General features: G+C 33.2%; 28 protein-coding genes and 1 non-coding gene across 41 annotated transcripts in view; 9 read left to right on the top strand and 20 right to left on the bottom strand.

Annotated features, from left to right (window-relative positions):
* Positions 1–813, bottom strand: part of LOC130813022 (transcription factor HHO6-like) — a 2,891-nt gene extending 2,078 nt beyond the window's left edge. Inside the window, exons 1-2 of the mRNA XM_057678705.1 lie at positions 418–813; positions 1–241 (exon numbers count right to left, since the gene is read on the bottom strand). The exon at positions 1–241 is cut by the window's left edge and continues 34 nt beyond it. Of these exons, the coding sequence (XP_057534688.1) occupies positions 1–241; positions 418–631 (455 nt within the window). The 5' untranslated portion in view covers positions 632–813. The remainder of the gene's footprint in view (positions 242–417) is intronic.
* Positions 814–42,156: 41,343 nt separating this feature from the next.
* Positions 42,157–43,208, bottom strand: LOC130820252 (uncharacterized). The gene is made up of 3 exons (XM_057685593.1): positions 42,898–43,208; positions 42,425–42,813; positions 42,157–42,356 (listed from the first exon to the last, which is right to left on the bottom strand). The coding sequence occupies exons 1-3, from the start codon at positions 43,206–43,208 to the stop codon at positions 42,157–42,159; spliced, it is 900 nt and encodes a 299-aa protein (XP_057541576.1).
* Positions 43,209–55,388: 12,180 nt separating this feature from the next.
* On the top strand, positions 55,389–62,181 carry LOC130813033 (serine/threonine-protein kinase SRK2E). Of its 5 annotated transcripts, none has more exons than XM_057678736.1 (10): positions 55,440–55,990; positions 56,079–56,142; positions 59,067–59,141; positions 59,232–59,333; positions 59,417–59,470; positions 59,564–59,656; positions 60,135–60,227; positions 60,400–60,504; positions 60,589–60,687; positions 61,575–62,181. In XM_057678736.1, the coding sequence occupies exons 2-10, from the start codon at positions 56,083–56,085 to the stop codon at positions 61,866–61,868; spliced, it is 975 nt and encodes a 324-aa protein (XP_057534719.1). In that variant the 5' UTR covers positions 55,440–55,990; positions 56,079–56,082; the 3' UTR covers positions 61,869–62,181. The 5 variants fall into 5 exon arrangements, with proteins under 5 accessions (XP_057534700.1, XP_057534719.1, XP_057534736.1 ...); XM_057678753.1 differs by lacking the exon at positions 56,079–56,142 and having other exon boundaries at positions 55,440–55,689; positions 55,915–55,990; XM_057678727.1 differs by having other exon boundaries at positions 55,441–55,689; positions 55,915–56,142.
* A 446-nt stretch (positions 62,182–62,627) lies between these two features.
* LOC130813055 (uncharacterized) lies at positions 62,628–63,267 on the bottom strand. The gene has a single exon (XM_057678765.1). It carries the CDS (start codon positions 63,233–63,235, stop codon positions 62,888–62,890), a length of 348 nt encoding a protein of 115 aa, XP_057534748.1. The 5' UTR covers positions 63,236–63,267; the 3' UTR covers positions 62,628–62,887.
* A 1,210-nt stretch (positions 63,268–64,477) lies between these two features.
* On the bottom strand, positions 64,478–64,548 carry TRNAG-GCC (transfer RNA glycine (anticodon GCC)). The gene has a single exon. It is a non-coding gene; the product is annotated as a tRNA-Gly (tRNA).
* A 1,045-nt stretch (positions 64,549–65,593) lies between these two features.
* On the bottom strand, positions 65,594–69,888 carry LOC130813065 (uncharacterized). The gene is made up of 7 exons (XM_057678775.1): positions 69,371–69,888; positions 68,123–68,196; positions 67,835–68,020; positions 67,656–67,751; positions 67,503–67,574; positions 67,120–67,236; positions 65,594–66,698 (listed from the first exon to the last, which is right to left on the bottom strand). Exons 1-7 carry the CDS (start codon positions 69,579–69,581, stop codon positions 65,799–65,801), a joined length of 1,656 nt encoding a protein of 551 aa, XP_057534758.1. The 5' UTR covers positions 69,582–69,888; the 3' UTR covers positions 65,594–65,798.
* A 4,748-nt stretch (positions 69,889–74,636) lies between these two features.
* LOC130813072 (kinesin-like protein KIN-12D) lies at positions 74,637–90,079 on the bottom strand. The gene is made up of 37 exons (XM_057678789.1): positions 89,640–90,079; positions 88,857–89,526; positions 88,557–88,712; positions 88,388–88,471; positions 87,869–87,988; positions 87,664–87,777; positions 87,489–87,581; positions 87,185–87,345; positions 87,014–87,088; positions 86,815–86,902; positions 86,679–86,737; positions 86,531–86,594; positions 86,352–86,417; positions 85,871–86,050; positions 84,354–84,458; positions 84,025–84,260; positions 83,873–83,942; positions 83,723–83,779; positions 83,573–83,617; positions 83,414–83,493; positions 83,190–83,271; positions 81,389–83,032; positions 78,552–81,044; positions 78,346–78,453; positions 78,111–78,232; positions 77,927–78,014; positions 77,760–77,834; positions 77,382–77,654; positions 77,196–77,294; positions 76,955–77,023; positions 76,816–76,874; positions 76,623–76,734; positions 75,935–76,045; positions 75,645–75,815; positions 75,488–75,553; positions 75,262–75,381; positions 74,637–75,150 (listed from the first exon to the last, which is right to left on the bottom strand). The coding sequence occupies exons 2-37, from the start codon at positions 89,523–89,525 to the stop codon at positions 75,013–75,015; spliced, it is 8,352 nt and encodes a 2,783-aa protein (XP_057534772.1). The 5' UTR covers position 89,526; positions 89,640–90,079; the 3' UTR covers positions 74,637–75,012.
* A 21,713-nt stretch (positions 90,080–111,792) lies between these two features.
* Positions 111,793–118,736, bottom strand: LOC130822564 (methyl jasmonate esterase 1-like). 2 transcript variants are annotated; one of them, XM_057687670.1, is made up of 3 exons: positions 117,580–118,579; positions 116,276–116,413; positions 111,793–112,427 (listed from the first exon to the last, which is right to left on the bottom strand). In XM_057687670.1, exons 1-3 carry the CDS (start codon positions 118,051–118,053, stop codon positions 112,380–112,382), a joined length of 660 nt encoding a protein of 219 aa, XP_057543653.1. In that variant the 5' UTR covers positions 118,054–118,579; the 3' UTR covers positions 111,793–112,379. The 2 variants fall into 2 exon arrangements, with proteins under 2 accessions (XP_057543653.1, XP_057543652.1); XM_057687669.1 differs by lacking the exon at positions 111,793–112,427 and adding an exon at positions 113,252–115,662 and having other exon boundaries at positions 117,580–118,736.
* Positions 118,737–119,611: 875 nt separating this feature from the next.
* LOC130822591 (methyl jasmonate esterase 1-like) lies at positions 119,612–121,769 on the bottom strand. The gene is made up of 3 exons (XM_057687671.1): positions 121,165–121,769; positions 120,428–120,559; positions 119,612–119,884 (listed from the first exon to the last, which is right to left on the bottom strand). Exons 1-3 carry the CDS (start codon positions 121,621–121,623, stop codon positions 119,612–119,614), a joined length of 864 nt encoding a protein of 287 aa, XP_057543654.1. The 5' UTR covers positions 121,624–121,769.
* Positions 121,770–124,620: 2,851 nt separating this feature from the next.
* On the top strand, positions 124,621–127,940 carry LOC130811743 (uncharacterized). The gene is made up of 3 exons (XM_057677923.1): positions 124,621–124,831; positions 125,804–125,885; positions 127,039–127,940. The coding sequence occupies exons 2-3, from the start codon at positions 125,836–125,838 to the stop codon at positions 127,256–127,258; spliced, it is 270 nt and encodes an 89-aa protein (XP_057533906.1). The 5' UTR covers positions 124,621–124,831; positions 125,804–125,835; the 3' UTR covers positions 127,259–127,940.
* Positions 127,941–128,073: 133 nt separating this feature from the next.
* Positions 128,074–136,329, bottom strand: LOC130820407 (uncharacterized). Its single transcript, XM_057685802.1, has 6 exons — positions 135,060–136,329; positions 134,029–134,362; positions 133,099–133,350; positions 129,374–129,900; positions 128,819–129,146; positions 128,074–128,331 (listed from the first exon to the last, which is right to left on the bottom strand). The coding sequence occupies exons 1-6, from the start codon at positions 135,542–135,544 to the stop codon at positions 128,074–128,076; spliced, it is 2,184 nt and encodes a 727-aa protein (XP_057541785.1). The 5' UTR covers positions 135,545–136,329.
* A 134-nt stretch (positions 136,330–136,463) lies between these two features.
* On the bottom strand, positions 136,464–144,337 carry LOC130811727 (uncharacterized). Its single transcript, XM_057677922.1, has 9 exons — positions 143,949–144,337; positions 141,603–141,791; positions 140,732–140,829; positions 138,657–138,705; positions 138,366–138,569; positions 138,032–138,288; positions 137,626–137,716; positions 137,326–137,542; positions 136,464–136,912 (listed from the first exon to the last, which is right to left on the bottom strand). The coding sequence occupies exons 1-9, from the start codon at positions 144,108–144,110 to the stop codon at positions 136,698–136,700; spliced, it is 1,482 nt and encodes a 493-aa protein (XP_057533905.1). The 5' UTR covers positions 144,111–144,337; the 3' UTR covers positions 136,464–136,697.
* A 106-nt stretch (positions 144,338–144,443) lies between these two features.
* LOC130820484 (PKS-NRPS hybrid synthetase cheA-like) lies at positions 144,444–147,961 on the top strand. Its single transcript, XM_057685912.1, has 5 exons — positions 144,444–144,707; positions 145,112–146,063; positions 146,146–146,639; positions 146,697–147,210; positions 147,288–147,961. Exons 1-5 carry the CDS (start codon positions 144,675–144,677, stop codon positions 147,959–147,961), a joined length of 2,667 nt encoding a protein of 888 aa, XP_057541895.1. The 5' UTR covers positions 144,444–144,674.
* A 76-nt stretch (positions 147,962–148,037) lies between these two features.
* LOC130796702 (protein MAIN-LIKE 1-like) lies at positions 148,038–149,587 on the bottom strand. Its single transcript, XM_057659073.1, has 3 exons — positions 148,801–149,587; positions 148,294–148,713; positions 148,038–148,218 (listed from the first exon to the last, which is right to left on the bottom strand). Exons 1-3 carry the CDS (start codon positions 149,539–149,541, stop codon positions 148,060–148,062), a joined length of 1,320 nt encoding a protein of 439 aa, XP_057515056.1. The 5' UTR covers positions 149,542–149,587; the 3' UTR covers positions 148,038–148,059.
* LOC130820565 (uncharacterized) lies at positions 149,552–150,893 on the bottom strand. Its single transcript, XM_057686021.1, has 3 exons — positions 150,693–150,893; positions 149,682–150,174; positions 149,552–149,574 (listed from the first exon to the last, which is right to left on the bottom strand). The coding sequence occupies exons 2-3, from the start codon at positions 150,169–150,171 to the stop codon at positions 149,552–149,554; spliced, it is 513 nt and encodes a 170-aa protein (XP_057542004.1). The 5' UTR covers positions 150,172–150,174; positions 150,693–150,893.
* A 2,829-nt stretch (positions 150,894–153,722) lies between these two features.
* Positions 153,723–155,825, bottom strand: LOC130821014 (pollen-specific leucine-rich repeat extensin-like protein 4). Its single transcript, XM_057686614.1, has one exon. It carries the CDS (start codon positions 155,815–155,817, stop codon positions 153,967–153,969), a length of 1,851 nt encoding a protein of 616 aa, XP_057542597.1. The 5' UTR covers positions 155,818–155,825; the 3' UTR covers positions 153,723–153,966.
* A 1,872-nt stretch (positions 155,826–157,697) lies between these two features.
* Positions 157,698–159,494, bottom strand: LOC130826143 (CCG-binding protein 1). Its single transcript, XM_057691695.1, has 3 exons — positions 159,108–159,494; positions 158,907–158,980; positions 157,698–158,184 (listed from the first exon to the last, which is right to left on the bottom strand). The coding sequence occupies exons 1-3, from the start codon at positions 159,352–159,354 to the stop codon at positions 157,855–157,857; spliced, it is 651 nt and encodes a 216-aa protein (XP_057547678.1). The 5' UTR covers positions 159,355–159,494; the 3' UTR covers positions 157,698–157,854.
* A 1,333-nt stretch (positions 159,495–160,827) lies between these two features.
* LOC130815429 (uncharacterized) lies at positions 160,828–176,254 on the top strand. Of its 4 annotated transcripts, XM_057681911.1 has the most exons (16): positions 160,828–161,223; positions 161,932–162,103; positions 165,514–165,916; positions 166,006–166,183; positions 166,274–166,413; positions 168,078–168,879; positions 169,034–169,134; positions 169,404–169,548; positions 169,640–169,708; positions 169,800–169,845; positions 171,356–171,795; positions 172,141–172,220; positions 172,553–172,688; positions 174,279–174,465; positions 175,414–175,496; positions 175,618–176,254. In XM_057681911.1, the coding sequence occupies exons 3-16, from the start codon at positions 165,528–165,530 to the stop codon at positions 175,729–175,731; spliced, it is 2,910 nt and encodes a 969-aa protein (XP_057537894.1). In that variant the 5' UTR covers positions 160,828–161,223; positions 161,932–162,103; positions 165,514–165,527; the 3' UTR covers positions 175,732–176,254. The 4 variants fall into 4 exon arrangements, with proteins under 4 accessions (XP_057537894.1, XP_057537889.1, XP_057537884.1 ...); XM_057681906.1 differs by lacking the exon at positions 161,932–162,103 and having other exon boundaries at positions 172,556–172,688; XM_057681901.1 differs by lacking the exon at positions 161,932–162,103 and having other exon boundaries at positions 160,829–161,223.
* Positions 176,255–178,031: 1,777 nt separating this feature from the next.
* LOC130827084 (allene oxide synthase-like) lies at positions 178,032–179,854 on the bottom strand. 2 transcript variants are annotated; one of them, XM_057692710.1, is made up of 2 exons: positions 179,347–179,853; positions 178,032–178,794 (listed from the first exon to the last, which is right to left on the bottom strand). In XM_057692710.1, the coding sequence occupies exons 1-2, from the start codon at positions 179,720–179,722 to the stop codon at positions 178,256–178,258; spliced, it is 915 nt and encodes a 304-aa protein (XP_057548693.1). In that variant the 5' UTR covers positions 179,723–179,853; the 3' UTR covers positions 178,032–178,255. The 2 variants fall into 2 exon arrangements, with proteins under 2 accessions (XP_057548693.1, XP_057548689.1); XM_057692706.1 differs by having other exon boundaries at positions 178,032–179,854.
* Positions 179,855–184,052: 4,198 nt separating this feature from the next.
* Positions 184,053–187,503, top strand: LOC130822065 (uncharacterized). Its single transcript, XM_057687634.1, has 5 exons — positions 184,053–184,617; positions 185,373–185,591; positions 185,687–185,770; positions 186,651–186,780; positions 186,871–187,503. The coding sequence occupies exons 1-5, from the start codon at positions 184,217–184,219 to the stop codon at positions 187,216–187,218; spliced, it is 1,182 nt and encodes a 393-aa protein (XP_057543617.1). The 5' UTR covers positions 184,053–184,216; the 3' UTR covers positions 187,219–187,503.
* A 257-nt stretch (positions 187,504–187,760) lies between these two features.
* On the bottom strand, positions 187,761–189,653 carry LOC130820641 (uncharacterized). Its single transcript, XM_057686128.1, has 3 exons — positions 189,336–189,653; positions 189,139–189,246; positions 187,761–188,057 (listed from the first exon to the last, which is right to left on the bottom strand). Exons 1-3 carry the CDS (start codon positions 189,651–189,653, stop codon positions 187,761–187,763), a joined length of 723 nt encoding a protein of 240 aa, XP_057542111.1.
* LOC130822029 (putative pentatricopeptide repeat-containing protein At3g01580) lies at positions 188,100–192,979 on the bottom strand. 3 transcript variants are annotated; one of them, XM_057687632.1, is made up of 3 exons: positions 190,514–192,979; positions 189,336–189,429; positions 188,100–189,246 (listed from the first exon to the last, which is right to left on the bottom strand). In XM_057687632.1, exon 1 carries the CDS (start codon positions 192,764–192,766, stop codon positions 190,991–190,993), a length of 1,776 nt encoding a protein of 591 aa, XP_057543615.1. In that variant the 5' UTR covers positions 192,767–192,979; the 3' UTR covers positions 188,100–189,246; positions 189,336–189,429; positions 190,514–190,990. The 3 variants fall into 3 exon arrangements, with proteins under 3 accessions (XP_057543615.1, XP_057543616.1, XP_057543614.1); XM_057687633.1 differs by lacking the exon at positions 189,336–189,429 and having other exon boundaries at positions 188,662–189,246; XM_057687631.1 differs by lacking the exons at positions 188,100–189,246; positions 189,336–189,429 and having other exon boundaries at positions 190,274–190,655; positions 190,739–192,979.
* Positions 192,980–193,115: 136 nt separating this feature from the next.
* On the top strand, positions 193,116–195,826 carry LOC130818918 (B3 domain-containing protein At5g60142-like). The gene is made up of 5 exons (XM_057685185.1): positions 193,116–193,570; positions 193,922–194,525; positions 194,977–195,078; positions 195,177–195,277; positions 195,371–195,826. The coding sequence occupies exons 1-5, from the start codon at positions 193,502–193,504 to the stop codon at positions 195,629–195,631; spliced, it is 1,137 nt and encodes a 378-aa protein (XP_057541168.1). The 5' UTR covers positions 193,116–193,501; the 3' UTR covers positions 195,632–195,826.
* An 824-nt stretch (positions 195,827–196,650) lies between these two features.
* Positions 196,651–202,315, top strand: LOC130818908 (uncharacterized membrane protein At3g27390-like). The gene is made up of 10 exons (XM_057685174.1): positions 196,651–197,009; positions 197,113–197,221; positions 197,375–197,576; positions 197,684–197,814; positions 199,642–199,930; positions 200,064–200,170; positions 200,601–200,742; positions 200,825–201,017; positions 201,615–201,858; positions 201,971–202,315. Exons 1-10 carry the CDS (start codon positions 196,916–196,918, stop codon positions 202,095–202,097), a joined length of 1,638 nt encoding a protein of 545 aa, XP_057541157.1. The 5' UTR covers positions 196,651–196,915; the 3' UTR covers positions 202,098–202,315.
* A 14-nt stretch (positions 202,316–202,329) lies between these two features.
* Positions 202,330–203,581, bottom strand: LOC130818922 (uncharacterized). Its single transcript, XM_057685200.1, has one exon. The coding sequence runs from the start codon at positions 203,507–203,509 to the stop codon at positions 202,613–202,615; it is 897 nt and encodes a 298-aa protein (XP_057541183.1). The 5' UTR covers positions 203,510–203,581; the 3' UTR covers positions 202,330–202,612.
* A 1,600-nt stretch (positions 203,582–205,181) lies between these two features.
* LOC130826434 (pentatricopeptide repeat-containing protein At2g15630, mitochondrial) lies at positions 205,182–207,385 on the top strand. The gene has a single exon (XM_057692025.1). The coding sequence runs from the start codon at positions 205,203–205,205 to the stop codon at positions 207,171–207,173; it is 1,971 nt and encodes a 656-aa protein (XP_057548008.1). The 5' UTR covers positions 205,182–205,202; the 3' UTR covers positions 207,174–207,385.
* A 4,303-nt stretch (positions 207,386–211,688) lies between these two features.
* Positions 211,689–232,191, top strand: LOC130822823 (uncharacterized). 2 transcript variants are annotated; one of them, XM_057687687.1, is made up of 15 exons: positions 211,689–212,114; positions 213,013–217,915; positions 218,002–218,256; positions 218,705–218,819; positions 219,094–220,150; positions 220,341–220,788; positions 223,182–223,235; positions 223,311–226,149; positions 226,252–226,365; positions 226,483–226,613; positions 227,146–227,238; positions 227,491–227,760; positions 227,938–228,577; positions 230,844–230,919; positions 231,000–232,191. In XM_057687687.1, the coding sequence occupies exons 1-15, from the start codon at positions 211,834–211,836 to the stop codon at positions 231,097–231,099; spliced, it is 11,376 nt and encodes a 3,791-aa protein (XP_057543670.1). In that variant the 5' UTR covers positions 211,689–211,833; the 3' UTR covers positions 231,100–232,191. The 2 variants fall into 2 exon arrangements, with proteins under 2 accessions (XP_057543670.1, XP_057543671.1); XM_057687688.1 differs by having other exon boundaries at positions 211,690–212,114; positions 218,002–218,190.
* Positions 232,192–241,812: 9,621 nt separating this feature from the next.
* LOC130811563 (extra-large guanine nucleotide-binding protein 1-like) lies at positions 241,813–249,782 on the bottom strand. Its single transcript, XM_057677899.1, has 8 exons — positions 248,159–249,782; positions 247,918–248,058; positions 247,719–247,823; positions 247,456–247,635; positions 247,042–247,216; positions 246,509–246,747; positions 245,064–245,224; positions 241,813–244,556 (listed from the first exon to the last, which is right to left on the bottom strand). Exons 1-8 carry the CDS (start codon positions 249,317–249,319, stop codon positions 243,950–243,952), a joined length of 2,769 nt encoding a protein of 922 aa, XP_057533882.1. The 5' UTR covers positions 249,320–249,782; the 3' UTR covers positions 241,813–243,949.
* Positions 249,783–259,322: 9,540 nt separating this feature from the next.
* LOC130820722 (uncharacterized) lies at positions 259,323–260,465 on the bottom strand. The gene is made up of 2 exons (XM_057686251.1): positions 259,659–260,465; positions 259,323–259,484 (listed from the first exon to the last, which is right to left on the bottom strand). Exons 1-2 carry the CDS (start codon positions 260,463–260,465, stop codon positions 259,323–259,325), a joined length of 969 nt encoding a protein of 322 aa, XP_057542234.1.
* Between the last annotated feature and the right edge of the window lie 6,828 nt (positions 260,466–267,293).

Consider the following 267,293-nt stretch of genomic DNA (forward strand, 5'->3'; position numbering starts at 1 on the left):
TTCTGATTGCAACTCATATGAGTTGTTACACTACTCTTACTGGGTTGATCATCAACCCATAACTGAAATGATCTCATCCAATTCTTCATTTCTCTTCCAGAATCTTCCTCATTTGTCTTGTTCGATTGGGTATTTTCACCACGAATTGAATCCTTATTCGATGGGACAAACTCCTCTGAAACTAGTTGATGAGTAACTCTTGTTTTGTATTGTTTTGATTCTTGCTTTAAATGTAAGATTGCTGCACAATCCCATTATCAAAAAACTTCTTCAATCACAACTCATAAAAAATCAATCAAAGAAACCCACAAAATCAATCTAAAAACCTATTTCATACACATAATTAAAATTTTTGATAAATAACAACTCAAATGATTGAAACAATAAAAACACAGAAATCAAATCAAAGAAACAAACCTTCTTCCAATAGAAGCATGCAAAGAGGCAGTTCTCGTTTAAAAACTTTAATTTTCTTCATTTCATCTTCCAATCGCTTAAGGAATTCATCAAATCTTCTTGATCTCTCAGATGGATCATTGATTATGGAGACTTCTCTTAAAAACCCATTAATTGTTTCAGGAACATAGCTTGGTTTCAAATCTAAAGTTAACTCAGGACATACCAAACCCATATTCCTGAAATATTATCAGCTTTTTGATAAAATCTAAACAAAAGAGAATTTTCAAAACGAAAAATAACAATATTTTGAGCGATTGAAAGTTAGGGTAAAGGGAAAGTACAGAAATGGAAGAAGGAGAAGAGGAGAAAAGGATAGTGACGGTGAGAAATGGGTATATAGAAGAGAGAAAGACAAAATGGGAAAAAGGAATCATCGGACAAATATAATACAGTTAGTATTTCTTCTTATTTAGAATATTCTGAAAGTTTTATAAAAAAAATAATAATTTTAATGTCTTAATGTGTATTTTTTATAATTTTTTATAATGTGTAATTTAATATATTTATATATAAATTATTTTGAATACTATCTAAAAAAATAAATAAAAAAAACAAAAAAATAGAGAGTAATATTCTCTACAATTCATTATGTTTATTTTATACTTATGTTTTATTTTTAATCAAAAAAAATCAAACTATAGTCAAATAGAATATTATTTAATTTATTTTAAATTTTATTTTATAATATTTAATTATGCTTATTTAAAATTAAAGTGTAAAAATCAAATTGAACTATTAGTGTGAATTGGATTGAGATTAAAATAAAAGGAATAAATGAAAAAACTAAAAAAGGAAGGCAGAGAAGTGGGTTACGGAGAAAGCTGGAAAGTGGGACCGGAACGCAAAGATTCTGTAATTGGTTGTGGGTGGAAAATGAGCATCGACGATTTTTCACAATCAAAACATACGTTTTCTATTATTTTATTCTTTCTTTTGGATTTTGATTTCCTAGTCGTCGCATATTCTCTTTTTTTTTTTCTATTTCTCATTCCATAAATTAATTATAGAATGTGCTTGGACCAAAGACATAGGTTGGGAAATTAATAAAATTACTAAATTAATATTTTTTGAAATAGTGGAATAATTGTGTTGATGAAAAAAAGGCAATTTAATATATGAGTATAAATTAAAGAAAGAGTACGAGTAATAACTAAAAGTATTATATAGGACAAATTTGATTTGAAAAATTAATAAGGAAAGTTGGGTAAGTTTGGTAGGACAAAGAAAATATTTCAAACTTTCTTCTTTCCATCATATATACTATAATAAAGTATGTTATTTTGATTATTATATATTAAATAAGGTTATTAGGATTGAAATTCTACCTAGGATCGTTAGAAACTTAAGAGGGCATTGATATAATATTTAACTTCGTAAAAACTTAATTTTTTTACTCAATCAAGTATGTTATTAGGATTGATATAATAGTTGTAAGGTGTAAGTAAAAACTTAATTTAACTTCGTACATTAAGTTTTGAAAAAAAACACTTTTAATAATTATTTTTAAACATATCAAGAAAACTTAAATTTTATAAAGGCATTGATATAATATTTTCTAATATATATTTATATGTAAGTGTATCTGCATTATATGAAAAGATTTTACGTTTAAAACTACCTATGTAGGATCGAATCGTTAGGTCGTAGGATTGTAGAATTGTATTATGATATTAACAATAATATATATATATATATTTAAAAATTATAAAAAGTTAATATTATCATGCTAGAGAGATCCTAGATGCAATGGGTGAGAAGCAATGGCAATCTGGCGAACCACATGGGATGGGGGCCTAACCCTTGCAACTCGCAATTCACTTTTGCGACTATATTTTAGTTCGGCCTTTATAGATTTTTAATTATATATTACTAGTATTGTAAATGAAATTTTGATACTTCACCCTATAACTTTGTAATTTTTAACTGCGCCCATAATGAAAATTTTAAATTTTATATTGAAGCAGTGGAGAACAAATTCCTATCAATTATCACAATGGTGAAGAAAAAAAATCAAACCCATGAATTTATTACTCTTACCGTAAGATTCTTAGAGCAAATTTCAAAGTGTCTCACTCAGTTACTCCATTTAATTCTCAAAAAGTTCCATGCGGTCATAGTTAAATTGACAACAGAATTTGAAGGGTCGGTTTGGAAATGGATTAATTCTATTCAATCAAATTAAACCATCTTAAAGCTTATTGTCAAATAGAACATACTTAGTAGTAGAGCTTTCCCTTCAAATGTACTTTTACATTTGATTTGTTAAAAATTTAACGTGTTATTTTAATTATTTATAAAGTATATTGAACTATGTATATTTAAAAATTATAAAAAATTAATATTATGAAAGTATGCGATTAGAAAATTCAAACAAGATTCCACCTATCTATATTTTTTCTTTGACATTAGCCACAATGTATTAAATAAGCTTGAACGACGAATAATGTCAATAATCATAATATAACGAGTATTTCAAAACGGAAAAAGTACTAGTTACTAGTTGATAGTTTTTTATTAAGAAAAAAGACTGAACTTTTTTATAATTAAACTCAAATTCAATTGATTCATAACATGAAACATGTAATTTAAATACGAGTCACGTCTATTTTGATATTTTATCTGACTTCACACAAAAGACTATTCACTGTCAATTAATGGTATGTAAAACGGTAAAACCACATACGTCGTGTTAGGTTGTACGGCTGGCCACAATATATATATTTTTGTTTTTTCTCTTAAAATTGATTATAAAATATTAGGTTGTGAAGTGCCAATCTCTAAAAATAAGGTCGAAGCGCATTGAATCATGAGCAGATTCAGTCGGTCCGATCCGTGACTATGTCTAGTGAAAAAGAAAAAAAAAATCAAATGGACGCTTGTGGATTGTGGAGAATGGAAATGTAGATACGAGATATGGATTCACTAAATTAGAATAATTCTCTAATAAATTTACTGAACGGGATGGGAGAGCACTTAGCTTGACTAACAATATTTTAATTAATTAATAATGCCATTTTTCCTACCCTTGAATATTTTAGAGGCAAAAAAGCTATCCTGTTTTGACTATTGTTAAAAAGTCATCCTTTAATCCGCTATTTTACTATTCTTAGGATTAGGATAAAACATTTATTAAACTTAGTCTATAGAAGTACTCCGATCTCTATGTTTCTTTTTAAATGTCTTATTTGCTTTCGAGTTACTATTTATCAATCACTTTTAATTTGTATTTTTTTCTTAATTCATGTATTAAAATATAGTCAAATGAAATTTTATTTGATACGTCTCAACATAATGTTTATTAATATTTAGTTTTTATAATTTTTAATCATACGCAATTATCGTTATTAAGTATTGAATTAATATATTGACAAATATGCAAAAAGTAAATAAGACATTTAAAATAAAATAAAGGGAGTACTACTTTTGTGTCTACCAACCTCAAAAGATATTAAAATACATAATATCATTAGATTTATTTATTATTAGTAAACTTAAAGGTTATCTACCTGGCTTGGACTAATCTTGAACATAAATATATAAAACAAATACAGATAATATATTTATGGTAACTTAAGTAATGCAATACACATGGTAATGGTATTCATCATCATATAGTTAGATTATCAAGCACTATATGATCTAAGTAGGGCCATATTTAAAGATTTTCTTGCTTTTAAAAAGAAGTGATATACCTACAGGCTAATACTAAGTAGTATATTTTATTGAAAATTAGGTGTTATTTCAATTGATGTGAATGTCATTTAGAGTATCTTAAGTAGGAGTTTGTGGTACCTCAAGTAGATTAACTCTATAAGAACTAGAAATTAAGAATATGTTAACGTGTTCAGTAGGGTTTTACACTATACTAAGTTGAGGTATATTAAATGCTTACTTGACTAATTGTGAACTCCTATTTAAGGTATCCTAAAACGATACCGAGTAAGCTTGATACAACTTATATATATATTTATATATATATATATATATATATATATATATATATATATATATATATATATATATATATATATATATATATATATATATATATATATATATATATATATATAAACTCTTATTTAATTATTATATGAAACCTAAAATGTGGACTCAATAAATTTAATTATGAAGAATAAATCCTTGTCGATCAATAATAAATTAAGATTGAAGAGTCAATTAATAGTAGGAGTGCACAAATATATAATTAGACAAGTAAAGAAAGAAAATAGATTGATAATTAATTGGTAAGAGGAAATGAATCTAAAGAAGCATGGGGCAGGCGGCCATAAATGTATACTCCTATCAAGCACTTCTATCTTACTCCTACTATCTAATATCCATCGCCTCCTAACTCCAAAGTTTTAAATGGAAAAATGTATTTATTGCAACGAAACAAGTTTTGATTCTCGTAAATTTTATAATTTTAGTTAGATTTGTAAAAGCATAAATTTTTGGAGTTTACTATTAAATTTGATAAACATTAGAGTAATTATATTATTAGGAGAAAAATATACCATCTGATATTTTAAGTTGTGTGAATTGTATTTAAAAAATATAGACTTGAAAATTTTAAATAGTGGCATAATTCACATTAAACAAAATGTAACAAATTAAAAAAATCAAACAAAATTTATAAAAGAAATATTTGACAAAATAATTAATAGTTGATAGCTAACAGCTTATTGTAGCAGCTGACTTGAATAATTAATTTTATCAATTAATTTGATCAGCTGATTTGAAACGCATTAATGAGAGCAACTTCTCGTAAATTAATAAATTTATTCATATTATAACAACAAATTATTTCAACTAACCAATTTATCTCATGTTATTATTTAATAATTTGTTCATATAATCATATCTTTAATTATACCTAAAAAAATCAAAAATTACTTAGATAAACTATTTTGAGAAAGCAAACATGTACCAAAACTCAATAATAGTAGGGAATAGTATTCTACTTTGTTGTTGAAGTGATAAAAGACGATGAAATGAAATAGAAATAAGAATGAGATGCTTCCCTTTCAATCAAAATCCAGCATTAGCCGACAAACCTCTTTCCAGACTTATCAGTGTGATAAGTGATTCCCCCCCACTTGTTGATAAGAATCTCTTCCTTAAATTATTTTGCCTTCATTAACATTGCTTTGTCTATCAACCAATCACTTTACTAGTTGCTCCTCTCTCGGTTTCGTCTTATTAAATTTGCTATTTTTTAAAGTTTATTTTATTAAAATTATACTATTTTTACTTTTTCTAATTATATTCCATGTAACTAATTTGTATTTTTATTTTTTCTCATTTACTCATATCTCGTATTTCTCATATTCATGTACATATTTTTTTAAAATAGAATTTACGAATTTTTAGTGTCAAACTTTGAAATCTTGATAGATTCGTCTTAATATATATTTATTTTCTAAATATTAACTTTTTAAAAATTTTAAAAGTCACAATTAAAATTATTTGATATTTAAATTTGTATTAAAATTTGCGTAAAGAATAAAGGTGAAAAAAAATGAAAAGAGAGAGTGCAAAGCAAATTTGGTGCGAGGATGGAACAATGTATTCCTTTGTTTCCAACTCTCCTCTAAATTTGTATATGCATTTTATGACGTTTTTCTGTTTGCTTGGCAACTCCTGCTCCATACACCTGGCTTTGCTTACCTTTTTTTGCAATTCATCTGTTGTAGTCAACAAAGGCCAACACTTAGTCATTATATGCTTAGGCCGCAAGCTCATTTTTTTCTTGCCCACACGTTGGAGCGGTAAAAATATGATTTGTTTACTATTTTTTTTAATAATGAATAGATGATTATAACATAATAATGACTTTATGTTATTTATTATAAATTGTCATATTTAAATATTTTGTGCTTAGTTAAAAAAAATTAAAAATTATTAATTTAGACTGTGATGAATTTAACTTAGTAAAATTTCGTCAAGGTCTCAGTCAGAAATTTAGACCTATTATTCACCCAAATTGTACTTTAACTTAGTAAAATTTTGTCAAGGTCTCAGTCAGAAATTTTATCTAACTATCGTCTTGATTCGCTATCAATTAGATGTAAATTTCACCAATATTTGAGATCATCCAACTCAAACTTAGTTTGAACTCAATATGGTCGAAAGTCAAATAAATTGAACAGGAATATAACCAAATTATAACTAACTATGTAACAAGTCATGGTCACTCGATCATTTGATATTAATTAAACAAATATTTGAATCTTTCGTGGTTTGGCGTTGACTATGTATGAGTTCTATATAGTCTAACATTTGAAATGACTAAATAACACTCAAATCCAACATAACTCAACTTGAAATCAACTAACGAAAACCAGATTAACTCCCCAATTTAAATCCTTGCATGGTTAAAAAATGACTCGACTATAACAATTGGTCAATAGGCAAATCCTAAGTAGGATTGGTGATTAGTGAACATCACAAGTTTGACATCATGTTCATGCGTGACTTGAAACAATCCTAATTATGTTTGATCATGATTTACCTTTATTCCATTAAAGAATGACTTGAACATGAAATGAATTTGAATATATTAAAAATTGAACCTCATTTATATCCAACTCACTATTTACCCAAAATTGACATACTTTTACTTGAAAATTTAACCTTAACATGAATTGACTTCAAAACAATTCTAAACTAAATGACATTTCCTTAAGTATGTTTGTATTGATCTATCACATCTATATGACCTAATATGAACTGGACATTTAGTAAACCAAACACAAACATAATCAACCATGGTATTATTTAGGCACAGTTTCAAACTCGGAGTATTGCAAACACTGTATAATCTAGGTAAACTTATTAAATTGACATGACATAACCTAAAAATATGATCGAATCTAAAAACTCAACTAAAACTCGACTGAGTAATCAAATTTAATATTAAGGCTATATAAAAGTTGACTTGGGCTAGAAAAGGCAACCAATACCAACTTCCACTTAACAGCCAACGTTATGATTTATTCTTAGTGATTTACAACTTTATAACGAGTTATTTTGTAAGAAACTGTCTATTGGTGAGAAAACCTCAAAACAATGAGACTATGTGCTAATAATTATATAAATTAGACTATTCAACCAATATATAAAGAGCATCTCATGGTAAAATCGTCTCACATATAAGAATATGTGTACTATAATTGACTTACTATTGACTTGAGTTACTTGAATAGTACATTACTTAGATGTCACACACGTCTTTAAAATTCTAAAGGTACGATCATCTATTTCAAAATGCTCAATGTTAGTTAATAAGAAATTGAAGGATTTAATATACTTCTACTTTTAATTCTATTTAGTTACTTTATTTACCAAATAATATTAACAAACATTTTGACTAAAACCTCCAAAATGATTTGAAATTTTCAATCATCAAATTATTTCTAAATCTTCTTGACAGTATTATTTATCTTCTACTGTTACCAACCTTTAACCCAATTCACCCTCTTCCTTTATGACTTCTACAAACCTAATGATACCCATATCCGAGCCATTGTATTTGTCCTACGAAATTTGCTTCACTTGTATTTTTAGTTCGCCTCATTAAATTTATCTTATTTTTTATTTTTGGTCATGATTTAGATTCTTTTTTTAAATATTGTCCACATATTTAACTTACTGTTCAACTCATTCACACATTTCTATCATAAATTTTTACGCTTAATGTCTATGAGGTAAATTTGATGGGATGTAATAATTTATGATGTTAGTTGGTACAACCCTGTTGAAATTGAATGTGATACTATTGGCACTTAAAAGAGTTATGATTAGTGGTTGATATGGACCATGGTATGGCATGGTATAGGAATAGATGTGGTGGTCATTGCAATTTAAAATTTAAATAAAAGAATCAAATCGAAAGAGAAATTAAGATTGAAGAAATGTCCAAATTATATAATAGAAAACACAAATAATTAGGTTAGCATCTTTTGGCATCCAGCATATAATAAAAGGAATCCAAGAATAAAATTTAAATATTTGGTATCTGTATTTTCTGTACCACAATCAATTGTTTTCTAGTATGAAGCATTACAAATAATATTAAAATATTGCTTGTAAATTTTTTATTTTTTGACCCAATAACTTTTGAAAATAAATAAATAAATAATAAATGTAAAGGTGGCATGTAGTACGATTTCAAGAATCATCCAAAAGTTGTTGTTTTGCCATGGAGAATCTCCATCATTGGATTCCAGGAGGTAATACAATACAATGCAATTTAATAAGATTGAATACCCACTTTTATTTTATTTTCATTGATAAATGCAAAAGACAAGTGTTATCGACCATCTACACATAAATTTATTAACTAAGATTAGTCAACATTCACAATATTTCATATTCAAATTTTGGATACTCACAAACACTCACTGTACTTTAATGATTTGTTGTTGGTTATTATATATAAAAAATTATAGTTACCTTTTTTTAGTGATATCAAGAGTGTATAGTCCTTCTTACCCTTTTTATTTTCAGCTCCTTCTCAATGGATCCCTTCCATATATATATATATATATATATATATATATATATATATATATATATATATATATATATATTTGGGAGAGATCCAGTGAAAAAGTGTTGAAAATGAGAAAGATAAAAAACATTCTACAACCTTAATTTCAAATTCTATAATCACAATTAAGTCAAAAACACTTAATTATAAAAGTCACTATGTTATACAAAAAAATAACTTATAAATTATATATATATATATATATATATATATATATATATATATATATATATATATATATATATATATAATAGTTTATAGCTAATTTTTGAGACTTAATTAACGTGAGACTTAATTAATCTAGGTTGAGTTTAATTGTGAACTAATGTTTCCAAACTCAATACTTGATTCAAACTCGCCTTATAAACAGAATTTCCTTAAACCTGGCCTAAAATCATTATATTATAGTCCATTATAGAAATTAGAACCATTTATACTTATCTTACATTCAAACTTGACTCATAAATTTATTTTGAATATATTTTAGAAATATTAGAGTTAGAAGAATAAGATCAAATTTTAATTAGGATCCATTTCAAAACATAAACCCATTAAGTCCAACTAATCTGAGTTTAAATTTTATGTATTTTATATATTAGAGTGATCTTTAACTTGAGTTTGACTATATCATGAAACAACTTTGACTTGTTATGAGTCTCAATCAAACCTAGAATTCAAAATAAATGACCAAAAATAATATATATATGTAGATGAATATTTTTTAAATCTAATATACTTTCTACATTACTCCCTACGTTCCTATTTGTTCTTCCTATTTGGGTATTTCACAAAGATTAAGAAAAAGAGAATCTTTGGTGGTAGTGGGTATTATTTTAATTATATAATAGTGGGAAGTAATGATTGTATTGGAAGTATAAGGTTGTAGTTGGTATTATTTTAATTAAATAGTAGTGTGAAGTAATGATTGTATTGGAAGTATGAGAGAGAAAAAATAATTATAAATAAAAGAAAATGGGTACATTAAAAGAAAAGGGGGATTTTAAGGGGTAAAAGTGAGATAAAAACTTTCTAAAAATAGAAAGTATTCTAAAGTGGAAGAACTTTTGAAACTACCTGTTATAGCAATGTGGAAGATCAAAAAGGAACGGAGGGAGTATCATTTAGTCTTTTCAAATAGAATTTATGAATTTTAGTATCAAATTTTGACTTTGATTTATTATTAATCTACATGAAAAAACATATTCATGTGGAATATTAATAAATTCATCTTAATATATATTTTCTAATATCAAATATTTAGAATTATTAAAAAACTCACAATTAAAATTATTATTTATCTTTAAAATTTACATTGAGATCTGTGCAAAAAGTAAATAAAAAAACAAAACAAAAGAAAAGTGTAATAGGCGGTGATTTAGTGGTAAATCTTTATCCTTATTTTTCAAACTCTAATTTAAGTTAAAATTTTTGCCTATTAAATTTTCCTCTGAAACTTTGCCAATACTTATTATAGAATGTAAATTTTTTAGTGTCAAATAAACAATGTTGCTAAATTCTTATAAAATTATAAAATTAAGTAAATTAGGTGAAATAGAAATCCCTCAAAACTTTGTACATAAAACAAACAAAGTTCAAAAAATAATGATATTGATAGGTATATGATAATATGAATATGATGAGAAAGACATGCATAATATATTTATAATGCTCGACTGTCATTACTCATTTCTTGTTCTTTGAACATGGAAAATCCTTTCTTTACTTGAAGGGGTAACAAAATCTTGTGCGTATCAAAATGATTATGAATTATGATACTTCCTCTTATTATATACTTAACTGTTAATGATATTTTTTCACACAATATATTACAATCAATTGTAAGTATTTTAAAATGGAGTTAAAATACAGAAAATACATTAAAAAGATAACTAAAAACATAAAAACTAATTGAATAGAAAAAGAAACATAAATAAAAGATTTCATATTAGCAAAAAAAAGCACCTATTGATATTTTTAATTCAGGCTTCGAAATGAATTTTAAATATATAATTTTGATCGTTTAACTTTATTCTAAAATATCTTTATAATTTAATTTAATTTTTATACATAGCATTATTTCTAATAAAATTGTATCATATTTGATTTGGATAGATCAATTAGGTCAATTTCTAATAGTTGTCCGAGTAGTAATGAGATATAAAAGCAGCTTACACGTGATAATAAGGGTCATATATTCATGGAATCATCATGAAATTGGGGGTAGTAGGACCCGCCATAATGGTACCTTTTGTCCTGCAATCTAATTCTTTCTTGTTTAGATGGAATCTTTTTTAATCACAGAGGTGTACTAACCAGTGGGTTCGTTTTTTAATGTTCTATTTGGAATATTCCATTTTAAAAAAGAGAAAAATTTAATTAATAATTTTAATATATATTTAGAAGATAAAATATATTCATATGAGATATTGTTAAATTTATCTTAATGTATGCTTTTTTATAATTTTTTATTATGTGTATTTAGAAATATCGAGGTTTAAAATTTACATTGAAAACTGTGCAAAAAGTAAATGAGAAGAACAAAAAGAAACGATTTAGGAGTACTATTTTTCTACTATTTTTAGGTTAAGCTAAAATTTCACCAACTAACGAGTATTTTTTTAAGGAAAAATTGACATTAATAATTCCACCTTTCACTCATTTGAAACTAAAATAAAAGTTGGATTATTCACATCAAACTGACGACAAATATTGAATTATTCGAAAACAATTTAAAGTTAGATTATTCACAGCAGATGAATAAAAGGTTAAATTATTAATGTCAATTTTTTACTTTTATATTACTAGTACATAAATCTTTTTAGGTCATTGATGAAAATAGTGAAATAAATCTTTTTAGGATGTTTTATTTAGAATAAATGGGCTAGAAGTCAAAATAATAATGAAAAATGAGTTTATAGGGTCAAATCTTAAATGTACTCGAATATAGACAATATATTATAATTTAAACATAAAAATTAATATGTTGAATTGAATTTAGAAGTACTTATCATGTGATCATTAAACAAAAAAAATTTTTACAGAAAAAATGTTGTATAAAGACTCTAAAAACGGCAAACAAAATTCAAATTGTGAAATCTAATGACCAAGATTTAGTCTTAGTGGTAACATGTTTACCATTCAACTTAACCATTCCACATATTATGAATATATCTACAAATAAACTTAAAATATAATTATTGTGCATCCTCTATCAATTATCTCTTTAGTCTTTACTAGTAAATATCTACATTTTCTGACCCATACTCCCTAAGTACCTTCTCAACTTATTACTCCCTATATTCAAATAGGAGAACCACATACCACACACACATAGCACCTCTTGTTAGACTATATATATATATATATATACATATATATATATATATATATATATATATATATACTACCTTTGTTTTTTTAATGATTATAGTTTGACTTAATACTATTAACAAGTCTTATTTTGATTTTTATTAGTACAATCTTTGCCAAAAAAAACTCTACTTAAGTTGAATTTCGAATTTTATTAGATTCATTATAATATATAATTTTAATAAATTAACTTTTTGTGAATTTTATAACTGAGAATTATCATCAACATTATAATCCTAAGTGTATTTTGCTCATAGGTGTTAATTTATAAAATATATATATCAAAAATAAAAATGTGGGTGTTTTAAAAAATAGTGATGGTAGTACAAATGTTAATGAGACTTGGAGCAAGAGAAAGGAATAGAAGAAAAGAAAAAGCAATGGAAATAAACGTGGAGGTGTCGGCTGAATGGTTAACGTGGCAAAAGATGGATGATCGATTCACCGCATACGCACACGCAACATCTCAGCATCCTGATTCCTGCAATAGCTGCTCTCAATATTAGAAAATACTAAACAATAAATAATAAAAAAAGACAAAATCCATAATATTGAATTAAAATAAACAAAAAAAATAAAATAAAATAAACTTTCAATAAACCTCCTATAAAATTGGGACACATAAAAGATAATTTAATATTTTCTTAAATAAACTTATACATCCTCCTTTTAATATATTCTCAAACAGCTAGTCTCTTGAGAGACCGTTTTTTTGAAAGACGTTACTCAGACCCAGCCCATTAAAACTTAATGCTTACTTATATTATTTTAATGTCTACTTATTATATTCTTAATACCTATTTACAATAGCTTAAATGTCTAATACATTAATTTTAATGCCTAATTATAATATTTCAAAAAATATATATTAGGGCGGCCCAATAAAAATAATCTCGTAAAAAAACCGTCTCTCACAAAAATTTGTGATTCTCAAATGTTTCCATCCAATTGCAACTGGGTTTATGGTCTCCCTTTCATCTAGATTCCTTCTAGGGACGATAACGTAAATGTAACTTTCTCATGTTCTTATCCATCTTAAATTTTACATTAACCACCTATTTACTACTACCTCCAATTCAAAACTAATATCTTATTTGCTTTTTGAATACTATTTATATTGCACTCTTAATTTGAATTCAATTTCTTAATTTATCTATAAGTTCAAACACAACCAATGAAATCTTTATTTAATTCATTTCAATGTGAAGGTTAGTAATATCAACTTTTTATAATTTTTCATTATACACAATAAAAATTATTAGAGATTAGATTAGTGAATCAACAAACGAAAGAAAAACAAATAAAACATTAACTCTGAATTGGAAAGAGTATATAACGGGCAAAATTTTTAATATTCATAACGTCAATTTAAGTATGTATTCAAGGACATCACTATCTACTTTGGTCGAATACGTAGTTATTACGATTATATACACAACTTATAGTATAGGAAAATTTAGGGGCCTTGTGTGCAAGCAAGGGCACTGACAATTAAAAAAAAATATATTTCACATGGTAGGCACGAATTATTGCAAAAGGCCAATGGTAGCAATTTTCAAAAAAATTTCCACAAAATAACATTCTACTTTTAAACATTAAGCTACAATAACATTATGAAGCAAAAACATTATGAAGCAAAAACGTTTATTTTTCTTTTAAATTCTGGTAAAAGTCATTAATGCCCTTGTTAATACCCAACTTCCCTCCTCTTTAATGGAGATCATCTTCCTGCTTTTGAATTTCATGGATGTCATCTTAAATCCTCACTCTTCTTAAATCTCTACAAAGAAATTCATGGACTGTTTGAAGTTCTGAGTTCATGGTACAGAAGTATTGGAAATACTGAAGATAGGGAACCGAGTTAGATCTATTGGATCAACCAATGCAAATGAATTCAGTAGTCGTTCCCATTGGTAAAATTTTATGTTACAATTGAATTCAAAGTTAGCCTCGTTCCCATTGGTGAATTCAAAGTTAAAAGCATGATGAAAAGGAAAGAAAGAAACTACAGGATAGTGTAAAATCATTGCAGCTAAGGGTTTCTACTAGAGAGTATCTAGGTATAAGTCTTCAGGAAAATCTTTAGTTTTTTAGAGTCAAAATTAATTCTTACGACACACATGTTTGATAGCAAAGTTGCATAAACACTGCATTGGAACTGTACATAAAAAATGTATTTGAAGTCCTAATATCTTTACCAACCGGTGTGAGATCTTGAGAATCAACTGGCAGAGGAAAGGGAAACAAAAAGTGGAGCAACTGCTGCTGCAAGACAACCAAGACAAACATTCAAGATTTTGAAAATGGACCAAGAAGATGATGAATGGAAGAGGAAGGGATTACTGTGTTTTAACAAAATAACACAAAAGTAAAAAGGTAATTTCTCAACATAACGAAAAGACAAACGTTTTTGTTTCATAATGTTACTGTAGCTTAATGTTCAAAAGTAGAGTGTTATTTTATGGAAAAAATTCTACGACTGACCTTTTGCAATAGTTCGTGCCTGTAGCAGGAGCGGCACTCTCGATACATAATTAACATTAATAATTATACTTAAGATAAATAATGCGGAAGTGTAAAACGCCGAACTGCTAAAAACCATTTAAACTAAAATTGTTCAAAACATAAGTAAAAAAAATATCTTACAACTGAGAAAATATAAAATAAGGTTTACTTAAATACGATAAAAAAAAAAACAATAAGTACAATATAGTCATCAAGTAAAATCATTGAAGCTAAGTCCTCGATAGAATAATTAAAGTTGCGGCCTGGATCGAAACCTGAGCTAAATTTTCCTGCAAAATACTGTCATCCATAATATGGACGACAGCCGATTAAATTGGTCAGCGATAAAGCCGAGTACAATTTTCTCAACAAGCTTATGATGCGATAGTTAAATCATGCTTACAGAATAATCATCAAGCACAGTATAGAAGGTTATTACTCATTATTGACCTTTACTAAGCCATTAAGTTACATTCTCAATACTTGCAGAAGTTCATTACTGCTACTAAATACTTGGTAACCTTAATGCTTATTTAATCAAGTTCAATTAAGCCTCATAGCTTTACCATCATAGCACATCACAAGATCACAACAATAATGACAACTGATATATGTAAGGGTCTGGTTAGGTGAGGACCGTAGTCCTAAACCCTAACTGTGGTGGGAGTCGTCACTCCTCTCAATACTGTTATGCTCGAGACTTCACAGGATGGGTTTTTCTCGGACCCCCTGTCTGACACCGCATTTTACGTGCCGGCTAACACGGACGCCGGGATTTTACATGCCGGTCCATGGTTCGACGTTACCTTACTATCAGAGTCATACAATCAATATCATGCAATATCAAACAAGACTCTAAACCGAAATAGTTTACATTCTTATAAGTCAAACTTGCACTAGTAAAAACTTTGACAATTCTACCCTTTTAATAGAAACAAATTACTAGTATCTAATAAATTAATATTAATTAAATAACAAATTTTCGTAGCTATACTAAGATTCCTGAGGCTAAACTAAGTCATATTATGTCATAAATAATCATAACAGTCAAGAGTAATATTAATAACGTATTTTATCAAATAATCAGTAAAATAGTAAAACGGATCTATCATAACTAAAAAAATAACATAATCCGACAAGTTATTAAGGATCCAAAATCTATATGAAATGAGTTTTCAAGAAAAACAATGCTAAGCATTTTAACAAATTTGTTTGACTATTTTACCGATAAACCGATTAATAATTCTTTATAATTACTTGAGTCCAACAAAAAAAATATCAAAACACCAAGATGATATGAAATCATTTTAAACACATAAGTTTATTTAACTAGTAAAATTCATATATATCTATATTATCATATTAATCAAAAATTTCCATATATATGACTTTTTTTTTTGAGTGTCCCAAAAGTATTATTGTTTTGACGAAAATATCACTAAACTGGATATAACTTTAATATTACCATATAAAGTTTAAATGACTAAAATAAAATCATGTTGATCATGCTTTTATATTATCGAGTAACCATAAATAAATATCACATAACGAGAGAGTTAAGAAAATGTGTACCATTTTCCTCCGAAGGTGGTGCTAAACCAAGTAAGAGAATAATAATAGAAAAATAAGAACTTAAGGAAATAAGTTCCAAAAGAAAGTCTTCAAGGTTCCAAGCTTCAAAGAAGTAGATCTTCAATTACCCAAAAGAAAATGATATCCAAGCTCCAAAAGATAATACTTGACTTTTCAAAAGTTGATGATTATTGGCTTAAGAAGTGATAAGATCAAGCTCCATCTTCATTTGATTCTTCAACAAATAAAAAGGGTATAAAGTTAGTAAGATGTTAATGAAGTGAAGATATAAGAAAGAATGGTAAAAATGTTTGATGATGGGGGTACAAGTGATCTCATGGCTAAGGAGGGGTATTTATAATGGGTTTTGGGCAACTTTTTAGTTCATAAGATTGTATGAAAAAGAAGGTTAACTTGTGTAAGTGATTTAGAGTGTGTAAGTGAATGTGTAAGAGTTGGAGTGTGTAAGTGGATGTGTAAGAATTTGGAGTGTAGAAGAAGGATAACTTGTGTAAGGAAATGGTGATAGCTTGTGTAAGTGATGAACATTATGGATTGATGTAGAAAGGATTTTGATTCATCAAATTTTTGTTCTAGTTTATGCTAGTGAAATGTTTTAGATTAATGGAAAAGTATGATTAAGGTTTGATTATGAAAATATGATAGTTTACTTAGAAAATTTTAGTTAAAACTATACTTAAAGTTAATAAGAAAAATATAGTTAATTTTTAGGTATAAAATAATTAAATCAAAGTTTTAAAGTTAAAATGATAAGTAGTAAAGTTAGTTTAAGGAAACGAAATTGAAACGTAACGTTTTAATAAAACCGTAAATATAATATTAAAATTTTACTTTTTGTAGTATAAAATAATAAAATAATATTTTAGTGCTTAAAAAGAAATTTAAGAATATAACTATATTTTTAAGTTTAATATTTGGAAGAAATTACAAAAATCGGAATAAGGTTTAGGAATTAAAGGTGATTTGAATTAGATAACCAAAGGATTAGGAATTCGAAAAGAAATTTCGGAATAATTAATCGGAAGATTAAGATTAAGAAATTTGAGCCTGTTACAACTCTTTCCCCCTTTAGATAGTTTCGTCCCGAAACTAGGACTTACCAAAAAGGTTAGGATAACGCTCTCTCATGTCGACTTCTTTTTCCCAAGTCGCCTCTTCAACCCCGTGGTTTGACCACAAAACCTTGACCAATGGAATCCTCGAATTTCTCAACTCTTTTACTCGGGTATCTAAGATCCTGATTGGTCGTTCCTCATACACCAAAGACTCTTCAATCAAAAGCGGCTCGTGAGCTAGAACATGAGACGGATCATGAACATACTTCCTCAACTGTGAAACATGGAACACATTATGAACTTTTGCTAAACTTGGAGGTAAAGCCAACTCATAAGAAACTTCCCCGACTCTCCTTAGGATCTCAAAAGGTCCAATAAATTTTGGACTCAACTTTCCTCGAACTCCAAAACGCTGGACACCCCTTGTAGGTGAAACCTTTAGGAAAACCTTGTCGCCAACCTCAAATTGCAACATCTTTCGACGATTATCAGCATAACTCTTTTGTCGGCTCTGTGCTGCTCTCATGTTCTGTTGAACAATCTTCAGAGCATCAATGGATTCCTGAATCACATCTGGACCTTCGGGAATGGTCCTATCCATCAAATCCCAACACAAAGGTACTCGACACTTCCTTCCATAAAGAGCTTCATACGGTGCCATCCTAATACTAGATTGGAAACTGTTGTTGTAGGCGAACTCCACCATTGGCAATTTATCTTCCCAAGAACCCTTAAAGTCCAACACACAACATCTCAAAAGATCCTCTAAAGTCTGAATAGTTCTCTCAGTCTGACCATCAGTCGCAGGATGAAAAGCAGTACTCAAGCACAACTTACTCCCAAAAGCTTCCTGCAACTTTTCCCAAAACCTCGATAAAAACTTCGGATCCCTATCCGAAACAATAGTCCTCGGAACACCATGAAGTCTGACAATCTCTCGGACATAGGTATCTGCTAATTGCTTGGCCCCCCAAGTATTCTTCATTGGCACAAATCTAGCGACCTTGGTCAATCTATCAACAATGACCCAAATAACATCATTCCCTCGTTGGGTCCTTGGCAGCCCTACCACAAAGTCCATAGAAATCGAGTCCCACTTCCAATCTGGGACAGGCAACGGTTGAAGCAACCCTGAACTCTTTTGTCTCTCGAACTTTACCCTCTGGCAGACTAGGCACTTAGACACAAAATTAGAGACATCTTTCCTTAGACCTTTCCACCAAAATATCTCTCTTATCTCCTCAATCATCTTATCTCGACCTGGATGCAAATGAAATAAACTTTGATGACCTTCCTTCAGAATCTCATTCTTCAATTCAAATTGATTTGGAACACACAATCTACCGTTCATCCTCAACTCTCCTCTTTCTCCTAACTCAAAAGCATCAGTCTCATTTTTCTCAACTCTATGGATCAACTCAACAATCTCTGGATCCTCAAGTTGTGCCTCAATTATACGATCAAACAAAGTGGGTTGTATAGTCATTGCTCCCAAATACTGACCAACCTCGTGTTGACTACAAATCTCTAATCTCAAACTCTGCATCTCACGATACAACTCCCATGGTACAGACATAATGGCATTCACAGACACTCTCGGTCTCCTACTTAAGGCATCAGCTACCTTATTCGCTTTTCCAGGGTGGTACACAATTTCAAGATCATAATCCTTAATAACCTCAAGCCACCGCCTTTGGCGCATGTTCAATTCTTTTTGGTTGAAGACATACCTCAAATTTTGATGATCAGTGTAGATCTTACACGGTAACCCATACAAATAATGTCTCCACAACTTCAAAGCAAAGATCACTGCAGCAAGTTCAATGTCATGCACGGGGTAATTCACCTCATGTGGCCTTAACTGCCTCGATGCATAAGCTATGACCTTTCCTTCTTGCATAAGTACACAACCTAAACCTTCGAATGAAGCATGACAATAGACCTCGAATGGCTTGCTACAATCAGGCATTGCTAAAACAGGGGCAGTAGTAAGTCTTTTCTTTAATTCCTCGAAAGCAATTGTGTGCCTCTCATTCCACTGAAATCGTATCCCTTTCTTCAACAGCTTAAACATGGGACGAGCAACCTTAGAAAAGTTTTCAACATATTTCCTATAGTACCCAGCTAATCCCAAAAAGCTCCGAACTTCAGTCACATTTCTAGGAATCGGCCAGTCCGTTATTGCTTTAATCTTCTCAGGATCTACAGAAATTCCACCCTTAGACACCATATGACCTAGAAAAGAAATTTCCTCAAGCCAAAACTCACACTTACTAAACTTCCCATACAATTTCTCCTTTCTCAAAAGCTCTAGAATCATTCTCAAGTGTTTTTCATGTTCTTCCCTACTCCTTGAATATACCAAAATATCATCGATAAAAACAACCACAAATTTATCCAAATAAGGACGAAGATACCTCTGCATCAAATCCATAAATGCTGCAGGTGCATTTGTTAACCCAAATGGCATCACCAAAAACTCATAATGTCCATATCGGGTCCGAAATGCTGTTTTTGAAACATCCTCCTTCGCTATCCTCAATTGATGATATCCAGACCTTAAATCAATCTTCGAGAACACCTGAGCGCCTCTTAGCTGATCAAACAAATCATCTATCCTGGGCAAAGGGTAACGGTTCTTAATGGTGATCTTATTAATCTCCCTATAATCAATACACAATCTCATCGTTCCATCCTTCTTCTTCACAAACAGAACAGGGGCTCCCCAGGGTGACACACTAGGTCGGATAAAACCTTTCTCCAATAGCTCATCTAATTGCTTTTTCAATTCGGCTAACTCAGCTGGAGCAAAACGGTACGGAGTCCTAGAGATAGGGGTAGCATCAGGAATTAGATCTATATGAAAGTCAACCTCTCTCCTTGGAGGTAAACCAGGTAGATCCTCAGGGAAAACATCAGGGTAATCACAAACAATTGGGGTTTCCTCAAGACTTAACTTGATTTTCTCCTCACTACTAGTAATAAAACACAAATATCCCTTATCTCTATGTTTAATCATCTCAATGGCTTGAACTGCAGAAATGGTCTGAATGGGAAACACAAAATTCTTCCTAATCAAACATTCTCCACCTGGAGCCTTAACCCGAACGATCTTCTCTTTACACAAAATCTCCGCATGATGACGTCCCAACCAGTCCATCCCCAAAATAATATCATATGTACCCAACTCAAACACTATTAAATCGGCAGGTAGATGGTTGTCCGAAATCTTAAGAGGGACATTAGGAAAGATACGGTCACATAGGAATGGTGAACCGTCAGGTAATAGAATTTGGAGATTAAATTTTTGAGGTTCAAGAGAGATAGAGGATTTATGAAGGAAAGAAGAAGAGATAAAAGATCGGTCAGCTCCTGAATCAAAAAGAATATGAGCCAAAGAGTCTCCTACGACAAAGTGACCAGAAATGACCTTACCCTCAAACGCCTGATGAAGATTGTCTACATGGTTGCTAATAGCGTGCAAACCGGCAGTCCTCCTAGCTGCAATACTCTGAATATTTCCTGAAGAACTAGGAGCTCCATAATTACCAGTACTACTAGCTCCCAACTGGATCCCTTCTCGGCAGTTAGTGGAAACATGACCCTCTTTTTTGCATTTGAAGCAGATGATCTTCCCAGTGCATGAACGACCTCGGTGATCCTTACCACATAAGCGACACTTCCAAACTGTGACTCTTGTTGAAGTTGTTGGTTGGAACGGCTTGCGATCCCAATTGGTTAGCCTCTTGTTCCTGTTGTTGTTGCCTCCACCAAATTTTCTTTTGTTGGTGTTGTCCTCCTTGTCAAGGATCCTCTCATACTCAAGCGCTCGATCGTAGAGATCTCGGAAGTCAGAATACTTCCCAATCCCCTTTTGGATCTTAAGATTAAGACCCTCGAAGAAGCGGGATGCACGAACACTTTCTTTGCTTACAATGTCAGAAGCAAATCGAGACAGCTCATTGAACTTACAACTGTACTCAATCACGGTCATAAGACCCTGACGAAGATGTAAGAACTCATTCTCCTTTTTCCGTTGGAGTGATGGCGGATAGAATTGTTGACGAACAGTCATAAGAAAATCATCCCAAAAGGTATCAGTCATAGTGGCCTTGACAGAACGCCACCATAACTCTGCTGGACCAGATAGGTAGAAGGAAGCCAGCTTTACTTTTAGGTGCGCTGGACAATTAATGACCTCTAAAAGTTTCTCCATCTCTGCGAGCCAATTCTCGAAGCGAACCGGATCACCTTCTCCGTCGTATTGCGGCGGACGATGATATGCCATATTCTTAAAGTATTTCCCGTCGTCATTGGCCTCTTTAGCCTGATTCTCCATGAGGGTGATCAGTCGCTCATTTGTCCTTTCCATCCGAGCTAGTTGTGCTTCTAGCTCTCGAACTCTAGCTTCGTGATCAGATGAAGTTACGCCATTTCTTACCTAAAAAAAATTTTTAAACATGTGATTGACTTTCACATTAACTTAATTAATCTGGCACGTAATTTTACACATAGTCACATAAGCACATAGAAAACAAATAGAATTTTTAGGAAGACTTGTTTTGAAAATAATTTGAAATTCTTTTCTTTTTTTCTTCTTCGTTTTTTTTTAATTTATATATATATATATATATATATATATATATATATATATATATATATATATATATATATATATATATATATATATATATATATATATATATATATATATATATATATATATATATATATATATATATATATATATATATATATATATTTAGTCAGCTATCGAGCCTTTCACATGGAACTAAAATTCCAAGATTCGAGTAACTTTAGCTCTGATACCACGTGTAGCAGGAGCGGCACTCTCGATACATAATTAACATTAATAATTATACTTAAGATAAATAATGCGGAAGTGTAAAACGCCGAACTGCTAAAAACCATTTAAACTAAAATTGTTCAAAACATAAGTAAAAAAAATATCTTACAACTGAGAAAATATAAAATAAGGTTTACTTAAATACGATAAAAAAAAAACAATAAGTACAATATAGTCATCAAGTAAAATCATTGAAGCTAAGTCCTCGATAGAATAATTAAAGTTGCGGCCTGGATCGAAACCTGAGCTAAATTTTCCTGCAAAATACTGTCATCCATAATATGGACGACAGCCGATTAAATTGGTCAGCGATAAAGCCGAGTACAATTTTCTCAACAAGCTTATGATGCGATAGTTAAATCATGCTTACAGAATAATCATCAAGCACAGTATAGAAGGTTATTACTCATTATTGACCTTTACTAAGCCATTAAGTTACATTCTCAATACTTGCAGAAGTTCATTACTGCTACTAAATACTTGGTAACCTTAATGCTTATTTAATCAAGTTCAATTAAGCCTCATAGCTTTACCATCATAGCACATCACAAGATCACAACAATAATGACAACTGATATATGTAAGGGTCTGGTTAGGTGAGGACCGTAGTCCTAAACCGTAACTGTGGTGGGAGTCGTCACTCCTCTCAATACTGTTATGCTCGAGACTTCACAGGATGGGTTTTTCTCGGACCCCCTGTCTGACACCGCATTTTACGTGCCGGCTAACACGGACGCCGGGATTTTACATGCCGGTCCATGGTTCGACGTTACCTTACTATCAGAGTCATACAATCAATATCATGCAATATCAAACAAGACTCTAAACCGAAATAGTTTACATTCTTATAAGTCAAACTTGCACTAGTAAAAACTTTGACAATTCTACCCTTTTAATAGAAACAAATTACTAGTATCTAATAAATTAATATTAATTAAATAACAAATTTTCGTAGCTATACTAAGATTCCTGAGGCTAAACTAAGTCATATTATGTCATAAATAATCATAACAGTCAAGAGTAATATTAATAACGTATTTTATCAAATAATCAGTAAAATAGTAAAACGGATCTATCATAACTAAAAAAATAACATAATCCGACAAGTTATTAAGGATCCAAAATCTATATGAAATGAGTTTTCAAGAAAAACAATGCTAAGCATTTTAACAAATTTGTTTGACTATTTTACCGATAAACCGATTAATAATTCTTTATAATTACTTGAGTCCAACAAAAAAAATATCAAAACACCAAGATGATATGAAATCATTTTAAACACATAAGTTTATTTAACTAGTAAAATTCATATATATCTATATTATCATATTAATCAAAAATTTCCATATATATGACTTTTTTTTTTGAGTGTCCCAAAAGTATTATTGTTTTGACGAAAATATCACTAAACTGGATATAACTTTAATATTACCATATAAAGTTTAAATGACTAAAATAAAATCATGTTGATCATGCTTTTATATTATCGAGTAACCATAAATAAATATCACATAACGAGAGAGTTAAGAAAATGTGTACCATTTTCCTCCGAAGGTGGTGCTAAACCAAGTAAGAGAATAATAATAGAAAAATAAGAACTTAAGGAAATAAGTTCCAAAAGAAAGTCTTCAAGGTTCCAAGCTTCAAAGAAGTAGATCTTCAATTACCCAAAAGAAAATGATATCCAAGCTCCAAAAGATAATACTTGACTTTTCAAAAGTTGATGATTATTGGCTTAAGAAGTGATAAGATCAAGCTCCATCTTCATTTGATTCTTCAACAAATAAAAAGGGTATAAAGTTAGTAAGATGTTAATGAAGTGAAGATATAAGAAAGAATGGTAAAAATGTTTGATGATGGGGGTGCAAGTGATCTCATGGCTAAGGAGGGGTATTTATAATGGGTTTTGGGCAACTTTTTAGTTCATAAGATTGTATGAAAAAGAAGGTTAACTTGTGTAAGTGATTTAGAGTGTGTAAGTGAATGTGTAAGAGTTGGAGTGTGTAAGTGGATGTGTAAGAATTTGGAGTGTAGAAGAAGGATAACTTGTGTAAGGAAATGGTGATAGCTTGTGTAAGTGATGAACATTATGGATTGATGTAGAAAGGATTTTGATTCATCAAATTTTTGTTCTAGTTTATGCTAGTGAAATGTTTTAGATTAATGGAAAAGTATGATTAAGGTTTGATTATGAAAATATGATAGTTTACTTAGAAAATTTTAGTTAAAACTATACTTAAAGTTAATAAGAAAAATATAGTTAATTTTTAGGTATAAAATAATTAAATCAAAGTTTTAAAGTTAAAATGATAAGTAGTAAAGTTAGTTTAAGGAAACGAAATTGAAACGTAACGTTTTAATAAAACCGTAAATATAATATTAAAATTTTACTTTTTGTAGTATAAAATAATAAAATAATATTTTAGTGCTTAAAAAGAAATTTAAGAATATAACTATATTTTTAAGTTTAATATTTGGAAGAAATTACAAAAATCGGAATAAGGTTTAGGAATTAAAGGTGATTTGAATTAGATAACCAAAGGATTAGGAATTCGAAAAGAAATTTCGGAATAATTAATCGGAAGATTAAGATTAAGAAATTTGAGCCTGTTACAACTCTTTCCCCCTTTAGATAGTTTCGTCCCGAAACTAGGACTTACCAAAAAGGTTAGGATAACGCTCTCTCATGTCGACTTCTTTTTCCCAAGTCGCCTCTTCAACCCCGTGGTTTGACCACAAAACCTTGACCAATGGAATCCTCGAATTTCTCAACTCTTTTACTCGGGTATCTAAGATCCTGATTGGTCGTTCCTCATACACCAAAGACTCTTCAATCAAAAGCGGCTCGTGAGCTAGAACATGAGACGGATCATGAACATACTTCCTCAACTGTGAAACATGGAACACATTATGAACTTTTGCTAAACTTGGAGGTAAAGCCAACTCATAAGAAACTTCCCCGACTCTCCTTAGGATCTCAAAAGGTCCAATAAATTTTGGACTCAACTTTCCTCGAACTCCAAAACGCTGGACACCCCTTGTAGGTGAAACCTTTAGGAAAACCTTGTCGCCAACCTCAAATTGCAACATCTTTCGACGATTATCAGCATAACTCTTTTGTCGGCTCTGTGCTGCTCTCATGTTCTGTTGAACAATCTTCAGAGCATCAATGGATTCCTGAATCACATCTGGACCTTCGGGAATGGTCCTATCCATCAAATCCCAACACAAAGGTACTCGACACTTCCTTCCATAAAGAGCTTCATACGGTGCCATCCTAATACTAGATTGGAAACTGTTGTTGTAGGCGAACTCCACCATTGGCAATTTATCTTCCCAAGAACCCTTAAAGTCCAACACACAACATCTCAAAAGATCCTCTAAAGTCTGAATAGTTCTCTCAGTCTGACCATCAGTCGCAGGATGAAAAGCAGTACTCAAGCACAACTTACTCCCAAAAGCTTCCTGCAACTTTTCCCAAAACCTCGATAAAAACTTCGGATCCCTATCCGAAACAATAGTCCTCGGAACACCATGAAGTCTGACAATCTCTCGGACATAGGTATCTGCTAATTGCTTGGCCCCCCAAGTATTCTTCATTGGCACAAATCTAGCGACCTTGGTCAATCTATCAACAATGACCCAAATAACATCATTCCCTCGTTGGGTCCTTGGCAGCCCTACCACAAAGTCCATAGAAATCGAGTCCCACTTCCAATCTGGGACAGGCAACGGTTGAAGCAACCCTGAACTCTTTTGTCTCTCGAACTTTACCCTCTGGCAGACTAGGCACTTAGACACAAAATTAGAGACATCTTTCCTTAGACCTTTCCACCAAAATATCTCTCTTATCTCCTCAATCATCTTATCTCGACCTGGATGCAAATGAAATAAACTTTGATGACCTTCCTTCAGAATCTCATTCTTCAATTCAAATTGATTTGGAACACACAATCTACCGTTCATCCTCAACTCTCCTCTTTCTCCTAACTCAAAAGCATCAGTCTCATTTTTCTCAACTCTATGGATCAACTCAACAATCTCTGGATCCTCAAGTTGTGCCTCAATTATACGATCAAACAAAGTGGGTTGTATAGTCATTGCTCCCAAATACTGACCAACCTCGTGTTGACTACAAATCTCTAATCTCAAACTCTGCATCTCACGATACAACTCCCATGGTACAGACATAATGGCATTCACAGACACTCTCGGTCTCCTACTTAAGGCATCAGCTACCTTATTCGCTTTTCCAGGGTGGTACACAATTTCAAGATCATAATCCTTAATAACCTCAAGCCACCGCCTTTGGCGCATGTTCAATTCTTTTTGGTTGAAGACATACCTCAAATTTTGATGATCAGTGTAGATCTTACACGGTAACCCATACAAATAATGTCTCCACAACTTCAAAGCAAAGATCACTGCAGCAAGTTCAATGTCATGCACGGGGTAATTCACCTCATGTGGCCTTAACTGCCTCGATGCATAAGCTATGACCTTTCCTTCTTGCATAAGTACACAACCTAAACCTTCGAATGAAGCATCACAATAGACCTCGAATGGCTTGCTACAATCAGGCATTGCTAAAACAGGGGCAGTAGTAAGTCTTTTCTTTAATTCCTCGAAAGCAATTGTGTGCCTCTCATTCCACTGAAATCGTATCCCTTTCTTCAACAGCTTAAACATGGGACGAGCAACCTTAGAAAAGTTTTCAACATATTTCCTATAGTACCCAGCTAATCCCAAAAAGCTCCGAACTTCAGTCACATTTCTAGGAATCGGCCAGTCCGTTATTGCTTTAATCTTCTCAGGATCTACAGAAATTCCACCCTTAGACACCATATGACCTAGAAAAGAAATTTCCTCAAGCCAAAACTCACACTTACTAAACTTCCCATACAATTTCTCCTTTCTCAAAAGCTCTAGAATCATTCTCAAGTGTTTTTCATGTTCTTCCCTACTCCTTGAATATACCAAAATATCATCGATAAAAACAACCACAAATTTATCCAAATAAGGACGAAGATACCTCTGCATCAAATCCATAAATGCTGCAGGTGCATTTGTTAACCCAAATGGCATCACCAAAAACTCATAATGTCCATATCGGGTCCGAAATGCTGTTTTTGAAACATCCTCCTTCGCTATCCTCAATTGATGATATCCAGACCTTAAATCAATCTTCGAGAACACCTGAGCGCCTCTTAGCTGATCAAACAAATCATCTATCCTGGGCAAAGGGTAACGGTTCTTAATGGTGATCTTATTAATCTCCCTATAATCAATACACAATATCATCGTTCCATCCTTCTTCTTCACAAACAGAACAGGGGCTCCCCAGGGTGACACACTAGGTCGGATAAAACCTTTCTCCAATAGCTCATCTAATTGCTTTTTCAATTCGGCTAACTCAGCTGGAGCAAAACGGTACGGATTCCTAGAGATAGGGGTAGCATCAGGAATTAGATCTATATGAAAGTCAACCTCTCTCCTTGGAGGTAAACCAGGTAGATCCTCAGGGAAAACATCAGGGTAATCACAAACAATTGGGGTTTCCTCAAGACTTAACTTGATTTTCTCCTCACTACTAGTAATAAAACACAAATATCCCTTATCTCTATGTTTAATCATCTCAATGGCTTGAACTGCAGAAATGGTCTGAATGGGAAACACAAAATTCTTCCTAATCAAACATTCTCCACCTGGAGCCTTAACCCGAACGATCTTCTCTTTACACAAAATCTCCGCATGATGACGTCCCAACCAGTCCATCCCCAAAATAATATCATATGTACCCAACTCAAACACTATTAAATCGGCAGGTAGATGGTTGTCCGAAATCTTAAGAGGGACATTAGGAAAGATACGGTCACATAGGAATGGTGAACCGTCAGGTAATAGAATTTGGAGATTAAATTTTTGAGGTTCAAGAGAGATAGAGGATTTATGAAGGAAAGAAGAAGAGATAAAAGATCGGTCAGCTCCTGAATCAAAAAGAATATGAGCCAAAGAGTCTCCTACGACAAAGTGACCAGAAATGACCTTACCCTCAAACGCCTGATGAAGATTGTCTACATGGTTGCTAATAGCGTGCAAACCGGCAGTCCTCCTAGCTGCAATACTCTGAATATTTCCTGAAGAACTAGGAGCTCCATAATTACCAGTACTACTAGCTCCCAACTGGATCCCTTCTCGGCAGTTAGTGGAAACATGACCCTCTTTTTTGCATTTGAAGCAGATGATCTTCCCAGTGCATGAACGACCTCGGTGATCCTTACCACATAAGCGACACTTCCAAACTGTGACTCTTGTTGAAGTTGTTGGTTGGAACGGCTTGCGATCCCAATTGGTTAGCCTCTTGTTCCTGTTGTTGTTGCCTCCACCAAATTTTCTTTTGTTGGTGTTGTCCTCCTTGTCAAGGATCCTCTCATACTCAAGCGCTCGATCGTAGAGATCTCGGAAGTCAGAATACTTCCCAATCCCCTTTTGGATCTTAAGATTAAGACCCTCGAAGAAGCGGGATGCACGAACACTTTCTTTGCTTACAATGTCAGAAGCAAATCGAGACAGCTCATTGAACTTACAACTGTACTCAATCACGGTCATAAGACCCTGACGAAGATGTAAGAACTCATTCTCCTTTTTCCGTTGGAGTGATGGCGGATAGAATTGTTGACGAACAGTCATAAGAAAATCATCCCAAAAGGTATCAGTCATAGTGGCCTTGACAGAACGCCACCATAACTCTGCTGGACCAGATAGGTAGAAGGAAGCCAGCTTTACTTTTAGGTGCGCTGGACAATTAATGACCTCTAAAAGTTTCTCCATCTCTGCGAGCCAATTCTCGAAGCGAACCGGATCACCTTCTCCGTCGTATTGCGGCGGACGATGATATGCCATATTCTTAAAGTATTTCCCGTCGTCATTGGCCTCTTTAGCCTGATTCTCCATGAGGGTGATCAGTCGCTCATTTGTCCTTTCCATCCGAGCTAGTTGTGCTTCTAGCTCTCGAACTCTAGCTTCGTGATCAGATGAAGTTACGCCATTTCTTACCTAAAAAAAATTTTTAAACATGTGATTGACTTTCACATTAACTTAATTAATCTGGCACGTAATTTTACACATAGTCACATAAGCACATAGAAAACAAATAGAATTTTTAGGAAGACTTGTTTTGAAAATAATTTGAAATTCTTTTCTTTTTTTCTTCTTCGTTTTTTTTTAATTTATATATATATATATATATATATATATATATATATATATATATATATATATATATATATATATATATATATATATATATATATATATATATATATATATATATATATATATATATATTTAGTCAGCTATCGAGCCTTTCACATGGAACTAAAATTCCAAGATTCGAGTAACTTTAGCTCTGATACCACGTGTAGCAGGAGCGGCACTCTCGATACATAATTAACATTAATAATTATACTTAAGATAAATAATGCGGAAGTGTAAAACGCCGAACTGCTAAAAACCATTTAAACTAAAATTGTTCAAAACATAAGTAAAAAAAATATCTTACAACTGAGAAAATATAAAATAAGGTTTACTTAAATACGATAAAAAAAAACAATAAGTACAATATAGTCATCAAGTAAAATCATTGAAGCTAAGTCCTCGATAGAATAATTAAAGTTGCGGCCTGGATCGAAACCTGAGCTAAATTTTCCTGCAAAATACTGTCATCCATAATATGGACGACAGCCGATTAAATTGGTCAGCGATAAAGCCGAGTACAATTTTCTCAACAAGCTTATGATGCGATAGTTAAATCATGCTTACAGAATAATCATCAAGCACAGTATAGAAGGTTATTACTCATTATTGACCTTTACTAAGCCATTAAGTTACATTCTCAATACTTGCAGAAGTTCATTACTGCTACTAAATACTTGGTAACCTTAATGCTTATTTAATCAAGTTCAATTAAGCCTCATAGCTTTACCATCATAGCACATCACAAGATCACAACAATAATGACAACTGATATATGTAAGGGTCTGGTTAGGTGAGGACCGTAGTCCTAAACCCTAACTGTGGTGGGAGTCGTCACTCCTCTCAATACTGTTATGCTCGAGACTTCACAGGATGGGTTTTTCTCGGACCCCCTGTCTGACACCGCATTTTACGTGCCGGCTAACACGGACGCCGGGATTTTACATGCCGGTCCATGGTTCGACGTTACCTTACTATCAGAGTCATACAATCAATATCATGCAATATCAAACAAGACTCTAAACCGAAATAGTTTACATTCTTATAAGTCAAACTTGCACTAGTAAAAACTTTGACAATTCTACCCTTTTAATAGAAACAAATTACTAGTATCTAATAAATTAATATTAATTAAATAACAAATTTTCGTAGCTATACTAAGATTCCTGAGGCTAAACTAAGTCATATTATGTCATAAATAATCATAACAGTCAAGAGTAATATTAATAACGTATTTTATCAAATAATCAGTAAAATAGTAAAACGGATCTATCATAACTAAAAAAATAACATAATCCGACAAGTTATTAAGGATCCAAAATCTATATGAAATGAGTTTTCAAGAAAAACAATGCTAAGCATTTTAACAAATTTGTTTGACTATTTTACCGATAAACCGATTAATAATTCTTTATAATTACTTGAGTCCAACAAAAAAAATATCAAAACACCAAGATGATATGAAATCATTTTAAACACATAAGTTTATTTAACTAGTAAAATTCATATATATCTATATTATCATATTAATCAAAAATTTCCATATATATGACTTTTTTTTTTGAGTGTCCCAAAAGTATTATTGTTTTGACGAAAATATCACTAAACTGGATATAACTTTAATATTACCATATAAAGTTTAAATGACTAAAATAAAATCATGTTGATCATGCTTTTATATTATCGAGTAACCATAAATAAATATCACATAACGAGAGAGTTAAGAAAATGTGTACCATTTTCCTCCGAAGGTGGTGCTAAACCAAGTAAGAGAATAATAATAGAAAAATAAGAACTTAAGGAAATAAGTTCCAAAAGAAAGTCTTCAAGGTTCCAAGCTTCAAAGAAGTAGATCTTCAATTACCCAAAAGAAAATGATATCCAAGCTCCAAAAGATAATACTTGACTTTTCAAAAGTTGATGATTATTGGCTTAAGAAGTGATAAGATCAAGCTCCATCTTCATTTGATTCTTCAACAAATAAAAAGGGTATAAAGTTAGTAAGATGTTAATGAAGTGAAGATATAAGAAAGAATGGTAAAAATGTTTGATGATGGGGGTGCAAGTGATCTCATGGCTAAGGAGGGGTATTTATAATGGGTTTTGGGCAACTTTTTAGTTCATAAGATTGTATGAAAAAGAAGGTTAACTTGTGTAAGTGATTTAGAGTGTGTAAGTGAATGTGTAAGAGTTGGAGTGTGTAAGTGGATGTGTAAGAATTTGGAGTGTAGAAGAAGGATAACTTGTGTAAGGAAATGGTGATAGCTTGTGTAAGTGATGAACATTATGGATTGATGTAGAAAGGATTTTGATTTATCAAATTTTTGTTCTAGTTTATGCTAGTGAAATGTTTTAGATTAATGGAAAAGTATGATTAAGGTTTGATTATGAAAATATGATAGTTTACTTAGAAAATTTTAGTTAAAACTATACTTAAAGTTAATAAGAAAAATATAGTTAATTTTTAGGTATAAAATAATTAAATCAAAGTTTTAAAGTTAAAATGATAAGTAGTAAAGTTAGTTTAAGGAAACGAAATTGAAACGTAACGTTTTAATAAAACCGTAAATATAATATTAAAATTTTACTTTTTGTAGTATAAAATAATAAAATAATATTTTAGTGCTTATAAAGAAATTTAAGAATATAACTATATTTTTAAGTTTAATATTTGGAAGAAATTACAAAAATCGGAATAAGGTTTAGGAATTAAAGGTGATTTGAATTAGATAACCAAAGGATTAGGAATTCGAAAAGAAATTTCGGAATAATTAATCGGAAGATTAAGATTAAGAAATTTGAGCCTGTTACAGTGCCTACCATGTAGAATATACCATTTAAAGGAGGTGACGGAAATCAAACTTGAGAGTTGAGACCAATAATGTAAGTATATTGTGCTCTCATTGAACCAACTATGCTATCAAACTTCTTTGAACATAAGCATATTCAATAATTTATAATCTTTTCTAAATGTTGAAGATATATATACAAACACATTTAGTGAATCACACATAAGAAAAAATTCAACCCATTGAAAACTTTTATTTTAGGATACAAATGATTAAGCTACTAATCTGAGTTACCATAATGATTTGTCTCAAAAAAGATTATTTAAGTTTTGTTCTTGTTATCTTGTCTTTTCTTGCAATAAGACCATTTCGATGACTCTTCCTGAGCAAGTAACAATTCTTGCAATAAGACCAATTCAATGACTCTTCCTGAGCAAGCAACAAGAGTTAGGAAGGCGTAGAGATTCTCTAGGATCATTCTTCGACACCTCAGTCCCAAATGCATACTTTCCTAAGTATACAATGACTTTTAGCTTGGAGAGTTAATGTTAGGGTTCTTTGATGGCACGAGGCCCAAGTATTACGATTGAGTCCCTTTTTGTCTCACAAGAATAAATGAATCCTAAGTCCCAAATGAATGATTGGCATTAGCAATGCAACTCCTCCTCAATAAATATTGCTTAGAGTTTAATAAATAACCGAGAGGAAATGCTTGCTTAAAATGAACATCGAATCCCTTGAGAATGGTGTTGTTATGTGGTATTTATATCTCATCATTTGACATCCTTAGAAATGATTAATTTTCATTAAAGAGAGTAAGTATTATGAAATTTTGAAATTTGCGTACTTCGAACAAACAAAAGAGAGCTATACAATCAATAGCATAGCCCTATCAAGTTTCAAGTTTCAAGTTGGGGATAAGGTGTTCCTTCAAGTTTAACCAACTAGAAGAGTAATGAGACTTAGGAAAAGGGGTAAACTTAGTCTGAGGTTCGTTCGACCCTACAAGATTCTTGAGTGCATTGGTGAATTGGGTCATCACCTTTAATGATGAAAACTTAGATAATATTTGTGATTTAATATGAGAATTAGTAAAGATAAAGTACATCAAGGCATTTGTTTTAATAAAGCCTAGAGATGAATGTAAAATGATTATTAAGGCTTTTAGTTTGAGTTGCTAAATAGAGTTTAGACTTTTTTATAATTCTAGTTGTGACTTGTAGGAGGATATATTTAGTACATGGAAGTTTGAGATCCGAGTTCTTCGACAGACAAAAGATGCAAATCAATGGCATAGACGTATCGAGTTCCAAGTTGGTCAAAAGGTATTCCATTGAGTTTCACCAACTAGAGTAATGATATTTGAAAAGGGTAAACTTTGTCCAAGGTTTCTTAGACCCTACCAGATTCTTGAGCGCATTGGTGAAGTAGCTTATCGCCTTTGATTATGATGAACTTTTATAATGTTCAGGCTTTGTTGTGATTATAGTTGACTTGTAGGAGGGTTATTAAGTATCACAAAAGTTTGAGATCCTAGTTGCTTGAACAGACAAAAGAGCTATGCAAATCAGTGGCATAGACCTTATCGTGTTTCAAGGTTGAGATAAGTTGTTCCTTCATGTTTCATCAACTAGAGGAATAACGAGATTTGGAAAGAAGGGTAAACTTAGTCCAAGGTTCTGGGGACCCTACGAGATTCGTGAGGTCATTGGTGAAGTAGCTTATTCCCTTTGATAATGTTTGTGAAATAATATGAGTTAGTGAAGATAAAGTACATCAAGTCATTTGTGTTAGTAAAGCCTAGGAATGAAGATGATTATTCAGGCTTATAGTTTGAGTTGCTGAATAGTATTCAGACTTTGTTATGATCATAATTGACTTGTAGGAGGGTATATTAAGTATTATGGACGTTTAAGATCCTAGTTCTATGAATAGACAACACTGAGATATGCAAATCAGTGGTATAGACCTATCAAGTAAGTTGGGGATAAGGTGTTCCTTCATATTTCACCAACTAGAGGATTAATGAGATTGAGAAGAAGGGTATACTTAGTCAGAGGTTCGTAGGACCCTACGAGATTCTTGAGCGCATCAGTCAAGTAGCTTACCGCCTTTGATAATAATGGACTTTGATAATGTTTGTGACATAATACGAGAATTAGTGAAGATCAAGTACATCCAGTCATTTGTGATAGTAAAGCCTAAACATGAACATAAGAAGATTATTAAGGCTTATAGTTTGAGTTGCTGATAGTGTTCCGACTTTGTTAGGATTATAGTTGACTTGTAGAAGGGTATAATAAGTAATATGGAAGTTTTAGATCCTAGTTCTTTGAATTGACAAAAGAGCTATGCAAATCAGTGGCATAGACCTATTGAGTTTCAAGTTGAGTTAAAGGTGTTCCTTTGTGTTAAACAAACTAGAAAAGTAATGAGATTTGGGAAGTAGGGTAAACCTAGACCGAGGTTCGTAGGACCCTACGAGATACTTGAGCGCATTAGCCAAGTAGCTTACCACTTTTTATAATGATGAACTTTGAAAATGTTTTGTGACATAAAATGAGTTATTGAAGATAAAGTACATCAAGTCCTCGGTGTTAGTAACACCTAGAAATGAACATAAGATGATTAATAAGGCTTATAGTTTGAGTTGCTGAATAGTGTTCAGACTTCGTTATGAATATAGTTGACTTGTCAAAAGGGAAAATTAAGTATTAGGGAAGTTTAAGATCCTAGTAATTTGAATAGATAAAAGAGCTATGCAGATCAGTGGCATAGACCTATTGAGTTTTAAGTTGGCATAGAACAACTAGAGGAGTAGTGAGATATGCGATGAAAAGTAAGCTTAGTCGAAGGTTTGTGGGACCCTACAAGATTCGTGAGGGCATTGGTGAAGTAAGCTATTGCCTTTGATAGTGATGAACTTTGATAATTTTTGTGACATAATATGATATTTAGTGAAGATAAAGTACATAAAGTCATTTGTGTTAATAAAGCCTAGGGATGAAGATGATTATTCATGCTTATGGCTTTAGTTGTTGAACAATGTTCAGACTTTGTTATGATTATAGTTGATTTGAAGGTAGGTATATTAAGTATTATGAAAGTTTTAGATCGTAGTTCTTTTAATAGACAAAAGAGCTATGCAAATCAGTGGCATAGACCTATTGAGTTTCACATTAGGGATAAGGTGTTCTTTCGTGTTTCACTAACTAGAGGAGTAATGAGATTAGGGAAGTAGGGTAAACCTAGACCGTGGTTCGTGGGACCCTACGAGATACTTGAGCGCATTAGCCAAGTAGCCTATCGCCTTTGATAATGAACTTTGAAAATATTTCTGACATAACATTGAAGTTTGTGATGATAAAGTACATCAAGGCATATGTGTTAGTAAAGCCTAGGAATATAAGATGATTTATTAAGGCTTATTGTTAGATTTGTTGAATAGTGTTCAAACTTTGTTATGATTATAGTTAACTAGTAGGAGGGTATATTAAGTATTATGGAAGTTTGAAATCCGAGTCATTTCAATAGATAACAGAGTTATGCAAATCAGTGGCATAAACTTATCGAGTTTCAAGTTGGAGATAAGGTGTTCTTTCGTGTTTCACCAACTAGAGGAGTAATGAGATATGGGAAAACTTAGTCAATGGTTCGTGAAACCCTACGAGATTCGTGAGGGAATTGGTGAAGTACCTTATTGCCTTTGATAAAGATGAACTTTGATAATGTTTGTGACATAATATGAGAGCTAGTGAAGATAAAATACATCAAGTCATTTGCGTTAGTAAAGCCTATGGATGAAGATGATTATTCAGGCTTATAGTTTTAGTTGTTGAATAGTGTTCAGACTTTGTTATGATTATCGTTTATTTGAAGGAGGGTGTATTAAGTACTATGTAAGTTTGAGATCCTAGTTCTTATAATAGACAAAAGAGCTATGCAAATCAGTGGCACAAACTATCGAGTTTCAGGTTGGGCTTTTAGGTTTTCCTTCGTGTTTCACCAATTAGAGGGGTAATGAGATTAGGGAAATAGGGTAAACCCAGACCGAGGTTCATGGGACCCTACGAGTTACTTGAGCCCATTAGCCAAGTAGCTAGTTGCCTTCAATAATGATGAACTTTGATAATGTTTGTGACATAATATGAGTAAGTGAAGATAAAGTACATCATATGTGTTGGTAAATCCTAGGGATGAAGTTGATAATTCAGGCTTATAGTTTCAATTGCTGAATAGTGTTCATGTTATGATTATAGTTGACTTGTAGGAGGGTAGATTAGGTATTATGGAAGTTTGAGATCCTAGTTCTTTGAATAGACAAAAGAGCTATGTAAATCCGTGGTATAGACCTATAGTGTTTCAAAATAGGGATAAGGTGTTCCTTCGTGTTTCACCAACTAGAGGAACAATAATATTTGGAAAGTAGGGCCAACCTAGACTGAGGTTTATGGGATCGTACGAGATACTTAAACACATTAGCCAAGTAGCTTATTGCCTTTGATAATGATGAACTTTGATAATGTTTGTGACATAAAATGACAGTTATTCAAGATAAAGTACATCAAGTCATTTGTGTTAGTAACGCCTAGAAATGAACATAAGATTATTATTAAGACTTAAGAGTTTGAGTTGCTTAACAGCATTCAGACTTTGTTATGATTATAATTGAATTGTAGGAGGATATATATAGTCTGATGAAAGTTTTAGATCCTAGTTATTTGAACAGACAAAAGAGCTATGCAAATCAGTAGCATAGAACTATCGAGTTTCAAGTTGGAGATAAAGGTGTTCTTTCGTGTTTCACCATAATCACCAACTAGAGTAATGAGATATGGAAAGATTAGTAAACTTAGTCCGTGGTTCGTGGGACCCTACGAGATTCTTGGGCGCATTAGTCAAGTAGCTTATTGCCTTTGATAATGATTTGATAATGTTTGTGACATAATATGAGAGTTAGTGAAGATAAAATTCATCACGTTATTTGTGTTAGTAAAGCCTAGAGATGAAGATTCAATTGCTGAATTATGTTCAGACTTTTTTATTATTACAGTTGATTTGTAGAAGGGTATATTCAATATTATGGAAGTTTGAGATCCTAGTTCTTTGAATAGACTAAAGAGCTATGCAAATCAGTGGCATAAATATATCGAGTTTCAAGTTGGGGATAAGGTGTTATTTCCTGTTTCACCAACTAGAGAAGTAGTGAAATTTGGAAAGTAGGGTAAACCTTAACTGAGGTTCGTGGGACACTACGATATACTTAAGCGCATTAGCCAAGTAGCTTATTGTCTTTGATATTGATGAACTTTGATAATGTTTCTGACATAATATGAGAGTTAGTGATGACAAAGTACATCAAGTCATATGTGTTGGCAAAGCCTAAGAACATAAGATGATTATTAAGGCTTTTATAGTTTGAGTTGTTGGATAGTGTTCAAACTTTGTTATAATTATAGTTGACTTGTAGGAGGATATATTAAGAATTATGGAAGTTCGAGATCCTAGTTCATTGAATAGACAAAAGAGCTATGCAAATCAATGGCATAGACCAACTAAGTTTCAAGTTAGGGATAAGGTGTTCCTTTGTGTATCATTATCTAGAGGAGTAATGAGAATTGGAAGTAGGGTAAACTTGATCTGAGATACGTAGGACCCTACGAGATTCTTGAGCGAATTATAGCTTATCGCCTTTGATAATGATAGAACTTTGATAATGTTTGTGACATAATACGAGAATTAGTAAAGATAAAGTACATCCAGTCATTTATGTTAGTAAAGCCTAGAAATGAACATAAGATGATTACTAAGGCTTATAGTTTGAGTTGTTGAATAGTGTTCAGTCTTTGTTATGTAGTTGATTTGTAGGAGGGTATATTAAGTATTATGGAAGTTTGATATCCTAGTTCTTTGAATAGTCAAAAGAGTAATGCAAACCAGTAGCATAGACCTATCGAGTTTCAAGTTGGGGATAAGGTGTTCCTTAGAGGAGTAATGAGAATTGGGAAGTAGGGTAAACTTAGACCGAGGTTCGTGGGATCCTACGAGATACTTAAGCGCATTAGCCAAGTAGCTTATCGCCTTTGATAATGTTTGTGACATAATATGAGAGTTAGTAAAGATAAAGTACATCAAGTCATTTGTATTAGTAAAGACTAGAAGTGAACATGAGTTGCTGAATAGTGTTCGGACTTTGTTATGATTACAGTTAACTTGTAGGAGGGTATATTAAGTATTATAAATGTTTGAGATTCCAATTCTTTGAATAGACAAAAGAGCTATGAAAATCATTGGCATAGACCTATCAAGTATCAAGTTGGAGAGGAGGTGTACCTTTGTGTTTCACAAACTAGAGGAATAATGAGATTTGGGAAGAAGGGAAAACTAAGTCCGAGGTTCGTGGCACTCTAGGAGATTCTTTAACGCATTAGTCAAGTAGCTTATCTCCTTTGATAATGATGAACTTTGATAATGTTTGTGACATAATATGAGAGTTAATGAAGATAAAGTACATAGTCATTTGGGTTAGTAAAGCCTAGGAATGAACATAAGATGATTATTAAGGTTTATAGTTTGAGTAGCTGAATAGTGTTCAGAATTTTTTTTATTATTATAGTTGACTTTTAGGAGGGTATATCAAGTATTATGAAAGTTTGAGATCCTAGTTCTTCAAATAGGCAAAAGAGTTGTGCAAATCAGTGGCATAGACCTATCAAGTTTCAAGTTGGGGATAAGATGTTCTTTCGTGTTTCACCTACTAGAGGAGTAATGAGAATTAGGAAGAAGGGTAAACTTAGTCTAGGTTCGTGGGACCCTAAAAGATTCTTGAGTGCAGTGGTGAGGTAGCTTATCGCTTTTTATAAAGAGTAACTTTGATATGTTTGTGACATAATATGAGAGTTAGTAAAGATAAAGTTCACCAAGTCATTTGTGTTAGTAAAGCCTAGGAATGAACTAATAGATAATTATCAAGGCTTATAGTTTGAGTTGCTGAATAGTGCTCAGACTTTGTTATGATTATAGTTGACTTGTTGGAGCGTATATTAAGTATTATAAAAGTTTGAGCATCGGCTTCAAAACTCCAAATCGTTTTAGTACTCTGTATCTTTTTTTACATTTGCCACTAAGAGACCTTTTCTGCACTAATATTTTCTTCTGTTAAATTTTGTTTTCTTACATGTATGCATGGAAAAAGTTGGACTACAAAAATCAGCTAGGTCAAATACATGATTTGTAGCCAATTGGTGTTCTTCAAATAGTGTTTTTCTTCTTTTCAACAAAAAATATATTATGTGTCGTGATTCAAGTCAGTGAAATTAGTTATTCAATATGTTCATTGACAAAAGCACCAAAAGCAATGGGGGATAAGCAAGATGAACTGAATTGGTTTGAACAAGATTATAAATCGTAGAATATCTAGACGGTCATTAGGATGAGTGAATGACTCACAGCTCAATAAATTCCCAGCTACCACGCAATCCAGCACCCAGGTGTTTTAACAGAAAGTCCGCGACTAAAAGAACTGCACCAGGAACAAAAAAAGCTAAACCACATTACAACAAAAACTGTTCTACCAATATGCAACAGAAATTGATTATAAAAGAAAAAACACCTGAGGTTTTTTTATTTTACTATCAGGTAGATAACTGCAATTAATATATGTGACACAGCGCCTCGGACATAATTCTCAAAACGTCCGCATGCTTCAACATATAAGCGCTTGGATCCTACAGAAATCCATTATTAGCGTTAATCATGAGCATCACAATCAACAATTTCAAGCACAACCAAACAAAAATTCCCAATCACTATAAGGATGTTTAAAGGCAATCTTGTCTAATTTACAGTATGGGAATGGTCCAAGTTTGCCATTCATTCCTTAGTTATCTTAAATAACCAGAATATATTCAGCAAAAAAAATTGCTATTGGCACGCAGGAAGATAATAGCATAGTCAGCGAAAGCACAACAATTTCACATCTATGTTCTACTCCCTCCGAACCATTATAGATGTCCCATTTCCTTATTTGGCAAAGTCTTTTTAGTTGTCGCATTTCTATTTTCGTCAATCTTTTTTTACTTAAATACCCTTAGTTCACACACGTAATTACGAATCTACCCCCATAAACCCTACTAACCCAAAATAAGTAACAATATAACCCAACATCAATAATCTTAATCATTCCCTCCCTTTTTTAATTATCCTATTTACTCTACTGAAACCCTATCTCTCCCTCTCTCTCATCTTCATCCTCAACGTCTGTATTTTTCTTCATCTTCTTCAATGATCTTCATCTTCATCCCCATTCTTACTGTTTACGGTTTATTATCTTCATCTTTATTTTTTTTCCACCATCTTCGTCTTCTTTGAAACCCTAATAATTTTAGGGGGTTTTTTTAATCTGGGTTTGTTCTTTACTTTCCTGGGTTTTTCGAACATGGCGTCACCAAGGTCTTGTCTTTCTTGGTTGTCTTCGTCCCAAGAAAGTGATCCTACGATTGGATCTCCTAACTCATGGTTCGATTTCTACAATCGCCTACCTCCATCTTCTACGACTTCTGGTGAAACGGATCCTAACTGGGGAAGAAGTATAACTTCTGAAGATGAAGAAATACAGGGTATGTTTGATTTACAACTGGATCTTCAAGATCTATACATTGAGAACTTGTTCCCTTCCTCAGATGAAGGATCATTGGATGATGATGAATTGTTGTCTGATATAGATGTTGGAGGCCCATTTCCTCATATCGATACATCTTTCCTCTATGACTAATGATGATTTTGTTTATGTGGTTTGTATGGTATGCATGTCTATGTTCGTGTTCTGTTTTTGTTATCCTATGATTTTTTTATTGAGGGTAAACAATTGATTATAACTACAAAATCCCTAAATCCATTCATTTTGCCACCAATCTAGGGTTTTCAGTTCATAAGCCACCAAACATTATGTTTAGGAGGCTATGTTCTTACCAAATGTAGGAGGCAATTAGTATAGGATTTGGGTTATCTGTGATGAGTTCAATTTGTTCTCTGAGATGAATTTGTTTTCATTTTGTTTTTGAAGCCATCAATAAATTGTTATATGACATTTCCTTCTAAATGCTTACTACTAAACAACTTCATGATTTAATTTCTACATCGTGTTTAGACCTAAACATTTACCTAACAATGTAACCCAAAAGTGAGTACAAAAGGTAACCCAAAAGTATACTCATGTGTGTCCTATTTACATGTTACTGGTATTCATGCTGGTGCTGCTTCTGTTAATGTACATGTTTCTTTTGTTGGTGTTGTTGCTTCATTTGTTGCTGGAATATCTGCTGCTGCTTCTGTTAATGTACATGGAATTGGTGTTGGTACTGTTGTTTCTTTTGCTGGTGTTGTTGCTTCATTTGTTGCTGCAATATCTACTGCTGCTTCTGTTGTTGCTTCTGTGGTTGTTGTTGTTAAATGATGTTGACGGAAAACTGCTTCGTCTTTGATCCCCAAGTAAAATAAAATGACCTCAAATGTAGTTTCATCCACCTTTGTGTCTAGATATCTTACTGCCCCGTAAATTGTTTCCTGTTGTACCCCCAAACAATGTGGGAGTCTCCCTTCCCTTTCAAGTTTTGATTTGCTCATGTGTGGAATGTCCTATACCACCTAGTTTCTTAATAACCTCAATTTTACATGCTTGTAGTGTGATCCATACATTCTTCAATGCATTTGGTTTCAGATTATGTCAAATGCTGTAGTCACTGCGTTTACTAATTGTGCATAGTTGTATCCTGATTTTTGATGTTGTAACGATTGTATTGACCTAAAGAACCCTAAGTCAAGCACATTCATATCTGGTGAGTTAGGAGGTTGTTGCACTAAGTGGAAGCTAAATCTATCAAGTGTTGCCACCTCTCTAAACACTTCATCATCATCTAAAATGTGTGGTTTAGCATTGTCCTGTTGAATGAAATTGTTTTGCTTAAATGTGGTGGCCATTTACTTCTAATTGCTGGTAGTATCTTGTGCACAATCATGTCTCTTGTGTGATCTTTAGTGATTGATTGTATTGGTTTGGTCTCTGGCTCTCCTCTCTTTCTGTTTTTTGAACTCCTTTGTGCTGCCACTTCATGTGTAAAAGGAAATATGCCTATCTTTCCATCAAAAATCATCTCACCTTCACTAGAAAAGATTGGTCTTGCAACGGCACACATAAACATGATCTTGGGGACAAATCTTTTAGATTGGATTTCTCTATTTGGCTCTATTTCATCTTGAGTTAGATAAAATGTTTGTTGTGTCCTTGTAATATAAAACAACTTTTCATCCATGTGCACTACATTTGACATTTCATTAAATGTGAAGTTGCTTGTTTGCTCATCTAAAATGCAACTAGTAAGACAAAAAATTAACCTGTCGAGTTTATTTTTGTCTATAAGTAACGGTTTGATTGCGTTGGTGTGCTTTCGAAAGTACTTTTTTGTTTTCCATCTGCAGATTGTGGTTTGGCTAACTCCCATGGCCCTTGACAGTGCTCTTAAAGTTGTCTTCTTCACTTTTTCAATTGACTTGAATTTGTTTTCATCAAAGGGGATGGATGGCCTTCCTTTGCTGCCTTTCTTCTTGTTGTTGACATTAATTGGAACTTGATTATTTTTTTGATCCCGAATCTGTCTCCATATCCTTCCGATTGTCCTCCTATGCACATTGTACTTCTTGGCAATTTCATTGATGAACCCGTATGGTGGCTTCCCTTCACTGTTTAGTGACATTAAAAGCTCATGCATTATTTGAGTCTTACTAAAATTATCTAGCTCTTTTTTTATAACCATTGTATGTACTTCAATGTGGGTTGGTGGAAATTAATTGGAGGTGCTGATTTCTTTATTTAATGCTGTCTTATATAGATGCACTGATTCTTGGTGTTTTGAGGTGTTGTATAGGCGCAATTTTTTTTTTAGTTTGGCGCCATTCCACCAAAACTAATTGTCAACTCTCTGGATTGATGGCTTCTTTTCATCAGTATATTTATCTTCCAGTTTCATTGATGGCTTCTTTTCATCAGTTTATTTTTCTTCCAGTGTCTTCTTTTCAAAATCAAAACCTTTAGATTTTATGTAGTTATTTAATTAATTTTGAACACTAAATGCATAACGGTTTGTTTTTTTATAAATCTGAAGTCAACAAAAAATTTAATATCCGCATGCGCATGTGGCGAGAGGGTTGCTCGTTTTCGATTGCCGTTTAAAAAACGTTGAAGAAATCAAGGAAGAATTGAAGACTTAGTTTATTTTATGATTTTGATGGTTTTTATAATTTATTTGATGTAATTTTTTGTAATTTAAATTAAGTAGTTTAATGGTTAGTTAATTATAACAATTTCGGAAATGTATTAATTTCAATTAATTCCCAAAACAATGTGAAACCCAATTTTCCCTCCAAAATTCATTCTATCTACTTTATTGAGCAAAAGGATACTTAAAAATACCCGACTACCAACTTTTTAATGGACCCCACACCACCCTTAATAACCGTGCCCAAACAAATGGGACATCTATAATGGTTCGGAGGGAGTATATTTTTCCAACATAACAGGCATTCAACACATACAACAACAAGGTCAAAGCTCAATCCCAACAATATGAGGCCATCATTTAAGCAAATTCGACGGAAAACTAAAACCAAATGTTGTGAAATTTATGGGCCAAAGTGTAACAAACCTGGCTAGAAGGAATGGTAGTCCATCAACAAAAATTTAGACTCCCTGAAATAAGGGTTTGCAAGAATCAGATTCATTATTGAACACACAAAAATCGCGCAATTAATAACAAACCCTAGAAAATCCACAAAAATGAGATATACATGCCAAATCGGAAGACGGAGCAGTGCGAAAGGAAGAGCGAGAAAAGGAGAGAGACTTACGCCCCATGAAGCACCTAGGGTTTCCGGGTTTCTGATTGCTGTTCTTTTTCTTCTTGCTATTAATCTTAACATTGTTGTTAGATGAAAATGAATTGAAACTTCTTTTGGAGTTTGTATTGGAACTGGAATTTCGAGAATGAGATGAATAATAACTCATTCTTTTCGTAAATTTTTGGGTGATAATTGAAAAGGGAAATGGGGAAGGTCAAATTGTTCGTCGAAAGAAACGGAAATGGGGGAAGATGTAGACGGTAAGGAAATAATGAAACTTGCAATGAAAAATTGATAGAGCAGAATGGATAGAGCGTTGAAGTTGAGGCGACAAATAAATATTCGAGACATACGCCACCGACTATTTTCTTAGAAGTAACCGGCTAAAAATTTCGTCGTCAACCTTATTAATTTTGAGCCTGAAGTCATTAAACCTTAATACCTATTTCTACCCTATACTCCCTTCGATTCATTTGAGTTGTCCTATTTAATTTTTATTTATTAATCACTCTTAATTTATAAATACATAGAGGTCTCTCCTAAAACAAAAAAAGTTAGGAAAAACTGTCTAGAATAATTCCACATATTGTCCATCTGCTGTTAATAATCCCTACTATTAATTATTTATAAATAATCCAACATTTGTATATTATTTGCTGACAACACTCATTTCTACTTTTTAACCGACTAATATAGGTTCGTACCACCAAAAAGGAATAGGGTAAGACGAACGAAGAAGAATAAGGGGGAAGAAGAAGTTAGTGTAACGGCTAGTAGGTACCTACAATAGCCGGTTAAAATCTGAAAAGGGGTGCTGTCAACAAATAATATACAAAGATTGAATTATTTAGAAATAATCAATAGTAGGGATTATTCACAGCAGATTGTCACGTGTCGACTCTTTCCCTAGTCTTACGGGTGCCACTTGCTTACACTCCCGTCGTAAGACAAGTCGGGCAAACCCCAAAGGTGTATTGCTAAATGATGTAGTTGGTGTGTTTGTGTGGATTTGGCTAAGACTTTGAGAAGATGTGAAGTAAGTAGGAATATAAGAGTTGGGAAATGTAAGTGAGGTTTATGTATTGCACAAAGAAAGCTTTACAAGTGAACTCTCAAGTTGTTGTGTACAAATGAATGCCTTGGGGTATTTATAGGCAACACCCCTTACTACTTGTCCTAATTCTAGAACATTCTAACCTCCTCAAATGGAGGGATCTAGATTACATCTTTCTAGAGAATTCTACACAATCACAAGTGTTAAGATACTCTAAAGTATGTACAAGAGTTGCCTAGAGAATTCTAGACACTAGATATTTACAAAGCTCCTTCAAGAGTTCTCTGGAACCTTCTAGAGTTCTTCGGAACCTTCTAGTGTTCTCCGGAACCTTCTTGATGATTCCGGAAGTCTCTATAACCTCCTTTTGATGTAAGATACCCGGATACCAAGTTTCGTGCCTCTGTCTTGTGTGGGGGCTACGAGCCATGCGTGACAAGATGGACAATAAATGGCCAAATCTTAGCCCATAAACCCTAAATGATAAAACCTAAACCCTAAACCTTATAACCGTAAATCCTAAACCCTTGATTTCTAAAATGCTAAAGCCTAAACCCTATCAATGAAACCTAACTCCTAAAATCCTTAAACCTTAAATCGTAAAACATTAAACCCTAAACCCTAATACCTAAACCCAAACCTCAAAACCTAAACCCTAAATGTTTAACGCTAAGCCCATAATTCGCGGTAAACCCTAAACACAAAACACATAAATCTATACCTTATACCTTAAATCTTAAACTCTAAACCATAAACATTATATTATAAAATTTGGGAAATTACTTTTTTTTATATTTTGAGAATTGAATATAATTATTAAGAATATATAGTTTTTGGTGGGCCTAAGTGTCAAGGTTATAATAAAATAATTATTTATCATCAATTTAATTTTCCTTTTCATTTCATTTCTTGTTTTAAAAAGAAAAATATCAAAATTTTCTTTGCGCTAACTATCATGGGGCGAGTTTGAAGTGGGTCTAACCAAACCTAAACTCTCTATCTGGTGGGTCTAGGGTCTTTAATGGATCTAATAGCAAATGGGTCACACAATAAGGCAAAGCCAATAGCAATGATTGACACATCAATGCTAAGCATCACGAGAAGACAAAGCAAACAACAATACCAAACCATCATCAATACAAAATCTAGGAGAGTCTTGTGAGCAAATGACCAACGGGATAACGGACCAGTAACATTGAGGATAATAACTAAATTTTTTTCAGATAGTTGACAAGAATGGTCATAACTTAAAAGTAAGCACTTAATAATGAAGCATATGCTGGAGTATTCAATCTATATGATAATTTGTATTACCAGCATTTTATAATCTTTAACTCTACACTTGCCCATAAGCACAACCCCTAAACTCTAAACCTAATAACAAAAACTTGAACCTTAAACCCTAAACCCTAAACCCGACACCCTAAACCTAAACTTTAAACCCTGAATGCTAACCCTAAACCCTAAACCCTAAACCTCATACCCTAAAATCTAAACCCTAAACCCTAAACTCTAATTTCCTAAAACCTAAACCCTAAACCCTAAACTCTAAACCTTAAACCATAAATCCTAAACCCTAATCCATAAACTCTAAACCCTAAACCTTAAACTCCAACTGTAAACCCTAAACTATAAAATATAGTCCTAAGAACTAAACCCTAAACTCTAAATTCTAAACCTAAATCCTCTGAACCCTAAACCGTAATCCCTAAAACTAAAACCCTAATACCCTAAAACCTAAAACCTAAAGCCAAAAATCTTAAACGCCAAACCCGAATCCTAAATACATAACGTAAAAACCCATAACCCTAAGCCAAACCTAATCGTAAACCTTATATCTTGAACCCTAAACCCTAAATCTAATCCCTAACATTAATACTCTAAACCCTAAAGCCCAAAACCAAATCCCTAAACCCAAATCCTAAATACTAAACATAAAAACCTTTAACCCTAACACCCTAACATGCTAAACCTAAATCTAAAAATTCAACCCGTAACCCTAAATCTTTAACTCCAAATCCTAAATCCTAAACCCCAAAACTCTAAATCTTATCCCTTAACCTTAAACCTCAAATCCTAAACCCAAAAACCTAAACTCTAAACCCTGATCCCTTATCCCTAAAACTATAAAAAAAATTCCCTAAACTGTAACTCTTTAACCACCCTAAACTCTAAACAGTAAATCATGAACAATAAACTATGCCGTAAACCCTGAACCCTAATCCATAACCCAAATCCTAAATCCTTAACCCTAAACTATATACACCCAAAATGCTAAATCTTAACCCTAATCAAATCCCAAATCATCATCATCGTATCTAGGGTATCCACATAAAAAACTATAATTAGGGTCTAGGTGCATGACATAATCCCTAAAACACCCTAAAACTCCAAACCCCATGCCTTATGAACCCATAACTTTATGATTTCTTTACCCTAAACCCCAAACACTGAACCTCAAACACTAAAAGTCTAATCCTTAAAATGCTCAACGTTAAACCCTAAACACTTAAAACCCCTAAACCCTAAACCTAAAAGCCTTAACCCTAAAATCAAACTCGAAATCTTAACTTTGACCATTACACTCTAACTCTTAAACCCTAAACCCAAAAAATTCTAAGTCCTAAATTCGATCTATAAACCCAAACACTAGACCAAAACCTTAAAATCTTAAACCCTTTCCATGAACACTAAACCAGAAACCCTAAAACTTAACACCCTGAACCCCAAACCCTTAAACCAAAAACGCAAAACCTAAAACTCTAACTCAAACCAAAAACGTTAAACCCTATACCCTTAACCCTTAAATGGTAAGCAAAAAGCCTAAAACCATGACTTATAAAATTATAACCTTAAACCCTAAACCATAAACTACAAACTCTAAAATCTTAAACACCAAAACGATAAAACCCAATCCCTAATCCCTAATCCCTAATCCCTAAACCTTAAATCCTAAATCCTAATCCCTAACCTTATACCTTAAAATCGAAACCCAAATCTTAAGCCATAAACATTAAATGCTAAATTGTTAATCTAATTCCAAAACCCTAAACTTTAAACCATAAACCTTAAAAGCCTAAAACCTAAATTCTTAAATAATAAATCATAAAACCCTAATCCCTAAAGCCTGAACTTTAAAACCCTAAACCCTAAACTTAAAACCTAGACCTTAATCCCTAAAATCCTAAACTCCAAATCCTAAACCCAAAATCATAGACTCTAACCCCTACCCTAAAGAATATGCCTTACCTTAACCATAAATACAAACCATAAAATCATAAACCCTAAACTCTAAATTCTAAATCCTATACCTTTAAACCTCAAAGCCTTTTCGTAATCCCTAAACCCTAAGCAATAAAAATCCTACCTAATAAAACTCATACCCGATGAATCGTAAACACTTAATCCTAAAAATAGACACTAAAACAATAAAAAAATAAGTTAACAGTTAACCCCAAAAACCCTTAAGACCTAAACTCTAAACCTTAAACCCTCTAAATTTTAAACTCTAAACCATAAACTCTTCATATAAAACCCTAAAACTTTAATCACTAATCTCCAAAATGCTAAATCTTAAAACCCTATGAACCCTAATCCTTAAATCTCTAAAATCGTAAACTATTAACCCTAGAAACTCAAAACTTAAACCCTAAACCCTATCCCTAAAACTTAAATTCTCTAGTCTAAATCCTAAACCCTAAATCCATAAACTCAAAACCCAACCATGTTCCCTAATAACCGTAAACCCTAAATGCTAAACCTTTAACTCTAAACCATAAAAAATATTAAAATTTAAAAACTAAACATGAAAACCTATGAATCCAAAACCATAAACCTTAAAACCCTACCCTAATATCTAAACCTTAAACCTTTCCCCAAACACAAAACCCTAAGCTTTAAAAACCCTAAACCTAAACCCCATACCTTAGAATCCTTAACCCTAAACCATAAAACATAAACATTAAACTCTAACCCCTAAACCCCTAAACCTTAAAGCATAAACCCTAAACCAATAAATTTTGATAATAATTTTGTAGTTATAGAGATTGAGTTTAGAGAGAGAATGAGTCTTTCAACCTCCATCCTTTTTGGGCAGATTACCACCAACTTTCAAGCATCATCCCATGGCTTTTCCCACCAAAAAGCTTTCCTCTACTCTGTTTCTACTCCAAACAGTGAACCATACCAGGAAGCTTCGACATTAAACTCTTGTACCTCAACCCCCCACCTAACTTCAACCCTTCCTGTTAAGCTTTCATCTTGCTCCTAGCTAGAAGACACTTACTCTTATCTCCAAGCTCGGTGGAAGGATGCTCTTATTTATAAGCTTGTAGGCAAGTCTATCTCTATGGATTTCTTCATCAACAAACTATAAATATTATTGTATTGCTCTTCTTCAACATGGTTCTCCAAACTTAGGAATGGGTTTGTGCTGGTGAATCCTTCCTCCCTACATAGAGGACTAGAATTACTGCTCAGGGCCCTTGGTTCCTTATGGGTTGCTTCATCTCTACACAACCTTGGGTGTAACACCCCGATATTTTCCCGAATTTCGTTTTCTCATGCCTTTATGACATCTTGGTTTAACACGGGTCCTGCTTAGTTTTCTTTTAAATATAAAATATCTCTTTTAATGATCCAAGTTTTTCCGGGATGTTACATTGGGTCCCTAACTTTGTTCCATCTATGACGGTTATTACCAAAGTTACATGTTGGGTTTCTTTGCCACACTTTCCTAGAGTTTTAAGAACAAGAACTTCTAAAAAAAATAGGTAATTCCCTTGATACAACTATGGAGGTCTCTTGCAACCCCTACAACAAAGACAAAGCAAGTATCCTTATGCTCATTGATATTTTCTTCCCTCTAAATTAAGGAAGTTATTTGGATTGGATCCTTCTTCCAAACTCTTGAATGAGAACTAATTTCTAACTTCTGTTGGCTTTGCTCCAAGTTTAAAGTCCTTCCTTGCATCTGTCGTGCCGCCATGGGTGCTTTCACTCAAGAAGATTCTCCAAAAATCTTGTGTGATGGAAATACCAAGAAAACAAAAAAGAAACAAAAAAAAGGAAAAAAATAATAATAAGAAGAAGAGAAGCACTTTATCCAACGGTCAAGTCTTAGATAATGAGTCATTGAGAATGAAATATCTTCCCTAACCTAAGAAGGACACGTATGTCCTTGCTTTTGATTTTCCCTAGCAAATTTTGTTATCAAAGTTGTCCTTCCCTCATCCCCTCCAACAAGTTAACCTATCCTTTTTACCCCCTACCTACCCCTACTTGACAACTCATTCTTTATCCTATCCTTCTCTTATTTATTTATCCAATTTTCACCCTCTTTCTTTCTTATTTTGCGTCTACATGTGTTACGAGGACGCATCAACGGTGCATCCATTTCATTCCGTATACGAGTTGATCGCGGACGACCATTTCCACGCTTAGTTGAGGGATCTGGAACAACTGTAGGACCATTCCAAGGATCGCAGGTGAACATGTTTGGAATAGGCATAAAGGTCTTCTTATATGTGGATATATATTTTGTAGTGCGAAACGAAGGGTCCACAAAAGCATCATACGAAATGTTACGAGCTCGACATACTGCAAGAACATGTGAGCACCGTAACTTGAACATGGTTCGTTTCTGACAGGAGCATGATGTTGCTGTGAGGTCAACCATGTAACATTTTCCACCTTTTCCTGCTACCCTGTTGCCACAACCAGTGGTGACCTCAAATATCCCACGTATTGTGTCATATATCTTAACATCATGAAAGCGTGCATTTTCAACATTCTTATAAATCATATCAGTTGGTTTCTTGGCATACACATGTCCATTCTCTAATCTGTTTCTCCCTAAATCCTTCCTTGTGGCAAAGTATTCGTTAACCCGAAAGAATGTCATCCTAACCAATGAAGTGATTGGGAGTGACCTGGCTCCCTTCATTACGCCATTGAACGCTTCAGACATGTTTGTAGTTTTCACTCCATATCGATGCCCACCGTCATGAATCAAAGTCCATTGGCGCTCAGGAATAAAACCATCCACTAAGTACTTATACACGTCCTCATTAAACTCTTTAAGGCGATTCATGAAGAAATTATATTTCTGAATCTTTGTCTGTTCAGAAGCTTTTCCAAATAAGTTTTTAATTGCTATATTTTTGAACTTCTTATGCACGTTCGAAGCTAGATGACATTTACAAAACCGATGGAATGCAAATGGCTCTTCCCAACCTTTTCCAACTATATTCATTGCATGCAAAATTCCCTTGTGACGATCAGATATAACACATAAGCCGTCCCTCTTATTGACATAATGCCTTATACAATCCAAGAACCAACTCCATGTGTCGTTGCTCTCTCCCTCCACAATGGCAAAGGCAAGTGGGAACAACTGAGAATTTGCATCTATCGCCATAGCAATCATAAGTGTGTCTCTGTACTTTCCGTAGAAATGTGTACCATCTATAGAAATAAGGGGACGACAATGGGGAAAACTCTTAATAGATGGTCCGAAAGCTCAAAAAATTTGCTGAAACATCACTCTGGTAGGATCCATTGTAGGTTGGACTTCCCATTGCACCATTGTTCCTGGATTAGATTGCATTAATGCCTGTAGGTACCTTGGAAGCTCCTCAAAGGACTTATCCCAATCCCCAAATACTTTTGTTATAGCTTTATTTTTGGCCAACCAAGCTCTCTTATAAGTTATAACAAATCCATGTTTATTTTTTTACAAAATTAACGATTGACTCCACCTTGAAAGCTGGATCAACTTTGATCATATCCACGATAAGATCAACAACAAATTCAGAAGTAAGGAGGGGATGATCGTCACTGTAATGTGATGAGCAATCTTGATTATGGCCCTTATATCGCACAATCTTAAATGATCCCGTTGCGGTCATAACCTCCATTCACAACCTATATCCTCCGCATTAGTGCATTGGATAACGTACTTTGAAGGCTCCGACTCAATTACACAGAAGTTTCTATTGTTAGAAATCGCCCATGCTTTAACATTCTTCTTAAGGTGGTCTAAGGAGCTAAACTCTTGCCCTATCCTAAAGTCTCAATTTTCATTCATGGAGTTGTCATCGTTCCAGGTCATCCATGCATCAATCAATCTTTGATCAACCTCATCAATTCTAAGCCAGTCTTGAGATGGAGCACCATGTCTAATCGCTGCATCTAGAGCTTCTCTTCTTTCACCATCCTCCTCTGAATCAAAATCAATATGCTCATCCTCCTGATCTAAAGAGTCAACCTCGTTCGCATTACGCCTACCCAAGTGACTCATGGAAAAGGTGTTCATTACACCACCACCAATGCCACGTGAATAAGTTGGAGAGGAAAACTCATCCAAGTGCTCATTAACGTAATTTGGGTTACTTAACATTTCTGTGAATGTATCATGGCGTACACTAGGACCTGATTCTGGAAGTTCCATGCTAGTCATGACTTCCCTCGCATTATCCAAATTTGCAACCAATTCAACATAAACCTTCATTGTCGTTCCAGGGGCTTGTGATGCCGCATAAGCAAGAGCACTTATGCTTTCATCATTCTTAATCGGGACTAACACATTTTTCTGAGTCACCGGATATTTCATCTCCATTTTCAACATAAAACAGTTGCGATCACAACCAATTACATCACAGATTTTGCTATGAAACACCTCAAAATTAGTATTCGGACGATGGATAAACATGACTGTATCTAATCCTCCATTATACCCAACACCGGATCCAGTATAACTTACTTCCCCACCCCAATACACTATAACAGGATAATGATCCATATTTTAACATGTTTTTCACGCGATTTCACATACACTTAATTGTTGATTGTGACTAAGGGAAGTGTTAATTTGAATACAAGAATTTGTGATATTAAGGTATTAGAACACTTATTAGAAGGTTCATTCCAAATATAAAGCTAAAAATACCATGAATATATACTAAAACCATTAAACTAACCCTACAAAGTAATAAACTTTCATTGAAGCATTTCATCAAAAACTTTATATGCATACAAACCAAATCATAAAATTCAACTACAAATGTGTAAAATGTAAGCTTAAATCATGAAATCTAGAGAATGTAACAAACAATCAATGTATTTATAACTTCAAATGACAACAATAATGAACAAAAAAACAATTTGCAAATTGAAAAAAAATTAGGGTTATATTCATACATGAGGATGAAAATGAACAAGTAGACAAGGAGAAGATGGGAATGTAGTTGATTAGTTTAGTTGAATGAGAGGAATTGTAAATATGAAGTAAATGAGAGTGAAGAATTTTTTTTAAGAGAGCACCGGCAGCAAAGAATAGGAAGCAAATGAAATGAAGTGAAGTGAAGAAAACAGGAACTGTCGTTTTGTACAGCTATAAAACCGCCACTTCAAGTGGCGGTTTGCTTTATACTATTTTTTTTTTAAAAAAAACTGAAATTCATATAAACCACCATTTCATCTAGCGGTTTACTTCAGATTCCTAAACAAAACCGCCATTTCATCTAGCGGTTATATTAAAAAAAAAATTTCTCACACCTATCCTACGTGGACGGTATTGTGGCAAATACTTTCCCATTTCATATAAAGTGGGAATTATTTTTTTTTTGGTAATATTATGAAAAAACATCCGATAATATAATACTCCTAAGAAAAAAAAAACATTAATGCAAACCCATAATCATTAGTGTAAAAGTATCTTTTGGTGACATATAACATATGACCTTATCCTAAAGAAGGCCAAATCATTCATCACAAGACAGGTAAGCAATACAAGTTGTCTTGCCAGTTGCCACTACTTCCTTCTACTTCACATTTAGCCCCTAAAAGTCTAAAACCACTACTCCTAAAGTCCTAATATACAGGCTTACATCTGAGAATTGACGGAAAAAGACTCCTTAAGAAAACCCATAATTTTCCCACAATTACCCACCACTAATACTTTACTTTTTTTCTCATTTAAAAAATGCTTAATTCTTTTCACCATAAATCACAAACATAATCCATTTTGTGAATTTAGTACAGGCGGGAGAAAATAAAAGACTAGATGCAAACTAAACTTAAAATCTTAGACGCAGTGTCGTTTCTGATATTATATGGGTTCTAGGCAAATTGAAAAAAAATAAACCTTTTTCATGCTGGAGGGTTGAAAAATCTGAACTTAAATGGGTGTTTGGAAAAATAACAAATACAAACCCTATATATTATAATTAGCATATAAAATATAGACGTGTTATATAATTCTTAAATGATAAAAAAACTATTCATAAATTACAATTTTTTAAATGTCTACTTCTTTAACTAACATTTTATAATTTTAAGGCCCTTTCTAGCTTTGGACCCTAGGCAAATGCCTACTTTACCTTAGTCAGGAACGACCCTACTTAGAAATAGATACTAATATTTGCTCCAACTGAAAGTAACACTTTTGTAATTTCAGTATAGGCTGAAAAATAAAAGACTAAAGGCAAATTAAACTCAAGAGTCAAGATCTTACATATAGATAGTACGAAAAATTGAAATAGATAAGCTAATTTATATAAAAAAAAACACGAAGTAAGATGAAAATCAACTTATTTCAAAAAATAAGCGTCTAATTTTCAAACTTGAGGTTTGATTTTGTTCACAGTTAGTAACTGCGAACATGTGCTTAATTTTTTAAAAAGGCAAAGAAGTTGTTCGCAGTTAGGCTGTTGACTTTTTTAACCCTATTTGCAATTACTAATTGCGAACACCATCGAGCATAATGAGCCTGTTAGTGACTGCGAACATGGTCAAAAAGTCAACAGCTCTGTTCGTAGTTAGTAACTGCGAACATTTTAAAAAATTAAACACCTGTTCGCAATTACTAACTGTGAACAGAACCAAACCTCAGATTTGAAAATTAAACGCTTATTTTTTGAAATAAATTAATTTTCTTCTCGTGCTTTTTTTATTTTTTTTTATGAATTAGCTTATCTGTTAGAATTTTTTCTAGACAGTACTTGGTAGTATTTTCTCTGACTCGAAAATAAAAATAAAATTGGGTGGCAACAGCCAGCCTAACTTTTTCCAGCAGAGTTAAATATCATCAGATGATCCACAGAGAAAAAAAAAACAGAGTCTTCAAAAGAGGAAAACTTTTTCAATAGATTCACGAGTGAAAAGAAATCCCCACTTCTTTTTTCATCTCTACCCTAAAACCCATAATTTATTTCCTTGAAATTTCTTCAAAAAATCAAAATTTGCAGGAAAAAAGAGGTGTACTGTACTGTTTGGTTCATTGGTTGTAGTAATTGAATTGAGTAAGTGAACATTTCACGGATTATTAACTTTAATCCTTTATCACACTTTGAGATTCTGTCTCCATCTTTAAAGAACAGAAGCCTAAAAAAATTTCACGTGAATTCATATCTTTGACACGTAACCCCACTATTTCTACCAAAAGATTTCAACTTTTTTTTGATTTTTCATGTACCCTTTTCCCAGTTTTGATGATTATGATGATAGTTGAGAGTTTCATCAATTAGGTTTGAAGTGTTTGAATTTGTGAAATTTGAGGGGTGCGAAAGAAGAAGATGGATAGAAATGCTGGAGCAGGAGGAGGTATGAATTCAGATATGCCTATTATGCATAATAGTGATAGATATGAACTTGTTAAAGATATTGGGTCTGGTAATTTTGGGGTTGCTAGATTGATGAGAGATAAGACTACTAATGAACTTGTTGCTGTCAAGTATATTGAGAGAGGTGAAAAGGTTTGTCCTTTCTTTCTTTAATTTAGTTGGTTTGGTTAAGTGCTTAAAATTTCCTTAAAAAAGATTGTTTATTTAGTTATTAGTAGTAGTTTTTTATTGTTTCTTTGATCAGTTGGTTGTTTTTGGAATATTTAATTAGAGATTATGACTTTATGAGATTATACTTGTGTGGTTTTTGGTGATCATTTGCTTGGGACGAGACATGAAATATAATACCCATCAATCACCATAGATTGGCATTATGCGAAAATGAAAGTAAGTAATTGTGTGTAAGAATTGAAAAGAAACTAGGTGTGATCATATTACACATGCTACTAGACTTATTGTTCTGGCTATGTTTCTGACCTAGGTATATGGCTATATTTCTGACCTAGGTACTTGTGTTAGACACATAGGATATGTCATTATGGTTGAGAATCAACTCGGCCAGAAGTTTCCAACATTTGTTATATAATCTATCATGCTTCTTTATAAGAGAGCCTTTTGGGCATTAAGTATGGACGCAACACATACTCTACTCATACATGTTGCTAAAATATCTCATTTTCCTTCTATCATGTTGAATTATGATAGGAATCAACTCAATAAAAAATTTTTAGCCAATGATTGTATCCCAAGGTATGTTATATACTAAGTTGATACTAGGGAAATATGATAAAATTGGGGTGAGAATGACTTGAAGTGAGGTGGATCACATACTACCTGGACTGATGATATATGGTGTTAATCAGTATACATATTTATGTGTTGAAGTTAATCAGTTATATCCATAACATAAAATGTCATTTGGTTTACAAATGTAAGGTCATGTATTCATGTTGGAGTGTCTAGGATTGATATGGGTACTTGAAGTGAAATGAAGACTTGGAGAGGCACAAAGTCACTTGCTCAGTGGGATAAGTTTGAATCTTTGTGCTTTTGAAGACTAGTTATTTTTCTTTCTGTTATTTAAATGCCAAAACCCCAAGATGAAAAGAGGAGGAACCCAAGGAGGAGGCAGACACTAATGAGTGAAGACTGTGACCGCTGTGTTTGGACCAGTCTGAGGCAAGGAGGGATTGAGACTGCATTTTAGTTTCTGCTCTGCTTTTGCGGTTTTGTGAAGAATAGAAAATGAGGGTTTTAAAAAATTGTTTGAGGGGGTATGAAATCCCAAATTAGAGATAGAATTAAGTGTCTTACCTCTGAGAGAGTCATAGAGAGAATGTTATGGCAGGTGGGAACAACCCTCCCGAAATAGAGATAGAAGTAAGTGCATAAACCATGAGAATTTGGAACAAGCATATTGGAAACCTATCTTGTTGTTCCCATCTACCACTGCTAATGCTTGTATAGGCACTGAGTTACCCATCTAATTCACAACCTAGCCTTCTAGGCTTCTAGCTACCTCTAGATTTAAGAAATTGTGAGTACTCTAGTTGGAAATGACTTGGTAACTTTCTTCCCATTCCAAAATCAGGCTATGCAGAGCACCACAAGCTTCTTCCCATCCAATGTTTGGTAGCTATGTCCAAAACTTGCATAAATATCTAAGCATCACCTCCTTCAATGGTAGGAAATGACTCCACCTCATTTTTTGTTTTGAGCCCCCCAACTTATTTGCTTCCTCCTTGAATCTAGCATACTCTACTACTCTAGCAATACAATTGGTTTTAAAGGCCTTAAAAAGGGTCTGATACTTCGCTTTAATCCCTCAATAAATCCAGAATAAAGCAGCCAGGCATGTAGTAATTGTATTGAATTAAATAGATTTTAAGTCTTCAATACATCAATGTAGAATTTTGAAGAACCCTTTTGTTCTAGCTTCTTACTATTGCTCAACACATTATTATTCTTGTCATCAGCAAACCTTGCATTCATCATCAAGAACTCTTACCATGTAATGCATTTTCTAAAAATGAGATACATTGCTACCCAATTTTCTTTGTCCATCATAAGTATGGTAGCCACATCTACCAACTAATCTTCAGTGATTTGGCATAGATGGAAGTATTTGGTAGCTTTCTTTGTCCAAATTATGGGATCGGTATCATCAAACTTGTAAATGCAGCTTAGGATTTAAGTGGAGTGATCTTAAACTTCTGTTGTCTCTTTCTGAGATCCTTCTGATGAGGTTGCTTTCTTGATTTTATTGGATCTTGCCTCCATATTCTGCAGGAGTAGAATCATTTGATCTATTTTACTTGGATCCCATTCGCTCCTCCTAATTCGAGAACTTTCTCTCCAACACGTGTACTTAATGATCCATGCTTGATTTAAGGTTTGTCCTTTTTTTTTTTTTTTTTTCGGAGAATTGATGTTCATTGGTTAGCAGGACTGATGAATTCCGATACCAATGATAAGGTTCAAATCTTATGGAACGACAATGGTGATGTAGAAGAACAAGAGGGAGATTCTCCTGTTCAAGGGGAAATAGTTATTAAGAAGTATTGTGAGGATTAAGAACTAAAAAGGAGATATCTCTATTATTTAGAGTTTAATAGTGAATCCATAAGTGAGCTTGAACGCTAAGTTGGAGGTCATCATTGGGAATAGAGTGTCATATAACGAGCTAAGGAGAGATAGGGTGTGTTTAAATTCATTGTAGTTCGATTGATGTATTGGTTGAATTCTTAAATAGAATTTCTTTTTCTAGCTGAAAAGGGATAGCTATGTGACCCCTAAATTTAGGTGTTTGTCGTTATTGCACTTTGCTACTATTGATTTTGTTGATTGTTGTGTATTATACTATTATCTAATTACCCTAATATTTGCTCCAATTCATAAAAGTCTCTTCTCACCCCACCCAATGCTGTGTATTATACTATTATCTAATCCTGTCTTATTTTTATGTTCGTACCTCGTTAGTTATGTCATTAGTTTTTTTAAAAAATATGACTACAAATGTTTTTATATTGTTGACACTTTCAATTTTATTAGTGCAGATTGATGAAAATGTGCAGAGAGAAATCATTAATCACAGGTCACTGAGGCATCCCAACATTGTCAGATTCAAGGAGGTTTGTAAAGCACATCTAACTGTACTCGATCCACTTAAGGTTTTTTTCTTGTAGCATAGCTTCACACCTCTTGGTTGATTCACTTTTTAGGTTATATTGACTCCAACACATTTAGCTATTGTTATGGAATATGCATCGGGTGGAGAACTGTTTGAACGCATATGTAATGCAGGACGGTTCAGTGAGGATGAGGTGATTATTTACTAGGAGTATTTTGTATTCTTTGTTACCCTTTATTCTCCTATGTTTAATAATTATAATGCTCTTCCCGTTAGGCACGTTTCTTCTTTCAGCAATTGATATCTGGAGTCAGCTACTGTCATGCGATGGTACTTCTTTCACTAGTTCTCTATGTTCTTGACTTTGCTCTTTTTTCATTTTCTCATTGAGTCAGATTGTCTCCATCCTTTTCCTTCTTGAAGCAAGTTTGTCATCGTGACTTGAAACTGGAGAACACATTGCTTGATGGAAGTCCAGTTCCTCGCTTGAAAATTTGTGATTTTGGGTACTCTAAGGTACATGCTTCTCTCCATTGCCCTTGCATACATCTTCAGTGTATGTATGTAGTAATTCTAGCATGAAAGTAAAGTCATTAATTATACATCTAATGGTTCGTATAGCTATTTGTTTCTTTCTGCTTCCCCTCACTCTGAATCATAGAGTAAAAACAAGGCCGCATCACATCGCATCGGCTGCATTGTAAAGGTTTTCAAAATAAACGAATTGATATTTCCTGTGTTGTAAAGGTGTAAAAAAACCATGTTTTGGGACGTATCAAGGGATATCTTATGGTCTCGACCGATATTTAGGCGCTATGATTACAGAATCACTCCCGTTACCACATCAACATATTCCATTACCGCGATTTCAACAGTTACCGCATTTTTACACTATGCTCCAAGTATCTCAACTTCAAATTTTTTTTAACTAATAGTTTGCTGCTGCTCCCAGTTTTTCACTCATATATTTACATCTATTTATGTCCGTTCTCAGTCCTCAGTTCTGCATTCTCAACCAAAATCAACTGTTGGAACTCCTGCTTATATTGCGCCCGAGGTTTTACTCAAGAAAGAATATGATGGCAAGGTGATATTCTCATCAAACCAGAATTTCTTGTGTTCATTTACGTGTTGTGTTTTTTCTCTATTGTGAATAAAATTCACCTAAGTCATGTGGAACTATACACAGCTAATGTTCGTTTTGTGGACATTCTTAAATTATCACAACCAGCTCACAATAATACTCAAATGTTGTTCAGATAGCAGATGTGTGGTCATGCGGGGTAACGTTGTATGTAATGTTGGTTGGGGCTTACCCATTCGAAGACCCCGAGGAACCTAAGAATTTCCGGAAAACAATACATGTGAGACATATATCTTTCTATTTATTCCAAAATGGCGGTTTCTCTGGTTGTCTGTCTGACTCTACGTGGTTTCTGCTGGTGCAGCGAATTTTAAATGTCCAATACTCTATTCCTGACTATGTGCATATATCTCCAGAATGTCGCCATCTACTCTCTAGGATATTTGTTGCTGAGCCGGAAAAGGTATCGATTTGTGAGATTTGCCTTCATGGATCATCTCTTCAATCCGTCTCTATTAATTACCCGCTGTGGAGTCTAAGTTATTGTGCCACTGTTATGTTACCAACCTCGAGCCGAGTGTCTCACAGGCATAACCTCCTTATCTCCTTTGATAAGGGTATGGTCTACCGTCTTCCAACCCGCCCTAGACCTTGATCATAGCTTCTATGAGCGTGAAAGTGTTATGATGACGATGTTATGTTACCAACCTCTCGGGTTTACTAATAAATAAACTTGTAGAGCATTGTCAGTGAATCACCATACCTGAGATAAGGCAACATGAATGGTTTCTGAAGAATCTGCCTGCCGATCTTATGGATGAACTTCTTGTCTATAAATTACCCGTTTAGCTGTGAAGTCTAAGTTAACCTCGAGCCGAGTATCTTACAGGCTTAACCTCCTTATCTCCTCTGATAAGGGTATGGTCTACTGTCTTCCAACCCGCCCAAACTTGATCATAGCTTCTATGAGCGGGAGACTAGTTATGATGACGATGTTATGTTACCAACCTGTCGGGTTTACTAATAAATAAACTTGTTGAGCATTGTCAGTGAATCACCGTACCCGAGATAAGGCAACATGAATGGTTTCTGAAGAACCTGCCTGCCGATCTTATGGATGAACTTCTTGTCTATAAATTACTCGTTTAGCTGTGAAGTCTAAGTTAACCTAGAGCCGAGTGTCTTACAGGCGCAACCTCCTTATCTCCTCTGATAAGGGTATGGTCTACCGTCTTCCAACCCGCCCCAGACTTGATCATAGCTTCTATGAGCGTGAAACTGTTATGATGACGATGTTATGTTACCAACCTCTCGGATTTACTAATAAATAAACTTGTTGAGCATTGTCAGAGAATTACCATACCCGAGATAAGGCAACATGAATGGTTTCTGAAGAACCTCCCTGCCGATCTAATGGATGAAAATGCACCAAATAGTCAGTATGAAGAGCCAGATCAACCAATGCAAAGCATTGATGAAATAATGCAGATAATTTCAGAGGCAACTATACCTGCAGCTGGATCCCAAAGTCTGAACAAGTACTTAACCGGAAGCTTGGATATCGATGATGATATGGAAGAAGATCTAGAATCTGATCCCGAGCTTGACCTTGATAGTAGCGGGGAGATAGTATACGCTGTCTGAAAAAGTATCATGCTTTTAGAAACGATTGTAATGAACCGAAGCTCAGCTGTAAACAATTGATGGGATTTGGAGAGGGAGGACTAAACGAAAGCGCTAAGCTCTCTCTTCATATCATATGATCTTTATATAACTTGTTTAACTTTGCAGTGTTGTATTCAAACTCTTCATACAATGGGATATAATATTATTTGACTGCTTGTGTTTTAATTAGTTAATCCCTCCATTCCTGAATATTGTAAAAAGACATCTGATGCTCTTTGCCATCAGACTACATATGTGAATTTTTAGCCCGCTACTTTTCGTAGCACGATCATTGATCTAATCCTCATCATTGGATCATAATGAGCTATATTTATTTCCCGTATTGAATCATATTTACTTATTATTTTTGTACGATGGTTTAGAAGAAGCTACAAACTGCATTGAGATAAAGAAATATTGTCTTGTCTATCTTTTCCATAAAGCGTTTTATTAATTATTGAGTATGGATTTGACTTTTACATCAATATGCTCGTATATACCATATAACTTGCAAGTGAAGGATTCAAAGACAAACCAGAGCTAATGAAAGACCAGTGACAATGCTCTGCAATGGAGAAAATAGTCTGTTGCATAACCAGTGACGATGTTGACCTGATATTCTAATAGTCAATCCAAAACAACCTCTTTATTATTAGATAAAATTGCGTACATCTGACTAAAATATGCTTTGATAAGAATAAAGAGTCAACGTGAAAGAGCGGATTTGACATTGGGGTAATGATATTGAAAACACTATATCAATCTAAAGCAAACTATTGGTGGACCCACAAAGGGGCTTGGAGTGCCATAACTTAAATCAAAAACAAGAAAAATGTTAAGATATTTAATGGGAAATGACTAAAAAGTTAAAAAACAAAGAAAACAAACAATTAATAATACAATAGAGAATCCAAAAGTACTCAAATCAACCTCTATACATAAAACAACTATATTATAATCCTTCCGCCTCAAAGTTAAAATCTTAAATCCGCCTCTGATCACAACCCAAAACTTCTAACAACACAAGCAGAAGTAGCAACCACAAGAGCAGCAAAAATAGGAGGCACCAAAAGATCAATCTTAGAGCGTTGAAAGAGCTTAGAAGGCAAGCACACTACGTTCGACGGAAGATCCACCGGAACCCGAAAACTGTCGTCGGAGTTGCACACCGTAGAAAACGCCGATGACGGAGTTATAGCCCATATAAACGTCGTTTCGGGTGTCAAAGCCGCCACTGCCACGGTTACTGTCAAAAGAGCTGTCCATACTCCTGCATACATTACATAAGAACACCTCCATGAGCTTATGTATTTGTAAACAATAGAGCTTAGAAAGGCAAGAACCATTCTTTCCAAGGAGAGGAAAAAGGGGTTGATCAAGATAGATAAAGGGACATTGATTGAATTGTGGTTATATAGTTTAATTTATATGTTGTTTCACAAAAAAAAAAAAAAAAAAGGTGTGTTTTATAATTTTAGTTTAGTTGCTTAACTAACTCAACATAACACAACAACAATGTCATAGATACTTTGTGAATTGTGAGTATTAATGTATTCATTATGGTCTCAAATATGAATAAGGAGGATCGCATTAGGTTAGTGACAATCAGCGAAAAATATATCACGTTTTATGTTTTATAATAATCTTCGTTTAGTTGCTTAACTAATTCAACATAACACAACAATAATGTCATAGTTTGTGAATTGCGTGTAGTAATGTATTTATTATGGGTCCTAAATATGGATAAGGAGGATTGCAATAGGTTGCTGACAATCAGCATAAATAAGGTCGTATTTTATGTTTTATAATATATAATTTTTTTTTAGTTGCTTAACTAACTCAACACGATAATAGAACAACAATTATGCTATAGCTTATAATTGCTCCTGTACTTTTTGCCATCCTAAACATAAGTTCAAAAGGAATGTACAAATAGTGCAAAATACATTACATCTTATATTTTATAATTTTGGTTTCGTTTAACTGATTCAGTACGACAATATTTCCACTTATAAGTGATTTTTGCATTTTTTATATTCAATATTTGAAAAAAAAGGAAAGTTGACATAGGAGTACATCTTATTTTATGAGTTCAATTTAAACTAAACTAACACAATATATATTTTTGTGCTTTTTAGGAAATGTTGGTATGTTTGTAGTATTTGTATTGGTGGATTGGAAGATGACGTTACGTTATAGAATTAAAAATTAGTGGGTGAGGTTTGTTCATCTAAAGAAGTGTTAAAATTAGTTCACCTAATCAATGTTTTTAGTGTGATTTTATAAATCTATTCACATATTGAGGTCTTTTTGTATATATAACTTAATAATACCATCATGCATCATGATTTATGCCATTAAAAACAGATTTCAAGAGGAAAAAGTAGTAAAATGATTCCCTTTTGTGGGGAAAAAGAAGGTTCCAAGTTAAAGATCGGAGTTCGAACTCAACATGAATTGATCACGCAATCTTCTGACATGGAGTCAAACGTGCTACCATTGCGCCAGGGATCGTTTGTTGCTAAACTGAACAAAATAAAATTTATATTTTTAAAAAGTTCAGTAAAAAATTGGAAAAATTTTAATTTTGCACCAGCCGGGAATCGAACCCGGGTCTGTACCGTGGCAGGGTACTATTCTACCACTAGACCACTGGTGCTGATACGTTATTTCTGCATAACGAAAATTATATGAATCAAATTTTTAAGCGTAAGAAATTAAGAATAACGATATAACCAACAATCATGTTAATTTTTTTTTAAACATCATTGTAAACATTACAAAATACAATCATTTTAAGGAGTACTCCTAAAATAATACTATCAAACATTAAATAAAAATACCCAATAGCAATTAATAATTCTAACTTATACGTAAAGGTAGTTTTGATTGGTTTGTAAATTTATTTGATGAACTTAAGTATGTTAGTAATTTATTTGAAATTCAATTATTAAGTTTAATCTCGATTTGAGATACTTTTTTAGAAATATAAAAATAATTTTTTATAAAATTATAGAATATTTTATTAGTATAATTCAAACTTTTTGAACATCCATTAATAATTAAATTAAATTGATAAAAGAAATTTGAGAATCACAAGCATTTCAAATAGAAGTTAGTTTAGCTCAACTCTTGAAAATATCAAACCGAGCTTGGAGGGTTCACAAGCCATACAAACGTATTAACACCCTACTCACATAATTAATTTTGTCCAAAATCATTTTATTGAGTTACATGCTTGTGAGGGGACAACATAGATAATGTCTTATGCATGTCAGAAATGAGAAAGGGAAAAATAAAAGCTAATGTATATAGATCGAGAGTAAAAAAAAGTAGAATATAATGATAAAATCTGGAAAGCAAATAGTATTTCTTGTGAACCGAATATCCCAACAAAATCGATACGATATATGCTCAAAATTGAGATTAGACTTGATTCTCAATTCCTTAGATTTCCTTTCATTATTTCTTATCCCATTTGTTTTGAGTCTGGCTTTCCACCAGTGAGCAAGATGGAGATGACTACAAATCTACAAGTTGCAAGACAATTCATGCTTCTACTCGCACAAGAAACTAAACTTAAGCCTAGATTGGCACAGTAAACAATGTGCCTGTTCTCGGAAAAGAAAGAAAAGGGAGCTCAGAGCAAGTTATGCCACCAAAATAATCCTCAGGAACTTCTTAACCAACGGTAGCAATTCAAGTTCATCAACGCACAGGAGATGTGCTAATCAATATCACATAAAACTAACTTTAAACGTCAAAACTCAAAAAGCGTTCAAGCATCTCCAAGTCTAAGCCAAATTGTAACAGAAGGGAGGGTTTAGTTGAAAGAAACTTCCAAGAGACAGAAAATTACTACATTAATTGCACGGTTGCAAACATAGGTTACCCTTATAAGCTGTAATGTCAACTTTGGGGATTTTCATTTTCCTCGGAAGCAGCACCAGCAGAAGCAGACCCAGTAGCAGAGTCTCCACCATTAGTTGCTTGTGCCTGTGTTTGAGAAGGCGCTTGTGGTGGCGGAACAGCTGGAGGATATCCTTGATAATAACCTGCTTGTGTAGGTGCTTGAGATGGAGGATACCCACTTTGTCCATAATAGGAGTAAGATGCCTGGCTTGCAACTTGACTTTCTTGCTGCTGTCCATAACCAGTCTGAGAATAACTTGGATAAGCTGGCTGATTGTACGGTGCACCAGAATAACTTGGATAAGCACCATAACCATTAGTAGGTGCGGCTGCGGGCTGACTGTAACTCGTCGCATATGCAGGTGGGGGCTGAGATTGGGTTGTTCCATCAGGTTGTACAGCTGGGGTTCCGTAACCTGGCTGAGAAGTTTGGACAGCAGTAGATCCGTCTAGTTGCGAAGATGTGGCTGGTGGACCATAAGCAGAATTTGTGTACGCTTTCGCCTGATCAGAAGCAGCCTGTCCTGTGACATCTTGTCCATAAATCGGTGGCTGTTGAGAGTATCCTTGATTGTAATTGTAGCCTGCAGCTGGTGGCATCTGGCCGTAATTGTAGTTAGCATTTGGGGTAGCTGAAGCTGGTGTTTGAGCTTGCCCATATGCATTGTAACCAGTATGCTGCTGCTGTGGTGCAGAAGCTGATTGGTCCCAAGCAGTTTGCTGCGGGGGGTAGCCACTGTAATAAGAAGCAGGTGGCATACTATATGATCCAGGCTGTGTGTAGCCATATGCAGGCGGCTGTTGTCCAGATGGTGGACCCTGAGATCCCCAACCAGAGCTAGGAGGATAACCAGGCTGCTGGTATGTGTCAGAACCAGACAATACTTTCAAACGGTTCTGAAATTTACACAACAATTATCAGTAGTAAAAGAGATTTATATTAGCAAACCAGCAATGCAGAAAATAAGAATTAAGAAAATAATCAGTAAACATGTCAATCTCATCAAGACTAATCCAAAGTGGCAATACAAAAAATGTTAGTGAGCCACAAATCAGACATTTCTCTAATAGGTAATAGCTCAAGTAAAACTCAAGCCTCTACTAGGATCAAGTGATCTTTGATCCCAGTAGACTGTCATGACAGCTGAAAAGAAACCAGCAATGCAGAAAATATACAGTTCTCTCTTCATTGACACCAACTTTGCCATATATATATATATATATATATATATATATATATATATATATATATATATATATATATATATATACATACGAGGCAAGGAAAAATTTGAAAACATAAGAAATAGCAGCTTACCCCACTAATAACTTCATCAACCAACTCTTTAGCAGTATCAATCTGCTCCTTTGTACCATTTATGTAGATATTTCTTTCTGTCGAGGTATCACCGGGAGGAAGGTGAAGCGGAACTACCTAAAAGACAGGAACAATTATAACTAGTATAATAGGTATCAATCAAAAATAAAAACACTAAAGAGACTAAATGTATCACAAGTTTTACACATCACATCATCGTACTACAATGTGAAGCACAACTTAACCCATTGCTTCTATGTTGATCAAAAACACCATAATAATAAACTCTTTGAGATTCTTGCAAAGTATCACTATTCACTCCACACATGAAAGTTGTCAGCCCTTTTTATAATCCTCAAGATAGTAAATATTAATGGACGAACCTGAATACGAGCTCCAGACTTGCTTTGCATCGTTTTTATAGTCTCGCCTCCTTTCCCAATCACCAAAGCAACCTAATATAGAAGAGTAAACATTTAGTACTCAAAAACAAGTCAAGGAATCCAAAGAATCACAAGCAAGGGAAACTAAAATACCTTGTCATTTGGAACTTTCATTACAAATTGTTCACCTCCAGCATGTGGTGGAGGAGGGCCTCTCATTCCAGATGAGGCAGAGCTTGTTGCATCTGTCTGCTTAGCCAATACAATTTCGTTTGTTTGGAGAATTTCAGGAAAAAATTATTCACAGCAAAATATGATGCCCTTTTGCTCACCTCAGCAATTACTTCATTTATTCGCTGTTCTGCTCTGCTAATCTGCTCTTGTGTACCCATCAATTCGACATCCCTTGTCGCGCAATGCAGATCAGCATCCGCATCCCTAGTTATCTGGATTTTTGCACCAGATTCTAATTGAAGATTTTTAATCATCTCCCCTCCTCTTCCAATAATAACACCTACCTGCAGCAGGAATCACATTGCAGAACAGATGAATACAAACAAGTATGAGCACGAAGCAGCAAGACAAGCATCAATACATGACTAATTCTTGTAAAAACCAACCTTAGCATTTGGAATACGGATTTTCTTGCTGCTTGGTATACCATTGTACTGATTTGTTTGAGTTGAATAAGACACTGGTATAACATATAAATACTAGTTTAAAAATAAATCAAATGTGCACAATCAAATTGAAAAAAATATGGTTAAACCTAATATAAACATTATATGATATACTTGTACACAGTTACTTTCATGTACATAAAAACATAATAAGAAATCATGGACACTCCACAATACATATGATTAGCCGGAACAGAAGTTGCAAGACTAGTCTACACATATTTGCGAAATATAGGGTACAACTACTCTTTTGATTAAAAAAAAAGATAGCTTTAAATAAAAACAAACCATGTGTTTGCTGCGTTTGCAGAAATGCAACATACATGTCATTTATAACCAAACATACAACACTAGTTGAGATATTGAGAGATAATACATTTATAGAAAATCATACACTAGAAGAGAATCATCCATCACAATTACAAGACAGGCGGCAAACAAGCATTAGCATTTTATCAGCCCTTAATCGGGAAGTACAACAAACTAAAACCACAATAAGTACTAAAACCACAATAAGTTCAATTAAACAAAACCCAATCATACAGCAAAATATCTCAAAGCATCACGATTAATGGCTCCCCTAAGTGATAAAATGGAAAGTCGATTTTAGAATTTCTAGTAAGTATCAAGTGTCAACATAATGGATTTCGATAGTAGGTCAGAAAAGGAAGATACATTATAGAGCTGGATTTCATTAATATTGGCAAGCCAATTAATATGTAATCAAGACAATAACAAGCAAGCCTACTTATTTATAGACAACAATTTAACAAATGTTTGAAACCATAACATCTATTTACATTAAAATTACCATATAAAAACATAAAAACAGCAAAATCCCGAAAAAAAGCTAATAATCAATATAGATAAGTAGATAACAATACGGAAAACAATAACTCAATTACACTGCGCCCGTGTAGCAACATTCACAGTAAAACTGCCGAATAAAACTCAAATTCAACAAAAGCCCTAAAAAGCTAATTATTCAGAAAACAATAACCTAATTGAACTGTAGTCATATAGCGACGTTCACAATAAAATAAGGGAATAGAAACTCAAATTCAACGTATTCAGCATCCAAAAAAAATAAATAACGCATCAAAAGAGAGAACTAGAAAAATAAAAGCAACAAAATCTGAAAACCCTAATCTAAAAAAGAGGACATATTACAAAAAGAGAAATTGATACCAGGAAAAGAAGAGTGAGAAGAAGCGAAAGAAGGAGAAGAGAAGTCAGGCGGAGTAGAAGAAGAATCTGAAAGGGTCCTCGGACGTTTAGGATCAGCGCCGCTAAGAAGACGAGCAGCGATGGCTTGAGCTTTTTGCTTGGCAAGTTCAACCGCGTCTTCTATCTTCCTCTTTCCTCCTCCACTTCCATCACTTGCCCCAACTGACTCCATTTTTCTCTCCCTTTCGAAGCTTTCTTGAATGTCGGATTCTAAATCCAATAAACGGAAATTTGGTAAAATAATCCGCTCGAAAAGAAGCTGTAGGTTTTGTTGTTAAAAAAGGTTGTTAGAAAGAGAAAGCTTGGGGTGATTGATAATGGCTGAAGGATGGATCCGAAAGGATCCGAAGGGAGAGAAAATGAAGGAAATGGGGAAGGAGAGAGGCGGAAGTGAGGTGGAGAGATGATTTGTTGTACTAAAGTAGTTTGTAGAGTGTATGCTCTTCTTCATTTTTGTGTTAAGTACTTCTTGTGATACGACTACGTTTTGATGACTATTTGGGCCCTACATATCTTGATTTTTTAAGTTTTATTTTCTTTTTATTCATTTCTTGTATTAATTAAGAAAAAATAACAAATTCTTTAAGGTTATGTTTGGAATCAAATATTTGAGAATGATAAGGTTTAAAAAGTTATTCTTAAATCCTCATTAATGACATTTATAATAATGATATATTTGACTTAAATTCAAATTTAAATTTTTTTATCTGTTAAACACTAAATTTTAGTTAAATCTATATTTTAAAATTAAATCATCATTTACAAACATATTCCAAGTCTAAAATACTTATTATTATTATTATTATATATATATTATTACAAAACTTTTAAATTTCACTTAACTAAAAATTTTCAAAGTTTTAAATGACATACCCGCAATAGTTTGTTAAGTGTAACCACCAGATTGAGTTAATTGTATTGACATGACATGACATGACATGATGTAAGATGGCTTTTCCTCTTGAACATTAATATAAAAAATTAAACTAAAATTTCCATTAAAACTGAATTACACAAAATAACTAAAAATCTTGAAAATTTTCACATGGCATACTCATAATAGTTTGTCACATGGAAGCACCAGATTGAGTTAATTGAATTGACATAGTTTGATGTTAGATGAATTCTCCTCTTAAACATGAATATAAAAAAATCAAATCAAAATTTCCATCAAAAATGAATTGATTGAAATAAAAAATCCTAAAAAATGATTTTATTTCTATCTATGTCATTTATTCAAATCAAATCAATTCAAATCTTGTACAATAAAATTGTATAAGTACAATTAGTATGACCATTACTGCTGAATAGGGAAAAAAATTATAACCTTTTCCGCAATAACAAATGATATACTATAAGAAGTTCATGATCGACTTTTAGTAGTTGTAATTTTCTTACATGGTACGTAATTTATTTTATTTTGTATTAATATTAATTTTCTTATCTAATCTAATCTAATAGATATATTTAGAAGCATTATTAAGTGCATAATGATGTTATATGACTTTGATTGATAATACATTGAACTAAAATATTTTATTTCATATAATTCATAATGAAAATTTTTTATCTATAAAATACGTCCAGCGATTCAAATTAGCTCTTCAATTTCATTGTGCACACATTCCAATAGTCTTATTCATTATTATCTCTAATCTAACATATGAATCATAAAAAAACTAATAATGCTAATGAAGTAAACAAAATTTTACTCAACTATATTAAAACTTATAAATTTAGGATAAAATATAAAGTACGATCGATTGATGAATAATGCAAAAGCCCTGAAAAGATAGTTCTTACATAACAAAAGTTTATGGCTAACAGAGATCACAATAAATTTCGTAATCTATAAGCAATGAAACATTCATTAATCAACTCAAGGATTCATAACCTATAAGCAATGAAACAGTTGACATTTGTATGCAAATTGTGTGATTTTTGATATCCTAAGTTTTATCATTAATGTTTAAAATCAAAACTTATTTTTTAGTTTATTTTAGTAGAATTTTTAGTAGTTAGTGTTAGACTTAAAATCCTTCATTTATTATATCCTCTATGGCGTAATAATGAGAGTTTGACAAAATAATTAAACTAGTTTTTCTTTAATCGTCCTGTTAGCTACAAGTATATCTAGAGGCGAATATAGAATTTAAAATATGGGGTTGCACAATTCATTAGAATTTTTTTAGTTTTGTTGTGAATGAGCTTGGATGTTTGGTGAAAACCAATCAATAAATAAATGCACAAAGAAACCACAAAAACAGAGTACAACAAAAATAGACAATAAACACAAGAATCATGAGGTATCTAAGGATATTTCCCTCTCAAATAAAGATTACTTTCATTACTATACTCAACAATACATCAATGACAAGCCTGACAATCTTTGGCTCTCTCAAAGAAAAAGATTGAACCTTTAATGTTAATCTTACACAAACAATCTGATACACGGAAGAAAGAACTCTCTTGGCTAAACCCTAGTTGTTTCTCTGTATTAGGCTATCAACCCTTATCTAAGTATATTTTAAGACCCTTATATATTGTTTAAGACATATTAGAAATCCTAAGACCAAAGCCCTCAAATGGTTAAACCCCAAGGGTTTCCCACACAAAACAGAAAAGTCATTAGTTTTTGGGCCTATTCTTCCCTCGATCGAGCAGCCATGCCTGACCTGGTCGAGCCTCTTAGTCATCAACCTTCTGCTTCGCAATGGTGTTGTCTTGGTCGTGCATTGTACCCTCGAGTCTTGCCTTGATCAATGCACACCTCAACACCTTTTCTTTGCGCTCTATAGCCTTGCTCAAAACACTTCAAATCATTCATATTTATCACTTCATCAAGTGATCCAAATCATATACTTTCATACTCCTTTGCATACACATTATCATTTTCAATTGTACAAGATTAAGCATGGGCAATCAAGTGATCGAAGGCATCACCAATCTCATGGGAGTTGACTCTTACTCAACCAGTTTTATTTTGAAAATACACCAATTACGATCATACAAGTCATCACATTGACACACGAGGATTGATAAATGCTAAAATTCTTTTTATAATTCTTATCTTTATCATAGAGTTCTAATTATTTTTTATTCTATTATTTGAAAATGTGTTAAAGAAGTTGTTCATCTAAGGGTCAATCATCAATGGGTCATATGCCACAAAGCTTGATCCATTTGATTTTTCGAATGTATATAATTATGCACTAATATTTTGGTAAAAATAAAAAATAACAAATTTTTTCTTAAACCTGTTAATTGCAAACCCATGGGAGATAAGGTAGACTAAAAACCGTAAAATCATCTTTATTTTTATAAAATAGTCTAGTGCTAAATGCCTAAATTCATATTTGTCTCAATTCTTTTTAGTTCTTCTCGTTTAATTTTTTACAGTTTTCAAATCAAATTTTAAGCCTCAATTTCTCTAGTTATGCATCATAAATAATTATATATAATAATAAAATATACATTAAAATAAATTTAACAAGATTTCAAATAAATATTATACATCTCTTAAAAATCAAAGTCAAACTTCTCTCTATAAAATGAATTATACTAAATGAATAGAATATAAAATAACAGAGAAAGTAGCTAATCAGCTACGAATCACATTATCTCACCTTGCTTCGAGAATCAATATCATGATATGTAATTTAATCCCCAAAAAACTCAGATTTTGTATCTTTAGTCACTAATGCCATACGGTTATAGCAATCCAATTTCCTTAATCATCACCAATTTAAACAATAATACACATAATTAAATCCTGATAATTTTTTTTTAAATTGAGTCCTATAATATTCAATCCGTTAACTGAAAATTTTCAAAATTCATATATAATTTTACCCTAAATTCTAAATAATAACGAATTGGAAAAAACAAAAAAATTTTATAGATAAAATAGTATACAAAACAAATTAAACTAAATAATAAACCAAAAAAATAAATAAACAAATTAAATTAAATAATAAACCAGAAAAAAATAGAGCTATGATCATTTATTCTTTCCGTTCAATTTTTGCGCAGATCCAATGCAAACTTAAAAGTCAAATAATTTTAATTAATTATGAAGTTTTAATAATTCTAAAAAGTGATATTTAGAAAATATATATTAAAACAAATCTATCATATCCCACATGAATATGTTTTAACCATAGATCGATGAGAAAAATTCATAAATTCTACTTTTAAGAAGAACATATGAAAACGGAGCGAGTATACCAACTCCTTAAAGTTGGTCCCCAACTTTAATTTTGCGCGATTTATATAAAGAATATTATTATTGAAGCACAAAATATTGTTGGATCAGTGATAAATGAATTTGTGTAAATTAACAAACTACATATTCGTGCATTACAGAACACAACTACTTTTTATATTTGTTGTCTGTTATTTTCAATCACACTTGATTAATTACCTTTGTTCTGGCGTCAAGAATTTGAGACTTCCTTCCATACATATTATAAACCAATTTTGCTATGTATTATTCCACACAAATACTAGATTTATCTTTTATATGCAACCCTAAGATTGTTATACCATAACCTAAATATTATTTATATAGAAGTAATAAATTGTTTTGATAGTACAATTTATATTGATAAGGTGCACTATCTTTTCATGAAAAGTTATTTTAGAAAATTTTAGAGTTAAAGCATGTTTGTTGCAGAGTAATCTTAACATGTGTAACTTATTAAAAAGCTCTCAAAGTGTGTATATGTGATGGTAAAGTTTACCGAAAAATGAATGGGTTGGTTTTTGGGTGAGTTCACAACCCCATGGGTAGTTTCTTTGACCCCTACAAGATCGAGGTGTTACATTATACTTGTGGCTATTTAAAATTTTTTTGGGAAAGAGAATTGCAATATTAACATTTAACATTGAAGTATTATTCAATTTATCATACATCATTAATATGTATGGAATGTGGCAACTAATTGATGAAGAGTTTAATGGATTATTTCACCGAACACCTTATATGCATAAAAATTAACAATATTATTCAATCTTAGTAGTAGTGCATCTTAATTTATATCATGAAATTAAACAATTAAAGTGCAAAGTAACAATCTCCCAACTGTAATTAATATAATTGTACAACAATTATGCAATAACTAGCCAATTCAAGAGCTCCATTAAACACAAAATAGAAAAGGAAATCCCGAAAGAAAAAACGGATAATCGTCAAGAATGCTCTATATAATGATACAAAAAGAAATGCTTGGTAAAAAATGAACTATATAATGACACACTTAAAAAAAAATGAAATAACAATTCATGAATTTGCTATGGCATTGAGATAAGAATGCACAACAAAATTATGCGTATTGTTCACATACAAAGAATAAACCTATACAAGCCAGTAAACAAAACTGACACTTTACTGGTTAGCAAAGACTAGTACAAAACCACATTTTGGTGGTACGGTAACTGTGATTTCGTTACCAGTTGCCGCTGTAGTGACCGAAACCAAATTTTTGCACTATGGCAAAGACTATACATAGTACTTTGTTACATATCTTTACGCTTTCGCAGCAAGCCAACGACTCACTATTGTACAAGGCCTAACTAACTAATAACGAGTATGCAAATGCCACCTATCGATCAAGCATAGAAAAGAAAGGCGATTGAGAGGATCTTCTAGGGGTTTGTCGATTATCTGCTGACCTGGAGCTAAATGGCGAAGAATCTGACATAAGCTCTGCCAACCGGTTTCTTTCATTTGTAATCTTACTCTGTAAAGCTCAGCATTTACACAGCTAATTCAGCACAAAAACTAAATGATCGAAGCAGATTGAAGAAAATCAAATACATAAACGAAAAAATGTTTATATAGTTGCTTCAACCTTTAGTTTCACATCTTCCAATTCTTTCTCCAATGAAGTCACTCGAGTCACTATCCTCTCAAGAGCTTCCTCAGCTGCAGAAAGGTCGATTTCAGATGTTGGTTTCCTTATACCAGCAGCCTATATAGATACAAAATATCGGGAAACCAACGTATATCAGTCGCATGATCAAACCAAATACGGGGGGTACAAACAAAATGCAGGAACAAAAATTAAAATTGCGAACCTTTAGAATGCTCGTACACAAGTTCAGTAACTTTTGGGCTAATTGTAGTTTTTCCTGTTCAGCCTCCTGTCAAAGGAAGATTTTTGGTCTCAGAACATAAAATACGGAGTACCAAATTTAAATTAAAACCAGAATAAATCAATTTCAGCAAAATGACCTTTATTTTGTTCTTCAGTCTCTTCTCCTCGTCAAAATGAACATATGGGCTTCTTCCATTGCAAGCACGGTAGTGAGCCAGTTCTTCCTTGAGACGTGAGAGAAATGACTCAGTTGCTCGCAATCTATGACAAAGATCTTCATTTTGGACTTTGAGGATATTGTTTTCTTCCTGTTACATTTCAATATGAACACGAAAATGATATCTTGAAATCTTGTATGCAATTTAGAAAGCAAAGTTATTGCAGACTATAGTTATTATTGAACTCAGAAATCAGGACAGAAAATTACCTTGATTTTGGCATGATGGTGTATACGATGATGAAGGTTTTGCTGGCCAGACAACTTCTTCAGCTCCTCTTCAAGCTCTGTCATTCTCTTTCTATGATTTTGTATCTCCATCTGCATCGCACACATAGTATCATGATTAAAATTTTGTAAAAATGGTACGATAACACCTGTCAAAACGGTCAGTCGGGCAGGTTGCGGTTTGGGTAATGTTCGGTCGGATCAATTTTGGGTCGGGTCGGACTCAAGTCGACCCAACTAAGGATTTCAAAATTCTATATTTTAGATGTTTTACAAAAAATATACTCATATAATTTTTTTTTAAAAGTATTCTCTTACTAAAAAGGACTTCTGTACCTACTTTTAGGCTATAGTAAAGAAAAGTGACTCAAAATATAAAACTTGACTAGATATATAGTGAGTTCCAGCTGAAAAAATAACGTGGAACGGAAAATGATGATGGTAACTGAAAATAATAATGTAGAACTGAAAACAGATCAAAATGGTCGGTTTCGGATTTCAATCGAGTTACATTTTGATCCGATATTTTTGGGTCGAGTTAGTTTTGGGTTACTGGTCAAAATTTTCGGGTTATGACCCACTAATTACCAGTCTGGTTTCAGAAATATTTCGGATCAAATTTTGATGAGTCTGAGCACGAGTGAAATCTGCAAAAGGGGATAATTCCAACCTTCAATACTTCATTTTCCGAGGTGAGCATTTGCTCTTGCTGGCGGTGCTTCTCTAATGCAATCTGTGCAGCAACTAGTTCTGCCTGTTTTCTGTCAATTTCCTCCAACCATCTAATAAAAGTATGAAAACATGTCAGTGAAACTGAAATTTTTTCCTGACTACGGTAGTTTGCAGTAAGCAACAGTTTTTACCCTTGTCTTTCTTCAATAAACTCATTCAGCTGCTTCTTGAGCTTGTTCACCTCTGGGTCCTACGCTCGAAAATAGCTGGTTATTAAGCACAGGGCATTAAATTAGTCTGAGATACCTCATCAAAACACTTTGATTTTACCTTTGATTCTAAGCTATCTAGTTGAGCCTTCTCTGTTATCTTTTGAACTTGCTGTTTATCTAACAGTGTCTGCAACCAGTAAAAGAGAGACAATCACTCTAGACGAAGCTACAATGTGAAAATGTGATCATTTGATTGTAACAAATATGCAAAATATGACTAATATAGCCTTTTAAGCATCTAACCAACTTTAAGTGGCTCAAACATGCTCAATTGCAGATCTTAGGCTAGACAAACTTACCACATAACTGCTCATATCCAATTTTACTCCTAGTAAATCCCGTATTACATCATGCGTCATACTTTCTGCAGAAGCTAACCTAGCATTCAGCATAAATATCTGGAGAAAAGAAACCATATTTGAGAGGGATGACACAATTAATATTCAGTTTTTGGAATGCAAAAATACAGATTCAAGATAACCTACTTCCTTCTGTTTATTGGCAACCAAGGCTTCAAGCTCTTCTACCCGTTGCCTTTCAGCATTATAATCTTCATCCTTCTCTGATTTGAGTTGATGTGCCAACCCCAGGCCAATGCACTTGAAGGGTGAACCAGAACCCCTTGCTTTAAAGGGAGAACTTGAACCCTTTCCTTTAAAAGGGGAAGCAGAACCCCTCCCTTTTGAAGCATTTTTCTCCAACTTATTCAAAGCCTCTTCTGATTTAAGCTGTTCTACCATTGTTTCCAACTCCTTGAACTGCTTGCCATTTTAGGGAATTAATTAGAATATGAAAATAAATCAACCACGGATCCAGAGTTGACAAAACAAACATTGATAATTAAAGGATGAGAGAAGGTTGACCTTGTGTTTATACTCACAAGCCTGTGCTTCTGCCTGTAAAGTCAACTCCAAAATATGCTCTTTGCATTTAGAAATCTACAAGGAAGAAAACAGCCAAAATCACATTTGAATTGAGTAACGACTAAGATTTTCTCATAGTGAACAAATATGGAAGGCGAGAAAATTACCTCTGTGCCTTTATTTTCCAAATCGCTATCAAGAACTTGTATGCGCTTCAAGGCTTCTTGGAGTTTTCTAGATTTTTCGTCAAAACGTCTGCAAAAAGAAGTCATTTGTTACCATCAGTAAATTATCGGGGTTATCTTCAATTTGTCATTTACAGCACACAAATCTGATAAAATGCTCACAAACCTTTTAATATCAACATCAGTATTTTCAACATTAAGCATCTGGGTTTTGAGAGACTGAAGCTCTAGTTCCAGCTCTTCCCTCTGCAACCTTTGCCTTTCTGCTTCTCCTTTTAGGACATCAACCTAAAATGATAAAAATGGCATATAAGACCTTAATAATGAATGAGCTGAATACAACATTCCATAGTCCAATGCTATTAATGGCTCCCAACTAGGTGGGACTTTCCGATACACACCTTGTTTTCCAATACGCTGATGGTAGAATCCAATTCTTGCACAGATCTCTCTAAAAGCTGCACCTCTTCTTCCTTCTCTTCCGCATAAATCCTTCTAGATTCAGCTATCTGCTTTTTGGAAACGGAGGAATGCTCAGTGTTTCTATAGTTCAAAACAATATTTATAGTTTTAGTATGTAGTGGAATGTGCTTATATCAACAATTACCTCCTGGGCTTCTGCAGCCACAGCTTCGTTTTCCTCCGCAAGAGCATGAGCAGTTTCAACCTTTCCTTCCAAGACCAGCAGCTCCTTTTGGAGTTGGCCCTTTTCATCGTTGACTTCATTTAATTTGCTCTTCAAAGATTCAACTAGCTCATTAACATGACCTAGAGTGTTTCCCATTTCAAGCAATTCATTCTCAAGGTTGTCAATTATGCTCTTTTTCTCACTCAATTCTGTCTCTAGAGAACTATTTTCTGCCATAATATCTTCTACTTGAATCCTCAGCAACGAATTTTCATCAGAGAGGATGTTTACAGACTGGTTGGCCTTTTCTAAGTCCATCTCTAATGTTGACAATGTTTCTCCTTGACTCTCAAATCTATTTTCAAGTTCTTGTATGTATGCAACCGCCTCATCAAGTTCATGCGCTCTTGTAGCTAATTCACTTTCTGCAGACTCCAAATTTACTTTCAATTCCTCGATTTCATCCTTCTGGTCTTTATTAATGGCAGCAGATTCTTGCAACAGGCGTAGATCAAACAACAACCCATTTAGAATCTCATCCTTCCTATGCAACTCTTCTTGTAAATACACATTTTGAGACACAAGGTCATTAGCTATAATGTCCACAAACTCCAATTCTTTCAAAAACCCAGACAACACTTCAAGATTTTGACAGTTATCTTCAGATATTTGATCCATAATCATCAGAATTTTTTCCTCGATTTGTTTAAGCATCCTGCAGCTCCGTAGTTCAGTAGTTTCTACTGAAGAAGAGCACATTGTCACCTTGGAACTGGAACTACGAAGTGCTTTAATGTTTCTGTGTTTCAGAGATCGAACTTCCTCTCTTAAATGGAAATTCGCTTCCTGCAGGTCCTTCACTTTTGTGACATAACTTTCTAAATCGTGGCTCTTGTTGCTCAGAGCCTCGACTGTAGAAGATTGAGAAAGTTGGATGTCATTGAGCTCTGCATTTTTCATTTCAATATCTTTTTCTAGTAAGACAATTCTGGATTCTAAAAGAGAAATGTTTTCTTGTAATCTGCAATTCTCCAACTTAAGTGTATCAAGAAAGTCCATAGATGATTTTAATTCAGAGTCTTTACCCTGTATATCTTCAAGCATCACACAGTTATCATTCTTCAGATTCAGAAATTCATTTTGCAGTGATTCCTTTTCTGTTTCCAGCTTCGATAATTTGTTTTGAAGATCATGAGATGAGGTCTGCAGTAAAAGCATCCCATTCTGCAAATTCTCCAGATCATTCTCCTTCATGCTCAGGTGCTTTCTTAAAGTCATGTTTTCTTCTACAAGTATTTGTTGCTGGGTCAACACTTTTGCCTCACCATCCTTGGCTTCATCAACTCTTTTCTGCATGGAAATGACATCTATTTCCTTTTCGGACAAGAGATGTTCTTTAAAATCTGAAGTAATCTGGAGGGTAACTATCTCTCGCATCAAGGCATCCAAGGCTGCCTGACAATTCATTTGTCTCCTTTTCATATCAGCATTGCTATCAGTCAATTCCTGCAGTTCTGAAGCTACAATAAGCAGCTCATAGTCTTTTGCGTACCATTCAAGTGTCAAATTCTCTTCTTGCTCTTCAAAGGATGCAATCATTTCTGAGTTACTCTGACCCAACTCCTGCACTAAGTTAGATAGCTCAGAACTCATGAAGTTGAACCTTTCCAGCATCATCTCCTCCTGACGCTGAAGAACAAATAGTTTTTCACTGAAACCGTCTACCTTCAAGTTGAGCTCTATAGCTTCACCTTCTTTCCTTAAGATACGATCAAAGCTGCTCTTAAAGTCAGCCAACAGCTTTCCCTTTAGCATTCGACACATTTCAAGCTCCTCTTTGGATTTTATGTTACGCTCCCTCAAATCATATATTGCGGCATTTGATTCACGAACTCCATGAAGGAGAAATCCATTTTCTGCATTCAGTGATGTTATTGTCTCTAAAAGGACACCCATGTGACAAAGATGCAACACAGAGAGAGCACAGTCCTTCATGAGTATCTGTGACCAAACATCCTCCAGTGATGAGTGCAACAATTTGACTGTGTCATGAATCTGTAGCTTAGTACAGTTCAAATCCTGGGTCAGAGCCATGAATGCCTCTTCAGATGTATCCTGTACCTGTGAGACAATGCTCCGCAACTCCTCAATAAGGATCATATTTTGTGAAACATCAGACTTAAGTTGTGTTTCAAGATCTCTCTGTGTCTGATAATTCAATTCATAAGCAGATTGCAATTCTTGCAACTCATTGATTAAGCTGTTTTTCTGACTATTTAACATGGCGTTTGTATTACTGAGGTCTTCAACTTGAAGCTTCAATGTTTCATTTGCTATCATCAGTCCATTGACCATTATATCAGCCTCTTTCATTGTATCTTGCGCTTCCTCAAACCTAGATAGAAGACAAGAAGCCTCTATTGTATTCTGAGCGGTAGTTGCTTCAGCATCTAACAATTGCAATTCAAGTAACTGCAAAAACACATCAGATAAAAATTATTAAATAAGTAGAATACAGAACATAATGATTAAAAGCACCTAATTCATAACTAACAATAGTCCTTGTCAAAGAAAATATCAACCCATTAACAAGTAGCATATTGACTTAAACTGACAAAAGCTTTACTAGAGATCAACAGGATTGGCTAAACAAAAATAAAAAGATTATATGATATAACGTGTTTTTCCTTAATCCATTTATACAGTGACAATTACTTTTGATATTTCACAACCTAATGGCTAATGTCATGCAATGAAAGATAAAAATGGGCATGGATTGGAGCAAGCTATTCAGCCTATAAGAGCAATCTAGTTACCTCCTTTGTTCGGCAGCAAGTGCTCTTGGCTTCTTGAGCACACCCTGCAACCATTTGCAGCTTCTGATCCAGAGCATAGATTTTGCTTCCACATTTATTTTGAAAGTTAGTGAAAGCAGCTTCGAGACTAAGCAATCCAGCTTCAACAATTTCTTTACTTTCACAATGCTTCTTCTCAGACCTATAGATCTTTTCATCCTTGGCAGAGGAATGAGCCATTAACTCTGTACGCAGCTGCTGCATTTCTTTCTCCTTCTCATAACATTCTTGGTCATGGGACTCGGCCACAGCAGTGAGCTGGGCCATGAACTCTGCTCGCAGCTGCTGTATTTCTTTCTCCTTTTCATAGCACTCTTGTTCATGGGACTCGGTCATGACCATAGCTGCACCTCTAAGGGACATCAACATGCGTTCCATGTCGTTGGCTTTAGTGTTCGCATCCTCTAAACAGCTGTTAAGTTCTTCAATTATTGATTCTTTGTCTGATAACTGTTTGATCATTTTACCAAATTGTTCAGAAACCAAGCTTCTTCTGTTAGAAAATGAAATGGAAGCAAGTTGATCAGAGGCACTTCTTAAAGCCTCGTGTCCATCAATGAGAGATTCTTCAATTTCACAGCTCAATAGCTCCCAGTCTTCTGTCAGTGACTTAATATCCGTGTCTTTCTCTAGGAGTCTTTGACGTAATGCTTCATTCTCTTGAGACATCATGTCAGAAGCCTCTTGCAGTTCTTTCATTTTGATTTCGATATTAAGAAGTTTCATATCTTTCTCTCTAAGGTCATTCTCTTGCACTTGCTGTTGAAGCACAGAAAGTTCCGTAAGTGATTTGATTTCCGTGTCTTTCTCCAGGAGACTTTGACGTAAAACTTCATTTTCATGTGAAATCGAGTCAGAAGTTTCCTGCAGCATCTTCATTTTGATCTCAAAATCAAGCAGCCTGCTTTCCGCCTCTTTCTCTCTCAAGTCATTCTCCTGTACTCGCTGCTGAAGCTCAGAAAGTTCTTCTTGCAAGCAGACAATCACATCCGCAGTTTCAGCCTCAGCTTGTCGGCGTATTTCATCCATTTCTTCTTCATTGGATCTCTGAAATGCATGATCTCTTTGGTATAACATGTTTAATTGCTTGGCCTTGTCAAGAGAAGCTTGCATCCTCTGTAATTGCATCTGTACTGGAGAATCTTCAGTTTCCGAGTGCTTTAAACATGAGAAGGAAGCTTCTTGTCTTTGTCTTTGCTCTCTCAGTGCAGTTATTTGAAGTTCCTGCTGACGTAAAAGCTCCGAATGATGGTTGTTTTGGACTTTCAGATCCTCAATCTCGTTGATGGACAAAAGGTGTTGAGATTCGAGGGCTTCAATAACTGATTTTGCTTCGTTTAAATCCTCCTGGGCTTCTTCCCACTGCTTCCTTAATAACATCACTTTCTCCTCGGCCAGCTGAACGTCTCTAGTCAATGAAGACGTTGTCTCCTCCATTTTTCCACGCAAACACCTCTCTTCTTTCAGAATTATTTTTAGTATATCAAGCTCCAGGTCCAAGTTGATCATTTCCTCAGCGTGTCTTGCAAGATCTATATTCTTACTACCACTCTCATCATTGATAGCATCTAATGCTTGAGCCCCAAGAGTTGGAACATGCATATACTGTAACATAAACAAGTACACAACATTTTATCAATAAGAAACATGTGAATAAGTATCCTAATGAGTAATTGCCCGCTAATTTACACTAAAGCCAGTTTTTCTTTCTACACTATACAGACAAAAAGTATCATGTGTCAAAAAAATACGTAAATGATACCTTAACTGCAGTAGAATTTCCTTGGTGCTCTTGCATCCCTGAATCCTTATTCCACAAAAGAGCCTGCAAATCCTCAATTTCCCTGCAGTAGAAAAAAATATGTAAGAGAATTGTGAACAAATTCCTTGTTTTGGCACTCTGCTTATGAAAAATGCATGAGAAACGCAAGAGAGATGTGAACAAATCCATAAACAATAATCTTACAGCGTCCTAGAAGTGGTTACCTGGTTAATTTCGCATTGGTTTCTAAACAAGACTTTAGCTTGCTCTGGCACTCAGCTAGTTCATTCAAAGTATAATCCAACTAAAACCAAACAGAATATGTTAGATATAAAACAAATAACCAAACAGCCATCATAACAACTGGAATATGGGATTTCAACCTCAGAGCCGGTAGATTCATTTTGTTTCCTATTGTTAGTACCATCCTGCACCAATAGGTACAAATGTAAGACATCCGTAAAAAAAATTATCTCAAACTCCTTGGTAATAATTATAAGACAAGAATTAAGATCAGAAGGGCATGAACTTACCTGAACAATTTCTACACAGTTATGCTGCTGACTACTGCTATCAAGAGAATGAATAAGCTGTAAAATACTATGGAATTAATAATTTAACAGACAGCAGAAGTAACGGAATTATAAGGGAGAAAATGTTCGTATTCATGTAGACACACAAACCTGGGCCCGAAGATCAGATACTTCTTGTAGTAAGATATCCCTTTCCCCTTCCTCGTAAAAATCTTGAAATCTACAAATGCCGCGAAGAATATTTCAACTAATGTAGAAAAAATTTGAATAGAAATTTTTTGTTTCTTGTAGAAGAGAAAAACCTTCGAAGTTGTTCCAGTAACCGGATGTTCTCTACAGCAAACCGGGTCACTTCAGGGTTCCTATCAACTTTTGCTCGCAACAGTTGCACCTCTTCTGAGAGAGCAGCATTCTCTTCAAGCAGATAAGCATCCACAGGTTTTAAATCACCTGCAAGAGACTCCATTCTTTGAATCTTGTCTTCACGGAATTTCAGCTGCATTTTAGTGCATCTAGTGTCTTCTTCTCTTTGACGAACCTGAAAATTATAAAGTTTAATGGGAATTGCTTGAGTGCTCTGCCACACACAACCTTCATTTAAGTTTCACATTCATGAGATGACAAAAATTACCAAACGATTCAACTGCTCAATTTCAGCTTCAAGCTTCTTAATGGTACTTTCAGCCATCTGCTCCCTTCTCAGTGCTCCAGCAAGCATCAATTCCAAGGACTTCAACTATCAACATGATTACATCAATTACACCATGTCATCATACATTTAATCCTTGTACAGAATATTGCGTACTTAATAACTCATGACATGATATGCTATCATAATTCTAGTACAAAAGGAGATAAGCCAAACTATAATATATTTTCACACGCCTAAATTATTCATTTGTAATAAAAATAAAAAAAAATAAAAAAAGAACCAAAGATGCATCATGCAGAAAACTACAAAATCAAATACTTCTAATCAGGTTTGTAAAAATATCAGATGCCTCATGCACAAAACTACAAAATCAAATACTTTTAATCAGGTTTGTAAAAATATCACCATGCAAATGCTCTTTGGATTTCGTGCATGGTATGTACAAGCACTACATATCTAAAAAATGTGGACTTATATGTAAAGTTGTGTGTAAATAGTTTATGAACCTGTGAACATTTGTTACGAAATTTATTTAGCAATTTTATATACATTGCTGTGTTATGATTTGATATTCTATTAAATAAAATTAAAAACAAAATCAAAGGTTTTGAAATGGTCCGAGAAATGATCATGTCAATAAATTAAGATATTAAGCTAGTGAAGGTGCAAACAAAATCAAATATAAGTTTTTTTTAGTGATTGTTTTGTTATTTTTATGGACAAGATTTATGGTGTGATCATTCATACTTTGTGAAATAGAGGGGCATTTGGCGAGAACTACAATTAATTTTGAAATACATCATTCATGAAGAGCAGCACTGCAGCAGAGAATCGGAGAGGTCGAGCTGGATTTGCAGTAATCATTTGGGTCAGTTCGAAGGGACGTTTTGATGAGATACTATTACGTTTTTTATTACAACAGTAATTCATCCAAACGCCATCAAATATCATCCACTGATTTACTTGGGTTTGAGGGGTGAGATGTACGCAACCAAAGAGGTTGTTTCTAATTGACTATTGATGGCAAACATTATTTGCAAATTCAAATAGATAAGTGCACATGATTCAACGAGCTAATATCATATAAATGTAATGAACTATTAAAATTTGGATATTTGATGGATTATAACAAGGGTCTCATCTCAAGGTTCCCAGTTGTTTATTTAGCTTAAAGAATTTTCCGATTTTTTTATTTCCATTGTGTAATTTAATTATATTTTACGCCTTGCGCAATCGCATGACAATAAGTGATAACAATATTCTATTCGTTCTTCTAAATTAAAGAAAAGTTGACTTCACTATGGAAAAATACGAGGGTTTTATAGAAATGACTTAGTTTAACTTATAAGTAGGTAAAAAAACTAAGTGTCATATGAACAGGCAAAAACATCCAGATAAACCCCACAAAATAAGCTACATTATAATGTTAATATGTATCATGCAACAAGTGAACCTTCTACAACTTTTGAGTTTAAAAAATCAGTAGTCCAGTATACCTGTTTGGTAGACACTTCTTGGCTTCCCTTTAAATCAGAACTATGCAAGGCTTCTTCGCTTACTTGAACATTTTTTTTCGGGTTTTCTGTATACACATTCACCTGGCCTCTTATTGTATCAGATACATCAAATGCTAATGCTCGGGCAGGATTTTGCCGTTTTAAAGCAGAAAGCTCCTCCTGTTTTTAACACATTGCAACATCAACAAGTTGTTAAAATCAATTACACAATCCTAACAAGCAACAAAAACAACATTTCATTCCCCCAACGCCATTAAGTGACCCCTACCTAGGTGGGATTTGGAGGGGTCGGATGTATGCAACCTTACCCTTGTAGGTAATTACAAAAAGGTTGTTTTCAATTAACCCCAAGTAACACACATACATTTGCATCATTACATGAATAAAAAGAGCACATGATTTAATGAGCCATATTAATATTGTCTATTATTTAACGAAACCAAAGAACTATAAATAATACTTTTAAAAGCCATAATTGGTGTTGTAGGACAGTGACATCTGCTGAAGAATCTTCATTCACCACAGCCTGAAAACAAAATAATAAAGTACTATTAATTGAATTTGATCAGTTAAATGTACTTAAATTTTGAATATAAAAGTACCATTAATTGAATATTTGAACAGGAAAAGAAAATATACATTATTTTGAATAAGTTTTGCCCTTTGAGCAAATTTCAGTGTGTTCAGTGTTTCAGCAGCACAACTGCACAATATCACAACATATAAATGTTAAGACACAGAAGTACAAGCATAGTATTTCAACTTCCAACCTGATAAAGACCCCTACCATATAGAAGGGCTAATGTTGGCAATTATCATGGTTTTTGAATTACCACCAAGGGAGTCCTACATAGAATAATTTCAAGTGAGGTTCAATAAAGAGAAGCAAGGAAATATTCAGGCTAAAGGTAATAAACAGTGACCTGAAGAAGAAAAGTCAGCCTCGAATCCCGGTAAGGAACATGCTTTGGCTTCCCATTAGCAATATCAACTAGAAGCATTATTACATGACTGCAGAATTTTAATTGAAAAGAAAAACTCAGCTGTTGATGTTAAAATCATGTGTACGGGAAAATTAAAAGATAGCAACAGTGGCAAAAAAAATTAGGGCAGTATAATTACCCCAGTGTTGACAAAGATTTATTGATATTTGCAGCCTCTTTGAGTCGCTCACCTTCCGCGCCTGATGCTTTCTGCCTGTTAAGGGTTGTCAACATGAGAGCACTATTTCTAAAGGAGGCGCCGAGAAAAGGTATTAGGTCATGATACTATTACTTAGCATTCAGGTATTACCTTTCTGAACCAGCAAGATCAACAAGATTTAGACTAGCAAATCTTTGGTTGGTTGTTGAATCTGTCTCCCACTTACTCTTGATTGTGCATGTAAAGACACTATGAGACCTACTGCTCTCCCTATTCATATTTGTTGCAGCCACTTTCCTATTTGCGGAACCCTGTTGCCATGCAACCCAAGATTATAGCGCAAATAGACAAGTAGGACAGGAGGTCAGACAGTGCAAGGAAAAAACTTATAAAGTGCTACGTTCCAAAGTCATCATGGGTGATGCAATGACTGTATAAGCAATAAGAAGGAAACCTGGATTAAAAGTCTTAGGACATCCCCTACAGTTTGAACCTCAAATTGTGAAAGATTCTCAACATACACACCCTTCTGAACATCTTCACGAAGCTGCTCATTAGAAAAAAATTCGTTTCAGTCAAAGAACAATTTCCAAATATCAAAGAATTGTTCATAATTTATCCAGACTCACAAGCAAATTTGTTGATGATGGATCAAGGAGATCTGTGATCTGCTCATTGTAGATCTCCAAGAATGAACACCTGCAGCTGTACTTCAATTTCTCATCTCTTCGGCTTTCCTCTTCCTGCAATATAGGAAGGTGAAAGAAGCTATTAACTTCTGTAAGGCGGAGATATTAGTCAGTGGCTGTCATGGACCAAGCAAAATATGCTTACCGCATTAATTCTAGCGAACAAATATTCAAATATTCTTGGTGTCATTCCTCTATGGGAACTAGGCGTAAACTCAACATTCTCCATTTCCCCGAGCATTGTGTATGTTTTTCCACTTCCAGTCTAATACAACACACGATGACCATTAATTAGGCTGAAATACAATTGAAAATTACTACCATCCTAATTAAATTTTCACGAGTGTCTTAAACAAAACAAACATTTACTCACACGAAAATGAGATTTAGAGCAATGATACCTCATCAACATGAGATAAATAGAAGCATTAAGGTAAAATTTTGAGCATTAAGGACTTCACAATGATACATTGAAAATGTTTCTTTTCCACTTGGTTCAACAACAAGCTCCACCAAAATTATCAACTAAGCAAAGTTGAATTTCAATTGAGTTATATAAATACCAAATATTATTTTCAACACTAGAACAACATATCGTAGGTTTACAAATTTTTATTTGACATTAAAGAGTTAAAGAAAAACAAAATGATCTCAAGATGATTACCTGCCCATAGGCAAACATACAACTATTGTATCCACATAAGCAATTCTCCACCATTGGTAAACCGGTTCTCCTAAAAAGTAACTCCTGTAATGTCCAAAAAAATACATTAATACTTTAAGCTTTAAAATCTTAGCTCAAAGGACTAAACACTACAAGAATATTATGGCACCTGATCTACTGTTTCACATGCTACATGATCAAACGTAAATCGAGTTTCTGGCTGTCCAATCCAAGTTATGCTCTGCGCACTGTCTTGTCTCACGCACCTATTGTATCCTTGCATACTTCTTTCAACATTGTTAAGGGGACGCACTCTTATAATGGCCTAACCATTGCACCAAAAAATAAAAATTTGATAATGTGAGACTACTTCTCAATGCATTTATGTAACATATACATAGATAAAGTTAACCAATGATTAAATATTGCAAATAAATAAGGAACATATTTCGTCAAACACTTTACTAACCTGTACATTGTGATCTATCCAAAAAGAGGGGTCCTCTTTAAGATCAAAATGTGGAACATCAACCGTGTTAACTACAGTATGTTGAGCACCGGAAACTGAAAACCCTCTAGAAAGCGCGGCATAATTCCCAGCACGAGCAACACTACCATTCCCTAAATGTCGAGAGATACTCATCGGACCATACCCAGGATTCGGAGGCTTACTTACACTCTTAGTTGGTGTAGTCTGAGTTGAAGTACTCTCAGAATACCCGCTATAAGTCCTCCCAGCAGTATTTCCACTTACCCTAGGTGTCAAATTCAAAGATCCACCATTTTTACTAGCTTGGCTCAAATAATTCCCCATTTCAGATCTCCCTTCATCACGACATTCATTCGCACCCGAAAACCCGAATCTTTTCCTTAAAGTCCCATACCCTTGCCGCTCCGGAGTTCGAAGCGGCATACTCGGAGTATCGGATGTTTTAGTAGACTTAGATTTAACTGGCGTCCTCTCAAACTTACTTTTACCACTCACTTCATGATCTAAATTGGGTTTTTGCTTTTGAGCTGATTCTGAACTAATTATACTAGTAGATGAATCATTAGGGTTTATTGGTACATTCTCAATTTCCTCAAAATCTTGATTTTTCCCCGAATTACGACGCGAGAACTTAAAATCCCTCAACATCCTATTTCAATTAGGCATCAAAATTAGACAATATACAACATAATCAAGAAAATGAACAGCATTTCAAAGAAATATAATGTAAAATTGAAAAACAAGATTACAAATAACTCATACCTGACTGAAGAATTGAGAAACAAAATGCGTAATGAACGAAATCCTGAAATTGTTAAATTAACAAAAATTTGTAAAAATTATAGGGTTTTTCATCCCCAATTTAATTGAATAAACATAATCTCTCTCCCTCTCTAAAACATCTCTCAGTGAAGATTGTGAAGTTTGAGGTTGTTATTTTGAACTGAAGTCTGGGATTTGTTTTAAACTTTTAGAGAAATCCACGGTGGAAAATGAGTAGATTTGAAAATGGGTTTGAAATCGTAGGGTCGAAATTGAATGGCGGTTTGAATAATTTGAAATAGACTCTATTACCCTTTAAGAAAAGGACAAAAAGGAAAGAAAGCTAGATATCATCGAAGTAAGTTTGAAGTTAGTGAGATTGTTGGCAACGGCTATGCATTTTGAATTTAGTTATTGAGGTTTTTTTGGGACCCCACTTTGACATTTGAGTTTTGTAGTTACACACTTACACCAATTTTCACTAAACACCGTCTCTTATAGAGAGACATCTCATTTTAATTCGGCCTATTTTTAAAATTTTAAAAAAAATAATCAAATATAATTAATTACTCTTTCTTTCTTCTATTTTTAAAACTTTTTTCTCTCAGTAATTGTATAACTTTTATTTACGGTTTTTTCAATTTTTTTCTCTTTCTTCCCTGACATTTATTTTCTTTCTCTTCCTTTTCAAGTATATCATATTGGGTTGATTTTCTCCCTCTTCATCTTCAAATATACTATTTTGGGTTTCTTCTCAAATCATATTACAATGGAATATTTAATGTGAGAATTCGATTGTTTTAAAAGGTATGAAAATTTAAGATTTTATTTGTTGAAAATAATCGTAATTATAAATGTACAATCTTTTTTTTTTTTTTAAACTAAGTTTCATTAGTGGTGGAAATAATGATGTTGAAGAAAACAACAATGTGTATTGTTTGGAAGAAGGTAATGAAAGCATTTGCTGTTATAAATTCATATATTTGAGGATATAATCAAATATAATTTATAACAGTGAACATTTGACATGAATTGATGTAGTTGGGAGTATAACATTGTTTAGTGTGGGTTATATTATTTTTTAGTTGGAGCTATAACATAATGTAAATGGGAGTATAACATTGTTTTGTTGGGGTTATAACATAGTTAATTAGAGTTATAAAATTATTTAGTTGGGGTTATGACACAGCTTAGTAAGGGTTATAACATTGATTAGTTGGGATTATAATATAGTTAAGTTGGGGTCTTAATACATTTTTTATACATATGACTATCTATGATCATACAAGCAAACATGCATAGTTATAATTTCAATTACGTATAATTATATCACCAAATGTTCAGAATTAAAACTCCAACCCTTTTAGAAAAAGTTTTGTTCAGCTAACCTAATGACACATGTTCACAGTTATAATACCAATTATCTTTAGTTATATCCCCAAATATATGAATTTATAACCACAATTGTTTCTGTTACCTTTCTCCAAATGGTAGACATTGTTGTCTTCTTCAACATCAATGTTTTCCACCATTAATGAAGCTTAATTTAAAAAAAAAATCAGAACATTGTATCAAGCATTAAATTTTCTATTGTTAGATGATTTGAGGAGCAAACAATGATAATATAGTTGAAGCTTATACAAGGGAGATAAAAAAAATAATTTCTTCATTTCGAGGAAGTAATAAACATGGGGAAGAGGAAGATGGACAATTACCTTTCACATTCCTTTTCATACGCGTGATTTTTTTAACATGACAGCAGTTTATTTTTTTGAATGAAATTAACCTGATAGTAGTTTGTTTTTTTTTAAATGAAATTTAATGGCTGGGCTCCTGAGAGCTATCTCTAGAAAAGACGGTCTCTCAAGAGATAGCCTCTTGTAGTTATGATAAGTAGTGACTTGTGACCGGTAATATGGATTCGATTGAATTGCGCCGAGAGGAAATGATATGGGCCATGTTTCCTCGATGTCTTGAAAGCCACTAATTTTTATTGAGGCCATCTTATTGAGAGATGTTTTCAATTGGGTTAACCTAAATTATTTTAAACAAAACTGCTTTTTGGACGAATATGAATTTAAATTTTATTATCTTTTTATATTTTTTACTAATAGGCTGTTTGCATGGGTTCGTCTAACAGTGAAACAATCTCATATAAGACTTGTTGCTTGGGAGCGACCGTCTCATATTGAGACCAATAGTCCGATTGACTCAATTATAGTTTCTCTTGTACCCAATCAGTGATTGATCAATTTAAGGTCATAATTTATATCTTTAAGGTTAAAATCGATTTCTTTTATAAGTTATAATTGATCATTTAATTAATCACTTTATTGATAATATATATAAGTGATCACTTTAAGTTATAAATTGATCACTTTAAGGTTGAAATTGAAGATTTTAAAATAAATGATCCATTTACTTGTAAGTAGGAATTGATTACTTTTAGGTGAAAATTGAAATGTTTTATTGATTTGTTTTAAAAGTTATAACTGATATTATAATCATTTTATATATAATTCACACTTTTAAGATCTGAATTGATCACTTTAACGTCGAAATTGAAAACATTAAAATCATTGATCCATCTAAGTTCTTAAACTTGTAAGAATAAATTGATTACTTTAATGTCAAAATTGCTCCATTTAGGTTGAAATTGAAATTTTTTATTTTAATTGGTTTATTTAATGTTTACTTTAAGATGAAATTGATCACCTTATTGTCAAAATTGATTTTTTTTTATTTTAATTGATCTATTTATAAGGTTTATTTTAAGGTGAAATTGAACACTTTAATGTCAAAAATTAATACCTTTAAGGTCAAATTGAATTTTTATTTTTTAATTTTTGGATTTTGGACCATTTATATTGTTTATAGAAGTATTTGACTTTAAGGCAGGCTCATATACACGGTCTCAATATGAGACCATTGCGCCCGAGTTTTTATGCTATTTTTTTTATGAGTTACCAGTTTATATAAGAAGTCTAAATAATAAAATCTGTATTACCACCTTAAGGTAAAACTACTTATACAAGAGTAGCTCAACTAACCCAATTTCATTTTTTTTACACGATTATTAAATTAATCTATAAGATCATAATAGATACCTTTAAGTTCAAATTGATGTTTTAAAAAAATTACAATGGATCATTATAATTTATTACTTGAAGGTTAGAATTGACCACTTTAATATTATTATTGATCTACTAAGGTTATAATGGACTCGTTTGAGATTATAAGTTATAATGATCATTATAAAGGTGATGACTTATAATTTAGCACTACATGTTTTAAATTGACCACTTTAAGGTTGTAAACTTGTAATTGATCATTTTTAAGCTGGTTAGTTATCAAGTTAAAGTTATTTGCTCTAATGTTATAATTGATCACCTTATATTTAACTAATCACTTTAACGTATGAATAGATCACTTTTAAAAAAAAATGTCATAATTTTGATCCATTGAAGGTTATATACTTTAAATTGAAATTGATCACTTTAAGGTTACAATTGATCTCTTTTAGGTCAAAAATTGAAAAATGGGTCAATCCGTATGTGTTTGGTCTCACTATGCGGCAATCTTTCATGACAGTTTGTGGAGCATTAAACAATTTAAGTTTTTCATTTAACACAATGAGAAAGTCTTTACTGTGCACTAATTTTAAATTGTATTAAATATTAAGTATGCACAATCATTCAAAAATTCTTATTATTATTAAATTAATATACACTAAAATAGTATGAATCAAATTATATAGATTTATACTATAGTTCAACTGTCCTCGGTCGACCGCTATATTGCAACAAGAATGTAATTAAATATAGAAAAAGTATCCATACAAGTGCTAAGTAAGACAAAATCAAAATCAAAGACCATAATAATCTAACACACACACATATATATATATATATATATATATATATATATATATATATATATATATTATAAAGAACAATCAAATATACATAATTTGATGAAAACTTAAAAAGAACAAAAATATAAATAAGTAGGACAAGGTTGGAACGAGTCGAAGAGTGTACCCCCTTTTATTTTTAATAAAGCTTAGTCTAATGTGGTTCGTATCCGTCTATTATATAAATCCAATCTGTTTTGTATGAGACCGTCTCACAGTGAGACGACCTCAAAATAAGAAGCCTATAAGCTAAAAGTTTCTATTATTGGGTTATTTAACCCAAGTATGAGACATGTCTCACGGTAAAACCATCTCATACAAAAATTTGTGAAATATAATTGCGAGTTACCTCTTCATCTTTTGTAAGAGTTTATCTTAAATTCTAAAACAATCCCACTTAATTTCCTCCCCATTATTCTTAATCTCATAATGACATTGGATTGGTCATTTTGTTTGGAGCTATTTATTTAAAAGTGAGATAACCTCAAAACAAAAAAGTCTATATACTACTCCTATGAGGCGCGTTTATAATACATAATAATTTGTATTATTAGGCTATTTAACTCATATATGAGGCGCATTTTTGATAAAATTGTCTTATACAAAATTTTTTTTTGTGTTTTGTTAATATGAGTGGCAATGAAACTCTACAATCTAGAATCCATTAAGCCAAAAGATTTGATGACCTTGAACCCACCAAACCCTAATTGTTTAGTAGTGTAAATAACAAGTTGGCATTGCTTAATTCCACAAATTGGTGAATAATTAATTTCGTATAATATATATTATAATGCAAGGATTATGCATATACTTGTCTTAAATTATGGATGACTATCTGTATCAGTATCATCATTAATAATAATCGTCTATAACCTTTCAATCAAAGTCTCGTTAAAAAGTAATCATAAATTAATGTGAATAATAATGCACACAGAATGACCCAATACTTCCTTCATTGATTCATTGAAAGTTTGAAACACGTTAGTTAAGTCAACAAGAGAGAAACCTTCGTGTTTGATAGGAAGTACTCCTATCACATAAAAAATGTATACTAATACTCGTCTATTACTCAATATTTGTTACATTTCTTTTTTACGTAATTTAATATATATTTTAATATCAAATATCTTTATTTTAACAAAATGAAAAATTATGAAAATCATATTAAAAAATACGATTTTAAAAATAATAAAATAAAATTTAATATGACTGTTATGGGGTCAAATAAATAAACCCGTAATTTATTTAGTCAAACCCTAACCACCCAACTCGGTCCAATAACTTCTTAAAATAACTACCCATTACTCACCATAATCTACCACTCACCCATCATCCCCGTGATTCCCACATTTATTCACCATTTAACCTCCATTCTACCATTGTAAATACATGTCGCGTACATCATTTGCACCGAACTAAGCTTTTATATTGCTATCGTTACACCACAATAATATTCACCCTCCTACGTACAATCTATACTGAACCAAATATTCCTTAAATTGATCTGAACTCATCCTACAATCCGTTAATCTTGTATTCATTCATTATCATATATTCATTACTTTCTGTCTCCCGATCTGACTTGAGCGTCGGAGGGGTTTTCCGGGAAATCACCCCCCGGACAAGGCTAACGTTGTATTGCAGGATTTGAGGTCTCATCAGTGGAAGGATCATAAACATTTTCAGTATACTGACAGTTATCCCCGACCACACCTTTTATCCGGGTATTTAAATGTCATTTGTACTTCCTCGTTTCATGACTGAAACAGTTTGGCGCCGTCTGTGGGGATTTCAAACATAAAAGTCATGTCTACCCTGAGAAAAATAGGATCAACTTACGAGTTCATATGTAGTAGAATCAAATGTAGTTGTCGGAACGGATAAACGATTAAAAGCTAACAGAAGGAAGCAAAATTAAATATCTACTGGTCATGAATAATGTATGTAGCCCCAAAGAGTTAACATGTTGGAATTAATTGCTTAAAATAATTCCTTTGATTTTTGCGGGGAAGATTACAATATTTAAGATTACTGTTGGTTTCATGACGAGTCACCACAACCTTCTTCATCAATGGCATTTTCTTCTGAAACTACCTGAACTTTTAGTCGTGGGGAGAGAAACATAAAGTCGTGGCTTTTCCCAAATAACTTACAAAAAAATCGCAACCACCATATTAGTTATAATGCCTTAATAATTGGTGTGATGCGCCGTCAGTATGCTCTCAAGTTCAATGGCCAAAGTTTGTGGGTTAATGTATGTCTTTTATATGATGATTGATGAATCATGATATTTAAGTCTTAAGAATTTTTATAATTTCACAAGTTGCTACTCCTAGTTATTTCTATTGGTCAAAGGATCACAATTTCCATTGGTTTTTCCGCCAAACCTCATATGTTTATCAATACTTATGCGCTTTCTCCGCAGGTATGAAAGCTTATTTAATTTCTTTTAAATAAAGTTAGTTGGTATAATTCTTGTGTTGCGATTAGGATGAAGGTTAATAATAAGTTATTTTCATTACGGTAAAATTGGTTATTATTTTGGACCAAGCTTATTAATTGGAATCACTTATGAGGTATTGGTCCTCTTATGATTTGGGCGGTCATTTATACTTTATGTTATCTGTAACTCGTATTAATCATATCAAGTACAAATTAATACCTTGATAACTTATTAGTCGCCCTCAAGTTGAAAATTGAGGGTCAAATCATTAAGTATTTATTTTTGACCATTCTTCAAGTGGTTTCGGTATAAAAAAATCATCCTTAATATGAATACATTCCTTCACCATCAATGAACATGAATCATCAAATGTTGAGTTCAGTTTGATGCACCTTCTAAAGGGTTATTAGATCCGTAGAACGTTTCCAAACCAACTTCAATCGACTAAAAATTTCATTCCTAATGTTGAAGTTCGGTTTGATGCACATTCTAAAGGATTAGATGACCCATAGAACGTTTCCAAACTAGCTTAAACTAAGTGGTTTCGGTCTAAAGGACCATCATCTTATCTTTACTGTGCCGTATGTGGATATTTCCTGAATTTTTCTCGGCACCCATTATTTTTGGGGATTCGAAAATTATTTGTTAATGATGAAGATTTGATTTGAAGATCATTTTGATATGAGGAAAAGAAGGTTCCCACTCGTGTGTGACCGTCTAATTATGTGATATATTATATCCAGCTCTATAATTTCACCATTTTTTGTCAACTCCAGCTATGTGACCGTCTAATTAATAAGCTATATATCATAAGCGATTCGGATGCGATGAGTCATTCTGTACCATCGAACAGCCGGATTCTCTTGTCTAAGGTTATTATACAAGTTTTGTCTTTTGCCGTATCATCAATTTGTCCGAAATATTAAAAACTCGGACCCCCCCCCAAGGGCCTCCAATAATTTGGCAAAATTGTCTAAGTATTGAAAGTAGCCGAGTTATGCTACATCCGAATCATCGAAGACCCGGTTGAGTAATTTTCATGACGTATTATCATAAAGTCGGACCCAAATTTGGTTTGATGCACCTTCTAAAGGGTTATTAGATCCATAGAACGTTTCCAAACCAACTTCACTGACCAAAAAATTCAGTCTCATTGTTGAAGTTCGGTTTGATGCACTATCTAAAGGATTAGATGACCCGTAGAACGTTTCCGAACTAGCTTCAGCTACGTGATTTCAATCTGAAAAAATTACTCCAAATATTGCCCAATTCAAGGTATTGGTTGGATTCGGGTACGATCTGACAGTGGTTCAAACTATCTTAATCAGATCCCCGGAAAACTACCTATATTGATTGTAATGGCTGGATCCGGGTATGATCTGACAGTGGTTCGAACCATCCACCCGTGAGAAAACAATCTCAGGTAACTTGATACATAAAGCAAAATCATCACCATGGCCTTTTTATGAAATGCTACATAAACGATGTAAATCTTTGATTAGTATTGCCAAGTGAAGAATATATTATATTAATCTGATGATGATCATACGGTTACTCTTGCTTTTATTTATCAACATATATCGGGTGTTTTATATTTGTTATATTCATGGGTCAACATGAAAAGTGATGAAGTATGATATTGACACATTGGAAGAATATTATATTATTTCTGCATGGGAATTCAATACTTCACCATTATTATTCTTAATATATTGGGTCTTACTTATATGTGGTTTTCAATGATGAGTGTATAAAGTCATCTGAGCTTTCACCTAGTTTGAAAGTCATATTATTATTGAAGTTCCAACACGTGGGCGTTATTTGTCACATTATGGAATCATCTGAGCTTTCAACTAGTTTGAAGTCATATTATTATTAAAGTCCCAACATGTGGGCATTATTCGTCATATTATGGAATCATCTAAGCTTTCACCTAGTTTGAAAGCCATATTATTATTGAAGTCCCAAAATGATTGATTTTGGGCAATATTTTCAAAGTATTTATCTTAATTATCAAAATTTCACCTAGTTTGAAAGTGAAATCCTTGCGAGTGTCACCTTGCTTGGTAACTCGGACTCTTATTAAGCCCCAAAACGAGTGATTTTGGGCGTTATTTGTCAATGTATTCATAGCGAGTATCACCTAGCTTGATAACTCGATCACTTATTCAGCGGACCTATGTCCGATCAGTATATTCATCAATGTTTTCGAAGGATTCACCTAGTATGATTCCTTATCTAAGTCCCGGGTGATTGACGGCTGGGCAATGCAGACCTACGTCCGATCAAAATATTCTAGCGAGTATCACCTAGCTTGATAACTCGATCACTTATTCAGCGGACCTATGTCCGATCAGTATATTCATCAATGTTTTCGAAGGATTCACCTAGTATGATTCCTTATCTAAGTCCCGGGTGATTGACGGCTGGGCAATGCGGACCTACGTCCGATCCAAATATTCCTTAAATGCAGACTTATGTCTGATCCGAATATTCATCAATGCTTTCGAAGGATTCATCTAGTATGATTCCTTATCTAAGTCACAGGTGTTTGACTGCCAGACCATATCATCATATCAAGCTCAAATGTCGAATCATCATATCACGCTCAAATGCCGAATCATCATATCAGGCTCTAAAAGTCGAATCATCAAAAGTGGCCCAAAGGCCAAATATTTATAATTCATGGGGCTTCCACCATCATGGGCCCATCGAGGCAAAAATTCGAAGTTTACCTTATTCGGACCTTATTGCATGGTTTCTTCCGAATATTTATTTGATCTGCATCACAGGTATGATTTTTTCCGCATAAAGACTGATACCCTCGCTACATTAAATTCCCTCATCTATCACTCTTCATGCGTGGGGCTAATGTTATGGGGTCAAATAAATAAACCCGTAATTTATTTAGTCAAACCCTAACCACCCAACTCGGTCCAATAACTTCTTAAAATAACTACCCATTACTCACCATAATCTACCACTCACCCATCATCCCCGTGATTCCCACATTTATTCACCATTTAATCTCCATTCTACCATTGTAAATACATGTCGCGTACATCATTTGCACCGAACTAAGCTTTTATATTGCTATCGTTACACCACAATAATATTCACCCTCCTACGTACAATCTATACTGAACCAAATATTCCTTAAATTGATCTGAACTCATCCTACAATCCGTTAATCTTGTATTCATTCATTATCATATATTCATTACTTTCTGTCTCCCGATCTGACTTGAGCGTCGGAGGGGTTTTCCGGGAAATCACCCCCCGGACAAGGCTAACGTTGTATTGCAGGATTTGAGGTCTCATCAGCGGAAGGATCATAAACATTTTCAGTATACTGACAGTTATCCCCGACCACACCTTTTATCCGGGTATTTAAATGTCATTTGTACTTCCTCGTTTCATGACTGAAACAATGACTATATTATTTCTTATATATGAGTTGAAAATAATAAAACATAATTAAAAATAAATAATATTATTTTTAAAATGTAACGAGTATCGTAATAGGAAGGAATATTACTAGTTAATGCAATTGTCTATTTAACAAAGAAAAGGAGAATGGAGATCAGACAATTTAACAAAGAAAACGAGTATACCCCAAGATTGTCGTGTTTGAATTATGTGGATAAGGCCATGATGTAATTTGATTTTTAAAGATTGAAATTATATTTATAACCAATTACGATTGAGACACGTGGAAATACAAGGAGGTTTTGTAAAGTTAGTGGGGACTTTTTTCTTTGTGGGGATAAAATTCGCATTTAATTTTGTCATTATAATGGAAAAAAACATTGTCACGATAGTTTCTTAGAGCAATCAAATCTTATACGAGTTTAATTTTAAAATTGTATTATGATAAAAATCAATTTAAATGAGAAATTTGTGAATTATTTTCTGCCTTTAAAAAATTCTCATACTTTTATTTTAATTTGTTCTTTTATATTTACAGTATTTTTTAAATAGGTAGTGTTTCACCAGTTATTTTAATTTTTATTTGCATATATTTTTTTATTTTTTCTCAATTTTAATCATTTCTACATTAGTGGTCCCTACTATTTTCTTAATATTTGGTGCTATATATTCGGGTCATCGAGTCTTTTGTCCATATTAATTTTTTATAATTTAAAATTCATTTTGAAGTCGAATAAATCAGATTCATTTACGAAATCGGATATATATCGATTCATGATAGCGTGATCGCAATGATCACTTGACGACAGAAATAGTACATTCCAGAAATTATATAAGATCAATTACATTTCCAGCTTTCCATTAATAAGGAGAGGTTACAATTTTATTAATATGCGTTACATTTCCTATTGATTAGGGAAATTTCTACTTTGAAGAGGGTTACAATGTGTGACATATTATGAACTCTTGTGCATTACTTAAACCACATGTTTGGTAATTTGTGTTAAATGGTCAAAATTGAAATGGAAAGTTAATGTATTTTTGGTAGAATAATTTTTTAATAAATTTTACGATCATGCTTATTTACTTTCAACAGTATCATTTTCTTCATAAAATTTATTACAATGCAGTACAATTTAAACATATGGTAATGTAAAATTGTGAACAAAAAACTTTTTATAATTAAACTTTTATTACTATGGAGATGACATGATACATATTATAAAACTTTACATTAAAAATTATTCTCATAACCGTCAATTAATATCACTAACCAAACAAGTGGTAAGCAATAATTGATAGTAATAATTTTGTCAAGTATTCAATCCATTTTGTAATTTTGTTTATCCAACATAGTCGAATAGAGACGTCTTGATCATGTCTCTTGAACATTTTCCGGGCTCTAAACAAAATATTATACCTTATATATAAGAATTATACAACGTAAATATATAATAAATTATTTACAAACTTGTTTTGCGTTTGTCATAACATTATCATTAACAAGTTCGATAAAAAATAATAAATATAAAAATAACTGGATAAATAAAAATCATCATAATAATCATAGAAAATAGAAATTCGAATAAAATTAGAAAAATAAGAGATTGAGAATAATAAGTTAGTTAATCATAATATTTCGATAATTTGAATTACAAGGTTAGGATGAAGCTCAACATAAAAGAAGCAGTCATTTAAATATATCAATCTAAGTATCAATTGTTAGGGATGTTATTAGCAAACGTATATCAATCTAAGTACACAAATATTTTAAACCACTCAATTTTAATTAACACGTTTTAAATCAATAAAAGACACAAATCTTAGGTATTTATACTCTCTTCATTCCATTTAATTGCCTCATCTTTTATTTAGTCCGTCTTCATTAATTTGGTTCCTCTACTTTAAAACTTACTCCATTATATTTACTCTCTATATTCATTCTTATATTTTTGAAGGAAATTCCATATGGTAGAATCAAACTTTTATGAAACGTCAGTGGTAACACTTTTGTAAGACATTTTCAAATTGTAGCATCCAGTTTATGTTTCATCTAACTGCAGTAGTATTTTTCATCAAATTCCGTTTAATTCACCATTTTGACGTTTCTACCCCTATTAAGTGTTGGTTATTGTCTTTATAATTTTTCCTAAATCATTTTTATGCTCTCAAATATTTAGTTCACCATTTTGACGTTTAATTCATCAACGCTCTCAAATTTTGTAACACTTTTATTTTCATTAAAATTGCTTACATTTTCAATAAAAGGTGTCTTAAGCACTATTATATAAGTCATAATGTTCACTTAATGTATTTAATTAGAATTATAAAGTTCAAAAGGTACATTTCAAGCACTAATATATATGTACTTAACTAGGTTAAATTATAAAGACAACAATTTGAATAAAAACAAAATAGAGAGCTTTGATAAATTAAATGGTGAATTAAACGTCAAAATGTGAATTAAACATTTGAGACCATAAACAAGGTTTAGGAAAAATTATAAAGATAACTACTAACACTTAATAAGGGTAGAAATGTCTAAATGGTGTATTAAACGGAAATTGACAAGAATTTAACGGAAAATGCTACGACAGTTAGATAAGGCATAAACTGGAATCTACTATGTGGAAAAATCTTATAAAAGTGCTACCACTGATGTTTCATGAAAGTTCGATGTGAAATTTCCCTATTTTCAAAAATCTCATTGCTTTAACTAGACAGAGACAAGAATTGATTATTTTTTTTTTTTTTTTTTTTTTTTTTTGCAAGTGCTTGATCCACTAGATATTTTAATGCTATGGATTGGTCCAAATTTAGTACCTTAATCATGCAAGAGAGAGACTTATAAATAAGAAAAAGATAGAAAAAATGGCCTTTGGAAACAACAAGAGCCATTTTAAAGAAAAGTTCAACCTTAGCAACCTAAGAAAGCCAATCTCATCATCACCCTTCTCCAAATACCTACAATATATAAACCCCTTTTCTCCCCAATAACATGAAACATTTGGCTAAACCTAAAAACAACATTTTATCTCAAAAAGCGATCACTCAATATTATTCAATTGCTTTAAAAAAGTCAAACCCAAAAAAACAAAAAAAAAAAAACCAAGAAAGTAATTAAAAAAAGTGAGAATGGGAGGAATGGTAATAAAAGAGTTGGAGATGTGCATAGGGTTAGTGAGATTAGGGTTAGAATTTGTGGTTGTTTTTGCAGAAGCAGTTAAAACAGCTATGCATCGTAGTTTAGATGCTGATAATGCTGAAATTCATCCTCACACTCGTAATCAACTTAATTATAATTATCAAGTTCCTTTTCCTTACCCTGGTCTTCTTCCTTGACTAATAATTAGTAATTTAATTAAAGTATGGACTTGTACATATATTTTGGAGGAGTTTAATTATTATATTTATATTTTGTAAATAAAATTACCATTTTGAGAGAAAATATATATGTTCATTTATTATATGTTTTACTTTTACAATTTGTTGTTAATATCTTCTTGTGATCTTTGATTAATTATTTTTTAATGTTAGTTTATTGAATCAATTATTATTGTTGTTTTGTTATGAATTTTTATTAACAGCTATAGTTTAATTTGCTAGCTCTGGTTAGTTTTCACGGTATTGAATTTCATCTGAAAACAACAAATCATGGGCAGTTTCATAAACCAATTATAACATTTCATTATTTCAATATCATTAAATAATCTTTATTTGGGTAGAATTTCAGATCGGATACATGCATTTTTTATTTTTAAAATAAAAATTATATAACTTCACGTAAATAAAAATATAAGTGATTCAGTGAGTGAATTAAAAGTAAAATTAATTATATAAAGAAGACATATAATTATATGGAGAAGTAATTAGTTACAGTAGCTTGAAAATTAATTGTCTGTAATTGCAAGGATGCTTATGGCAATGAGCAATGGTGGTTGAGATGATAAGGGAAAAGGGAGTTGGGGGACCCATTGATTACAAATGGACTAATCCTGTGGAAAAGTTTGTAACTTTTTTGGATAGTTGGGGGACACTACATCAATGCCATGTCATATGATGCATATAATCATCTATAGTAGTTTTATAATTTAGTTAATGTATATCTACTAGTCTTTTTTTTATATATATATATATATTTGTTAAAATAATATTTTAAAAATTATAAAAATTTAATATTAATAATTTTGTATGACGAATCGAATAAGATTCTACTTAATTTTTTTTTTATTAATTAAAAATAAAATACTTTTATAAATTAAGAGTGATAAGTGAATAATGACCAAAAAAATAAATAAAACTAGTAATATAATAAGAGTGATTATATTTTAATTGATTGAGAGTGATTATTTTTTCTCAAATGCTTATCCAAAATGTATTTATTCTTTTGAGCTCGTTGATATATTTCTTTTATTGATTTATTTATTTTAATATAATTATTCCAATTCTTATACCAACGATTAAAAATTAAAAATTAAAAATTCTCTTTTATAATAATTTCATTGAAATGGATTAGATTATAATTTTTTAGTTCCAACAATCGTAAACAATGATTCAATTAATATTACTTGTAAAGACCAACGAGTTTCCTAATGGTTTAGCATAGATCATAGATGCATGGATGATGGATACTTACCACCAAATAATTATTCTAATCAAAATTACCTAAAAAAATAAAAAATAAATGTGTAGGTAACTTTGATGATCCCTCTATTTTAATTTGTTGGTTATACTTTAATCAATGTATTGAGAGCTTTTTAGTCAAAGTGTAAATGTAATGAGTAGTGTATTTGGCAATTCATCCATTTTAAATATTACTTCATAAAGCTTGCATATAGTTAACAAAGCAAGAGTTTTTTTAAGTTATGCGTGTCGGCCTAACTTCGTTACTAAGTAACCTTGCGGAAGGAATTGAAGGCTGTTGTGCGACAGCGGAAGTAAGATCGATGAACAATAATGAAAAAATAAAGAAATACAAACAAGAACAATAAGAAAATGACACAAGAGATTTAACGTGGTTCATTATCAATGTGATAACTACGTCCATCAGCACCAAGATCAAATAATTTCACTATAATCGCAAAAAATTTACAAGATGAATCACAATAACACTCACAAATAACAATGGCTCTCTCCTGATCTCTCTCTCTCAATTTGTGCTAAATGAACCCTAGTACTAATAAAAGGAAGTACTTATAATAAAACCTAAATACCAGATACTTGGGTACCAAGTATCACAAAATTACCGACCAAAAGAAATTAAAAATTGCTCCTCGCACAAAACGTAACCGCAGCCGACTCTGCTTTTCTCCGTCCCGTATTGCCGCCGAGTTGGCTTCTTCTTCTGGAACAAAAAGCAGTTTGGCAGCCATCACAGCCGAGTCGGCTGTCCTCCAAACACCACGGACGCCGACTCGGCATTAGTCTCTGGAAATTTGCTTCAAAAACAGCATACCACACCGAGTCGTCTTCAATCTTGGCCACATTGACGCCGAGTCGGCGTTTGCTACTGTTCATCATCTTCAACAGTGGTAACTTGCTAGTTTGAGTCACCATTAACAACAATCTCCACCTTGACGAAAACTCGTATTCAGCAAACGATCACATTAACACATAGTGAACATGTCTCAAGCCAAAACCTGATGCAAAGCTCATGCATAAGCCGTACATCCAGATAAATCTTCAACCAAGACCCATCCCGACAAGTCTTCAACCATGACCCATCACATACTCGTCACCAAGTATAACAACTCATAATGCTCCACCTATATCACAAGTCCCGGGAAAGCTCCACCTTAAGGCCAACATGCCTAAAATAGGAGCTCCCCAACACCGCCTCTAATGACCTACTACATCACATAGTAATCAATATTTAGCAAGTCTAAGCAATGTTTAAACTTACTAAATTTAACAGATTAAGTAAAGAAATCAGCTGGGTTGTCAGCAATCCCAATCTTCTTTACCTTTACCCTTTTGTTAGTACGTAAGAAATGATACCTGACATCAATGTGCTCGGTCCGATCATGATGCACTTGATCTTTAGCTAAGAAAATGGCACTTAGACTATCACAATACACCGTAGCAAAATCCTGTGCAATACCCAGTTCACCCACCAAGCCTTTGAGCCAAATAGACTCCTTAGCTGCAGAAGTTAAAGCCATGTACTGAGCTTCAGTAGTAGACAACGTAACCAAAGACTGCAACGTAGATTTTCAACTAACCACAGATTCACCAAAAGTGAACATATACCCGGGCACCGACCTTCTGGTATCGACATTAGCTGCATAATTAGAATCAGTATACCAGTTACAAAACACTCCTTACCATTCCCATACACAAGACCAATATCAGCTGTCCTTCTCAAGTAGTGAAAAATCCTTTTCAACCCCATGCCAGTGCTTTCTCTCAGGTCGAGCCATGAACCTACACACAACACTGACAGCGTGCGCAATATTCGGCCTAGTACAGACTATAGCATACATCAAACAACCAATCGCGTTGGCATAAGGGACTCTAGACATATATGCCAACTTCTCCTCAATTTGAGGTGACATAGGCAAAGACAATTTGCAACTCACAGATGTTGGTGTACTTATAGGCTTTAATTTCTCCATCCCAAAACGAGACAAAATCTTTTCAATGTAACTTTTCTAAGTCAAGAAAAGCTTACCCCTAGCCCGATTCCTTATAGATCTCGATACCCAAAATCTTCTTAGCTGGATCCAAATCTTTCATGTCAAATTCCGAGCTAAGCAACTCTTTAAGTCTAACAACATCAGATTTATTCTTCGTGGCAACAAGCATGTCATCAACATATAACAATAGATAAATCATGCCATCATCCAGCTTACTAAGATACACACAGCAATCATAAGAGTCCCTATCAAAACCATGCAAAACCATTAAACAATCAAACCTCTTGTACCACTGGCAAAGAGATTGCTTAAGTCCATACAATGACTTTAGCAATCTGAATGCATTGTGCTCCTTCTCTGGAACATCGAATCCCTCGGGCTGCTTCATCAGAATCTCCTCCTTCAAATCACCATGAAGGAATGTCGTCTTAACATCCAACTGCTCCAGCTCAAGGTCATAGTGTGCTACAATTGACAATAGCACACGAATAAAAGTATGTCAAACCACCGGTAAGAATATCTCCACAAAATCAACCCCTTCTACTTGACTAAACCCCTTTGCAACTAGCCTAGCCTTAATACAAACTTTCTCAGATTCAAATGACCTTTCTTTCTTCTTAAAAATCCACTTACATGCTACAAGCTTCCTCCCCTCCAGTACCTTCACAAGTTCCTGCACTCTATTCTTGTAAAGAGACTGCATCTCTTCACCCATTGCAGTAAGCCATTGCACCGACTCGCTACAACTAATTGCTTGTTTATACGTGGTAGGTTCATATGACTCTACATCATCAGCTACACTCAAGGCATAACTTGTCAAATTTTCAACAAAGCAATTCCTTCCTTCCATCTCTTCAATCAACCTAACAGGCTTCTTGATAACTCGTTTAGGTTGCTCAAGAATGGTGTCAGATTGACTACATGAGCCCTGATTAGACTGCTCCACCTCCTCCCCAGAGTTAGGAGAAGATGGAACAACTTCAGATTCAGGAGTATCCGGCACTGGAACCTCAGCATCATCATCAATAAATTGCACTCGAGGTAAATCAGCAATGGATGACTGATGTACCTTAAGCACCCCATCTGTCTGTAGCAAGTTCTCCCCTTCCTTTCCAAATCAGAAGACTCCGAGCTCTTCTTGGAATACATGGTGCTCTCATCGAAAGTAACATCCCTATTCAGAATGACCCGACCCTCTGAAGGTGAATAGATCCTAAACCCCTTCACACCATCACTGTACCCAACAAAACACCCCATCTTGGCTCGTGGATCCAGCTTACCCTCACTAACATGATAATAAGCAACACAACTAAAGATCTTCAAAGTAGAGAAACTAGGCAATTTACCACTCCAGATTTCAAAAGGAATTTCAAAGTTAATTCCCGAATAAGGACCCCTATTGATGATATAATAAGTTGTGATCACAGCTTCACTCTAATACCTCCTCCCAAGCCCTGCATTAGAGAGCATGCATCGAACTCTCTCAAGCAGTGTCTGATTAACTTGCTCTGCAACACCGTTCTGCTGTGGTGTCATCCTGACGTATGATGCCGACTAATACCCTAATCTGCGCAGAACTGATTAGCCTCCTCTTTGCAAAACTCTAGCCCATTGTCTGGCTTCTTGATCTTCCTACCCTGTCGATTCTCCACCAAAACTTTCCATTGCTTAAAAGCTTTGAAAGCCTCATCCTTTGATTTAAGTAACCTAAGCCATGTGTATCGGACTTGTCATTAATAAATGACGCAAAATAGCGGAAATATCTCATACCTTCAACCCTAGATGGACTCCAGCAATCTGAATGATATAATGGAGCACACCATCAGTAATGTGAGCACCCTTGCTAAACTTTGACCTGTGTTTCTTCCCAAACACACAATGCTCACAAAACTCAAGGTTGCCAACCTTAATCCCGGATAGTAGACCTCTCTTAGACAATAGCTGCATCCCCTTCTCCCCCATATGACCAAGCCTCATGTGCCAAATCTTGGTCATCTTCCGGTGAGACACCGATGCGTAACCGCAGAACTAGACAGTGTAACACCCTCAAAGACATAGACGATGTTCTTCTTGATACCCTTAAGTAATAACTTAGAACCTCGATAAATTGACAACTCCCCATCCGAAAACACTCTATTGTACCCCAAATCATCTAAGGTACCTAATGAAATCAGATTCTTCCCCAAAGCAGGGACATGCCGCACCTTAGTCAATGTTAACTTTCGCCCATCAACAGTCCTCAATATCATGGACCCAATACCCGTAATCTTACAAGGTGCATTGTTACTTATAATAACCGTACCCCCATAGACTCATACAAATCAAACCAGTCTCGACGCGGACTCTGTAACACCCCGATATTTTTCCGATATATTAAATGATTTACTAGTAATATTATTATTATTATTTTTTTTGAAGAATATATTATTTATTAAATTATATTAAATTATTTATTTTGTTAGTAGGTTAAATCATGAGATTTCAACTTTTAAGGCAATAAAAACCATTTTAAGTCCAAATCTTTTTCCTAATCTATCTTTAATTTCAAAAAAAAAAAAAAATTAAAAAGAGGGAATTTGATAGGGTGGCCGGCCATAGGGAAGATTTGGGGAAGATTGTAACTTCCATTTTGGCAAATGAATGGTTAAGGCAATTATCATCAATAAAATCCCATAATCCCTTAATTAATTCCTTGCTTTACATCCTTCATTTTAAAACCTTGCAAGTAAAGAAAACACTCCCAAAAACTCCCTAATTCTCACGCCTAAATCCTCCAATTTGGTTCATCAATTTTGGTGTTGTTCTTGAGCAATTGTGAGTAATTCTTAACCTAGTTTTATTTTTAAGTTTTAATTTAAATTTCTATGATTTTTATGTGTGTGTTATTTTATAGTTTATGATTGTTCATGATTTAAAATTCATGTGTGAAAGTATGATGTTTTTCTATCTAAATTAATGTATGGTTTTTAGGGTTTAGATATGTTTACATATGTGTGAAGAATTGATTGATGAATGATTGAAAAAAAAAAATATATATATATATATATATGTATATACATAAAAAAAAAAAAAAAGAATGGTTGCTCATATAAAAAAAAAATGTATGTGGTGTTAGGAATTTATTTATTTATTTTTATTGATTACTAGAAGGGATTTATAATGTTGGTAGAAAAAAAATATATACATGTAAATTTGTGATGTGTATGTGTGTATACAATTGTGTATAAAGAATTATATTGAAAAAAAATATATATATATAATAATAATTCATTAAAATTTATTTTTATGTAAATTTTGTTGTTTAGATTTAATAGGACATAAAGCATTGATATTTATATTTTTGTGATAAAAAAAATGATGGAATGACAAAATCCCGTAGGTTTGAAAATGGTGAAAAAAAAATGTGTTTTTGGAGCATTTTTGACTTTGAAATTAAGTTAAAAATACTTATACTATGTTATAAATTATGAAAATTGGTACCCGGGGGTTTTGACGCCTTCCGGACGCAACAGTGAAGTCGGATTTTCAGTTTGACAGTTTTAAGTTGAGTTTCTGGACAGATTGTATAGGCTGTCCGGTTTTGTGTATATACCATGTTATAGTATGTGATGGATGTTCATGTTGTGTGTAGTGTTCTAGGTATGGATGTGATTGTATATGTGTGTTATGGATGATTTGAGGAAAATGTGTATGTGTGCTTATTTCCCGAATACGATTGAACCTTGTAGGAAGTCGATTCGTGACCGGGAATTGATTAAGACGCTTGTGAGTTGGTTATCTTGCTTAAGGTATGTACACGCAGCGTGGTTCGCATTAGCCCGATGTATCATATAATAATGGTATACAAAAGAAAAGCATGGATATATAGTACGGATAATGTTATCTTTCGAATCAATAATTTTTATACATTGTTTTGATAAGCAGAGGTAGTATGACCTCACTAACTTTAAAGTGGACGTAGTATGACGTCAATTGGTGGAAATGAATTACTCGCGGTATATGAGGGCATTATGAGCCACCGCGAGGGTATGCATACTTAACCATAGACACCGAAGTAAGGCGAGTGTCTATGGTAGAGACTTGCTTAGGGGTTAGCTCCCCCTAATGTATTGTCTCACTTATGGAGTTTGAAGTGTACCGGCAGTATGGCTGGATAGTACAGCAGTATGGCTGACTAACTTATACATGTAAATAAATATTCTTAGTAAGCATGTTCGAAGCGTACGGTTCTGTGAATTGTCAGCTAATAAATTAAAACTTTCTCTTGTGTTATTATTTATTTGGTATGCGACGTTTGCTGACGTGTACTTTTGGTCTTAACGTTCCTGCGATGATGTTGTTTTCTATCTGGGCAATGACTAGCAGTAAGTTAAGTTGCAGGTCTGGGGAGTGAGGATTGACCCTTGAAGAAATAAATTGTTAGGATATAGAAGTCTTGATAAGAACTTCTAAATTAAGTTTAAAGAACATTTGGTTTTATGAGGCGATTTTCGTTCTCAAGTTGTAATAAGTTGATTTAACTTTCGTTCTTATCCGCTGCTAAGAATTTCTTATATCTAGTAGTTTATAATAACACTAATAGAACTCGGTCCGCAAGCTTTCCTTAACTTCAAACCCATTTAAACTGCCTTCTAACATCCCGGTTTGACTCGGATAATACTTATCTCGTTTTTAAAAGGTCATTTTCTCTTTTCGTACGACCCGAGTTATTCCGAGATGTTACAGACTCATATGGAACGAACACCCCGAATCCAGAACCTAATCATTAGAAAGATCCCCAGACTTAGCAGAAATCATTAATGAGTCTTCCTCCGAATTATAGTTCTTCTTGGGTTTTTCCTCAACTACAGCAGCTTGGGACTTGCCCTTCCTCACTGGAAAATTAGCCCTAAAGTGACCCGGTTCCTTACAGTAATAACAGGTTTTCCTCGCAGTTTTACTAGATTCCTCATTGTCGTTCTCAACACCCGACCCAGTATTGTTGCCTTTGTTAAACCCCTTTTTCTTTTTTGACTTCCTGGACTTAATTAACAACCCACTTCCACTCTCTCCGTTATCACCTATAGCTTTCTGACGAAGTTCCCTAGTATAAAGTGCTGCCTTCACTTCTTCTAAGGTCAGTGACTCCTTACCAACAACAAAAGACTCAACAAAATTCTCATAGCTAGACGGTAGAGACACAAGTAAGATCAAGTCAGCATCCTCATCATCTATCTTAACATCTAAGTTACGCAAATCCAGTAAAATAGAGTTAAGTTTTTCAAGATGTTCCGTAAGGGAGTACCTGATTGCATTCGGAGGATGAACAACCGCTGCTTTAGTAATAATTTGTTGGTTAGCGAGTTAGTCATACACAATGAATCCAATTTTAACCATAATTTTGCCGCTGTAGCCTGATCAGCGACCTCCGTGATGATATGGTCATCCAAACTTAGCGAAATGGTAGAATGAGCCTTTTCCTCCATTATTGCTAATTGCCCATCCATTAGTCCGTCTTCTGACCCCGCGATAGTACTCTTTGGAGCCTTTTCATCTTTATTTGCCATAGCCCAAAGCTATTTTTCCTTGTGAAGTTCTCAATTTTTATTGTAGAATCTTCAGCCATTGTTTCAGTCAAAAACTCTTCAAGGACTTAAACCTAGGCTCTTGATGCCAATTGTTGTGCGACAGTGGAAGCAAGATTGATGAACAATAATGAAACAATAAAGAAATTCAAACAAGAACAATAAGAAAATGACACAAGAAATTTAACGTGGTTCACTATCAATGTGAAAGCTACGTCCACAAGCACCGAGATCAAATAATTTCACTATGATCGCAAAGAATTTACAAGATGAATCACAATAACACTCACAAATAACATTGGTTCTCTTGTGATCTCTCTCTCAATTTGTAAATAATGAACCCTAGTACTAATAAAATGAAGTATTTATAATAAAACCTAAACACAAGATACTTGGGTACCAAGTATCACAAAATAACCGGCTAAAAGAAATTGAAAACTGCTCCTCGCACAAAATGTAATCGCAGCAGACTCGGCTTTTCTCCGTCCCGTATTGCCGCCAAGTCGGCTTCTTCTTCTGGAACAAAATGCAGTTTGTCAGCCATCACAGCCGAGTCGGTTGTCCTCCAAAAACCACGGACGCTGACTCGGCATTAGTCTCTGGAAATTTACTTCAAGATTAGCATACCACGCCGAGTCGGTGTTTGCTACTGTTCATCATCTTCAACAATGGTAATTTACTAGTTTGAGTCACCATTAACAAAAGGCTCTAACATGTCTTAGAAGCTGAACAAATGTAAGGGTCCAATTATTTCAATCAACGTGGTTGCAAAACAAGTATTTCGATTGATGAACCGAGTTTGAACTGAAAAATTAATAATGCAAAAAATAAAGTAGAGATTAAGGTTTTGGGTTATGAATATATTAAATATTAATAAGAGGTAGCACCTTTGTTTATACAAGTAATTTACACTTAATTAGAAAATAACAATAACAAAATATAACCCTAAACCTAAATAATATGTAAATATATATTAATAACAAATAACCTTAATTTCGAAAATATTACTCCAATTTTATTTTCTTACATCAACTTCTCTAGTCATGAGCAAAACCGGATGTCATAAACTCTTTTGACAAGAATTTAAGACCAATTAAGATCGTTAGAGGGTGTTGGGGCCCTTATCACATGGGTATTTATATCGTCCAGCTCTGCTCTTTTTTAAACAACTTTTTCTGTTCTTTATTTATAGTTACTAACATTTCATTTTGACGCAATATAACGGTTAATTTGATTATTAATATTTTAAATTATGTTTAATTAAAAATTATCAAAAGTTGATATACAATATATAAAATAAACTTAAAAGATAAATAATACTAATAAGTCTTATATAACGAGTATTTTAGAACGGAGTAACTATAATCTAGTAAAGACATCACTTTTGTAACTAAACTATCATGTTATATTCACACTAACAAGTCTTATATAAGACCGTTTTACCTTGAGATGAGTCTATATAATTAGCTCATTTTTCCAATTAATTATTCAAAGATTGTATGTAATTACTCTAAAATTAATCACTTATGATATAGGCAATTTATTTTTTTTGAAGTTTATAAACTGACATATCAATTACTCTAAAAATAGATTAGCAAACACAAAAGGTTATAGTAATTTGACCGTTATAAAGTGCATTTATAACACCCATTTAGATTCATGTTTCAAGATGTCAATAAATTATCTTAACCAAGACAATATAATTTCAAAGTCTAACAAAATTTCTTTACACGTACAAGAAATGGTCAAGGGTCAAGGGTCAATGGAGAACTGGAGATGTTCATTTTTCATATTGGCCAGATTTGAACTACATGTATGCTTTCTCCCCCACAGAAAAGTTCCAAGTTTATAATTTAGATTAGAAAATGAAAAAGCATAAACCACATGCATAGTGCATAGACATTTTCTGACTTCCTCCGTTAGTTAAAAGAAATTTCCATTTGTCATTTTGAATGTTTTATTTATTGTTCTTATAGATTATCTTTTTATTTATATTATAAATTTTGGATAAAAATAACCTTATTTATATTCACTTTAATATTTTTATAATGCTTATATACCTCACATATCCTCCACCAACTTCAATTTAACATTTGAATTTTCCACTAATTTTATAAAATTAATTTTTTATTAGTTGTGGTCCCTACATTTTTTCTACTGACTTTTTAAATATTTTTTTAATGCTTATGGTCCCTACTTTTCTCCAAGCAAATTTATTATTCAATTAAATAATATATTCACTTTCTAAAATATTCTATTTTTCTTAATTCTCGTTAACATTCTTTTTGAGAACTTCATTAGAGAACGGAAAAAGTATTACTGTTGATATATAAATTAAAGATGAAACATAATTATATTATAACAATATTGCTATTACTTATATTGTTAAACTAAGGAGGGGATGTACATTTTAGGATCTTAGTAGGTCTAGATTAGACCGTTGTTGTCTTAGAGTTGGATTCAGACTTGAATCCTAATCTTAAAAGTCTAATAAATAGGATTTGAATTCAGATCGAAAATAAATATTTTTAATAAGTGAATTTTATTATATAAATTTTGATCATAATTTGGATTTTAGGACACATAAATTTCTAGAATCCAAATATGAACTCTTAAGTGTTCTACAGGAAACACATTTGGACTCGGATCTTTTGACTCCAAAAAAATTACATTTTTTACACTTAAAATATGATAAGGTCCAAAAGTCTCTAACAACTACTCCCTCCGTTCTTATTTGTTCTTCTCATTTTTGCAAATAAAAGTTTCACAAAATTCTTCTTTTATTGAATCTTTTTATTTTAGAATATTTTTTTAACAAAATAACCTTATTTGTCTAACAAATTATATTAAAATGCATCACATTTTATCTTTTTTAACCTTTAAAATTTATTTGGTTCTTTCATAATAATGGTTATAACTATTTTTTTTTTATTTCACTAAACTCCTTTACCCATTTTTATACTTTCATACAACAATAATTATTACGAATCAATAATTATTCTTAATAAAATCTTACCACTAATTATTAATTCCTTAATTCCTTCCTATATTCCCAATGAAAAGAAGAAAAAAATCAAAGGTAATATATAATAGAATGTGTAGAATCTTCCGTTTGGGTGTTTTTTTAGCTGAGGGATTCTTTTTTCACGTTTTCCTATATGTGTATGGTTTGCTGTCTTCTACCTTTTCTCAGAGCTTGGTCTTAATTTTTTTAAACGGGATATACCAGATAGATCAATGATAATGTAACCCCATAATATATTACATATTCTATCATTAAATACTCAAAAATAGAAAAGTTAGAAAATAGCCAACTTCTACGGTTCTACTGCATATTTGAGTACAATCGTTGTTATAGAAGCATTTGGTGTCTTGGAGACCGAATTTTCAAGTGTTAAGATGATTCGAAACACGGGGATCGGACTGCTTCTCATGTGCAACGGTAAGGCTTTCTAATAATAGTCAGGGCCGACAGAGGGATTTTAGATGCCCGGGACGAAAAGTAAATTATGAACTCTAATTATAAAATATAGATTAATAATTAGAAATCTATAATATAGAAAATATTACACACCAATAATAGAGCTCGATGTTATCAATTGTTTGTTTAATAATCGTGTATTTATAATTCAATAATTAGTACATAAGTTAATATTATTAGTTTAATGAATATGAAAGCAAAATTTGTCTACTTTTTTTGTGGGTTCTGAACACACGTCCTTTTTGCGCTTGCCTAGGGCCGACCCTGGTTATGGTACTCAAATTCTGCTGCAATTCTTTGAAGATGAGCAAAAAGCTGAAGAGGTTGTGAGACCATTACCATATGATCAGACCCTTTGATGGTTACCACTTTATTAGGAGTATTTTTCTTAATCATCCACCTCTCCACTTCTTTATCCATGATCTTATCTTCCTCAGAAATGATATAAACTCGAGGAACCGATCCATATTTCTCATTCGATAAAACAAGTATCTTAGACATGTCTTGGATGCTGAACAAGGGTAATGGCCTTATCAATGTAATAGCTAGATCAATATCCTGCCAATGATCATTATTTGATTGTGTCAAGAACGTTGTCACAGGGTTGGTTAGCTAATTCACCTTTGAATTTGCAATTCAATTGAAATATCTCGAAAATAGCCCAAAACATAATTGAAAAATAACTCATATGTGTCCCACATCAAAGAATTAGAGAGATGTTGACAAATATATAAACTTGAATTGGTTTTATGATGGAACCTCATTGGATTTGTATGCAGTCAATTCTCATGACAAATTTATCAAAACGAACCATAATTCACATAACCTAGGGCCTCAACCATCAGCATAAGCTTTTTATTGAGTTGGTTCCTTGACATGGTATGAGAAGTCGGTGTGACAAGAGGTTATGGGTTCTATTTAAAGTAAAATATTCAACGTCAAGATATGAGGAGGACTTGTATTGTATCTACACTTTTAGCCCAAAGGGCTTTTATATAAAGGGGCGTGTTAGAGTATATAATATATCTTAGGGTCTCAACCAACATCTTAAACTTTGGTTGAATTGGTTCCTTGACAATTCGTGTTCGCGAAGAGATTGGCAAATTATGAATTACTAGAAAGATTTTACTAACTAATTAGTTATAAGACTTTTGCTCAATAAATTACTTACCTCAGACGGACTAAGGTCATAAACCTTTTGTGATAAGAAATTAGGACCAAACAAGAAGGTAGTTGGAGGATTGTTGAGACCATTGTCATATGTATATTTGTTATCTAATCCAGGTCCAGGACCACTTTTCTTTAATAACTGCAATCAAAGTAGGATAACACAAGCTTGTTATATATGTACACATAAGATACAAGTCTTTGTTAAGAAAATTTAATGAGCAAAATCATGTATTGTAAGCAACATCAGTCAGATCCGTTAGAAACATTACAAATCAGGTGGGGAGAGGCTATGTTACTCGGACTTGTATACTTATGTACTGTTTGGATACGTCTCACATGACTGTTTTATGGAAAAAATCCAGACAAATTGAACCTATTGAGGTTAAGGATTCATGGATATTTAATCAAACTTGAATTGTCAAAGATTAATAGTAAGTGTTTGATTGGGATCAAAACTCAAAACTAGAAAAATCGGGATCCGTAAGCAAGAGCATGGAATTAATGTAATCAAACAACACCAAGTTTAATGTGGTTCACCCGATTAGATTACTCCTCCCTAGATCTAGATTGTCTTATTAATTGATGAAGAAATCACAAGAGTCAATTACAATAAGAATTTTGAGTGTTTATTAGACATGCCCACCAAAGACCCACATACATTAGACTTCAAAGGAAAAACTAAACAAGTCACAAAAACTAGGGCACACAAAGTTAACTCGACTTTTTCTTCTTTCTTTACAACCCAAAATTTCCTTCTTTTCTTTAGGTTCTCCTTTTAGCCTCACAAGCCACTCTTCATACCTAGTCTAGTATACCAAGGCACCTAGAGCCGTTTTTGCACACACATGAATCATCGTGACTAAAGGCACATATAATAGCACCAAATTGAAGTGTTCAAATGACTCATACGTGAAGTATAAAGCTTTTGACATGGATACTTTAATGGAGAGGAGAACAAAACTAGTAGGTTAGTGTGATGATGATCAAATACTATATTTAAGGCCCGTTTCGTTATCGTCACTAGAGAATTATAATGAAAAGTTAGTGTACTTTTGATAGGAATATCTTTTGATAAGTTTATTGGTTATACTTATTCTCCTTTAACAATTTTATTTTCCTCACAAAATTCATTCCAATACATCACCATTTGAAAACTTTGCATCAGGTAGCAATGGAAAATTGTGAAAAAAAAAACTTTTTATGATCAAACTTCATTACCATGGGAATGAGATAAATAAATCATTCTCATTCCCACTATTTAATACCGATTATCAAACGGGCCATTAGAAGTTTTAAACAAGTTACCTCTTGGCTCAGTGTGGAGATATTCAGAGCAGGGCCAGGCATTTGAGCAGTAACAAACACACTCACCAAAATCTTTTCAGGAAAATGCTGCATAGCATAAGATATAGCCAAGCCTCCTAAACTATGACCAACAAGAATCACCTTTTGATTCAAGGGAAGAGCAGCCATCAAATCAGTCAAAGGCTGAAAATACTCGACCATGGATCGAAGATCGTTAGGCTGCAACGAGTCGATCCCTGAAGCTGCTAAATCAATTGCACTTACTTTGTAAGCAGATGATTTAAGGAGAGGCAGAAGTTTGTACCAAGACCATGCTCCTAAACATGAACCATGAACTAACACAAAGTGCTTTGATTTGGGTTTATGTTGATGATCAAGATGTTCACAGAAGCCTTGATTTGTAGCAAAGAACATCAGAAGGATATTTATAATAATTAGACATTGATGCAGATTAGTTTTTGCCATTTTCTCCATAATCTTCACAGAGGCATAGAAATGGTTGCAACAATTATGCTACTGCATCACTGAATCCACACATAGAAATCATCGAATTGGTTTAATGATAAGGTGTTTTGAGTTGGTTTAAAATCGTGTCTTGTGTCCATGTTGATGAATCAATTTTTGAAGTTAAATCAAATTGGGTTCGATTATAAAGTCGGGTAAATATAATATTGTTGGGTTCGTTTTGAATACTTATATTGTCTTGGATAAGGTAAATCAACATGATTTGCATGAATAATTAATACAACTTTTGACCATTTCTGGGATATTCTAGATCTGTTCTGGTCAAGAAACTTATTATATTAGATACTAGATAGAATTCAAATCTTAAAAGTTTGCAGCTGTCTTCTAAGTAAGAAAACTATTCAACGTTCACAAATATAAACCAAACGTGTAATCCACACACATTTAGTTTGAAATTTTTGGATTTACTGTTTGGAATTTGCTTTTGAAAGGGTCAAACAAATAGCAATCTACTATATGACTAGGCAAATTCAACATATTAGTATAGGTCATATGATACTAAACACTTATCTCTGCACCAACTCGGCTATTATTCTTTTGTTTAGATGTTACACAATTCAATATTAATAAGGTTTTTAGACAAACGATCCATGTTAAGCGGCACATGGGCTTAGAATCTAAATTTCCTGATTATACTGTACACCTTGACAAAGTTTTTACGATTTCGTACAAACAAAGAAATCCAAAGAAATTTATATATGATCTTTATTATTTATCTGTTTGTCTTTCTTGTGTTTGTCATCACAATAAAAAAATTGTAACACACTAACACACAATATTTCAATCAGTCAATCATCTAAAGTGACAAGCATACTTTGCAGTACTAAACTAGATCCAAACATTTTAGAAAAACTGCCATTAAACTTGGAAAAATAACATTTTTGTCTTCTATTTTTACTACAATCACACACAAAAGAAAATCTGAACACTTCATCAGAAACATATGCATATACTTGTAAATTTGCTGAATCAGGTACGGTGTAAAGATTATAGGTCCTATTTTTTTATTTCTTTTGCAATTACTTTTGAATTAGGCAAGGATCCTTACGCCTGTACGAATTATTAAAAAAATTACATCAGGTATAAAAATATGTAACACCAAAAATATATAATTACATTCTAAATAGTTTATGCTTGATATTCGTTAATAAACCGTAATAACAACACAACATTCATCTCATAATCAAACAAATCTATAAAAAGCTAAAAATTAAGTATAAAATGCATAGATTGATTATAAAAAAAATGCATCATAAAACTAATTTAGGGCTCCTAATCTTTGGGGCCTAAGTGATCGGGCACTCAAAATGTGCTTTGAACCGCCCATGTGTTTGAATTATGATTCTTGCTTAGAAACTTCTTGTATCAGCATTCTCCCAACTTTGCAGAATTGTGTGATTCAGTGAACATTGTTAGAGTATATGACATATTTCGAGGTCTCAACTATTAGCTTAAGCTTTTGTTTAGGCCTCATAATATGTTATATACTCTAATAGATATGAAACAGTCAAGAATAGTCTCGTGAAATACTAAGTAAATGAGCAAAAAGTTGTCTAGGCTGAGAAACCATAGCCATATGATCTGAATTCCTTATGTTGAAAAACTTGTTTGGGGGATTTTTCAGTAAGATTTCTTTAATAACATCTTGTGTTACAATCTTGTCTTGCTCAGCACAAATGAGAACTCTTCTCACTGATCCGAACTTTGCTTTTGTAAGGACCAAACCATCCACACTCACCAACGGTTTTGGTCTTACCAACACTGTTGCTAGATCTGCATCCTGTACATATGGTTACAATATTACATAAAATCACATGAGCTGATCAAATCTTTAAGGCGCGATTAATTATCAAACAATAATAACGTCAAAGTCATAATCTCAAATCACAATAGTATGGGCTCGACTAAATCGAATTTCGAAGCTTATGAAAAATTTGCAAATCACAATAGTTTAGAGTTGACTATACCAAATGTTAAAGGTGTGGCCTAGTCCAATTCAAATGGCCAAAATTTAGTTGATTTTATTGGCCACATGCCTAGAGGTGGAGTTTGGCATGTGCATATGTCCGATCGTACAAAGTCGTAGTTCATCAGCCTAATAATCCTGCACAAAGTCACGTTCTGGGGTGCGGGAGGATTGCAGTCCAGCAAACAAACCACATCCGTACCCCTTCAAAGAGAGGGCAAATAGTATGTGTGTAGTCAAGTAAATTTCATTAATAAAGAGAACCCTTGGCAACAACCCATGTACAGATGAAGACAGATATCATATATGATATATGTAGCAGAAGAAAAAGAAAATTCTGAAAATATTGTTACATACCTCATGTGGGCTATACTGAAATACTACTTGTGATAAGAACTTAGGGCCAAAGATAAAGGCTGTTGGAGGACTATTGAGACCTTTATCATATGTAAATGTGTTGTCCAGTTCATGAGCCAATCTACTCATCACCTTCAATGACAATCAAGTACAGAAAACTTAGTAAAGCCAAATTCAAGTAATTAAGAAAATGAACATGCTCAAATTTTACCATTACCAAAAAAATGTCTTAAATCCTAATCATTAGTTGATCTAATGGTTGAACATTTTCCCTTCACTCTCAATAAAAGGATTATATTTTCACCATCTATAGAATGATCAATTCCCCTCCCCCTTTTGCCTGGAGGGATTATCCTCACCCCAGAATAAAAATATATGATATTATTCTAGGCAAGAATAATGGGTTGTCCCAATGACTAAATATTTTCTCTTCCACTCTTGGTATTTGGGCAGGCTTTGACCTTTCGGGTATGATATCTCTCGTCATGTTAATTTTGATTCGTGCGTATTTGAATATGTTGACAATTTGATTTGATTTTTACGTACATGTTATTTAAAGTCGAGTCAAGTCATATTTAGTTTCGGTCTATTGGATTAATTTTAGACATCTCTTGTGACTGTGATTCAATTCTCAACACCTATGGAAGATCAATTCCTTCTTTTTGCATGTAGAGGATTATCCTAACCGTAAACTTAAGAAATATACTCTTGTTTTAGAACCGAGAAGAAAGTTTTACCATTTTAGCAATTGCAGAGGAATTGAAGGATGGACCAGGCATTACAGAACATAAAAACACACCCACAGAAACCTTGTGTGGAAAATGCTCCATGGCCTGTGATATGACAGTCCCACCTGAACTATGTCCAACAAGCACCACCCTTTGATGTGAAGGGATAGATTCCATGAAATCCATCAAAGGCTTAGAGTAATCTGAGAAGGACTGAACATCTTTAGCATGCAAAAGATTTATACCAGAAGCAGCTAAATCAATAGAAGTGACTGTATGTCCTGCAGATTTCAGTAACCGCACAAGTTTAAACCATGACCATGCCCCAAAACACGACCCATGAACTAGCACGAAATGGTTGGTGTTCGAGACTGTTGTGTTACGATGAGGATTGTGCTCATCGGAATTAGATATTGCAGCAACGAAGAGAAACGCGATGACAGATACTGTGATCGCCTTTCTCTTCATATTTGCTTTTGTGAAACAAATAGTGTGTGAAATCAATAAGTGGCAAATTGAGTGAATGTGTTGATAGTAAGGTGGTGGTGCTCTCTGTGGCTAGCGATGTGGATGGTTTCTGGCATTAGATTTTCTGTGTGGTTAGCAATTGTCATTTTCATAGTTTAAATACTAAATTCCAAATGGAAATTTTTTTGAATAAGACATTAATGGTTGAGAATGGAAGCATCCAGAAATAACAGCCAAAATTTGGAAGCACAAAAGAAACAACATTACATCCACATGTATTCAGCCTGTCTGGAATGAGGTCTACAAATTTTATGATCTCTGATTCTTAATGGTACAGGTAAATGGTATTAGAAGTTTGTTATTGTTCTGAGGTTGCTTTCCAAAGCCATATCGCGATAAGCTACTCTTGTAATAGACGATTTCTCTACGAGAGGATCTAAAAACAAGGAGTTTATATGTTATAATTGTATTAGTTGGGCTATTCAGTCCATATATGAAGAGCGTTTTACAGTAAAACCGTATAAAGAAGAATTTGCTAGTCAACATTTCACTAAATCACCAATGTGAAGTCATATGCAGGCATTTCGTAAACAATTAAACAATATATGTGTATGCATAAAACAAGTTATATCATTCAATGTTATGAATGGTAGTGTGTGACTTGAGTGCACATTAAAGGATTGAATTCATGAGTGTGACTCTTGGATGGTGGTAACTAAATGGGTGTAATTAAATGGGTGTAATTATGTGTGGAGTATTCATGGTGAATTATGTGTGTTAATGAAGAGTAATGAAGAAGAAGAAGGGTCTTGGTTAATGAAAGCACGATCAGAATTCTGACAGTAGGATCTGTATGGTCGCTCGACCTGTCCGCTCGATCGAGCGAGCTTCCGCTCGACCGAGCAATTCTCTTTGTTTGGTCGAGCAGTAAGACAGAATGTATCCAGAAGGTGCTTGCTTCTCGCTCGACCGAGCCGCTCGACCCGAGCGAGCTCTCTGTTTAGTCGAGCGGTCTCTCTGATATGCGTGGGATGCTGTTTTTTGACCTTCCAAGTTCCTAGAGTTATTTCTTAGTATTCATTATTCAATATTAACTATGTATTTATGTGAGCCATTCATCTTCATGTATCTAGTACTATAAATAGGGCTCACATACTCACACATCAAACACAACCCCTAAGCCAAACACATAGTCTTTCTTGTTTGTTATCTCTATCTCAATTGTAATTCTTCATATTGAAGTGTTGTTTGTATTCTTTTGATATAATATAAACATAAACTACACACCACGGAGGACGTAGCCATCATTGGGTGAACCTCCTTAAATCTTTGTGTCTTTTTAGTTACATTGTCAAACTTTATTTTGTTCGTTGTTGTTTGTTCTTAGCATCGTAACGTATTTGGCGATCGTTTTTCATTCAAAAATAACATTACGCAGAAACAATGAAAATTGAGTGAGAAATTAGACCACAAAACGATTTTAGAAGGAACAATGATGCAAAATATTCAGTAACTTTGTCGGGAACTAACTCAAAAAAAAAATAAAAAAATAGAATGATAGTTAAAGCCTCAAAATATATCATATACTCTATTACCGTATTACGCCTTTTAATACGAGAATACTGTGGGCTAGAAATGTCGAAGCAATGCATATCCTCCTCATACATGGTATTAAACATTCCACATGAAATCAAAAGTCAGATAAGATTCAAAGCTCTAATACCATATCAAAGAACTAATTCAACAAAAAGTAATTTGATATTTGAAGCTTTTGAATATGCTATATAGTTTATCACATTTAACATCTATATTATAATTATAACTATTACTAAAACAAAATACGGCTGACATCATCAAATTTTAAGAAATACTTATGTGTCTCTTCCTCATTAAAAGTTTTCCCTCTAAAATTTAATGATAATGTCATTGTTATTATGATTATCTTTGACTTATACTTTTCTTATTTTGAGTATATTACTACTATTATTCTTATTAATTGTTTTCTTTTTTTACTTTTTAGGTCAAATCACATTTAATGTATTAGAAAACTACTTATATACTATATTTTATTTATTTCAATTATTTATAAAATGTTTTTACTTTATTTATTAAATGAATATAATTTAGTGTATTGAATATTTGAGATGATTAAAACATATTATACTTTTATTAGGATTTGTTTTTGTTATTTATACGCTTGGTTACTTAAATGCAATGATTAATTCTAATTGATTTAGGTTGTGACTATCTTTATATAAGTCACTTATATTTTTTATGAGAAAAAAAATTATATTTTTCCTTTAAACTAATAAAATAATTTTACATATTTCTATGTATTTATATTTGATTTTAAAGTGTGTTATTAATAGTAATAATATTTAATACTTCTATTAACTAATGTAATAGTTATTTTTATTAGCAAAAATTGGTATGTTATTTTTTATTAAAAAACTCATAATTTCGTATTATACTCAGGGTACGAACCATTTGCTCTTTTATTCAAAATAAAAAATAAAAGTATAAATATAATTATATTGATGCGCATAATGCAAAATATGATATAATGTACATAATGTATATAACTGTACAGAGTGAAACGAAATATAACTATAATTTACACTTTGTAAAATTTTAATTTCTTTATTTATACAAATATGTCACAAAATTTGATAAAGCCGTGCATTGCACGGGTACTATCTAGTTTAATACTAATTTAGGAGCTTAACAATCCTCAAATAAATTTGTATAACTCATTTAATTAAACGAGTTAATTTTGACTCAAATAAATATTTTCATACTTTTTATAGTAAACAAAATAAAAAAATTATAAATAAAAAGTTTTAAATTGAAGCCTAAAAGCAAGATGTAGTCAATGTTAAAAATCCTAAATAAAAATAAAAAATGCTAAACGATTTAAGTGGATCAAAACTAAATCAATAAGAATTATGAATTTTTTTTTTATCTAATTAACTAAAGAGTTATGTTCGAATCAAATGTCTTTTTAATCTGTCTATATACACCCAAACCTAAACTCGAAGCTGAGCCAACGTGATCATACAGCCGTGGGCGGGTCAATTCACGTATGATCGGGTGAGGGAGGATTGCCGCTACTAGAGACCAGATTTCAGTTGAGACTTTAGAGTAAAACATCTCTTGCCGCAGAAACTATCAACTTCCGATTCCGACTTCTTCGCCGCATGAAATTCTGGTAAATCTCTCCTCTTTCTACTTAAATAAATGTCTCAGATTATTATGTTCAATTACCGTATAATTTCACTCCTAATTTTTTCCGTGTTTTCAACCCTCAATCTAATCCTTAATTGATGGAAATTCAATCACATTCGTCGTTTCTAATATTTTTATGGTAGGAAAATTTTTGCTTTGCAGATTCGGAGATAGTGACTCACTCAATCTTACTTATATTTTAAATTGAATTATTGCACTTTTACTTTTTTGTTTGCTGCTATGTATTCGTGCTTGCCGAAAGAATCTGAAACTAAGTTTATTTTAAGTATTTTGTTTGAATTTATTCTATGCAAAGTGACTATTGTAGTGATTTAAATTTGGTTTGAATCATTGGTATGTTTTTTGTTTAATTTGTGGTTTCTGGTGTGTTGAATATAGAAGGGATGTACTTTAGTGGATAAAAATTAGGTTGTATTATCTTGAGGAACGAACCTAACACCCTGTTTGTTTGTTGGTTGGTATCAAATGTTTGTTTGTTGGTACCAAACATTTGTAATGAAAATTATTTGTATCGTAAAATTTCAAGAAATGTATGATGTATTTCCCACGTTGATGAAACTTTAACGATAAAAAAGTTTTTTTATTTACAAATTTTTATTATCACCTCATACCATATTTTTCCAATGGTAACATATTGGAATGATTTTGCGAAGAATATGAGATGATTGATGTATAAGAAACATGATTATTAAACTTGTCAATAGATTTTCTTACCAAAATTACAGTAACCTTTCATTATCATTACCACCATGTATTACATAGTGGTGCGCGCCTTCCCAATTTGCTTTCAAATCTCGTGCTTTCTTCCCGTTTATGTTTTCCTTTTTCTATCGTATACTTAGAATACTTCTAGTGCTGGTATGTGTTTGAAATTGAGTTTTATTTATTTATCTTTCTTGAATTGTTTACACTTTTGATTTATATTTGCCAACAGATCCACATTAAGAGATTAAGGAGTTGTAAAAGATGGCTGGCAAAGAGGAAGTAAAGCAACTTGAGGAATGCTCTGTTTCCAAGTTAGTTTCTTCCCTTCCTCCCCCTAAGTGAAACTTACTTGAGTATTCAATATTCTGCTAACTTGACATGGTTTAATTCTTTTTAATCAATAGTTCTGTTTCTTGTATGTTTCTGGTTTACCAACATTCGCTTTGGAATAAGTTTTCCAGTTGAAATCTTGGATGATATCTGAGTAGGGAAATAGTTGCCTGTATGTTATTACAAATCTGAGCTCTTGTCTTTTGCACTGTCATTAGATTTCACATGACATGTTTGACTTTAATTGGGTTTTCTTAACATTTTTTAGTTCTTTATTTATACTTCCTTCATATGATATTACTTGTAACAAAACGTGTGGTCTGCTGGCATACAATAATAAGAAAAAGGTGAATTGTTGTGAATTTGACAATTTTCCCATGGGCTGTTGTTATAACTTGTTTGAAGACCGAACATAGTGTTAGCTTGAGATTACCTTATGATTTGATTTGCAATGTAGTTCATAATTAAAACAAAAAAAAAAAGACTAAGTATATCTATCATCTACAAGGCGCTGAAGGAAAATTGAACTATGGTATCTAGAATGCGAACTCTGATTGTTTGCTATGCATGGCATCATTGTAACTACAATTGACAAATTACTGAATAGCCTTCTTTGAATTTGAAATTAAGAACAGTATTATGGAACTGAGACGTTATTGGTTTCCAGGGATATTCCCTGTGTAAATTCGTCATTCTACCAAATGTTGTTAGGGCTGAGGTAATGCTTCCACTTGCGGTGTTATTTGCATGAGCTGGAAACTTAAGCTGGGTACTGCAACGAATCAGTAATAGTTGACTACTAGCTATTGTTACTTGTTGCACACTAGAATACCATAATAGTCAGTAGCTTCCTGTTTTTCGCAGACTCCTTAATCCTAATGAGTTATTGAAATGCAAAATGTGATGTATTCTATAATCCAGTAGTAAAAAAATGTGATCATTTTGCTGTATAACGTCTTGATCTTTGATGAAAATGATTATCTATGATGTTTTTGATGACTTTTAATCTACCATCTTTTGGATATCACATCTGGATTTTTGTGCCTCTTTTGTTTATCGTTAATACTTGTTATTGATTACATCTTCATTAATATGACTAAGATGCAACATTTATCAGCGATTTTGTCTTGGCAGTGCCCTGGGGACATGGGTTTTCTCAGTATTGGGTGCTTTGGTTGCCATTCCTGTTGGAATAAAAAGGAAATCGCTTGCTCCACTTGTGTTCTTTGGCACAACAGGCACCATGCTGGACATTATTATGGGGATCAGCGCTTGCGAAAGAGAACATGCAGAGCGTCAAATGAAGCTTTTGGAAGCCGAAAATTCTGCTACTGATGCTGTTGTGCCAGAATGAAGGTAGCATTTCACTTTTAAGCTTGCTTGGCAGTTCAACTTATACTGTATCTTGCTTTCTTGAACAGCCGAAAAATTTTCTGTTTTAAGGTATGATTAAACATGTATCTTGCTTAGCACAGTGAAGGTTCCAAGTTAGTGCATCTCATCTGTTTGCTAGTGTTTCTGGAAAAGTTATGGTGCAACAACATGTAGGTTATGCTTCTATGTATCTTGTTGAAATTTATTTCAATAAGTTTGTTTTTGGATAGTTACTGAGAATAAAACCCTGATGTGTGAACTAACCCTGTCGGCCACTTACTGATACGGTCATCGGTCATCGGTCATGGCTTGCTGAGCCTTGATCTTCAAGCTCTGAACAAACATGTCACACACATGGTTACAGCATATCTTCAAAATCAGATATTGTCATTAGGCAGACGAGACAAACCACACTAATCATGTATACGGGGTGATAGTATTTACCCTTTAGCCGTTTACTCTTTTCTTTACCATCATGGATGGAAACATCTTTCCCTTTTTACTGGTGTGTTAAATATCTGAATATGTAATTGAAGCCGCACAAACATGAGGCAATAGCTAGTTTGCTATTTCTTCAGCATGTTAATTACAACAGTATGTTCTTAACATTTGAGATCTTGAGGTTAATACGTTAAAAAGATAAATATCTTTTTTTTTTGGAAGCCTACGGTTTGATACAAATTATAACTGTACTGAGTACTCTCTCAATAAACAACTTATTGTTACAATAATACTGCTATATGATGTATTATCGAGCTAGGAAATAATATCTATTGGATGGAGGAGCTATATGGTTTAAGCTATTTTAAAGTGAGAGACCTGGAGGTTCTCAACCTGTAGCTTCTTGAAATTACTTTTCCTTTTGGTTGCAAAGAAAAGGCCCCAATTGTATTCTCTGTATTTGGGTGGGTTTTGGTCATCAACCAACTCTTCTAAAGGCTTGACCGTGACATAGTGTGCTGGGTAGTAGAAAAATGGAATAGATATCCTATCTTTCTCTGAGTTTACCATCACCCTATGTTCCACACTCTCATATTTGTTATTGCTCCAAACCTGCACAGTACACACACAATTAATGTAATGTCTGTTGTTGCAAGATGCAGATTTTGCATATCATGGCTACACACGTTCCATTCCATTACCCCAATGCCATTAAGTGGCTCCCACCCAGGGTGGGGTTTGGGGGCTAGATATATGCAACTTAACCCTTGTCAATAATAATACTAACAAAGAGGTTGTTTTCAATTGACCTTTGGTATATTTTATCATGTGCGCCTTCACATAAATTCGAAGTGCATATGATTTAATTAATCATTTTACTACGGTCCATTATAATCGAAACCAAAGTACTATTAATTTTTGGCCCCATCATACAAAGTGCATATCATGGCTGCAAGGCCTGCAACCAAATAAATTTTCTTTTCTTATGAATCCCTAACTCTCGCATATGCCTTCTTCAAATCCCTATGATATCTAATATACCCCCATAATATCATCTGAAACGTTAGTGATAAAGGCGACCCTCTTTTTTCAAGATTACCTGAATTATGTCACCGACGTTGATGATAAAAGCACCAGGGCTGGGTTTGACACTGACCCATTCACCATCGGATTTCCGTAAGACTTGTAATCCTCCAACATCGTCTTGCGCCAGAATCGTCAATGCACCTGCATCCTTGTGTCGAGTAACACCTAGAACCTGTTGCGGAGAAGGACAGGGTGGGTAGTAGTTAAGCCGCACAAAGCTTGCGTGATCCTTGAAGTAGCCGCTCAGTCTATTTGCTTTCAGGCCTAAGCTCATGGCTATCAGCTCCAACAGCTTAAACCCTAATGCTTCCACTTCTCTTGCATATTCTTGGGTTGCCTCCCTGGGGTATTTAAGATGTTATTGTTACGTTGTGCTTAAACTCTGTGTGACTGTATATCATAAATCATAATAGTACTTGCAAAAAATAGAAACATGGATTTGCAATTACACCTTTTAAAAAACCTGAATTATATAACATGAGTTACTTTTATCCATTTTCAGCTACTGTGTTTTTAAGGTCGTTTTATCGTTTCATTAAAAACATAAGGTAAGGTCATATTTAGTTACCTGAATTCGGGGAGAGATTCAGGCCATTGGTTTATGAGTTCCTTGGGCGCTAGATCATCAGGGGAAACAGGAATAAAAGAGGGATCTTTGGCAGTAAAGTCAAAAACTTGTTTCCAATCCCTAATATTCCTGGTATACTCAGAGTCGTAGTACCCCATTGGATGGGCTTCATCTCGACCAACCTTCCTCTTCTCTTCTTGAGATAGAGCAAAGAATTTCCGAGTAGTTAGCTCGGCTTTCTTAAGCTTCTCAAGAGGCACACCATGGTTGATCACTTGAAAGAATCCCCACTTTTCACAGGCATTGCCTATCTCAGTTACGACACGAGAAATGTCTCTAGCATCAATATGATCATTTCTATCACGCAATTGATTGTTTGAGGTAATGGAAGAAAGATCGATGATTGGGATTCCTTCAGCATCAGTTATTGTGGTTTTCGGCCTATGCTCAACAGGCTGAATAAATGCAGGATCAATTTCTCCCATCGTATGAGTTAAATGTGATGCTATTATATTTTTGTGATCAAGCTAAGTTGCGGAAATCTTGGGTGAGTCGAAAATGTAAGCTTGATGCTGTTATTTATACTGGTAAAAATTCTCTCTCTCAACCAAAAATGCTTTGAATATACTGGTACAGAGAATGCTAACGATAATTTGCTCTGTACTGTATATATTATGCTCCAAGGTTTTGCGTGCAATATTTTGGGAATTTTAATTCCGTGTGCAATGATAATTGAAATAATAAATTTTGTTCTGACTGTGATGGCTGTTCACTTGTCATTATCCACTTTTACACGAATTTTAACATGCACTAGATGTGATAATATCATAATAAGGTGAGATAGTTCGAGTCTAAGTCTGATTCCATTCAAAATCAAAATTGTCATTCAAATTCTCAAAAAGTTTAAGAAAATAAAATATTTCTTTGAATTGAGGTTACAATTACATATGCATCTCCTTATCACAAATTTTTGTTTGAGACGGTCTCATCGTGGATGCGCCTCATATATGGGTTAATAAGCCCAATAATACAAATTAGTAACATATAAACTTCTTGTTTTGAGATTGTCTTATCGAGAAACAGTCTCTCGTAAAAGTAAATCACTTATTCGACATTGAGCCTACCATCTGCTCGTGAATCTTTTGAAATGGGTATGACTCTGAACACAATATATCTACCCCACACAATGGCGCATAGATATCATGAACTATCCCTGAGATTGATTGTGATTTGCAACTTTTTTTTTGTTTTGCATAATATACATTTGATCACATGTAAAGTTAGACTTGTCAAATCGGTCGTTCAGGTTGGTTCTGAGTCGGTCGGGTTTAAAAGTTAGGATTTATTTTGATATTAGATAAAAACAACTTTCAAGTCATTATTTTGGAATATTAAATCAAATAATTAAAAATCAATAAATAAATAGTAGGAGTAGGTTATAACTCGAATATATAGATGCGTAATTTAGAATTTTACTTGATTTTAGAAAAATGAGTCGGGTTAGATTCTGTCGAGTTTTCAAATAGTTTGGAATTTTGGATTATAATTTAACATGTGTGTATGTAATGTAAGGAAGAATATTGATCGAGTTTGAATTCCATTAAACCATTCCAAATTCAGTACCTTATAAAAAAATGTTGTACTTCGATCAAAAGTTGTATACAGTATACAATGGATTTTTGTGATTGAACATTTACTTTTTTTTTTTTGGATATGTTGAGGATTAGAAAACAACAAGGGTGATTGAACATTACTTGGGTGGGAACTGGGAATATATACCTCAACTATATTTATGTTTGGTGCTAATGACAGTGATTTGTTTGTTATCTTATTATAATTGATTCCATGATTTAGTTCTAACCAATTTGCTCTTTTATTTCTGAGTTATCATTAACCTACTCAAATTTTTTTGGGAAAAAAAATAGAATCTAAACCATAAACCGGAATTAGAAAAATCAAATTATATTAAATAGATTTTATAAAAAATGAATTATTGCTTAATGTTAAACGTGAATTTGATTGCTTACTATGTTTTTAAGAAAATGCTATTTAATTTATCTTGAAATATGAACCTTAACTTAGCTTAGGTCCTTTTATATTGGCTTAATTTTACATAGTAGTCATACTAGTAAACGATTACTCGTGCAACGAAAACAATTTTATAAATAAAATAAATTATATTTTAGTGATTATTTGTTAATCTGTAAATTAGAACTAATATATAACTTCTCTTATTTTAATAAATATTTAATGTTGATACTTACGTAATATATTGTTATAATTTTTAATAAAAATAAATAAAAGGTATTATCATCCACCAAAAATCATTTGAATTTGAAATCTTTTGTATGTCAACATAATTGAAGGTTACGAGTATGGCTTGTTTGTATTCTTCCACTCGAATCCTATTTTTGAGTGGAATATTAGAATGATGACTATGACTATAACTAATAGTAATTTAATGTGTAATCAAAAAGTCAAATCAAAATTTTAGTAAAGTGACATATCACTTAAACCAATTATTAGAACAAAAGTAAGAGAACTTGCAAGAAAATAAACAATTATGATAAAAGTTGAAAAGGAAGAACAATGTGTTCATTAACTACAAAATTCACTCAAACAATTGATTAACTTTTCACTTTGAGGCTGTTTTACGGTGAGATGATCTCAATTGGATAACCCAAACTCTTTAAAAAACAATCTGTACAAGTGTGAATTCAAACATTATTGTTTTTTTTTAATGTTTTTTTACTAATAGACTGCTTGTATGGGTTCGTCTCATGGTGAGATGGTTTCATACAAAACTTGCTGTTATTTTTTTAATTTTGTTCACTTTTGAACGTGGTTACAATGCTTGAAATTGAACACTAATTTGAAGCATCATAAGGCTTTCAAATAGCATTTAGCGTATTACTAAACCCTATTTTAACACTTATTTAATGTCTCAATGTGGTAGAATAAAAAGCTAATGGTATATAAAGGGAAGAAAGAGTGTTAACAGTGCATGTGTGCAAGGGCGAGTAATTGCCTGAGCACTAACAATGTGAACTAGAGAGAAGCCTAACAAAACAATTGTTTGCCCGAGCACCTTAGACTGCTATAGCCAAATTCTCTTCCTAAGATATGTTCACCCGAGCAATGTAGTCTTGCTTGTCCAACCAAGCTTACCCAATGTTCCCCTACTCAAACTCCTTGTATTTGGCTACATTTTGCTCATTAACTTACTTTTTCATGGGTAGGATTGAAAATTGATTCTTGTTCGAGTTTACTATCACTCGATGCTCGACACTTTCATTCTTGTCATTGCTCCCAGCCTCCCACCTACTCATAAAACAATTTAGACTTAGAGTCATACTTCGTTTTTAAATTTGTTATACAACTCAAATCAAAGTGAAGGCTTTCAGTGTTTATATTCCTAACATTGGTGCAAATTTGCCCAAGACTTAGATTATCCATGTAGAGACACATAAAAATGATCGCATAGAATTCTCAATAAAAATAGGAAAACCGCTTCGGAGGCGTTTGGCAAATTATTAAGAAAACTTTCATACAAGAAAATAACTAACATTAATTACCAAAATTTACAAAACATCTCCCCAAACAACTGGTTTATCCAACTAGCTTAAAAGTCAATAAAAACGATTAATATTTTTCAGATAGTCAAATAAGTCAACTTAAAAAGTAACAATAAACTATTATATGTCAAAACACCGTAAAATTTAAGCTTTCTTAAAGCGTGAGATTTGGATGTTGTCAACATGAAGCTTCTTGAAATTACTGTTCTTTCTTGTCATGAAAAATTCTCCCCAATTAAACTCATTGTATTTGGCAACATTTCGTTCATCTACTAATTCTTCCAAGGGTTTCACATTGACATAATGAGCTGCATTCAAGAAAAATGGGATTGATAATCTGTCCTTCTCCGCATTCACCACCACTCTATGCTCTACACTCTCATACTTGTCATTGCTCCACACCTACTCAAACAATTTAGATTTTACTTATTTTTCTGTCTCTTTAAATTTATTACATAACACGAATCAAAGTGGAAATTTTTTTTTATTTATAGCAAATCAAAGACTTAGCTGTCATAACGTTGAGACATAGGTTTAATGTTCTATATATCTTCACCATAACATTTAATTTAGACAATTTTAAAGAAAAAAATTACCATCACTAAAAACATGTTAATAAATTGAAGAATGAATCATAGATGTTATGTTCTTGATCGGTAGGGTCATTGTAAGGTAAGTATTTTTCAAGGACTCAAAGTTAAAAAGGAGCCTAATACATTAACTCAGCAATGTTCTCGTGTGTAGAATGTACACCATTTATAGTATTGTAACTTTACGTTTGCACAATCCCTCAACTCAACATGCATTTTTTATTAGAGCAGTTTTGATATTAATTAAGAAGTATATGACACGTCTATATTTATAATGGTAATCATAATATATAAGAGGTCATCTCTATTATTTAATCAAGCACCCATTAAAACCAAAACCAAACCTCTATAAAAAGGGCTCATTTTGTTCATTTTCGTATGACCCATAAGATAAAATACCAGGAATGACACTGTTGATCGGACTAAGCACCCCAAGTTTGAGTAACATAACACAAAAGAAGCCATTCCTCTTGGACATGCAAAATGGTACCTGAATAGTATCACCAACATTGATAATGAAAGAGCCAGGAACTGATTTCACCCTAATCCATTTACCATCAGACTTCCTCTTAACTTCAAGCCCTTCAACATCATCATCCTGCGCAAGGATGGTTAAGACTCCTGCATCTTTATGTCGACCAACACCTAGAGCAAGATGAGGTGCAGGGCACGGAGGGTAGTGGTTCAATCGAATAAAGCTCGTTGTTTGATCCTCGAAGAACCTATTGAACCTATTCGCTTCGAGTCCTACGCTAAGTGCAATCAACTCCATCAGCTTAAAACCCAATTTCTCAACGTCACCTGCATATTCTTGTGCTATATTCCTGGCCATTTAGGTAATTATTAATCAAATTAAACCAAAGTTTTAAGAACATCCAACAAATCATCGATCAATCAATAATAATTTCAATACAAATAATATACTAAGCATTTAGTATTGGTAATAAATAATAAATAATATACGCCTTTTAGTTATCCTAGACATGTATCTACGTCTTTTTATCTCCCTCAAGCCGGGGGACTCCTTTGGCTACGCTCTCCTTTATGGGTATGAGTTGCCGTCGTCTTTCCCTCCCCAGACCCTGTCCTTAGTTTTCTATGAGCGGGAGCAACTGGGTCGGATGATGATAATGATGAGGTGAATATTCATCAAAGCAATATGTAAATCAATCAGAATATTTAGATGTAAATAACCTAGTGTGTTTGGTTAATGACTTTTTTTTTTACTTTTGGCTTTTGAATATTTGGATCTTCAAATAGCTAAAACGTGTTTTGCAAATGGCTCTTCAACCGAAACCAAAAAACTTCTATGACAATGAGTAGTTTTTTTTATTGGGTTCTAACTTTTTGACCCACTTATTCTCTAATAAACATTTAACAACCAACATCTAATTTTTACCGGACATGTTTATGACGTATAGTTGCTCAAACAACTTGCTTATCAGCTAATGCTAATACTTTCAGTTGTTCAAATCAACCGATCAATAACTATAATCTAGAGTAACTAATAAAACAGATTACCTAAACTGAGGAGGATGGTCAGGCCAACGATTTGCAAAAGATTTGACAGTTTGAACATCATCAGTAGAAACAGGGAGAGGATTAACAACATCTTTAATGGTGAAATCAAAAACTTGTTTCCAATCTCTCACATTTTTTGTATGCTCACAATCATAATAACCCATCGGATTATCTTCGTCTCGACCAACCTTCATTTTCTCTTGTTTAGATAAAGAAAAAAACTTCCTTGCTGCTAACTTAACACTTTCCAGTTTCTGTAGTGAAACCCCATGATTGATTACTTGGAAGAATCCCCATTCTTCACAAGCTTTCCCGATTTTGGCTATAAGGGCACCCAAGTTCTCATCAATATTGGTGTTTGATAAGTGATTAAGGGAGCTAATTATTGAAAGATCAATGGTTGGAATTCCTTCTGCTTGAATTATGGTAGGATTAGGCCTGTGTTCTATGGCTTGGATGAAAGCTGGATCAATTTCTCCCATCATTAAGAATCTGGACAGTTATTCACTTGGATATACATACTTACACAATTAACTTTATTGATGTATGAATATATTATCTCGGTCCCTTTGAATTTGATACTAAAAGTAATATTTTTTCTCATAAGACGTTACTTTCAGTAGCAAACTCAAGACATAAAATTAATCATAGGACTGATGAAGATGATTTGTGTACATTGAATGTAGACAGTTTTTTGTAATGAAAATGTTTACTCATAATAGAGTGTTGCTATCCTTTTTCATGGTGGGTGATGCATCCAAAATTCAAATACATTTCCGCATTCAAGATTTACACACGTATCTTTCATTCTAAAAGGAGTAATACGTTTCCACATTTTTTACACGTCACTTAAATTGTTTGTTGTACATCACTTATTTTGTACGAGGGCTTTTGAGTAAAAATATAGTAAGAGTGGGACCAAAAAACATTTTACATTCAAAATCTAACTAGCACTAGATCATATTTAATTTAGTTGGTAAAGTTATGTGTAGAGTTTAGAGCGTATGATCAAAAGGACAAAACCGTCATTCAACATAGCTAAGGATTATTTAGATTTGAGCTAACCAGAAAGTCTCAGAGAAGAGCATATGAGAATAGAGACAAGGAGCAAAACTAATAATATCACTTCAATTATTTTAGACTCTGAAGTATATATACTCTAGAAGTTCAATTATGTTCGACTCTTATTTATCATTAATAATAAGTTTAATCAAGTTTGCTTCAGTTCTATAAAGTTCAGTCAAAGAGAGGAAGTCGTAAATCGTGAAATTTAAAAGTCACACATCGTTAAAACCCGCTATTCCCCATCGTCAAATTCCTGTAACTCGCACATTATTAGACGATCTTCACCGAATAACGGGGGGAATCTCAGAATCTCAGAATCATTATCAACTAAAGTCTATATGAACCAAGGTTTTCATTCAAATTTGAATATCAAGAAACGTGAATCCCATATAGCATTAAATATTATCTGCTGATGTCAGTAATTATGGTCTGTATTTCTGTGTAACTCATCCTAACTCTAGTGCAACCAAAAACTAGCACAAGATATCCAATACCAAGACATGGCATTTCCCTTCATAGAACAACTCGGAAGAAAATAGAGAAGTAGCTATTTACAGATGAAAGCAGGAAACTTCAAGGAGTAGCAGGCATGGAAGTAGACACGATAACAAAGCACAAGTATTGTAAGCCATCCTGAATTTTATCCATAGCAACAGTCTGATCTGCACGAAGATGTTCTTTAAAGGTTTTCGCTTTCTCTTGGATTGATTTCTCTGGAGGAGCTTCGTGGGAATCAGCTGTAGCACTTTTAATGACAACCAAGTAAGCTTCAGTCACATCAGATATACCTGAAAAGCGAGAAGCACATTGTAAACTGTAGTTGCCAGATCAGTATGTTATGACAAGAGCAGGATCACTTAATTACTCTAACTGCTTGTAATCATCGACAAATTTGATTAGGTCCAACTTTCAAGACAAATGTTCGTTTGCGAGATAAAATTGTGGTTCCTCATCACGCATGACATAACACAATTTTCAATACTCAATGAAATTGATCAGAGAACTTCAAGCATAGTGTTAAAAACCAGCAACTCGCAAGCATCAAATAGGGAAAGGGAAAGGCATTGGAGAGGCATCCTAATAATCTTTTTATCCGTTGTACTATGATGGGAAAAATATATTCCTACCATTAAATTGACCAATATTTTTGGCAAAATAATTCATCTAATTGACAAGGTTCATAAGCTAAACATGAGATTACCGGTAATGAAGCTATTACAAACAGCTTCTATGCTTTCAGTCATTGCTTGAGCCTTGGATCTGATAATTTTAGCTCTTTCAAGAGAATCCTCAGGCCATTCAATTTTAGTTATGTTCTCATCGGGAACTTCTGGTTGATTCTTGCTTGCATTAGATATCATGGATTTCCCCAACATTAAAAATTGAGACACAGCGAAACAGCAAATCTCTGACAGTCTCTGCAAAAATTGAAATAGTAAGAATTTAAGAGAAATTGACAATCAATACTATTATTAGGGGGAAATGCAAAGTATACACTCACATGAACCCCTTCAGAGTGTAGAGATTCCAGTCTGCCAGTCGTCCTTTGGACAATGTCATTAGCTGGTAACCCAGTTAGGGCATTTGTAAAGCTGAAATCATATGGAAAACAAAGAGATTAGAAAATTGTTTATACTTACCATTCATGTCAACACCAAAGAGAGCATTAACGATCAAGCTAGTATCTTTACACCACATATCACATTTATAAACCTAGACTTCCAGGCTTCCAGCTCTTATATTGAGCTTTGGAGTTCGTTCAGACAATAACTAATAATTTACATTGATTTATAGCTGTGTACAGTCCCCATTAGAAAAGAGCATTTAGCACAGAGTCCCACAGGTGTCTAAGTTAAGAAAAGAGCATAGAGATACACAGATGCACAAGTGTAAAAACCGATGCTCACCCTGCAGCCATGTCAGCAGCTTTACTGAGACTTGACTCATGTAAGTTCTTAAGTTCACTGTCACTTCCTTCAGCCCCAATTTCGACTTTCTTTCCTTTATCTGGTTGCACAGCAGTACTCTCAGTTTTACTGTTCAAATCAAGAATTAACTGAACCTGTTTCACCTTTCCCTCATACAAAGATTTCTCCTCCGGCAACAACTTAGCTTTTTTTCTGTTAAATAGTAAGGTGTAATGGCTTGATAAAGCCTCCAATTCCTAGAGCACGTTTAAAAGCTTTTCAGAAAATTTTACAAAAATCAACTAGATAAAATCACATTTATAGAAACGCAAACCTCTAATTGTTCAGGACCCCCATATATGTAGAAGCATCGATCAAATGTCATTTCCTCATACAGCTGGTTGTCATAACTTTGATTATCAACTCCACCAGACTTCTTTTCAACTTCAAACCCAGTCTCAGAGATTAACAAATCCATTGTCTCCTTACCCACATTTTCGAGAACTTGAATTCCCTTGAATGTAATAGCTTTTCCAGTCTAATAAAATAAACATAAAAATGTAATCATCGAACAAATATCTAAAAGAAAGTTTGATCACAAGTAAACAGAACAAGCAATCCAAACCTCTAAAATAGAGCCAGAATCAGCTATGCCGACAGCTGAATTCTCAAGCCTGAAAAACCATAAAAGCCAAGTTATTATGTGACACATCCACTTATCTCCAGAAATATCAAGCAGATGAGGAAAAGGCGAAGCAGGAAATGTCAACTAGAAGGTACAAAAGGTTCTTTCATTGGAAAATGCTGTACTTGATAACAGCAAAGCAAGGAATAATTGAAATGTTGATATCCTTTTAGAATACAATCTTTATCCCTAGATACAAATATACAATTAAAAACTGTGTAAGTTGTTTTCACCATATTTTTACTCATTTTTGGAAAAATAAGCTAGATCAGTTAAGAATTTAAGATCATAGTTTATAAGGGACACTAATGTCTAACATGTTCTAACAATGGTAAGCCAACCAAAATTTACCTAATAAAGTCGTTTTATCATGTTCTATAAGGCCGAACAAATTCAAACGCCCTCTGTTTGATAAAGTTCTCCCCTCATTCCATTTTAGCTGGTTCAAAGAATTATTCCTGATTTTAATTTATCCTTTTTGGCATATGCTTCCCCCGTCATCTCTCTTCGTAAACATTTCTCTCCCCCTAGGGAAGTGGAAAAATACACCCATTTTCCATTATACCAACTCCCTCCATAGTAGTAATAGTAATGAACTTAATGAAACAAAGGGAATATAAGAAAAGTTCAAAATAAGGGGAATTCAAGTCAAAAGAACACTCTACGCTATAATAAACCTATTCAACATCTATCCAACTTCTATTTCCATTTTAATTTGATTTTTCAGTAACTCAAAAAGTGAAACTTTTGTACAAATGTAATACTTATAAATCCTACTCCCTCCAATAAGAATTAGCTATCACATTGTCATGAGTCGCTCGACATCCATTAATTAAGAATAAGGCCAGATAATTTATAGTAGCTGCATTATTTTTTTCTCTCCATCAATTAATTACAGTAGTATTATATCCGGTCTCACAGAAAATTCAATCATAAATAATTACTATTTCGGAAAAGGTGGCAAAAACAGATGGCCATCATTTCTGAAAAGGGAGCATAATGAAAGTTCAAGTCCTTAAGGGCTACACCGATATACAAAAACCACATCATATGTGTATTTTTTTATTTAAGGATGATGTACGAAATGTAAATGAAATCATGTAATTGTTTTCTAACAGAGATGGCCACTTTTACAATACTTTCTTTTTATAATATGATCATTCAAATGAGAGAACAACACAATTGATGGATAAAGTAATGACTTTCAAGTTTCAAAGGCTTAAACCAAAGGAGCTATCTAGGGCTAGGGGAGAGTTTCAAGTAAGATTCTCATATTTAATTCAGCATCATTTACGCATTTGAGTAATAGAAAGGATTCCTTAAGGTTGTTACAGAAACAATTACAGCCAAGTGGACTTCTATCATGACTCGGGTCAAACGGTCTAAGGGCATTATCGACATTTCATATTATTTAGTCTTTGTACTTTGTAATTAGATTAGTTGTTATTTTTTAGTAGTCTTATGGGGCTTAGACTATATACATAGAGAGCCACCCTTGTAAGGTCTTAGCTTTTAATTAATTGAAGAATAAAGGAAGTGTTCTTTTGGGAGTCATTGGGCAGACTCGAATTGTCCATCTATCGGTTTCAGTAACGGGTCGTGGCCGATCTATTACAATGGTATCAGAGCGGTACGATTTCGGTGACTGGAAAATAGCCGGTCATGACAGCTTCACATTGTGTCAATCAAGAGTTTTTCTAAAGCCCCCATAGTTAAGGGCTACCTTTTAATGAGATGTTCTACAAGCCATTTGACCACAGCTATTCAAATTGACAAAGCAAGTATATTAATCTATAAGGACAAGGAAATGGCTTTGCAGAAATTATGTATCAAAAGAACCAAGTTATGCGGCAATAATGATCAATTACAACAATCATTAGAACTCATCCTAGAAGAAAAAAAAGAAAACCAAGATGCTACAAAATAGCAATATTGTCAACAAATTCTATTATTTCCAACAATGTCGCAAAAGATCATATCTATGCAAAAGATCGAAAGATTAGATTGAAACCTACTTCTGAATAAGGTTGGAACTGCCTTTTATTGCATTCCCTAGTGCCTTCCAAGCTCCAGACGCTAAATTTTCCACTGAACCATCTATAACTTTCAAACTCTGGAAATATAAGAAAACAAAGCATCCAAGTTAATATTGCAACCCATAGTTAAAATGCAAGTGAAAAACTGAAAGACACAGATTAATACATTTGGATTGACATTTAGCATATACAATTACTCTTTATTGTAAATTAAGATCCATGTCTTTTGAGCCTTTTCCTTTAACAAAGGTAAACATAATGAATATCCAATGGAAAAAGAATATTAAAACAGGAAAGTCTCACATTAAAGAAATAATTGCGAGTGCTCAACTACATTTTTACTAGGGTCAATCGAAAACTTCTTTGTCATACATCCGACCACACCAAACTCTGCCTAGCTAGGATCCACTTAATGGCATTGGATAATGAGATGTTGAACTGTGTTCAATTTTTCAAAAAAAAATCTATCAACAAGGAGCAAAAAGCATACAACATTCCATTACCCTATTGTGATTTAGAGGCAACCACATAGGCAATGTTTGAGGGGAAGATGTGCGCGGATTTACCTTTGTAATAACAAATAAGTTGTTTCGGATTGACATGTGATAACAAACATCATCTACATGTTCACATAAATTAGAAGTGCACATGAATGAATGAGTATTTTAACGAAACAAAAGAACTATAAATCATTGATTCCATTGTTAATGGGCAAAAAGGAGCAAAAAGCATGATATAGTCATATTCACATATTAGACTATGAGTTTGCATGCACAATTTTTTTATCCAATATTAGATTATAAACTTGCATGCACACTATTTGCATCCTCCTAGTCTACTAATGACTTGCCTGGCTAAGAAATGTATCTTCACTAGCATTCTCAAGTTTATTCAGAGCAGATATGAGCTTCTCCTTCTCATAACCATCTTCTTCAGGACCAGAATCTTTAGTTTTGTCTTCTGTATTTGAAGGTTGCTCTTCAGCATCTTCTTGTATGTTTGCAAAGCTCTTAGCAGCACCCTCATCAGCAGCAGCAGCCTGCATCAGATAAAAACACACCTTAGTTGAAGGAAATCATAATAAAGAATAAAAATGTGAGCATTTTTTATACCTACCTTTACAAGGAAAAAAACATTGATTACTAAATAAAGAATTCAGACTCCGGAAGAAGGAAATAACTAAGCTGAAAGTTTCACCAATACAAATGCAAATTTGAGTCTCAAGATAAAATCCAGTAAATAGCCCATGAGCCTGTGTTTAACAAGACACTGAACCAACTCTCCCATGCAGAAATGTTTTAAAGAATAGAACCTTATTCTTAAGGCAGAAGAGCTCCACCACAACTACTACCCTTAGATCATAAGATTTTTAGCCATTATACTATAGACTGGCAAGCTGTCTTACATGAAGCTAAAGGATACACCCAACCAACCGGATCAAACTACAACGGGCTCCATACTTGGGTCATAAGTTCGCATATACTCCCTTGTCCCTCCGGAGTAGCACCATTTGACACAAATATGTAAAACTTTTTTGAGTCAAATGGTGCAATGAAGAGGTACCTATAATTTCTATGTTTTCAAAGAAATAAATATTGTAGTTCTTTGTTTTCAAAATAAGTTTCAGATTACATAAGTGATAAGTCGAACCCACCTCATTTTACAATTTGTTAGTGGGGATAAAACAAAACTATTGTAACAAGTTGTATAAGCTTTTTGAGTCAATGACATACAATGGCATGTACCAAAGTGAAAGACGAGAAACTACTAAAGATCTCGAAGGAGCTTCTCATGCAAGAATCAATGTCTAACTAAGAGGTACCCCAAATTTCTACAAAAAAAAAAAAGATAATCCAATATTGATTGCCACAAAACGAATTAAATAATGGGCATAGAATGTCATGGCTTTTATATAAGAGAAAAATGTCCCATAATAAATGCTAGTTAGTTTACCCTATTATATTTTGATTGCACCATATTTGTTTTAGGAAATTTCTAAATAATTTAACCATTGTCTTACCTAGTAAACTTTCCGTTGTAACATTACAAGGTTGTCCATCACGGTAGTACCTTTTTTCAATATTATTTGCTCTAACCAAAACAATGCTACCCAAAAAGAACAGAGAAGGTCATAATGTTCGAACAAATATCCTAGAAATCTATACGTTAAGGTAGATCAGTGAACAACCTAATTGATAAAAATCAAATGAAGACATGAGATGTCGAATTTTGAGACGTTGAAGATCTTATAAGAGAAAGAGGTAGGCCGAAAATGACTTGAGCATCACAATTTGCAGAAGTAAAATAGATAAGAATGAATGGAGGTGGAGCATATTGCATATTTCTGGATGATAAATGAAATTTATTTTCTTAATAGTAGATTAATATAAGAAAGGGCCTGATGAAGTATTTTTGCTAACAACAATCTCCCCATTGATTTGTTTTGGTTCATGTAACCACCTCGAATGTTGGGATCGAGTTTTTGCCAATTTCATTTTTGCTGCTATACAACATTCAACACATCCCATCTATTCCAATTTTCCATAACATGAACCAATCTAGATAGACAACACAAGGACACCAAACCTGAAGTAATTTCAAATTTCACCTGCTATAACACTAAATCAACATAATATAAACTCCTTGCCAACAAAAATAGCAGAAATTTAATAACAAAATAAATAATAATTTTAGAAAAGTAAAATATCAGCTATACAATGATATACTCTAACAGCTCGTTTGGTTAGTGGTACTAAATGGTGGTAATAGAAATGATTTATAATGTAAAATTTCATCAAAAGTTCTATATCATTCCCATGTTAATAAATTTTAATCACATTAAATTATTTTGTTTACAAATTTCCATTACCATTAATACCACCTCTCCCAATGATAATGCTATGAAGAAAATGAGATGATTAAAGTTAGACAAACATGTCCATTAAGGTAGAACTTTCAACCAAAATTACCCTAATTTTTCATTCTCATTACCACTATTTATTACCACCTACCAAACGGACAAACAGACAGTAAATCCTACGGTTAAATGACCACACTAACAATACAATCAAATAATTCAAAACCTAGAAACAATAACTTCAATAAAAAAATTATTCGACTTCGCAGAATTAGGTTGAATATCAACAAAAAATGAAATAAATCAAAACAACTAAAAGAGTGAGAAAAGAGAGTATACACTGCGAGAGATCTCTTTAGCAGCAGCCGCAGCAGCTTTCTGAAGATCAGCCAGATACGACAATGGTGAAAACCCCCAACCTCCCCATCCTCCTCCTCCTCCATTATCATCATTCTTGATTCCTTCTGAAGTTATTTCCTCCGTCTCTCTCTCCTCCTCCATTGACCACTGGTTAACTTCTTCCGTTCACGGTAAAATGTCGTTTTATTCAGAAAAATGCGAGTAAAATTAGAAAATTTGGCGTTACTGCGCCATCAACAAAGTTTGAGATCTGCTCCGATTTTTTTTGTATTGTTTGAAATTTGATTCGGGTCTTCAAATGAGAATCGGGTTATCACAAACTTAACCCGTGACGTGTTGTGCACACACGCTTGCTGGAAGTGCTAACTTCTAAATGACGCTATCGATAGATTCTAATGGGAATTATTATTTGTCGCCACCTTTTTCATTTTATCGTCACCCCCCTTCTAACAAAATTACCATATTACCCCTAGATTAAAAAAAATTACAAAAATGCCACTTAAGTTAAAAAATGTTTAAGAAATGTAAATGGCACTTAATAACATTGTTATCGCTTAATGACATTATTATCGGAATTATATATATATTGAATTTTCAGAGGCTTTATGGTAGTATATTCGAATTCAAACACGATACCTTCTCTCTAAAAACTCTCTAAAAACAATACGTAAAGTTAAACAAGCTAGAACTCTAGATCGAACATCAATGGCATACCAAGACGTGCATGATAACGATCCGGTAAGTAATTAATCGGTTCGATTTTTGCAAAAAAAAAAAAAAAAAAAAATAGGAACGTAGTCGCACAAACCAGTCACACAAAACGTGCGACTGGGAGTCGCACGTTTTGTGCGACTGGTTCGTGCGACTGCTTCATAATTTTTTTTTTTTTTTTTTTTTTTGTATTTGAATAAAAAAAAAAATAAATAGAAGTCGCACAAAACGTTTTGTGCGACTTCTATTTATTTTTTTTTTTTAACTTCGAATTATAAAATTTATTTTGTTTAATTAAATTATTTTATTTTAATCTATTGTTGTGCTATAATAATGGTATTTTATTATAATTATTTTGTAGAAATAATTATTTTTTAAGTTATTATTATTTTGATATATTATGATAATGTTATTATAATTATTATTTGCAGGACTTTGAAAATTTAGGAGATAATATAGATTATTCTGATAGATTTGTTACCGATAGAGAATTTGATTCTGTAGATGATTTACATACTTGGGCTAATGAGATAGCACTAACAATTGGATTTCAATTTACACGTGCTTCATATAAAAAAAAAGAAGGGCGTTCTAGAGTGAGTCTGTACTTAAGATGTCACCGTTACGATAAAAGAAGTGTTGATTTGCATAACTTAGACAATGCTCCCCGACCAGGTTCCAAAAGTAGGGGTTGTGGGTGTAAATTTATGATTTTAGGAACTAGTCGTAACCCAAAGGAAAGACCTTGGACGGTTAGAGTGTTTCCTGGTGAAAAAGGAATACATAACCATCCGTTCTTCATGTACATAGATGGTCAAATAAGAGTAAATAGGATGACTGTGGATATCAGGCAGCACATACGAGATCTAAGTGCAACTGGCATGCAACCAGCATTTATAATGTCTTCAATTAGAAGAAATTTTCCTCGTTTTTATGCTAGTATGAATCAAATTTACAATGAGAGACAGTCAATGAGGAGAGAAGAGATGGATGGTAGGACTCCTCTTCAACACTGTCTGTATATGGCCACGGAGCATAATTATGTAGTTTGGAGGGACTTGGATAGTGAGGATCAGTTGACTAGATTATTGATTGCGAATCCAACTTCTATCCAGATGCTACGTTCGTGGCCCCATGTTGTGTTGATAGACACAACGTACAAAACGAATAAGCAAAAGTGGCCCCTTTGCGAAATCATTGGAATGACGCCAACGAATCATAATTTCTTGGTTGCATTATGTTTGATGCGAGATGAGGCGGCTGTGTCTTATTCTTGGGTGTTGGAGAGGTTGAGGGATATTTACGGGACAGTGCAGACGCCGGATGTAATCGTAACGGATCGGGATGAGGGTTTGTCTGCAGCTATTCATGCTGTCTTTCCAGGTAAACATGTTTTAATTATTAATTATCGTCGATCTATGTATTATATATTTCTGAATTAATTTTAAATTTATGTTTAATGCAGATGTACGACATCTATTATGCGTATGGCATATTGGCAATGACGTGGAGAACATGGTCGATAAATTGTGTGGCGGCAAGAAAAATCAACAGGGCCAGTTATTCAGGCAAACAAAATGGAACCCCTTGGTTAACAGTATGACGATCGCCGATTTTGAAAACAGATGGGAAGGGATTGTTTCCACTTGGTCGACTAGGAACCGGAGAGTCGTGCAATATTTGGCAGGAATATGGATTCCTCACAAAGAGAAATTTGTGCGTGCGTGGACGAATGATTGTTTGCACTTGGGTAACCAGACTACCAGTCGAGTTGAAAGTCAACACTCTTCCTTCAAGTACTACTTGGGTAGCGGTAATAGCTCATTCGATACGCTGTTTAAAAGGGCGCACGCACAAATTACGAATCAACAATCAAAAATAAGACAAGCTCTTGAGGAATCTAAGAATTCCATTTCAAGAACGTCACGACTAAATTTTCTACGACCGTTGTATCGTCATGTTTCTATATTTGCCTTGGAACTATTGATGATGGAGCACAACCGGATGCTAACCCAGGGCAGTTGTCTTTTAGAAAAATGCGGTTGTGTCATTCAAACAACCCACGGATTACCATGCGCGTGTTACTGTTACTTGTCTATCAGGTCTAATGGTGCTTTGTACTTGGACGATATACATCCGTTTTGGAAAACGTTAAAGTATTTAGATGCAGAAGAAGACGCGAACGAAGAAGTACGGCACGCAAACGCCGATGATAAAGAGTACTTTCAATCGTTGGTGGATGAAGTTTTAAAATTCGACCCCTCAGTACTACGACGCGTCTCTCAGGTACTTGAACATGAGCTGCACCCCGATGGTGACGACATACCTGAGCCCGAAGCAAGTCCACCGAGGAAAGGAAGACCAATGACAAGCAGAACCTTGAGGAGAAACAAAAGTGCGTTTGAGTACAGTAGATCGTCCTCAAGGGGTCGCGGATCAAGATCATCATCACGCGGGAGATCCAGTGGTAGATCAAGCAGCCGGTCGCATCAATCGTCAGTTGGAATTAACTTCAGTTTCAACTTATCAGGTACTCTTATTTCTTTTCATTTAATCTTATATGTTTTATATCAATATTGGCGTAATGATATATTGTTATTTATTCAGATGGTGCAGCAGGTCGTGATTTTTCACTTTTTTCGTGGCCAGATCACATTCCATTTATTCTTCCGCCATATCTGTTTGATTGGATTGATGTTATAGGTGACGGTAATTGTGGATTTAGAGCTATTGCCGCCACAGAGTTAGGGGGTGAGGAAGCATGGCCTCTGTTACGACGTGCAATGAGTTTGGAAATGGAAACGCATAGAGAACAATATGCACGCTTATATTTATCAGCAGATTCGGTGGAGGAAGCTATATTCAGAGTTGGTGCCCACAATAAAGGACCTGCTCCGTACGATCACTGGTTGGAAGCGACAACACTGTATTCTGCAGCAACATTTTTAAACATAGCAATTGCGTATTATGGCTCTGCGGATGGTCATCCAATGTACAATTGTTTAGTGCTTCCTTTAAGAAGAACAGGGGGAATGCATGGCGTAAATAAACTTATACATATTCTTTGGGTAAACGGGAATCATTATGTTCAGCTTTTAATGAACGATGATTCATCTCCACTGCCGCCAGTCCAACAAAATTGGAGAGCAGCTAACAATTCATGTGCAGATTTAGAAAGACAATATCGTAATAGGATATCACTTTGGAGTAGAATGTGCAACATACAACGACAACAGCATAATAACACCGCCGGAGACGCGGTGAATTTAGATTCTCCATAGTGTTTATATATAATTCAATTGTTCAAACGATTAAAAAGTTGTTCATACATAAAGATTAAATACAACAATTGTTCATGCATTACAAAACAGGTAAATGTCTATAAGGGGCTGCGCCCTCTACACTCTTGCCATTCGGAAAACAACTCTCTAAGATCCTCTAAATACATATCAGCAGCATCTCTTTCCCGAGGCGTCATTTGAGCAATAGCTGGCATCCTGAGCAATGGTGCAAGTCGAGTTGGAAATTCAGCAGCAAACTGTAAAACCAGACAATTGCAAAGTCAATACATGTTATGAAACATAAAAATAAAATATATAATTAGAATACTAACATATTCGACTCTGTTATCAGCAGCACCAAACGCAGCAGCAGGTCCTTCACCTGGGATGAGAAAACAGTGGGAAGACACTCTAAACCAGTCCACGTAATCCGGGGCAGCCTCTGATGGAACCGATGCGCGACGCTGTGCCTGCTCCACTACGCGGGCACAGTAAGGGAACCTACTCCACATCTCCGTAAACATACAGGAAGAAGCGAATGTAACTGAGTAGGAGCCCTGTGCTGGTCGCAGAGCTTGGGTAGGTCTCAGCGGAGCCGGGGGAATCTCCTGTGCAAAACCGAGCTGCCTCACTGTCCTCTCAGGCAAATAGACCTCCACGATATCGAAACAGGTGATACCACCGATATACGAGGTACGTGGGTGCTCGTTCAATAAAGACCTATCATAAGTCAAGTACGGAGTCCACTCCACCTGCTCACAATGAATATAATACATAATCAACATAACATCTCTGCCCTTGACAAGTTAAACAATTAAGTTTGAAGTCATGTACAAAACCTGTGCCTCTGTCATGGCATCCAGTATGCTCCTACAGTCTATCAGTCTGCTCAGCTCGCGGATTGGCTTCGGCGGGGACCACATCTCTGCCCTTGTCTTGTTCGGCATGTCAGCTTGACGCGGATGGGGGCGGAAGGCTGGGAAGTACTCGTAAATCCATGTCTGCAACAGTGTCAGGCAACCAGCAATAGTCTTGCACCCAGTCCTTGTCGCCATACCCAGTTGGCGATACATGTGAGCAAGCGTCACTGCACCCCAAGCAATATCAGCCTCATCAGCGGTAACAGTAACAACAGGGTGAGGACGCATCCCGACTCTAGTCTTATCCACGAGCAACGTGGAACCTACTATAGCCATGTAGTAGGCGGTACGTTGAGTATCCATAGACTGAGAACGGTGGCATAGCTGCAACAGTGCACCAACATTAATGCTGCCGCTTGTGAAGTGCCCCTTCGCACGCAGCTCCGACAATGGCATACCAAAAAGGCCGGCCAGGCCAAGCTGCCATTCATTATCAGACGGTTGCACGGGAAGTGAACCGTCAATGCCAATTCCCAAGATGCGTTGCACGTCGTGCAACATTATGGTCATCTCCCCCCACGGCATGTGGAAGGTGTTGGTGTCAGGCTGCCACCTTTCCACAAATGCCGTAATGAGAGCACTGTCGATGTGCTGGTGCATTATATACGGCAGCCGACCAAGGGGAGTACCAGGTAACACTCTGTACAATTCATCAGACATGTCCTGAAGTCTAATGATTGAATCCAACGTTTTCTTCCGAGCACGACATTCCAAAATCGAAGGGGTGCGCTCCGATCCCTCAAATATAGCCTTTGCTACGTGCCCACCGTAGCTGGGTATTAAAGTAGTATCAACAGGGCCCCCGGGCTGGGCTGGTGTGATTAACCAGTCCGTGTCCGCGGACTGCGATCGCCTCCTCCCCCGTGGAGCCGCATCCTCAGCCTGGCTTACTCCTGCCTGATCAGAAGTGCCACTCGAGCCCTGCCCTCTACTCTTGAACTTAACAGCATGGCCTCTTACGATCGTCCAATCAACAGGATGACATGCAGACTCATCCTGACCAAGAGACTCTTCCCGACTAAGAGACTCGTCGTAATCAGTATCATCGTCACCTGAGCCGACCGTATGACTATGTAGGCTACTTTGGCGCTCAAAGCGACTACGCACTTGCTCTAGGGTACTTGAACGTTGGGCCTGACTATGTATGGCCGCTTGTTCTTGCCTTGCTCGCCTTGCAGATCCCGTAACCCCCCTCTCATGGGGATCACCTCTCAGTAAAGTAGGCCTAGATCTATTGCCGCTTAATAAACCTCTAAAAAACCCTTTTCCTTTACCTTGATTTCCAGCCATTTACTAGAATTTTCATAATTTAAATTAAGACAACATTTTAAATTACTTAAAATCAAATAAATTAAAAACAAGCAACACGTAAAATATTTCACATTTACAAATAATTAAACAATTATTATATTCATAAATATTTAAACAACTCAAATTTAATAAATTAATTACACTAAACAAATTCATTACAATAAAAAAAAAAAAAAAATTAAAACCGGTCGCACGAACCGGTCGCACAAAATGTGCGACTGTACAGTCGCACATTTTGTGCGACCGGTTTTAATTTTTTTTTTTTTTCTTTTTCGAATACGTAAATCAATAACTACTTCTTACAACAACATTATCATAATACATATTATTACAACATTTACTAAATAACATTAACTAACAACAAACTCTTTCAAAAATTTTAAAAAAAAAAAAAAAAAAAAAATTTGGTTTTGGCCCAGTCGCACAAAACGTGCGACTGGGCCGAATCCAAATTTTTTTTTTTTTTTTTTTTTGCATCGATTGATTTAAAAAAAACTTACCTCGAATTTTTGTTGACGATTTCGATTCCAAAGTTTTAGCTCCGCTTAATTTTATGTGAAGAATTTGATTTTATGGAAGTGATGAAAGTGTTATTGAGTGGATTTGAAGTGTTTTTATATAAGTTATAAGCTTAGTGGCATTTTCGTAATTTTTTAAATTTCAGGGGTAAAGTCGTAATTTCATTCAAGGGGGGGGTGGCGATAAAATGAAATTGGTGGCGACAAATAAGAAATGGGATTCTAATATTGTATACTTATAATAATATCACAAATTATTTTATGAAGCGATCCCGCTCATGCGGTCATGCCACCTCAACGAATGGCTTATAAAAAGTTTTAAAATTTTTATTAAATCTTTCAAATTTTACGCTTATAATGATCATTTTAAGACTTAAAATCTCAATTTTAATACTTAATCTTGTATTATAATTAATATTCCTTCTTTGATGACTTAATTTTATTTTTAACTACCTATTTGAATCCTTAAAACACTCAATCTAAGATTTAAAATGTCAATATCAACTCTTAAAACTCATGCTCCAAGTCTTAATTTTCCTCTTCTCTAGACTTAACTTTATTTTTTACGTATCTATTTTAACCGTCAAAATATTCATTTCAAGGCTTATAATATTTACTTCAAGGTTTGAAGTTATTTCAAGCCTTAATTTTTCCTTCATCAATCATCACGATTCACGTTAAAATGACTAATCTAAGACTTAAAAAGTTCACTCCAAAAGTTTCAAATTGTTAATTTTAAGACTTAAAATACATATCTTTCCAAAAATGGCAACTCTAAAAACTTTATAAAAAAATAACTTATTTTCGAAAAAATAATTTTTATTGGACCTTCAGTTGGGCCTATGAGTGGTCGCACGTACAAACTTCTCATGGAAGATATAGTGTATTTATATTACAAATTGAAATGTAATTCGTGCTCTCTAACCGAAATAAAATCTAATTATATATTATCATTTTATTGTTTCTTTAATAGTAAAACATATTCCCTCTGTCTGAATACATATTTAATTATTTATGATAGTAGTGAGTACATAAATAATATTTTTTTAAAAAAATAATGAGAACAAATATTTATTTATTTTACCCTTATATGATTTTTGGTCTGAAAATAATTAATGCGGTTATAGCATGTTATAGAACATACAATATTCATGTAGATAAACCATATTAATATTAATTTTTTTTAAATTAATACTAAATTTATATATTGCTTAATATAATGGAAACATATATGTGGTGATTTATTGAATATTTATCTTTATTTTTACTCTTTGGATTTTTTATGAAAAAAAATAAATATGATTGCGATACGTATCATTGAAATTAATGGCTTTAATCTATAATATAAATAAATATATTCAAACACAAAGCAAATTTAGTTGAAGATTTTGATTTGATTATTTTCAGCCTCAAATTTTGGAGTTGAAATTGGATCTAACTTGAGATCCCACAAGTTGTTCAGCTATGTGTACAACAAATCGAATTTGGTCCTACACACTGGTCTTTGAATGAGCTTATTACAAATAAATTAAAAAAGATAAAAATTTCGTTATTTTTGTGATAGACAATTTCTCCAGGAATACGATATCAAAACAAATAATAGCTATATTTGTTAGTGTATATGATATATTATGGAGTTTTAATCATTAACTTAAACTTTTTGATTGAAGCCCTAAAATATATTATAACAATTATATACTCTAAGAGGATTGAGCTAGATCAAACTTAGATAAGCTTTTGTACAATAACTTTTTTACGTACACATGCATTCTCACTGCATATGTAAAAACTTGAAGTCCATGGATACATATATACTCTTCGTCTCAACAAAAAACACCAAGTACAATAAATGTGAAAATAAAACACTGGATAAAAATGTTAAAAAGATACTATTTTGTTACTTTGAAATTGATATCGATAGTGACATTGGCATTTTCGCTCACAATATATCACTTTCAGTAATAGTTTTAAAGGGAGATAGGAAATATATATATATATATATATATATATATATATATATATATATATATATATATATATATATATATATATATATATATATTATATGAGAAGTGACAGATATGTGTGGTTAATAATATATATGGGACATATTCAATGTCTTATATATGCTTATTTTCAGGAATATGGAATTATTTTGTTAATCTTTGTTGAAGATATGCATGAATTTTATCTTATTTTCAAGAACATTGAGTTACTTTCTTAACTATGTTTTTTTAATAAACTGAATTAATCATCAATTATAAATTGTATGATGATGAATAAGCTATATACAAACTAGAGGTGATCAAACACCGGGCCGGGCCGAGTGAGAAAAAAACTGCCTATTGATGCGGGCCGGGCCAAAGTGTGGGCCTAAAAGTTTCTGCCCAAACCCATAATATGCGGGCTTGCGGGCCTATGTTATATATTATTTAATTTTATCATACAATAAAACTAAAATTAAAATATTATTGTTTCCTTTTCAAATTAATTGCAACTTAGAAAAATGTCATTATTAATTCTTTACTCTTAATTTTTGTTTAATTTTTTTTATATTTTTTTTTATAAGTTAAAATATAATTAAGTGATATCTTGTTTGAATCATTTCATTACAAAGATTATTATTTAATATATGACTTTTGTAATTTTCATTACATATAATTAAGAATATTAATAATTGAATTAGTACATCAAACTTCATAACAAATAAAATATTGCAAGAATATTAATAATTCATTACTCTTTTTCGGGCCGGGCCGGGCCGCGGGCCAAATGTCAATCCCAGACCCGTCCCAAAAAAATTCGGGCCACTTATTTTCTGCCCAAACCCTCACTTTTTCGGGCCGGGCCGCCCATGATCAGGTCTAATACAAACATAAATATAGGTACATTGAAGGGAAGAAATGCAATTTAAAAAAAGAGAAAGAAATGCATATATAGATATATTTCTGCAATTTGCATTAGGTGATCAATTGATCTAACATTCATCACATTGTCATTTCTTTGTTCCACTTAATTATTGTACTTAGTAATACCCTGGATGTGCAGAATGAGTACATTATACACAAGAAATAAATGCAGCCAGAAAATTCATTGAAAATACAATATTTATCTTAACAAAATAAACATCAATAATACAAGAATTTGGCTCATTGAACATTTTTTTACTTTTAAGTTACAATAAAAGAAGAGTACGTAATTTAAATAAAAACTAATGAAAAAATTCCCATAATCAAATAAAGAAGTGACCAATTAATTAATATCCGGGAAATATGGGTGGTGGAGGTGAAGAATATTGAAATCCTAAGTTTGGAGGAAGATTAACGTCAGGATAATTCGGTGGAGGAGGTGGAGAAGGAGTTGGAGGAGGTGGTGAATAGACTGGTGGTGGTGGTGACCTGACAGGCGGTGGTGGAGAAAAAACTGGTGGAGGAGGTGACGATGGAGGTGGGGAATGTAATGGTGGTGGTGGCGGTGGGTAAACTGGTGGTGGTGGTGAGTGGACAGGTGGTGGTGGTGAGTGGACAGGTGGCGGTGGTGAGTAGACAGGTGGCGGTGGTGAGCTTACTGGTGATGGTGGTGGATATACTAGTGATGGTGGTGGTGGTGATGGCGTACATGGTGGAGAAGAGTGAACTTGTGGCGGTGGTGGGTATACTGGAGATGGAGGTGGTTTGGTTTCTGGTGGTCTAACTGGTAATCTAGAACCTTCATCTTCCGGTGGAGGTGGAGATTTTACTGTTGGGGATTCTGGTGATGGTTTTACAGGAAGTCTTCCATGATCATCTTCTGGTGAAGGTGAAGGTTTAACTGCAGGTGGTTGTTTAGGTTCATCATGATGATCATCATGATCAGGTGACTCAGGTTCTTCATCATGATCATCTCCACCACCACCACTTCCTCCTCCATCACATTTAGCCTTCTCACAATCAACAGTAACTGATAACATCTGAAAACATTCTTTAGGTGATCGTTGGTTAGGCCTATTAGGTAAACAATTCTTATCATCTACAAACTCAACCTCTTTTCTTATGTTAGAATCACAAGATTTAGCCTCTCCTTTAAAATAATTACTAGAGAAATCAAAACTACTCAATGCGGGCAATTTACAGAGCTCATTAGGTATTACCCCAGTAAATTTGTTGCTAGACAAGTCTAAGGATTGAATCATTCCCAAATTTGGAAAGGAACTCGGAAGTTGGCCAACAAAATTATTTTTAGATATATCTAGAACGGTAACATTACCTAGCAAACTCATTTCAGATGGCACACAACCACCTAATTTGTTCCCCCTAAAAATGATCTCCTCTACTTTACCTGCCATGTTACCAATAGCTTTAGGAATGCACCCTGTGAACTTGTTGTTAGCTAACACCATAAGAGATACCGTTGCATTTCCTATAGTCTCAGGTATATCACACTTGAATCTATTGTCATTTAACAACAATGCATCAAAAGGTCTATTAAAAACATCTGGAGGTAAACATCCCTCAAAGTTATTGAATCGTAGATCAAGATACTTCAATGTTTTCAACCCAAGGACAACCTCAGGGAAACGTCCTACAAAACGGTTGTTACTTACATCAAGCTCATATAGAAGTTTCATTTTTGAGAAGCTCTTGGGAATAATTCCACAAAACCTATTAGAGTTAATATGAAAAAGAGCTAAATCTGCAAGGAGCCCCAACTCAACAGGAAGGTAACCGGCAATATCCTCATGGTTAAGGTCGATTCCAGATACCACAGTCACCTTCTCATTGTCCAGAGCCGGTGAACAAAAAACACCCTTATAGTCGCATACATTTGGTCCGACCCAATTCTCCATAGCGTTATTAGGGTCCGAGTAGATAGCCATTTTCCATGCTTGTAAAGCAATAAAGGCTTTTCTAAGCCGAACATTTGGGAAGGTAAATGGGACATTTATTTTTAGATCGTAATCATCAGATAGATCATGTCCATTTTCATTAAGGGTATGAAGTTGACGACGGATGAGGAATTTGGACTCCTCATCCGTTAATGCAAATGTGTTAAAAGAAAAAGAGAAAATTAGAAGGATTAGCAATAAACAACAGCCTAATGGCTGAGGTGAAGGAATAATTTTCCCCATTGATGGCAATTAGCAAGACAAGTTAGAGGAGAAATGAGATTAATATGAAGATTAAAAGAATGACTAAATTTTGGGACACCAATATCCATCAATTGTTTTTGCCGCAAATTATGTTAAATCTCTCATACTCCTAAAATTTTGAGTCAAATTTTAATATTAGCAATCTAATTACTGTGCTACGATGATACAACAAATTTACTAAATATAAAAAAAATTATTATTCCCCTTTTCAAGTAACTTTTCTCATGGTTGAAATTCACATTACTTTTCATCCCACTAAACCACATTTTATTAATTTAATATTTAATATTTATCATATCATACAATCTTATAAAAAGACTGTAAAATTTCACATGATATTTTCTTAATGATTTGCCATATTGAAATATCTCTTACTAAAGTTAAATTAACTCATTTCTTTAATATATGAGTAGTATATAACATCATATTACACAATCTTATAAATAGACTATAAAATTTAACATTACATTCTCTTGGTAATTTGCCATATGAAATATATCTCTTACGAAAGTTAATTAACTCATTCTTTTAATATATGAGTACTTAATCACAATTAGATATATTTTGTTAAATTTTCTTATAATATATTTTTTTAATATAAAAGCTATATAAGATTTCCAATTAAAGTTTCTTAGAATGTATATTAATTTTTTTTATTTTGAATCATTTGCTAACTGATAAAAGTTTTTTCATTTAAGTTTTAATTTCTAAAATATTTCATTAAGAAATAAAAGATACGTGATGATTAAAAATTATTTTGAGAATGATAAAAAATAATTACGATAACGTTGTTAACAGATTACACAAATTTGTCTTAAAAAGTATGAGAACTTTAATTAATAGGTATTTCTATATTAACTGTTAATCGTGCTTAATGAGTCTAAGAAAATCAAGCAATGGTACAACGTACACACAACTGCATGTATTTTATATATTTTACTGCAGCATTTCCATTATTTAAAGTTTTATTTTCAATTTTCTATACTGTGTTAAAGCATTTCATTTCACTGCCTGCTTATTTGTATACCTGTGTTCCTGAATAGTTTGTCTCACTTGCTTACTGGGCACTAGCTCTTCAAAAGAATTGACTTCCTAACATAGTGCAAAAACATAAAACGGAACCGATATTTCGCAAGTTGTATAAGTGTAAAGAAACGATATTTTGGATCAACTCTCTACGCTAGTTTCTTTCTTTGCTTTACACGATTGTATTTATCATACAGGACACAAATTTTAAACTTCAAACTGAAAAAAGGTTCTATTTTTGTGTTGTGGAGCTTGCTACAAATATATTTCCCCCTTCATTATTGTTGGGTTAGGTTTTGAAGTGAATAAGATTAAAGATTCACGGTATAAATGACATAAAAGAGTGATGACTTATGTGAATGAAAATTATCGAAAGCTTGGAGAGATGACATGTGTGAGTGAGAATTATTGTGAAGATAAGACGATTTTTTCTAGATGTATAAATGACATAAAGAAACGAATTGTGTGAATAAGAATTATCGAGTGTGTAAAATCATACTCAATCTACCTCTTAGAAATTGATGCACTTTTTATTTTAGTTTGTCCCCTTAATTTACCGCACTTTTTATTATAGGTGGTGTCCCCACTACTTCTCTAATTTATAGTTGCACACCTTGCACAAGTCCGTAGATATAGATGGGTGGTAATATCAAAGGGACAAAGACAGTAATAGGAGTACATAATAAGCCCAAGAAGTAGAAATGAATGCAACAATTTCTCTTGGTATATATTTTTTGAATAACAAGGTAAGGTGAAAGAAAGGGGATCTTAGTTGAAAAAGGCGATACTTATTATAACCGAAATAAAATCCGATTCTCCCCATAAAATCAAAATTCACTTGAAGATATTTATTTATATATATACATCAAAACAAACTGCAATTTCTACAAAAGTAACTTAACATAGTTTGATCCAGAAACTAAAACTACTACACAACTAATAAATTACCCTCTTGAGTGATGATCCCAATTTTTAGAAGAGCAAAAAGATTCAGTCAGTTTCATGATCTGGTGCAGGGGAATACCAAGCAGGATGTTTGCCTCTAAGCCTGAGCATTCTAGTAAAGGGAGAATCAGGCATTCTTGCTTTCTCTTCTTCCTCTAATTCCTCAGCTGTTTTAGGCAATCCATCTGGTATATGTATTGGGTTTTTTCTTTGGACGCCATTTTTATGCTTTGTTTCTTCTTCCTTGGATCTGCCATTAATGGCTTCTTTATTTGCTTTGTGAATGGCTGACACTCCATGAAGACAACCTATCAGAGATTTCACTCCTCCTGCTTCTATTATCAATCTTTCAACCTCTTCTTTTGGGTATTCTTTCTGTCATAGTTTCCATCAAGAAATTAGACGTTAATTATGAAAAATTCATCAAAATCAAACTTGAAATTTAAGCTACTGGCGATTGCTGACTCGACCGAAATTCTCAACAAGTTTAAACTTTTAGTTGAGTTGGTTCTTTGGCATGGTATCAGAGCCAACGTGACAAGAGGTTACGGGTTCGAATCTCAACCATCCCGTTAAAGTGAAATATTTAGCGTCTATGCACATCCACACTTATAGCCCAATGGGCTCTCAAGTGAGGGGCGTGTTAAAGTATATAACTTTTAGTTGAGTTGGTTCCTTGACAGAAATCACCGGAACCACAAAGATCTGATAAACATAATATTTTCAGGACATTCTAGAATTTAAACTTGATTCATTCTGTTTCAACCCAAATCCCTAGCTTGCTCAATTCGTCAAAGAAACATAAAAATTCAACACCATATTATAGAATTTAAACTTATAATTCAAACATGGATTCTGTTCCACTAACACACACCAAACCATTTTTAGTGAGCTTTTTTTTGATATGCGCTTAAAATATAATATAGACTACATAATTTGGAGCTTCAATCATATAGTCGTTTGAGAAATTGTTCAAATCTTGTCAGTTGTCATGATCAAACAACACAGAAAATCCCAATTCCCACCACCCATCAAACCCTAAAGATTGTATAATTGTCAATAAACCAGAAAATTCATAACCAAAAAATAGCACTTACTTCAAGATCTTTGAGCTCGAAATACGCTTGCCAACAATTGTAAGAATCGTCCCCTTCAAGCACTGAGCAATAATCTGCAAAAAAAAAAAAAGAAAAAAAACATAATAAGAAACTAAGAATAAGCGATTTTCAAACAGAAGCATAAAAGAATCAAGACATTGAAAATTCTGAATTAATGAAACAATGAAAAAAATTGATTACCAGCAAGTTGATCCTCAGATTTCTGAATCAAAGGCGGGTCTTTAACAGCTCTATCGAACTTGCTTCTGCTAAAAGGCTCCAATTTCGGTATCTTATATTCATGGTTTTTCGATGAAGAAATATTGCAGCTTATGATTGAACAGTATCTTTTCGAAGAGGATGATGATTTTTGGCCATTAAAGTTTGTATCAATTGATTCTAAAATCAAAGTAGATGAACAATAAGGAGAAGAAGAAATTGATACCATTTTTTTTTTTTTTTTTGAGTTTCAAGGTTTGGTGCTTTTAGTTGTTGTGTTCTTAGATTTATTTGGATAAGGCTAATAGAAGTAGATTTTTCTATTGATATTTTTCTCCTTTTTTTGTTTGTTTTTCGGTGCTTGATATAATCATATTCTTTAATTAATTTATACTAGAGATTCATTTGAGGGGGAAATTAAGGTGACGGTCGGTGATGGATTACGTGAGTGACAGGCCAATTGGTTGTTGGACTTTTAGAAGGCGTTGGAGGGAAAAAATTCTAGTCGTTGAAAAAGGATGAGGTTGTTTGTTTCACTATACTTATTAATATTTATTAATATTTTATTTTATTACGTTATTTAATGTATAATTCGTAATTACAAATTATAAAAATTAGGTATCATGAAAAAGCGCAATTAGATAATTTAAATAATATTTTATTTGACTATATTTTTTCTTATATATTATTAGCAATATATTTAATAAGCTTGAATAATAAACAACTAAAAAATACTTTTGTGGCAAGTATTTCAGAATGGTGATAATTATATTACTCTCTATGTCCCCCTCATTCTATAAAAGTTGCAAAATAAATAAAATTTAATTAATTTGGAGAATTAGACAAAAAATAAATGGAAGATAAAAATGAGTAGGTAAGATGAAAATAATATAAAATTGTGGGTGAAATTTAAAAAAAAAGCGAGATTATTGATAAAAAAAATTAAGTGCAAAATTAGTAAAATAAAATAAAATTTAAAATGATACAAAATAAGATGAGTAGAATAGATGGATGGTCGTAGGCTCACCCCACTGAAAATTTTCCAGGGACAAACTAGAAAGGAAACAGTGGGTGCAATTTCTTCATGAAATTCCAGGGGGCTGCGAGGGAAAATATGGCATTTGAGCCTTGGGGCGGATTAGTGGATGGTTATGGGCTTATGGCTTACCCTACCGAAAAATCACTATACTCCAGTTGTGTCAAAAAAAATTACAACTTTAAGCAAAAAAAATTACAATTTATCTTATATGAGATTGTTTTATTATGAAATGAATCTATATAATAAATCCTCTTTTTTTTTTAAGTTTAGTCACTTTAAAATTCAAAGTAATCATTTTAAAACACTAGTCAACCCAATGCAATCTAACATGTTTCCTCTATTCCAAATTAGTTGAACATTTGAAAAATAATACTATTCATTCATCATCCTTAATTTGTAATTAGTATATAATCTATAAGTTAAAACATAGTCAAGCAAAATCTTGTTTGTCTCATTGCAAAAATTATTAATATCAAATTTTTATAATTATTTTATTATATATAATAAATTATATTAATAATTAAATTAGTGCATTGGACTGTATAAAAAAGTTAATATACATTTAGACTTAAATGAGATGGTAGAGCTTGCCAGCTTGACGCTTGTTACCCGGGAAAAACAGAAACAGTTTCAACCGATAAAAACATGTAACGACAAAATTAACTATAACCCTGATTCTTTAGATTCCCTTCTCATTCTTTATCTCTCTGTCTCGCTGTACTATACGACAGATTGAATGAATGTTCATATACTTTCTCTTCGTATACAATTTGTAATCCCATTTTTGAAATTTAAATTTTAATCCGTGGTAATTACGTGATACCCGAAATTTCATCGTGAATGATCTTCATCTTCCTCGATCTTAGATTCCAATCTTCTACCTCAAATTTGAATTTTCATTTTCGAAATTCCTATTTCAATTTTGTCCGATTGCGTGATTCTAGGGTTGCGTCGCGATGGGTAGCCGGATGGAAACCGTCCAGGATTTCATTGAAGAAGCTAAAGTTCGTTTTTTGTGGTGGTTTATTGTTATCTTTTCCATTACTTATTTCTTATCTCGTAAGTTATTCTTCTTTCTCCTTTAATACTATGTTTTTATTATTTTTCTGCTTTAAGTTTGTTTACTTTCTTTTTGGAGTATTGGTTTGTTTATGATTATGATTTTTTTCCGTTCCTGGTTGCAATTCGAAAAAGGATGAAATTTGGATGATGTTGATTAAACATATTGTCCATGATAATTCATCATTTTGGTATTTGAGATTTGAAAATGTTTCAGGGAAAATGTGGGATAAGTTAATTTTGTAGAATTAGAAGCTAAGTACATTTGATGACATTACTTTAGTCCTTATTACGAATGATGAAATAAGGGATTTCTAAGTATATGCAAGTATTAATGCTTACACATGAAGTATAAGACTTGTGGGGAGTGGTTACTGGTTAGTTTGTGTTTTTTCGTGGTCCCTTTTTTGTGTTCAATGAGAGAGAATATTGGAGGTTTCAATGATAAATGTGGGTAGTTTTAAAGGGAAGTTAGCAGCACTACTAAGAAACTCCTTGGTGGCTTTGATTTAGCTGCACTTTGTTGTATTGGGTTGTCATTTTGATTCTCCTACATATTTTTGAATTTGATCATACAATCGTGAATCTCATTCACAAACTCATGTCTAGCTTTTACCTCTTCCCCTATTTCTTCTATGCACTTGGTTTTTTTTTTTTCTTCCACTTCATTCCACTACTAGTTAATGAAGCAATTTTTCCTTGTTGTAGCAAAATCAAAGGGACTAAGAGAGTGTTTCATATTGAAGAAGTGGTGTATTGAATAAATGTTTTATAGGCTGAAGCAAATGAAGGTGGTGCATAATTCATGTTGCCAGTGGTTACATGTGAGGATTAGGAGGATTTTTGTTTAGATTCTTGATACCTTAATGGCATCCATAAGGTATTATCTTTGAGCTATTTTTCCGTTGGAAGTCTTTCCCTCCTCCTTTTGATATTTCACATTGATTGCAAATGGGTAGATGAGGATGGTGATACATAGCAAAAGAATTTAATAATCATGAGCCTCATGACTAACTCATGTTATAACCAATAAAAAAGATATTGAAAAGAGAACAAAAATAAGGACCCTGAACATTGAACATTTCTCTAGAAAGCTTAAATCTGCTGAACGGAGAAGGAAATGCACTATGATGCTTGGTGCTTTATGCTTTCTTCAATTTTGGAAATAGAAAATAGATGTGACTAATTCATTTTAGGTTAAGATAATTCAGGTTTAGGCTATTTATAGGCCATTTTGAGATAATTATGGGCTACTTTTTGAAAAAGTGAATTATGGTCGGTTTTGGGCTAGTTTTAAGCGATTTCGAGCAAATCGCGTGAACATCGATGTTGACACCTTTAGGACAAGACGATTAAAAAAATGGCATTCTTTGACGGTTTTATAAAGGCTTTATTTCATATTTAATGATGGAAGATCATTAACAATTCTATTTTTGGAGAAGAATGCATGATTTGAGTATTGGCTTATGGCTACTTAGTGAAGACATGATTTGAAACATGGGGTAAAGTTTTGTTTGATTGAAATGAATTGCCTCTACAGGGTAATAGGCTAGTATCTTTCACCCTACTTAAGCTATTAGTATTGGACTAGTGAAAACAAGTTAATTTTTTAACAATAGTGTAAAAACAAGGCCGCGTCGCATCACCCACGATGTAATGGTTTTCAAAACAAACAAACAAACTGATATTTCCGCGTTGTAAAAGGTGTAAAAGTTCCGCATTTTGGGTCGTATCAAGGGTTATTTTATTTGACAGATATTTAGGTGCTACGATAATCATATCTCTCCCGTTACCGCATCATCGTTCCGTTACGGCGATCGAAATCGATACCACATTTTTACATTATGGTTTAATCCAAAAATAGCATACTTGAGTCTTGCATTATTGTCGTGCACCCAATATTGTCTTGCAGCCAATTGTCTCTAGGACTTGTTCTATAAATTTATTTGTTTGCATTGTAATTAGCGCTCTACCAACAATTCATTGTTCTGCTTAATGTTTTCCCTTAGTGGTCAAGTAAGTATTTTGTGGAATAACTAAGTGGTTGCTAGTCTAAACACAAATTGTTTTGATTTGAGTTGAAGATATATCATTTGATGTGTACTACTAAGTGGGGCGTAAAAGTTAGACTATATATTCTTGATTGTGGTTGATTAGATATATTTACTTGAGTTGAAGTGTATAGAGAAAATTACTTTGTGCAAAAGGAAAATTTTGCTAGGTGATTTACCACATCAAATCATGTAATAAATGAGGACACTGCAAAATTGAGCAATAATTGGAACAATTAGGCAATCCTATGTAGGGCAACGTTCAGGGTATAGAAGATATGTTTAAGGCACTAATGACCCGTTGTATTGAAGCAATCAGATGGGTTTACTAGGCAAGTACGCAAATTGTCATTTTCTGCAACAATTAAATCACCGTGGCTGTAACACCCCAGAATTTCCGACCCTGTTACAGTGGTAATCCTAATGAGTAATTGGCACTAAAAATGGATAGACATGGTGCAACAATTACTCAAGAAGCTCAACTGTTGTTAATTATTAATCCATTAATTGTCAAATGCCTTATAAATTGTCAAATGCCTTGTTAATTTTTGTAAAATCTACTTAGGATTCTTTATATGCTCCTTTCCCTTTCTACTCGATAGTAACTTTGGTTTCCATGTGTAGTGGTTAGCACATGAACTTATACAAAAGGGTTTATAAAAGGTTGGAGCCTCCAAAGACCAAGTCGATATACATTTGTTTAAAGAGAGTTTTCATGTCCAAAGTAGTTGTTGTGAATGTCAACTCACTGAATGGTTGAAAGAGAGTTAATGTGTAAGTGAGAGGTTATCCTCTACATTAAAAGAAGTTTTTTGAGTCTAATTCTCCATAATTAGACCATATTGAGTATTTAATGAATTGAATTGAAAGAGGTTTTGAGGGTTCTTCATTGGACTATGTAAAGTGGACAATCAACCAAGGTAATTGTCTCCACTGATTTTACATCTATTATTTGTTGTTTAGTTACTATATTTCTTAAAAACTCCCCTTTTATTTAGTGCACTGCTATGAACTGATTTATTGGACTAAGCAGTAAAATGGAAATTAAATATTAAAAAAGGTGAAATTATATTGAAATATTGATGATAAAAGGATGATTACAAGCTTAAAAATAACAAAAAGAAACGATAAATCAAGCAATTCGAGAAGCTTGAGGTCTCCTAAATGAGAATTATTCCACCCACTAAATGTTTACAATTTTCATCATAATAATACCTCTCTAATTCCCCTTATTTATCATAAACCCCCTCTTAATACTAACTTATTCCCCAACTCTTCCCTATATGAGAATTAGCTAAATTACCCCTCCGTAAGCCCAAAATCAAGTCATTGCATGCACAAAGTTGATAATATATGTCAAACCAATAATCTTGGTGGCTTTGCTCCTTCACTTTCCTACTATGTAAGTAGCGATTTTGGGATATATATTTTGCACACGATACACGTGACTAACCCTTCATCATTGTACAATTTTGCTTAACTTAGGTAATATTAACTAGGTGACAGTGTGACACTAGGTTCAAATTTATATTTTTGGATACTAGGTGCAGATAGCAACAATTATTTAGACTTGTGTTTATCTTTACATTTTGCTTTTGGTTGATGCGAAAATTGACAATAGTAAAAAAAAAGTGCAACTTATGTAGAGGTAGTAAATTGAAGCAAACCAACGTTGATTGCTCCAAACGTACTCTCAATGTATTCCAAACAAAGTAGAATTCAGAAAAGGTTTTACAATATTTTGAAGGGTGTTTGGAAATAAAATTTACGAAATGTAACATTTAGGCACCCCTAAAAAATAGGTTTGGTCATTTTGCTAGTTATTACAAAAAGCTTTCTAACCTCTTAAAAGGAAATCCTTTTTGTTGAACATTGGAATTTGGGATCTGTAAAAATGTGGTATGAAAAGACAAATAGTAAATCATTAATTAGGGAAGTGGACAAATCATAATTGTCAATGTTGTAGCATTGAGCTGGTATGTTTGATTGAGTACTGAGTCCTCCTCGCCCCTTGTTTCACATTGCTATCATTTTATCGTTGTACTTGTGGCAGTAGTATTGCTTGTGCCTTGAGATTATACATTGTCTTTGAGTTCTTTGTGATAATATATCTCGAGGCTTTGTGGCTGCCTATTTGATGATTGACGTTGCTATAAACTGACCTATGTATGCATTTTGAGGTTAGAGCATCTATTATTCTCCTTAAGTGACTCTAATGTAGTTGTGGTTTTCCATGCAGACACTAGTAAGTCAATGTGGATGAATTTCCCAGTTGCTATCTTAATCGCAGTTCTATTACGTCATCTAACAAAAGAGTTAGAATTTCATCCAAAAGTTTCATCAACTAGCAAACAGAAATACCTATTTTTCTCAGAAAAGAAGCAACTCTCAGTGAACGATCCACGTCTGTCTACAGCTCCTCCCCAGCCAAAATGGAGGCGGAAATTTGATTCACCCATTGTTGAGGATGCAGTAGAGGATTTTGTTAATAAAATTATACAAGATTTTGTTACGGATTTATGGTATTCTGATATTACAACTGACAAAGAGGCTCCTGAGCTGATGCGTGCTATTATACTGGATGCCCTTGGAGAAGTTGCGGGAAGGGTAAAGGAAGTGAACATTGTTGATTTACTAACAAGGTAAATAAATCTTTATGAATGTGCTTGCAATGTGTCAATTGCGATTGGTTGAGTTATTGCATCATAACTAAAATCATGTCTAATGTCAGGGATATAGTTGACTTAATAGGTGATCTTTTGGAACTGTTTAGAAAAACCCAAGCTTCAATTGGCATAGATGTTATGGTTACTCTGTCTTCTGAGGAAAGGGATGAAAGACTAAAACACCTTCTTATGGCTTCTAAGGAACTCCATCCAGCATTGATCTCTGCTGAGAGTGAGTTCAAGGTGTGAGGGCAGTTTATGAAGTTCTAATTTCTCCTAGGTGTCTTCGTCTAATTTTGTTCTTGTGTATGACTTATTCCCTGTTTGGCACAGGTTCTACGGAGACTCATGGCTGGATTACTAGGTTTAGTTTTGAGGCCGAAAGAAGCTCAATGTCGTCTTGTTCGATGCATTGCTCAAGAGTTTGTCACTTGCTTAGTACTCCAACCTATTATGAATCTTGTCTCTCCAGAGTGAGTTTAAGAGAACTCCCCTTCTAACTTTTTGATAATGCTTCCTATTGACGTCTTACTAACTTGAAAATGTATGTTGTATCCTTTTCTCATATGTGATTTTTAGAAAGACGAGTTCATGCTATCAAGATGATGCTTTTTGCACAAAATTAATTGGTGATTTTTAATCGTTTACCAAGGACTAGACACGGCCACACGGGATGGATTCTTGTCAAGCGGTTTCTGGTTGGGGATTTAATTATCTGGTAGATTGTACCAGCCTATTACTAATGCAAAATATCAACTGCATTGCGATCATATAAAGGTTTTTGAGGCTACTGCAACCTGTTGCAATACCGTGAAACCATCCGCATTGACTGCAAGGGGGTGTTTGGCATAAGGGATTTAAGGAAGGGAATGGGACTTTGTCTTAAAAGTAAGTCCAAGTCTTTGTTTGGTTAATGGGAATGGGAATAGGGAATGGGACTTTGTCTTAAAAGTAAGTCCAAGTCTTTGTTTGATTAATCGGAATGGGAATAGGGAATGGGACTTAAATGGGAGAAAGTCCCCAAGAAAAATGACTTGGGGGAGGGTGGGTATTTGAGTTGAGACTTTCATTTTATCTCTTTCTTCCAAGTTCCTACCATGACAAACAAAGGATGAGACTTTTTTATCTTCAAAGTCTCAACTTAAAAGTCTCATCTTAAAGTCTCACAAGTCTCATTCCCTCGTGCCAAACACCCCCCAAAAGTGATTTTGCTACCAAACTGGGACGGCTTAATAACCAGTTGGGATAGGGCAGTGTGTTTGGCTGATTCTTCACCATTCTCTTCCTGTTTCTCATATAATCCCGTTTGGAATATCATTAAAGTGGGGAAAAACATTGGTCATAGTTTTTATTCTCTCCATCATTGTTGAAGATTTTTTTCTTGGGGGAGGGGGGGCAAAGTGGAACCAAAATAAGAGAGATGTTGATATATTTTTCTTGGGCTTGTTGCTGAGAAAGTTGTTGGTAAAGGTTGTAGGATAAGGTTTACAGAGGGAGAAAATAGTTGAAAAGTGCATGATCTTTTTTTGGCTTCATTGATTGAGCTTCTGACTGTGCGATTGTGATTGGCCCCTCTTTGAGCTTGATTCTTATGTTTTAAACCTGATTTTGGCTTGTAAACACCATCCACCTCTTTTTATGGTTATTCATGATGTTTGATATTAGGAATTTAGGTGCATGTACTTTTCCATCCCCTTGTGGCTTTTCCCTCCTTGTTGGCTCCATCCGTTTAATTTCCTTGCGTATGAATACTATGTTTCTTTGTTCCCTGAAATCTAAAGATCTCAAGAGAGTTTTTGTTCTTCTTACTTGTCTTGTTGCAACATACCAATTGCATATTTCAGTTTATTTTATCAAAGTGAAATATCTGATTTGTAGATGTGTCGCTCATGACTTAGTAGATGTTGTCTTGTGATTTGTGTGTTGGTAATCTTTGTTTCAACATCTGAGGTTGTATTGACATATATCAACTTTATATCTTTTTATCTTTTGCTTTACAACTTAGCAATTAAGTATGTTGTATATCAAATAAAGAGTAAAATATTTGTTATGGTTGCTTGTCTGTTGTCTAATATGTGAACTGTGAGCTCCGAACTAAGTGAATATACACAATGATCCATTTTTTTTGGTTTTCTAGGTATATCAATCAGTTGGTCGAGTTTATTCTTCTTCAAGTTAAAGACTTCTTAACTGGATTAGATAGTGATGATCTGTCATCAAAAGCAGATAATTATCATTCTGTTGCTGAAGGAAGTATTGAAGCTGGTGAAAAAGTATCCAAAAAGCATGAAGAATTCCATACTCAGGAAGCTGAAATGCCACATGGCAGAAAGGATGAAGACAGAAAATTGGCATTGCAGGCTCCACCAATTCCCCCTTCTAAAATGGCTTCTGAAGACTTGGGCCAGCCAAAGGTCGCTGATTGGGCACGAGTACTAGATGCTGCAACTCAGAGACGCACTGAAGTTCTTGCTCCTGAGAATCTTGAAAACATGTGGGCAATTGGAAGGAACTATAAAGATAAAATCAATAAAGCTGCAAAAGCGCATACTCCTTTGGTATCAGATAGGAACAAAATTATAGTGGATTATATGGAAGGATCAAATCCCACTAATCTTGTTAAAAGCAGCAAGAAGAAGAAAACAGCTTCGCTGGATGTGGAAAGTGAATGTTTCTCAAAAGAAATGGCTTTTGTCATTGAAGTCGTGAGCACAACTGATGGGAATAAAAGCAATCATAAGAGAACCAGTAGTACTTCTGATGTACAAGTTGAATCTGAGGAGAAAGGTTCCAATTTTGATAGAATCCAAAGGCTTCTAATATCAGAGGATTTCTACAACCCAGATTTTGGAAGTCTCGGTGTACAACAAAAAACTGATGATCTGTCATGTTCAGTGGTTCGTGCTGTTGGGTCACATTTTCCCAAGCTTAAGTGTCGGGTTGGTTTTTTTGTTTCACTCCTGTTTCCTATTATTGTGTGGATAAGCTCATATATTTTAGTGCCATATTTTTTCTAGAGATCCCATAACTATCATGATGAATTATGTTTTACTAAAATGATTGACGTGATCATTGCATTGGCATAATTTATAGGTTATTGGAGCATACTTTGAGAAAATTGGATCCAAATCTTTTGCTGTGTACCTGGTTGTTGTCACTGATGCACAGACTAATCAGTGGTTTGTTAAGAGGAGGTGTGTATCATTTATCTTACCCTTGCAATTGAGAGTTACTAAGCTTTAGACCTCTAGTTTAGTTTAAGCATAAGTTGGTTCATCGGAAGCTGGCACTGTCAATGGAAGCTGTTATTGTCTGTCTACTTGAGTTTTCTATTTTTTCTGCATGCTAAATTTGTTATTGGCATTCTATAATCTATATTTTCTGAATCGATTTACTTACTAAAGCTCTTTACGTATTATTCTTGTTTGATCCCTAACCAATTTTTTCTGATACGTGTGTGCAGATACAGGAACTTTGAACGATTGCATCGACAACTTAAGGATATTCCAAATTATAATTTACATTTGCCTCCAAAAAGGATATTCTCCTCCAGCACCGAAGATGCTTTTGTGCATCAGCGGTGCATCCAGCTGGACAGATACCTGCAAGTATGTTTTTTTTTTATTTCAATATAAAACTGTTGGACTCTCTTCATCCTAAGATGCTTCTGACACCTAAAACTGATTTATCATGTCTTAGGATCTGCTGTCCATAGCTAATGTTGCTGAACAGCATGAAGTGTGGGACTTTCTTAGTGCTTCATCAAAGGTAAGCTTGAGTCTATAATGTTGCGCTTAATTGCTCAAGTGTGTTGATTAAGCTTAACTCTACATTTACATAATTTTACTGTTTCTTGAAGAATTACTCATTTGGAAAATCGCCATCAGTTGTGAAAACCCTTGCTGGTAAGCTGTTTAGTTTTCGTACAACTTCCAAATGTAATTGTTTATTTCAAGTGTAAGAATGTTGAATGCGTTTGATGTGATCTTGCACAACCAGATTTGAGGCACATAATTTGTGATGGTTGCAACTGTACTATAAAAACTTTCCATTATCCCAATGCCACTAAGGGGCTCCCGCCTAGGTGGGGTTTCGGGGTGATATGTACTCAACCATACCCTTGCAATAACAAAGAGGTTGTTTTTGATGGACCTTTGATGAGTCATTTTACCCTAGTCCATTATAATCCGGAATGAAAGAATTATAAATCTTTGGTTCATTCGAGAACGGTTATACATAATTGTTGGCTTACATAATGCCAAATTATTGAGAATATGTATAGTTGGTTTTTATTTCTACCCTTAACAAGTGTCAATACATCTCCTTTCAACCCAAGGCTGCAATGTTTATGAGAAGCGGCTTTGTTTGAGGCTTGATCTGGGTATGATAGTATACCAGCATATGCAATGTTGCCTTCATGTGCCTCTTTTTTTGTGTGTTTACTTTTGTTTGTGAATGAAAGCACACAAATACAATAGGATAGTTAAGAAAGATGAGTGTTTGAAGGTGCAAGCAATGAGCTAAACCAAAAAATGCAAGGATATGATAAATGGCAAAGTAAACAAAGCATAAACAATAGCACAAAGATTATTGAGGCAGTTCACTAAATTTAGGCTAAATTCCATCCTAGCCCGAGTTGTATTCGATGATGTATTTAAAGGACAAAAACAACATATTTGAAGGATTTACAATGGGGAATTTGATAAGGAAGAGAATCTAATGTTAGAGAGTAATAAAGAAGTTATGTAAGGTAGCTTTGATGAGACTTTAGCATACAAACATATTCTAGGTTTGTGGAAGTATTTATAGTGCAGATTGGGGCATGATACAAAACGCACCAGAAATGCTAAATAAGACAGAAACCTGCTGACACAGGCTTCTCATTTGAGCGTTGCAGCTACAAACAGTCATGCTTCAGCTCCCCTCATGTTCGTTTTTCTGGCAGTACACATGTCCATTGGCCCCCATTGCTTCCTCTATCTTTCCACAGTTACACTACTTGTCCTAAGCCTATTAAAGCCTTACTCCCCAAGTTGTACATCACCCAATCATTTGCTTATTTGGTGTGTACAATGAATATTCTCCAATAACCAATTTCAAATCAACATTTGGGGTCTTTCTCTACCATCCTAACAAAACTTAATTAGTTAACTCAAGTAAGTGCTAATACTTGGTGAACTGAAGTCACCTGTTTTCATAACAGTTTGGTATGTGGAAAGATTTATTATTGTTGTAGCTTTTAGAACTCATTTTATACAGTAGGAATCATCTGTTTGGTCTATTGATGTACTGCCGTAAAGTTTTGTTTTGGACTTCTCTGTTTTATAGTTTGCATTAAATACTGATTTTATGGTTAGGCACAGCCTCAACGATCCTTTTACATTCTGATTTGATTTTGCTAATAATGTGAAACAGTTAATGTAGATGATGCTCTTGATGATATTGTACGCCAGTTCAAGGGTGGTTTTTCACGCGAAGCTGTCAGATCATCTCCATCACATTACGAAAACCTTACACATATGCCGACCCGAAACCTATCCTTAAATGAATGTGATTTGCAGAGTTCATTAGATTCTTCAATTGAAACCGCTAACCATTCCGATAATGAGGAAGGTGATAAAGTCGAAAGTTGCGGCCCGGAGGCAGCAGATTCTGGAGTTAATGGAAACGGATGGCATTCTGATAATGAAGTAAGTTCAAAGAGATTTCCACCTCGGGTAGTTAAAAAAACTGGAAATGCGCTACATTCACATTCTGAGACAATGCGACCCTTGATGAAATCCAACATGGATGGAGTTTCAATTTTACAAGATATGACTCACCCTATTGATTATTCTGTTGGAGTGCCACCTGAGGTACACTTTTTTCCATATTTCAAGTCCAAGCTAATAAAGTTTACTAATATAAACAACTGTTAATTTTCTCACCCTTTATGTACTTTGCTCTCGGATGTTCTGTCTTGTTTGTCTATGTTGTGGAATTTGTGTTGATTGCAAATACCTATACTTTTTTTAAGTAGAACATTTGTATAAAGCCTTTGTCTTGTCAAGTTTTCTCGGCTTCATGCATTAATCATTATGTGTATATGGAGATGGGTTTGACCGGTTGGCTCATCTTTATTGTTCCAATCTGGATTCTGAATGGCCATCTTATGCGGATACTGTTTCTTTATATTCTTATTAACTTTGCTTCTGTTGCAGTGGACACCACCTAATGTCACCATGCCTATGTTGAATCTGGTTGATAAGGTGTTTCAGCTTAACAGAAGAGGCTGGATAAGGTAAAATAAGTTGTTTGGTTCTTCCATAATTTTTTCTACTTTAGAAACTTGCTCATGGCCTATACCTGTGGCACCCTACTTTGAGAACCTGCATGTTGCTGGAAAAATAGATATATAAGATAATTCAAGTTGGGGTGATCGAGCAACGCCTTGTTTCCTCCATTATTTGAATTCATGGATTGGAGTCTCAAGAAACATTTTAAGGATGTTTCATAGCCTCATAGGGTTATTATTACTGATTTTATTATTCATGGTGTATTTTGTACTCTTTACACTCTACTTTGGTGGGAAGCTAAAAATTAAATTTCTTGTGCTCTTCTATATTGCCTCAGAAGACAAGCCTTTTGGATCTCAAAGCAAATACTGCAGTTAGTCATGGAAGATGCTATTGATGACTGGCTATTGATGCAGATTAATTGGCTGCGCAGAGAAGATGTTATTGCTGAAGGGATTCGGTGGGTCAAAGATGTAAGGATATTGAATTACTATATATTTTTGTTGTATATCATTCATACTTTTTTTAACTATGTTACAGTTCATAGTACTATGATTGGCATAACAACATTGCATATCCTCAATGCCACTAAATGGCTTGTGCGTAGGTGTGATTGGGGGTTGGATATACACAGCTTTACTCTTGTAATACCAAAGAGGTTTCTTCATTTTGACCCTTGATTGTAAACATCATTTGCAACTTAACATATATCAGAAGTGCGCATGATATAATGAGGTACCCTTGTAATAAGAAAGTGATTGTTCCATATGACCCTTTATTGCAAATATTATAAAGCCCCGATCCTTATGACATGGCTTATGTGGGTTTACATATATATGCTACGTTACCTGTAGCAAGTCTAAACTATGTTGAGTTATTGTGTTCACCTTTTACGAGAACCACTAGCAAGTCTACACTGTCTGAGTTCTTGTATACACCTTCCATCAGAACCATTTGCAAGTCTAAACTGCATTGAATTATTGTGTGAACCCTCCATGAGAACCTTTAGCAAGTCTAAACTGTGTGTTCTCATTGTTAATGGGACCGCAGGATATGAATAATTTTTTTCCGTAATTTGTGCAACCTTCCAAGTTCATCTACCCATCCGTAGACCACACTTTAACCCTCCTAATGGGTCTGCTGTTATTACGTATATCAAAAGCCAATGCTATAAAGAATCTAGTACGCTACTGCTGGTTGTGAGCTACTTAGGCATGCTTGTATTGCTTCTTATAAAACTGGATTATGACTTGGCTCTCTAAGCTCCTTGATTTGTTCACTAGAGAGCGCCGGAGAAAGTCTGAAGACTTGCAATTCCATGATTTACATATATTTAATAAGCCATTCTTTAATCTGCTAGTGTCCCGTGGGATTTCTGTATGATTGCTTGGACAAAGGAAATTGTTTTATTATATTATGTGTTTTGTATATACACCTATTGTAGGCCAGCCTGTACTTTCAAATCTACAAATAAGGTTAAGTCTAAGGTCTAATTTGAAGCGAGTCTGGAGACCTCATAGTTCATGTTTTTCTCTTGATATAAAAAACAAGATATGACTTGCAAGTTGTGAGGCACAATATTGGTACTGCTTTGATGGATCCTAAGCGACTGTTAAAAGCTTATGGAGAGGCGGTCATCAGCTAATGAATTTTCGATAGATTTCTATTGTTGACATTCATCGCCATTCTAGAGGAGGGAAGAAGGGAATGTCTAGAGAGGGTAATGTGCTAGTTTGGTATTTTTGAAGGACAATGGAGTGCTCGATGTTTAAGAAACGCAGCTGAATATCAAAGTCGTTATACTTCTGTGCTACTAAAAAGGGTATCATAGGAAGATGTTGGCAATACCCAATTAACAAAACACTTTGCACCAGATAACATGCAATGAAGCTTTCGGATTCACAGTTTTCTGTTGGTTCATTCTTTCAGTCCTTTTTTTCCATGTCCTTATCATGAATTAACTGACTAAGTTTGACTGGTAATCATTTGCATTGTTCCACATAATGTGGAAAACAATAGGAAAATAGTATTGAAAAACTCAACTAGTGTTTTGTCTGCTTCAGATTCTCTGGCCCGATGGCAAGTTCTTTCTCAAGCTAGAGATCACTGGGGGTGGATCAGATGACATGGACGACTTCAAATCTTTTCAAGCTAAACCCCGAGCGTCCAGCAGGAATGTCCAATCTAATTCATTTGAGATGCAGCTTGAGGCTACTCGAAGAGCTAGTTTTGTGAAGAAGATGCTCTTAAGTAAGTATCTATCCACTATGATGATATGATGTGATGCTTATTTTTATCCCTACTATCTGTCTACAACTTTTTTTCAAGTTATCTATTGTCAGATCTATCTTTTTTAATTAAATTTCTTCTCTGCGTAATTCTCTGATCTATTTGAACATAGTAGCACTTCTTAATTTTCCCTGTGTTTATCATCAAATCTACTACTCCCTTTGTCCCTCTTTTCTTTTTAATGCGTCCCACCAAATTTGCTCAATTTCTATTTTTAGTCATGACCTATACTACCTCTTTAATTCTCATCCATATAGTAAACTTACATTTTCATCTCATCCACATTTTTGTCACTTTCCCATAAAATATCACTTCACCTGTTTTTATGAATTTTCCCACCAATGACCAATTGCCTTTTGGGGGGAAAATTGGTGTGACATAGGAAGTGGAACTTATGCGTCCTCTTCATGTTTTTGGTTTTCTGGAGGCCATCTCTTGTTATCCAGTGGCTCATTTCGACTTTAGAGCGTGTAGGAAAGATCCTATGTCCCTTTCAATTTGTACCACTTTTCATTTTAGTCTCCACTTATTTCTTAATTTGCACCATATTTCATTTTAATCTATCCTATTGATTTTGCACTTTTTTCTTTTTTGGCAACAATCTCACTTTCCTTTTTAATCTTATCAACAAACGTATTCTCTCTATTCATCATAACAACTCATTTCTATTATCCACTTTTTTATTTTATTCACCAATTCAATTCCTCTTTCCACTAAATTTCACAAAAACTGCAAATGTTACATTTTGAGAGGGACCGAGGAAGTATATCATTACCTCAATGCCATTAAGAAGCTACAAACTATGGTAAGGTTTGGGACGTCGGATGTACTCAACTTTACCCTTGTTAATAACTTAGCTCTAGACATTCTTTATTTAAAATCACCATGTTTAATTCTCTTATTTAATAGATGGAGCTCCAGCACCCTTAGTCAGTATGGTTGGCGCAAAGCAGTACAAGCGTTGTGCACGGGATATCTTCTTTTTCCTTCAGGTAACCGCTATACGTTATCCGCCTTCTTGGGTTTTACCTTACAACCACACTTTTTATCTCTAGCTTTGTACATTCGTTTAAGATTGATGTGGATAATGGAGAGATATCTTTTAAACTGTAGTCTTCCATATTTCTGAAACAAGTTGCCTACACTGGCTTGGAGCTTGTGCTTGTATCAATCTTTCCCGAGTTGAAAGATCTCGTAGACGATATCCATCAGAAGATGCAGCCATAATAGGCTTGAGATTTCACTCTTGCTAATCATTCCTTGGGCAGCATCTAGCTTTCGGATCATTGCAGCTCATAAGAATGCTTTTCCACAAAAGCAACCCATTTGGAGATCTTTAACGGTTGATCATCTGATTTTTGACATGGCATAATATTTTTCACTTCTCAGACAAATCGAAAGAGATGAGGTTTGTGGGAGATCAGGGATGAATGGCGAAAAGAGTTGCCCCTTTAAAACGTGATACGGTGAGCTTTTAAGGGAGTGGGTTTGGTTGCAAGTTTTTTGCTTTTCAGGTAGAAAAGGTAAAGCTATAGTGTTTGTGTTTCAACTGTACAAAACTGTACAGATTTTGAATAGTCCGACTTCTGTTACCTACTGATTCTCTCCAGAAAGCCCTTTTAGGTAAGGGGATTTTGATTGTATTTATTTGTAAATGTGTATAATGAAGAATCAGAGTACATATCGCCAGATGGTATTATGATTTATGATGAGTACTTCCATCATCTTTATATAAGCACCCTTCCCTCTACATTTCTCTATTAAATTCATTGCATAGGCGAGATGGTTTGATTAAGGAGATCAGTGGCTTCATGACAACCGTGCTCGTGTGAGCATATGGCTTGCTCAGACGAGCAATATTATTTGCTTGAACAAGCACTGCATCACTCAAACAAGCATCAGACGGCAGACGCAGAAGAAATTTTATCTCGTTTTCGTTTAATATATCTTATAATTATATTTTATTTATATATCTTTTAATAGTCGATAATTCTATTAGTTTTCATATTATTTGCCACAAAAAGCTTAGCTTTAGCAAAGTTAAAGAGATGACAATATATGCAAGATATATATAAGGAGTAGCTAAATATCTTTGGAGTCTTAATATTCTTTCTTTTTCTTTAAATTTGCTAAATTAAAAGTTTTTTATTATAGAGTAGGCCGAGAGAGAGGGCGAGACTCAGTATGAATCAAACATAGAATTTTATTTTTAAAAGGTAATATTTACTCTAATTAAGATAAAACTCAATTCTCCTAAATTGTGAGAGTAACGAGTATATGAGAGCTTTTAAATCAAAGGTTTATAAGCTATAGGTACAAAGAAAAGTTAGCTAGATATGGATATTTTTTGGTTGATTTGTGTTATCGTAGTACGCAAGTTCAATCAGTTAATCACCATACATTATGAATATAATAATTAATATTAATAATGTTTGATTGAGTATAATAGATGGTTGACTTTAACAATTCTTTACTCTGTAGACATGAATAATTGAAAATAAACTGGCCGGGTCAAGTTGCTAAATTACCGGTCTGCCACGCCACTAATTGATTCCCCACTCCCCACTTTTATTATTTTGCTTATAGATTTTTATGATTAGAATATACATAATATGTTATAAATAACAAAAAAAATGTACTTAATATACTTCACTATTTGTTTTCATTTAGTTCGTTTTGATTTCACAGTTCGACTTTTAAGTGAAATATTATTGCATCAAATTATTATATTTTCTAATTATTGACTTTTAATATTTGTTAGTAATTGATAAAAAATATATTTGTTGTATTTTGTAACCCTAAGAAACTGAGCTTAGTAATCTATTTATTGGATAGTTTACTCTTATAAGGTTGACAATTAATGATTAGATGGTAAATAAAATACGCTTTTGATTGGTAGTTGGTAAATAATAAATGTATATTATCTTTCTATCTTTAATACTACCTTAGATGGATTATTAATATTTACCCAATAGGTAAACAAAGTTTTTTCCACCTTATTATGTTTATAATATGATTATTATAAATACGATATAAAAGTACTTTTTTTGGTAAATTTTATTTTTCCATGTACTTTTTTGCAAATTTCAATGCTCTTTTAAAACTATAATGACTTTAACTGTATGCTTCTAAAAAATTAGAGTATAAAATTAAAGATTGACAATATATATTGAGGAGAATCTATGAAAATTTCACGTGAATACGTTGTTTCATATAGATTGACATACAGAGATGAATGATGATATTTTTGTATATCAATTTCACATTAACAAAAAGTGCATATTTTAACAAATCAATTTACTATGTCCATCATAATGTGAGATCGAAAGCCTATAAATTGTTCACTCTATCAATAGTTCATAAAACATTGAAAATCATAAATTAGCTTAACAGTCAAAGGTTTTCTCTTCCGACTTTCACCCTTGTACGAATAGAAATGATAATTATCTCCCACCTTTTACATGGAGAAAATTATTCTTCTAGAACAAAAAAAAAATCAGAGTTTACTTCACCTTAAAAATTATTTAAAACCCAAGAATAATAACATAAAAAATTAGTATAATTTCAAGTTGATATCACACTTTATTGACTTCTTAGAAATCGACAAACTAGAACAATACACAAGCCTTCAACCAATAATTCACATCTACATCACAAAATTAAAAACAAAATTATACAATAAATGCCATATATTTTTTAATCAATAAATTAAGATCATAAATTAATAAATACATTATTAATCTTGATTAGTTTAAACATCATATTCAAGTGATTCGCCCTTCTTCAATGACAAACAAACACAATTATTTGAGTTATTCGCATCAATGGAAAATGAATCATATCTTAAAAATAATTCCACCAAAAAAACCGTAGACATCAACTCAACCAAATTCTTACCGGGACATTGTTTATTCTCCACCGTTGGATCATCAATCACTCTTCCATTACACCATAAAACATACTTTAACAATTTTTCTCCTTCTTCTCCTACAAATCTATTCCCTTTAAATTTTTCGGGTTCATCGAATATTTTCGGATCTTTTGTAGCAAATGGTTGATATCCGAATAACATTTCCCCTTTATTGACCTTAAACGAATAATCATGACTTTGTATCATCAAATTTTCCTTAGCCCTACCATATTGGTATGGTATAGGAGGCTCAATCCTAAAAGCTTCATAAACCACTGATTTAGTCAACGTCATCTTGTGGATGGCATTCAAAGTGACCCCACCTTCGGACTTTACAACGGTCCTGATTTCATCAGCTAGTTGATGGTGTAGGGTTTCCCCTGCGGATGCAACCCACTTGATTAGAGATGGAAACCATGTTATAAACCCACCAAATGCATTAAAACCAGCCATGAAGACCAAGTTATGGCATGCTTCTTCTCTACTTATGCCATTTTTTTGTGCTTTTTCTATGAACGATGATTTTGATGAGTAAAATGCATTATATATTTTTTCATAATCATTTTTCACTAAGAAAAAGGGAAGTCTAACGGAATGGAGTAAGAGATCTTCAATTGGGTTTAAAAATACGGGTAAACCCAATGTTTTCACGGGTCCTATTTGACAAATTAGCCATTTTTTGAACATTTTAGCCCCATCGGACATTAAAAAGTCCGACGGACTATTACCATCACAAAACAATTTATAAACAAACTCAAACGATATTTTATCAATGAGTGGTTCACAATCAACTCGACTATTATTCTTCAACTGATCTTCCATTTCTAGGAAGAATTCATTCAAACAAGTTTGAAAGAGAGGAATGATTTCTTCTTGCTTAGATGCAAGGAGAGACAATAATAGACCCTTAAAAGAGTTATGGTTAGACTCACTCGGGTCTAAATAAGCACACACACGATAACCTCCGGTGAAGGAAGTGGAAGGTGTGTATGTTCCCGTAAGAACATCATTTTTTTCGACTTTGGACATGTCAAAAAGGACAGGAAAGCTTTTTGCGTCCAATAGAACAACAACTCGTGGATCATGGGAAATCCATGGGCCAGGAACCATGTTTGTTCGAAACACAGTTGAATTATGGTTTTCAATGCGAGATCTGAAGAAATTATCTCTTCCTTGAAAATAAAAAAAATCCCATCGATCTTTAAGTGGTCCGAAGAACGGGAAACCATAGTTTCCTGGGATTTCACGTAGAGGAAGATTTTGGGGTAGTGATGGTGAGGATGGAGAAGGGTTACATAGAGATGACATTGTTCTATCAAGAAAGGGGATGAATGAATGAATTAATTAAATGAAATTGTAGCATATGTTTGAGGTCACTAACTAGTTCATGTTATTATATGCTATTGCTTATCAATGATTTGAATAATTATTTATGAAAATTATACTCCCACCCACTCATTAGTTGTGCTGTTGTGCACAAATATTAAGAGTGGAATGGGGACTATTAAAAATGTGGCAGTTAAAAATTTTTAAGTGGTTGGAATTTTTATTAAGTAGTGTAAGTAGGGGTATTTTTGTAATTACATATGTGAACTAATAGTATTTAAATATCAAAAACATCGGAAAAAAAAAGGACAATTAATATGAATTTGGACTATTTGGAGTATTATATAGTTTTACGTAAGTTTCATGAGATAATGGTCATAAACATAATGCGTTGCTTTTATATAAAAAAAATAGAAGAAAATATAAAATTCAAGATATGATTAGACATCGAGATCTTCTATGATATGGGCTATTGTTCCTTGAAAATTGGAATTTAGAAAGTGGTGTAGCATTTATGTCAGATACTCCGACCGTTCTTTTAAGTTCTTCCACCTTATTATAACGGGTACATAAGCTCTTCCACTTTATAATACTTTTTATTTTTGAAAAGTTTTTATCCCACTTTTGCCCCTTAAAATCCTCCTTTTTCTTTTAATTTACCCTTTTTCTTTTATTTATAGTTATTTTCTCTCTTTCAATATCACCATTACTTCACACTACTATTTAATTAAAATAATACTCACTACAACCTCATACTTCCAATACAATCATTACTTAACACTACTATTTAATTAAAATAATACACACTACAATCCAAATATTCTATCTTCCTTAATATGTGTGAAAAAGCCAAAGTGGAAGATCAAAAAAGCACAGAGGGAGTATTTGTTACTGAATAGATTGATATTTTTTACATTATTAATTAATTATTTTTATTTTTTATTTATTCTTACTTTAGATGTCAAACAAGTGAAATATTATTTAATTTGTGTAAATGTTAATTTTATTAATATTAATATTAATTTTTTTTTAATTATGCGCAATTACAGGTATTTAAGATTGAATTATGAATTGAATATGGTGTGAGATTTAAAAGGGACAATTGGTGTGAATTGAAAAGAGTATAATATATTAATATAGGCATGGATCATTATAACATTCAAATATAGTACCTTCGTTTTGAATTAGTTGCTACACTGTAGTAAGTTAGTAACTACTATTCATCGATTGATATAAGCATGCTTCCTACATTTTGAAATACTTGTCATACTATGGTTATTGAAATTATTTATTGTTCAAACTTATTTTATAAATGATGACTAATGTGTAAGAAAAAATATATTCAAGTGAGACCTTATTTAAACCATCTAATCGCATATTTTCAAGATGCACATATTTCGATATATAAATGATCAAAATAATATAATAAAGTGCAAAAAAAGTCTATAGCATAATAAAACTAGATAAATATAAAAGAATGTTAAATGAAGTCTTGTTTGATTTGTTTCGATGCATATCTCAACGTTTTATACTTTCATATTATGTGAAATTAAATATATTAATAAAAAATGCATTAAAAAGCACAAAAACAAGAAGTGTAACCATAATATAATTATACAATCTAATAAAGAGACCAAATATTCCAAATGGTAGCATCATATAGGTTTATCACGTCATACAATTTAATAAAAAAATCGAAAAGTTTTAAATAACATCCTTATAGAGCGAGGTTTGCCATATAAAATACGATATTAGTTGAATTGAGAAAACATGACATGTGTATCACAATAAATATAGAGAACAAGAATATTAGTATTTCCTACCAAAATTAACATTCACATATTTCATAATACTTCACAACATGATATGTTCTTTCAAGTTTTCTAGAATATAATATATTTAGATTCAAATATACATAAGATGTCCATTTTAAGTTAGAAAAATTATCATAAATAATATATTTTTGTTGATTTTTTTTAACAACACGCCTTATGTTGATATATTTATGATTATAAACAAAAGCAAGTAAACTACATTACTTTGCTTATAAGGTTTAAGGGTAGCTTCAATGCTGGTACATGTGAAATGAGTATTCAAGTCATAGGATTCGACTTGAATGATTTGCGTTATTTTTAAGATTTATGTGAGTTAGGTTAATAAAGCACTATTCATATATCTTGTAAATAATTATTCCGAATACCTATATTATTTAATTTTTATTGTAAATAATTTCTTGTGTAAAGATTGGAGTTCTAATTGTTTTTTTTTAATCAAACATATAAATTTATGTATCAAGAAGAAGATGTTAGTAAAATTTTATTAATGTTTAATATATATGACTACTTTAGAACTTAAAAAGCCTTCTCAATGACATAAAATCTCTATTTCAAGTATTAAAATACCAATTTTAAAACGTATATACATGACTTTATAGATATTTAGTATGATTATGGTTTGTTTTTTATAAAAAATTATAATACCAAATTTAATAATTAATACCAGATTGACATAAGTTTTGAAATTGATTTTTTAATTCTTAAATTTGACCTTTTAAATCTCGAATTTGATCTTTTAAGTCGTAAATTTGATATAAAAGTATTAAAAAATCTAAAAAAATTGGACCACAGACTATTTGGCACATTTATAGGCGATTGCGTACATGCAACTGTTGCATACACCTTTTGAGCCCATTTAAACCTGACAAAAGAAGAAAAAATGAAATAGATAAGATTAATTATTAAAAAAAAAGCACGAAATAAGACGAAAATTAACTTATTTCTAAAAATAAGCGTCTAATTTCCAAACCTGAGGTTTGGTTTTGTTCGCAGTTAGTAACTGCGAACAAGTGCTTAATTTTTTAAAAGGCAAAGAAGTTTTACAAGACTGTTGACTTTTTTGACCCTGTTCGCAGTTACTAACGGTGGACACTATCGAGTATAATGGGCCTGTTAGTGACTGCGAACAAACTCAAAAAAGTCAACAGTACTAACTGCGAACAACTTCTTTGCCTTTTAAAAAAGTTAAGCACCTGTTCGCAGTGACTAACTGCGAACATAACCAAACATCGGGTTTGAAAATTAGACGCTTACTTTTAAAAATAAGTTGATTTTCGTCTTAATCCGTACTTTTTTTAATAGTTTATCTTATCTATTTCAATTATTCACAAAATAAACAAGTCCAAAAGCCCAAAACGACCTCTTACTCGTTTGAACAGCAATCGTTAGATGCTTTGCTCTTTGCTTATTCAAATTTTCGATGCTCATAGTCATAGCCATAGGATCTCACTGCTTCTTTCAATTCCTCCCAATTTCCCCTAAAACCCTCTTTAAATATCTTGTCCTACATAATACGTAGTTTTTTGTTTTGACAAATTGACATAAATTAATAGATTTATATATTTTTTTAAAAATATTTCACTATTGATAATCAAAATAGACTAGTATATATATAGTGTAAAGTCAAAGATGTTGAAAGAAAAAAAGACAATAATGTATTTTTAATATAAATTTAAATTACATATCCCATTTAGTATCATTCTAAATATAAACAACATCTCACTCAAATTATTTGCTAGCAATAGTAACTAACTAAACACTATTTGTTAATCACATTTGTTTATCTTTTTTTTTTTCCATATAAGAAAAAAATAATAATTAAATGATATATTATTTAATTTGTCATAATAATATATATTTTCATAACATCAATATTTGATAATTTTTAATTATATGCAATTAAAGATAGTATGATTTAAAGTAACATAATAAATATCGTTATCGTTAAAACAAGAAATGTAAAATTTAAATGAAAGTATTTATAAGTAAAAATTAAAAAGACAATTCGGGCAAATAGAACAACTTTTTGTTTAATTTCTCGTGGAGTCCTATTTTCATCACTATGAGTCAAAGGGATGATTTCATGGCCTCTAAATTTCTGATAAAGAACACGAGTACAAATACCCTCTTTAAGCTCTATTCTAATTGATTGGATATCATTTATAAGATATCGAAAGAAGATACAACAATTTTTTCTAGATTATCCCCAACAAAAAATATGTACTCTCTATTTCTTTTTATTTTATCGAAAAAATCATAACCAAAAATTAACCTTATCTTACCAGAAACAATATTACTTTATCCAAATAAAATATTAAATTTAATTATCCCCTAACTCTTAGTCTTCTTACCAAAGCAGAAAGTAATTCGGAAAAAAGTTAAACCGTTGATCTTCGACACTACCCAATTGGAGAATGGAGGTAAAACAAAAAATATTAACGTTCACCGTGATTAATAATTTTCAATTTTTCTCTAAAAAAATTCCTGAAATTATGAGAGGGAAGTTTCTGGCGCCAAATTACAATAAATTCCCAATTCAATCATTCATTTCTTCGTCCATAATAAATACTGACACTGACAAATTTACTTACTAAATACGATTTCCCAGTTTAATTTTCCTACAGAGTTAGAGACCTTAAAAATGGTGATGCTACTGAGAAAAAGGATTCCTCGAACTCAAAATTCACCTTCGTATGAAACTGATTCAGATTCTGAAACTTTACCCTTAAAGAAATCCAAGAAAATCTCAAAACCCATCAAAAAGATTGAGACTTTTTCATCAGAATCTGAGTTTGATTCTGATGATTCAGACAAGGAAGATGAAGGTGCGGCCGAGTACGAGAAGATTAGAGAACAGAGAATTCGTGAAAACAAAGAAAGAATGGAGAAACTGGGTATTTTTTCACTTTCTTCTCAGTTACTTAATGCTGACAAGAAAAAAGTTGTTCGTAAGAAAAATGCAGGTCCTAAAAGGAAGAGATATCCACCTATTTGTCCTCAACCTCGTTCTCGTTCGTATGATTCCTTCAGGAGATCCGATAGGTTATTTCTTTCATACTTTTTGCAGTTTCTATCGATAATTAATGTTAGGGTTTTTTGCTAATCTTTGTTTTGTTGCATGTGAAACTTTGGAAAATTTATACTTAAATTGTTGATTCTTTGAGGTGTTCTTCCATAATTTAACTTTGTTTATCTGGGAATTTGTTTAGGGTTGAGGTCTTGGATGTTAGTAAAATTTGTCTGTTTTGTCAACTTTTTAGTTTTGATTTTATAAACTGAAATTGGATCGACTCATTTGTTGTTTTCTGTGAGCTGGTTTTTATTTTGTATTCTAGGTTGTTTTTAAAAAACAATATAACATATTCTGGGCTAAAACTAGCATGTTGTGTTTTTGGTTGAGTTGATCTTTGACATGGTACCAAAAGTTTGCCATTTAGAAAGAAAAGAAAGAAAAATGATATATTTCTACTCAAATTCTTATATGAGACAATTTTACCGCGAGACGCGCTTTATGTATGGGTTAAATAGCCAAATAATACAAATTATTAGTATATGGACTTTAAATTTTGAGGTCGTCTCATCGAAAGATGTTTCTCACAAGAATAGCTCATATTCCTACCTTTTAGAGTGTTTCTACTACATTGGGATGTTATATGACTTATTACTAGTCATGCAATTTTGATTCATGACTACTGATTATATCTCATTAATATAGCCTTACTTGATTTGATAGGAGTTTGATGAGTTAGTTGATATTGGGGAGCTTGGGTATGAGATTTTGATAAAAACCATTTCAGGTTGAAGGATGTAGCTAGTAGACACTATATAGAGACAGAGCGAACATTGAAAGATATGGGTATTTTTATACCTAATGAATGGAAACCTGAGGTTTATACTGAAGAAGCTGAGAAGCGTTTGGGCGATTGTGAGACTGTTTGGAACTTGAATGAGGATGGCTTTGGCGAGGATGGTGAGCGCTTGTACAATCCTGATGGAACACCTTGCCACCAATGCAGGTTAAGATTTATCGTGATTGTGTTCTTTTGGCGCTTTATGAGGTTGGATTTGATCTTGTTTCCTAGCTTTATGAAGGTTGTTTATATGGTTGCAGGCAGAAAACACTTGGGAAACTTACTTATTGTGGCGTATGTACGTCTACACAGGGACAACTTTGTGGAGATTGCTTATACACAAGGTGATTATTGGTTCATCATGTTTACATCTGTGAACCTTTTCTTTTTCTGCTTGTAGATAGAGTTTTATAGGAAATGATATCATATTACTAGATATACTTGGAAAATTTTCCTATTTAATCAAGTAGGTGTTTATTTGGATCATCGGGTCAATTTCGCATTATGTGTTTTGGGTCTGTTCAAAATCGGGTCTTGTGTCCACACTGATTTTTACATTATTTTAAATTCGTTTGGAAGTCGGGTTCGGTTTCAAGGTCATGTAAATATTGGGTTATCGAGTCTGTTTTGAACACCTCTAGATGGTATACACATTCCATCCTATTATCTCAATGATATAGAATGGCTCCCACCTATGGGGACATTGAGGGGTTGGATGTATGCATCTTTTTGCAACTTCACCTAAATAAAAATTACACATAATTTAATAATTTACTCATATTTTAATAGTCTTTTATAATCCAAAATCAAAGAATGGCGATTCTTCGATCCCATTGAGATAAGAGACGTTAGCTAACTATTGATGGTCAGCTATGTAAATGACAAGTTGTGGATAATCCCTGTTTGATCAATCAGGGGTACATTTTGTAAGGACTATAAGGCTCAAAATTAGGGGAAAGAAGATCAAGGGTGATGTCTGTTGTGATTCTTCAATTGGTTATTGGCAAAGTAATTAGTCATGTATCTAGACTCTCAGAGACTTGTCTGAAATAAAAATTTGCCCAATTCGGTTTTTTTAGTTTTGGCGATTAATGCATTCTACAAGGAACAGGCTATGAACTCTATTTGTTAATTCTAATTGTTTATTATAACCTTGGAAGGATGCTCGTGCTGGAAATCTCATCTTTTTTATTGTTTTTGATAAGGTCAGCTATATAACTGTAGGTATGGAGAAAATGTTTTGGAAGCTGTCCAAAATCCAGCTTGGTCGTGCCCAGCTTGTCGTGATATATGTAACTGCAGCCGCTGCCGTCGGACTAAAGGATGGCAGCCAATCAATATTCCACATTCAAAGGTTCAATCTCATCCTCCTAGTCCTGTGTTGGGGTGTGGACCTGTTTGGGGCCTGAGTCCTGACCTGTGAGGGCTTTTCTTTTATTTTTAGGTAACTGCAGCAGGATTCAAATCAGTAGCACATTATATTATTTTGACTCGACGTAGTGGTGGCAAACCAATGGAGTTGCACGAGGGAAGCGTGGTGATTGACCTGACAGAGGAAAAACCAACAGCGTCACAGCCTCCCGAAGGCTCTGACTACTCTGCTGATTCATCTGAATATGACTCAGATGATTCTGACAGTGATGATGAATCCAAACGTTCAAAGAAAAACAAGGATCAGTCTGCTCAAAATCAAGTCGGTACTGCTGAGGGATCAATTGAACCTGATGTTGCTGCTGTGCCTGCTGTTGCTGATACGCCTGTTGATCAGCTTATTTTGACGTCAACTGCCTAAAACGCTCACTGAATTGAAGATACGTTATGATGCTTTAGTAAATACACTTGGTCGAGATTTGTGAATGTTCAGGTCATCAGGTACTTTGCTTTTGTGTTTATATAAGTTTTAGTTAGTATGGGAGCACCAGAATTTCTATGAAGTTTCTCGGTTGTCCCGACTTGGTAGGATTATAGTAATGAACCTATGTCAACTCTAATCCTTGTATAGTAGTATCCTACTTATTTTGTCGAAATGTATATCCCGGTTTTTGCTCCTTATATAGCTTATGGATTCTTCAATGAAGGCATTTTGTACTGTCATAAGTTTTTTAATTTGCGGTGATAAGGTTTTAGAAGCATTTTATTACATAACCATCTTAAGCAAATGACAAATCATACAAAGTACATACATCATCACAATTTGCAAGTCAAGTCATTCCTTATCGCTTTTCACAAGCCGGTGAGCTACATTGTTACATTAACGCTAATTTTATAGCATCGTTTATGTATAATTACTTGTTTGGTTTGCCGATCTTTTAACATGATTCTGTCAGGCCAAGCTTATAGTAAGCCATTAGTAAATGAATTCCGTAGATTGTTAAAGAGGCTGTATAGAGAGAAACGTCTCATATTTTTCAATTCGTACCATGAGTTAAGTACATCTTCATTCTTGTCTGTGCCCGAAAACGTTAACTGAATGCTAATGGTGCAGTCGATGTCTCCGCCTTTGCCTTTGCATCTTGAGGTTGGCACTGCACACTCTTGGTTTTCATGGCATACATGATGTTCCTTGCAAGAATCGCACCCGAACTTTTTCCAGTACAAATTTTGCAGAGTACCCTTTTGAAATTCAAGCACCTAAGCCACAAAATCTCTTAAAGTTAGCCTCACTGTTCTTTAGGACATACTGTAGGGTAACCTCTTTATTCAAGAGGCCTTAATCAAAATTTCAACCATAGTGTAAGTGCAATGTTTAATGATATGAAAGTAAAGCACGGTTTTTCAACACTTTTATAATTCCGGTAATATTTTGGTAGATTTAAAACTTTATGACTCAACAATTCAATGCCCAGGCTACAACCTATTTTGTACTATGATATGAGTTACTGCTATATGAATTTTCACAAATTAATGCACAATTGTAGGACCCTAATCTTTAAAACAAAAAATATGCACTTATTTGGTTGATTAATGAATATTTATTTATAAAACCAAATAATAGTTAATAAATCATGAAATTTCCTTCAACTATAAACAAGCCCAAGATTTTTTGAAAGTGATGCTCGTTAACGAACTAACTCAACTAAAAGTTTAAATTGATGGTTAAAGTTATACGCCTTTCACACTAGAGCCCTTTGAGTTAGAAGTGGTCCAAGTGGATGCAACATAAGGCCTCCTGATACATGATGCGTAATGTTCCACTTCAAAATGAGAGGTGATTGAGATTCGAACTTATACCTCTTATCACGTTAGATCTGATATCATATCATGAAACGAATTCAACCAAAAGGTTAAGGTGATGCTTGAAACCCCAAGTTAAATACTTTAACGGCTCGTTTGGTTAGTGGTATTAAATGATGGTAATGGGAATGATTTATAGTGTAAAAATTTCATCCAAAGTTCCATATCATTCCCATGGTAATGAAATTTTGATCACAAACAAAGTTTTTTTGTTTACAAATTTCCATTACCACCTAATACCACATCTCCCAATGATAATGCATTGGAATTAATTTTATAAAGAAAATGAGATGATGAAAGTTGGACAAGCATGACCTTTAATGTAACCAAGAGATGTTTAAATTAAAATTACACTAGTTTTTCATTTTCATTACTACCGTTTATTACTATCTACCAAACAGGCCGTAACAATACTTGCTCTTCAATTAAGGCAAGACCCGAATCTAGAATAAGAAAATGTTATTCAGAAGGAACTTACAAGTGTAAAACTTGTTACAGTATTACTACTATCTGCAACAAAAACTGGTAATGATCTTGCAGCATATGTTCTTCCTGCAAAAGCTACCATATATCCACCAGATGTATCCTGCTAAACATGTAATACAACATTATCATCATTCATCACCAAAACATAACATTCATCAAAGTAATTAAACCGTTTAAAAACCTACATACAGGGTTGAAGGTATTGTTGATGGTCAATAGGGAAATCTCGTCGATTCGAGGCCTAAATATGGCTAGTTGAGCTTGATTGACCAGCTGAAGACGACTATCACAGGGCGATAACTGAACTTGATTAGAATCATAAAATGATTCCTTAGATGAAAACGCGAATCCAAATGTAAAACCATCCCATTTTTGTACCTTTGTATCCGAGCATGGATCATGGATTGGGTTTGAATCTATGGCGTTTGTTACGAATGTTATCATCATAATCACCATTAATTTTATTTTCATAACTTCTTTTCTTCCTGCATTTCTTAATTTTCCCATTATGCTAGCTCTTAATGTTTTTATATCAATTTGTGATTATAATGGTTAATTTATGGAATAAATTTGTTGAAAAATGAGTGATTTTGATTCATACAAGAAATAATGTTTAATAATAAAATGGTGAGAATTTAATTGATATGTGAGTGTTCTCTTTTCTTGCAAAAAGGGTGCAAAACGTTTATTTAGGCTGGCAAGGTGGATCATGTCCTAGAAATAGATTGGTGTACTTCATGTTTATATGATTACTTTCCTTATATTTTCCTCTTCTGTTGACACTAAATAAGTGTTGATTTTTTTAGATAAATATTTTTTATTTCATTCCGAAAATATAGCTTTTCCTCAATTTTATATCACGATATTTAGTTTTTGAATGATCATTGCCTAAATTTTTTGATACATAATTATAATTATAATGTTCTTTAAAAAACGACATGGTTTGTTTGAGACCGTTTTATTAAAACACGAGCCTATAATAATAGTCATTTCTCTAATTGATTATTTTAAGGTTATAAATAATCAATTTAATACATTTTACAAATAGCGTGCAATGAACCAGCCCAATTAAAAATAGTCGAACCGTAAGATCATTTCATTTGAGAATTTGCATTAAAGAAAGTGAATAAGCTTAAAAAATAAAAGAGGTGTTCATTCAATGCGTCAAAATTTAGTCTTGCATTCATATTAGTTTACATAATTTAAAATTTATTTTGAGCAGATCCAACTTGGATAGAAGGCAATCAAAAACTGATTCTTTCCAAGAGCCTTTGTAAAAAATGTCTGCCAATTTTGTGTTTTTTTAGGAATATATGAAGGTGCAATTAATCAACAAAATGGCAATCTTCTTAAGCGGACTGACTCACAAAATAAATCAATCGGTTTAGGATGATGCACTCCTAAGCTTTTAACCACTCCAATTCGAATGTAACGGCCACCATTGAACGATACCTCTGCAGAAGAACGAGATACAATATGTAGCTTCATTGTTTTCCAAGAGATGGGAGCCTGATCGAGAAACACAAACAACCAGTCAAAGAGCTGCAGAACACTTTGGTAACCCTTAAAGCATCCTACTAAAAATATTCTACCTCAAGGGATGGCCTTTAAGTATAGCGCAAAAACAAGGCCGCATCATTGTTTTAAAACAACGATCTGATATTTCCCGCACCGTAAAGGGGTTAAACGCGTTTTGAGCCATTTCAAGGATATTCATGCTTTCAGTCAATATTTGGGGCTATATAACCGCATCACTCTTGTTACCGTATCAGTTTGCTCCAGCAATCGCAAACACCAGACGATATAGCTAATTCAATCTGATGTCTTTCTCCTGTCATGAACCATCATCCTTGCTTATTCATCTCAATCAAGCTATAACCAAGGTCTTTCTTCATTCCCTTAGACCTTAGCACCATGTGAGACATCTCCTTTCCCTCCCAGTCACCCAAGGAGGAATACAAGTTTGATAGAGAACACAAGTGTCCAACACCAGTAATATCTATTTTAAGTAGTTTCTGGTAAATTTCATCCCCCACCTTAGAATTTCCATAGACTCTACAAGCACTCAGTAAAGCACCATAAACCTCAGAATTCGGCTGAAAAGGCATCCGAGCTATCACCGAATTGGCATCATCGAGTCTTCCTGAACGACCGAGTAAGTCTACTAGACATCCATAATGCTGCAAATTAGGAACAATGCCCCTTCTCTTAGCCATATGATAGAAAATCTGAAGACCCTCATCAATCATTCCGGCATGGCTACAAGCAGACAGTACAGAGACAAAAGTAGATTCATTTGGACTAAAACCCATGTCTTCCATTCTCCATAAAAGACTGATTGCATCATTACCATTTCCATTCACTCCCATAGCTCTTATCATAGCATTCCAACATGTAACATCCCTGTTCTCCATTCCATCAAAGTACCTTTTCGCACTATCCGATTCACCACAATGTGCATACATGCCTATGAGTGCACATCCCACAAACGCGTCCTTGTCAAAGCCTCGTGTTACTACAATTCCATGAATGAGTTTGCCTAGGGGTAAATCTTCTGAGCATCTTAAACATGAAATCATACTCACCAACGCAGTTGAATCAAGAGATATAGAGTGTTCACTTATCATCTCCCTCACATGTTCTATGGCTTTGGTCTTAAACACGTCGGTTGAGAATCCTTTCAACATCATAGTCCAAGTTACCACATCTTTGACAACCATTTCATTAAAGACACCATAAGCTTCATCAATGAAGTTACCACTAATATACATATCAATAAGAGAAGTTTGAATTTGCCTCTCTTTATAATACCCTACTCCAATGATAAAACCATGAATCATAATAGTCAATCTACCTTGATTAGGTCTACAAGAAGCTGATAACAAGCTCATAATGGTGAAGTAATCTAACGAAACCCCATTCTTTCTCATCAAATTAAAAGTGTGAAATGCACAATCACCTATCCCATTGCTGGCATACCCAGAAATAACAACATTCCAAGAAACAACATTTCTCTTAGGCATTTCGTCGAACAGGATCTGCGCAATATTCATACACCCAAAACGACAATACATATCAATCAAAGATGTCTCAACCACAATATTATGTTCAAATCCGCGACGAACCCAAAAACAATGCATCGATTTACCCAACAAATTCAAACCCAGATTCCCGAAAGCTGGCAAAATGCTAGAAATAGTTACCTCATTGGGAAGTAACCCATTTTTAATCATTTCAGCAAATAATCCAACTGCATCATAAAAAAACTTTCTTTTCATAAACCCTGATATCAAAATTGTCCAAGAAACTATATTCTTTTCCAGAATTTGATCAAAAACTTTATGGGCTTTAGAAATTAAACCAATGTTAATGTAGGCATTTTTTAAATTGTTGGAGAGATAAACACTGTTGGCAAAAGCCCCAGAAGTGGTAATTTGAGCATGTAATTGAAGGAGAGTTGTGGAATTGTTTATAGATTTTAGAATCGAAGAGTAAAACGATGAAGATTGATTGTGGTACTGTTGGGTGTATACTAAATTAGCAAGGTGGAATCTTTTGAGACCAATAAAAATTGTTATCCGGCGGGAAGCGCATATTGCAAAATTTCTGGTTTTTAACATGATTCAGTGCAAAAAGGGATTGAACAAGAAGGAGAATCATGGATACTTGTATACTTGTATGCATGAATATAGTTGTATAAATCTTTGATAATTTAGTTCGACTTGACTCGTTACGAGGGTTCGGAATTTGGATTTAATAGTTTCAATTTATTGGGCAATAAATAACTTTTTTTTCATTTGTAATATTTAAATCGATTTGATAAAGTATTTTTTATCTTTTTGTATGTTAATGGAAATTTATATAATATATTTTAAATTTTTTATTTGATATGTTTATAGAAGTAAGTTGAAAATTATAAATATATATTAAAAATAAAATATAAATTTATAATATTACCCATTAAAAAAATAAAATTATAAAAGTCTTTTCAAGCTAAAACCAAATTCTCATTCTCTAATTTTACCACCTAAACATTAAAACCTTAAAAATTCATAACAAATAATGTCATTCCCAATCCCTACCTCTATTCCCAAGCGCACTTTACTAAACATAAAATTTTGTGAATTTTAAGAATTAAATTCTCATTCCCATATCCTAAAAACCCCTAAGTTTTAAGATAAATTAAAGTTTGGAACTTTAGGTGAATTAAATGTGGATGGAAGTATAAAATAACATTTGACAACAATTTCATCATCCTTTTCCCAACAAACCCATAAAATTTTCAATCCAAATTCCAGTGTAAATACTCATAAACCCTAGACAAAGAATTAAGCTTTTGTACTTTCAGTTCAAATATGGGTTTTTCGAATAATAGCGTATGCTTCTTCAAAGTGTTCCAACCTCAATTTTCCTCTGAATCTTTGGTATGTTGTTTTTAAACTTTACCAATTATTTTCTGTTCCTTCCCCTGTTTGCTTTCTTCATTAAGAAAATAAATTAGCAATTAATTGTGCATAAATTTTGGTTATCATCAATAATTCCCCACAAAATAATGTAATTTTGTTGATTTTCTGCATTGTTGATGTGGGTTTAATTTTCTGTTCATTAAAAAAAACGAAATTGTGTTCGTTAAAAATTGTTCTTTGATAATTGTCATGATTTTGTTGATGTACCCTATGGTCTTGATTTTGATTAAATTATTTTAGGGTTCATAATGAATTTTTTTTTATTTAGAAGAAAAGAATCGAATTATGACAAAAAATTAATGCTTGCAGATGATCCCACCCGCATTTGCAGAGAAGGTAAGTGGAAAATTACCCAACAGAGTTTTTCTAAAAGGTTACAAGGTTTGGCTGGTAAATGTAGGTAAAATTGGAGATCGTTTACATTTTCTAGGAGGCTGGTCTAAGTTTGTTTCTGAGAATTTCATTGAACATGGAGATTTTATGGTTTTTAAGTATCATAGTAAACGGTTTTTTGATGTTACTTTGCTTGGGAGAAATGGTTGCCAAAAAGTACAAGTTAATGGTAATGAGAATGAAAAACAAATGGAAGTTGATGATGGGAAGAATGATGAACAAATAGAGGATGTAGATGTAAATGTGGATGTGGATGTGGATGTCACTATACTTGAGAGAAATGGTTGCATAAAAGTACTAGTAGATAGTGGTAAGGAGGAGGAAGAACAAGTAGATGTTGATGTGGATGATGATGATGATGATGATGATGATGATGATGATATGTATGAGGTTGGTGATGATGATGATGATGATGATGATGATGATATGTATGAGGTTGGTGATGATGATGATGATGATGATGATGAGTATGAAAAAAGGAACAAGAGAAAGCTTAACAAGATTTCATCCATAAAAAAATGTAAGCTACTTTTATTCTTTAGTTATCCTTGATCAATTTTCTCCTTGTTTGTCATATGGGGTTACTAGTAATAATTTCATATAACATATGTAATTATTTGTCATTGTTTATTCTAAAAAGACAAATTCAAGTCTACTTTTATCTCAATCTACTAGATTGCTCGGGGGTGTAATCGGACATGATGGTTGCAATCAAGGTCAATCAGAAACAACATCTTTGTAATTACAAGGATAAAATTGCGTACATCAGTCCCATCCGATCCTTACTAGGTGGGGGTGGGACTGCGGGAGTCATTTGGTTTTGGGGTAATGACTAATAGCATGTTATAGGGAGTGGAACAACCCTTAATTCTTAAAAACACAACATTATAGTCCTAAGATAGCCCTTTGCACATGGATTTCTTGTAGGATTATATATGTTGGCTTGTAATTTTCTTTTCCCATTTCCCCAGCTTCAGCTTCCAAGAACAATGGATACGTTGACAAGGATGAACATGACTATAATGATGAAAGGCCTCCGAAAAAATCGAGGAATGTTTTGCCTAAGAAAAATGGTAAGCAATGTCTACTTGGTTATACTAAAACCATCGAGTGTTTTTTTCTTCTCTGTTATTGAACTTTACAAAGTAAGTACTACTACTATATATTGCAGGGAAAGGTGAACGATGGAAAAAATTGATGGAGTATCTGCCGGAGAAGAATCCATTTTTTATCACAGGAATCGTGAAATCTGATTACGACAGAGATAGACTAGTAAATTCCTTCACTTATGCTATGATTTGAACCGATTATCTTAATGTCTTTGGTTGATGTAAATAATGACCGTTCTTTTTTCTCGAACTATAGCATATACCAACGACTTTTATGGTCGAGTCCAAACTCAAGTTTGAAGACGAGATTGTGCTACAAGACCCAGAAGGAAGAAAGTGGGGTGGAAATAGAAATTTACAGCAAAATGGGTCAGTCTGGATCCAAGGAGGATGGACGAACTTATGTGATGCCAATGGCGTTACAGAAGATGACACCGTCATCTGTGAGCTTCTGCCTCAAAAGGGAAAAACTCGCAAAGTCATTAAGGTTCAGATAATTAGATCTTCAACTGAATAAACTGTCAAAGGCAAATGATTTACCTAGGAATTCTTGTTGATTAGTTTCACAAGTATTGTTTTAGATTTAGCATTCTTTTCCATTAATTCTTTTTTATTTCATACTTAATCACAGTTTGGAGGAATTATTGTATCTTTGTACAGGTAATACGATTTTTAATCAGATTTCTGCTAGTACATATGGTTCTCATTTGGGTAATCTTTCACTCGACCTGAGATCAAATCAGATCAGATTTTTTCGTCTTTGATAGACTAACAGGTACTCAAAGCTTAATCGACGTGAACTATTGTAAATTCAAGTAAAATCATGCTCGTGAGAGGGAATACTTTGAGTTCAATTTACGGATTTTTTCTTCCGTCCTGATGAGTTTGCGTATGTTTCCGTAGTAGACACGAGTATTTTTTACAAGATGAAATGATACAGACAGGAATATTTGGAATCTTGCACTAAGAAAAGTCATTAGCACTTGATACTACATACATGTACTTTCAACTTGCTGACAACTAGCAAAATTGCTGCTAGAATGAGTCCAATGGACCCTTTGAAAATGTAGTTTGGCATTTTCCAACTAAGCCAGCAAAAGGACTAAAAGACCCATGCTAAGAGTTTATATCCATGTCACATAATGCTGTGCATGTTCTCTATTTAAATTATGTTCCCTATATTTTTCTCCTATTTACACAAATTTTTGTAAGTGACGGTCTCTTTAAGAGACCATCTTTAATTGTGCCAGTCCATTATATATTTTCAAAATATTGTAAATAGGCATTAAAAATGATATAAGTAGACATTTAAGATATTAAAAGTATACATTAAGGATAATATAAATAGGCATTAAGAATACGATAAGCAGATATTAATCTTTAATGAGTTGAACTTAAAATATTAAACCTATATAAAATGAACATTAGGGAGAAAAAAATTGTGCTTTAAGACCCTCGTGGAAAATTTTATCAATCAACATGGGACCCACTGTGAATCACATACAGCTAATAAAAAAAGAAAATTAGAACTTAGTACCATGAATACCTTTCTTATGCATAAAAAATCTTGTTCTAAATCATGAACACATCCAATTTGATCTTATAATACTTTCAAACAGCAATAATCCCCTGTATGTTTAGTTGTTTCAAATCAGTATTCACTCCTACTTATCATGTGGGTCAAGACTCCATAGCAATTCTTGTGAGTCTGAATATTCCTACTTTGCAGAAAGAAAATCCCTAGATTCTAGAAAACTTTTCTGTACCAAACTGATATTTGGGTCTCTGAATAAAAACCCAAATGGCAGACGCAAAGATCATCTTCAAGTTCATTGCTTATGCCCTCCTATTCATCCCTGTCTTTCTTTTTCTTCTTTTCCTAGGGTTTGCCAAGAGTGAGCTCAATCTCTATCTTCTTATTATTTCTTCAGATTTGATTTCATTTGATTTTATTTGATTGACAAACCCCATCTAAATGGGACCCACTTTGTGTTGCAGGTGCAATATTCTGCCCCTTTGTGTTTTTAGTGATAGCTTTTGGAGACACTGGTGTTGTAATTGGATTATGGCCTTGTCATCTTTTTTACAGTATTTATTGTATAATCAGGTAATTAATTTTTCTATTCCTAATTTGAATTAGGGTTTAATTAGTGGGCAATTTACAAGATCTGAATTTTCTTTATTTATTCAAATTATGTTTGGTAAAAAGATGAAAACTTTAGTATTTTGAGTTATTCTAGTTTGGGATTGTGGTTTGCAGGACAAAGAAATTTGGGCCATTTATGAAGTGTTTGTTAATTCTGTTATCTCCTATACCAATTGCTATATGGACTGTAGTTGGGGTAGTGGGAAGTGTAATAATGGCAATTTATTATGCTTTTATTTGGCCTGTTATGGAAACTTTTAAGCCAGTTAGTGAGGAAGGATTATCAGTTCCAAGGAAGCTGTTCAGATGCTTAACGGTACAATTACTATTTTTAGAATTTATAGATGACATTCATATAAATCTATGCCTTTTGATTTGGGGGCTATATGCTGAATTGCTGATAGATGAGTATGTTTATGTTAGGATGGAACTTGGAGTAATGTATGGGGAGCGTGCACGATTGTGCGTGATTTTGCAGATTTCTCGTTCCATTCTTATTTCTCGGTGATGGATGGATTGCTCGAGTCGAAGGGAGATAATCCCGTTGAACTCAAGTATGTTTCTTCTCCCTGGAATTTGTGAAACTTTAGGCTTTTGATGAATTGAACAGAATTGAATTGTAGATGTTCACAACTGCTGTCTGGTTGATTAGTTCTATAGTTTGTGACCTTTTTACGAAATGAAAGAATTTGGACCTCATAATGGTGAATAAGAAGGTAGATAAAGAAAAAAAAACTGAGCACAAGAAAGGAGGAATAAAACAAACCGAGCAAGAAAACAAACAAGGAATAACACGTTTTAATGGTGTCTTAGACAACTCCCCTCTAATAGGATTTTATTTATTAACTATTTAACAATATGTTGATGTAACATCACTCACAAGCTTGAACTCACTTTCTAGAACTCAAAGTTTTCTTCTTTAATGGAGCTCACACACTAGTATTTGAAAGACACTCAAAGGCTCTCCAAATCTCTCTCTCTTTCTATGTATTAGCCACCATACAACCCTAATGCTTCATTTAACCCACGGAATCAGCATAAGAATATTCCCCTATAAGACAATACGTGTCCCATTAAAATCAGCAATAGAAAAAATATCGCCAGAGGCCACTGTTCTGACTCGAAGAAGCCAAGCAACTGCTCAAACAAGCAGCCTTTGTACAAGGCTACTGTTGGCTGTTGGCTGTTGGCTGCTGCCGGCAGGTCGTGGAAGCCATGACTCTCTTCTCCTTGCTTCTTTCAATCCTTCAATCCGTGTCCTAAACCTCAATTGCTCAGGCCCCAATGCAAACCCGTGATCTCCGTCCAATGTACATGATGTGAGATTGTGAACTATAATGTGATCAAAGTCACCCTCTATACTTGGCGATTTGGCTCATGCAATAAGATTTTATATGTATACTAGCACACAGGATTGCAGAAAGGAGACTGATGAAGTATATATAATATTAAACAACTATCTTTCGTGATAATATTATGATACTCCAGTTCTTTGATCATTTCAATAAACTTTGGATTAGGAGAATCCAATTATGTGAATGTGGCTTGTATCAAAGTAACCTTAATCCAAAAACATGCCCAAATTCCAAATGCAGGATCTAAATATGCAGCCTTACCTAAATACCTATTTGTGATGATATGGCATGTTCCATATATACAACAATGCCTTAATCTGAACATATGGGTTCAGCTAAAAGAACCAACCAAAGAAACATGAGGGATTGTTCGTATACTTTTTTCGACTCTATTCAATACTAATGTACAACTAAGAAAATCTATTTTGATGTGCAGTCAGGTCCTGAATTTCCTTCATCCATCTTAGCATATCTTATAGAAACTTATTATTCACTTTACAGATACATCGTACTTAAACATTTAAAAGATTTCACATTACTCAGAAAACATTATAAGTTCATTTCGTTACCGCAATGTCATCAAGAGATTCCCACCTGAAGTGGGGTTTGGTGAGGTCGGATGTACGCGACTAACTTTTGTTAGTAATAACAAGGATGTTCTTTACGATTGACACTTGGTAGTAAACACCATCTGCAACTTCACATTAAAAGTGCATGTGATTTGATGAGTCATTTTAATATAGTTCATTATAATCCGAGACCAAAGAGCCAAAAATAACAAAAACTGACTAGTTGCCAAAGAAAATACCAACCATACCAAAACTAAAGACTAAGACAAATTAGTGTCATAAATGACAGTCATCAACAACACAAGTATGTGATAAGTATGCAACCAACAACATGAAATTTTACTCCAGATTCTTCTTCATTCTAAACATTATTAACATCTGGTATATTTCATATTTATATAATTCACCTCTTAGAATTTCTTATATCTTGAGGACTAAAAATTCGCGTTATGTGTAGGGTTTTGCAAATTCCTGGGTGTATTTTATGTGCTGCTCTTGGACTCGTGGTGGATGTGATTTTTATTCCACTGATCACACTTTACAAGTCCCCAGTTTTACTCTTTAAAGGATGGCATCGACTGTTCGAAGATCTTGTGGGCAGAGAAGGACCCTTCCTTGAAACAGTCTGTGTCCCCTTCGCAGGACTCCTAATTCTCTTGTGGCCGGCTGCTGTCCTAGTGGCTATCATTTGTGGTGTCCTTTCAAGTATTGGATTTGGGTGCTACGCTGCTGTGAATGCGTATCAGGTACTCATTTGTCTTGCTTCCGTCAAATTGTATGTGTACTGTATACAGAGGAGACATTATCGATCGATCCCTTCATATAATTGATAGTATGTGATTAGAATGATTGCCAATAACGTGTACATTTGGCGTGTAGGAAGAATCTACCAAGAAAGGATTGCTATATGTCGTAGCATCAGTAGCCATTTTCGATGAGTACACAAATGACCTTCTTTACTTGAGAGAAGGATCTTGCTTTCCGAGGTATATTTTGGTTTTACAAAATTGCCGAATTATACAACCCATTTGTTCTGATTTATAATGTTAGACGTGTTCTTTTCAACTCGCAAAAATGTGAGTAAATACAAAATCTGATTATTAAGTCGGTTCTAACAAATGACTGCCTATAAGAAACGAATAAAAAATCACAGGTCTTTTATACTCCTAATCAAGGTTATGATCCTACCACCTAAATTCTTGAGTTAAGTAGGATCGCACGATTCTACCACATCAAGATCCTACCTACGATCCGAAATTGTAGATCAGAATCGGGATTCTGATAACTATGCTCCTAATTAGTAAATTTCGTTTAAATCATTAAAATTCAGTTTACTTAAGTAAAAATCAGGCTGAAGGGTGGCTCTCAAACATCAATAAAATCGAAGTTATGACTATTATCCTTTTGGGCAGCCAGACCTAAGTATCGAAAGGAAGCGACTTCCAGTTTTTCTTTGCTTCCCGTGAAAGGATTGCATGAACAAATCGATGGTGTTTACACTAAGGAGCCTCTTCTTAGAACTACTTCAGAAAAGAAGAAAACATTAAATGCAATGCTGGTAAGTGTTTGATTTCCCGGTTTCCTGAATCAAGGATAAGCTACTACAATTGATATGATTTAACTGTTGATGTATAACACAGATATGGGACGATTTCTATAGAGCTTGTGAGCAGGCTGGAAAAGAGCTACTCAAAAAGGGAGCTATCACAACTACTGATCTTAATACGTGGCAACAGTCAAATAACAAGATAGTGAGTTTAGGACTTCCTGCTTACGTATTTGTGGATTGCTTTCTCCGCTCGATCAAGAGTGGATCGACTGGATTTGCTATGAGTAAGAGCTTTACTCCGTCCTCTCTTTAAACTAAATATTTAAAATCATCTTAAGCAGTGGCGGATATTAGGCCGAAATTAGAACTTAAGAGGGGCAAAATTATTATCGAAACCAAAACTAGGGGGGCCAAAACTCGAACTTCCATCCTATTGTACATATCAGACGATATTTTAGTTCATGAAATGACCCAAAAAAATTTCATGCGGGTGAAGCTGTAATACTCCAGATTTAGCTTGATAAAGGATTGATAGACTACTCATATCAACAAGGTGCATCTTTTTTTCTAGGGAGCCCATTTGCTAAGAACTCCACAGTTAAGCGTGCTTGGTGGGGAGCAATCTTAGGATGGGTAACCTCCTGGGAACACTGCAGTTAAGCGTGCTTGGTGGGGAGCAATCTTAGGATGGGTAACCTCCTGGGAAGTGTTCCCGGATGCGCGCAAGTGAGGCCAAAGTGCGCTGGAAAGAGTTGTGTTGGTTTGTACACTCTCCATGAGTAGTCACCAGCGGTCCGAGGGGCCGGGGTGTTACAGAAGCCCCTTTAGGCCCTATCAAAAGATCCGTCATTGATCTTATTCCCTTCTCAAAAATTTTTCAGGTAACAATGTGGAATTAACGAGTCTGAATAGGCCCGAGGGAAGGGTGTTTGATTGGTTATTTGAGCCGATGAGCATCATGAAAGAGCAGCTTAGAAGCCTAAAATTGGTTGAATCCGAAGAGTTATATCTCTATAAGCTGTGTCTTTATGGTGGAGATACGACAAGGATGGAAGCTTGGGACAATGGCGGCATACCCCCACGTGAAGAGATCAGGAGAGCTCAATTAGAGGGAATTAGTAGACGGTAACTCCTAATACAGATTCAAATTTTATATGCATCACAAGTTCAATGAGGTTATAACTTCACTTTCTTCATAATATAGCTCAAATTTGATGTTATGGTGTGGGATTTTCAGGCTGCTGGGCTTCTGTCTGACAATCTCAAGACTGCCAACATCTCGACGAAGATTCAGTCAAGTTGTTAAGGAAATTGCACAAGAATCAGATCAAAGATCACTTTCTTTTGGAGCAGCCGCAGTATGAGATTATCTTGGCATCCAACTGCTTCCTACAAATTCTTGATAAAGCTTCAATAGAATGCGCTGGAGGGCGATCATTTTTCACCACATTGTTTTCGACATCTGCTTGTTGTATAATTTAACTGTAATAGACTAATAGTAGGAATATAACCATCACAAAATCAGTGTGTACTTGTGGAATATCCCACAGTTTTGTTCTAAATATATGGGGTGTTTGGCAAATTGACTTATTGAATAATTTTAGCTTATATAAATAGAGAGGTTGAGTAGTCAAACCAACTAATGACAATGTTTGGTAAACTAGCTGGTTGATACATCTGCTTATAGCAACAACTCAAAATCAGCTGGTCAAACCAGTTAAATCAGCCACTGTAATCAACTATCAGCTATTTGCCAAATAGTCGATAATTCTTTATACCCGCTTGTCTCTTTTGAATGTTTAACTGTTAAATAGACAAACAAGTTTTCATTCTTACATTATTCTAAAGTAATTAGGTGCAGAAAAGCTTCAAGGTATGTTTAAAGCTCAATAGGTTGCTTGAAGGAATCATTAGTTACAAGAGAATCAGATCTCCGAATCTGAAGCTGTTCATATGCAGTCAATTGCCAAACCCTTGGAGTCCCTTTCCTGGCAAGAATCATGCAAGAAAATCCCATAAACATAAAAATCACGGCAAGCACCCAACTAAACTGCAAATTAGCCAGTGCTCGCGCTCTAAAATCAGCCTCGAGGGAGCTACATATGACTGCTCCGAGCACCATCGTACCATTGTTTAATCCACCTGTCTGTTTAAAACAACCTTTCGGAACAAACTTGGGAACCCATAGCATAAATCCCATGTTAATAAACCAACATCCTTGAAAAACCACAGAAGCCGAAAGTACAAGTGCTGCAGGGAAACAGGCAGGAAAGACGGTAACAGCTACAGAAGTAAGGAACGACACTAACACGATGAGCTGCAGCAATCCATGGTATTGGCCTTCGAGACCAATATGATCAGTCGAGTGAAAATGAAGCAGAAAAAGTTCTTGACCAAAAACCGATGCAACCATGATTCCGATAAGACTAGAAACCGAGTCAGATATTTGAGTGAACTCAGCAAATAACGCAAAACTTGTGAAGATCGCTAGGTGGAGGAACATGGTTGCGTGCTCAAAATTATCGAGCTTGAAAGCAAGATGGAAACGAGGGTAGTCGAGGAGTTGAAGGATGATTGCTAAGATAGAAAAGGACAGAATGAGTATGAGCTCCAACTCTTTAGGAAACAAGAGAGAATTGTTAAAGGGGTACCAAAATTTGGTGATAAAATTTGAAGGGCCTTTAAGGTAGTAGGATTTGATGGTGTTGATTGTGTGCCATATACCAAGAATTGTCAGAGCCAAACCAGGTATAAAATGCCCTAGAAAAATTCCCATTTTTATTTAATTTCTCTCTTTTGGGTGTTTTAATTGATTGTTGCTATAACATTTATGTTGGTTTATTCAATAATACATAGATATATAAACATATGAATCAAGCTAAAATGAGTTATTGTGTTTCTGTTACATCGGAAGATGGTGGTGCAGTGCATGGTGCATGGTGCATAGATTTTCCACAAAGTTGAAAAGATATCCCATTAAATTGGCACCTTTTTGAAGTTTCCATTGAGGGGAAAAAAGTAAATATCCATGGTTAATAGAGAAGATCAGTCAACATAAAAAAGTACTTAGACACGTATTCGTGTTTTAGACTTTTGATAGTTTCTATCCTCTTTACTTTTTTACTTTAATTATATGTTCAATTTCTTAGTTTCCTTTATGTGATACTCTTTTGCCTTTATTATTATGGCTCAATTACAATTTTAATGAGATTTGTTTGTTGTAGGTGTTTTTCCAGGTGAGATGTACACCACTCACATTTCTCTTTGTAGGGCCCATTTTTTTGGGATTATTTGAGTGCGCGCAGTCCTCTTTGTTCTTTTCTAGGAGGGATACAAGTATGGTATGTCTGCAAAAGTTCTTTCGTTTCGGAGTATCAGTTGAAAATAACTTCTTATTTATTACTAATAACAGTAATGGTTGTGTAAGTTCCACCTTGGAAACCCTGCTTAGCTGGTTGAATTAGAGTTCAATCATTTAAGAGCTCTTCATTTGGTTAAATAGCAAAAGACAGACTTAGCAAGGTGATACTATTAGGATGATGAAAGGTTTGTCAATTCCCCACCTTCTTGATTTCTTGTGACATTTGATGGAAGATGACATGGCTATTATAGAAAATGGTGTTAAAAAGGAAATGCTTAAGAAAAGAAACACAATTGTCACCCACTTTAAGAGGTCTTGAGCAATTGGTGTAGCAAGTAGCAACAAAAAATATTTGTAGTAAATTCATCAAGTTCCTAGGATTATCTAGTCAATATTACTTATTCCAAACAATGTATTTGACAATTAGTTATTTGGTTTAATTAGGTTGTTAAAATAGTTAATATTTAAATGAGAAAATCATTGTCTTTATCTCAACACAAAAGACAATGAAAAAAAGAAAAAGAAAAAAGATGCGGGACTTAAATTAATTTGTGAGAGAATCTTTTTTGAAAAAAAAACAATTAGTAGTTATAACATGAATCAATCGTTGCAGTATAAATTTCGGGGAGGACATATTACTTTATTTATACCTAAAGTTTTTATTTTATACATTTCGATTAAACAGTTAAAAACGTATATGTTATCTAACTTTTTGTCATTTTATTTCATTTTACAAAAAGTGTTTTTTTTATTTAGGTCTTATTCTCTTCAATCTTCGCTATACTTTATAATTGAATTGAATTTATATTTTCCTAAGGTGTGTGTTCTTCAACTTATGTTTTTAAAACTTAACTTATTTTTGTTGAATTTAATTTGTTTCTACTTAATTTAACGTAGAAATTTTATTAAGATGAAATAAATTCATTAAAAATTTAAAGTGCAATAAAGAAAAAAACATAAATCCCTAAAAATAAATCTCGATAGTTAAATCAGTTTCGGTTTATTTCGGTTCATTTCGGTTCATTTAATTAAAATAACTTCAATTATGATTAGTATAATCAAATTCAACAAGTAAAAATGAGTTTTAATAGTTGAATCAGACGAAACAATGGAGAGGTTTACCCCTGGCCCTAAATCCTCCGGCCATACTTATTTCTCCTCAACAACACATATCAAACTTCTCCTTCATGACATCAACCCTCTTTCAACAATGAAGTTTCGCCATTTTCGCCAGCATTCCAACTTCTCTTCTCTCTCATCCGCCTTCTCAAATCACCCAAAAACACCTCTATTTCCATCTTCAGCCACTCCTCAACAAAAGTTACAAACTTCAATCTTAAACTCTCAATGGCATTTCATCAAACACGTTATACCCACTCTAACCCCTGCTATTATCTCCGATACCCTTCTCAATCTCCGCTCAAAACCCATCCAAGTTTCCAAATTTCTCGAACAAATCGATCCAACCCACTTAGATATTGACTCTCTTTCCCTATCTTTTGCAATTATTTCCGTCAATTCATCGCCTAAACCAGCTTTACAGCTTGCAAAGCGTTTAATTACCAATAGGTTAGTAACTAATTCTGAATTTTTAATGAATTTGAAGCAAGCCCATGAAACATTAAATCTTGATGACAACATTTCTTTCGATCTTTGGATAAGGAGTTTATGTCAATTGAAGAAAGCCGAGGAAGCTTTTAAGTGTTTTAAGATTGTAAAAGAGATGGGGGTTTTACCAAAAGTTGAAACATGTAATGATATGTTGAGTTTGTTTGTTAGATTGAATTCTACTAAATTGGCTTGGGTTTTGTATACTGAAATGTTTAGGTTGAAAATTAGTTCTAATTCTCATACTTTTAACATTATGATTAATGTGCTTTGTAAAGAAGGGAAGTTTAATAGGGCTTTAGAATTTCTTGATTTAATGGAGGTTGCAGGTTTTATGCCTAATGTCGTGACATATAATACTATTATTAATGGGTATTGTTCAAGAGGTAAATTTGAAAGTGCAAAGATTGTATTTAAGATGATGAAACTTAGGGGAGTATATCCAGATTCTTACACATATGGTTCAATTATTAATGGGTTCTGTAAGGAAGGAAGGCTTGATGAAGCTGAGAAATTTTTTGATGAAATGGTGAAAAATGGTTTGTTACCTTCTGCTATAACTTTCAATTCTTTGATTGATGGTTATTGCAATAAAGGGGAGTTAGATAAGGCTTTAGGTTATAGAGATGAGATGATTAAGAAGGGTATAGAACCGACTTTGTCGACGTACAATATGTTGATACATTCATTGTTTATGGAAGGTAAGGATGCTGATGCTGATAGCTTGATAAAGGAGATGGAAGAAAAGGGTTTGAAGAAGGATGATGTTACATTTAACATTTTGATCAATGGATATTGCCAAGGTGGGGATGTAAAGAAGGCGTTCGAGCTTCTCGATGATATGTTAGTTGAAGGGATTGAACCTACTAGGGTTACATATACATCTCTTATCTATGTGTTGAGCAAATCTAGGAGGATGAAGGAGGCAGTTGATCTGTTCGAGAAGGTAACACGAAATGGTGTGATACCGGACCTTGTGATGTTCAATGCTCTTATAAATGGGCATTGTGCTAATGGGAATGTGGAGAAAGCTTTCTTAATCTTGAGAGAGATGGATAGAAGAAAGGTTCGGCCTGATGAAGTCACATACAACACACTAATGCAGGGTCTTTGTCGAGATGGTAAGGTCAAAGAAGCAAGGAAGCTTCTTGATGAGATGAAGGGAAGAGGGATTGTACCTGATCATATCAGTTATAACACTCTGATTAGTGGGTATAGCAAGAGAGGCGATATGAAGGATGCGTTTAAGATTCGAGATGAGATGTTTGATGTAGGGTTTAATCCTACTTTTCTTACATACAATGCTTTGATTAAAGGGTTGTGTAAGAACAAGGAAGGTGCTCTTGCTGAAGAGCTTCTGAAAGAAATGGCTGAAAGAGGCATTAGTCCTGATGACAGCACGTATATTTCGTTGATCGAAGCTATGGGCGATGCTAAAGAACACATCGAAAATAGCATGTCTAATGAGTGATTCTATAGAAACAATAGCTTTCAGATTATCATGTGATATGTGTTCGGAAATTTGTGATGAATAAACATGATGCATCCGAATTCTTTCTCTTGATGCAGTTCTAAAATGTTTGCAGCAGACAATTTTAGCTTATTTTAAAATGAGCAAAGGGTTTGATGGTCAAACCATCTAATACTAGTGTTATTAAATTAACCGGTTAAAATAATTTATTGTTCTGAATGTTGTTTTTTGAACAAGCTGTTCATTGTGACGGGTGCAAAATTAGTTGGTCAAACCAGATCAAACCAGGCAATAAAATCAATTGGTCAAATCAGCCAATGTAATCAACTATCAGCTATTTGACAAAAACTCCATCTGTTCTGACTCCTTATTCATGGGCTGAAGGAGAAACACTGAACTCCTTGAACACAAGGGTCAAGGTAGATTGAACACTAACATAATTAGGGTAACTTAATGACAAGTAACTCTAACATTTGTAGGTAGTTGTAGCTAAGTAAAAGTCATATATTTTTGATTCATACTCCTATTTTAGTGTGAATTAATCTAATAATAGCAAATAATTTATAATGATGCTTGATTGTACTTGTTAAGTAAATATATTTATTATTTTAATATCTTTTAAGGTTAGTCTATATTAAAATAGTGTAGAATAAATCCATATAAGACTTTTTGGGAAGCTTAAGAGTTTAAAGTATTTGTCAATTTAGTTTATTTCAAGTATATATGAATAATGTTTAATTATTAGAGTTATTTTATATTGAAAACTTAAATATAAAAAATTTAACAAAATTCTTACTTCAATAAAAAACCTTCGTCTAGAAAGTAAATAAATAAATTATTGTTAAGTTGAGAATGAAAAGCTCACGTGAAAAATGAACATATCAATTCTAACTCTCAATTTCTTTTGTTGATGAAATTTGTAGAAATTGAGGTTAGGGAGCCAAGTGTAGCAACAAATTAAAGTTAATTGAGAGTTAATTCAATTTCAATGATGAAATTCTAACCATATATTAAATAAGGTTTTTTAATAAAGTTTTTTTAGTTTTAGCATTTGAGTTAGTATATAAACTCTTATCTTTTTATGTTTGAATTATTAATTAAATTATTTTTTATGATTTTATTAATAAAAGTTTAAGATAATTTGTTAAAATATTTCCTATAAAATGTGTGTAAATTAGCTTTACTAATCGGATAATATATTTTTAAAATTTATATATTACTTTTTTGTAGTTAAGCTATTATACAAACATAATAGAAGTAAAAGAATGTTTTTCTAAATTCAAAAATCATAACCGAACAAAATTATTTGAAATTCAAACACCAGTTTTCAAAGCTTTGGTCAAGCATTTAAAACTGGATCATAGACGAAAACTTTATAGATTAATATTTTCTTCTTTTTCTAATATTCTTTTCGTTTGGAAAATTCCACTTAAAAAGAGAGAAATTTAATTATGTAGTGTTTGGTAATAAGTATTTTTTTAAAATTATAGATTTAAATTATGAAATCATAAATGAAAAATTTGAGAATGACTAACTTTAACAACTTTAAAGTTAGTCAATTTCCAAATTTGAAAATTTTTTATTTGTCAAATAATAAATGTGAGTCAATTTCAATTTTCAAATTTCTAAATGAAATCATTATTCCCAAACATGACATTAAGATTTTTGAGACATATTTAGAAGATAAAATATATACATGTGAGATTTCATTAGATTCGTTGTATACTTTTTTATTATGTATTTTTTATAATTTTTTATTATTAAAGATAATAAGATTTAAAATTTACTTTAAAAACTGAATAAAAAATAAATGAGAAAGAAAAAAGAGAGAGAAGTGTTATACTAATGGATATTTTAAGGGCTTGCAAATTTTTTAGTTTTCAACAGCAAGAAGGGGACGCAACCGAGAAATCACAAGTGTAACCTAAGCAAAGAATTCTGTAAGCACTTCATCAGTCTCTAATAATCTTAATATTGTTACTCATTGTTATTAGTGAGAGTTTTGTTTTATGTAAAACCTCGTGTCTAACACTTTTTAAAGTGTTAAATTGTTTTTTTTTTTTTTTTTTTAAAGTGTTAGGTTTGTCTTTAAATTTTTTTAAAAAAATTGTTAGATTGTTCTTTATGAGTAGAAGATAGTAAGTACTTTTAGGATTAAAGTAAGATTCAAATGAGTTTAAGAAAAATGTTTGAATTCAAGAGAACTCTAGACAGAAATTAGGTTATTTATAACTGACCTCGTGAACAAATTTGAATTCAACATAAATATTTTTTTTTATTTTCAGTTTGTATACATTTTACTACTGATAGGATTTCTTCAAAACAACCTTTACAATAATTATATCGTAATGCAGATCATTCATAGTTAATGGTCCCAAAAATTAGTTTTAAGAGCCAAAGGTTCAACTGAAAAAATACATACACAATGCAGCAACACCATGAATATCATGCTAGATTGCTAAATTAGATGTGGGGACGGGTACTCAATATAAACTCATGATAGGAGAATATGGTATTGACGACTTCTATCCAGAGTCTTCTTGACATGGTGGTCAAGGAAGCTGGTTTTGTGGTGAAAGTGATGGTGCAAAGACACGTATAATATCATTGGAGGAGAGGACACGAGTGATCTAGTCCTCCTATTGCAGACGAAGTACTTGAATTGAATTTTCACCTAACCCTTCCATTCCCTTAGCCTTTCTTTTAACTAAAAAAAATTAGGATTTAACTTGACTCAATTTATGTATCGTTCTCATGCTTATTTAGCATTTGTTAGCAATACAATTATCACTAAATTCGGTTGGAAAACAAGAGTAGGATGGGAAGAATCAGGTGGGAAATAGAAAGTAGATTTAGAATAAGCAAAGAGACATTGCACCATTCATTGTGAATGTGGGAACAATCAAAAGGATCTGGTGAGTACTTAAAGGGATTCACTTTGAGGTTCTAAAAAAATTATGACGAGCTCGTGGAACCATTGACCGAAAGAACCCACGGAAATGCGAACTATTAAGGTTTCAAAAAAACTATAACGAATCCGTGGAACTGTTGCCTGAAACCGGCTCGCGAAATTGCGAACTGTTAAAGTTCAAGACCATTTTCTCCCCTTTTTTTTTTTATTAATTATCATTATTATCAGTTTATCCTTTTTATAACTCTAATTTTTTTTCCTTCTTTTTAGTAAATATTTTAATAACGATTGATAAACAATAAATTTCGAATAATCAACAATGTTATGTCTACATTATTATAGTACTTTATATGATTTTTTATATTATATTTAAAGCAAAAAAAGAATTGAATCAATGATCTGACTCGCCTAACCTAAGCATTGAACCGTTAGAATCCGCCTCGTAAAGCTTTAAGAAACCATCTAAAACGGCCAAAATCAAAATCCAAAGGTCTGAATAAGGTTTTAGGTTTTTAGAAATCGAATGCACGAAAATCAAAACCAACCCAACCCGTACCCTCACGATATCTTACCTTCCTACTCCTACCCGATGCAAATTGCACTGATACATGTCCAATTAACAATCGCTCCAAATCTTTTCTCAAAAACAAAGGAAAATTTCACATAGTAGCATTCAGTTTTCATGAAATGCTAGTGGTAGCACTTTTTAAAGAAAATTCTACATGGTAGCATCCAGTTTATTCACAAACTAATTGCCGTAGCATTTTCCGTTAAGTTCTTGTTAAATTCCATTTAATTCATCATTTTGTAAGTTTTTTCCACATGGTAGCATCCGGTTTTTGTTTAACTCACAATTTTAATGTTTAATTCACCAATTTAATGTTTAATTCATTAATGCCCATAAATGTTGTAATAATTTTGTTTTCATTCAAAATTATTGGCATTATAAAGTTCAAAAGGTAAGTAGCCAAGCACTAATACTAATACATATTTACTTCAAGCATAATTAAAGATAATTCTAATAATAATAAAATGATGCACAAGTGGATACAACAAAAGACTAAGGTTTTGTTAGAGGTTATGAATACTGGTTTCCCATCGTCTCCATCAACACCAAATCCTACTTGCCATCTTTCTGTTTGTTAACGGAGTTAATCATTAGATTTTTGTAATATTGGTTTATACAATTTTTTTCATAAATTGTAAAGATTTTTGTAGCAAATCTTTTTTAGCAGGAAAATACTTGCTTTTATTATTAAAATTATCTCTAATTTTGCTTGAAGTAAATACGAATTAGTATTAGTGCTTGACTACTTACTTTATGAACTTTATAATGCCAACAATTTGAATGAAAAAAAATTATTACTATATTTATGGGCGTTAATGAATTAAACGGTGAATTAAACATTAAATTGGTGAATTAAACATTAAAATTGTGAATTAAACAAAAACTGGATGCTACCATATGGAAAAAACTTACAAAATGATGAATTAAATGAAATTTAACAAGAAATTAACAGAAAATGCTACGACAATTAATTTGTGGATAAGTAGAATTTTCTAAAAAAAAGTGCTACTACTAATGCTCACGCCTGAAATTTCAAAAAAAAAAAAAAAAAAACCGTCACCGGTATCTTTAAACCTTCTCCCAATCGACTCAAAATCTCACTAACAATGGCGGTCCTAATCCCATACCATCGGAGAGAAACCTCAACCTAAACATAGAAATGCGAAAACTTGACAAAGAAGATGCAAGGACTTCATCATCAACAGCAACAAATTGCGGCGCTTCTTTCCGTCGCCCTCGCCAAAGACGACGCTTCCTCTGCCACCTCTTCCGTCGCAACTTCTTCTACAACTGTATTATCATCATCATCCTCTTCTTCTGTTAGGCAAGATTCTGACGAGTCGGCTCGACTCAGCGCCATCAACTCGCTCCATCGACTCATTCTCTACCCTCCCAATTCAGTCCTTGTTTCTCACTCGGCTTCCTTTCTCTTTCAAGGCTTTTCTCAGCTTCTTACTGATAAGTATGTCGTATTCTCTTATTCTTTTTTTGTACCTAGGGTTTATTTCGACGTTTTACTCTTTTGATCATCTTAATGCTGATTGTAGAATGATTGTGCGGTAATTTAAGCGGTTAAATTTAGTATTTTTGTATTTAATTGATTATGTTTCATATCTAAAACCTGGAGCTAAAATTCCAATGAGAATTTCTATTTGTTTGGAACGTACTTCCTTCATTGAATTCCTAGGATACGCTTCTAGTTCATTGGTTGAATAACGAAATTTGCAACACACAAGAATTTGTAATTACCGACTTCATTTTCAGGAATTTCCTTTTCTATTGGAATTTGACTTCGTATGCTTGCCTAAAAGTGTCAACCAAACAATTTTCTCTATTTGTAATTCTTTATGATCAGCAAATTACTAGGGAATCATAAGGCAACCGAACAAGGTAGATTGTTGTTAGTAATATTAATGTTCAGTGAGATGTCTTTCAGCAGTTGAGGATTTACACTATTTGTAATTCTTGAAGAACTATAAATTACTGTAGATGTAGGATCAAATAAGAAGGGTACTTAGAATAAGAAGAATAAGAAGGATTTTTTTTAATCACCATGTATACAGAAAAAGGATACTATATTATAAATTAAGAATTCATAAACATTGTGAAATTTCCATATGAGGAATGTGGGAAGAACAAAGAGAGCACAGGAGTACTTCAATATGTGTATAGTCAAACTTTTGCATTGGCATATATGTTAAACCGTCATGTCGCAAATGAGTGGGAGTGAGAATATGAACTTTGGCTATTCAGCACTTTTTTAGTCCTTGTGTTGCAAGATTAAAGAAATTTGTATATTTGTGACGATGGAGGCAATTTTACAAATATAAGTGACATTTTTCTCTATACTTGTGGTTCAGATCATACTCAGTCCGTCGATCTGCAGCCACGACATATGGAGCGCTTTGTTCTATATTGTGTTTAATGCAATTAGGATCTAGTGGCAGACAGAACCATGTCGTGGGCACTTTGGTTGACCGCTTTTTTAATTGGGCTTTGCCATTGTCGAGTAATGTTGCTGCTAATGATGGGTCAGTGGAGCTAGCTCTGGAAAGTTTACGAGAGTTCCTCTGTGTTGGTGATGTGGGGGCAACAGAACGTTATGCTTTTTCAATACTTAAAGGATGCCAAGGACTGCTTGAGGATGAGATGACCTCCTTGAACTTGCTGCATCAGCTTTTGGGTGTTTTATCTGTGATAGCCTTGAAGTTTTTTAGATATTTCCAGCCCCATTTTGCCGATATTGTTGACCTGCTTCTCGGATGGGCTATGCTTCCTGATCTTGGTGAATCTGATAGACAAGTTATTATGGGCAGCTTTTTGCAGTTTCAAAAATATTGGGTGGTTAACTTGCAATTTCCTTTGGGTTTGTTATCCAAATTCTTAGGTGATATGGATACGTTACTTCAAGAAGGAAGTCCTGGAACTCAACAACAGTTTCGCAGACTGCTTGCTTTGTTTTCTTGTTTCTCTACTGTACTCAAATCCACGGCTTCTGGGTTACTAGAATTGAATTTTCTTGAACAGATAGTAGATCCCCTTAGTAAAATGATTCCCCGGTTGCTGGGTTGCTTGTCCTTGATGGGCAAAAAATTTCAGTGGTCAAAGTGGATTGAGGATTCTTGGAGGTGTTTGACTCTCTTGGCTGAAATATTAGGTGAAAAGTTTTCCATCTTTTATCCTCTTGCTCTTGATGTATTGTTTTTGAGTCTGGACGTGGATGATGGAATTAAACCTGAAGGAGGTGGGATAATAACGTCCTTTCAGATTCACGGGGTTCTAAAAACTAATCTTCAGCTTTTATCTTTGCAAAAGCTGGGGCTTTTGCCCTCTTCTGTTAATAAGATTTTGCAATGGAATACTCCAATATCTCAGCTGCGTTTGCATCCTAATCACTTGGTGACAGCTAGTGCTGCTGCTACTTATGTTTTCTTGCTTCAACATGGGAATGGTGAAGTTGTTGAGCATGCAATTAATTCGTTGTTTGAAGAGTTAACTTTATTGATTGACATGGTAGAAAAATTTCTTGTGAGTAAAGATGTAGATATTAACCATCTCAGTTACAATTCTTATTCAAAGATGGAATTATTTTCTTTGATTAGGTTTGACTTGAAAGTCTTATTAAGCTGTATTTGCTTAGACAAGACAGATAATTTGGTTACACAACCTGACATGGCTGATTTGTTGCGTAAAAGATCCGAACGTCTGGCATCATTCATCATCACAAAGCTGTATCCTTTCCAGTTGTCTGTTAGAAGCTGTGTAGAGTTGAAAGTGGTCATTCTGGAGACATTAGGTAGAATTTCTTCAGTTGAGCTGCTGAGTAAGTACACTATTGAGTTTTCCAACAAAGATTATGTTGCGAAGACAAAGGAGGTTATCATGGATCGTAATTTCATTGTTGAACATTTAAGCAAATATACTAGCATCCTTGTGAAAGCTCTTGAAGTTAATTCTCCTCTTTCTTCTAAGATTAAAGCCCTTGAGTGGATTCATAAATTGTGTGAGGATGCAATTAGAATATATGAAACTTCAAATATAAACATGAATCTTTATGAAGATGCTGGAAATGCTTCTGTTGTCTTGACTCTGGTCTCATCTGTACTGGGTGCTTCGTTCGATAGAGAAGCAAAAGTGAGGCTGCAAATGGCAACTGTATTTGACTTACTTTTACGAGCTAAATTAGTTCATCCTAAACATTTCTACCAGACAGCAGAACTGGTCCTTGAGAAGCTTGGTGATCCAGATACTACTGTAAGAAGTGCTTTTGTGAAGCGCCTTTGCCTTTTTTTCCCTGTTGCTGTCTATCTCTGTGGTTTGTTGGATTGTGGAACAGTTGCAACAGGCAGTTTAAATTACCGAAAGACAGGAACTGGAACTGACTTGCCCTGGAGACATGTTTTTGCCCTCAAGCAGCTACCACAGCGCCTGCAACCACAACAACTTGTTTCCATTTTGAGCTACATCTCGCAGCGATGGAAAGTACCTCTTTCTTCTTGGATTCAACGCCTTATTCAACAGTGTAGCTGTGCAAAGGAATTGACTCAAAGTCAGTTAGAGGAAACAGGAAATTCCAGTGGTAACAGTTTATGGCAGGACATAAAATTTGAGGTTGATGTTTTTGAAAGAATTACTTCAGTGAACAACTTAGCTGGTGTCTGGTGGGCTATACATGAAGCTGCTAGATATTGCACAGCCACTCGTCTTCGAACTAACCTTGGTGGACCAACTCAAACTTTTGCAGCTCTGGAGAGAATGCTTCTGGATGTGGCCCATATGCTTCGAATTGAAAGTGAGCAAAATGATGGTTTAAGCATATTAGGTTCTAGTGGTGCCCACTTACTGCCTATGCGGTTACTACTAGATTTTGTTGAGGCTTTGAAGAAAAATGTATATAATGCTTATGAAGGTTCTTCTGTGTTACCTTTGGCTTCTCGTCAGAGTTCCTTGTTTTTTCGAGCAAATAAAAAAGTTTGTGAGGAGTGGTTTTCTCGCATATGTGAACCAATGATGAATGCTGGGTTGGCATTGCAGTGCCATGATGCTATTATCCAATATTGTTCTCTACGGTTGCAGGAGCTCAAAAATTCTGTGGTTTCTTCTTTCAGGGGAAAATCTCGAAATCAGGTGACTGAGAACCCACACGAATTAAGGGAAAGATTGATTGGGGATACTATGCGAACTGTACAGCAGATGGCTTTGGCTCTGTCTAAGAAACATGAGTCGGCAGCTTTGATTGGCTTGCAGAAGTGGGTGTATCTTAGTTTTTCTTCATTGTTTGACGAAAGCAAACAGGTTGGTAATAGCTATCATATTTCTGGACCTTTTTCATGGATCACTGGTTTGGTACATCAAGCAGAAGGGGAATATGAAAAAGCTGCTGCTGTCTTTACTCATTTGCTACAGACTGAGGAATTCCTTAGTTCTATGGGAGCTGATGGAATACAATTCATAATTGGGCGGGTGATTGAGAGCTACTGTGCTATTTCAGATTGGCATTCACTTGATTCTTGGTTAATGGAGCTACAATCTTTACGAGCAAAGCATGCCGGAAAAAGTTACTCAGGTGCTTTAACTACTGCTGCAAATGAAATGAATGCAATACATGCATTGGCTCATTTTGATGAGGGTGACATTGGGGCAGCATGGGCATCCCTAGATTTAACACCCAAAAGTAGCTGTGAACTTACACTTGATCCCAAATTTGCATTGCAAAGGAGTGAGCAGATGCTTTTGCAGGCATTGCTTTATAGAACTGCAGATAAGTTGGATATGGTGACTGATGAGATGCAGAAGGCCAAATTAATGCTAGATGAAGTTTTAACTGTATTCCCACTTGATGGATTTCCAGAGACAGCACAATATGCCATGCATTTGCACTGCATATATGCAATAGAAGAGGATGTCAAGTTTGGTAAAATACAGGAAAAACCAAAAAATTCTGAATCGATATTGAATTCTCTTTGCCAGGCAGTTTTTCTGCCTATGAGTGTAGTTCACCAAGATTGTAGCTTGTGGCTGAAGCTTCTCAGGGTTTACAAAACGATCCTGCCTTCTTCGTCTGTTACCTTGCAACTGTGCAAGAACTTAATGTCCTTAGCTCGCAAACAAGGAAATTTGGGGTTGGCGAATCATCTTAAAAGGTATCTCAGGGACCGAGTTGATAACTGTTTGGAGGCAAGTAACCACCTGTTTCTATCATCAAGTTTGAAGTATGAGGAAATTCTGCTGATGTATGCTGAAAAAAAATTTACGGATGCATTTGTGAATATATGGTCATATGTTAAGTCTGACTTTATTTCTTTAGAAACTTTAAATTCTGCTGCAGATGATAGTCCATTGAAGGCTAAGGCATGTTTGAAATTTTCAAATTGGTTGAGGCAGGATTATCCTGATTTTAGTGTAGAAAGTGTTGTTCTGGGTATTCTTTCTGAATTAAGCCATTTTGTTGATAGAAACGACTCCTTGGCAGAAGAAACGATCAAACCACGCATACAACTAGTTATACAGGAAATTTCTGGTGCAGCCACAAAATTGTCAACACAACTTTGCCCAACTTTAGGGAAGTCTTGGATTTCATATGCATCTTGGTGTTTTTCACAAGCTAAAGACAATCTTTGCCCATCCCGGGGGACTGTCGTCCATTCATACTCTTTTTCTCCTCTTCTTGGTCAAGATTTGGCTCCAAATATGTTTGGTTTGACAGAGGATGAGATATCAAAAGTTGAATCTCTAGTTTCAGAGCTTTTTTGCAAAAAGAATTCAAGTGAAGAGAAAGAAAGATATTTTTCAAATGATGTCAATAATCTGAATCAATCAACATCTTTGGTGCCAAAAATAGTGAACATAATTGAAGCTGCAGCAGGAGCACCTGGTGTGGAATATTTTGGTGCTGAATCTCTGTCAGATGCTCTGTCTTCTCAGCTTCGGATGACCTTTCTTGATCACAATATTCACATGGAAGAAAAACCTGTATCAATTTCTTTTAATGCTTTGATTGATATCTGGTGGTCTTTGAGGAAGAGAAGAGTTTCTCTATTTGGACACGCTGCTCATGGTTTTATACAGTACCTATCATACTCGTCTTCAAGACTTGGTGCTTTTGCTTCCATTGACCGTGATTGTGGATCCTTTAGCAAGAAAACTGGAAGTTTGATCCTGAGGTCTACTTTGCACATACTACACATTATGCTTAATTTTGGTTTGGAGTTGCAGGATACACTTGAACCTTCGCTTTCTGTAGTTCCATTGTTGCCATGGCAGGTATCATATATTTCAAATCTAAATCCTACTAGTCTATACTTTCCAGACAACTCTTCATCAAGGTACTAATCATCAGTAATTTGTAGGAAATTACACCCCAACTCTTCTCTCGGCTATGCTCTCATCCAGAAGCCAAAACCAGGAAGCAGTTGGAATCATTGGTAATGAGGCTGGCAAAGTCGTCCCCTTGGTCAGTAGTGTATCCTACTCTTGTTGATGTTAATGCTTCTGATGAAGAGCCTCCTGAAGAGCTTCAACGTATTCTGGATTGCTTGGTAATAACAACTTACTATGTAATTTTGCAGCTTTGGGTTTTTTTCCTTCGTTTGAAAATATCACATGTAAGTTCTGGATCCTCAAAATTTTCATGACCTTATGCTCGTCCTAAGGGCCCAGGCTTTAATATGGTTATTGCAAGCCTCATTTTAGACGTCTTTTCTTCTTATTTGTCCTGTTCTTCATACGTAATTGATAATTGTGTAGTATTCTCATGATGCTCGCAATCGTGGAAGGTGTGTGTGCTGAAATTTGTTGATTGATTGATGAAAGAATTTATGTAGGAGGCTTTGAATACTGGATGTTTTATTGGATGTGTTCATTTGATGGTTAGCATTGCATGGATTGCTTTCTTTTGTTGATGTCTCAAGTTCTTACTATTATGTAGCTGTCAATTTTATGACCTTGAGGGTCCTTGATCGATTTTCTTCAAGTTGTCCCTGCTGCCATGTTCCTAATGTGAAAATATCCTCTTGATTTGCTTGATTGATGCTCTATTATATCATCATGCAGACGAAGCTTTATCCGAGGCTGGTACAAGATGTTAAACTTATGATAAATGAACTGGGAAATGTAACTGTTCTTTGGGAGGAACTATGGCTTAGCACTCTCCAAGATCTTCATGGAGGTAGGCTTAGCTCATTGCTTATACGTAGCTTTTTGTTAAACCCTATTTCAATACTCTATCTTCTACGTATCATCTTACAAATGACACATTGTTAAATTGCCAATTTGGTTGCCATTATGATTCTGTTGCTGTACACTCTTGCCATTAGCTGATAGAAAGTACATTATGTATTTTTGAGATGGAACTTTGTTGTTGTACACGTGCCCAGTTTGTCATTTAAACTCCTTGCAGCTGCATGTCATCCTTAAGATAATTTAACATTTGTGTTTTGCAGATGTGTTTAGGCGGATAAACTTGCTGAAAGAGGAAGCTGCAAGGATATCAGAAAATAGTACTCTTACACACAGTGAGAAGATCAAAATTAATGCTGCAAAATATTCTGCAATGATGGCCCCAATTGTTGTGGCCCTGGAGCGTCGTCTTGCTCTAATTTCTAGGAAATCTGAGACGCCTCATGAGAAATGGTTCCAAGATGAGTACAAAGAGCCAATAAAGTCTGCCATTTCAGCATTTAAAACTCCCCCATCATCCTCTTCAGCACTTGGTGATGTCTGGCGACCATTCGATAGTATCGCTTCGTCCTTAGCATCTTATCAAAGAAAGTCGGCAGTTTCTTTGCAAGAAGTTGCACCACAACTGGCTTCTTTGTCATCTTTTGATATCCCCATGCCTGGGTTTGAGAAGCAAGTAATGCTGTCTGAATCGGACAGAGACTTGAGTAACACTTCCCTGGGCATTGTGACAGTTGCTTCATTCTCTGAACAAGTAGCTATCTTGTCAACTAAGACCAAACCTAAGAAACTTGTTATTTTAGGCTCTGATGGTGGAAATTATACATATCTCTTAAAGGGAAGAGAGGATTTACGACTTGATGCTCGAATCATGCAACTTTTGCAAGCTATTAACAACTTTCTTCATTCATATACTGAAACTAGAAGACAATCTGTTGGTATTCGTTATTATTCCGTGACACCAATAAGTGGCCGGGCTGGTCTCATCCAGTGGGTGGATAATGTCATAAGCATTTACAGTATTTTTAAATCTTGGCAACAAAGAGTTCAAATGGGTCAGCTTTTGGCTACTGGGGGCAGCAATGTGAAAAATGCTTCTCCTTCTCCTGTTCCGCGACCGAGTGACATGTTTTATGGAAAAATAATTCCAGCACTAAAAGAGAAAGGCATAAAGAGAGTTATTTCAAGAAGAGATTGGCCTCATGAAGTCAAGCTTAAAGTTCTCTTGGATCTTATGAAAGAAACCCCCAGGCAGCTTCTACATCAAGAAATCTGGTGTGCAAGTGAGAGTTTCAGCGCTTTCAGCTCAAAACTGAAGAGGTAATGGTTGAATGGAAATGACACTGTCAAGCTGGTGTGACAGGAATATAGATGTTCAACTTTTTAAGTCAGTTTAGACACAATTTATCTACCAGTATTTGGCTCTTGTGTATATCATGAATCATGATTTTCTAGAATCCTTTACGCTGAAGGATCTATATTATTTAGACACTCACTGTTTTTCTTACAGGTATTCTGGTAGCTTAGCTGCAATGAGTATGGTGGGCCACATCCTTGGTCTTGGGGATAGACATTTGGATAACATTCTGATAGATTTCTTTAGCGGGGATATTGTACATATTGATTATAATGTGTGCTTTGATAAAGGACAGAGGTTAAAAGTTCCAGAGATTGTGCCATTCCGCCTTACCCAGACACTTGAGACTGCTCTAGGGTTGACAGGATTGGAAGGAGGTTTCAGAAAAAACTGTGAAGCAGTAATTAGTATACTAAGAAGGAACAAAGATTTGCTTCTCATGTTATTGGAGGTCTTTGTGTGGGATCCACTGGTGGAGTGGACACGTGGGGATTTTCATGATGATGCTGCCATTGGTGGTGAGGAAAGAAAGGGAATGGAATTGGCAGTTAGCTTGAGTTTATTTGCTTCTCGTGTGCAAGAGATGCGTGTTCCCTTACAGGTAATTCTTTATTTTGGCCTGTTTGAACTACATACTCCGTTCACATGTTATGGATTTACTGCTCTGCTGATTGAATTAATTAATTTATTCTTGTACCACTTATGGTTGGATCATATGAGTTGCTATTGTATACCGGACATGCATTTTCCTAATACATTTTCAACTATGCTCTCTATTTTCTAGGATTTTAGACCTCCATTCTTTGTATTACGCAGAAATCTTTTTCTATGAACATTTTCCATAAGTATCACGTCAGGTATGCGGTAGTTACAATCTCATCTTTTCATTATATAATTAATGGTTACTAAGCTGTACTCTGTTCCTGTTAGTTTACTTCTGAAGAGGAAATTTTCTTTCACAAGTTAGAGAAGGTGTATGCGGGGTGGGGAGGGGTGGTGGTGGTGGTGTTCATTAAGGCAAAGGATGATAGAACCTATAGTGCTCAACTGGTCAATCTTCATTACAGAAATTGCTCTGATAATAGGGTAACTAGGTTGCGGTAAGCTGAAAAACCTTTACAATATGATGGTGAGACAATGATATGACCTTGTTTTGGCACTATTTGCCTAACTTTTTTAGTAAACATTAGTCAATGAAATATATAATTATTACGTACTCAATAATCTTTTTATATTAAGTTATTAACACAACAATGTGTCAATGTCAAAACCTTAATTTGAAAAGATTGGGTCAATACTTGGACCATAAAACTGTCCCAGTCGTCCACTTGAATTCTCTCCTATTCATTCCGATTATCTACCAACTCAACCCGTGAATCTGTATTCTTTATATCTTTTCCACTCCTACCGTCTAGTTTGTCTTTTTTTAAACACTAGGATTATACCCGTGCATCTTTTCCACTCCTACCGTCTAGTTTGTCTTTTTTTAAACACTAGGATTATACCCGTGCCATGCACGGTGTAGCTTTACTTTTTTTTTTTTTATAGATTGTTTGGGTTCATAACATGTAGGACCTTTGACAAAATTCAGCAAAGTCCTCATATAGAAAATTTCACCACTTTGTAATGCATGATAATTATTAATTAAGCATTAGGAAATTTATACTAAGTGTAATAATATACATAATAATACTTAATTAAAGTGCTAAGGATGTTATCATAGTTATGCTGTTGAATAGTAGTATGATTAGATATTACCTTACAAAACAGATGCTAGAATTATATCTTGGAAAGGAATACTTAAATTCGTAAACGTGTATGTTTTTGATGATCGTTGAAAGTAGTAGTTGAAAAATCTTCAATCATACCATATTATGTTGCTAAACGTGTGTTTTGTTTGTGTAAAGCATACGAAGGGTATTTTTAATTACTCCTTGTGAATTTATAAGCTAAAATAAGATTGCATGAGTTACTTCTAATGTATACTACTTTAACTTTATATCTCAAACTTTTAGCCTTCTTTAATTTTCTGAACTCTCAATTTATAGTGCAATCCATTAGGAGATCTGAAAAGGAGTGGTTAAAATAAAATTAATTAACATTAATTAGCCTTACATTGCTTCTGAGTTATATTCTCTTATAAAGCTAAAAAAGACATTATTTATATTAATATTAATAATAATTTGTAGGGTCTATGTCGATGACAATTATTTCATTGCAATTAAAACCACTTTTAATAAGACTTTTCATTGATAATTTGCATTGCATTTAGGGAAGATGAAGCGATGAGTTCCAAAACAACAACCTAATATTGTAAGTGTGACATTTGGCATAAAGTGCTTGCAAAATGCATTTTAATAGTGACACTTGGCACAAAGTGCTTATGAATTAGTATCTTGTATGATGATGGTGATGATTAAAGTTTTATTTTTAATAATTATATAAATTAATACTTAGTGTTATAATATATATTTTAATCTGTTTATTGCCGTGTTTGTGTCCAAACTTTTTGGTCAGCACGTTGAAATTTTTTGATAGACTCTTGGTTAGTCAGTTGAAGTTTTTTTAAGTTTGGGTACGAGAATAAATGGCTGGAAGCTGAAAAAAATTGCACTTATATAGTGAGTTATTCATTCCAAACTTGAGATTCAGTGATAGATTTTTTCTATACTGAATTCGTTTTTTCAGAAATCAAAATAGTCCTTGGTACTTGATATGCTGAGATTCTTTGATGACGTGAAATTTTCTTTTGTTATGGTATGAAATTTGGTCGCATCAGTGCATTGTAAAAGGTTTTTTGAGCTGATGGCAACGGAGAAATTAGGCCGGACGGCTATAGTCAACCACAAACCATCTGCATTGCTTGCGAAGGTGACACCAAGACCATTATCGTGAATGCATAGGGGATTTATAATCATAACTCATGCTTGTGGTTTGATGATTTTGTAGCTACTAGAACGTTGTAGCTCAGAGTTTTTTTGTCTTCTCTGGCAGGAGCATTATGACCAATTACTTGCAACAGCTCCAGCCGTTGAATCTTCATTTGAGGTTTGTTCTTTCTATGTATTTTGGCTGTATAATGTGCAGTAGTGCATTTCATTAAACTTGATATTCCTTTGGCAGAGGTTTTTGAATATCTTAAACCAGTACGAGGTTGTCTCGGCTATATTTTTCAGTGCTGACCAAGATAAGTCTACTCGTCTTCATCACGAAACATCTGCTAAATCTCTTGTTGCAGAAGCAACTTCTCACGCGGAGAAAGCTCGTTCCTTTTATGAACTTCAGGCTCGGGAGTTCACTCAGGCTAAGGCTATTGTTGCTGAAAAAGTCCAAGAAGCAACTAATTGGTTAGAGCAACATGGAAAATACATTGATGCTTTACGGAATGACACCATTTCTGAAATCAAAGCCAGCCTAAAGCGTAGTAGCATGGAAGATGGCTTATCTCTTATCTCAGCTGTTTCAGTAGCAGGGGTTCCATTGACTATTGTTCCTGAACCCACACAAGCACAATGCCATGAAATAGACAGGGAAATTTCTCAATCCATAGCAGAGCTGGATTTTGGAGTTTCTTGTGCTATTACAACACTTGAAGCATATGCTCTCGCTTTGCGAAGATTCTTACCCTTGAATTATATTGCTACAAGCCCTGTGCATACTTGGGCACAAGTCTTGCAACTTTCTGTCAATACACTTTCTCCTGATATCCTTTCCCTGGCTAGAAGGCAGGCTGGTGAGCTTGTTTCAAAAATACACGGGGAAGGTCGTGATTTTGTGAGGCATCGCCGGGATGATCTCTGTCTCAAACTAAATAGGTTTGCTCTAGAGTTAGAGAAACTTGAAGAGGAGTATGCTGGACTTGTTAACTCTATTGGCTCGGAAGCAGAATTGAAGGCTAAGGGTCGTATCCTTACTGCATTTCTAAAGTATATGAAATCCAGTGGCTCTGCAAGGAATGAAGACCTATATCCTTCTCTACCACACATGCATTTTGTATCTGAGGGTGATAAAGATACCAAAGGAGAAGCTCATATGAAAAAGGAGAGGATGTTGTCTGTTCTATATTCAGCCCTATGTTCTGTTTATGATGATGTCAAGTATAAGGTACTCAACTTATTTGACGAGTCAAATGCTGCGGGAAGTGTGGGCCGTCTACCTCAATCTTACTTTGGATTTATATTGTGTGAGCTAGAAGAGCAAATAGAAAAATGTGTACTGGTTGTTGACTTCATTATTGAGCTAAAACATTCTGTTATTAATGATGCTGCTACCGGTAATGTAGAAGTTTCTAACAAGAATTGGGCTTCAACTTTTAAAGGCACATTGTTGTTTTGTAAAGAGTTTGTTGTACATCTCAGTGAAGCAATTTTACCAGAGTTGATCGAATCAATTGTTTCGATTGATTCAGATGTGATGGATGCATTTGGGGCCTTGTCCAATATTCGGGGTTCTATTGAAACTGCATTGGAGGAGCTTGTTGAGGTTAAAATGGAGAGGGCATCACTAGAGGAACTGGAAAGGAGCTACTTTGTGAAGGTTGGTTTCATCACAGAGCAACAATTGGCTCTTGAAGAAGCTGCTATGAAAGGAAGGGATCATCTTTCTTGGGAGGAGGCAGAAGAACTTGCTTCTCAAGAAGAAGCTTGTAAGGCACAACTAGACCAACTTCACTACACATGGAACCAAAAGGATGTGCGTAGCTCCTCTCTAATCAAAAGAGAAGCTAATATTAGAGATGGTTTAATTTCTTCAGAGCACCATTTTACGTCCCTGCTTAGTCCCAAGGAGGAGAGGGGGGTTCATGGTTTCAGAAGCAACACACTATTATCGTCTATGGACCGACCTTTCTCCGAATTAGAGTCTCTAGACAGAGCACTCCTTTCTTATTGTGATCCGGTTTCTTGTCAATGCGATATTTCCAAGTTGGCTAATTTTCTCAATTCTGGATGCCAAATGTCTGAATACATTTGGAAATTCAAAGGATTGTTGAATGATCTAGATTTCTTTGCTTGGAAAATTGCAGTTATGGATTTTATCCTTGATTTGATCATTAATGATGTCTCTTCATCTATTGATCAGAATTTGGGTATGGATCAGCTTATTGATGCCATCAAAAAAAAGTTGGTGGAACATCTCCAGGGTGTGATGAGCGTATACATTAAAGAGCGAATTGCTCCAGCATTAATTCATTGCTTAGATAATGAGGCTGAGGGCTTAAAGCAACAGATGGAAGGGTTTAAAGAGCTTGGTTTTGAGCAATTGGGGAAGGACGTTAGTGGTGAGAAAAGGGTGAAATTGATGCTTGAAGAATACTGCAATGCACATGAAACTGTCAGAGCAGCAAGGTCAGCTGCATCTCGCCTGAGGAAACAAGTGAATGAGTTGAAGGAGGCTGCTAAAGGAACTACTTTAGAGATTATTCAAATAGAATGGATGAATGATATGACCTTATATCCTTCACATGATGCAAGGAACATAGCTCATAAGTTTCTAGAAAATGATGATAAGATCTATCCTCTTGTCCTAGACATCAACCGACCTAATTTGTTGGAAAACATGCAAACTGCTGTCTCTAAGATAACTAGTTCTATTGAACGCTTGCAGTCTTGTGAAAAGAGCTCTATTACAGCTGAGGGGCAACTAGAAAGAGCTATGAATTGGGCCTGTGGTGGTTCAAGTTCTAGCATAACTGGTAATTCCTCCTACAAGAGTGCTGGCATTCCTGCAGAGTTTCATGATCATTTAAAGCAGCGAAGAATGCTGCTGCAGGATGCTGGAGAAAAGGCTACTGACATTATGAGAGTTGCTTTATCAATTCTGGAGTTTGAAGCATCAAGAGACGGAGTTCTTTGTATTCCAGGTGAAATCTCCCCTTTCAGAACTGGTGGAGATGGAAGAGCATGGCAGCAAGCTTATTATAATGCATTAACAAGGCTGGAAGTCACTTTCCATTCTTACTCTCGTGAGTGATTCTTTTTGTTTTAAGCTTTCAGCATGTTGTCGAAGATGGCTCAAGTTTTGAAGTATAGTTAAATCATTTTAATACTATACTCTTTTGAATTAGGAGCTGAACAGGAATTGAAGTTAGCGAAGAACAGCTTGGACGCTGCCTCCAATGGTTTATTTTCTGCCTCAAATGAACTCTCAGTCGCTTCTCTAAAAGCAAAGTCAGCATCAGGTTGTACTGATTTCTGTGTGTCACTTGTAGATTCATGTTATGTCCAGTTTATTTTCTTTTTACTATATGCTATGCATGTGTACTAATACGATACCTCTGGCTTTTAAACTTGTTCAGGGGACTTACAAGCTACTCTGCTTCAAATGAGAGATTGTGCACATGAAGTTAGCATCGCACTCTCTGCTTTTTGCCATGTTGCAAAGGGTCACACAGCTTTGACTTCTGAATGTGGTTCAATGCTTGAAGAGGTATGTTTTTCCTCCTGTGTAACTTCTGTTTCTAGTTCATATATTCATATGTGCATTTGAATGTGGTTCTTCTTATGGGCTGTGGTCTGGTCCTTGAATTCTGGTTGAAGAATTTCATTACTTGAACCAGAATGAACTATAAATATGATGGGGATTTTCACACATATGCTTGATTTTCTCAACTATCTTCATCAATAATTTGCTTGTGCGAATAGTGCAACTTTGAGAACGTTATGTGCTGATGACCTTACAAACCACATCTATGTACTTTTATTGCCTCCATCCATTGTCTTAGCAATATTACCAAACTAGATTCATCTATGTTTCTGAATAAGCATTGACCTGTGAATTTAGGATGCTGGTTTTGATGGGGTGCATGTATAAATTAAAAAAGCTAAATTTATTAGCCTTTAAAGCTAAGGCCATCTTTGCTTTGTTCAAATAGTCTTTTAGTGGGCTTACTTTGGTCAATATTAATTTCTGATGCTTTTCTCATTTTCTCTTTGTCCAACATATTTGCTCAATATTTTAGGTGCTAGCTATAAGTGATGGTCTTCACGATGTGCATAGCTTGGGAAAGGAGGCTGTAGCTATGCATTCTACCCTTATGGAATCAATATCAAAGGTTAAGTTTCAGATGAATCATATCTCAGTGGTTTCATTACTCTTTTTTCTAAAAAAATTATCGGTAACGAGATATTTTATCATCCTTTTTTTTCAGTTCTTGAATTCTCATCAGCTCTATTTTTTTCTTTTTGTTCACCAGAAAACTTCTAAACATTTTTAAGTTTGGTTAGGTGGCGATGTGGTAGGAGGGGCCAATCAAGTTTCTTATTTATTTTTATTATCTCATACTAATTTGTTAAGTTATTTTCAGGCAAGTGAGATAATCTTTCCCCTTGAATCATTATTGTTCAAGGATGTAGCTGCAATGACTGATGCTATGGCTAAGGAAAAAGAGAACAATATGGAGATATCTCCACTCCATGGACAAGCCATATACCAATCTTATTATCCAAGAATTAAGGAGGCTTTCCAGGGTTTTGAGCCCCTGGTACCATCTTTAGTGTCGTCTGTGAAGGAACTGTACTCTTCTCTGAATAAGCTTGCTCACTCTGCAGGTCTCCATGCTGCTAAACTGCACAAGGTAATGTCATTCTAGTATTCTGTTTCATTTCTCAGATTTGAGATTCTCTACGTTTCAAGTTCAATATATCATATTCGCAAATAATGTCAACTCACAGATAATGCCAAAGATGTAATCTGTTAACATCCTCAATAGAAATTTTCTATATGTTACAAGTTTCATTTGTCTTATCAATAGGCAGTTGAAGGTATAGAAGGTAGCCTGGAGGCAAGGTCACAGGAACTTAATTTGTCAGAAACTAATTTTTCAAGGGAAGACCTCATTGACAGTTCTCCTGCATATGATGACATGGATGCGGATAATTTGGATGAACCTGATGGAGAGAGAGACGGAACTTTGGTGGGTGTCAACTCTTTGTCTGTGGAAGATAAAGGATGGATCTCTCCTCCAGATAGTATCTACAGTAGCAGCTCTGAAGGGGGCAATGTTTCAGGGGAAGCCAGTCCGTCAAATAGCTTTGCTCTCCAAGAAGCTGTGGAGCATCTTTCAATTAACTCCATCAAAGAAAATGGAGAGCACAAGGATCAACCTCTTCAATTCTCTGAGACCAGTCAACTGGATATCTGGCATGCTGAATTCTCAACTGAGATGGACGCAAAGGATAATGGCACTAATTTTCCATTAGATGTACAGTCTAATGTCCCGAAAGGCGATGTTTCTTTAAAAGTGTCAATTGATTCACTTCCTCTTGTGTTAAAAGAAGAGAACTTGAATATGAATCTTGATGGTAGAGATGAAGCAACCTCAAAAAGAGTTGGAGCTCTAGATGACAGTCAGAATGATCGTTTTAAGAAAGGAAGTGTGCGAGCAATCAGAGGTAAGTACTTATCTGTTTTGCATTTGATCAATTGAAAACATGAATTTCTCTGGCTGCATTTACATCAGCTAAAATTAGGCTGGAACATTCATCTTTAATACTGTGGAAAGCAAGAAAATAGGTAATTGAAATAAGGAAATTTCATGCAATTGGAATACTAAATCCTATGCATCTTAGCTCCATGGACTCCAAACCAGCCCTTGTTTAAGTGGATAGCCGTAGATTTTTTTTACCAACATAATTTCCCTTTTTGAATCGTGTAGTATGGGGTGTGAAGGGAGATATCGGATTTGAGAAATTATTTTGTATAAGAAATTCAATCAAATTTCACAAGAAGCAATACTTCAACAAAGTGATACACATGATAGCAATGGGTTTATGTTACATTTCACTTTTGACTAAAACTAGGAGAAGGTTTGTTGGGAAGTTAAAAATAGGACTGAGCAAATAAAAAAAATTTAAGATAGAAATAGACCGAGAGAGCCATGACCAATGTTGAGTATTTAAAGATGCTTAAAGAGGGGTTATGATGGGTCTAAGTGAGGCTATACAACATTCCATTACCACGATGTCGTTACGTGGCTTCTAACTAGGTTGGGGTTTGGGAGGTCGGATTACGCAACTTTAGCCTGGTCGTAAAACTAACACAATGGTTGTTTTCGATTGACCCTTAGTAGCAAACGTCATCTGTAATTTTACATAAATAAGAAGTACATATGATTTAATGAGTTATTTTACTTTATTCAATATAATCTAAAAGCAAAGAACTTTAAATTTTTGGACTCATCAAAATAATGGACGAAGTATGCGTGCAACAACAATGTTGTAAGACTTTATCTCAACAAATGTTAGGAACACACAAAATGGTGGTGAACTACAAACCAGGATCGAATTCTCAACGGTTATCTAGATCGTCGGGATTCACGACTTGGATCGTTGGGATTCACGACCTGGATCGCTTTCTCAATCGACCCATATTCTTTCACCCATTTGAAGGTAGAGGACCAAAAGAGGGGAAAAAAATCAAAGAGAAATTAATATGTAACATCATCAGAAGAGAAAAGAAGAGATTAAGGGAAACTAGTTGTGCCACGGGAAGATGGAACTGTCGTGTTTCCCTCTATCTTCTATATTTATCTTTTCCTTATCTTTTTCATTTTCTTTTTTTCTAAATTAAGATGCTTTGGAAGATGGATTCTACCTTTTTGTCAACATATAGACATTCCTTGGCCCTCTTTTCTTTTTTTTTTTTTTCTTTTTCATTTCATGTACTTTACCCATATGAATGAAGTATGTTTATTTTCCTTCTTTAGAACTTTTCTATTGTTTTATTTTCATTTTCTTTTTTTTATCTTTTTTATTCTTAATTTTATTACCATTATGTATATGTTCATACTCGTAGTAGTAATTGACCCCAAATCGTGCCTCGACCCAGATTGCATCGTTCCACGACCCAAGATATCATCGACCCAACTTCATATTTTGAAAATTTGTGAATTTTGTACCCTACCCATTCGCCTGTTCAGCTACCCGGATCAATTCTCGATCCTGGTAAAATTGATCTCAACACTATGGGGGTCGTTGCGTGAACCAAGACAAAGCAACATGAGACATTGTCACTGACAGTGACTATACTTTATTTGACCCTATCTTATTCTAATACTAATCTATAATCTATAATTAAAAAAATCCTTTTCAATGATCTTCCATATATATTCTCTTCCTCAAATCATTCCTATCTAATTCATATGCTCGTGCAAATTCTAAATCTTCATGCTATTTTTTACTCCTATCAAGATCATCTTTAGCTTAACATTTATTTGTCCACATTAGTGATATCATTAGCAAACAACATTCACCATTAAAACTTCAGCTGTCATGGTAGATCGTTGTGGCATAAAACTCTTTTGGTTTACTGAAATGTTTGTGCATCTTCTGAGGCGGTGTGCATAAAGTAAGAGTGCATATTTGTGAGTGATATTTATGAGCGTCCATAATTCATTGTAATGCATCACTTCGAAGTAAATTCCTTGACCAAATTTCTTTACTGTTTGTTACCTCTCATGTCTTCATTCATAAACAAGGCTTTTATGGATGTATATTAAAAGTAGGCTAGAGTCGGAGCTTCATAAGAACAAAAGTTCCACTATCTTGAGCCGTTTTATCAGTTTCACGGATTGCACTTATTCTATATTTTCAATGCAAATATTCTAGCTCAAGATTGAAATGATTGTTTTAATTCCTACTATATTTTTGATGTTTATAGGTAAAAATACTTTTGCTATGTCAGTCTTGAGGCGTATTGAAATGAAATTAGATGGACAAGATATTTCTGAAAAAAGGTACCTCCATTATTTACACTTAGTTTTTACATGGAATGCATGTTGATCTTGATGCCACATTTTATTGGCGTGTATTCCAGAGAATTGAGTATTGAAGAGCAGGTAGATTATCTGCTGAAGCAGGCTACTAGTGCAGATAATCTCTGTAACATGTATGAAGGCTGGACTGCGTGGATTTGAAATGGAAAAAAGATGCTTTTTTAATATTATATGGTGTTCATCCACATCAATACCTGTCATCTGGTTGGCCTTGCAGGCTTTTGACATGAGCAGCTTAGGGATAAACCTGCTACTCTGCCTCTATTTGTGCCCAAAAACAAGAACACATACTTTTGGGAGAGATCTAGACCTTGTTTGAGTGGGTATAAATGGGGATAAAGGAGCTTTGATCCATTTGTAAAAACATTGAAAGAGCCAAAATGCTCCACTTTTGGTGGAAAGACTTTTCGGCTGCTGTTGAGCTCATATTCTCCCCAGTCCCCACCACCAGAGTATAGCCTAAGCTTTTTATTTGAAATGAAAGATGATATTCGGTTATTCTCTGTGGTCGGAGCATTTACATTGGAGCAGTTCTTTCACAGTCTTCGATTGCTTGAAGATCCAAGTAGAGGGTTCATTAATTGCTTCTTGCAAGCCAATTTTTCTCCTTATAATTAGGGGACTAGGGATATAGTGTGTTCCGTAGTTGGGAGATTATGGAGCAAAAGCTTGTGGGTTTTATGCGACTTTGGTTGAGTTTGTTGTTCATAGAAGATCCCGAACTTAAACCAAATTTCTGTGACCTCTGTAGATACCTGTAAAGAAGTACTGTACTGCATCATACTGCTCTCGCCCAGCTTCCTTCCGTGGCAGCCCTTTAACCGTCGAAGCTACCCGCCTATCTGCACTGTTTCAAACGGTGAAAGAATTCCTTTAATCACGAGGCTGTCTCTTCCTCGTCTAATAACTTTGTTCGTATCTGCAGTTGTAAAAGATTCGTATTCTCACTACTTTTTTGATAGGATTACTTGTAAAGCTAGACCGCAGTAGGTAATATATGACGCAAAAATTCTGGCTACCATTTTTTGGGATTTTTACCCCAGTCCTCAAAGAAGTTGACTTGGATATAAGTCATTAACTTATCGATTGGATTGAAGACTCAAGTCTTGTTACATACAATACAATTTACTTTACCCCAACATTTTGAGCCCACTGTTAAGAAAATTATATAGTTGTACCTTTTTTTAAAAGTTTGAAATTGCTTGCATGTAAATGAATGCGACAAATTTTGAGTACAATTGTGTTCGTGCTACATATTTTGACATTTTTATATAATCATCATGTCATTTTTATGAACCAATTTTGCTTGTTTACCCCCTTCCATTCATAAATCATAAGGTTTTAACCTAATTACTTTTAAGTTATTTTGTTAAAAGAAAAAAATATTTTGTTTTCAAATAAAATTTCTGAATATTAGTGTCAAATTTTGACTACGATTTCTCATCGATCTATATGAAAAAACACATTCATTTGGATCTTGATAGATGCATCCCAATATGAATTTTTTAAATATTAAATTTCTAGAATTTTTAAAGACTCACAATTAAAATTATTTGACTTTTAAATTTGCATATTTCTAATGACGGGATCAGTCATAGTCATAAATATTACTATAACCAGTATATGGTGAAAACTCCATAATTTTGGTTAGTCCTATTCAATATACTAGCTACACTTAAGTAGTAAGTATGATAATCAATATTGTTTTTACATTTTATCGTTTATGTATAGACAAAATATCTTTAAGTAAAATTCTATTTAATAGTAATTAACTTTGTATAATTTTTATATACACACAAATAAATATATTAAGGGTCCCTATACTACATTAAATAGCATACAAATAAAGAACGTACAACTAATCTAAAGCAAATGAAATATAATTTAAAAGGATAAATATAAAATATAAAATTAAAAATTATAAGATTTAATTGTAACTTCATAAAATCAAAAAGAAAATATAGAAACTTCCTAATTTTTATTAATTTAAATAATGTACTCAATAATAATCAAATTATATTCATTGAACATTTATAAAATCAAACAATGTTCATCAAACGTTACATATTGTTACATATTATAGGCGAAGATGGATTGAAAGAAGACATATGTTTAATGATCCAAAAACATAGATGTATTATTATATTTTCAAGAAAAATTTAATCTTGAAAGATATTCCCTTTTAGCTTCCAAAAGCTCAGTCTATATTATTATAGTAGTAATTTTGAAAAAAACGCAGAAAGCTAATTATGTTGATCCAAATATGTAATTTACATGCTATATTAAATCTGTTTCAATCACTACATCTTAAGTTCTTAACTAAAGAACGTATATCATAATTTCAAGGTAATTTGATCAAAATATAAACTTTTTATACAACATAATTTCTATTTTAGTCCTCAGTCAGACTCAATTAGCCATATATTTAAATTAAATAGCTCACATAGAAAATTTAAAATGTTGCTAATTGATTAGCGTAGCGTGGACAATCTCATGCAACAAAACGTAAAAACTAACACTCCTAAACAAAGAGATGGCAGATTCAACATCTGGATCTGGATCTGGATCTGGATCATCAAGTACAATACCCTTGTAAGCAGTTACATAGTGGTTCATCTTTTCAGGCGCTTAGAATATCCATAATCATTGAGAAAGATGATTCAGAAGCAGGCATCTTAAACTGCAAGACCCTACTCCATTTGGGCTGTTGTTGTTGACCCGATTCTGACACAGTCGGGCTTAATTCCACAGAAGAAGAAGAAGAAGAAAATGGTGAGTTAATAGTATGATCATTGGATTGATTCTGCTCACGCATCTTGGAAACTTCATTGCTCCATATATCTATCAATGCTGACATTTTTTTTTGCGGATTGAAAACTGAAATAATAAAATGTATGTTTAATGATCTGTTGTAAACTTATAATATAATGACTGTGAATAGTACTCATATTCTAGATTTGTGATTGAATTACGTATTTATAGGATAAGAAAATAAGTATGGAGATTTGTACTGAAGAGCTGAAGCGGTTCAAGAAGTAACTAGAAAACCCCTGATTGTGTCTCCTGTTTCTTATGGCGGTTTGTTTTTTCTGGATAAGTGTATAGGGGTGGGCGGTTACCCAAGGTTTTAGGATCTACTCGTGTTTATTTTATTTTATTATTATTACAAAACTAGTATTGTGTAGTAGGAGTATATTTGTTTATCTTAATTGAATCTTGAAGTTGATGTTTAGGGTGTTACTCTAAAAAGTTTTTGGTTTTGTTTGTAGTTTTGGGAGTAGTTGTTAGCTATTTCAGTATATAAAATTATTAGTTGTTTGAATAGTTATAAATGTATAATTATAGTTGTTAAATATTTAACTATTTAATTAGTTGTATAAATTGTTATTATTTGATAATAGTAGTGATTATACTAGCTATCTGAATAAATATATTAATAAAATCTTAAATTGTTAATTTGATTCGAAAACGCTATAAGTTGTATGTTTGAAATTTACTTTCTCTCACATCCCAACACTAAATGCTATAAAAGCCTCTTCTATTCTTCCTACTTCTCTTAATTATTTTTGAATACTATTCACAAATTATTTTTAATTTATATTTTATTCTAAATATATAAATTAAAATATAGTTAAGTGAGATTTTTTTATTCGTCTCAATTCAAAGATTATTAATATTAATTTTTATAATTTTTAATCATGCATTATTATAAATATTAAGATTAAAATGTTACCTCGACAAATATGAAAAAAGTAAATAGAACAAGTGAGCTAAATAGAAGAAAATATTTCTCTTTACGAACAATAATTTTTTTGAAAAAGTAAATTTTAACTTTATTAAACCACTACAGCCAATATCCTAAAAAACGTCTATCAAAGTGAGTCAATTAAAACCTAATACCTATTCTTACTTTATATACATTTTTCTTCATAAAAAGGACTCGATCAAAAATAATATCTCAAAGCCATGGTGTCTTTGAAAACAAGAATATGTGAAACGGACACCTAGTAACAGTCCCAAAACAGTGAATGGATTCCTTGGATATGGATAAGACCGAGCACAGAAAAAGAACAGGGATAAGGAATCATTAAGATACATATGCATCATGATCAGAATCCCTCACTCCCATGACATGATTCTTAATTTATTAGATGTATCTATCAATATTTCTTCTTTTGTCCCTTCATTCTGATTAATGTACTTTTTTTATAAGATTATTTTTATATTCTGAAATATTCGCTACATAATGATTTTTGATACTATTTATCGTTTAAGTTTATTTTATATATTGCAGCTAATGTGTAAGAATAAATTATTGTCAAGTGAAATCTTGTTTGAATCGTTTAATCACATATTATCATAATATTAATCTTTTATAATTTTTAAATATATAATTATAATATAAATGATGAAAATAGTAATTATAGTGAAATGGAGGTATTTTTCTAAGATCATATTAACAAAACAATGATTTAAACATACATTGTTTTGGAACACTATCGAACTCCTTTGACTATTCAAAATCAGTCTTGTTAAGTCATAAGTGATACCAGGAAATTTTTGCTACCTGATTATAATTTTTGTTGATTGCTTAAAAATTTTAGCTACTAATATTCAATTTTCAATTAAGATGGTGTACACACTAACTTATTATATTGGAATATTTTTTTTCTCATATTATACTATGTTTTTAAATAATATCTCTGTATTTATTTCATATTAATTATCTCAAAAATATGCTATTTTTTACCATAAATTCAGCCTATTATAAAAGTTTACCCTAGTCTCTTGAGAGATTTTCTCTTTTAGAGATTTTTTTCAAATCCAACCCATTAAAAATTAATGCCTACTTACAATATTCTTAATGCCTACTTACATTGTTCTTAATGCTTACTTATAGTATCCTTAATGCCTACTTTTAATATGTAAAATATCTATTTCTAACATTCTTAATCCCTATTTATAATATTTTAAAAAATATATAATAAACTGGTCTAATTATCCCTAAAAAGACCATCCCTCAAAAGAATTTGTTAAAAGTTTATCACTTATGAGTTAAAATGCCCACAGTTTTTCAAAAACAGGAATTCCGAAAAGTGGTGTTTTCAACAACTGATGTTAATCATAATCAGTAATCAAACAAAAAGGTGGGCAATCACCATTCATCAAAAAGTGCAGCCCACTGGAGAATTTACCTGATCTCAAAAAACCAACTATTTTTTCATTTATCTTACAACTTTACCATGCCTATATATATATATATATATATATATACATATTAATACACACACAAAACAAAACAAAACAAAAATTAACACTCAGTTTACAAAAATATTCTGAATTTGAATCTTCGATCTAATAAACTAAAAAGTGTAATTAATAGAGATGACTGGAGTTTGCCCATTGGTCATAGTTTGGAGCCGTGAAGTTGACAGGATGCGTGAGCACAGACAACCTAAGTCTACTAGTAATTCAAGTTCGACCAATGCCCATGTACAAACGGGTTCGAGTCAGTTTCAATGGGATCGGGTTATGCGTTTTAAGATGCCTCGCTTTTTATGTTCTGATCCTTCTCTTTCTATGCTTATGGATGTTGTTAGCGCTTAAAACTACTTATTTAATTGTTTACTTCTTGTTTTTGGTTGTTTTAGAGCTTATTAATTAATTAGCTCACCATCTTGTATTTACTTATGTAACATATCCTACTCCTATTAACTTTTCCTTCTTCATATTTTCACATGTTTCATGCTACACTGTTTTTTTCTTTTTTTTTTTTTTTGTTTCAGCTCTCTTTTCAACTCAACAATGCCCGCTATTATAGTGATAGCGGACAATGTTGAGTTATTTGACTCAATTTAATACTCGCTTTTGTTACTAATATTGAACGATTGCTGAACTGAGTTAAAAGTCAACTTAATAATCACCCTCTATTAGTATCAGGCTAGCAATTAGCGGGTCATTGTTAAGTTGACTTTTGACTCAGTTTGGTAGTTGTCCGCTGTTAATAATAATGGACAATGTCTTACCTTAAGTTCGGATTAATGCTTATTTTAAAAGCATAAAAAACTTGGGAGAGACGCTCTCATATTAAGACTGTCCATATGGGTAGGCCCAAAGCCAAAAATTAGAAAATAAAAATGTTTGTTCTTTCGGAAATTAAAGATAAAATTCAATTTTGACCTTAAAGGTATCAATTTCAATTAAAAGTAAACCTTAAATAGATTAATTAAAATAAAAAAATTTCAATATAACGTTAAACTGATCAATTTACACCTAAATATAATTCATATATATTTTACAATTTTAAACGAAGGTAATAAAATGGTACTTATTATTCTATGCATGAATTTCAAAAAACATGCAATAACACTGTCAATATGGTGTTAAAATATTTCACAATACAAGTAATGTTATTCCATGAAAAAAAAGGGTTCTAACGGAAGTATTGACATAAGATTACTTATATTCTTTAACCATCGTACTGTTTTTCCCTAACATTTCCTTTTCAAAATGGAATTACAAAAAAAGTTGTAGGTATAGTATTTAGTTACCCTGGATGTGAAGGCGGATGAAGTATCGTTCTCGCTTTATGTTTGCCAATTAATTCAATGAATGATCTTGGAAATGGTCAAAAGTTCATGGCTGCTTTGTTATTAAAAATTTCAATTCTGATATAAAAATGATCAATTCAGACCTTAAAGTGATCAATTATGATTAGTTATAACTTTAAAAAAATTCAATTTTGACCTTAGCGGTATTAATTATGACCTTAAATAGATCAAAAATTGAGCTATTAAAAAAATTATAATTGGACTGATTGGACTATTCACCTCACATTGAGACTGTCGCTTTCAAGAGCGGCTGTTTTAAAAATTATTTTGTTCGAATATTTATTTTTTAAAATTTTTTTATTAATAAAAACTTTTTTTTCTTTTGTAATAAAAATAGTAGGATAAAATGTTTAAGGCCCATAAGTCATGGCCCATGTGAGTGGGCAAAATATTGATTTTGATGTGCATATTCCTTCTTATCCCTTTTATCTTTTTTTGTGCTTAGTCGTATCCCTCTCTTCATCAATTGAAGGTATAATTTCATTAATCCCTCTCTTCAATCCAAGTTATAGTCTTCATTTTTAAATTGTTCGTTGTTGTAGTAGGCTTTAGGTTTTAGATTTTCAAGCTTATATATTGTATCTTATTTTAGCTAATTTCTCATGTTCAATTTTATCCTTTAAGTTGTTTTTGTGTTTATAGCTGGCCTATAAAATTGTTCACATATTATATTTTTGTTTTACTTATTTTAAATATAAATTATTAGCACCTCTAGAGAATAGATCAAAGAAATCTAGTTCAACTCTTTGTGGGAATTTACGAAATTTCTTAAATTACTATTATTCGTTTATATTAATCATTTATTTTATATTTATTATATTTATTATGAAATAATTTGCTAAATATATTCAATTTCTCCTATTTTTAATAAAATAAATAAATATAATTACGACATTTAGATTTATTTTTTGACAAAGCGCCAAGATATTTATAATCTTCTCCGTTTATAAAAAAACCGAGTTGCTTCATGATTGGTGATAGGTGAATAATACAACCAAATGACTAATGAGGGTTGATATTTAGATCAAATAATTGTCAAAAATGTCTGCATTTGAAGATATTTTTAACAACAAAAACAAAGCTATTTCTCCCCGTTTCTTTTAAAAACAAATTAAAAGTTTTATGTTCAACCAAAAGATATATTGAATAGAGTCCATAAAATAAATAAGACACTCGTGATAAATAGGAGAGAATATATTATTTGATGAGAAAAATAAATAAAACTAATTAAAACTAAAAATAAAAAGATCAAAAAACTTTCTTGTTCAAAGTTATTTAAACATTAGAATTATTGTATTATTCATTCATTATCCTTATTTTTGATTAGATTAATTAATAAGTTAAAATATAGTCAAGTATGATTTTATTAGTTCGTCTCAATACAAAGATTTTTATCATCTAATTTTTATAATTTTTTGTTATATATACTAAAATAATAAAGATTAAAAGTCATTTAAATACATAAAAAAACAAACATTGCAATTAAAAAGTCATAAAATTTGGATATGTACCAACATCCTTATCCACATGGTGAAAGTCATCACAAAAATTTAATATGTCAATGTCTTATCATACAAATACTTCCTCTGTCCTGATAGGATTGAAGTAAAAAGAAAATAAGTAATGATCTTACTTTTTTATTAATTTATTCACAAATATACTATTTTTTATTATCTTAATCACTTATTTCTAACATTTATTTATTTTTATCGTATTTTTTAACCTAATTTTTTTTATTGTTAAATCTCATCCAAAATTCTTTAAATACAATATGAGAGAGACAGATGTAGTAATAATCAACAATGAACACGGTAATCATCCAAAATTTTTTTATCTTATCAATCACATGATGTATACGGCGCGTTTGCCTTGTCATCTACGCTTTTCTCTATCTCTTGTTAAAATTCTCACTCCGTACCTTCGAATTAATAAATTTTAAAATTTAAATTTTAAAAAGAGAAATAGAATTAAAATGTATAATGAGTAAAAAAAAAGTCATAGATCTATATATTTTTAAATAAAAGAGCAACTTGAAATAAAAATATAAAAGTTTTTTTTTTTCCAAATTTTTCTTCAATAATACAAAGGCTATTTCTCAATTGTCAATTCATAGAGTCTGATTGAACATGTTGGTGATTTCCAATTTCGTCCCTCACACTCATGACTCAACCCAAATGGATTCAATAATTAGAGATATTTATGGTAATAGGAGTAGTAAAAAAATTGGGGTAAATCTTTATAATATTGGACTTCTTGTTTTTTTATGAGATTCATCCAAAAACATTTTTTTTCTTAAAATTTTCATTATTATAAAACGTCACTTTTTCAAATAATGTCATAATATATGTAAGAACAAATTTTATGATGAAAAATCTTTAAAATGTGAACAATTATTAGCACGATTATAAATTTATACATTTGAATTGTAATTATTATTAAAAAAAACTGCCAAAAATTGAATTATAATTAATTAGACAAAGTCGCTATATTATAATTAAAAGTATAATCATAAACCTTTACATTAAAAATAATATAACATGACACGACACATGGCCAACAGACATAACCAATCATATTATTATAACAAAATTTAGGAATTTTTTTGAAAAATATTATATAAATTTAAAGAAAATGACCTATAGTTGCCTCTCTTAGTCTCTTACATGCCCATAAAGACACAACCTGCTTTACATACAATAAAAACCTACTTTACAAATCTTAAACACCTACTGCATGTACCATAAATGCATACTACATATACCATAAACATAAAACATACTACATAGACCATTAAATATTTTTAATAAATTAATGTTTTATTAGACATTAAAAAAAACATTAATACAAAAAAAAACGTATAAAAGTGCATTAAAAAATAAATATAATAGAACCATTTTAGAATTAGACACTTGAACTACTAAACAACTTACTTAGTCGTTACTTATGCCTCTAAAAGTATGGAATTTTCTTCAATTTCCATGCTGGTTTTAGAAAATTAAAAATACTCATTTCAAATGTTTTATTTGCTTTTTAAGTATTATTCATCGAGCATTTTTAATTTATAATTTATTCTTAATTTATAAATTAAAATATAGTCAAATGAAATCTTGTTTGATTCATCTCAACATGAGATTTATTAATATCTATTTTTTATAATCTTCAATTATACACAATTAGAAATATTAAAGATTAAATTAGTACGTTGATAAACATATAAAAAACAAATGAGACATTTAAAATGACATAGTATTATTTTGATAGTAGTTCATTGTATTATTTGTAATGGAACAGAATTGTGCATGAACCATTGCATAATAAAAGCAAAGTAGCGGTCGTACATATTGATAAAACTCATACAATCAAACACCAAACAAATGGCAATCAAATGTAAGTGTAACACATCCTAAATTATTTATCACCGTCCAGCTGTCCACCTCCAAATTTTAACTTGCATGGCTTATGCCTGTAGGGACTTTTTCTCCTAATTTCTTCTTTCCTATCACCTTTTGTAGAATATCCCAATTTTTATCCCTTCAAGCTTAGGGAACCTTTTGATTTTTAATCCTCCCTCCCTTTATTTTATTAATAAAATTTTTATTACAATAATAATAATAATAATAATAATAATAATAATAATAATAATAATAATTATTATTATTATTATTATGGAAATTTATCAAAAATAAACAAACATTTTATCGATCCTCTAAAAATAAACTTAACTAGGAGTATTATTTATTTTTTTTAAAATCAACTTATTCGGTATGATTCATGAAAATCATTTAAATATTATTTATTCTTAATTATTGACTTATAAAGAAAATTGAAAGATAATTATAATTAATAAATGAGTTTATTTGTAGCAAATATACGTAATATGTAAGTTTATTTAAAAATAAATAATAAATGAATTTATTTTCAACAAATCAATTTATTATCAACAATTTCCCACAATAATAATAATAACAATAATATTTTTTATCGTTGAGAATCGAGTTGTCTTAGATAAAGCATATACTATATTTTCCACTGGATACTTTTCAGAAAAAATAAAATGGAAAAAAAATCTCTTCTACCCTGTTGCTTTCAAGCCACTTGTTAAAATTCTATAAAAGCCTTGTACATTTCCCATAACCCAATCATAATTCATAAACAAGCATTAACAAAAAAAACTTTTGAAAAAAAAGGAAAAATACAAAAGAAAAAGGGAGAAGAAAAAAGGTAGAAATAAAATTAGTGAGTGATAATATTAATAATAATAAAAAAAAAAAAAAAAGCATAGAGAAATGGCATCAGAAATGGTAGGATCATGGGTGGAAGAGATGAACAAAATAAAAGAAAAGGCAAGAGAAAATCATCAAAAAATTACAGGAAAGTCCAGAGGAATTGCAAATGCAAGCACTCTTATAATGAAAAATAAGATGCAGGAAAGTTTAAGTAAGAAAGAAGATAAGAATTCTAAAAATAGCAGTTGTTCTGAGGAGATTTGCAGCATCCCTGATTCCACTATGTGCTTTATTTTTGATCGTTTTGTCCCTTGCTAGTTTTTCATTTATTTCTTGATCTTCTGTTTTTGTATATATGAATTGTATAACTGAATTCTATTCTTGTTGATTTCTGTATGAATTGTTTTTGATGTATCTCTCAGATCGCCAAAATATGTATTTAATTTGAATTGATTTTGTCAACAAATCAATTCAATTAAAAAGTGGAAATTGAGCTTAGATTCATGGACTGAACATATAAAATCTTAACTATTCCTTATCTAAAATAAATTAAATTGGTTCTTTGACAAATAGGAATGAATGAGATTAAAACTCCGTGAGCTGGACTTATCAGAATCTAAAACTGATGTTACTCGATTAGCTTATAGTTTATGAATTGTTTACATTATCTGTTCAGAAAATGGTACTGCAGCCTGCAGGGATTAATTTGCTGGTTTTGGTCTTTTCAGGTGACAATATAAGTGATTTAGGATCTGCTTTAAGTATCATCAAACATCAACTTGCTAATATAAACAGAAAACTGCCAAGTTAAACAGATGATTACCGGGTGATTGGCAATTAATTTTTGGTCGTTGGTTGGTGACTTTTTAATTGGCTTATTTGACCAGTTGAAAAGATTAATTATTTTTATTGACTTTTAAACTAGCTAAAAAAAACTCACTTATTTATGAAGATGTTTGATAAATTTAGGTATTGATTGTTGGTTGTTTATGAGAGAAAGAGTGGGTCAATATGCCAACACAAAAGGCTAAATGGAGTAGATTTTTTATTTTCGCTCAGATGTCATTTAACAAACACTTTTTTTTTGTCTGTTTGACCAACTAACAAACCAAAAGCCAAAAATCAACCAAAAAGCCAATATAAAGGACAACATTCAAACACCCCTATAACAAAAATCCATTAGAATGCCTCATGAAATCATCGTGTACTAGTTATTCATGTGAAGTTATTAATAATATTTGCTATTAGAGATCAATAATGTCTTTATTATAATAACGGTGGTAAAAGCTATCTACATCTTACATTTTAAATTAAATTTTGAAAGGTGACTTTGAATTGGCAAAACATTGAGGTTCTTATCGAGGATGCGAACTTAGCTATTCTCTTATTGTGTTCATTATCACTCTTCGACAAACATTTTAGAGAGATTCTACTTTATGGTAGGGATATTATGTTCATCGAAGATGCTAGAAAGGTCTCCACTCAAAAGACCGAATTGATTCTCAATTCACGCTAAAGTTGTTTGATGAATTTAAATAATGGTTTGTTTATTAATTCTAGACGAGGCAAAAGAGGTATGACTTCCAATTCTAGTATGAAAAAGGATCATTTTAAGAAAGATTATCGAAAATTGAGAAACAAGCAGTCTAATAATATAAGCAATCTAAATTTGTCTCAATAAATTTACTGATACTTATACATCATAAAATACAATATAATTTGAATTTGAATTCTAAATAACAAGAGTAATATATTACTAGCATATACTAAAAGCATGAGTTAAAAATTAAAATTGGTATAATTAGTAAATATAAGAGTATATGACAATTCTTTATAATCTAAGTTCCAATTATAAATACATACTCTTGTAGATGCAATGCTACAACAGGTAGTACTACTGGTATATACAGTAGTAGTATTGTAAGCTTTATGCAATGTATCTCTCCCATTCCCAAATGTCAACTTCAACAAACTTGGAATTATACCTTATTTCCGTTCATTAACCTATCTCAATTTCCACTCTCTCAATATGTTGTGTGCAAAATACTTACCTTTTACATATGAACAAATAAAAAACATTCAACAAACGAATGTTACGAAGAGACTAAATATACGCTTTCGTATGTAATATGTATGATCTATCAATGTATCTATCTATCTATCTTCGACAACATTCTGTGAGAACGAGCTGTTCTCGATACTCTCGGAAGAAATATCCTGTAAGCTGCTGTAATTCAGCTTATCTGCTTCCCATCTTAGAATTTCCCTTGCATATCTCAGAGCACTGTCAACTGTATCGGGTTCCAGGGCAGTAACCGGGCAAACATACAACTTTCTACCCGTTAATGAATTGAATAGCCTCTTGAATTGCACACCGATGTAGTGGAGAGCCCGTTGAGCCAAAGGCGCAATGTTGTTACCACCGCGTCGATTGTTCTGATGTCGGCTGTAAACCGGATTGAAGTCTTGAAACCATTCGCACTGCGTAAGGGGCACTTGCTCGATCTTTTCCTCCAAAAGATCGAATTTGTTGAGAACTAATAGGAAGTTCTTGTTTTTATACGATGGGTGAGTAATGATGGTTTCGAAGATTTTCTTGCTTTGTAACATCTTGTTTGTAAGCGCTCCGGTATTGTCAACCTCATATTCATCGTAATCTGTTAGAGATACGCAAAATAAGACGATTCCAACGTCTTCGAACATATGTAACCACTTGCAGTTCTCGCTAACGCCCTTTGTAGACATTCTAATCAGTTGGTATCTGTAATGCATTAGTAAAAAAGAGTAAGACATGGTTTGTTTACAGCAACTTTCCAATCCAAGGCATGAACATTTGTATAAATATTCAGACTTATTTGAATTCGTTAGGTGATTTTCGATCCAAATACAAGGCATGAACATGACACTTGATATACAAATCAAGCTTTAGGTTAAAACAACGAGAGAAAAAGCGATTGAGACCTAAACGCCAGGCCGTCTAATGTCTATCCAAAATTTTGTTGGCCTTTCCTCTACTTTCTTAGTAAAGGGTCCTAAAATGACGAAAGAAGAGTGGCTAAAATCGTGTGTGTAGCACGCAAACAAAAGAAGAGCGAGAATGTTATAAGAGTGATTTATTATTGAGGACTCGATTTTGATATTAGATCATGGCCTTCGAAATGTTTGAGATGGCCCTGCCTAAATGACTCTGAAAGGTCAAACGATAAAAACCATCCTATATCGACAGACAACAGCACAACTTGTTATATGCGGAGAGTAGACACATTACCGTGTTATGGGATCTTGTTGTTGCGCAGAGTCCCTGTCATCATCTCTACGCTGTGGAAATGAGAAATCCATAGATGCAAGACTACTGTATGAAGTTATGCCCTCGGCATACATGATGTCAGTATCCGAGGGTTCATAATCCACTTGAGCAATCTCAACTGCCTGCACAAGGACATATACCGATCAGCAAACATGTACTTCTATTATCGGTGGCCAAATTACTCGAGGACAATGTAAAAGCAAAACACCATCCGATTTTCAAAGATATTGCTAAGCCTTTGGGTTTAAGACACAGTAATGTTGGGCATTTAACAAAAAGTTTCTCGTAGAAGTTAGATCAGACATCGACAAAGTCAAATGTCAACCCAAAAGCTTGATCTCCAATTTCAAAATCGAGCACTAGGGTCTAGGCTACGGGTTCAAATTATGGTCGAAAAGTGAAAAGGAATTTTATTAGTAGTCAAAAATCAGATTACTATCTCTAATCAGCTTTGTTCAGTGTTCAAAATTGAAAAACTAGTAGAAGAAAAACAATGCATAAAAGAAAAGTCATTGTCTTCAATGAAAGGGAAGTTTGATCTACCTCTTATTTTTCATCAATGGTCCTAGTATGACTTTTGAGTAATATGAAATATGTATTCCAATTATCTAAGTGGAACATATAACACAACATATGTTTGACATTCCACCTAAGACAGCCCCCAGTTTACACGGATAATTTTTCTATACCTCAAATCAGAAATTTGATTTTGAAATCCACTATGCCCATAGTGTAAAAACAAGGCCGCATTGCATCGGTCAAAGGTTTTCAATACAATCTGATATTTCCTGTGTTGAAAAGGTGTAAAAAAACCACGTTTTGGGCCTATCAAGGAATATCTTATGATGGCCAATATTTAGACGTTACGATAACTGCATCACTCCCGTTACCGCATCATCGTTTTGTTACTTGATCGCGACCATAACCGCATTTTTACACTATGACTATACCCATTACCAATGGGGCTAAAGTGTTACTCAAAGATTAGAACAGCAAAGGGTTCAAAAGGCCATTTAATAAGAAAAGCAAAAGTTTAGACGTCTAATTAATTTTCATGACTTAATTATGCATGGGCAACAAATTTATAGTTTTTTGATTTCGCATTGTAATGGAGTATATTAAACTCATTAAATCATGTGAACTTTTAATTTACGTGAAGTTGTACATGATATTTTCTACCAACTAAAGGTCGATCGGAAACAACCTCTTCGTTGTCATTAACAAGAGTAATATTGCGTATACCTGAGTTCTGACCCCCCAAACCCCAACCAAATGGGAGCAACCAATCGTATTGGTGCAAAGGAATGTTGTTTTTGGGCCTCAAATTCATTTCCATTACAAACCCAACCAAAGCAGAATGAATACATGCAAAACCAAGGATCAGAATTTTCAAGTAAATGGCTTACCCTATCTAAGAAATAACTTGCAACCCTTGGTAGTTCTAGTTCATCTTTTCTGCTGTATGTAGCTTGAATGGCTGCATCATTCCACAACTCTTCTACATATGGTGCGTACTCTCGAGTAGCAGCAGGGAAAAGCAAGTCCCGGTTGTGTGACACCATACCACTAATGAGCCATTCAGAAAAGACCTTCAGCTTCTTGCTAATACTATACTCGGTGATCACTTCACGTTCATTTGACGAATCTGAAGGAATCAAAATACCAAATCTTCACAATCTTAATCATCCAAGACAAAAGCTTCAAATATGGTTGTTAACAATTTGGAATAACCGAAAATAAAACCAACTAATGCAAGAAAAAGAACATAGAAGAATCTTGACACTTAAGACACTTTGGCATCTTGGGTAACTAGAATTACAAATCAATTTTATTTCCTCCAAAATGATACCACACAGCTAAATTTCGGTAACATTGTTCTTGTTATTTTGCAGTTATATTTACAATAAAACATTCTAGAGAGGACAAAATCGCAAGTTACCTGAAGAACCAGGATCAGTCGATTGCTTCGTCCTCCTTTCTAACAGACTTTCTTCTTCGAAAATTTCACGTGCCTCGAGTAGTCTAGCAAGATACCTATAAAGATTACCCTGGATCATGAACTTGATATTTTGAAGTTCTTCATCCGAGAAACGGACATCATACAAAACCCTAGCCTGACAAGAAAAAAGTCAAACAAAAGGTAGCAACATCAGAAACACAATCACAACTGTAGGTGATTCAAAACACATTCTGCACTATGATTGTAAAACCAAGTATCAGAACGTACTGAATATAAACAGCTTAGCAAAGTTTTATGCGCCCCTTTGACAATAGAGATTCACTACATGATTCAAACAACTAATGGAAAAGCATTTTGCATAACATAATTGACAAATACTACTAATCAACAAACCTGCTTATAAATGGTACTTGTTCCGGAGCAATCATTTCCGACTAGTAGCACTTTACATAATGTTTTTTGTTCGAGGTAATCATAACATGCTCCTTCAGTATCGCGGCTCAATTTCTCTCTGGGATTTGGAGATGTAGGAGTAGGCAGGAACAAGATAGTGCAACAAAGTTTGTTCCATGGCTATAATATGCACACTAGTTCAGTATGCAATGCAAGGCATTTTTACAATGTAAGACTTGATAAAAAACAAATTGAAACCATACCGTGCACCAAATCTTTCCCTTTATCATTTTCATTCCCTCTTCGAGATAGGTTCCATCTGCGTGCACCCAAAAGTTTGGACTTCCCTCAACCATAACACCAGCTAACTGCAAAATTTAGCTTTAATTGTTAGTTTTAATGATCTTATTGAATCAAATGAAGCCCTTGTCTTATAGAGGTATACGAATAACGAAGAATTACCCTCAGCATCAACCTCTCAGCTTTAGTAACTTCTCGACCATTAATCATCACATCGGTGTTTCCATTGCTAGAATTCTTCATCATCTTTTGTCCCCCAACATTAAGATTAGGAGTAATGATCTGGCTTGGTCCATGCCCTATCTGTATCATTAATAATGATCATGAGATCCAAATTTGCTTTTAATTATGCCCCATTTCCGAGCAAAAGATAAAAAGAACCAAAAATGGAAACTAAAATTACCTTGCCCCATAAACCAGAGACTCTATCGTACCAATAAGAACCCAGTTTTAGATTCCTTGGTGGATTGCAGCAGCTGCGCAATAGCATCAACTCGTTTAAGCTTAGTTGACGGCCGTTCACCAAAATGGACTTTGGAGGTAGTTGGTTTGCTTCACAGGATAGCTCGGCTTCCATAACTTGTCTAACCTCCCAACCTTTTAACAATCCCCTCAGCACCCGCGAACTTTTTCCGAGCACCTTCCTTCTTGAATCAGAAACAGCATAACCAATACAAGTAAGGCATTTCCTGCCTTCGGGCATTGATCCCATTGCTTTCCGAATACAATGAAAACAATATTTCGCACCACAAACAAGACAAGCTTCTTTCATTGTTAAACGGTTCCCTCTATGACAATGATAACACATACCCTTCTTAGGCGGCTTTTGAGGCACAGGCCTCTCCCTCACAGCATCTTCATCGCTATAAAACGACTCATATTTAGTAACCATCGCATTTGAAGACTCATTTTCACAGAAAGTAACACCAGTCTTCTTAAAATTCCTCCTACACTCTAGTTGTTCACCATCAGAAGCCTCATCTTCCTCACAAAAACCCCCACCAAAACGATGAGGCATTGAACCACGCTCAATCGAGTTTCTCAACTGATCAAAATCGATACACTCCAATTCCTCAATCTCATTACAATCATTTGGGGTGTCCAACATGTCAGAACTGTCAGACAGTTCTTGAGAATGCTCCTGACTACTATCAGAAAACCCTAAAGTACCTGAACTTTCAACCCCATCTTTTAAGTCCCTAATTTCATTAAACCCATTACAAGAAACATCATCACAAACCCTATTCTTCAAAGAACTCACTTGTTTCTTTGAATCATCAACCCTAAAACCTAATCCAACATCATTATTATTCTCCCTATAGTTTCTCCAAGAAATAGGTTGAACTACAGGTAATGACAGATTATACAAAATAGCAGGTGAAGCAGCAACTTTAGCAATTGGAATATCATTAACATCAACAGGCAAAACCTTAAGAAGCATACTATTACTAATAGGGGAGCCTGTATATTCTAAAGCAATTGAATAATCAGGATTAAAATCGACAAATTCATTACCAGACATTGATCTTGATGCTGGCATAATCTTCTTCAAAATCTTTCCCATTGCTCCAACTGTTTACACTTTACACCCACCAAGATTGAAACTTTTTTCAACGTTTGAAACCAAACCCAGAAGCCAAAATCCTCAAAAAAAAAAGTCTCTCTTTCTCTTAACTTAGCTTATTCATCTAAGAATCTGAAATGGGTAAGCTTTTTAATTTGGAAATTATCACAAAAGTGGAGCTAAAGCAAGCATTAATGTAGTATCTACACTAAAGAGATGAATGGAATGGTGGAATTAGTCTTTGAAGTGGAATTAGGTTGATATAGACAATCAAAAAATGAAGAAATTAGCTTTTTAGTCAGTATGAATTCTGGGTTGCAATAAATAGTTCGGTCGTTAAATTATGAGTGAATTCATCATTCTACAAAAAAGAAAAATTGATTCAACAACGCGTAGGTTGAAGTTTTGAAGGTGCTTGGAAATGAGGAGAGGACTTGAGAGTCAAGAGTAAGGAAAAGAGAAAGTGATTGAAACTGATATTTATGGCGCTAAAATCAATGGGTAATTTCGTCATTAATGTCTCACTTGCTTACGTTGCTGCTGAACTTGTAGCACAAGCAAAAACAACTGAATTGCATAGTGAAATAGAGCAAACATCGCTTACAAATTTACTCATTTCATTTGTCTCCCTAATTTTATACTACCTATATTTGTTTGATGAACCTCTTACAAAGAATGTTTATGAAGGTATGACTGTCAATTAGCAAGGGCAAAGCGGACTGTCACCTAAGGCTCTGAATTTTTTAGGACCAAAAAACTTCTTTTTATGTATATAAGTGATATTTTAGACGCACTAAGTGATATTAATTAAAATTATATATAAGTTATATTTTTTGCTAAATAAGGAGTATGAGTTTTTAGTGTTTTTTTTATTAACAACCGATCTTTTGATAGACATCTTTTAGATCCAGTCATTAAAGTTTAATGCATGCTCTTGCTCTATATTTTTCTCTATGGGCCGATTCAATTAGAGATGACCACTAAAAAAGACCGTCTCTCACAAGAATTTGTGTTTTATTAATTAGTTTAAATATCAACAATAAAAACAAAAGGTGTATTATATTATTCTTTATGCATTAAGTTTGTAGGGGCCCTTTTTATCTCTTGCTCTAGGATCCAAAATAAACGAGACGGTCCTGTTATTATATAATATTAAATAATAAATTTGATGGAGAAGAAGTGAAGACCATTAATATTAAAATGTATTAAAAGAAAGTTTAGTGGAAAAAGTATAGGAACCACAAATAATAAAAAAGATTTTTATAAAGTTAATGGAAAACACATGGAGATCATAGAAAATGTAAAAATGCTAAAAAGAAGTTAATGGAAGATAAGTAAAAACTTAAGCATTATTAAAATATTAAAATGAAGATGAATAAGGTTATTTTTGTCCAAAATTTGTAATAAAAATAAAAAGATTCTTTATGGGAACAACATTTGAAACATCTCAAAATGGTAAATATATTATTACATAAAGAAATGCATGAAACAGAATAATTTAAAATAATGCAAAATGAGTTGAATATAATGAAGTATTTTAAAATAATTGTATAGAATTATGTGTATTTTTTTTTTACGTGAGTTGTTTATGATTGTTTCTAGTGACAGTCAATCGTAAAAAGATTTATAATTAACATTAAGAAGTAGTATAAAATTGCATATTTCTGAGTTTTTTAGATCCGCCAGAGAGTTACTAAAGAGTAATACCTATATTTGTTGCTTTTAAAATGAGAACTACCCATCTTATTATTGATGTTGGCATTATAATCCTCCTAAATATTATAGGCTATTTTTGGCAAATGGGAACAATAATTGTGAGGCTTTTGTGGAGACTCAATATGAGATTTCACGGCTAAAAAAAGTCTCATTTATTATTTTCTACATTATATTTTTAATTCTCAACCTTAAATAAACCTTTTTAGGGACAATTTTTTACAATTTTGGATCAAATTTAATTATCTTTCACTACAACAATATTAGCTTTTTGCAATATAGAATTTAGTGGTATTAAAAATATGTCACTGGTTTGTATTTTTGGTGTAGTAATTATTGGTTTATATTTTAAGTTTTACTATAAAGTGATTTAGTAATATATGTAATTGTTATTATAGTCTATAGTGGCATTTATAAGAAATGTCACCAGATCTTCTATCGCGAAAAACTTTAATATGATTTTTAATTATGCTGCTAAAAGGTCTAATAAATGTCACTAAATCTACTAAATATACCATTAAAAATTTGAAGTAGTGACATATAAATTAAATGTTGTTAAATATATTCCACTAAAAATAAATTATGTTATACGTAGTGTTTTTTATTCCTTTTTCTTATAAAAAAACAAGAACTTTTAAAAATAAGAAAATTTTAATTAATAGACAAAATTAGAAGAAACATGAGAACATTGCAAAAATATAAGAAAAATTAGAGTAAGTTTATTTCGATAGTTCAAAATAGAAATTAAAAGAAATTTGACTAGACATTTTTTCTTATTTTTATACTTGTACATATTTTGAGTATGTAATCTGTAGTCAATAATTAATTAATAATCAACAATTTTTTCATTGAAAAAGAGTTAGTAGAAAATAGACACCCTGATTTGTTTTCACTTCTAAGAGGTTGTCACTTTTTCCAACATTATTTTGGCCTCTTTGAAAAACAGGCGAGTGTCGTGGGTTAAAAATAAAAACAAAAAGGGCGTCTTTTGACTCTAAAACAATAATTTTATATCAAAAAATAATTTCGTTTCATTTGCCTAATTTGGCAATATAATTATAAAAGCTTTCATAAAAAATGATGCAATTGCAAAAGTTAAATTAATGTTCTAATGATGAGGATAATAATAGAAGTATTACATCTGTTTAATTCACCTTAAAAAATAAGTAAATAATAACAATTAATTTTAATCAGTAAAAATCAGTTTCAAGCATAAAAAATAAATCAATTACAATTAGTAAAAATCAGTTTTAATAATTAAAAATCAGTTATCAGTACAACTCAGTTATAATTTAAAACTAAAATCAATTAAAATCAATAACTATCAATAAAAAATAGTTTCAATGAGTAAGAAGCAATTACAATTATTTGTGTATATAATATATCATGGGACCTTAACCATCAATTTAAGTTTTTAGTTGAATTGATTTCTTATTATAGTATCATAAGCCAGTGTGATAAGATGTCATGTGTTCCAATCTCAACGACCCCTCATTAAAGTGGAATGGGGTTTGTTCTTCATCGTGTTAGAGTATATAACATATCCTAAGACCTCAATTATCAGCTTAAGTTTTTTGTTGAATTCATTCATTGACAACAATAGGTAAAACTCAGTTTTGATTAGTAAAAAACATGTGAATTAAAAACAGGGCCTTACTCTTTTGTTATAACTATTTTACCTCATTTACTCTTGACAAGGAGATTAAGAAAATTGGGTACAATAGGCGAAATTAGTGGGAGTATCTAGAACTAAGATAGAAAATATAGATAACAAAAGTAATGAAGTCATACTTCCTCCATTTTGAAATACTCGCTACATTTTGATTTTGTGTACTATTTATTGTGTAAGCTTATTTTATATATTGCAACTAATGTGTAAGTAAAAATATAGTCAAGTGAGATTCTGTTTGAATCATCTAATCGCATACTTTCATAATATTAATTTTTTATAATTTTTAAATTTGTATAATTCAACGTATGAATAAACAAAATAACACATTAAAATGCATAAAAAGTAAAATATAACAAGTATAATAAAATGGAAAAAAATATTAAATTAAAAATAAAAATAAAACAAAATTATTATAAGAAACAAAAATAGACAATAGGGAAATTAAATGGGGTTGAGGAGTATTTGAGAGTGGGGTTATCTGTCAATTATTAAAGTATCAATTTGTGTAGACTAAAGTATTATGAAACACAGCAAATATGATAAGACTCATAGGATTAGCTTTAGGAAACACGACTACACTGACACAAGAATCAAGAATGAAGATCAATGTGTGTAAACGTGTAATTTGGGCCGCGTGAATCAATGAATGTTCGATTATTGATATATTGATTTGATATGGTCATTTAAACGATAATTAGAATAGGTCAACATTTCCTTTTCTTTCTTTACGCCAGGCCCAGGAGTAAAGAACAAGTCAAAGACTTAAATAATTATATAACGTTTTCGAAATTATAGTCAGGTGAAATCTTATTTGAATCGTTTAATGTATATTATTATAATATTAAGTTTTTATAATTTTTTAGGAAAAATTATCTACAATAATCCAATCTTTTACTAATTTTCCTACAATAATTTCAACTTTTGATTAATCATAAATAATTCCAACTATTCCTTCCAATTCTTTTTAGTTGTCCCAATTCCCTATTTATGCAATTCACCTCTATTGTCCAATTTCTATTTTAAGACTTATTTTTATAGATGTTTCCCTCATTTTCTTAATATTAAAAATACCCAATATTATACATAGGTCTACTATTTTAGATGGTCCCCTTATTTTCTTAATATTTGTGCCCAAATTAAATGAGACAATTAAAATGAATTAGGGGGAGTATTAGATTATTTACCCAAGAATATTGTTATCCAATTGGTATCCTTATTCAAGTTAATTAGCAAAAATAAAAAAGGAAAAAAAAATATAATTACAAAAAAAAAAAAAAAAAAAAAAACTCCAAACCCCTGCCACCAAACTCTCCTCCTCTCTTCCACCACTCCACCCACCTCTCCTCTCTCCTCCACCAATCCCAGCGCAGTCCTCCGTCCCCTACCCCTCCCCCGACGACGGCGAGTCCCCTCTCCCTTCTACATCCGGACTTCGCTCACACTTGCCACCACAACCGTAAAATCTAAAAGAACTCACCAGTCACCCCAAACACCATTCTCTGAATCCCATCCCCAATCAAAATCATTCTCAAAATTCCCCAATTCAACACTAAGAAGAAATGTCAATGAATTTGGACCCTTCTTTTCCCATCATATCAACACAAAACTCATTAGGATATTATTAATTTCCATACAATCAAAAAATATACCATGAAATAAAGATTTGTTGGGGTAAATCAAAGAATAAAATTTCAGATATGGTAACGTACGGCATACCCATTCAAATTGGTAACAACTAATAAATGTTGATATGGGTAGCAGTGGTGAAGGGGAGGGGCATTGCGTCAGCAAGGAGTGGCGGTAGTGGTGGTGTGAAAGTGATGCGTGGGGTGTTTCTTCAGATTTTTAATTTCCAATTTTTAATTTTTGTATTTCACAAAATAACTTGTTAAACAGGTCAAAGGTTACCTGAGAGCAATCTTAGCAAATATTTTCTAAAGATTAGATTATTTATGATTAATCAAAATTGGGATTATTTTCGGAAAATTAGTAAAAGATTGGATTATTTTAGATTATTTTAGTCAATTTTTTCTAATTTTTAAATATGTATAATTCAATATATAAATAATTAAAATAACACATTAGATTGCATAAAAAGTCAAATGTAGCAAGTATAGTGGAACGGAAAAAGTATAATATTTCTATGGGTTGTTTGGCACATGAGATTTCATGAAGGAAATTTCCTTAAAAAACCTGTCTTTGTTTGTTTAAAGGGAATGTGAATAGAGAATATGAATTAAAAATGAGAAACTTCATAAGATAAAAGTTTTTTTTGAGGAGGGAGGGAGGGTGGTCGTCGTCGTAATTTAGGTGAGACTTTTATTTTCTACTCTTTCTTCTATGCCCCTAACATGACAAACAAGGAAAAATTTTATCTTTAAAGGCTCATTTTAGTCTCATATTAAAGTCTTATAAGTTCTATTCTCTTGTGCAACCCTAAACATTTCCTCTATTTGTCTTTATCATATTTACATTATGTACACTATCCAATGCACTTATTTATTTTTTAATATATCTAATCATGTATAGCTAAAAATTACAACGGGGTGTCCGGAAAAATAACTTGTTGGGCTATTTAGCTTATTTTGATACCAATAGATTGTTGGATGGTCAAATCATTCAATGCTAGGCGTTTGATAAATTAGTTGGTTGAAACAACTTAATATTGTGAATAAATTATTTTGAACAAGTTGCTTATAGCAGCGGAGTTTAAAATCAGTTGATCAAACTAATTAATAAAATCAGCTGGTCAAAATCAGCTACTATGATCAACTATCAGCTAGACAGCTACTAGCTATTTGCCATTCGCCAAACACCCTCTAAGTTGATATTAATAGACTTTACATTAAGACGAATCAAATAAAATCTAACTTGACTATATTTTAACTTATAAATTAATAATAAAATACAATTTAAAATTCCTAGATAAATAGAATCCAAAAAACAAATGAGACACTTAGAGTAAAATGAGAGCGTATAATTTGATTTTTATAATGAATATAATAACACAACATTTAATTCAATTAGATTTAGATGCTACACTTGCACAATATCTAGAATTTACCAATCGATATTATTTCACTTTCCATTCGTTGTGTAAGGAAACAATAGTCAAACTCTTACTTGATTCGTCTTAATATATATTTTAAATAGTGTATATTAAAATAATGTGAAATAAAAATATTATGAATAATTTGTACACTTATTTGAGTGGTATATATACTATAGAGTATAGATTATGTGGATGGAAGTCACGATTCATGTAATTAATTAGGTCAGTTTGAAGGGTAAGATGAGAGTTAAAATCGCATTGTTGACTTGAGGCCCCAAGTCTCAAAATAAAGACTCGGTATATCACCTCTAAGTAGCCTTACTAATTGGTCAATTAGATCATATTTAAATCGATAAAATTTGATCCAATGAATTAAGAATATATATTATTAAAAAAACTATTGCCATAAATTACTTGGATAAGGCCATTCAAGTTTGTTGATTAAAAATAAATTTATTTCTTAGAAGTATGATATTGGATTAAAGACTTTTTAAGTTAATTAGTATGTCATAAGTTGGAATTTTAACATTTAACTAAATTTTGTAATAAAAAATTAAAATAATTGGGTCTATTTGATTACACTACAAATATAATCTTCCATCGATTATTCAAATTAGTTGAAAATTAGTTGGTATAAGCTTTTACTGACTGATCTTCAACTATTTTAAATAGTCAAAATTAAAATAATTGAAATTTTATTTTAATTGGAAATTAGTTAAAATTTTTGACTAATTTTGAATGTTCAGAAAGCTAGTCAGATTTTTCAAACTACAACTTGGTTAGAAAACAATAGAAAATTTTGAACTAAATTTGCAACTAATAATGCAATCGGTATTTTCCAACTTGCTTTATAGTAAAAAATGATCGCAAACTGGTCGGAAAATCTTTTTCTGAGGTCAATTTCAAAAATAAAGAAAAATTAAAAAAAGTTACCTTCCGATTTTCCGACCAATGGTTGAAAAAATATATAAAAATATATTTCTTATATTAATCGTATTAGTGTAACATTAATCATATTAATTAATATGATATAAGTATATTCATTAGTACTAGTCCATCATTAGTCCCATTAACGGCTCGTTTGGTTGATGGTAATGAAGTAATGAGAATGAAATGTTGTAATGGCAATAGTAATGAAGGAATGGATATGAGAATTGGTAATGAAGATTCTTTTATTTGGTGTGCATGACTAAAGAATGGTAATGAAAGATAATATGTCATTGATTGCATTTAGTTGTTAGTAATAAAAAATGGTAATGACTCTTAATTTCATTACTGTATATTTGTATCTAAAAGCATTATTGTATCTAAATTATTCTATCTAATGATTCTTTTTTTAATAATAATATTTTTTGGATAATTACATACATTACATTTTTTTTCTTTATTATTTTTTTCTTCAGCTCGAAACAACATTACCTTATTTTATTACCATAGTAATACTTCATTACCATTACAGCCTAATACCAGGTTGTTTGATGGTAATAAAAATGACCCTTTTTGGTAATTTCATTACCTTATTTTATTACCATCCATTACCATTAAAGGCATCCAAAGAACCAAATTTTTTATTACTTAATTTTATTACCATTATCACCCTCTAATACCATGTACCAAACGGCCGTTAGTGTAAAAGTAATATATTACTATTCGTATAATATAACATTAGTGGTATATATTAGTGTAGTATCAGTGTAATCTTAGTGGTATAAGTATAATATTTGTATTAGTCGTATTTGTGTGGTATTAGTTTTATTAGTGTAGTATTATTATAATATTACTTGTAATACTGTAGTGTAATTAGTATACTATTAGTCATATTAGAGTAGTAATCAGTATATTTCATATTATTGTAGTACTAGTATATGTTAATTATCGTTATATTATTAATTGTATTTATATTATTAGTCATCTTGGTTTGGTATTAATCCTAAAAGTACGTTAGTATTAGTCGCAAAAAATATCTCAAGCTTATTAATATGAATTTTTAAAAAAAGTCCTCAAACTTAATAAAGTGATGAGTTACTAATCACCAATCATATTGTTTATGAATTTCTTATTATTTTATTTTATTAAAAATTTTTCAATCAGATATGTAGTCGGAAAATAATCGCTGATTAGTTTAACATAGAGGCTAGGAAATTTCATCCTTTTCCAAATTTGAATTCCACAAAAATTCCGAAAAACCATGCGGTAGTCGAAAATTTGGTCGGGAAAAATCTTAGTCGGAATTTCCGACTCTTCAAAAATTAGTTGAAATTTAGTTGGGATTAGTCGGAAAAACAATCAGTATTCACTGACTAATTTAAATTAATCGAAAAGTTTTAATCAGTATTACAACTTACAAGATCATTAAAAAATAACATATCCACTCAAGTCTCAAATAAAATTCAAACTTATAAACATATCATAAGATGAAATTTCTACTATATAAGTCGAATTTATTCCTTATTTAAATTAATTTGACTGATTCTACATTTCTACTAGTTGAAATTAATTACAATTGTCTTCCCTTAATCTGGAAGGTTTTACTAACTGACGTAGATGCTAAGTACGAAAATTCCCAAGTGCCCCTTTTTGCATCCATGAGTAAATTAATGTTAACCAATTCTAAGTTCAACCCCCAACTTCATATATATGAAAATAAATGTAAAAATCAAAATAAATATAGCATCAAATAAAACTTGATACTAAGACTTCTCTGTTTAATACCAGACATCATGAGTATGAACAAACCGTTAGTTATAAATTACTTTTCTATTTAAATTATAAATAGTTTTGAATTTTTTGTCTCTTTGAATTGTTCAACATTAAATTTTTCTAGGTCACATAAGTAGATAGTCAAAATTATATGTTAATAATCATCATACCCAATGTTAGAGATGTTGATACAAGTCATTAGGTCGATTTCGAGTCAGATGTATCAGGTCAGTTTAAAATCAGATTCATCTACATTATTTTTTGCGTAATTTTAAATTCACTTTGAAGTCAGGTCAAGATTCTAGTTTAGTTGTAAAATTGGGTAAATATTAAATTGTCAGATCTATTTTTAACACTTCTACCTGGTATATTTCGATTATAACCCTTAAAAATAATCATTATTGCATGGATTATCCTTCTTAACCCTAATTCTATATATTCTAGTTTGTAATCGGTCCCAATTCCCAAATAAAGTCGGGCGGGTTGAGGCAATATTGTTAATTGATCAGATTGGGCTGGCGCGTACAAATTTTAAATTTTAAATGGGTAGGAAGAGCTATTTTTGTGAGAGACCGTCACATGGTGAGACGACCTAAAAACAATAAGTCTATAAGTTAAAAGTTTTTATTATTGTTCTATTTAGCCCAAGTATGAGGCACGTCTCACAGTGAGACTGTCTTATAAAAAAATTTATAATAAAACAATGTCATATAATATATAAAAAATGTGAGAAAATTTTTATGCTAACCAAATCCAATAATGATTCGACCTGACCATTTACAAGAAAGTACCTTAATAACCCGACAGGTTATCGGCCTGATTATTAATGACTCGTTTAAAAGTGATTGGATCCTTCGTCTGTTGGCTTAACTCGTCCATGAAACACCTCTAGTGCTAAGGGGTACAACTGTACGTACAACTGAATAAAATACTTGGGCTGAACTTGATTCATACACTGGTTTCGATTTTGTCATTAACAAGCCAGAACTAGTGACATCATTAAGTATATAGGTCAATTCCAATTTGACCTTATTTACAAAAATTAACATATAAGCTTTTTTTTCTTAAAAATAAATTTAATGTGAGATTAGGATAATTTTATTCGGCTAATTTCTCGAGAGATCGTCTCTTTGAAGGACTTATCTCAAGCCCAACTCATTAAAGATTAATATCTACTTACCGTATTCTTAATATCTATTTACATTATGAGATGGGGATGCATTATGGGTATTAGTATTATAGAACTTCTGTTTATTAACAGCAACAAGACCAATAACCTCATCAGTGGTAGGATTAAGATGGGAGGCTAAATCAGAATGTTTCTCTTCTTGCATGATTAATCTGTAGGCATAAGATATGCTAGGTAGAGGTTGTTGCATGAGTATATTACCTCGGATAGTTTTATAGGCAGGATTAAGTTTCATGAGAAATAGGATTAACCTTTGCTCTTCTCTCATTTGCAGTAATTTGTTGTTGATTCCACAAGTATAATTGGTACAATTACAAGTGGGTAGAGGATTGGAAGCATCAAATTCATCCCATAACATCTTAATCTTTGTGAAGCAAGTGGAGAGACAATCAGAACCTTGGTCAATATCAAAAATTTGTTGGGTGAGAGAGTAGATCTGTGTTCCAGAAGTGAGTCCAAATCTTTCTTCAAGATTTTGCCAAATTTCTTGTGCAGTTGAGAAATACAAAACGCTTCTAGCAATCTGAGGATCTAGCACTTTCATCAACCAAGAAATTATAGTACTATTAATTCTTTCCCAGGATTTGAAATTAGGGTCAGTAGAATTAGGTTGTGGAATTTGACCATTAATGAATGCGAGTTTATTCTTGGATGAAAGAGTGATTGTAACAGATCGTTTCCAATCGTTGAATCCAGTACCATTGAAGGGAATCGGAACCAATAAAAGCTGAGAATCACTCGGATGAAGGTAATAGGGTGAAACTGGATCTTGAATAGGGTCAAGGGTTTTGTTGCCGGAATTGTTTGGAATGGCGGCCATGATAAACGATGAAAGAATGAGCAAGAGAAGGGTGGGAAGGAGATAAAAGAAAGAAGAAAAATGAAACAGAGAAACAGAGAAGACAAATAAAAGAAAAAAAAATGTAAAAGAAAATCAGTAAATAATGGTTACCAACGGGAGTGAAGGTGATTTGTAGGCGTCTGATACCATGATGAATATTGAAGCATAGTCCATTTGTGATATGATCAAACAAAAAAGTAGAAGAAGAAAAAACGATGTTATTGAGATTAAAGAAAAAAAAGAAGAGAGGTTGAATATCATACAAGAGTAAGACATATATATATATCAAGGAAAGACTAAGAAAAGAAAGGAAAAACTAAACTTTACAAAGACTAAGAACATGTATTTATATCATCTTTTATTAGAGCTCGTAGGAGTATATCTAATATCATTAACAGCCTTGCCTGAATTGCACGGACTATAGGATAAAAAGTAGCCCAATAAAAACTTAACCCTCTCATAATAGTATGGAATCAAAGAAAATAATTGGGCCTATAAATTTCCCCCAATAATGGAGTAATAGAATTCTCCACCCTACCCCCAAATATTAATTTATAACAGACTAAACTCAAAATTGTCTGCCTCTTCATCTTCATTCCACTTCTGTACGGTGGATCTCAAACAAAAAAATAAATTGCCGAAATTTTCTATTAAAAACTCACTCAAACCCCAAAATAGGAATTTAAAGTTAGAGTAGGAAATCAAATCTTCTTATTCTTCCATGGAAAAGCTTTAGGGCTGAAATTGTAGGTCAAAATTCCATAAAGACAACTTGAGAAAGAGACAGGAATCTCCATAGACAATTTTGCAAATCATTGATGAAGTGTTCGAAATAGTTTGATTTTGATTGATTTTAATGATTTTGGACTGTGATCTTCAAGCAATTTAAGGAAATTTAGAACAGTTTATGATGCGTGTTTGGGTTGGAAATCCTCAATGTAATGTGAAGATCTAAGCCAGCACTCAAATCCACGCAATGTAACAACCAAACAATCCACAAACACAATCGAACAGTGATATTTTTCACACAAAATGAACAATATAACCGGATAGTTCTTGAATTGAAAGACTAGGAGTTTTAATCCTTCAAGGCCAACAATTCCCTTAATACAACCAAGGACTACTCTCAGTTGCAAAAGGTGATGATCTTGCACTACTCAAGATCGTCGAATGTTCATACACATTCAAGGAAAACAAAGGAATAAAATCTAATGAATTATAATTTCTGAAATTTCAAACTTGTTTATTACAAGGCTAATGCCATCTAGTTATAGACATATGGGACGAGGGAAATACAATGAGAAGGCTTATGACACGTCTAACTAATAATAACGGTCATAAAGGAACACGTGCACCACATGTGCTTCATTTAAAAGAGTGAAAAGCAAACTAAACTAGCATTCTGATTTCTGACAGCAGGTTATTGACCAGGCGACCTTCCAGTTGCTTTCTTGTGTTATTCCAAAAGTTGATAATGATCACTAAGAGTCTTGGTAGCAAGTTCCTAATGTAGAGATTCTATTTCTACCCTTGGTGGCACAAGATACCATGAAACATGATCGGAGCAAAGCGTTCTAGGTCAGCTGGTCAGAACATGCTTGTATCTGTGTTCTGTTCTGATCTGTATTGCCTGCTGAGTGGCTGACCTTCACAGCTACTTTCAGTGGGTTTTCCATGATGTATAGAAATTCTCTTGGGCCAAGTCATGAAGCTCCATGTACCAAGATTCCATTTTCATCTTCTATAGCCTCTGAGTCACCCCTGGTTGGTCTGGGCAAGGTCTGCAAGGTCATCCCGCTAGTTATCAATGGCCTCTGCTGTGTTGCTGTTTTGGGTCCTGTATCTTCTTCTTCTGTTGAAGAATCTGCTTCCTTGCTTGTATTTGACTCTTGATTTAGTTCTTCATCCATGTTGCTCATGTGAGTCATCCTTGAACCATCCCAAATTGGTTCAGTTTAACATTCTTCTTTTACAATGATAGCCGTCTTTTGGTGATAGGCTGTTGGAGGTGACGATTTCTGGTAGAGTATGGGGTGGACTCAGTTAGTTTCTATTTCTCTTGCACTAAGATTCCCAAAAATCTAACATTTTCCTTGTAAGAATGCCAAACCACATCAGTCTTTTATCCAACAATTGTTTCCTTCATTAAAATGTTCTCCTTTAACTTTTTCACCCATTTAAATTTACCCCAAATTTATTCCTTGAATTCCAGGCCAGGCCTAATGCTAATTTACTGTATACGTAATGCATATTTTTAATATTTTAAATGTCTACTTACGTCATTCTTAATGCTTACATACAATATTTTCAGTTTCAGATAAAAAAAAGTTTATTTTGAAAAATATTTTTATCCAAGGCGCACTTTTAAGAATTTTTTATTAAAAAGGCTGATTTTTTTTAGATTTTTTCACCTTATTTACTTATATTTAACCCAACAAAAAATATAATGGGCCATTATCTTTAACTCAAAAGTAACAACTTACATCTTACTTGGACAATTGAACTAAATGCCTAATGATGGTTTACATAAATTCTAAAAAGACGGTCTCACAATTAGACCATCTCACTAATGTACAATTATAAGATTACTTATAACCTAAAAAAATGATCAGCAAGTTTTGTATGAGACTGTCTCACCATGAGACGAGCCTATACAAGCATTCCATTAGCAAAAAAAACATGAATAACAATGAAATTTGAATTCTACAGAGAGCAATTTTTTTTCAAAAGACTTAAGGCAGATCCAATTGAAATTGTCTGATAATGAGACGATCTCAATAAAAAATTAATGACAAATTATTACTCATTTGAGAATTTGTGATTTGGAATTACAAGAGGAGCATTGACATTGGCAGAGTGTTTGGGATTACATGGGCTCGGTCCAACAAGCGTCATATTCAAGGCCCAATGAAATTAACATAATCTATACATGCAAAAAACCTCAATTTTTTCTTGGACAAGGCCCAATGAAATGTCATAATTCTACATAAATTGTTAAATACAAATTGTTGTGAGAGACGGTATCTCCAAGAGACGCATTAGATATGTGGACTAAATAGCCCAATTAACATAAAGTAAAGAGAAAATAAGAATAATGAATTAATTTTTGTAAATAGTCTAACTTTTACAAATTATGAGAATATAAATTCATTTTTTTAAAGTCGTTTCATTAAAAAACGGCCTCTCACAAAAATAATTAAATTTTAAAACAGTGGCGTAAAACCCTGGTACAAACTTGGCAAACAAGGTTATGAAATTGAAGGTTAGAGGTTGATTTTCCAGATTTTCATAGGCGTACAAATTTATATACTTGTAATCTCGCATAAACTCATATAAATGTAGATAAATTTTTAATGCACACCAATTCAATTTTTATTTAGAATATGTTACCTACAATAAAATTTCGATTTAATTCAACATATATGTTTCTATATTATGTTCAGTTTAATTAAACTATTTTACCCATAAGAAAATAAGCTTTTTACTTGGTAAAATCATGTGTTGGAAATTCTTATCATCTCAAACTAGATATTATATTTACAACTCTAAGCATTTCATATTTATTAATTTACAAAAGTTCACAACCTTAATTATTAGTACAATTTTAGGTGACATTTATTATTTGATATTTATGTACAATTTGAAGTGTTATTCATAACCTCACTAATCTTCGCCTTTATTAATGATATGTTGTTTTCTTATTTATGATTTCATCTATTTTTATAAGTGGTTAATCTTGTACTACTTAGAAAACAAGTGAATTTAAAAAGTACAACAAAAATCCCTACTATATAGCATATATTGCTAATTTTCTAAGTATCGAATTAAAAACCTATTAAATATATCATAAATATTTGGTGACGATTTGAAAGAATACGTCATACCAAAAAGGAGAGTATGAAATTAAAACCTCATCCATACACCTATTACAATTCAGTACTTTATAATACACAAATTCTTGTGTGAGACGGTCTTACCGTGAGACGTTTTCCATACTTAAGTTGAATAACTCAATTAAAACAATTATTAATATGAGCTCCTTGTTTTAAGGTTGTCTCACTGATAAAAGGTATCTCACAAAAATTGCTCATTATAATATTATTAAAACATAGAGTGAAGCCTCCTCAAGTAAAGCGAAGAGTAGTCACTTTCCTAGAAAAGATTAGGTTACTCTATAATATACCTTTAATATGTATAGGATGAATCTTTTTCTCATGCTTATTAGTCTTTGAACGGCCATTAGAAAACCAAAGGAAAGCTAAAGGTAGGCAAAAAGCAGACATAAAATAAAACACTTTTTAAACATTAAATTAAATTTCACAAATCCCCATATAGATTTAACTCCAATAAAATAGCTTGATTAAGTTTCACTTTTAACAAAATCCCAATTCATTATTGTTATTGAACCAACCAATGTTGGAAAGCTTGATGTAGAGATGAAGTTTCATAGGATGCTACCGAAAGTGCTTCAATCTACATCCAACATACTTGATTCTTCCAAGTTATATTTACAAACCAACAAATCCCTAGCAATGTAAGTACTTTAATTGATTTTAGGATTATAATGTCTAACAAGTTTTGTTCAACATAATGGTCGAGGCCTTTTTCTTTCAGCTTGGTAAAATGGGTTTGATTTCACGATCAATAAGAATAATTAATTTTCTCTTCTCTTTACTTATAATGATTCTCTATTCTATTTTTGAATAAGAAGAAATAAGCTAACAACGTTATGATAGGATATATAATAGATTTTGGAACCAACATTATTGTAGTCTCAGGATATGAATACTTTGCCAAAAATTTATGGACTATATTCCTTGAATGTGACTACTGTATCACTAAGTTTATGAACTATAGACCCATAATATGTTATAATGTTATCAATTTGTTTTTATTAACTACTATCTTCTTTTTAAATGAGAGTTTTTTAAGAGAAATATGTAGCTATTAAAAAGAATCGTAGAATAAAAATATTAACACTTTGCGAGTGGCTTTCCCCATACCCTCCCCCTACTATTAAGGAGTAAAGAAGCAGATGCATGGGTAGTTGAGGGAATGTATAGTGACTCTCAAGTCTCAAGTCTCAACTTTCAAATTCTTCTGTAGATTTAGTCTTTTTGAGTTATTAGGATTTGGTGTTTTTGTTGTCCATATAAATTAAATATAAAGATAGTTTGACTTTTTAGCCATTTCTCACCTTAGAATTGAACCTCGTCAATGAAAAACAAGTACGCTAAGAATCGAATCGATTGAACCTATGTACAAAGAATCAATCCAATAAAACATTTAATCTCTCAATTTCAAATGAAATTATTATATTTTAGGGTTTGAGTAGCTAGAAAGTCTCAACACTCAACATCAAAAGGAACGGCAAGAACTTGCTAACCCTCTAACGGTCATAATCATGAATTTGTTGAGGCTAAAGTCATTAGGGGACCATAGCCCAAAATTAACGTACCTTATAAACACAATATTGCCACATTGGTCTATGCATGTGGATTTTGGCCTCTTCAATTTAATTAATATGTTAATATTATTATTTTATTATAATAGAGTGGGCTACATGCAATGTTCATCATATAAGTTCCGAAAGTAATATGCATAAATTAGTACTTAAAACGACTTTAGGGATATTGCTTTCGAGGATCTAATTATAAAATTTTGTTGGCTATAAGCCTAAGATTCGGACTTAAGACTTGGTGGAGATTTGCCTACCGGAGAATGAGATTAGATTGCTCAAGGTTGAATTGATCCAATAAAAATATGGACTTATGAGTTAGGACTATGGCAGTGGTTCTCATTAGTCATTTTGAAAGATAATATCCTAAAAATATAGAGAATTGGGTCTTATCTGAGTTGAATCATGTATTACTTTTGCTAGTGTAAGATTATGGTTTAATTCTTTTTGTCTGTCTCCCAATCCTCCTCTTCTCTCGGTGTATCCTGTACAAAATGTCTAAAAGTATGACAAATATTTTGACAATATATTATGCGGAACATCTCAATTAAAAGTTGATAAAAGTCAATCAATCTAACCTTGAGTATAGGTTTGAGTTAACTTGAAACAATAACTCTCGGTGTGAACGTGTGAATATGATACATCTCAATCAAAATCAATAAAAGTCAATCTAACCTACTTGAGTATAGCTTTAAATTATCTTGATACAATAACTCTGAATGTGAATGCGCATGTTAAACAAAAATCGATAAACGTCAAACTAACCTTAAATTTAAGGTTTGGGCTTTCTTGAAACAATTAACTCTATATGAGAATTGCTTATTGAATTTCAAACTAAAATTTTGCGCTAGCTTCAATATATTATGATCAGCTCAAAATAGTTTGATTACGTTTCTTACTAAATTGATTAAACAAAATCCTTCACAATACTTCAACATACATACAATGAATTAATGTTTTTCATAAACTTCCATCAATTTTTGAGATAACTTAATTAAATAGTTTGATGAAATTTCAAATAAAGATAAATCAATTTAAAATAAAAAGACTTAACGTGTATGAAGATCTATATATATATATATATATATATATATATATATATATATATATATATGTTATATCTATATATGTTACATCTATACGAAGGATATACATTTTTAATAATTAATGACCAATTAATATACATTATCTATAATAATAATTAATTAACTTTATAAATAAATCCATTAAATTAATCAACATATAATTAGTGCATTGAAGCACATAAAATGTGTGGCTCAATTTCAAACTTTATGTTTAAAATAGTATTAGTTCCAAGTTGCTACCATATAAAGTTATGCCATGAAACA

The sequence above is a fragment of the Amaranthus tricolor genome, chromosome 1 (assembly GCF_026212465.1).
Source record: "Amaranthus tricolor cultivar Red isolate AtriRed21 chromosome 1, ASM2621246v1, whole genome shotgun sequence".
NCBI lineage: Eukaryota > Viridiplantae > Streptophyta > Magnoliopsida > Caryophyllales > Amaranthaceae > Amaranthus > Amaranthus tricolor.

Bases quoted from the DNA above. Each gene is read 5' to 3' on its own strand.
- LOC130820252 (XM_057685593.1), bottom strand. From the start codon at position 43,208: ATGCATGAGCTTTTAATGTCACTAAACAGTGAAGGGAAGCCACCATAC. The intron at 42,814-42,897 runs GTACTTTCGAAA...TTGTCTTACTAG, and splicing joins TGCAGATGGAAAACAAAAAA to TTGCATTTTAGATGAGCAAA. The intron at 42,357-42,424 runs GTAAATGGCCAC...CACACATTTTAG, and splicing joins GATACTACCAGCAATTAGAA to ATGATGATGAAGTGTTTAGA.
- LOC130813033 (XM_057678717.1), top strand. From the start codon at position 55,963: ATGGATAGAAATGCTGGAGCAGGAGGAGGTATGAATTCAGATATGCCT. The intron at 59,471-59,563 runs GTACTTCTTTCA...TCCTTCTTGAAG, and splicing joins TCAGCTACTGTCATGCGATG to CAAGTTTGTCATCGTGACTT. The intron at 60,505-60,588 runs GTGAGACATATA...CTGCTGGTGCAG, and splicing joins ATTTCCGGAAAACAATACAT to CGAATTTTAAATGTCCAATA.
- LOC130813055 (XM_057678765.1), bottom strand. From the start codon at position 63,235: ATGGTTCTTGCCTTTCTAAGCTCTATTGTTTACAAATACATAAGCTCA.
- LOC130813065 (XM_057678775.1), bottom strand. From the start codon at position 69,581: ATGGAGTCAGTTGGGGCAAGTGATGGAAGTGGAGGAGGAAAGAGGAAG. The intron at 68,021-68,122 runs GTTGGTTTTTAC...TTCCTGCTGCAG, and splicing joins TCCGTATTCCAAATGCTAAG to GTAGGTGTTATTATTGGAAG. The intron at 66,699-67,119 runs GTAAGCTGCTAT...TGTAAATTTCAG, and splicing joins TTGATGAAGTTATTAGTGGG to AACCGTTTGAAAGTATTGTC.
- LOC130813072 (XM_057678789.1), bottom strand. From the start codon at position 89,525: ATGTTGAGGGATTTTAAGTTCTCGCGTCGTAATTCGGGGAAAAATCAA. The intron at 87,778-87,868 runs GTAAGCATATTT...CCTATATTGCAG, and splicing joins TGTTCGCTAGAATTAATGCG to GAAGAGGAAAGCCGAAGAGA. The intron at 83,494-83,572 runs GTTGAAATCCCA...GTTTGGTTTTAG, and splicing joins ATGAATCTACCGGCTCTGAG to TTGGATTATACTTTGAATGA.
- LOC130822564 (XM_057687669.1), bottom strand. From the start codon at position 118,053: ATGGAGAAAATGGCAAAAACTAATCTGCATCAATGTCTAATTATTATA. The intron at 116,414-117,579 runs GTAACTTGTTTA...CTTTGATTGCAG, and splicing joins TCTCCACACTGAGCCAAGAG to TTATTAAAGAAAAGTGGTCC. The intron at 115,663-116,275 runs GTAAGTAATTTA...GATCATTGGCAG, and splicing joins ATGACCTTAGTCCGTCTGAG to GATATTGATCTAGCTATTAC.
- LOC130822591 (XM_057687671.1), bottom strand. From the start codon at position 121,623: ATGAAGAGAAAGGCGATCACAGTATCTGTCATCGCGTTTCTCTTCGTT. The intron at 120,560-121,164 runs GTAAAACTTTCT...TTGTCATTGAAG, and splicing joins CCTCTGCAATTGCTAAAATG to GTGATGAGTAGATTGGCTCA. The intron at 119,885-120,427 runs GTATGTAACAAT...CCATATGTACAG, and splicing joins TTCAGTATAGCCCACATGAG to GATGCAGATCTAGCAACAGT.
- LOC130811743 (XM_057677923.1), top strand. From the start codon at position 125,836: ATGGCTGGCAAAGAGGAAGTAAAGCAACTTGAGGAATGCTCTGTTTCC. The intron at 125,886-127,038 runs GTTAGTTTCTTC...TTGTCTTGGCAG, and splicing joins GAGGAATGCTCTGTTTCCAA to TGCCCTGGGGACATGGGTTT.
- LOC130820407 (XM_057685802.1), bottom strand. From the start codon at position 135,544: ATGATGGGAGAAATTGATCCAGCTTTCATCCAAGCCATAGAACACAGG. The intron at 129,147-129,373 runs GTAACTAAATAT...TAAATACCCCAG, and splicing joins GAATCTCTCCCCGAATTCAG to GGAGGCAACCCAAGAATATG. The intron at 128,332-128,818 runs GTAATCTTGAAA...TGTACTGTGCAG, and splicing joins ACGTCGGTGACATAATTCAG to GTTTGGAGCAATAACAAATA.
- LOC130811727 (XM_057677922.1), bottom strand. From the start codon at position 144,110: ATGGAGGAGGAGAGAGAGACGGAGGAAATAACTTCAGAAGGAATCAAG. The intron at 141,792-143,948 runs GTATACTCTCTT...TATCTGATGCAG, and splicing joins CTAAAGAGATCTCTCGCAGT to GCTGCTGCTGCTGATGAGGG. The intron at 136,913-137,325 runs GTAATCTCATGT...CTCGCTTTTCAG, and splicing joins TTGTAATAGCTTCATTACCG to GTATATCTGATGTGACTGAA.
- LOC130820484 (XM_057685912.1), top strand. From the start codon at position 144,675: ATGGCATACCAAGACGTGCATGATAACGATCCG. The intron at 144,708-145,111 runs GTAAGTAATTAA...TATTATTTGCAG, and splicing joins ACGTGCATGATAACGATCCG to GACTTTGAAAATTTAGGAGA. The intron at 146,064-146,145 runs GTAAACATGTTT...TGTTTAATGCAG, and splicing joins TATTCATGCTGTCTTTCCAG to ATGTACGACATCTATTATGC.
- LOC130796702 (XM_057659073.1), bottom strand. From the start codon at position 149,541: ATGTCTGATGAATTGTACAGAGTGTTACCTGGTACTCCCCTTGGTCGG. The intron at 148,714-148,800 runs GTTTTGTACATG...CATTGTGAGCAG, and splicing joins ATGCCATGACAGAGGCACAG to GTGGAGTGGACTCCGTACTT. The intron at 148,219-148,293 runs GTTAGTATTCTA...CTGGTTTTACAG, and splicing joins CTGATAACAGAGTCGAATAT to TTTGCTGCTGAATTTCCAAC.
- LOC130820565 (XM_057686021.1), bottom strand. From the start codon at position 150,171: ATGGCTGGAAATCAAGGTAAAGGAAAAGGGTTTTTTAGAGGTTTATTA. The intron at 149,575-149,681 runs GCCCTGTTGATA...CGTGCTCGGAAG, and splicing joins CACACCAGCCCAGCCCGGGG to AAAACGTTGGATTCAATCAT.
- LOC130821014 (XM_057686614.1), bottom strand. From the start codon at position 155,817: ATGGGGAAAATTATTCCTTCACCTCAGCCATTAGGCTGTTGTTTATTG.
- LOC130826143 (XM_057691695.1), bottom strand. From the start codon at position 159,354: ATGGTATCAATTTCTTCTTCTCCTTATTGTTCATCTACTTTGATTTTA. The intron at 158,981-159,107 runs GTAATCAATTTT...TTTTTTTTGCAG, and splicing joins ATCTGAGGATCAACTTGCTG to ATTATTGCTCAGTGCTTGAA. The intron at 158,185-158,906 runs GTAAGTGCTATT...AAACTATGACAG, and splicing joins TCGAGCTCAAAGATCTTGAA to AAAGAATACCCAAAAGAAGA.
- LOC130815429 (XM_057681901.1), top strand. From the start codon at position 161,121: ATGGGTAGCCGGATGGAAACCGTCCAGGATTTCATTGAAGAAGCTAAA. The intron at 166,414-168,077 runs GTGAGTTTAAGA...TTGGTTTTCTAG, and splicing joins ATGAATCTTGTCTCTCCAGA to GTATATCAATCAGTTGGTCG. The intron at 169,135-169,403 runs GTGTGTATCATT...ACGTGTGTGCAG, and splicing joins CAGTGGTTTGTTAAGAGGAG to ATACAGGAACTTTGAACGAT.
- LOC130827084 (XM_057692706.1), bottom strand. From the start codon at position 179,722: ATGTCATCTCTATGTAACCCTTCTCCATCCTCACCATCACTACCCCAA.
- LOC130822065 (XM_057687634.1), top strand. From the start codon at position 184,217: ATGGTGATGCTACTGAGAAAAAGGATTCCTCGAACTCAAAATTCACCT. The intron at 184,618-185,372 runs GTTATTTCTTTC...AAACCATTTCAG, and splicing joins TCCTTCAGGAGATCCGATAG to GTTGAAGGATGTAGCTAGTA. The intron at 185,592-185,686 runs GTTAAGATTTAT...ATATGGTTGCAG, and splicing joins ACACCTTGCCACCAATGCAG to GCAGAAAACACTTGGGAAAC.
- LOC130820641 (XM_057686128.1), bottom strand. From the start codon at position 189,653: ATGGGAAAATTAAGAAATGCAGGAAGAAAAGAAGTTATGAAAATAAAA. The intron at 189,247-189,335 runs GTATGTAGGTTT...CATGTTTAGCAG, and splicing joins TCAACAATACCTTCAACCCT to GATACATCTGGTGGATATAT. The intron at 188,058-189,138 runs GTAAGTTCCTTC...TTTGTGGCTTAG, and splicing joins CTGTAACAAGTTTTACACTT to GTGCTTGAATTTCAAAAGGG.
- LOC130822029 (XM_057687632.1), bottom strand. From the start codon at position 192,766: ATGTTAAAAACCAGAAATTTTGCAATATGCGCTTCCCGCCGGATAACA.
- LOC130818918 (XM_057685185.1), top strand. From the start codon at position 193,502: ATGGGTTTTTCGAATAATAGCGTATGCTTCTTCAAAGTGTTCCAACCT. The intron at 193,571-193,921 runs GTATGTTGTTTT...TAATGCTTGCAG, and splicing joins AATTTTCCTCTGAATCTTTG to ATGATCCCACCCGCATTTGC. The intron at 195,079-195,176 runs GTAAGCAATGTC...TATATATTGCAG, and splicing joins TGTTTTGCCTAAGAAAAATG to GGAAAGGTGAACGATGGAAA.
- LOC130818908 (XM_057685174.1), top strand. From the start codon at position 196,916: ATGGCAGACGCAAAGATCATCTTCAAGTTCATTGCTTATGCCCTCCTA. The intron at 197,010-197,112 runs GTGAGCTCAATC...TTTGTGTTGCAG, and splicing joins TTTCCTAGGGTTTGCCAAGA to GTGCAATATTCTGCCCCTTT. The intron at 200,171-200,600 runs GTATATTTTGGT...TTGGGCAGCCAG, and splicing joins GAAGGATCTTGCTTTCCGAG to ACCTAAGTATCGAAAGGAAG.
- LOC130818922 (XM_057685200.1), bottom strand. From the start codon at position 203,509: ATGGGAATTTTTCTAGGGCATTTTATACCTGGTTTGGCTCTGACAATT.
- LOC130826434 (XM_057692025.1), top strand. From the start codon at position 205,203: ATGGAGAGGTTTACCCCTGGCCCTAAATCCTCCGGCCATACTTATTTC.
- LOC130822823 (XM_057687687.1), top strand. From the start codon at position 211,834: ATGCAAGGACTTCATCATCAACAGCAACAAATTGCGGCGCTTCTTTCC. The intron at 223,236-223,310 runs GTTTGTTCTTTC...TTCCTTTGGCAG, and splicing joins CCGTTGAATCTTCATTTGAG to AGGTTTTTGAATATCTTAAA. The intron at 227,761-227,937 runs GTAATGTCATTC...TCTTATCAATAG, and splicing joins ATGCTGCTAAACTGCACAAG to GCAGTTGAAGGTATAGAAGG.
- LOC130811563 (XM_057677899.1), bottom strand. From the start codon at position 249,319: ATGGGAAAGATTTTGAAGAAGATTATGCCAGCATCAAGATCAATGTCT. The intron at 248,059-248,158 runs GTAATTTTAGTT...TTAATGATACAG, and splicing joins TCTCTGGTTTATGGGGCAAG to ATAGGGCATGGACCAAGCCA. The intron at 247,217-247,455 runs GTTTGTTGATTA...TTTTCTTGTCAG, and splicing joins CAAGTACCATTTATAAGCAG to GCTAGGGTTTTGTATGATGT.
- LOC130820722 (XM_057686251.1), bottom strand. From the start codon at position 260,465: ATGGCCGCCATTCCAAACAATTCCGGCAACAAAACCCTTGACCCTATT. The intron at 259,485-259,658 runs GTAAATAGATAT...TTTGTAAATAAG, and splicing joins ATGCATCCCCATCTCATAAT to GTCAAATTGGAATTGACCTA.